General features: G+C 41.4%; 20 protein-coding genes, 2 long non-coding RNA genes and 2 other non-coding genes across 38 annotated transcripts; 12 read left to right on the top strand and 12 right to left on the bottom strand.

The window, feature by feature from the left end:
* The first annotated feature begins 180 nt into the window (after positions 1-180).
* LOC146663106 (uncharacterized) lies at positions 181-2,743 on the top strand. Its single transcript, XM_085415210.1, has 4 exons — positions 181-303; positions 1,558-1,923; positions 2,029-2,153; positions 2,246-2,743. The coding sequence occupies exons 1-4, from the start codon at positions 207-209 to the stop codon at positions 2,390-2,392; spliced, it is 735 nt and encodes a 244-aa protein (XP_085271336.1). The 5' UTR covers positions 181-206; the 3' UTR covers positions 2,393-2,743.
* A 2,054-nt stretch (positions 2,744-4,797) lies between these two features.
* fdxr (ferredoxin reductase) lies at positions 4,798-18,104 on the top strand. The gene is made up of 12 exons (XM_085415721.1): positions 4,798-5,216; positions 5,601-5,698; positions 8,391-8,486; positions 11,555-11,677; positions 11,770-11,883; positions 12,030-12,131; positions 13,838-13,945; positions 14,800-14,884; positions 16,357-16,556; positions 16,637-16,808; positions 16,894-17,067; positions 17,571-18,104. The coding sequence occupies exons 1-12, from the start codon at positions 5,135-5,137 to the stop codon at positions 17,699-17,701; spliced, it is 1,485 nt and encodes a 494-aa protein (XP_085271847.1). The 5' UTR covers positions 4,798-5,134; the 3' UTR covers positions 17,702-18,104.
* A 5,221-nt stretch (positions 18,105-23,325) lies between these two features.
* LOC146663104 (uncharacterized) lies at positions 23,326-26,171 on the bottom strand. Its single transcript, XM_085415209.1, has 5 exons — positions 25,984-26,171; positions 25,720-25,770; positions 25,140-25,217; positions 23,630-24,845; positions 23,326-23,419 (listed from the first exon to the last, which is right to left on the bottom strand). The coding sequence occupies exons 1-5, from the start codon at positions 26,117-26,119 to the stop codon at positions 23,326-23,328; spliced, it is 1,575 nt and encodes a 524-aa protein (XP_085271335.1). The 5' UTR covers positions 26,120-26,171.
* A 7,072-nt stretch (positions 26,172-33,243) lies between these two features.
* LOC146663103 (uncharacterized) lies at positions 33,244-35,856 on the bottom strand. The gene is made up of 4 exons (XM_085415208.1): positions 35,669-35,856; positions 35,405-35,455; positions 34,824-34,901; positions 33,244-34,529 (listed from the first exon to the last, which is right to left on the bottom strand). The coding sequence occupies exons 1-4, from the start codon at positions 35,802-35,804 to the stop codon at positions 33,286-33,288; spliced, it is 1,509 nt and encodes a 502-aa protein (XP_085271334.1). The 5' UTR covers positions 35,805-35,856; the 3' UTR covers positions 33,244-33,285.
* Positions 35,857-42,970: 7,114 nt separating this feature from the next.
* Positions 42,971-45,043, bottom strand: LOC146663102 (uncharacterized). The gene is made up of 4 exons (XM_085415207.1): positions 44,789-45,043; positions 44,525-44,575; positions 43,948-44,025; positions 42,971-43,653 (listed from the first exon to the last, which is right to left on the bottom strand). Exons 1-4 carry the CDS (start codon positions 44,922-44,924, stop codon positions 42,971-42,973), a joined length of 948 nt encoding a protein of 315 aa, XP_085271333.1. The 5' UTR covers positions 44,925-45,043.
* Positions 45,044-50,008: 4,965 nt separating this feature from the next.
* Positions 50,009-52,531, top strand: LOC146663101 (uncharacterized). Its single transcript, XR_014912903.1, has 4 exons — positions 50,009-50,272; positions 50,647-50,799; positions 51,170-51,257; positions 51,848-52,531. It is a non-coding gene; the product is annotated as an uncharacterized LOC146663101 (long non-coding RNA).
* Positions 52,532-54,137: 1,606 nt separating this feature from the next.
* Positions 54,138-59,120, bottom strand: mrpl38 (mitochondrial ribosomal protein L38). Of its 2 annotated transcripts, none has more exons than XM_085415718.1 (9): positions 59,011-59,120; positions 57,726-57,914; positions 57,489-57,620; positions 57,203-57,405; positions 57,041-57,113; positions 56,852-56,897; positions 55,463-55,621; positions 54,524-54,660; positions 54,138-54,376 (listed from the first exon to the last, which is right to left on the bottom strand). In XM_085415718.1, exons 1-9 carry the CDS (start codon positions 59,093-59,095, stop codon positions 54,240-54,242), a joined length of 1,161 nt encoding a protein of 386 aa, XP_085271844.1. In that variant the 5' UTR covers positions 59,096-59,120; the 3' UTR covers positions 54,138-54,239. The 2 variants fall into 2 exon arrangements, with proteins under 2 accessions (XP_085271844.1, XP_085271845.1); XM_085415719.1 differs by having other exon boundaries at positions 57,203-57,424; positions 57,547-57,620.
* A 310-nt stretch (positions 59,121-59,430) lies between these two features.
* On the top strand, positions 59,431-65,022 carry trim65 (tripartite motif containing 65). 2 transcript variants are annotated; one of them, XM_085415716.1, is made up of 8 exons: positions 59,431-59,557; positions 59,938-60,389; positions 60,517-60,612; positions 60,740-60,970; positions 61,899-62,067; positions 62,159-62,248; positions 62,349-62,566; positions 62,947-65,022. In XM_085415716.1, the coding sequence occupies exons 2-8, from the start codon at positions 59,940-59,942 to the stop codon at positions 63,253-63,255; spliced, it is 1,563 nt and encodes a 520-aa protein (XP_085271842.1). In that variant the 5' UTR covers positions 59,431-59,557; positions 59,938-59,939; the 3' UTR covers positions 63,256-65,022. The 2 variants fall into 2 exon arrangements, with proteins under 2 accessions (XP_085271842.1, XP_085271841.1); XM_085415715.1 differs by having other exon boundaries at positions 59,480-59,591.
* Positions 65,023-65,107: 85 nt separating this feature from the next.
* On the bottom strand, positions 65,108-73,094 carry wbp2 (WW domain binding protein 2). The gene is made up of 8 exons (XM_085415717.1): positions 72,877-73,094; positions 71,706-71,814; positions 71,158-71,293; positions 70,747-70,839; positions 70,513-70,659; positions 70,306-70,428; positions 69,164-69,240; positions 65,108-66,321 (listed from the first exon to the last, which is right to left on the bottom strand). Exons 1-8 carry the CDS (start codon positions 72,933-72,935, stop codon positions 66,274-66,276), a joined length of 792 nt encoding a protein of 263 aa, XP_085271843.1. The 5' UTR covers positions 72,936-73,094; the 3' UTR covers positions 65,108-66,273.
* Positions 73,095-76,039: 2,945 nt separating this feature from the next.
* On the top strand, positions 76,040-91,255 carry unc13d (unc-13 homolog D (C. elegans)). The gene is made up of 34 exons (XM_085415711.1): positions 76,040-76,142; positions 76,991-77,017; positions 79,154-79,207; positions 79,321-79,377; positions 79,466-79,573; positions 79,667-79,726; positions 79,940-80,006; positions 81,275-81,455; positions 81,536-81,580; positions 82,074-82,145; positions 82,226-82,295; positions 82,384-82,488; positions 82,755-82,847; positions 84,130-84,230; positions 84,649-84,766; positions 85,047-85,168; positions 85,257-85,347; positions 85,437-85,493; positions 85,582-85,679; positions 85,776-85,827; positions 85,925-86,055; positions 86,477-86,594; positions 86,684-86,836; positions 86,925-87,020; positions 87,102-87,308; positions 87,391-87,465; positions 87,748-87,827; positions 87,945-88,059; positions 88,774-88,845; positions 88,934-89,017; positions 89,098-89,218; positions 89,307-89,430; positions 89,522-89,742; positions 91,028-91,255. The coding sequence occupies exons 1-34, from the start codon at positions 76,083-76,085 to the stop codon at positions 91,138-91,140; spliced, it is 3,348 nt and encodes a 1,115-aa protein (XP_085271837.1). The 5' UTR covers positions 76,040-76,082; the 3' UTR covers positions 91,141-91,255.
* A 144-nt stretch (positions 91,256-91,399) lies between these two features.
* unk (unk zinc finger) lies at positions 91,400-101,697 on the bottom strand. The gene is made up of 15 exons (XM_085415712.1): positions 101,346-101,697; positions 100,620-100,829; positions 98,982-99,158; positions 98,755-98,885; positions 97,392-97,527; positions 97,162-97,279; positions 96,979-97,063; positions 96,591-96,886; positions 96,387-96,452; positions 96,104-96,287; positions 95,916-96,017; positions 95,620-95,805; positions 95,359-95,540; positions 94,963-95,223; positions 91,400-92,644 (listed from the first exon to the last, which is right to left on the bottom strand). Exons 1-15 carry the CDS (start codon positions 101,492-101,494, stop codon positions 92,489-92,491), a joined length of 2,439 nt encoding a protein of 812 aa, XP_085271838.1. The 5' UTR covers positions 101,495-101,697; the 3' UTR covers positions 91,400-92,488.
* A 158-nt stretch (positions 101,698-101,855) lies between these two features.
* LOC146663095 (histone H3.3A) lies at positions 101,856-104,296 on the top strand. 2 transcript variants are annotated; one of them, XM_085415713.1, is made up of 4 exons: positions 101,856-101,995; positions 102,730-102,867; positions 102,951-103,104; positions 103,193-104,296. In XM_085415713.1, the coding sequence occupies exons 2-4, from the start codon at positions 102,740-102,742 to the stop codon at positions 103,319-103,321; spliced, it is 411 nt and encodes a 136-aa protein (XP_085271839.1). In that variant the 5' UTR covers positions 101,856-101,995; positions 102,730-102,739; the 3' UTR covers positions 103,322-104,296. The 2 variants fall into 2 exon arrangements, with proteins under 2 accessions (XP_085271839.1, XP_085271840.1); XM_085415714.1 differs by having other exon boundaries at positions 101,909-102,000.
* A 55-nt stretch (positions 104,297-104,351) lies between these two features.
* Positions 104,352-108,162, bottom strand: LOC146663094 (uncharacterized). Its single transcript, XM_085415206.1, has 16 exons — positions 107,852-108,162; positions 107,442-107,549; positions 107,280-107,355; positions 107,010-107,166; positions 106,842-106,887; positions 106,700-106,758; positions 106,588-106,623; positions 106,409-106,461; positions 106,193-106,325; positions 105,437-105,651; positions 105,296-105,341; positions 105,149-105,214; positions 105,017-105,076; positions 104,856-104,941; positions 104,526-104,620; positions 104,352-104,438 (listed from the first exon to the last, which is right to left on the bottom strand). Exons 1-16 carry the CDS (start codon positions 107,886-107,888, stop codon positions 104,404-104,406), a joined length of 1,308 nt encoding a protein of 435 aa, XP_085271332.1. The 5' UTR covers positions 107,889-108,162; the 3' UTR covers positions 104,352-104,403.
* Positions 108,163-108,808: 646 nt separating this feature from the next.
* Positions 108,809-116,502, top strand: LOC146663093 (butyrophilin subfamily 1 member A1). Of its 2 annotated transcripts, XM_085415205.1 has the most exons (10): positions 108,809-108,929; positions 110,414-110,505; positions 110,602-110,700; positions 110,782-110,889; positions 110,967-111,125; positions 111,300-111,440; positions 111,721-111,772; positions 113,889-113,915; positions 115,234-115,260; positions 115,340-116,502. In XM_085415205.1, the coding sequence occupies exons 2-10, from the start codon at positions 110,443-110,445 to the stop codon at positions 115,897-115,899; spliced, it is 1,236 nt and encodes a 411-aa protein (XP_085271331.1). In that variant the 5' UTR covers positions 108,809-108,929; positions 110,414-110,442; the 3' UTR covers positions 115,900-116,502. The 2 variants fall into 2 exon arrangements, with proteins under 2 accessions (XP_085271331.1, XP_085271330.1); XM_085415204.1 differs by lacking the exon at positions 108,809-108,929 and having other exon boundaries at positions 110,371-110,505.
* Positions 116,503-116,949: 447 nt separating this feature from the next.
* itgb4 (integrin, beta 4) lies at positions 116,950-145,179 on the bottom strand. 5 transcript variants are annotated; one of them, XM_085415707.1, is made up of 45 exons: positions 144,991-145,179; positions 141,888-141,975; positions 141,714-141,807; positions 141,064-141,186; positions 139,147-139,229; positions 138,605-138,687; positions 137,975-138,076; positions 137,654-137,858; positions 137,483-137,579; positions 137,214-137,385; positions 135,719-135,982; positions 135,523-135,612; positions 135,314-135,436; positions 134,294-134,461; positions 134,132-134,208; positions 133,804-134,012; positions 133,231-133,334; positions 133,043-133,138; positions 132,813-132,945; positions 132,592-132,717; positions 130,204-130,322; positions 130,080-130,113; positions 129,794-129,988; positions 129,587-129,690; positions 129,452-129,510; positions 129,314-129,337; positions 129,059-129,207; positions 128,772-128,951; positions 128,525-128,673; positions 127,616-127,823; positions 127,195-127,512; positions 126,870-127,042; positions 126,337-126,517; positions 125,979-126,116; positions 125,711-125,893; positions 125,499-125,627; positions 122,826-122,990; positions 122,582-122,728; positions 122,068-122,202; positions 120,860-121,009; positions 120,543-120,731; positions 120,277-120,432; positions 120,019-120,183; positions 118,281-118,400; positions 116,950-118,191 (listed from the first exon to the last, which is right to left on the bottom strand). In XM_085415707.1, the coding sequence occupies exons 5-45, from the start codon at positions 139,220-139,222 to the stop codon at positions 118,061-118,063; spliced, it is 5,826 nt and encodes a 1,941-aa protein (XP_085271833.1). In that variant the 5' UTR covers positions 139,223-139,229; positions 141,064-141,186; positions 141,714-141,807; positions 141,888-141,975; positions 144,991-145,179; the 3' UTR covers positions 116,950-118,060. The 5 variants fall into 5 exon arrangements, with proteins under 5 accessions (XP_085271833.1, XP_085271834.1, XP_085271836.1 ...); XM_085415708.1 differs by lacking the exons at positions 141,714-141,807; positions 141,888-141,975; XM_085415710.1 differs by lacking the exons at positions 141,714-141,807; positions 141,888-141,975; positions 144,991-145,179 and adding an exon at positions 124,680-124,835 and having other exon boundaries at positions 141,064-141,631.
* A 3,646-nt stretch (positions 145,180-148,825) lies between these two features.
* On the bottom strand, positions 148,826-169,105 carry sap30bp (SAP30 binding protein). Of its 3 annotated transcripts, none has more exons than XM_085415703.1 (10): positions 168,949-169,105; positions 167,298-167,407; positions 162,857-162,901; positions 159,026-159,065; positions 153,683-153,771; positions 151,092-151,183; positions 150,864-150,976; positions 150,679-150,788; positions 149,956-150,043; positions 148,826-149,562 (listed from the first exon to the last, which is right to left on the bottom strand). In XM_085415703.1, exons 1-10 carry the CDS (start codon positions 169,088-169,090, stop codon positions 149,384-149,386), a joined length of 1,008 nt encoding a protein of 335 aa, XP_085271829.1. In that variant the 5' UTR covers positions 169,091-169,105; the 3' UTR covers positions 148,826-149,383. The 3 variants fall into 3 exon arrangements, with proteins under 3 accessions (XP_085271829.1, XP_085271830.1, XP_085271831.1); XM_085415704.1 differs by having other exon boundaries at positions 150,730-150,788; XM_085415705.1 differs by lacking the exon at positions 167,298-167,407 and having other exon boundaries at positions 168,949-169,070.
* Positions 169,106-172,076: 2,971 nt separating this feature from the next.
* Positions 172,077-176,887, bottom strand: LOC146663090 (uncharacterized). Its single transcript, XR_014913001.1, has 3 exons — positions 176,386-176,887; positions 173,807-173,926; positions 172,077-172,093 (listed from the first exon to the last, which is right to left on the bottom strand). It is a non-coding gene; the product is annotated as an uncharacterized LOC146663090 (long non-coding RNA).
* A 2,262-nt stretch (positions 176,888-179,149) lies between these two features.
* Positions 179,150-197,203, top strand: LOC146663089 (cerebellar degeneration-related protein 2-like). Of its 2 annotated transcripts, none has more exons than XM_085415701.1 (6): positions 179,150-179,294; positions 189,906-190,018; positions 191,537-191,685; positions 191,772-191,936; positions 192,058-192,265; positions 193,139-197,203. In XM_085415701.1, the coding sequence occupies exons 2-6, from the start codon at positions 189,980-189,982 to the stop codon at positions 193,904-193,906; spliced, it is 1,329 nt and encodes a 442-aa protein (XP_085271827.1). In that variant the 5' UTR covers positions 179,150-179,294; positions 189,906-189,979; the 3' UTR covers positions 193,907-197,203. The 2 variants fall into 2 exon arrangements, with proteins under 2 accessions (XP_085271827.1, XP_085271826.1); XM_085415700.1 differs by lacking the exon at positions 179,150-179,294 and adding an exon at positions 182,463-183,055.
* A 1,029-nt stretch (positions 197,204-198,232) lies between these two features.
* trnar-ucg (transfer RNA arginine (anticodon UCG)) lies at positions 198,233-198,305 on the top strand. Its single transcript has one exon. It is a non-coding gene; the product is annotated as a tRNA-Arg (tRNA).
* Positions 198,306-198,891: 586 nt separating this feature from the next.
* Positions 198,892-200,344, bottom strand: mrpl58 (mitochondrial ribosomal protein L58). Its single transcript, XM_085415203.1, has 6 exons — positions 200,153-200,344; positions 199,932-199,956; positions 199,775-199,834; positions 199,588-199,670; positions 199,250-199,419; positions 198,892-199,171 (listed from the first exon to the last, which is right to left on the bottom strand). Exons 1-6 carry the CDS (start codon positions 200,312-200,314, stop codon positions 199,087-199,089), a joined length of 585 nt encoding a protein of 194 aa, XP_085271329.1. The 5' UTR covers positions 200,315-200,344; the 3' UTR covers positions 198,892-199,086.
* A 183-nt stretch (positions 200,345-200,527) lies between these two features.
* On the bottom strand, positions 200,528-200,599 carry trnaq-cug (transfer RNA glutamine (anticodon CUG)). Its single transcript has one exon. It is a non-coding gene; the product is annotated as a tRNA-Gln (tRNA).
* Positions 200,600-200,748: 149 nt separating this feature from the next.
* Positions 200,749-203,318, top strand: LOC146663085 (uncharacterized). Its single transcript, XM_085415702.1, has 3 exons — positions 200,749-201,027; positions 202,090-202,178; positions 202,277-203,318. Exons 1-3 carry the CDS (start codon positions 201,019-201,021, stop codon positions 203,007-203,009), a joined length of 831 nt encoding a protein of 276 aa, XP_085271828.1. The 5' UTR covers positions 200,749-201,018; the 3' UTR covers positions 203,010-203,318.
* Positions 203,319-204,433: 1,115 nt separating this feature from the next.
* daglb (diacylglycerol lipase, beta) lies at positions 204,434-215,658 on the top strand. The gene is made up of 15 exons (XM_085415699.1): positions 204,434-205,101; positions 205,203-205,354; positions 206,515-206,689; positions 206,795-207,062; positions 207,194-207,316; positions 207,403-207,530; positions 207,612-207,738; positions 207,837-207,920; positions 208,820-208,897; positions 208,983-209,063; positions 210,664-210,791; positions 211,030-211,098; positions 213,114-213,186; positions 213,281-213,534; positions 214,255-215,658. Exons 1-15 carry the CDS (start codon positions 205,007-205,009, stop codon positions 214,448-214,450), a joined length of 2,031 nt encoding a protein of 676 aa, XP_085271825.1. The 5' UTR covers positions 204,434-205,006; the 3' UTR covers positions 214,451-215,658.
* Positions 215,659-216,901: 1,243 nt separating this feature from the next.
* On the top strand, positions 216,902-257,621 carry spag9b (sperm associated antigen 9b). 4 transcript variants are annotated; one of them, XM_085415696.1, is made up of 29 exons: positions 216,902-217,937; positions 231,835-231,955; positions 234,153-234,223; positions 235,150-235,247; positions 240,595-240,742; positions 243,959-244,397; positions 244,506-244,599; positions 244,885-245,009; positions 245,543-245,600; positions 246,801-246,953; positions 247,061-247,118; positions 247,250-247,380; positions 247,498-247,555; positions 248,988-249,169; positions 250,329-250,458; positions 250,552-250,641; positions 250,768-250,929; positions 251,136-251,307; positions 251,458-251,658; positions 251,751-251,907; positions 252,722-252,850; positions 252,959-253,039; positions 253,130-253,197; positions 253,281-253,429; positions 253,517-253,688; positions 253,768-253,881; positions 254,060-254,236; positions 255,313-255,444; positions 255,532-257,621. In XM_085415696.1, the coding sequence occupies exons 1-29, from the start codon at positions 217,638-217,640 to the stop codon at positions 255,633-255,635; spliced, it is 4,074 nt and encodes a 1,357-aa protein (XP_085271822.1). In that variant the 5' UTR covers positions 216,902-217,637; the 3' UTR covers positions 255,636-257,621. The 4 variants fall into 4 exon arrangements, with proteins under 4 accessions (XP_085271822.1, XP_085271823.1, XP_085271824.1 ...); XM_085415697.1 differs by having other exon boundaries at positions 216,904-217,937; positions 247,498-247,551; positions 248,990-249,169; positions 254,057-254,236; XM_085415698.1 differs by having other exon boundaries at positions 216,905-217,937; positions 247,498-247,554; positions 248,996-249,169; positions 254,057-254,236.
* Positions 257,622-279,682: the final 22,061 nt, after the last annotated feature.

The raw sequence follows: 279,682 nt of genomic DNA, 5'->3' as shown, positions 1-279,682 counted from the left end.
TTTTCGTACAATGGAACATCTTTTCAAATAAATTTATGTCAGTAACAAACTCTTCCACATCTTTGATGTTATGTAGCACATATGCACACACCCACGTACAGCTGATAAAATACCAAGAGTCAGTGTCTCATTTCCTCTTTACGCCTCATTTCTCTTTGTCACACTCGTTCATGTTGTAGTCAATCTGTCTGTCAGTCAGAGAGCATATGTGCGAGCCTGACTACATGATGAAAGCCTACTGGTGGAGCTGTGTGCTGGGACTGCTCTGCATGCCTGCGGAGGTAATATTAGACATCAGGAAAGGTGAGTGTGTTTTGGAATTTTTGAATCCACAAAAATTATAAATTTATGTGGGAAAAAATGTTTTTCACAGGTCTCTCTGCAGTCCTGTGAAAAACTAAGTGCACCCTATGATTTAGGAGCTTGCAGAAGCACTTAGGCAGCACTAGCTCGCAGTTATGCTTTGTCTGTGTGATTTTATCAGTCTCTTATGTTCTTTTGGAGAAATTTTGGGCCACTCTTCTTTACAGCACTGCTTCAGTTCACTGAGGTTTGCAGTCATTTGGTCATACACAGCTGTCTTAAGATCTGGCTGCAACATGATTAAGCTGAGTTATTGAACGCCTGGATTCTTTTGCTTCTCGGCCATTCTGTTGTAGATTTGCTGCTGTGCTTCGGATCGTGACACAATTTCAGCCATGCTTTGCTCTTAGACAGGTTGCCTCACATTTGAGTCTTGTTTTAGTACACAAAACAAGATCATTATGTGCTCATTAACTGCAGAGTGCCCAGGTCCTGTGGCTGCAAAACAAGACCAAATCACTACCCCTCCTCCACTATGCTTCACTGTTTACTGTGAGGTGTTCGCGCTGATATGCTGTGTTTGGTTTTCTCAGTGTCGTGCATCATGACCAAGGGTCCCCACATTGCTTTAACTCTGTCCAAAGTTCATAGTTCCAGAAGTCTAAACCTAAGCTCTTACGTTTTTTGCCTATTTCTCTGAGCCCTGCATGGTCTGACCCCAGGGTGAATTTATTGGGTTTTCTGCTCCTGGGAAGAAAACCCTGTTTTTTACATAACTGTAGATGTCATTGAAGAGGAGTCTGAGTCATCTTTTCCTGTTTGTTTGCAGCTTCATCCTGTTTTGGGCCTCTTAGCAGTGTCTCAAAAAACCCATCATTTAAAAAGGTCTTTTTAAATCACTCTTTACAGTAAATGTAGTGATGCACCAAAAATATGTACGTAGAAGTTAGTTGTCTACAAAAAAAGCCCACTGCAAGTGACATGACTGGAATATGTTGCTGCAGCTAAATCTAGGTTAGGCCACTTTATATACAGTTACTGGGTGTAGTTTGGTTTTGTGGTTACCTTCTGCAGCCCCAACAACTGTACTGAACTGAGCAAATGACGAATTGGATCAAATTGTGCCTTTTCTGCTTTATTGCAATTAAAGTTTATTTGCCAGTGCCCTGTGGTGGAGCTGATGTATAAGGTGTTAAAACAAAACAAAAATTCTGCATAAGTGATTCTTTTAAACGATCCATCTCTCCCTGACAGCTTTCCAAAATCCTTCAGCCATCACTTTCATGAGAGTCAATTCATCTGCTGAAATCGTGTGCACCACATCCTTGGAAAATCCAATGGGGCTGTACATGCATAGGCGTTTCCACAAGGAACAAGATGTTGTGTACCTGGACTTGAATGGATTTTCAGTCACCAAGAATACCACATCTAACAAATTCAAAGGCCGAATAATCATAAGTCCAGCCAAGAAGATCACACAGGAACTTCGTGGGTTCACTTTCCAGTTGTCTTTGCTGGAGCTCGAGGACACAAACTTGTATTACTGCGAGTGGATTTACACGGACGAGAAATTCAACAAGCTGCTCATGACCAGCAACGGCACAGTCATTATCGTCAGAGGTGAAGAGAATTGTGCATTTCAGTATATGCAATCCACTTCCATTAAAAGTGGTGTAACTTTCAATTTAATTGTCTATAACATGCTTTTTTCTCTCTCACACACAGAGGGTGGCCCAGAGGAACAATGCACAAACTCCATACTGGATCTGACCTTGATTTGCTCTGTCGTCATAGGATTTACTGTCATACTGTCCCTCATCATTGGAGTGCTGATTATGAGGTGCAAACGAGTAAGTGTGAAGTAGATAGACTTGTTGTTAAAAGTCAAGCAAAGAGGATGTGACTGTGTTCGAGTGAAAACGTTTCCTTTGTCTTCCTCCAGTATAAAAAGAAATTCAGACCTGCCGTGCCTGAATTACCACCAAGATCCCAGAGGCCTCGGCAGACCTGCTCTTGCCACCATCACAATGCTTACTTAGTTACATCTCTAAGCACGGATGTCAACACAGACTTCAGGGGTCTCCTGTAATGCTCAGAGACGGTGCAGTGCTAATAATTCAACACGCGGTGATGCACAGTTAATTGCACAGACGGCTTCAGATGGCTGAACTCGTAATCTTTAACCTTTTGCTGTAGTGCATCTCTCTTCCTTTTACAGAAATTTGTGTTTTATCTGCAGTAAAGTGATTGAGCTACCACATCCTGGTTTATGCTTAGTGTTCAGGTGCAATGTGTGAAGAGTGTGGGTGAAAAAAAACTGCAGACCAAGCACTTTTTCCTTTGATTTAGCACACGCTGGCTTTACCTGTTGAGTTTTCAACAGCTTTGTGTTGTTTTGTTCTTTTTTCTTTGTGAATGCTCTAAATGTTTTGAACCATAGTTTTCTACCTGATTTGATGTGTACAATAAATCAAAGATATTTTTAACATTTTGCCATTCCTTTGAAAAATCTTTGTTTTGTTGTATTTGTTTTTTAAATGATAAGAACAACTCAATGGGGCTCAATTCAAAGTACTAGTAAAAGTACAAAAGTATCAAAGCATCAAAATATTCTAGAAGTGAAATAGTGAATAGTATTAGTCAAATAGTGGAAGTACTGATATAACGCAGAAGGATCAGTTTCACAGTCCCATACCATGCATGCATATTGATTTACTGTTGAAAATGATTCTAACTAATTAGCCTAGTAGATGTACCACTGGGTCATTTAGCTCTATTAACACAAATGACTTACTAGTAGAGAAAAAAGAGATGCTTTCAGCTGCTCCCTTGTCATATGGATTGCCACAGCAGCAGGTGCTTCTGCATATTTGATTTGGCAGAGTTTTACACTGGAAGCCACTGACTTTCAACTGTGACTAGGAAACAGCTATGCCTGCAACAAATATGTGAATACATGTGAATTAGTCATGAGATAATCCCAATCCAAACAGTCCACTATGTTCAGGGAAACTGCAGAGGTGGCACTGCTGCCACCTAAAATATGATTAGAAAATGTTTCTTGTCTTTAAAGTGAATAAAGTAAAATACATGGCAGAGTAATCAGGAAACAGAGTAATCAGCAAACAGAGTAATCAGGAAAGTAATCAGGAAAGGGAAACACAGCTGGGACTAATTGGGCAGGATGAGACAAGGGAAGCAAAACAGAATACACTGACATAAGACAAGGACCTTCAACATAAAACAGGAAACACACCAACTGAACTTACAGACTCAGAGATATGAGCTTCACATTATGATAATACTGACGGTACAGAGGGAACACATGGGCAGGGATGACTAGACAGGACACGTGGGACCAGAGCAGGCACAGAGACACAGACTAGACACTGAACAGAAGGAGTATGGAAACCAAAACCTAAGAACTAAACTCTTAACAAGAATTAAACTGAAGCATAGGATAAACGAATCAAAACAGCTCAACTAGTAAATCAGAACATAGACCATAATACAGAATAACACCAGGACACCAGAAACTCAAAATGCTGGGTCAAAATGACCCTGACTCGTGACAATAAGAGTACATTTAAACACCTAAACTTAACTTAATCATTATGCAGAATGGCTATTTTCAGTTAATTAAATAATGTCGGCTAGTTTGACCTATAGTATTGCTATTTATCCGCAAAATAAAAACTAAATGGTAGAAAGGAGATGGGGTGCAAAGCACAGTAGTTACCAAAACAGTGGAGTAGAAGCCGAAAGTAGGATGACACACATACCTACATAAAAAACACATATTTTAGCAAAGTATTTGAGTGAATGTTCTAAGTTACATTGCACTGGTACCTACTAGCATAAAAAAGCTTCAATAAAGCGATTCCGTTTCTCCATTGAAGAAAACAGTTTAAAGCCTTGAACAACCAGCTGCCAGCTATAAGGTAAATCATGACTAAAAATACTTTATTTGGATTTAAAAAAATAAATTTTAAATAAATACATACATACAAAAGTAAAAAGGAAACGTACAAGATTGTGCTTATAATTACTTTTAACGCTGAAGGAACTAATCATCCCATAACCCACTCCAAATCCAAGATTCCACAGCAAATAACTCCCAAATTTATTGAATTTAGTCCTTTTCATTCGCGTAGTAAGGTATTATTATAGTTTTTTTATATTTTTTGTTGTTTGTGTTGTGTATGTGTAATGCTTTGTTCGCCTGGTTTCTTTAACTTCGCGGTCACTAAGTATCCTGTTTCACCAATCACTGTTTCAATATAGTTTTATGGGTAAAATAGTTCCTTTCCGATCCTTTACAAATAACTCATAATTTTTGTTAAGACAAGGTTGAGATAAATACCATCATTTCACAATATCATAGCTTGAAGTAAGTCTGACAGTCACGTGTAAAAGTCAATGGAAGGCGCTAATAAATGTATACTTAACCATGTACGCCGTCATTGTGGAACTTTAATTGTCAATGCCGGTTTCCCACGGACTGTTATGGCCGTAACGCAAGGTACAGCCTTGAAAACAGTTTGTTATGGTAATGATGTTTTACGTGATAAAGTGCATATGTGTAAAATAATTAATCGATATTAGCATTAGCTAGCCATTTGAGGACACGAAGCTTTAAAAATAAATAAATATAAGGAAGAGTAAAGATAAGCGTTTTCCACCTTGGCTTCTGAACTCAGCGCTGCTCAGTGTCCAAAGCTCAGAGGAGAGGCAGCTATGCAGAGCTGGTCACCACGGTCAAGGAAAGCAACGGAGAGGGTTTAAGCGTTTCATGCTTTAAAACGAGGCAGCTCGTCTAAGTCAGGAAGCTATGGGCGCTCATAAACTGCTGTTTTCCGAGCTGAAGCTGTGGACCTCAGGAAGAGGTGGATGGATAGCGCGACTTCACAAAGGTGCGGTAATCAGGAAATGTTTACTCGTAATACACTTGATATTCAGTGTGGACGCGTGCCAGACCCAGAACAAAATTTAGCCAACTTAACGTTCTTATCGGCTGATCTACACACCTGCTTGAAGAAACTTTAACAGGCTGATTTAACTCAGCAGTACTTAATATATCAAGCAACTCTGAGCATCAGTAAAACAAAATACTGTATAACTGCATGCCTTACTCTGCTAGCCTTTCATTAAAACACTGTAGGCTGTAGCTGTACACTACACTGCCTTAGCTTACTGAGACCCTTTAGCTCACTAAGAGGATTTAATTCAAACTAAGGCCTTGCTGTTTTGCTGCAACTCCAATGAGTTAGACGTGAACTTGTCACGTGTTTTTGCAGGCGGCTGTGGAAAGGCTTCATTGTCCTCATGCAGCCCAAAGGTGTGTATTGTCGGAAGCGGTCCAGCAGGTTTCTACACAGCACAGCATCTAATCAAGGTATGGACTGCTTGTTATGACAGACACAGGAGTAATAGTAGGCAATACTGATAAATATCTGAATATGTAGTACTGTGCCAAAGTCTTGAGCCACCCTTGATTTCTTTTTAATGTTCTTCCAATGAGCTGGCCCTTCTTGTCATTTTTAAAGCGGTGTCTTAGTTCAGCAGGCTTTTTAAAGAGTTTTCTTTAAACTCTCATTTTTGGCCCACTTATTATACCTGAACATTTTCAAAAAGTGCTTTTGTTTAAGAAACCACTTAAAAAGGCAGCTAACCCAAGGGATGGGGCAGCAGGGATGTCAGTGTGTGCAGGATGTCCTTAAAAAAAAACTGGGCAAAGTGGGGGAAAAAGGAAAAACATATTTACTGGGGGGGGGGGGGAACACATTTACAAAAAAGGAAAGGAAAGCTATGTTCTTAAGAAGCAGTTGTTCTTAACCTACAGTTACCAGGTAACTGTAGGTGAACTCTTAATTTAGTATGCCACAGTGTTTAAATTACACAGCTTGCTGAAGACTGACAGCAGCCTTCCTACTTTCTGTCACAGTGATACCTACAGCAAGCAGGGGTGAGTCTAAAGGGGGGGGGGGGGGGGGGGGGTTGGTAAGGTGTATTAGACCATATTTCTTTCAAGGCTTAAAAAGTTTAGATTAAATTAAATAAATTCTGTTAATTTAATGGTAATTGGTGCTGTTAGACTGGACAGTGACTTATTAAAACATGCACCATCATAGCATTTGTTTTCTGCTCCAGGAAACATTGCATCAGTTCTGAGAATATTGATATCATCTCTTTTCTTCAGTGCAGACACCGCATACTCTTTAAAAAGATTACAGACATGCATATTTACTCACTCACTAGCACACTCAAAGACACACACACACACACACACATTCATACACTTGTTAAAAAACACATGCACATGAACAAACACCAAATCTACCTCATCCGTGTGATGCAATAGAGTCAGAAATCTTTTTTTTTTCTCCTATCGATGCAAGAAAGCATTTTGAACATTTTGAATTAACTTGGAATATCAACAATAAGACAGAAGAATTTCTTATACAATTTTACAGCTGATGGAATAATAAGTAGAATTCTCAATTACTAAAATAATCAATAGCTGCAGTCCAATTCTAAATGAATTTGCTAATGACTACTAATTTATTGCCCAATAGTTGTGTGTTAATTACATGTTAATTTTTCAATTTGTGTGTGTGTCATTAGTTTCTCCAAATCCGGCCAGCATCCTTTAATGTGAAGTCAAACAAATGAGCGTGCCCCTCCCTGCTTAGTACACAAAACCACTACGCTATCACACACTAACCAAAATATAGCCTTTGAGCTGCCTACTGAGTACATGCTCATACATACGACTGGAAATAACTTGCAGGGTATGCTGTGTCTTTGAGCCCAAGGTTATGTCATTGCAAGCTATGCCCCCCACACACAGCAGCACGATGTGCATTGGCCATGCAGCACTGTGGCTCTTTGATGTTTTTCATGTTGTGTTTGTATGATTTTAAGTTCATATATTAATTGTTGTCTGATTCAGCACAACATACTTTAACTAATATAATATAAAATTATATAATAACCAGTTTCTGATGATTAAAAAAAAATGTAATCAAATTTTAATTTCATACATTTTGTCATTTTTATTTACTTTGTGTTTGTACTTCAGAAAGTTTGTAAAACTGTTGGCACGAGGAAGCTGCATTCGATACATGACAGTAATTAATATTAATATAATGGTGGATGTTCATATTTGTCAAGCTTCAAATAAGAGTTTAGTGTGTGTGCAAATAAATGGCTCAGTGGCTGTCTAGAACCAACCACAAGAGCAATAATGTAAAGTAATAATTCTCTGTATGACTTTATGTGGTTTACATCATTGTGGAGGAACCGAAGCAGTGAAACAGTTCGTCAGTTCATTAAGGTTTATACATATTTGTTGTAAGGTCCCAACATACTTTTCAGTCAGTGTTACTGATTAGTCCAGTGTTACAATGGACTAATCAGTCCATTGTAACACTTTGATTCTTTTCCTTTTCAACCGTTCAATTGAAGGTTTTCTGGTGCGCGTGTGATCATTGTCCCGTTGTGTGACCTAATTTTGGTCAAGCTTTAGCTGATGGACAGACAGCTTCACATTTGACTAAAGAACACTTTGTCATACAGAGGAGTTCATAAGTGACTCATTTATGGCAAGGTGGCTGCAAATCAAACCTAAATCATCACCCCTCCACCACCAACTTAACAGTTGGTTTGAAGTCTTTGTGCTGAGACCCTGTGGTTGTTTGGCTTTCACCAAACATCACACCATGCATTAATGCCAAGCATCTACACTTTGACCTCATCTTTCCAAAGGATCTTATTCCAGACGTCCTGTGGTTGATTTTCTAAGCCCTGCTGCTGTGTTCTTTTTAGAGAGATGACACGAACAAGCAATCCTTTTTGGTTTGTTTAAAAAAATTATTTAGATTATTTAATTTTTAGTGGTTTTATTGGTTTTGAGGATTTTTATTTTTGGGCTGTGTTGAAAATATTTCAAGACTAAAACTAAAGATATTCCAGTTAGTTTTGTAACCACACAATATTTGTTTCTGTTTTTTCTAAAGCCTTTATTAACGGTTCACTTTAAGCTTTACGCATTATATTTTGGATTTTGTTTCTGTTTTTTCTCTCAGGCTCGCCAAGATGTTGAGGTGGACATTTATGAGCGTCTGCCTGTCCCCTTTGGCCTGGTCAGGTTCGGAGTGGCCCCAGATCATCCTGAAGTCAAGGTGTCTGCCTCTAATAGATTTTAAAGAACAGATAATTGCCTCAAACCATTTTCTGTATATTACCTGTTTTTAAGCAAAAAGGACAAAAAAGATTCATTTAATTAGTCCAGTTTCTCCTCAGTAGTTCTAACACCAGATGCAGTGAAAATCTTTTAACACAGGGATTAGTTTTGTTTTGGAAAAAGAAACTCTTCAGACAAACCCGTTTCTTAAAGTCTGTTTAGTTTCGCCAGACTGTGTAACGACCTGTGGTACCGTTAATGGAAAATTAAAAACCAGTCAGTGGTTAATGCAGACCAGTCAAACAGAAAGAGACACGTTAGATAAGTCTGTCAGTGAAGTGAAATTCCATTAGAAGTGTGAATAACATCACAGTGAACGGGTGTTATCACGTTTATGTCTGAGGTTGAATGCAGTGTTTGAAGCTCGCTATATTTCCATGTCATCACACCCAACTCATTAAAATGTAACTGAACAACAAAAGCAATATTATGCAACCCTCAACAGGACACATATCCCAACATGCTGGCAAATATAATGACAGATAAATACTGGTAATAATGAGACCTATCTGCTTTGTTTCCCACAACCAATAATGTCACCTTTGCATGTCTGATATAATCGTGGTTAGAGATGTGGTTAGCCTAGCTCAGCAGAAATACTACTTTGAAAGTAATACACCAAGACTTTTAAATCACTAGTGTGTCTTCTTTGTTCAGTCAATACTGAGGCAAAACATGCGAAAACAACAACAAGGTTCTTTTCGGTGACGTGCAACCATTTCTTGTGAAGCAGCAGTTGATTTCATCTTTAAAGCACATGAGTGAGTGCATGAATCGATCTAGTCTGGTCTGATATTTCTGCTGAGCTGTTCCCTGCTTTTAATTCCACTAATCATAAAGGTAAGAGAGCGGTGGGCCAATAGTGTAGTGGTGTACACATTTGGAAAAGATCCCCAGTTTGATCCCAGTAGACACAAATCTATTGGGGGTTGGGTCAGGAAGGGGTACCCAGCATAAAAATCTACCAAATCATGTGGAGCGAACCCATGTGAACAAGATAGCAGCCAAAAGTATTTGTTTGAATGTAATAAGATAAGATAAACCTTTTTTAATCCCACACGTGGGAAATTTTCTGCTCACGGCAAAAAGTACAATTAAAGAAAAGTAAGATTTAAGAAAAACACGACAGAATAGGAGAAGATAAAATAGAATAACATACTGTACAAAACAGAATAAAATGCTCTGTCATAGTAGGAAAAATTGCACTTGGTACTATTGCACATCAGGGAAACGGGGCGAAAGTTACAGCTGTGTATCGATGCATGTGTGTGTGTCTGTCTCCACGTATGTGGTTATCTGTAGAGGCGATGTTGTAGAGACAATTTCAAGCTCAGTCTTGCTCTTTCTGGTAGTTTTGTTTGTTTTTGTTCCTGATCCCAAATCTTAACATCAGATTTTTCTCAGAAGCAACATTGGCTCCATAAGCATTATTGAGAGTTCAAAAAAATGTTATTGTAGTTGTTAAAGCAGTCACACGGACAACTCAAGAATGTAATAATAATTAAAACTGGGTTCCACATTCATCTATGAAGCAAATTCAAGTCCTGGAGAAGGCACAAATATATTGAAGGTTGCCTTTAATGCATTAAAATTTTGCTTATCAAAAGATGAATTTGTGTTTTTGCTTAAAGCTGTTTCTTAAAGTCTTTATTAAATATATGCAGCATCATACAGCAGCAGGATCCATATGAGCAGCTCCATTAAGGCGCCTATATTCAGACAGGATTATCATTACTGTCTAAGTAGCCTCTGAACAACCACAAATGTCTAAAGTTAAATGAATTATTGGTATTTGTGAATTTTCAATATCACTTCTCACAGATTGTTTGGTCCTTCCATCATTATTATTTTTAATATTATACAAACATTTCATCGCCAACATCAGCCTTTTGTCTCCTGAAATCTTCCGATGACTGTTCACCCAAATGAAAGTATATTATTGTGTATTTATTATGAAATATAACTGGCATTTAAAAATTACAGTGAGGATAATTAACATAGTCCCATCTACCATGTTTTCTCTTCCATATCTCAGTGCAGCTGGGAGGTGAAAGGTGGCAACCTCTGCACTCATTGAGCTGTGCTCTTATTACAGTCTGAGTCTAAAGTTCAATTCAGTTTTATTTATATAGTCATCAGTCAGTTTCCTGCACTTTGTCAGCAAACAGTGAAGTGAAGGAAATCCATTTTTCCTCCAGCCCTTCTATCATGAAGACGTTAGAACTTCTTTATGAACTCTTTGTTCTTACAACATGCAAATAATGGGCTCTGTGATCTGTTCTGTACTTGTTTGTAAATGCAGGTGAACACTTTGAACTGAAACTAACATGACGTAATTTTGCTGGCTTTTGTATCTGGCATAGTTATTAAGGCATCGTCTCCAGAAATAGATAATAACACTGTAAATAAATGCACTGCAGCATTAAAAACTAGACCTGCATGTGTGAACACAGATGTCTGCTCGCGCCGGGTCTCTAATTACACAGATGTGTAAAAAGCAGGTGCTGGCGTGTCGAATTCACGGAGAGAGTGTGGACGTCATGCGTCTTATCTCCTGCCAAACTCTTTTGAGGCTGCGCCCTCACTTCAGCCAGAGTGTTCAGAGAACTGAGAGCGAATCTGAAGCAGGCTATCTCATCCTGTGTGCTACATAAGAAAGGCCAATACTGCACTCAAATCTGAGTTCTTGTGTGAATGTGGACACAGTAATGTATACTTCATTTATTAAAGGGAATTAGTTTTCCCAAATAAGTCTAATAAGGGTTTGAGCACCACTACAGGAGCTATAAAACTATAAGACAAGAACAAGAAACCTTCACAAAGTGGAATATAGTGAAGTTTTATGTAAATATTCTTAAATCAGAGTTTACCCCAACAAACTTTAGTCATCTGCTGTCCTGAGGTCATTAACCACTGGATAGAGAATTACTCCCATAATAGGTGGAGTTGAAATACAGATGGAGAGTCCAGCTTGCTAACTTAAATTTTACCGATTCTTGTCCTCAGAACGTCATCAACACATTCACGCAAACGGCCAAGCATTCACGCTGCAGTTTCTATGGCAATGTGAACGTAGGCAAGAATGTGAGCATCACCGAGCTGCAGCAAGCCTACCACGCTGTCGTACTGGTAAGGATGTGAAAGCCCACTGCGGCTCCTTCACCTTAAACGTGTGAAAAATAATCATCTGTTTCTGTTGAACTCTGTAAATTGTGCGACAGAGTTATGGTGCAGAGGGAAACCGGAGCATGGGAGTACCGGGCGAAGACTTGGCTGGTGTGTACTCTGCCAAAGACTTTGTGGGCTGGTACAACGGACTCCCCAGCTGTCGAGAGGTAAGACTTCCAAGTAAGTGTTTCACATAGACACACAAGATGTTTCCATCCATCAAAAAGAGCCTCAACAAAGTTAGATCATTTCACAAGAAAAACTGTCAGGTGAAACTGCTTCTCTGTCTCATCTGTTCGATTTCTTTCTTCAGCTGAGTCCAGACCTGAGCTGTGAAACAGCAGTCATATTGGGACAAGGCAACGTGGCCTTGGATGTAGCAAGAATTCTGCTATCTCCCATCGACATTTTAAAGGCGAGTTGGTTATCAGTAAATTTATAACAAAAGAAACAAAAACAGTAAGAGCAGACATGTTTCAGTCAGCAAGTCTTGAGTGCTCTGAGATGTATGAAAGAACCGCTTAAGCTGAGGAATTTTATCTGCTTAAATAATCACAAATGTTTTGTTTGTCTGTTAGGCATGAAAAGCAAAAACACCGTTGCTGAAACCTCAAAAATATTTTTGTTTTTCATTGCATCAGCGTGAAGCCAAATGGAGAAATGTTGTGTCTTTATCTGTTGTTGTTTCAGAATGCAAAACAAAACTAAACTGAACAGAAAATCATCAATAGATGAAGATAAGATAAGAAATAGTGCTACAGAGTAGTTTCACTAGTTTTGACAAGTAAAGTTTGACCTTTCTAGTTTCCTGATCACAGTCCTCCACCTGACACTAAGAATTAATGGGCAAACGTGACTGAAGAAGAACATGAGGGGAAAGTAAGAGCCCCTAAAAAGGCTGGTAGGTTATGTAAAATGTATTATTGTAGGGTCGTGCACCTTGAGAAGTCAGAATGTTTTCAAATAGTGAAGATATTTTCTTTACCATGAGACAAATACATGACTTTGTTAATAATTACAGTTGGTTTCCTTTTAAACCTTGGGACCTGTACTAATAGCAGCTTCTGACCCGCTCGGGCTCAGTTTAAGTACACATGGTTTGGCTTTTTAAGCTAGCATCTCTGAGCCTGCATGACATCATAGGATGTACAGGAGGTAACCACAGGAAGCTTTTAGGGCTGAGAAACACAGCTAACGTCTTTTAAAATGTCTAACTGAACTAACAGTCTCTGAGAAAAGTCAACTTTAGTGGAGTCATTTTCATCAGCTTCAAGTTTCTCTGATGTGTCATTTAATACAAAAGCACCACTGATAACCACAAAATTAAAGGTCAAAGATGACAGTGACCTTTTGTACTTGACTGGTAGATGTAGGACACCATGGTGTCAGTTATAATAGTGAAGTTTGATTTGTTTTGTTTGGAATAAATAAGTGATGAGCTGCTTTGTCAGACTAAAGTGGGGAAATTGGGCATACAAATATCAAAAGGTGATACAAGAGCTCACATACATTTGTTGGACTAAGACACAGTTCCTGTAGTTTTGCCTCTGTGTACCAATAAAGTGGATTTTAAATGAAATGATGTATATGAAGCATACCATAATATTTGTTATATACTCTACCGAGGGAGCATTATTGAATGGGAATGTATGGCTGCCAGTGGAACAGGATCGCTAAGGTTTATCGATGACTTGACTGCTCAGTCAGTCAAATTCTGCAAATTGGTCGGCACTTCACAAGTGAAGCCCAAAGCATAATCCAAAAGAAAAACAAAAAGAAAAAAGGCCCTGGCAGTGCATCTCAAGAGAGGAAGCGCAGCATTTGGTGATGTCTGTTGGTTCTAAACTGCAGGCAGTCATCAAATGTAAAGAAGTTACATGCTGAATTAAAATCAATCACATATTGACTGATTGTTTTTAAAATGTGTCTGTACGCCTGTGATGGTGCAAAATTACAAAAGTTGGGTATTTGTCCAAGAAATTGTGAGTCAAACTTCCTGTGTTAACCAGCAATATGAGCTAACAATAAATAGAAATCAAATCACTTGGGGAAAAAAAATCTCTCTAAGCTGTTCAGTTTTCCAGCTGAAAATGTAATTTACTTGTCAAACTTTTTCTGCAGAAAACTGACATCACACAACCAACACTGGAGGCTCTGGCAGAGAGCCAGGTCCGCAGGGTGCTGATAGTTGGCAGGAGAGGACCCATTCAGATCGCTTGCACAATCAAGGTGTGTGTCGGACAGAAAAGACAACAAGAGGAAAGAATAATATGTTCTCTAGTGCCTCTTCCTCAGGTCACCATTCATCTCCACGCCGCATCTTCCAAAACCTGTTTCTTAACACCACAGACACGCAGAATATTATTAGAAGGCTTTATTTTAATCCATTGGAGTGGTACAAACTGCACTTTTTAGCCACTGTGCAAGTGTTAACCAACTGTTTTATCTGCATCTTTGCCTAATGCTTAATTGATAATTTTAGCCGTTTTTAGCATTTTCTTAAATGACCTGTTTACGTGTTAGCTTTGGCTTGCTTTTTTTAATTCCACTTCATTTTGGGGTAAAAAAATTCAACAATTTAACTATTAAAAGTTACAACAGCTGGGTCCAAGAGTAAAGAATAAAAATATGGAAAATATAATAGTCGCTTTAAGAGTTCCCACATATGAGAGAAAGCCAGAGCACTTTCATGCACACTTGGTCAGTGACCTTGTAATGTTACTGCTGAGGTTGGTAGAAAATGTGTCCTCTGCAGGGAGTAGCTTTATCTTGTAGTTTAAAGTGAAAAAAACAAGACCAACATCACATTATTTTCTTTTCTGCTTATATTATTTGAACTATTCTTCAGTCTTTCAGTGTCACCCTGAAAAATCTGAGGTTCGTCCTGTAAAATGAACAGTTTGGTTGTTGTTGCCAGACTGTTTCAAACTTGTCTGATCATCACCCCTCTTATATGTTCGCTGTCATTGTTGGTACTGCAGTAAATATAATTTCACTAGAATTTTACCAAAAGAGATTCTCCATGTTTTTAATGATGCTTTAATTTGGCCCAGTGAACCATAACATATGCTCCTTTTCTACAGGAGCTCAGAGAAATGGTGAACCTGCCGGACACCAGGCCGGACATGGTGGCGGCTGATTTTGATGGAGTCAAAGAGGCTCTTAAAGGTGAGACCACATGCAGCTTTATCTTCATGCTTTCCCCTCTAACTGACCTGCTGTGTTTTTAAAGCCAATAAATGTTTACATAGTTTCGTCTGCCTTTAAGATCTGTAAATTTCAGTGTTTTTAGTTTTTCTGGTGCAGCTGGAAAAGATGCCTGGTGTTTTTAAGTGAGCAGTGAAAACATGTTAGATATCTACATGTGCATGTAACACATGTTCAGACTGCTGAAAGCGCCATCAGGAAGGAAGAAAGGTAAGCTGTGGTTAACAACAGCATACCCAGCTGAGACGTATAGCTTATACATACTGTGAGGTGAATGGAAACTGCCAGACTGCTGCTGCTGCTGCTGCTGCTGGCTTTAGTTTGAAAGATTTTCTGTTGTTGTGTGGGAACCTGCAGGTTAGGGTGCAAAACAGAATTGTGCAACAACCCCCCCCCCCCTAAGCTGGCCTCGTCCTTGCCAGAGAAATGCTGCTGGCCTCTTTGATGATGGCAGGCACTCTCAGATTTATAACGATAACCTTGACTCTGGTCACAGATTGCTAAAATAACCCTGAGCGTATGTTTCGTTTTAGTGATAAATAGCAGTGAAGGATGGTAAAAGAAGCTGGCTATGTTTATCTGTGTTGTAATCGTGCCTGCTGAGCTTGCATTACTGGAGTGACAAGTCTGTGGTCGCAGCAGCACATCAGAACTTTGCAGTTACAGGAAATTTATAAAGACCAGTTCCTTAAAGCCATTTCTAATGTGTTCATATGTGCACATACAAGGTGCATGCACAGCAACACTCACATATCACTTACTGAAAGACCACATGCACACTTGTATGTAAAAAAAAAAACAAAAAAAAAAAACACATGCATTCACAGCCATATACTAGTCATGAGACCACAGCATGTGTCCATAAAGTTCCCAAGTATAAGAGTAGCTGCTAGTGACAAAATTCTAAGAAGATTGTTAAAATTATGGAGTTTTGTTGGAATTTCCTTTAAAAATCAAAAGACTAAGTAAGGAGAAAGATAAAAGTTATTCACAAAGCATCTTATACCTTAAGATGAAAACAAGTATAGGAGTGGAGATGGGGACTAGTGTTTCCTAAGGAGAGGGAAGAAATGGTACAAAGTACAGAGCATTGATTGGTCACGTCTCTCAGGTGCCGTGTCAGGTTTCTTAAGGATATGATTTTCGGATTCAGTTCATCTGCTGTAGATTGATAAGTTGAACGGCAGCCAATGTTCAAAGAAAAACTTTGAAAGACCTTCAGAAAGGCTCTTTAGAATGTACAAGAAGGTCCTGGCTCCATGGAAGCAAAATATAAAGACATAAGGGATGATCAAGACTTTTGCACAGCACTGTATATGTTGTTTTCACAACCTATTCTATCCAAAAAAAATAATTGGAAGATTAAAAATTTGGACGTTATAAATGCAAGCAAAGCAGGGCGATTTTAAGCTGAAGTATCTCTGCTGTGTCAGACTTGCCGAGGCCCAGAAAGCGTCTGACAGAGCTGATGCTGAAGACGGCCCTGGAGGTACCCGGAGAAAAGGAGCAGGAGAGACGGAGCAAGGCCTCCCGCACCTGGGGCTTTCGATTCTTCCGGAGCCCCGTGGAAGTTTTGGCCGAACCCGGCCACAGCAGAATAGCTGGCATCCGACTGGCGATCAACAAGCTGGAGGTTAGCAGGATTTGGTTTTCCAAAAGTGCCTGTCACTGTGCTGCTGCTCCTTTTAAAGCAGATATCCTCTCTGTGAGCAGGGTTCAGGTGACGGAGCCCAGGCTGTGCTCACAGGAGAAGTGGAGGACGTGCCCTGCGGCCTGGTCGTCAGCAGTATCGGCTACAAGAGCCTGCCCATTGATCCATCAGTGCCTTTTGACTCCCGCAAAGCCATCGTTCCAAACACCATGGGCCGCGTTAAACAGGCTGCAGGTACCCTGTAAACACTCTAAAGAACAAGCATTATATTATATTTTATTACTTCAATAATATTTAATGATTCGATTTTTCTTTGTAGGTCTGTACTGTAGCGGCTGGCTTAAAACAGGCCCCACAGGTGTCATAGCTACCACTATGAACAATAGCTTTGACACTGCACGATCCATTTTGGAGGACATGGACTCGGGAACGTTGGATATGTCTGCCGCTAAGCCTGGATCACAAAGCATTAGTGCTCTGCTGGAAAAGAGAGGTATAAAAATGTTAGTTTGTCATTCACAATACATCCTATAACTGTGCTCTCGACGTGTGCTGCTATTCTATGAGCCAGTATAGAGTCATGAAAGTAAATGTGCGTGGACCAAAAACAGTTGGACTAAAAACAAGGGAAAATGAACTCAATGCTGGAACAGTCACCAAAAAGTCGGGCTGTAGAGATTCTGTTTGAAGTGACTGTTTGTGTTTATTGTGAAGTTCATTAAATGATTACATAAGAAGTAAAATGACGAAGAGCAAAAAAAAAACAAAAAAAAAACAAAGATGCAAAGAGATTTGAAAGAGAAAATTACAAAACAAAACTAGCAATAAATCCTGCATGCCACCAAAACATTTGCTACGGAGAGCCATAAATCAGTAGCAACAGCAGCAGTGAGGTATGTCGTCATCATCTCAGTGCACACAGTGACCCGTCTGTATAATCCTGTTCTCTGAAGTTGCCACTAAGCCACAGCCAAATGTGATTTTTCTCTTCTGTAGGAGTGAAACCAGTGACTTTTTCAGACTGGGAGAAGATTGACAATGTGGAAATGAAAAGAGGTGAATCCCGTGGGAAACCCAGAGAAAAGCTACTGACTGTGGAGGAAATGCTGCACGTGGCTTGGACATGAAAGAATGAAACCGTTTTCATGTGAACAGGCAATGCTACCTAAAAAATGACTGCACTTGTCTTTAGGGATCTCACTGATTGATCACACAATAAAAATGACTATTTGAACTCCTTAACATGGATTTAATTCATATTGTATACATGGCACTACTAGGAACTGTTATTTGCTACAGTGTAATTTAGTTACCTTGTTACCAATACAACACACTGACTGAAAACAACAAGGACTGAAAACCTGCTGCGCTCAAGACCAAACTATAATGGGTACGATTTTTATGGAAGTTGTACACTGTAATGTACCGTTAACTAAAAACTATGTGGCAACATTTTTTTGCACTTTTATATAATGTCATTGAACATCTTAAATCTGTATTTGAGGAAATAAAATGACGTCTATCCTTTGATTCCTGTCCTCAGAGCTTCAATTGTTACTGCTGGGATCCATCGTTAGGTCCACAAGTGTTTGAAAATGTTTTGGCACTACTTTCATATATTTGGCTCTTCATAATTTGAATTGAAATTCTTATTATATGCGATTAAAGTGCAGATTTTTATATTTTATGGAAAGGTCAGCAGGACTAGAACATCTATAGGTGGCAAAAAAGGATGGGTTTTTGTTTTTGTTTTTTGAAAAGGAAAACTATGTGAATTGCAAAATCAAAGGTTTGGACAAGGAGGGTGTTCATACTGAGCTTATCATAAAAAGGCCTGGACATCAATGAAGACTGGTGGATGATCACAGCATCCTTTCCATAGTAAATATAAACCTCTATAAAATATAACAAAATGATTCTCCAGAAGGTTTGTGTCCCTTATTGTTGGTCTACTATAATGAGAAGACTGCAGGAGCACACCGACTGTTACCATAAGGTGCAAAGTGAAGAAAAAAAGAAAAGCCAGATTAGACTTTGCCAAAACATCTAAAACCTCAGCATTGGAAGACCATTCTTTATTCCTTAAGGCCTAATACCAACCTATACCGCAGTGTGAGGTATTTGGACATTTGAAACATGCAGATTGCAGTTGGGATGATTTGGGCCACAAACTGACAGGAAAATGTGACAGTTCACTCAGTCTCAACACTGTCACCACTTTGTGTGAACTGACAAATTCACAGGTTTTCAGTGGTACAGCAGATGTTGGCGGTGTTATTGATGAAACCTGAATCGTTTTCACCCTGATAACAGTTTAAAGTAGAAGCAGAGGTGGGAAGCAACAAAGTACAAACACTGATACTGTACTCGGCTCAGCAGCTCAGAACCAAAAGCTATATCAAAAACATTGACAGGTAAACTTATGTAACATGTTAACATAGGACCCTTTCTTTCATATAAGCTTTCCAATTCTTGCATCCATTAAATGTGGAGAGATAAGGCAAGACATCACAATTGCCTCCAACAGCTGCTGTTTTCATGTGAATTGCCTCTCACCCTCAGACCTTTCTCAACAGGGTTGAGGTCAGGGGAGTATGGGGCCACACCATGGGTTTCTCTCCTTTTATTCTCATAGTAGCCAATGCGACAGATGTTCTTTGCACCATGAGATGGTGCATTGTCATGCATGAAGATAATTTTGCTACGGAAGGCACAGTTCTTTTGGTACCATGGAAGAAAGTGGTCAGTCAGAAACTAAAGGTAACCAAATTACAGTCGCAAATAACATTACATAATACATTTATGTAAATTGCCAAGGTCATTATCACAGACTTTAAAGGTGCACATCCACATAGTAGTAAACCTCAAGAGTTCTGCATTTCTGCTCAAGTTAAAAATAATTTACATTTCTGTATTTTCACCATTCTTTAGTGCACACACAGTAAATTGACATAGCTACTGGCCACTATGAAGTTTGGTGTTTTGTAGGTTAAAATTCAGCTTATTTAAGGATATTATTTCATTATTAGGAACTATATCTTTGAGGTCCGTATCATTTTCATGTCATACCTATAAGCAATGAACTCACCACCCTTCCCTATTCAATTCAATACAATTCAATTTTATTTACATAGCGCCAAATCACAACAAAAGTCGCCTCAAGGCGCTTCATAGATACAGAGAAAAACCCAACAATCATATGACCCCCTATGAGCAAGCACTTTGGCGACAGTGGGAAGGAAAAACTCCCTTTTAACAGGAAGAAACCTCCAGCAGAACCAGGCTCAGGGAGGGGCGGCCATCTGCTGCGACCGGTTGGGGTAAGAGAAGGAAAACAGGATAAAGACATGCTGTGGAAGAGAGACAGAGATTAATAACAGATATGATTCGATGCAGAGAGGTCTATTAACACATAGTGAGTGAGTAAAGGTGACTGGAAAGGAAAAACTCAATGCATCATGGGAATCCCCGGCAGCCTACGTCTATTTTTTTTTTCTGCCTGTCCCATTTGGTTCTTTAGCCATCAGAATTGTTGTCTGAAGACCAACAAGGATACCCAATGGATTTACTTTGCCAAGTGGATCATCGTGGCATTGCCGTATTGGTCCATTTGGTCGATCTTTGTTTTTATTATTTATTATATTTTATTTTCAGATGTTACAGACGGGACAGACATGAGTGAGGGATAGGAAAGGGAGAAAGAAAGAGGAAGGAAAGGAAAAACAGAAGGGGAGAGGGACAGTGAGAAAGGGGGGGAGAAAAAAAAAATCTCCTGGATCACCTGTTGAGAGAAGAATAGAAAACAAGCAAAAAAGACAAAAAAAAAACCAAAGCAACATACTAAACACAACACCATCGAATTAATCTAGCTAAGTGTAAACAGCAGTAAATACTAAATATTCAATGTTGTTGTGCAGCACGCAGGACAGATGTGCTTCGGAGTAGCAGCTAGGAAAGGTGTAATTTGGGTCTACGAGCAGTTAACACCCGTGTGCATACCTGTGTGGATCAGCGCGCTTGTATTCCAAAGGTTTCTCCATGTAACGATCTGCTAGGGAGTGTGGGGGGGCCACAGCCCCGTCCTCCAGGGTGTGAAGCAGGTATGGAGGAGATCAAAACTCCAGACATCCAGAGGCCCCCAGAACACAAGAGACCAAGGAAGACCAACAGAGGGGCAGCCGCGCCACTGTTCCAGTAAGAGCTGAGGAGAGTCCCAGATGAGGGTTCACTCAGCAGCCGCGGAGCAGAAGCCAGGGGGAGTTGCAGTGACGCGCCCATGAGCTCCGCCGGCCGCCAGCTGTGCCTGAGTGACCGAGCCCCAGGCCGAGAGGCCGGGGGCACCCCACCTCGGAAGGGGCCCGAGCGAGCCCCAGGCTCCAGGCCCCGATAAGCGGCCGCCAAGGAGTGAGCCGGTGTGTACCTGGACGCCCACCCCCAGACACAAAGAACCACCAACGCACCGACACCTGGGGGAGTCCGCCACTGGCAGGGGAAGTGGTGGTGGGTGGAGATAGGCCTCCAAACCTTGGAGGGCCTGAGGTGTCCCCAGAGAGGTGGCGTCTGATACCCAACCTGACATATAGACACAGACATACAGGCACACACAGACACAAACATCCATTCCCACCCTCATGCTCTCATATGCACTTACTCCACACTCAACCAACGTGGAGACAGACATAAAGAGACGCTGTACACACGATCACACTCCCCAAGCGTACTCTACGAACCGGGTCTAGGTACCCTTGCCCCTGGAGGGGGCCTACGTCTATTGCAGCATAACTAAGGGAGGACTCAGGGTCACCTGGTCCAGCCCTAACTATATGCTTTAGCAAAAAGGAAAGTTTTAAGCCTAATCTTAAAAGTAGAGTTAGTGTCTGTCTCCAAACTGGAAGCTGGTTCCACAGAAGAGGGGCCTGAAAACTGAAGGCCCTCCCTCCCATTCTACTTTTAAATACTCTAGGAACAACAAGTAGGCCTGCAGAGCGAGAGCGAAGTGCTCTAATAGGGTGATCTGGTACTACAAGGTCATTAAGATAAGATGGGGCCTGATTATTTAAGACCTTGTATGTGAGGAGCAGGATTTTGAATTCAATTCTGTATTTAACAGGAAGCCAATGAAGGGAAGCCAAAACAGGAGAAATCTGCTCTCTCTTTCTAGTCCCTGTCAGGACTCTTGCTGCAGCATTTTGGATCAGCTGAAGGCTTTTCAGCGAGTTTTTAGGACTTCCTGAAAATAATGAATTACAGTAGTCCAGCCTGGAAGTAATAAATGCATGAACTAGTTTTTCAGCGTCACTCTGAGACAGGATATTTCTAACTTTAGAGATGTTGCGCAAATGGAAGAACGCAATCTTACATATTTGTTTAATATGTGCGTTAAAGGACATGTCCTGGTCAAAAATGACTCCAAGGTTCCTCACAGTGTTACTGGAGGCCAAGGTAATGCCATCCAGAGTACGAATCTGGTTAGATACCATATTTCTAAGATTTTCAGGGCCGAGTACAATAACCTCAGTTTTATCTGAATTAAGAAGCAGAAAGTTGGCAGCCATCCAGGTCTTTATGTCTTTAAGACATTCCTGCAGTTTAACTAATTGGTGTGTGTTATCTGGCTTCATGCACAGGTAGAGCTGGGTGTCATCTGCATAGCAGTGAAAATGTATGCTGTGTCTTCTAATGATGCTGCCTAAGGGTAGCATGTATAATGTAAACAGAATTGGTCCTAGCACTGAACCCTGTGGAACTCCACAATTAACCTCAGTGTGTGAAGAGGACTCTCCATTTACATGCACAAATTGGAGTCTATTAGATATGATACAAACCACTGCAGTGCAGTACCTGTAATACCTACAGCATGTTCTAATAGGATATTATGGTCAACAGTATCAAATGCTGCACTGAGGTCTAGCAGGACAAGCACAGAGATGAGTCCACTGTCAGAGGCCATAAGAAGATCATTTGTAACCTTCACTAAAGCGGTTTCTGTGCTGAACTCTGAAACCTGACTGAAACTCTTCCAATAAGCCATTCCTCTGCAGATGATCAGTTAGCTGTTTGACAACTACGCTTTCAATGATGTTTGATATGAAAGGTTGGAGATTCGCCTATAATTAGCTAAGACTGCTGGGTCTAGAGATGGCTTTTTGAGTAAAGGTTTAACTACAGCCAGCTTGAAGGCCTGTGGTACATAGCCGATTATTAGAGATAGGTTCATATTTAAGATCAAACAATTAATGGCAGGACTTCTTTGAGCAGTTTTGTAGGAATGGGGTCTAAAAGACACGTTGATGGTTTGGGGGAGGCAATTATTGAAGTTAACTCCGAAAGATCTATTGGTGAAAAAGAGTCTAACATCAATGGTACTAAAGTAGCTGTAGATATTACATCTGTGGGATGATTATTGGTAATTTTTTCTTTAATGATAAAAATGTTATTTGTGAAGTTCATGAAGTCATTACTGGTTAACGTTAAATGGATGGTTTGCTCAAAAGAGCTCTGACTTTCCCTCTGATTGTTCTTGGCATTTTGGTAAACTAGCTTTTTGTTGGGCTTTTTGTTTTTAAATTAAAAAAAATATAAAACCACCCAGAGCTTACCACCTACGCAAATTATACCAATAATTTAGTTGTCTAGGATTACTATGGAAATGACTAAAATGTTAGAAATAGGTAAAGTACCTTAATCAGTGGACAAATAAACACATAACTTGAAGTTAAGAGTTTTATTCAAGAGCAAAGCAGTTTTCTTGCTATTGTGTCAGGACTGTGGAATTAGTGTAAGATTCCAAAGCCAAAGTCAAGTCTTCCAGCACCAACTTCAGCTGCTTCACATTTAGTGAACTGAAGTCTTCCAGCACCAACTTCAGCTGCTTCACATTTAGTGAACTGGAGTCACTCAGCAGGCCGCCCGCCGTGGCGTTGGAGTCACTCAGCAGGCCGCCCGCCGTGGCGTTGGAGTCACTCAGCAGGCCGCCCGCCGTGGCGTTGGAGTCACTCAGCAGGCCGCCCGCCGTGGCGTTGGAGTCACTCAGCAGGCCGCCCGCCGTGGCGTTGGAGTCACTCAGCAGGCCGCCCGCCGTGGCGTTGGAGTCACTCAGCAGGCCGCCCGCCGTGGCGTTGGAGTCACTCAGCAGGCCGCCCGCCGTGGCGTTGGAGTCACTCAGCAGGCCGCCCGCCGTGGCGTTGGAGTCACTCAGCAGGCCGCCCGCCGTGGCGTTGGAGTCACTCAGCAGGCCGCCCGCCGTGGCGTTGGAGTCACTCAGCAGGCCGCCCGCCGTGGCGTTGGAGTCACTCAGCAGGCCGCCCGCCGTGGCGTTGGAGTCACTCAGCAGGCCGCCCGCCGTGGCGTTGGAGTCACTCAGCAGGCCGCCCGCCGTGGCGTTGGAGTCACTCAGCAGGCCGCCCGCCGTGGCGTTGGAGTCACTCAGCAGGCCGCCCGCCGTGGCGTTGGAGTCACTCAGCAGGCCGCCCGCCGTGGCGTTGGAGTCACTCAGCAGGCCGCCCGCCGTGGCGTTGGAGTCACTCAGCAGGCCGCCCGCCGTGGCGTTGGAGTCACTCAGCAGGCCGCCCGCCGTGGCGTTGGAGTCACTCAGCAGGCCGCCCGCCGTGGCGTTGGAGTCACTCAGCAGGCCGCCCGCCGTGGCGTTGGAGTCACTCAGCAGGCCGCCCGCCGTGGCGTTGGAGTCACTCAGCAGGCCGCCCGCCGTGGCGTTGGAGTCACTCAGCAGGCCGCCCGCCGTGGCGTTGGAGTCACTCAGCAGGCCGCCCGCCGTGGCGTTGGAGTCACTCAGCAGGCCGCCCGCCGTGGCGTTGGAGTCACTCAGCAGGCCGCCCGCCGTGGCGTTGGAGTCACTCAGCAGGCCGCCCGCCGTGGCGTTGGAGTCACTCAGCAGGCCGCCCGCCGTGGCGTTGGAGTCACTCAGCAGGCCGCCCGCCGTGGCGTTGGAGTCACTCAGCAGGCCGCCCGCCGTGGCGTTGGAGTCACTCAGCAGGCCGCCCGCCGTGGCGTTGGAGTCACTCAGCAGGCCGCCCGCCGTGGCGTTGGAGTCACTCAGCAGGCCGCCCGCCGTGGCGTTGGAGTCACTCAGCAGGCCGCCCGCCGTGGCGTTGGAGTCAGTCGGTTTGGAGAAACCTCCCTGGAAACCAACATTCTGACTGACTGCAGTTTTTCCCTTCACGGTTTTAACGTTGTTTGGCTTTTTCAAAGGCAATCCAGATTTCAAGTTTCCAACTGATGCTTCAGTATCCACTTCATTAGTTTCCTGTTGTACTGGAACAAAAATAAAAACAAAATTTAAACAAAACCACAGACACGATTAAGATTTAGTCAAATCCACACCGAGCAACTGGTCCCAGACTTTGTGCCCTACATGACTTTTTGGTCATATGCAAGGATACTGTTGCATAAATATCTACATTACGTCAATGAACAATGTAGATAAGGATTTTTAAGTCAATTACAACACCACTGACCAAAGCCCTCATGCATGTGCCCCACACAAGTGTGCTGTCACATGCTTGTCAACTACTGGCAACAAACTACATAAAACTGGATCTTGCTTACCTTCATCAACATTTTGAGTCAATATTGACTGGAGCAGGGCAAGCGCTCTCTGTATTGAACCATCATTGGCTCCAAGACCTGTAAACACAACATTCTTATTATACAAAAGGTTTTCACATTGAGGGAAAGTTTATACTACAACCTTCAGCTGGTTTCCAAAGTTAACAAATATCTTCCTCCGAGTCCACACATACAGACAGTAACAGGTACTTACATAAGTGTCTATTTGAATTATGACCCTGTGTTTTATACTTTTAATTTGAAAGCATTACACATAATATAACCATTAAACTCAACTGCTGGCAACAACCCAGTTCTTGACAATTTAAGCATCCCCCCCCTTCATTTTTCTTATTTAATAACTTCAAATCACATTGAGTAGTCTTGTCACAGGATACAAGACAAAAAAAAAAAATGAATACACTTAGTACAACATGCCCTGATAAGCTTTTGAAAATTTTGTGTTCTATACATTTTTCACTCTTTCAGATGAATGACAGGCATTTTAATCACCAACCATCTTGAAATGAATGTTGTAACCGTGTGCCCTCAAGCATAAATTAGAAGCCAGGGACCTTACCTGTCTTTTCCCTCTGCAGCACTTTATTCTGTCTGTGATTCAATCCACTGACTGCAAAACAGGAGGAACATGATTTACAATTAGCGCATTTCTGTTCATTCTTTATGCCGTTTGATGCCAAAAGAGATAACTTGCAATAGCTAAGTGATATTTCCGAATCTTTACACCAGAACCTTCTAGCAGTTCCAAGATCTTATCTTACAAAAATCTACTCCTAAGTTAATTAACATAAATGTCAAACGAAGCAGAAAGAAGCTACAAAACCTCCAGCAAGCCAAACAGTCAGCAGACAAACGAGAATGGTCCGAACAGCTCCCATTGTTCCAGCAACCAAGCACAGATGGAAGTCACCTGTGAGGTTTAAAAAGGCCACTGTGCAGGCGTCACACCTGCAGCTCATCAGCTCCAATTATCTTACTTTGGAAGAAAAAGAGGAGCAAAGACGCACTCCACACCAGTTGCTGGCAGTAATGCACCATTTTGCTGTTTGCAACTGCCAAGAAATATTTTAAAAGAAGAAGAGCCGATAAGAAAAGGCAAGAAACTTTGCAGTCTTTCAGCTCATGATAGATCGTACAGGTAGTGATGGCCAAATGAAGCTTTCCGAAGCACTGAAGCTTGTATTGAAAAACGGTTCATTACTCGAAGCTTTTCAACACAGTCCTCTCCGGTGACATCTGGTGGTGAAAATTTTGAAGAGCAGCTTGAATCTGCAAAATAAAACGGACTGCTCAATTATCACTGCTCACGCAAGAGTGGAGTTCTCTCTGATATTGGGCCACCGTTCCGTTGCTTTGAACATGTAATTGGTTTTGTTTTCTCGATTGGGGGGCTGAAAAAAATGTAATGCGTATTTGCGTAATACATTTTGATCAATAAACTTTCCCTATTTAAACATGCACTATGGTGGCCTTTCTTTGCTCATAACTCCTTGATGTTGGTAAATACAATAAGTGAGCAATATATATAATATACATATGAGAATGCACAGCACATTATGGAGTATGCCCCTGCTGTGAAGTCCTGCCTCCATCTACTTGTCGTTTAATCACTGGACAGCTGGACAGGTTCATACAAAATATTAGATGAGGCCAATTGTCCTATACATATTTTTGACCTAGGGGTGGGATTGATTGTGAACTGGAAAGGGAAAATGCTTAGGAAGCTGAGTACGGCTGCATCGTCACTGATTTGTAGAATCCTTTTGATTCGATACAGGATCCGATTCAATTTGATTGGAATCTGGAAAGTTTTGCCTCAGTCAGAAATATTACAAGTCTGATCATTTAACAGTATATATCCATAATTTCGTATCTATTAAAAGAAAGCTGACACATGTGAGACTTAATTAGAGATGTAAACAGAGAGTTATGAAACCTGCAGCTGCAGAAGCCAGCGGGGGAAAAAAAGAGGCAAACACAGCGCGGACCCGACGACGCACCAAAATCTGACTCTGACGCGTCGGGTCCGCGCTCTGTGTTCACGTTTGTATGCAGAATCCGTAAACCTGCTCCCAGTTACTGTTTTAGCTGTATGGTGTTTGACGACATGTTGTGAGGTTTAACCTGAGATGCTGGCGTTTCAGGCATAATAACGTTAATTTACAAATCGACACGGGATTGTAATGAATCAATATCACTTTATTCAATTTAGCATGGATTGTAATCAGAAAGGCGATAATCAAAACCCATCCCTAATCAAGAACTTGCAAAGTAAAAACATGCTCTATGTCAGGTAGCCCTTTTGTTATTTACAGTTAACAAGAGGATTAGTGTTACTGTGCGCTGGCTGAGTCTGTTTCTTTTCTTAGAAATAGTTTCTCCTGCCCTGAAGAAAATCCACTTGCATGGAACAGAAGAGGCTGTGGAGTGCAGGAACTACACTGCAAGTTGGTAGATATGCAGGTATCCCTGGGTCCTGCAGACTATCACCTAAAAACAATAAACAAAATGATTTTCTAAACTGTGTAGCAATGTCATGTACGTATACTGTCAAATACATTTTTGTAGTCTTCATCAGCTTTAATTCACATGGAAGTGTTCCTAAAGTCATATGCTGTAATGATATTTCCATTATGAAAACATGATTTTGGACATTTCCAGTTTTTCACTTCGGCAGATAAAATGAATTGAGCAAAATCAACTCAAAATATTCCCACACGCCAGAACGTCCTCTCTTCCTCGCTGGCTCCATATCTGTCAGTGGAATGATCACCTCGTCGCTATCTGTCACCATCAACACACTCCACGAATCCCGTGGATGATTCACTTCCTTATATCTGTTTGAATCAGGTACCGAAGCAGTTACGTGCGTAATGAAGCTTCGGACGTCACTGGTCACGTGACTTTTGCCAAACGAAGCAAGCCTCGACACAGTGCTTCTGAACCAGTGTGTTGTTTTTTTCGACACACGCTCCGGAGCGTCAGCTTCAAGCGGGCCATCACTACGTACAGGGTTCAGTTTAACTATAAAGATTAATACAGAGCAATGTGGAAATGCCAAGATAAGGAAACATCGGAACATCAATTATTGAAATTTATCTGAAGGGGATTAAAAATATGAAAACCACAAACTTTTGCAAATTTTCAAACATATGAGGGCATGTTGTACTTAAATATTTGTATTTTTTGTTCTGTTCTGATCAGACAGGCACGCAGAAGTTTTTAAACTGTAAGTGCAATCCATCTAAACTGGCAGTAAAGAGACATTTCACATAAGCAAACATGGGCAGCTATAATTGATAAGCATATGCAGGCAAATATGAGTCATAGCTATAATCAGATTCTACAAGCTTTTGTGCCCCACGCTCCCTCCCTTTTTTCCAATTCATTAAATATTCATTAGTACGTGAGGATCTGCCTAGCCCAGGAGCCATCGTCAATCTCCCATTGTTTGCTAGAAATGCTTAAAATGAAGATGTGGAGCTATGTGACATATTATATATGGTCTTTAACAAAGCAAACTATAAAGCAACACCAGTGCTGCTGAAATTTGCTTTATTTTTACAATCATGACATAAATATGACAAACATTGTCCACATAGTTGTTGACGTTTTCTCAAATATGCATGTGTTGCATAACCAGTACATTCCATAGTTGTGCTCTTTTCCATCTCTGTATCTTTCCAGCTAGCGTAGGGGCTGCCGGTATTTGACACGTTTCCTCATGTCTGCAGGGAGAAGATGCAGGAAAGCAAACCGTTAAACTCACATTTCCAGCTGTCACAAAAATCCTGGCCCAACTTAGATGAACGCGTTAGAGAGACGTGCAGGTTCCAGCATGTATTGTGTTGTTATGTGATGTGTCTTGTGTTGTGCACGGTATCTGTCACATACTGATCACACTGGCATTGGAAGAAGGCCAGACCCACAGGAGTCATGTTGTCCTGGTACTTTCTGTAGAGATCCACCGTTTTAAACGTGTGCTGCACCAGTGAATGGCTGTGTGGAGAGACGATACAGCAGCAGATGTTGGCGGTGTTATTGATGAAACCTGAATCGTTTTCACCCTGATAACAGTTTAAAGTAGAAGCAGAGGTGGGAAGCAACAAAGTACAAACACTGATACTGTACTCGGCTCAGCAGCTTAGAACCAAAAGCTATATCAAAAACATTGACAGGTAAACTTATGTAACATGTTAACATAGGACCCTTTCTTTCATATAAGCTTTCCAATTCTTGCATCCATTAAATGTGGAGAGATAAGGCAAGACATCACAATTGCCTCCAACAGCTGCTGTTTTCATGTGAATTGCCTCTCACCCTCAGACCTTTCTCAACAGGGTTGAGGTCAGGGGAGTATGGGGCCACACCATGGGTTTCTCTCCTTTTATTCCCATAGTAGCCAATGCAACAGATGTTCTTTGCACCATGAGATGGTGCATTGTCATGCATGAAGATAACTTTGCTACGGAAGGCACAGTTCTTTTGGTACCATGGAAGAAAGTGGTCAGTCAGAAACTAAAGGTAACCAAATTACACTGTCGCAAATAACATTACATAATACATTTATTTAAATTGCCAAGGTCATTGTCACAGACCTTAAAGGTGCACATCCACATAGTAGTAAACCTCAAGAGTTATGCATTTCTGCTCAAGTTAAAAATAATTTAAATTTCTGTATTTTCACCATTCTTTAGTGCACACACAGTAAATTGACATAGCTACTGGCCACTATGAAGGTTGGTGTTTTGTAGGTTAAAATTCAGCTTATTTAAGGATATTATTTCATTACTAGGAACTATATCTTTGAGGTCCGTATCATTTTCATGTCATACCTATAAGCAATGAACTCACCACCCTTCCCTATACAATTCAATACAATTCAATTTTATTTATATAGCGCCAAATCACAACAAAAGTCGCCTCAAGGCGCTTCATAGATACAGAGAAAAACCCAACAATCATATGACCCCCTATGAGCAAGCACTTTGGCGACAGTGGGAAGGAAAAACTCCCTTTTAACAGGAAGAAACCTCCAGCAGAACCAGGCTCAGGGAGGGGCGGCCATCTGCTGCGACCGGTTGAGGTTAGAGAAGGAAGACAGGATAAAAGACATGCTGTGGAAGAGAGACAGAGGTTAATAACAGATATGATTCGATGCAGAGAGGTCTGTTAACACATAGTGAGTGAGTAAAGGTGACTGGAAAGGAAAAACTCAATGCATCATGGGAATCCCCGGCAGCCTACGTCTATTGCAGCATAACTAAGGTAGGATTCAGGGTCACCTGGTCCAGCCCTAACTATATGCTTTAGCAAAAAGGAAAGTTTTAAGCCTAATCTTGAAAGTAGAGATAGTGTCTGTCTCCCGAATCCAAACTGGAAGCTGGTTCCACAGAAGAGGGGCCTGAAAACTGAAGGCCCTCCCTCCCATTCTACTTTTAAATACTCTAGGAACAACAAGTAGGCCTGCAGAGCGAGAGCGAAGTGCTCTAATAGGGTGATCTGGTACTACAAGGTCATTAAGATAAGATGGGGCCTGATTATTTAAGACCTTGTATGTGAGGAGCAGGATTTTGAATTCAATTCTGGATTTAACAGGAAGCCAATGAAGAGAAGCCAAAACAGGAGAAATCTGCTCTCTCTTTCTAGTCCCTGTCAGGACTCTTGCTGCAGCATTTTGGATCAGCTGAAGGCTTTTCAGCGAGTTTTTAGGAAATCCTGATAATAATGAATTACAGTAGTCCAGCCTGCAAGTAATAAATGCATGAACTAGTTTTTCAACGTCATTCTGAGACAGGATATTTCTAACTTTAGAGATGTTGCGCAAATGGAAGAACGCAGTCTTACATATTTGTTTAATATGTGCGTTGAAGGACATGTCCTGGTCAAAAATGACTCCAAGGTTCCTCACAGTGTTACTGGAGGCCAAGGTAATGCCATCCAGAGTACGAATCTGGTTAGATACTGTAAATGGCGTCGCTAGAAGGCTGACTATATCCACACAGCTAAACATGAACCCAGGAACTCCAGACAATAGATGAGATTAGGGCTGCCACAAACGATTATTTTGATAGTCGACTAGTCACCGATTATTTATGCGATTAGTCGACTAATCAGATCATCATCCACTGGACGTAAAACTACAGCTTATTGCACCAGCAGCATCTGCTCTTATATAACTATCATTAGCTTACAGCTTTAAGTGTTTAAGGTCTGTGCTAACTAAAAATAAAGACAAGATGATAGTTTATTCAATTTTAATGAAATTTGCAGATTGTTTCGGTGAAGTTTAATAAACTCCTTGCTATCTAAAATATAACAGGACAACGGAGTATATTCTCCAGCATCTCACACTTCTGATAATCAGCTGTCTGCTTGAGGTTTATTCAGCTGTGTAAAAACTATAACTTTAATCTCAGACAAACCGATTTACTCAGGAACAAATAAAATACTAAAAAAAATAAAATAAAAAGCCAAACAACAACATTTTTAACTTATCTAAGTGACTCATATATATTTAACCTGAGTAGCGAAAGACGGCGGTGGGTTTGAAAACAATTTGCCGGGAGTCCGGTGTTCTCACCGCGCTAGTGACCTAGCCCCCGGCTAGCTATCGAGCTAGTGGGTAACAGACGTCTCCAAAAACGTCGGAGCGCTTTTGAAAATATGTGGTGTCCTGACAAACTGAGCCGATATTTGAGGTTTACACAGCTACATTCTCGGCTGAAAATATGTTAAACGTTTATTTTGTGACCCAGAAAGAATAATAAGAGTAATATTAAAACTAACTAGCTGCCGCCATTGTTGGAAACTGAGCTGGGCCGCGCTATGAATTCTGGGACACAGCTGCTTCTTCTTCGGGGTTTAACGGCAGCTGGCATCCTTGTACATGCAGTGCTGCCATCTTCTGTTTCAGTCCGTTATTACACTCTTAAATCCTGCTACTTATTCCTGCGTCTTTTGGGATCTTACAAAGCTTCAAACGACGCGTCGACTATTAAATCAGTCGTCGACGATTTTGATAGTCGACGTAATCGTGACTAGTCGACAAATCGTGGCAGCCCTAGATGAGATCTTATGAAGTTTACTGGTTCTTTCATTTTGTGAAACTGTAACAATCAAGCATATGTGGAAATGTATATTATTCATCTGTACTGTTAACAACAACATGTGCCAATGACCTAACAATGCATTTGAGAAGCTAGCATGACGATTAGCACCGTTAATTAGCATATGAACTGGCGATCTCATTTACATATGAATAGCACATAGAAAACTTGTTAACTGTAGTCCATCACACATAAAGACAACACTTGGAGTGTCTCATTGCCTTTTACCATTAAATACTTAGACAATGCTTTAACAAACACCCAAAGAAGGACATGAATGTGGAGCAGCCATCTTGAACAGCATAGCAAGAAAACATGAACTTCATGTCTAACTCTTCTTCTACTGTCCCAAAATATCGACTTAAAGGGGCCACAGGGTGGCGCATTTACTAACATTTAAAACGTGAAATTAACTAAGCAGTAACATAACACTCCCCGCCTGGGATTATAACAATCCCACATTAAACTGTCAGTCACTAAACTTTTCGGGGGACAGCAGCAAAACCACTTCTGTTACAGGACGAGAGAAAGTCTTCTTATTGCCTGAGTGCGAAGTATTGGGGGAGGCAATTATTGAAGTTAACTCCGAAAGATCTATTGGTGAAAAAGAGTCTAACATCAATGGTACTAAAGTAGCTGTAGATAATATTACATCTGTGGGATGATTATTGGTAATTTTTTCTTTAATGATAAAAATGTTATTTGTGAAGTTCATGAAGTCATTACTGGTTAACGTTAAATGGATGGTTTGCTCAAAAGAGCTCTGACTTTCCCTCTGATTGTTCTTGGCATTTTGGTAAACTGCTTTTTGTTGGGCTTTTTTTTTTTAAATTAAAAAAATATATAAAACCACCCAGAGCTTACCACCTACGCAAATTATACCAATAATTTAGTTGTCTAGGATTACTATGGAAATGACTAAAATGTTAGAAATAGGTAAAGTACCTTGATCAGTGGACAAATAAACACATAACTTGAAGTTAAGAGTTTTATTCAAGAGCAAAGCAGTTTTCTTGCTATTGTGTCAGGACTGTGGAATTAGTGTAAGATTCCAAAGCCAAAGTCAAGTCTTCCAGCACCAACTTCAGCTGCTTCACATTTAGTGAACTGGAGTCAGTCGGCAGGCCGCCCGCCGTGGCGTTGGAGTCAGTCGGCAGGCCGCCCGCCGTGGCGTTGGAGTCAGTCGGCAGGCCGCCCGCCGTGGCGTTGGAGTCAGTCGGCAGGCCGCCCGCCGTGGCGTTGGAGTCACTCGGCAGGCCGCCCGCCGTGGCGTTGGAGTCACTCGGCAGGCCGCCCGCCGTGGCGTTGGAGTCACTCGGCAGGCCGCCCGCCGTGGCGTTGGAGTCACTCGGCAGGCCGCCCGCCGTGGCGTTGGAGTCACTCGGCAGGCCGCCCGCCGTGGCGTTGGAGTCACTCGGCAGGCCGCCCGCCGTGGCGTTGGAGTCACTCGGCAGGCCGCCCGCCGTGGCGTTGGAGTCACTCGGCAGGCCGCCCGCCGTGGCGTTGGAGTCAGTCGGCAGGCCGCCCGCCGTGGCGTTGGAGTCAGTCGGCAGGCCGCCCGCCGTGGCGTTGGAGTCAGTCGGCAGGCCGCCCGCCGTGGCGTTGGAGTCAGTCGGCAGGCCGCCCGCCGTGGCGTTGGAGTCAGTCGGCAGGCCGCCCGCCGTGGCGTTGGAGTCAGTCGGCAGGCCGCCCGCCGTGGCGTTGGAGTCAGTCGGCAGGCCGCCCGCCGTGGCGTTGGAGTCAGTCGGCAGGCCGCCCGCCGTGGCGTTGGAGTCAGTCGGCAGGCCGCCCGCCGTGGCGTTGGAGTCAGTCGGCAGGCCGCCCGCCGTGGCGTTGGAGTCAGTCGGCAGGCCGCCCGCCGTGGCGTTGGAGTCAGTCGGCAGGCCGCCCGCCGTGGCGTTGGAGTCAGTCGGCAGGCCGCCCGCCGTGGCGTTGGAGTCAGTCGGCAGGCCGCCCGCCGTGGCGTTGGAGTCAGTCGGCAGGCCGCCCGCCGTGGCGTTGGAGTCAGTCGGCAGGCCGCCCGCCGTGGCGTTGGAGTCAGTCGGCAGGCCGCCCGCCGTGGCGTTGGAGTCAGTCGGCAGGCCGCCCGCCGTGGCGTTGGAGTCAGTCGGTTTGGAGAAACCTCCCTGGAAACCAACATTCTGACTGACTGCAGTTTTTCCCTTCACGGTTTTAACATTGTTTGGCTTTTTCAAAGGCAATCCAGATTTCAAGTTTCCAACTGATGCTTCAGTATCCACTTCATTAGTTTCCTGTTGTACTGGAACAAAAATAAAAACAAAATTTAAACAAAACCACAGACACGATTAAGATTTAGTCAAATCCACACCGAGCAACTGGTCCCAGACTTTGTGCCCTACATGACTTTTTGGTCATATGCAAGGATACTGTTGCATAAATATCTACATTACGTCAATGAACAATGTAGATAAGGATTTTTAAGTCAATTACAACACCACTGACCAAAGCCCTCATGCATGTGCCCCACACAAGTGTGCTGTCACATGCTTGTCAACTACTGGCAACAAACTACATAAAACTGGATCTTGCTTACCTTCATCAACATTTTGAGTCAATATTGACTGGAGCAGGGCAAGCGCTCTCTGTATTGAACCATCATTGGCTCCAAGACCTGTAAACACAACATTCTTATTATACAAAAGGTTTTCACATTGAGGGAAAGTTTATACTACAACCTTCAGCTGGTTTCCAAAGTTAACAAATATCTTCCTCCGAGTCCACACATACAGACAGTAACAGGTACTTACATAAGTGTCTATTTGAATTATGACCCTGTGTTTTATACTTTTAATTTGAAAACATTACACATAATATAACCATTAAACTCAACTGCTGGCAACAACCCAGTTCTTGACAATTTAAGCATCCCCCCCCTTCATTTTTCTTATTTAATAACTTCAAATCACATTGAGTAGTCTTGTCACAGGATACAAGACAAAAAAAAAAAAATGAATACACTTAGTACAACATGCCCTGATAAGCTTTTGAAAATTTTGTGTTCTATACATTTTTCACTCTTTCAGATGAATGACAGGCATTTTAATCACCAACCATCTTGAAATGAATGTTGTAACCGTGTGCCCTCAAGCATAAATTAGAAGCCAGGGACCTTACCTGTCTTTTCCCTCTGCAGCACTTTATTCTGTCTGTGATTCAATCCACTGACTGCAAAACAGGAGGAACATGATTTACAATTAGCGCATTTCTGTTCATTCTTTATGCCGTTTGATGCCAAAAGAGATAACTTGCAATAGCTAAGTGATATTTCCGAATCTTTACACCAGAACCTTCTAGCAGTTCCAAGATCTTATCTTACAAAAATCTACTCCTAAGTTAATTAACATAAATGTCAAACGAAGCAGAAAGAAGCTACAAAACCTCCAGCAAGCCAAACAGTCAGCAGACAAACGAGAATGGTCCGAACAGCTCCCATTGTTCCAGCAACCAAGCACAGATGGAAGTCACCTGTGAGGTTTAAAAAGGCCACTGTGCAGGCGTCACACCTGCAGCTCATCAGCTCCAATTATCTTACTTTGGAAGAAAAAGAGGAGCAAAGACGCACTCCACACCAGTTGCTGGCAGTAATGCACCATTTTGCTGTTTGCAACTGCCAAGAAATATTTTAAAAGAAGAAGAGCCGATAAGAAAAGGCAAGAAACTTTGCAGTCTTTCAGCTCATGATAGATCGTACAGGTAGTGATGGCCAAATGAAGCTTTCCGAAGCACTGAAGCTTGTATTGAAAAACGGTTCATTACTCGAAGCTTTTCAACACAGTCCTCTCCGGTGACATCTGGTGGTGAAAATTTTGAAGAGCAGCTTGAATCTGCAAAATAAAACGGACTGCTCAATTATCACTGCTCACGCAAGAGTGGAGTTCTCTCTGATATTGGGCCACCGTTCCGTTGCTTTGAACATGTAATTGGTTTTGTTTTCTCGATTGGGGGGCTGAAAAAAATGTAATGCGTATTTGCGTAATACATTTTGATCAATAAACTTTCCCTATTTAAACATGCACTATGGTGGCCTTTCTTTGCTCATAACTCCTTGATGTTGGTAAATACAATAAGTGAGCAATATATATAATATACATATGAGAATGCACAGCACATTATGGAGTATGCCCCTGCTGTGAAGTCCTGCCTCCATCTACTTGTCGTTTAATCACTGGACAGCTGGACAGGTTCATACAAAATATTAGATGAGGCCAATTGTCCTATACATATTTTTGACCTAGGGGTGGGATTGATTGTGAACTGGAAAGGGAAAATGCTTAGGAAGCTGAGTACGGCTGCATCGTCACTGATTTGTAGAATCCTTTTGATTCGATACAGGATCCGATTCAATTTGATTGGAATCTGGAAAGTTTTGCCTCAGTCAGAAATATTACAAGTCTGATCATTTAACAGTATATATCCATAATTTCGTATCTATTAAAAGAAAGCTGACACATGTGAGACTTAATTAGAGATGTAAACAGAGAGTTATGAAACCTGCAGCTGCAGAAGCCAGCGGGGGAAAAAAAGAGGCAAACACAGCGCGGACCCGACGACGCACCAAAATCTGACTCTGACGCGTCGGGTCCGCGCTCTGTGTTCACGTTTGTATGCAGAATCCGTAAACCTGCTCCCAGTTACTGTTTTAGCTGTATGGTGTTTGACGACATGTTGTGAGGTTTAACCTGAGATGCTGGCGTTTCAGGCATAATAACGTTAATTTACAAATCGACACGGGATTGTAATGAATCAATATCACTTTATTCAATTTAGCATGGATTGTAATCAGAAAGGCGATAATCAAAACCCATCCCTAATCAAGAACTTGCAAAGTAAAAACATGCTCTATGTCAGGTAGCCCTTTTGTTATTTACAGTTAACAAGAGGATTAGTGTTACTGTGCGCTGGCTGAGTCTGTTTCTTTTCTTAGAAATAGTTTCTCCTGCCCTGAAGAAAATCCACTTGCATGGAACAGAAGAGGCTGTGGAGTGCAGGAACTACACTGCAAGTTGGTAGATATGCAGGTATCCCTGGGTCCTGCAGACTATCACCTAAAAACAATAAACAAAATGATTTTCTAAACTGTGTAGCAATGTCATGTACGTATACTGTCAAATACATTTTTGTAGTCTTCATCAGCTTTAATTCACATGGAAGTGTTCCTAAAGTCATATGCTGTAATGATATTTCCATTATGAAAACATGATTTTGGACATTTCCAGTTTTTCACTTCGGCAGATAAAATGAATTGAGCAAAATCAACTCAAAATATTCCCACACGCCAGAACGTCCTCTCTTCCTCGCTGGCTCCATATCTGTCAGTGGAATGATCACCTCGTCGCTATCTGTCACCATCAACACACTCCACGAATCCCGTGGATGATTCACTTCCTTATATCTGTTTGAATCAGGTACCGAAGCAGTTACGTGCGTAATGAAGCTTCGGACGTCACTGGTCACGTGACTTTTGCCAAACGAAGCAAGCCTCGACACAGTGCTTCTGAACCAGTGTGTTGTTTTTTTCGACACACGCTCCGGAGCGTCAGCTTCAAGCGGGCCATCACTACGTACAGGGTTCAGTTTAACTATAAAGATTAATACAGAGCAATGTGGAAATGCCAAGATAAGGAAACATCGGAACATCAATTATTGAAATTTATCTGAAGGGGATTAAAAATATGAAAACCACAAACTTTTGCAAATTTTCAAACATATGAGGGCATGTTGTACTTAAATATTTGTATTTTTTGTTCTGTTCTGATCAGACAGGCACGCAGAAGTTTTTAAACTGTAAGTGCAATCCATCTAAACTGGCAGTAAAGAGACATTTCACATAAGCAAACATGGGCAGCTATAATTGATAAGCATATGCAGGCAAATATGAGTCATAGCTATAATCAGATTCTACAAGCTTTTGTGCCCCACGCTCCCTCCCTTTTTTCCAATTCATTAAATATTCATTAGTACGTGAGGATCTGCCTAGCCCAGGAGCCATCGTCAATCTCCCATTGTTTGCTAGAAATGCTTAAAATGAAGATGTGGAGCTATGTGACATATTATATATGGTCTTTAACAAAGCAAACTATAAAGCAACACCAGTGCTGCTGAAATTTGCTTTATTTTTACAATCATGACATAAATATGACAAACATTGTCCACATAGTTGTTGACGTTTTCTCAAATATGCATGTGTTGCATAACCAGTACATTCCATAGTTGTGCTCTTTTCCATCTCTGTATCTTTCCAGCTAGCGTAGGGGCTGCCGGTATTTGACACGTTTCCTCATGTCTGCAGGGAGAAGATGCAGGAAAGCAAACCGTTAAACTCACATTTCCAGCTGTCACAAAAATCCTGGCCCAACTTAGATGAACGCGTTAGAGAGACGTGCAGGTTCCAGCATGTATTGTGTTGTTATGTGATGTGTCTTGTGTTGTGCACGGTATCTGTCACATACTGATCACACTGGCATTGGAAGAAGGCCAGACCCACAGGAGTCATGTTGTCCTGGTACTTTCTGTAGAGATCCACCGTTTTAAACGTGTGCTGCACCAGTGAATGGCTGTGTGGAGAGACGATACAGCAGCAGATGTTGGCGGTGTTATTGATGAAACCTGAATCGTTTTCACCCTGATAACAGTTTAAAGTAGAAGCAGAGGTGGGAAGCAACAAAGTACAAACACTGATACTGTACTCGGCTCAGCAGCTTAGAACCAAAAGCTATATCAAAAACATTGACAGGTAAACTTATGTAACATGTTAACATAGGACCCTTTCTTTCATATAAGCTTTCCAATTCTTGCATCCATTAAATGTGGAGAGATAAGGCAAGACATCACAATTGCCTCCAACAGCTGCTGTTTTCATGTGAATTGCCTCTCACCCTCAGACCTTTCTCAACAGGGTTGAGGTCAGGGGAGTATGGGGCCACACCATGGGTTTCTCTCCTTTTATTCCCATAGTAGCCAATGCAACAGATGTTCTTTGCACCATGAGATGGTGCATTGTCATGCATGAAGATAACTTTGCTACGGAAGGCACAGTTCTTTTGGTACCATGGAAGAAAGTGGTCAGTCAGAAACTAAAGGTAACCAAATTACACTGTCGCAAATAACATTACATAATACATTTATTTAAATTGCCAAGGTCATTGTCACAGACCTTAAAGGTGCACATCCACATAGTAGTAAACCTCAAGAGTTATGCATTTCTGCTCAAGTTAAAAATAATTTAAATTTCTGTATTTTCACCATTCTTTAGTGCACACACAGTAAATTGACATAGCTACTGGCCACTATGAAGGTTGGTGTTTTGTAGGTTAAAATTCAGCTTATTTAAGGATATTATTTCATTACTAGGAACTATATCTTTGAGGTCCGTATCATTTTCATGTCATACCTATAAGCAATGAACTCACCACCCTTCCCTATACAATTCAATACAATTCAATTTTATTTATATAGCGCCAAATCACAACAAAAGTCGCCTCAAGGCGCTTCATAGATACAGAGAAAAACCCAACAATCATATGACCCCCTATGAGCAAGCACTTTGGCGACAGTGGGAAGGAAAAACTCCCTTTTAACAGGAAGAAACCTCCAGCAGAACCAGGCTCAGGGAGGGGCGGCCATCTGCTGCGACCGGTTGAGGTTAGAGAAGGAAGACAGGATAAAAGACATGCTGTGGAAGAGAGACAGAGGTTAATAACAGATATGATTCGATGCAGAGAGGTCTGTTAACACATAGTGAGTGAGTAAAGGTGACTGGAAAGGAAAAACTCAATGCATCATGGGAATCCCCGGCAGCCTACGTCTATTGCAGCATAACTAAGGTAGGATTCAGGGTCACCTGGTCCAGCCCTAACTATATGCTTTAGCAAAAAGGAAAGTTTTAAGCCTAATCTTGAAAGTAGAGATAGTGTCTGTCTCCCGAATCCAAACTGGAAGCTGGTTCCACAGAAGAGGGGCCTGAAAACTGAAGGCCCTCCCTCCCATTCTACTTTTAAATACTCTAGGAACAACAAGTAGGCCTGCAGAGCGAGAGCGAAGTGCTCTAATAGGGTGATCTGGTACTACAAGGTCATTAAGATAAGATGGGGCCTGATTATTTAAGACCTTGTATGTGAGGAGCAGGATTTTGAATTCAATTCTGGATTTAACAGGAAGCCAATGAAGAGAAGCCAAAACAGGAGAAATCTGCTCTCTCTTTCTAGTCCCTGTCAGGACTCTTGCTGCAGCATTTTGGATCAGCTGAAGGCTTTTCAGCGAGTTTTTAGGAAATCCTGATAATAATGAATTACAGTAGTCCAGCCTGCAAGTAATAAATGCATGAACTAGTTTTTCAACGTCATTCTGAGACAGGATATTTCTAACTTTAGAGATGTTGCGCAAATGGAAGAACGCAGTCTTACATATTTGTTTAATATGTGCGTTGAAGGACATGTCCTGGTCAAAAATGACTCCAAGGTTCCTCACAGTGTTACTGGAGGCCAAGGTAATGCCATCCAGAGTACGAATCTGGTTAGATACTGTAAATGGCGTCGCTAGAAGGCTGACTATATCCACACAGCTAAACATGAACCCAGGAACTCCAGACAATAGATGAGATTAGGGCTGCCACAAACGATTATTTTGATAGTCGACTAGTCACCGATTATTTATGCGATTAGTCGACTAATCAGATCATCATCCACTGGACGTAAAACTACAGCTTATTGCACCAGCAGCATCTGCTCTTATATAACTATCATTAGCTTACAGCTTTAAGTGTTTAAGGTCTGTGCTAACTAAAAATAAAGACAAGATGATAGTTTATTCAATTTTAATGAAATTTGCAGATTGTTTCGGTGAAGTTTAATAAACTCCTTGCTATCTAAAATATAACAGGACAACGGAGTATATTCTCCAGCATCTCACACTTCTGATAATCAGCTGTCTGCTTGAGGTTTATTCAGCTGTGTAAAAACTATAACTTTAATCTCAGACAAACCGATTTACTCAGGAACAAATAAAATACTAAAAAAAATAAAATAAAAAGCCAAACAACAACATTTTTAACTTATCTAAGTGACTCATATATATTTAACCTGAGTAGCGAAAGACGGCGGTGGGTTTGAAAACAATTTGCCGGGAGTCCGGTGTTCTCACCGCGCTAGTGACCTAGCCCCCGGCTAGCTATCGAGCTAGTGGGTAACAGACGTCTCCAAAAACGTCGGAGCGCTTTTGAAAATATGTGGTGTCCTGACAAACTGAGCCGATATTTGAGGTTTACACAGCTACATTCTCGGCTGAAAATATGTTAAACGTTTATTTTGTGACCCAGAAAGAATAATAAGAGTAATATTAAAACTAACTAGCTGCCGCCATTGTTGGAAACTGAGCTGGGCCGCGCTATGAATTCTGGGACACAGCTGCTTCTTCTTCGGGGTTTAACGGCAGCTGGCATCCTTGTACATGCAGTGCTGCCATCTTCTGTTTCAGTCCGTTATTACACTCTTAAATCCTGCTACTTATTCCTGCGTCTTTTGGGATCTTACAAAGCTTCAAACGACGCGTCGACTATTAAATCAGTCGTCGACGATTTTGATAGTCGACGTAATCGTGACTAGTCGACAAATCGTGGCAGCCCTAGATGAGATCTTATGAAGTTTACTGGTTCTTTCATTTTGTGAAACTGTAACAATCAAGCATATGTGGAAATGTATATTATTCATCTGTACTGTTAACAACAACATGTGCCAATGACCTAACAATGCATTTGAGAAGCTAGCATGACGATTAGCACCGTTAATTAGCATATGAACTGGCGATCTCATTTACATATGAATAGCACATAGAAAACTTGTTAACTGTAGTCCATCACACATAAAGACAACACTTGGAGTGTCTCATTGCCTTTTACCATTAAATACTTAGACAATGCTTTAACAAACACCCAAAGAAGGACATGAATGTGGAGCAGCCATCTTGAACAGCATAGCAAGAAAACATGAACTTCATGTCTAACTCTTCTTCTACTGTCCCAAAATATCGACTTAAAGGGGCCACAGGGTGGCGCATTTACTAACATTTAAAACGTGAAATTAACTAAGCAGTAACATAACACTCCCCGCCTGGGATTATAACAATCCCACATTAAACTGTCAGTCACTAAACTTTTCGGGGGACAGCAGCAAAACCACTTCTGTTACAGGACGAGAGAAAGTCTTCTTATTGCCTGAGTGCGAAGTATTGGGGGAGGCAATTATTGAAGTTAACTCCGAAAGATCTATTGGTGAAAAAGAGTCTAACATCAATGGTACTAAAGTAGCTGTAGATAATATTACATCTGTGGGATGATTATTGGTAATTTTTTCTTTAATGATAAAAATGTTATTTGTGAAGTTCATGAAGTCATTACTGGTTAACGTTAAATGGATGGTTTGCTCAAAAGAGCTCTGACTTTCCCTCTGATTGTTCTTGGCATTTTGGTAAACTGCTTTTTGTTGGGCTTTTTTTTTTTAAATTAAAAAAATATATAAAACCACCCAGAGCTTACCACCTACGCAAATTATACCAATAATTTAGTTGTCTAGGATTACTATGGAAATGACTAAAATGTTAGAAATAGGTAAAGTACCTTGATCAGTGGACAAATAAACACATAACTTGAAGTTAAGAGTTTTATTCAAGAGCAAAGCAGTTTTCTTGCTATTGTGTCAGGACTGTGGAATTAGTGTAAGATTCCAAAGCCAAAGTCAAGTCTTCCAGCACCAACTTCAGCTGCTTCACATTTAGTGAACTGGAGTCAGTCGGCAGGCCGCCCGCCGTGGCGTTGGAGTCAGTCGGCAGGCCGCCCGCCGTGGCGTTGGAGTCAGTCGGCAGGCCGCCCGCCGTGGCGTTGGAGTCAGTCGGCAGGCCGCCCGCCGTGGCGTTGGAGTCAGTCGGCAGGCCGCCCGCCGTGGCGTTGGAGTCAGTCGGCAGGCCGCCCGCCGTGGCGTTGGAGTCAGTCGGCAGGCCGCCCGCCGTGGCGTTGGAGTCAGTCGGCAGGCCGCCCGCCGTGGCGTTGGAGTCAGTCGGCAGGCCGCCCGCCGTGGCGTTGGAGTCAGTCGGCAGGCCGCCCGCCGTGGCGTTGGAGTCAGTCGGCAGGCCGCCCGCCGTGGCGTTGGAGTCAGTCGGCAGGCCGCCCGCCGTGGCGTTGGAGTCAGTCGGCAGGCCGCCCGCCGTGGCGTTGGAGTCAGTCGGTTTGGAGAAACCTCCCTGGAAACCAACATTCTGACTGACTGCAGTTTTTCCCTTCACGGTTTTAACATTGTTTGGCTTTTTCAAAGGCAATCCAGATTTCAAGTTTCCAACTGATGCTTCAGTATCCACTTCATTAGTTTCCTGTTGTACTGGAACAAAAATAAAAACAAAATTTAAACAAAACCACAGACACGATTAAGATTTAGTCAAATCCACACCGAGCAACTGGTCCCAGACTTTGTGCCCTACATGACTTTTTGGTCATATGCAAGGATACTGTTGCATAAATATCTACATTACGTCAATGAACAATGTAGATAAGGATTTTTAAGTCAATTACAACACCACTGACCAAAGCCCTCATGCATGTGCCCCACACAAGTGTGCTGTCACATGCTTGTCAACTACTGGCAACAAACTACATAAAACTGGATCTTGCTTACCTTCATCAACATTTTGAGTCAATATTGACTGGAGCAGGGCAAGCGCTCTCTGTATTGAACCATCATTGGCTCCAAGACCTGTAAACACAACATTCTTATTATACAAAAGGTTTTCACATTGAGGGAAAGTTTATACTACAACCTTCAGCTGGTTTCCAAAGTTAACAAATATCTTCCTCCGAGTCCACACATACAGACAGTAACAGGTACTTACATAAGTGTCTATTTGAATTATGACCCTGTGTTTTATACTTTTAATTTGAAAACATTACACATAATATAACCATTAAACTCAACTGCTGGCAACAACCCAGTTCTTGACAATTTAAGCATTCCCCCTTCATTTTTCTTATTTAATAACTTCAAATCACATTGAGTAGTCTTGTCACAGGATACAAGACAAAAAAAAAAGTGAATACACTTAGTACAACATGCCCTGATAAGCTTTTGAAAATTTTGTGTTCTATACATTTTTCACTCTTTCAGATGAATGACAGGCATTTTAATCACCAACCATCTTGAAATGAATGTTGTAACCGTGTGCCCTCAAGCATAAATTAGAAGCCAGGGACCTTACCTGTCTTTTCCCTCTGCAGCACTTTATTCTGTCTGTGATTCAATCCACTGACTGCAAAACAGGAGGAACATGATTTACAATTAGCGCATTTCTGTTCATTCTTTATGCCGTTTGATGCCAAAAGCGATAACTTGCAATAGCTAAGTGATATTTCCGAATCTTTACACCAGAACCTTCTAGCAGTTCCAAGATCTTATCTTACAAAAAACTACTCCTAAGTTAATTAACATAAATGTCAAACGAAGCAGAAAGAAGCTACAAAACCTCCAGCAAGCCAAACAGTCAGCAGACAAACGAGAATGGTCCGAAAAGCTCCCATTATTCCAGCAACCAAGCACAGATGGAAGTCACCTGTGAGGTTTAAAAAGGCCACTGTGCAGGCGTCACACCTGCAGCTCATCAGCTCCAATTATCTTGCTTTGGAAGAAAAAGAGGAGCAAAGACGCACTCCACACCAGTTGCTGGCAGTAATGCACCATTTTGCTGTTTGCAACTGCCAAGAAATATTTTTAAAGAAGAAGAGCCGATAAGAAAAGGCAAGAAACTTTGCAGTCTTTCAGCTAATGATAGATCGTACAGGGTTCAGTTTAACTATAAAGATTAATACAGACCAATGTGGAAATGCCAAGATAAGGAAACATCGGAACATCAATTATTGAAATTTATCTGAAGGGGATTAAAAATATGAAAACCACAAACTTTTGCAAATTTTCAAACATATGAGGGCATGTTGTACTTAAATATTTGTATTTTTTGTTCTGTTCTGATCAGACAGGCACGCAGAAGTTTTTAAACTGTAAGTGCAATCCATCTAAACTGGCAGTAAAGAGACATTTCACATAAGCAAACATGGGCAGCTATAATTGATAAGCATATGCAGGCAAATATGAGTCATAGCTATAATCAGATTCTACAAGCTTTTGTGCCCCACGCTCCCTCCCTTTTTTCCAATTCATTAAATATTCATTAGTACGTGAGGATCTGCCTAGCCCAGGAGCCATCGTCAATCTCCCATTGTTTGCTAGAAATGCTTAAAATGAAGATGTGGAGCTATGTGACATATTATATATGGTCTTTAACAAAGCAAACTATAAAGCAACACCAGTGCTGCTGAAATTTGCTTTATTTTTACAATCATGACATAAATATGACAAACATTGTCCACATAGTTGTTGACGTTTTCTCAAATATGCATGTGTTGCATAACCAGTACATTCCATAGTTGTGCTCTTTTCCATCTCTGTATCTTTCCAGCTAGCGTAGGGGCTGCCGGTATTTGACACGTTTCCTCATGTCTGCAGGGAGAAGATGCAGGAAAGCAAACCGTTAAACTCACATTTCCAGCTGTCACAAAAATCCTGGCCCAACTTAGATGAACGCGTTAGAGAGACGTGCAGGTTCCAGCATGTATTGTGTTGTTATGTGATGTGTCTTGTGTTGTGCACGGTATCTGTCACATACTGATCACACTGGCATTGGAAGAAGGCCAGACCCACAGGAGTCATGTTGTCCTGGTACTTTCCGTAGAAATCCACCGTCTTAAACGTGCGCTGCACCAGTGAATGGCTGTGTGGAGAGACGATACATGCTCAGTGCGTTTTTAGTTATCACACAGATTAACAGTTATGTGCCCACTCAATGCACGCTTTAATCCGGGAGGTGTTTAGAGTATTTGTGGTAAATCGACTTAAAGTCAACATGTCAAGACAATTGATTTTATTTGTTTAGTAATATTCACAGAAGAGAGAGGTTATATTTAGAGGTAAGGACTACTCTGCAAGATTTAATAAACTGAAAATGGAAAGCCGATCTGTAAAGTCCTTATTCGTAAATCAGATATTGGATCTGTATGATTCAAGGTTCACTTTGACAGCAAATTTTCATTTAATTATATTGATAGTCTACTATGACATTTAGTCATAATTTAGGTATCTCGATTCTTTTAGTTTAGTGTAGTTTTAGTGGACCAATTCACACTGATGTGAAGGTTTTTTTCATATTGTGAAATGTCCTGAAAAACAGGTTTCATGAATCTACTTGGCAATTTAATATAGGATAAACAGGTTAGCTTGCCCTGAAGTTACAGTAATGTATTTTGCTGGACAGGTACGTTATACACATTTTAGAAGCCATCTGAAGTCTTGCATGGGTCCTCAAAATTGTTCCCAACTTTTCCTGTTGCTGTGTCAGGGCTGTGGATACAGTGGAGTTTCAAGTGCAAGTTGGCGCATTAAGCAACGTGTCAGTTTAATAATCTGAGGTTGATGCTCACCCGAGGCATGTTTCATTTAGTTTATAGATGCTTCCCTTAGGTTGTATCATTATATGATGACCCACATTAATGAGTTAAACTGGAGAAATCTCTTAAAGACATAAATGATCAGGTGATCTCTAATTTCCTGCTTCTTACTGAATGTATTACTCGGCCCTAAAAATATAACCTGATACTTAAACTGGATTGCATCACCTTGGCCTTCAGCAGCACTATGAAGCCACGGAAAGTCTTGTTTTTTTTACCAGCATTTCCTAAAAATACAGGGAGTGCAGAATTATTAGACAAGTTGTATTTTTGAGGAATAATTTTATTATTGAACAACAACCATGTTCTCAATGAACCCAAAAAACTCATTAATATCAAAGCTGAATGTTTTTGGAAGTAGTTTTTAGTTTGTTTTTAGTTTTAGCTATTTTAGGGGGATATCTGTGTGTGCAGGTGACTATTACTGTGCATAATTATTAGGCAACTTAACAAAAAACAAATATATACCCATTTCAATTATTTATTTTTACCAGTGAAACCAATATAACATCTCCACATTCACAAATATACATTTCTGACATTCAAAAACAAAACAAAAACAAATCAGCGACCAATATAGCCACCTTTCTTTGCAAGGACACTCAAAAGCCTGCCATCCATGGATTCTGTCAGTGTTTTGATCTGTTCACCATCAACATTGCGTGCAGCAGCAACCACAGCCTCCCAGACACTGTTCAGAGAGGTGTACTGTTTTCCCTCCTTGTAAATCTCACATTTGATGATGGACCACAGGTTCTCAATGGGGTTCAGATCAGGTGAACAAGGTGGCCATGTCATTAGTTTTTCTTCTTTTATACCCTTTCTTGCAGCCACGCTGTGGAGTACTTGGACGCGTGTGATGGAGCATTGTCCTGCATGAAAATCATGTTTTTCTTGAAGGATGCAGACTTCTTCCTGTACCACTGCTTGAAGAAGGTGTCTTCCAGAAACTGGCAGTAGGACTGGGAGTTGAGCTTGACTCCATCCTCAACCCGAAAAGGCCCCACAAGCTCATCTTTGATGATACCAGCCCAAACCAGTACTCCACCTCCACCTTGCTGGCGTCTGAGTCGGACTGGAGCTCTCTGCCCTTTACCAATCCAGCCACGGGCCCATCCATCTGGCCCATCAAGACTCACTCTCATTTCATCAGTCCATAAAACCTTAGAAAAACCAGTCTTGAGATATTTCTTGGCCCAGTCTTGACGTTTCAGCTTGTGTGTCTTGTTCAGTGGTGGTCGTCTTTCAGCCTTTCTTACCTTGGCCATGTCTCTGAGTATTGCACACCTTGTGCTTTTGGGCACTCCAGTGATGTTGCAGCTCTGAAATATGGCCAAACTGGTGGCAAGTGGCATCTTGGCAGCTGCACGCTTGACTTTTCTCAGTTCATGGGCAGTTATTTTGCTCCTTGGTTTTTCCACACGCTTCTTGCGACCCTGTTGACTATTTTGAATGAAACGCTTGATTGTTCGATGATCACGCTTCAGAAGCTTTGCAATTTTGAGACTGCTGCATCCCTCTGCAAGATATCTCACTATTTTTGACTTTTCTGAGCCCGTCAAGTCCTTCTTTTGACCCATTTTGCCAAAGGAAAGGACGTTGCCTAATAATTATGCACACCTGATATAGGGTGTTGATGTCATTAGACCACACCCCTTCTCATTACAGAGATGCGCATCACCTAATATGCTTAATTGGTAGTAGGCTTTCGAGCCTATACAGCTTGGAGTAAGACAACATGCATGAAGAGGATGATGTGGACAAAATACTCATTTGCCTAATAATTCTGCACTCCCTGTATGTAGGACTGCTTTATACCTCATAGTACTGTATGAGGTAATAGAGCACTTTGCTCTCTGACTGCAGGTTTACTGATGTTTCCTGGGATAGTTAAAAATAGAATGGGAGGCAGAGCCCTCAGATTTCCCACCCCTCTTCTGTGGAATTATTTCCCAGTTTGGATTTGGGAGACAGACATTTTCTTTTATGATTAGGCTGAAGACTTTCCCTTTTGAAAAAGGTTACATTTAGGACTGACCAGGTGACCCTGAATCCTCCCCTAGTTACACTGCAGTAGGTGCTCAGAGTGTTTATTCTTAACTCAGCTCTTTTAACTTGCGTGTGTTTACTCCACTCTGCATTTGATGATTAGTTATTAATCTCTGTCTCTCTTCCACAGCATGTCTGTTGTCCTGTCTTCCTTCTCTCTCCCCAACCGGTCACAGCAGATGGCCCCGCCCCTCCCTGAGCCTGGTTCTGCTGGAGGTTTCTTCCTGTTAAAAGGGAGTTTTTCCTTCCCACTGTCACCAAAGTGCTTGCTCATAGGGGGTCATATGATTGTTGGGTTTTTCTCTGTATGTATTATTGTAGGGTCTACCTTACAATATAAAGCACCTTGAGGTGACTGTTGTTGTGATTTGACGCTGTATAAATAAAATTGAATTGAACTGAACTGAGTTAAACCCCATCCGGTCACAGCACTGCCACCACCAGCTCCTCTTTTTGTTTTCTCTTGCCTACCTTGACTTAGACATTATCATATTATACCACATATAATGTAATATCTGAAATAGCACAAAAAGAAATGAATAAATAAACAAATAAAAGATTCACATGAATAAGAGGAGCCTATAGAGATTCTATATAGCTGTTTGTGCAAAAGCAAAATGTCTTCAGCACCACACTGAAAAAAAGGGACTGGCCATCTCTTGGATTTATGTAAGCATCTTGCATGTATTTAACACAATTACCTCATGTTTTAAAGATAAATGTAACTATATAGTGTAAAAACTACATGATATGCAGAAAGGGTGTATTAAATTGTTCATATCATGTTCAGGTGAAGTAAGTCAATAAGATAGCAACGTTAAATCTCGTGAAACCACGCGTGATTTCATCTCGCGGGCTTTGGATCGTGGTTCAAAAAAGGCATCCATCTCAGTCAAGTCGAGTAGCCAACTCTACGTTTTTGGTATGTCTTGATTTTTTTAATTAATATTTACCATATTTCAGCCAAATGTAGTTAAACGTCTAGAGTGTCGCCATGTAACATGCTAAAAAAGAGCCGTTAGCTTATTTGCTGTTTTATCTGTTGTCAAAGAATTGGCGCTTTTTCATTTGAATTTGTCTTTGGCACAAGAGCCGTAATATCACATTAAACCTAATTATGAGGCGCTCATAACATAATTTGGTTTTCTGTGTGAATAGATTTGCCAACTGACTCTTCAGTTACATTGTGTATTTACTGCACCGTGGTGTTAGTGAGATTTTGGACATTGAACAGCTTTAGCTAATATCATTAGCGGCATTATGCTAGCTTACATCCCTACCCCTCCTGCCCTCACCTGCTGTCCTTTTCTTTTTGTTTTTTTTGCTGCACATTGAGAGACCACATCTATTCTGCATTTCACCAGGAGTCAGCTGATGGATTGTGGGTTCAAGGTGTTATGGTAAGAAAGTATATTCTATTTTCGCTTAAGGTTTCTGTAACTTAATTATAATAGGTTTTGTATAATTATTAGGTGCATGCATACTCAAATAGACCACCCTATTAATACAACTGAGAAATCCAAAATCTGCCATAGGTTTAACTTATACCTGTATGTATTGTCAGAAAGGTGATTACTGGACTCACATTAATGCACACTTGAACTAAAATGAGGTTGTAACTTGTGGGTTCTTGGGTTGCAAATCAGAAACAAACATCTTTGGATTTTTTTTAATCCCATAAGATCTGGAAACACAGTTTTTATTCAACAAAACATTACTGATTAACCAAGCACAGTGCCTGCTGTTATTTCAAAATTTCAAAATGTTATTTCAGATAAAATGCAGCATTCCAGTGCATCCCAACCATGCCTTTACAGTCAAGGTTTCTGACGGAGCTGAGTTTCTCTCTGACAGTCTGCTGAAAGTGTTTGCAAAGTGATCGGGGGAACAGTGCACAAAGCTAAAGGATGTAGCTGCCATGATGACAGTAAGAACTTTAAAATTCTTTAACTACAAAGTGTATATGTATTGCATTAGGTCAGTAAAAGATTTTTATGCTGCATCCATTGAAACAGTCAACTATTACCTGTGAGTACTGATTCCACTGAAAGGATGCCATTCTTTTTTGTCATGCATTTACTGGCCCACTGAGAAAAAATTATCTTTTTTAAAAAATAAATGTTCTGGAAACTATATATCCATAAAGTTGATGTCAAACAGGAATTTTTGATATTGCTTTGTAGATGCTGGTGTTGCATGTTGACTGGTTTAAAAAGTCAAGTTTTTGTCTGGGATCATTTTCTTCTGTGCTACTGAAAAGTTCACAAATCTCTGTTTTCTTTGTTATAATACTTTAGGATGACATTAATGCTCAAAGGGAGTCTCATCAAAGTGCTCCGCATCTGTGTGAAAGACAATTGCAATATCTTGGTGCAGGAGTTCATGGTGAGTATTTTATGAGTAGATTGTGGCTTTGCAACATTTTAAAATGCATTTAGTTATCCACTTGATCCTCATTGGACTGGTTAGGACCAGTAGTCCTCTTTAATAATTTGAAGTTCACATGAGGCCTAGTAGTGAACTCGGCCGCCGGCCCTTGAGGCCCCACCCCTACCCCTGTATTAGGGGTCACATCAGTGTGAAAAAACTTTAAATTTGTCATTCTAGTGAACAAAGGAAAATCCCACCAGTATTTACATTAGCTTTTGTTTGAAAAAAAAAAAAAAAGACCAACTGACCAACAGCTAACCAAATTGTGGGGCTGAAAGTCTAAATTCTAACATCTTCTGAGTGACATAACCTGGATTTCTGATGGGCCGGTGTCTTTCTAACAAAAACTAATGTAAAGCATTTGAAATTATTATGTTTTTCACTCTCTCTTAGAAACTCTGTTAGACCATGAATGGCAGCATGGCAGGCCACTCTTTGGCTATAGCTATTTACTATGGTTTAAATTACTCTAACATTAGAACTGGTAGATTCAAAAGAGATGAGTTTAAAAGGGAATCTTAAAAAAATGTTTTGTGTTTAACCAGGACTTGACTGAGGCCACTGCACAGATTGAGAAAACCACAATGAACATCTGTCTCCAGAGATGCGCCAGGCAATGACTTTTCTGATGTTGGCATCATCATCGAGGGTATAGTAGTTCTTCAAGATCTGGATAACGTGACCTTTGCAGTAGCCATGCTGTTTGGACCTTTTTTATTCCTTCAATATGAGTTACCCATCACAGCTCTGCTACACTTTTGAGGTGATTCATTGGGTGGTAATGGAGTTGGATGCAACTCAGCTCTCAAGAAAAGCTCACAACTAAGACAAAACTGCTCCTGTAACGAAGCTCACTGTTATGCATGTGAGGTGACCAGCTCTAGGTGAGAGGACATTTAAATCTCACACTTGTTCTGCTGCATTTTTGAAGCTCAATTCCAGGAGCAGATCGCAGGGTTCATTTTTATATACTCTGCAACTGCCATGAGGACAAGCCGTTTTTGTTGTTGTTGTTTGTTTTTCCTTTTGCTCTGTACAAGTTCTCTGTTTGTCTGTTTGGCAGCATTTTTCAATTTCTGTTTGTATTTTTTCTTTCTTTTACTAGTGAAGAGATGTAGCGTGAACAGTTATACAGTCTAAATATCCCATATGGGTCGTGTGAAATGGTATTTTCAGTTTCATTCAGTTGAAGTAAGGAACGTTGAATATTTCTAAGTGTGCTGTTTTGAACCAAGATGTCACAGTATGATCAGTGCTGTAATTTTTGACAGTCACTGTATCAATGTTATTTTTGCATCTCTTGAATAAAGGTTTTGACCTGCAAGTGCTAATTTCTTTAGTTGTTGGGGTAAAATGGGTAATGTTAATAGGAAGGTGTTTGCCAATTCAGTAACCTAATTTAATGTTAATGGAAACTAACATTTCCTCAAATTGTTTAGTTATAATTGTTGTTTAACTGAATCTTGACGTCAGAGGCCTTAAATAGAATGTTTTGTATTGTCCTGTAACATTTTTCAAAAGAAACAGTCCAATTTCTTTGCTGTGATTGATTCCAGAGAACACGGAAGAACTGACATTATTTAACTGTTGATTTATGTAGATTCAGTGGAGGAGTAATGTCAGTTTAATTCTTTACCTACTGTCAATGCAGTGAAATTAGACATTTTGTTTTTAAAGGTTACTGGTGGATGCCAGCAACCATCTTGGAAGAGAACAATACAATCTGTTATAAGGCCTCCATTTGAAAATTGTGTATTTGATACTAGAATATAATAGCAAAATGTAATTTGAAGATAACATGTAGTATTTAAGTGACCAAGTAGTATTGGGTAAAAGTTATTGAATGGTGTTGGGATAAAGTGAAAAAATTGTGAAGGATTAAAATATTCCAAGAGCTCAAATTACTTCATCAAAACATGTTTAAGTCACATTTTATCAACACAAATTGCACAGGTTTATTGAACATGAATAAATTGTGTTAATTTAACTCAATTGTTTAAGTTGCTGCCAAAGCAAAACATCTGTGTGCAACAAATGTCCACCATTGAATTAAGTAAATCCAACAACATATTTTTTTCAGTGCACCATGCATTCAGATCACAATTCTGATTGCAAAAGCTGCCAGAAAGGACCACATTTAAAAAAAAGAAAGAAAAATAGATGTCTGGTTCTGCCCTCTGTCTATTATTGTAGAGTTTTTAAAGCATCTTGAGGCATCTGTTGTTGTCATCTGTTGCTATGTAAATAAAAATGGAATGAAATTAATGTGCAATCAATCAAAACTGGCATAAAACAGACACATGAGCAAAGATCCGCAGCTATTATTGCTAAGAATTTACAATCAAATATGAGTCATAGTTAAAATAAGGTTCCTGAAAAGTTCTGACTCATCAGTGTGGTCTCTGGGGATTTTAACTCAGCAGTGCCATCTGCTGACATTTCTTTGAATGCTTCAGTATACACAAAATTAGGGATAATTACTCAACATTAGAGCAACTGCAGCAATAAAAGTTTATAGTATCAAGTATGAATAAATGTATCTTTTTCTAGACGGGCTTTTAGACAAATTTTTGGTCTTTGACATGAACGTCTCGTGGGCTTAAAACTATAAAAATAAATAAATAAATAGTTGAGGCATAAAAATGTTACTTCTATCACATTTTGACTCCACATGTACCTGCTTCTTATTGAGCTGTTAAATGTTGCTGACTTATATTTGGTGTTGCTGGCTGGAAAAATCCCTGCCAGATTATCATTAATAAAATGCTGATAATTGATGTTTAGTGAGTATAAAATGTTTGTTTTTTGGCAAAGGTAAATAAAATGCAGCCCCAGTGCAGCTGAAAATTGCTTTATTTTTACAATCATGACATAAATATGGCAAACATAATTCCACATTGTTGTTGCTGTTTCCTCAAATGTGCATGTGTCTGATAATCAGTATATCCCATAGGTGTGCTCTTTCCCGTCTCTGTATCTGTCCAGGTAGCGTAGGGGCTGCCGGTGAGGGTATTTGACCTGTGGGGGGTGGTACACTGGAGGCCTGATGAACTCAAACACGGGCTCCCTCATGTCTGCAGGAGAAGATGCAGGAAAGCAGACTGTTAAACTCACATTACCAGCTGCCACACAAATCCTGGCCCAATTTAGATGAACACGTTAGAGGTGGGAAACAAGTTCCAGCATGTATTGTGTTGTCTTTTTCCCACACCGTGACTCACTTAGGGTGTTGTGAAAGGTATCTGTCACAGATTGATCCCACTGGCATTGGAAGAAGGCCAGACCCACAGGAGTCATGTTGTCCTGGTACTTTCTGTAGAAATCCACCGTTTTAAACGTGCGCTGCACCAGTGATTGGCTGTGTGGAGAGACGATACATGCTCAGTGCGTTTTTAGGTATCACACAGGATTAACAGTTATGTCCCCACTCAATACATTTTTTAATCCAGGAGGTGTTTAGAGTATTTGTGCTAAATCGAGCTAAAGTCAACATGTCAAGACAATTGATTTTATTTATTAAGGTTTGTGGTATACTAGGAGCATCAGCCACTTGTCTGAAGCATATTTAATATGGCAGAGTTTTTTTTTCCAGCATTTGTGGTCTGCAATAACACGTCATAATTCAGGTCCTATATAGTGATTGTGCGATGCTAGTATTTTACAGAGAGATCTGTATCTCTATCTATCCATTCATCCACATGGTGGTTGCCCCACAGAAACACAAGTTTTGCTTTTAAATTTCCGTCCTCTGCTATGTGTCTGAGATCACCATGTTATCTATATGGTATCTCAACACTTAATGACATTTTAGAGTCAAGAGTAGAAAAACTCAATGTAGCAGAGTGTTTATAGCAACCAGCCTGAGAGTTTGGCTTACATGGGTTACTCGCGCATAAAATGACCTCTAAATTTGAATTGTGTTTAGTATATGTTGTAGTATATCCATCACTACAACCGCACATATATGCCAGGTTTGGGTGGTTCGGGAGGCAGTTGCTAATGCTACACTGAGATTAGTGTTATTCCTACCTACTGAGCACAACACATTTCCTAGTCACAGGTATCTTGCTGTAACTTGCTGTTGGGATGGACTTTGTTATTGTTGTAACTCCATCCAAAAAGAATACATCATCCACCACTCTGATTAGTGTACTACTCACCATGGCGAGGGCCTGATGTTTTCCTGGAAGTTGATGGGCCCATCCTGCTTGAAGAGCACGTAAATATAGCGATGGAAGCCTGTTCCTCTGGCAGGGAAGGGTGGCAGGTAGTGACACAGCTCCTCACCAGCCTGGACTGCTGCGCCCGGTATGTTCCCCCTGCAGAGACATGGATCATTCGAGGAATCCATGAATAACTCGAAACGAGGTTTATTTAGCTTAGATTTAAACTTGAAGTGAGAAATCAATGACAGTAAGCCAACCAGCATAAAGTGAATGGACTGTAAGTTTTTTAGTGCTCATCCAGATGATCTGACCAATCAAAACATCTTACACTTCAAGTTAAGAGCAGAGAACAAAGCTCTGTTTTATTCCATTTCCTTTTTAGGGTTCGCCTTGCTGGGGAGCAAACAAATGCCCTATTTATTAGTTTGTCACCAGCTCCACCTTATGAGCCTCAGTCTGAGCACCACCTGTGTGTGACCTTTGGCACAGATTTTTTTTTTTTTTAAATCTCTGAAAGTCTACCGCAGCGATGGAACACAATTCTTTCAAAAGTCACTCCATCATTTGGTGTTTGGTTTCTGTTGGTAGAAAGCAGTTTCAAAATCTCTCACAGGTGTCACACCTTATTATTGAGTGTTCCTCAGTCCTGACAGAGACCACTCAAGTAAACACAGAAAGGTTTATTTGCAGGATAAAACTGATTACGCAGAACAAACACGTACCAATTTGACTGTGTCCTCAAGCAGACCAATACATGTGGAAAATACTAGTGTAAGAGGATGAAAACCCTGCTCCCACAGCAGAACACAGCCACCAGATTCTCTTGCTGAAGGGGTTGTGCAGGAGTTGTATCCTCAGTTGGCCACAAGATGTCTCTTTTTACACAGAAACTGTACTTACTACACTGATCAGAATCAGAATCATTTAATAATCAATATGGAAATTATGTACTTTGATTATAAACTAGTTTTGACATCTAAATCTTACTCCTGTGAGACAAAGCTCTGTAAATGCAGCAGTCTGCACCATGAAGCTCACACAGTTAAACAGTGCGCCCCAGGGTGGCTGTGGCTACAATGTAGCTGCCATCACCAGTGTGTGAATGTGTGTGTGAATGGGTGGATGACTGGATATGTAAAGCTCTTTGGGGTACATGGGGACTAGTAAAGCGCTATATAAATACAGGCCATTTACCATTTACCATATGTTTTGTGAAACTGGATGCTCAGATTTAGTGGGAAACCTTATACTTTGGAAAATTAGATCAGTAAATTGATCTTGTTGACTTAGGAATTATCTGATTGCACTTTTGAACCTCAGCATAAACACAACATGGTCAGCATATAGTTTTAAAGCTTATTTGACTGGTATGAGACTACTCACACAAGCCAGTGGATGTATTCTGCCTCGTTATCTTGAAGATGCTCATCTGAGGGGGGGAAAAAATTGTACTTAATTTGGACAGTCTGCAAAAGTAAAGAATCCTTCAGTTACTTGTGTGGATTCACTTTTAAACGTATTAAAAGACAGCCAGTCATTCTTAGGACTGTCCACTGATCATTTTGTGTGTACCTGGACAGGTAAGCAGGAGGGTCCACAGGGAGCCCTCCTCTGCATTGAAGCTGATCTGTGGTGCCGTCGCTGCCTGGAGGACCACAAAGAACAGAAAGAACATGATGCAAGAAGATTTATAAAAGGTGTGGGGGGACATAGAATCAAAATCTCTTAACGTACCTCAGTGGGTGTCAGTTGATTCCCATAGTGCACATGAGTGCCGTTATCCTGGCTGTAGCAGACCTTGAGTGTAACCTGAGGTAGAAAATAAGCCATGGGGAAGAGATCTCTGAAGACCCCATAGTGGTCCGCAAGTCTTTTAACATGAAACGGCCCGGTTGTCTTCTCCCAAGTTTCCTGCACTTGATCCAGAGGGATCTTAACTGGTGGACAACAAGGAACCTGTTACCACAGGGTACCAAAACAGAGCGACAGGAGAATTCGTTAGAAACTGATGTAAGCTTACACGTGCGCAGACGAGACGCCCGCTCCAGCTCGACGTTCTTCTTGTTCTCCTTCATCACCTGCCTCTTCTTCTTTACTTCTTTGGTCCTGCAGGGTTGATAGTAGGGCAGTCCGATGTCCACTCGCTCTGCGCCTTCAAACACAACAGAATTCTTTCGTGCTATCTGGAGTTTTTACCATTAAAAAAATGACATTTACAAGACATCACATTGCCCCGATGTTCACTCCATCATCTCACCGTGCTCAGGGTCAGCGTTTTCCACGTAGCTCCTGTAAGTCTTCCACCATACGTCCTTGTTCCTCGCCTCCGCCGCTTGCCTGAAGTAACGATTGTAGCTGCGATACTTCTCTACCGACGCCAGGTTTTTAACATCAATCTCTTCATTTGGCATCGGGCCCAAAGGAGGAACCCGTTTGCAGAGGAATGCTGGAAACATCCCAAACAGTTAGACACATCGCTTTTGAAAATGCTACATCTTTAAATGGTAAAGTGATAGTGTACAATAGTGATCATAGATGGTGATTCACATTTACTTTTCCAGATGCTGCGCTGTTCTATTTCACCTAATTTGTATTCATTCTGCACCAAAGTATGTTTCTGTGCCTTTTGATTGTCAAAGCTACTGATTTCCCAAATCTGAGTGGGGAGGTGGAAGAATCCATTACATTTTGATACCACGCGGATGACTTTGCCTACATCTGTGAAGTACACAGATGTAGGCATTGCATCCTCAGCGCCTTTCTACTTTGTAAGCAAGGCTACGTAAAAATTATGGGCCAAATGTGAGGAAATGTGGTGGAGAGAAAGAACAAGAGCATGCATTCAAATCCCCTTCTTTAAAATTGAAAACAATGCCTTTAGGGTCTTGGCAGAGGATCAGACAAATGTCATGAAAAGTGAGGATCAAGTTAATTAACTGGGCAGTGTAGTGCCTGTGGGCGAGTCAGACTTTGGAGGAAGAGCACCCCTCATTTCTCTTTGTGTTATTTATCAGCTTGTTGCTGGTTTTACAGCATGACTGAAAACTGCAAAACAAATGGAAATGTGCAGAGGACATTTTGCACTCCGAGTCAACTGTCAGCGAGTGATGAGTTCACTGTCTCGTACTTTACCTGTTTATTCTAAGGCAGATATCTTTGCACCTTTATAACTATGGCTGTGAGTATTTACTGATAACTATATTAGTCACTGGATAATGGCACAGCATACACTTTGCAGTTCAAAATTAAGAAGAAGAAAAAAACAGTAGCAGCTAATTTCCAGAAAATAATGTAACTGATGTATGAGCCGTTTAGCATTAAATGTGTTGACACTCTTACAACACCTCAGTTGTTTTCCTGATCAATGTTTAGCTTGACCAAATTTATTCGTCACATTTGTTTATGAGATTTCTACCATGTCTGTAAGGGGACAGCGTGCATCAGGGCTCTGCTGCAACTAATATAACCTACCGAAATATTTTCTATATTCAAGACGTTCAGGAAGTATTTTAAAAATTGCCAAATACAGATGGACTCCATACCTGTCGTGACAAATGCCCTCGCATTATTGACCCCTAAATCTGTCCCGGTCCGTAAAGCAGCAGCACATACTGTGCGCAGCGCCATCTTGGAATGACTTTCCCCGCCCCTACTTTTTTTTCTTTTTTTTAAACAGAATACGGTGGCCGAGAGGGAAAAAAGAAAAGAAGACACTTAAAACTGAATTATGCAGTCATATACATTATAACATTAAAATTTAATACATAAAAAAATTATGTATATTATGTAAAAAATTATGTAAGGATTTTTGAGGCGAATGTTTCAGTAAATATCTATTCTACATTAATTAAAGCTAAATAAAGCAAACGATTGACATAAATTAAGTAGTATTGCCCTCGCAACTTCACAGCGGAACAGTGTTACAGTTTGTCTCATAGCATACAAAATACAAAATATATGGGTCTTTTTTTAATTTCATTGGTTTCTCGAAAGCACGTGAAGGCGTCCCTTTTTGCGTCATACGTCATCCGGAACGCTTCATCTAGCGATATTCATACAGTGTTCTGCATGAATCTATCTGTTTACGTGGTAAGAATTATTTTTTTGGTACAGCATCTTACTGGTGAGTGTGTAATGGTGCTCTGTTTTAAGATATCTTTTGACCATTTTAATATGTTGACGAGTATTTGTTTGTAACAGTCCGCGCTAACGTTGAATGACTTGAAAGCATGCTAACGCTGGCTAACATTAGCTTTTCCGTTCACTTGTGTGGTAGCTGACATTAGAATCTGGGACTGCTGCCTTCCTGCTCGCCTGTTATTTTTCCCTATAAATGTTAAGCCAGTTCATAAAGAATATTTTCCTGCCCAAAAATAAAATTGTTTTCTTTAAAAAAACGAAATGAAGTTGTTTGTCTCGAAAGGTGTCATATTATGGTTAACCTCAGCCTTTTTTGTTTCCCTCTACAGAGATGTCTGCCATGTCTTCAGAGATGGAGTCTCAGAATGCAAACCTAAACTGTTCCATTTGCCTGGAGTTCTTCCGGTATCCTGTAACCATCCCCTGCGGTCACACCTTCTGTAAAAGCTGCATCAGCAAGCACTGGGACATTAAGAGCCAGTCTGACATTGGCCCTCAGTGCCCCATCTGCAATGAGGAGTTCAAAATTAGACCTGTCTTGAGGCGTAATGTGTCCTTGTCGGTCCTGGCAGAGACTGCAAACAGCGCTGGCCCCTCATGTAGGGATGCTCTGGTGAGAGGAGGTGAAGGGGCCAGAGCCATGCTGCTGTGCGAGCGCCATAAAAAGCCTTTGGTTTATTACTGCAGGCAGGACAAAAGGTCTGTGTGCAACGAATGTGAAAAGTCAGAGTGCATGAACCACGAAAGGGTCATATTGGAGGAAGAAAGGGAAACTCAAGAGGTATACAAACACAAAGCCTCTGCAGATTTAAAACTGGGAGTGGATTATAGATGATGATTATCACATATTTGTATGACTGTGAAAGAATAAATGATTTTTTTCTTGACTTGATATGTTTTCATTACAGCTGCTGCTGGAAAGGAAGAATACAGACGTGGGGAAACTGCTTGAAGAGACGCAGAAAAGTATAAATGACTTGACTGAGAATATCAATCAAGCTAAGGTAAACTCTCACTTTAAGCCTTTGTAAATGCTTCGCAAAAGGAGGCTTTTAAGTATAAAAGAAATCGAAAGCGTGTGCCCAAATGAACCCAAGCAACTATTTTACACAGCATATTTTAAATTAACAGGTAACTCTTGAGCAGACGTCAGCCTGGGTGAACGCCAAGTTTTCTAACCTGATGAAAATCCTGTCCGAGAAGCAGGAGGCAACAGTGCTTTTTATTGAGGTGGAAAAGCAGGCAGCCCTCGCGGAGGCAGAGGCGCGGCTAACCGAACTCAGCGAGCAATCCCGCCTGCTCAGAGAGCGCCAAGACCAAATTGCGGCACTACATGACCTCCCTGATACTGACCTCATCAGGGTTTGTATCCCTTGCCTTTACACATTTGGGAAGGGGAGGATCTGGTTTTTTATTTTGGTTCATTTTATAGTCCCAGTAGTTTACAAAGGTAAGTATGTGCAGGTTGCTGTTTCATGTAACATGCACAAGTGGATGCGTAGAGCTTTCAGCAAGCTTCCTACTGCTGGATGGCTGCACAAGCATTTTTTTTAAATAACGAAATGTGGGCTTAATTAAACAACACGAGGCTGGTATCTGCTCAATCACAGAAAACCTCAGTGTTTCGCTTCTTTCGACTACAAAGTTTATCAGAGTTGCGGCCCAGGCCTTGTCACGCCTTTCCTATGAGCCACGTAAAAAGAACATTGAGTGTCACAAGAGACATCTTGGAAAATTAATGTTTACTTTATTTGTTATCTCATTAAGAACTTTCCACATAAGTTTATTTTGTCAGATTTTAGTTCCAGGCCAGTGAATGCAGCATGATACTTATTTTGTAAGTTATAGTCTCCCCTTTGCGCTCGATCTGTCTGGTTTGAAAGGCACTGAGAAAATATTCCAACTCTCAGCTTCACAGCAACGCTTTCCTGACCAGTGGGAAACATCACAATGGCGTCTTTTACATATCGACAGTGTGTGGGCCAGACAAGTAGAGGCATTATTTGAGCCAGCTAGGGCAATAATTACACCGTTTAACAGAAACGATGCCTGAAACCTATTAACCACAAATTCTAGGAGCACACTGTAGAGGATCCAGACACATGTCATAATGTAATGAATGGCAGGTGATTTTGAATTGTCATTATAATTGAGTTTTTATTTCATTTAACAATTGCAGAAGCAGCTTAAACTCACTGTTTCAGCTGTAAGGTCAAACCAAAGTAATTAATCAGACATTGAAACTTTTGCCTATTCGTTAAAGCACTGCCTGAAACCCGCTTCTTCACAGGAATCATCGCACGTAGAAGTCCCGCGCTTCAAGGATATTTCCACAGATGTGACTTCGACCCTGCAGGATCGATTAAACGGCGTCACCGACATCCTCTCCCGAGTGTCTAAGCTGGTGTCTGAGGACCTGGAGAAAGCTGTGACCACCGCTGTGGGTCATGACAGAGAAGGTGACCTGTCACTAGGAAAGATGAAGCATCTTAGCTCGATCCGCCTTCAGACGGTCCTCATGTGTTCTCATGCATTGTCTTTGGTTTCCAGGTTCTCCTCAGGACAAGAGGCCAGTACTCGCTGTGGTTCCCAGCCCCGCTGCTCCGTGCCACCCTGTTGGGAAGGAGGGCCTCAGTGCTTGTGAGTTCTAAGAGACATTTTATAACTAAGGACCTCTAAAACTTTTCTAGATCACTGTTCCAGCTTTAATCTGCCTGATTCATTTTCTTCCTTCTTACAGACCGATGCTCTCTGACTTTTGACCCACGGACAGCCAATGGGCATCTAGTTCTTTCCCAGGAGAACCGCAGGGCTGAGCACTTGACATCAGGGCCACGCGCTGTCCCCGCTCATGAAGCCCGCTTTGATCACACCTGGCAGGTGCTGTGCTTTCAGGGATTCAAACACGGACAGCACTACTGGGAACTGGAGGTGTCCAAGCCTTGGGCCTACCTCGGGGTAAGGATATCATAATGCTGTGTAGGCTGTGGCTTTGTGACACATTGCTTTGTAGAGGGTCGCTAACGGGAACATTCTAGGTCCTGCCGAATAAATCGTTGATATGTATGTAGAGGTCATCAGAACTAATGATTCCATGCAGATTGTAGCTGCACGTATTCAGTCCACAACAGGTGGAAATCGGCATGTAACAAGCTCAGGAACCTAACTTGTGACCCACACATGTTACATGAACCTGCTCAATAGTAGATCCACTCTGTCTGATCAGTCGAGAATGTTTCAACAGATTTTCCTTATGTGTTATACAGGGATTCATTGTTCCCAGAGAAATGACCACAGGATGCTAATGTTTCACTTGTTCTGCGCATCTTCCTCCCTAGGTAACCTACGAGAGCATCCCCAGGAAGGAAAAGGGCAAGAGATGCATGGTGGGAATGAATGAACTGTCCTGGAGCCTGCAACTGGACGAGCACCAGCTCAGCGCCTGGCACAACGGCCGGCGGGAGACCATCCCCGGCAACTCCCATCACAGCCGCATCGGCATGCTGCTGGACTACGAGGCGGGTACGCTTACCTACTACGGAGCCGGCCAGACAAGGCTGCACGCCTTCCACTGTGCCTTCACCCAGGAGCTGTTTCCCGCCTGCTGGATAGGAGAGGGGGTCAGCATCACCCTCTGCTCTTCATGAGCGGACTTGTAGAAGAGGGGAACAAGTGGAATTCTAGGAATACTATGAATCATGGCCACAATCTGACTTGACATAAAGAACCCCCTCCCCCCGCCTCCAAACAATCTAGGAGCTTCTTTTAAATTCACTTTTCTCTTCTGGGACGACTGCCTTCCTGCATTGTTTTTAGTAGAAGAACTGACTTACTGGGATTTTCTTTCCTCTAACATGTTTGCCATTTGGTTTTGCATTGTCACTTACCACAATGTTGCTAAGGAAACCGTTTATATGCATACGTAAGGGGCTTTTAAAACGATTTGCAGTTTTAGTTCACACTAATTCATTTTTTTTAACATGTGATAAATAATGTTCATGTGTCCTATTTCAGGTAGGAAAAAAACAGTTACATTTCAGTGGGTCACACTTTTGAGCTTTCATTACCTAAAGCTTAGAAACAAGTGTCTCCTCATGAGACACTGAACTCTGCATACATGCTGGATTATGTCTTTAATTAGGGCACACACCCTTGTTGAAACAAATGTTCTTTTTTCCAAAATAGCATTACAATATATGCTGTGTGATTAGTGAAAAGATACCTACTGAGGTGGAGGTGAATGCATCAGTAATACTGTGTTGTTTCTGTGCCAGCACAGGAGGACAACTTGAACACACGGTCTTACACATGTCAGATTTGAGTATTTTTGATTCTGCCCTAAAGAAATGCACTTCAGGCTACATGAGAAGTTTCCTATAGGTTGGCGAGGACCTGTTACACTCATTCCATTTGAAAAACATGAATTGACTCTAAGGGAAATTTATGATTCTTTTTAGCAAAGGTGAAATTCGATACTGTCCTGACTTTATTTTTAAAGTTCAATTAAAGCATCATATTAGTAGATTCACCTATTGTATCAATTTGAATATCTTCAGTGACTTCACTCGGAAGTTATCTCATTCATATTTTCAGGAAACTTGAGGTCGGGGTTACCAAGACACAAACCGACAGAAAAGCATAATGGGCCCACTTTTGTAGCTTTATGTTCATCACACAGAGTGAATTGTATCAGATGGAAACTGATGAATATCCGCCTGTGCCAGAGCATATGTCCACATACAAATGAAAACAGCAAATGTAAAGGGATGCTTGGGAAAAAAATTTCAAGGCTCAGATGTTTAGGGTAAATATTGTACTCATACATGTCCAAACCTCATTGTGTTTTCTGATAATATTCACATGTATGCTGAGCTCATTCTACGGAAGTATGTGAGCTACTGTAGGTGAAAGAAAAATGTTGCAGGCTGTAGCGCTACTACTGAGAACACAACTGAAAATCGAAGGCTGCGTTATCACGTTGCGATCTGATCTTGACTGCACAAACAAATGGTGCCGACGGTTGACGGTGCTGAGCTGGAATCTGATGTATTGTGCTGGTGTGTGCATATTTTGGGGCAGATGATTTTTAGATTATGAGGGTTTACAAATCTTAGCTTAGCTGAGAACTTTTAGCACATTTAAAGTGGGTTACTGCTGTGGATTTGCACAAGTTTCCTGAAGATAAGGAACAGCTGAGGAAAAGCACATTTGGCTGTTTTGGCCTAATGATTGGGGGAAAACTTTCTGTCACTCTTCCTGCTGACTGTTGCGTATGTTTGTCAGAACTGCTAATGCACTATACTGTGGACTATTAAAACTTATGATAGCAATACTCTGCTGAAATAAAGACAGACACTCTGAATTCTTTATTAAAATCCAGTCCAATGCATACATGCATCAGTTGAGCTCATGCCTTGTTTTCTTACTCGAGTTGTTAATTATTCAATAAATTAGTTTGAATTAAATACAGAGCTTTATTTTTATTTTACACACAGCCATGACGGAGCATACAGGAACCCGATGCATAGCATTCTAAAAGTGCAAAGAATCAGCCGCAGATGTGCCACAGATACAGTATATAGATTGGAGACCGCAGAGGAAGGAAGAATAGAAGATGAGATACTCAGATTGGACCTCAAACTGAAGAGTAATAATCACGACCACAGAAACAAGAGTTCACTGATGGTTCTGTTTGTGTATACAATGTTAAAAATGCAGTGAAGATGAAAGCAGGCTGATGGTGAGTCTGACCGTGCGTCTTCTCTAACGTCTGGAAGCGTAATAAAATAGGGAGTGACATCATTGGGTGACTGCTTTGCTCTTGCAACATTATAAAGATAATCCCTCCTGGCAGTCGGTCCCTCCAAAAGCCCAGCCGTCCTCTCCCCTGCTCTAATCCAGGATCAGGGATTGGCTGCTGTGGCTCAACGCCGCTCTAATCTTTGTGGTCCGCTCGTCGGCCAAAACGCGTCAAAGCAGGTAGGGCCACCCTGCGACCCGCTCGTTAAAAAAGCTAGTTCTTCTTTAGGTTAGTGTTCTTGATAAAATAATGTTATTTTTAAGTCTACATATTAAAAGCCTGTACACACAAATAATAGAAAAATAAAATACTGCGTTCATTTCGCCTCTGGACAGGTTAGCAAAGTATTTACTATCATTTATCTGAGTCTAGTTTTATAGACAGTCACAGGACATCATGAGCACAGCTGAAGTTAAGGTTGCTGCACGATTCTGGGGAGGCTTCCAAGGCAAGAAATACTAAAATAGCTCATCAGGTTACAAGGTTTTAATCAAAAAGCCCTCAAAACCACTCCAAACACTTTGGCCTGAACAATCTGTTCTTCCTCAGAAATTGCTACCAACACTTCTTCTTTGCTACTTTACATCACGTAAAGGTGCATTTGAAGAGAATGAAGCTGATTACAATATATGAGTCGTTACAAGGAATGCAGGCTGAGGCGGGAAAGCAATTGGATGACTTTAAGGTTAGATCAAAATGGAGATGAGCTGGAAGGAGATTAGGATGAAAAAAATTGATTATCTTGGGGGGGGGGGGGAAAGAACATACTGGCCCTCCTACTGTCCGGTTAATGTAAGAGAAATAATGAGATCCAGCAGGATGGAAGATAGAGGACAAAGAGGAATGAGGGAGACATTAAGCAGGTCTATTGGTTCTTCTTGTCTTCTGGAGGAGAGTAGGGAGGAGGCTTGTCCTGGAAAGAGAGGAGAGTTTTGTTTTGAGCATGTGAAAGATGGTGCCATGTAAACAGAAGAGTAGGAACACACAGTGGTCTTGGATTACTGCCATTCACAGACTGAAGCTGTGGCAAACAACTGGCTTTTAACCCCATAAAACGTGGTTTTATCAGTGACTTCCACTTGCTGTAACACCTTAACCAGGTCATCCACTGATGTGGTTTCTGCATAGCTGCTAGCATCAGTGACTGTCTCACAGCAAAGTAGAGACAAAATAAATACAGGGAGTGCAGAATTATTAGGCAAGTTGTATTTTTGAGGAATAATTTTATTATTGAACAACAACCATGTTCTCAATGAACCCAAAAAACTCATTAATATCAAAGCTGAATGTTTTTGGAAGTAGTTTTTAGTTTTAGCTATTTTAGGGGGATATCTGTGTGTGCAGGTGACTATTACTGTGCATAATTATTAGGCAACTTAACAAAAAACAAATATATACCCATTTCAATTATTTATTTTTACCAGTGAAACCAATATAACATCTCCACATTCACAAATATACATTTCTGACATTCAAAAACAAAACAAAAACAAATCAGCGACCAATATAGCCACCTTTCTTTGCAAGGACACTCAAAAGCCTGCCATCCATGGATTCTGTCAGTGTTTTGATCTGTTCACCATCAACATTACGTGCAGCAGCAACCACAGCCTCCCAGACACTGTTCAGAGAGGTGTACTGTTTTCCCTCCTTGTAAATCTCACATTTGATGATGGACCACAGGTTCTCAATGGGGTTCAGATCAGGTGAACAAGGAGGCCATGTCATTAGTTTTTCTTCTTTTATACCCTTTCTTGCCAGCCACGCTGTGGAGGACTTGGACGCGTGTGATGGAGCATTGTCCTGCATGAAAATCATGTTTTCTTGAAGGATGCAGACTTCTTCCTGTACCACTGCTTGAAGAAGGTGTCTTCCAGAAACTGGCAGTAGGACTGGGAGTTGAGCTTGACTCCATCCTCAACCCGAAAAGGCCCCACAAGCTCATCTTTGATGATACCAGCCCAAACCAGTACTCCACCTCCACCTTGCTGGCGTCTGAGTCGGACTGGAGCTCTCTGCCCTTTACCAATCCAGCCACGGGCCCATCCATCTGGCCCATCAAGACTCACTCTCATTTCATCAGTCCATAAAACCTTAGAAAAACCAGTCTTGAGATATTTCTTGGCCCAGTCTTGACGTTTCAGCTTGTGTGTCTTGTTCAGTGGTGGTCGTCTTTCAGCCTTTCTTACCTTGGCCATGTCTCTGAGTATTGCACACCTTGTGCTTTTGGGCACTCCAGTGATGTTGCAGCTCTGAAATATGGCCAAACTGGTGGCAAGTGGCATCTTGGCAGCTGCACTCTTGACTTTTCTCAGTTCATGGGCAGTTATTTTGCGCCTTGGTTTTTCCACACGCTTCTTGCGACCCTGTTGACTATTTTGAATGAAACGCTTGATTGTTCGATGATCACGCTTCAGAAGCTTTGCAATTTTGAGACTGCTGCATCCCTCTGCAAGATATCTCACTATTTTTGACTTTTCTGAGCCCGTCAAGTCCTTCTTTTGACCCATTTTGCCAAAGGAAAGGACGTTGCCTAATAATTATGCACACCTGATATAGGGTGTTGATGTCATTAGACCACACCCCTTCTCATTACAGAGATGCACATCACCTAATATGCTTAATTGGTAGTAGGCTTTCGAGCCTATACAGCTTGGAGTAAGACAACATGCATGAAGAGGATGATGTGGACAAAATACTCATTTGCCTAATAATTCTGCACTCCCTGTAAAGACTGGCTGACCTTCTGCAGAATGATGCAGGTAGGGATGTTTCTGATGTTAATGGCTGATGGCCAATGCCTGTGCTGATTATTTTGCTTTTATTATGGTTTTTGTGTCAGGGGATAACACGAAATGTTACCCATGGAAAATATCTGACCTGATTTCTTTCCCACTGAAAAAAAATTTGATGTGATAATATATTGGTTATTCATCGTTAAATGGCATTTTAAGGCTGATATCTGTCAACTACATTGCTACATTTCAGTGTTGTACATTAACCGTAGCGCTGAAACAAATTACACATTTCTCCAAAGTGGTGAAGACGGCTGCATGAAGGGCATCTCCTCTCTGGAGCTGTTGTCCAGACAGTAGATTGCCCTTCTTGTTGCACGTTGAAGCTCTACTTGGAACCTTGTTAAGATCCAACCATGCAAAATATGATTTTCCAAGTGGTCTTAAACTTTGATCAGGACTGTAGCATCACACAGTTGGTGGAGATCTGCTGTCTGCGCATTAATGATATGAATCTCACATTCCACCACATCCCAAAACAAGGAATTTTCACCCACAGAACTGCTCACTGGATATTTTCTCTTTTTTGCTTCTTTCTCTGTAAACCTTAGAAATGGTTGTAAAGGAAAATCACAAATTCCCAACACCAAAATAAAATGACTTTTTTTTCTACACTGGTAAATTAATCTGACTTGATGCCCCAGCTTAAATTTAGCAATACGTTTAAAAATCATGCAAATACACTGCGCTAAAATACACTCCTCTGTATACAAAAAGGCCAGCACTTTTCAAATTATACACCAAATGAGTTTATTTTGGATCTGCAGTCACTGTTAGTATAGCAATACTAGCAATGACTACAAACAAACAGATGACAAATGGAAAGGAAATACAGCTCAATTCAAAGAGACATGGAAATTCAAACACTGTCTCACAGCCACTGAAAGAAAATCTTCGACAAGATTTACATTCTCATTTTAAAAAAAAACTTGTAAAGCAGAAACATGAAGGGCAGCTCACCTGCGGCAGGTACACATGTGTAGGGGGCAGTGTGGCACAGCTGGCACTCGCTGCTGCTTCAGCGGCTTTGGCCTCCGCTGGGAAAGCGAGTGAGACAAAGGAGGGGTTCATTAATTAAACATGGGTCTTACTAATAACCCCCGGGACATATGAGATGAGAGGTGCTAAACGCGCTGCAGGTACGACGGCCTTTGCATTGAGAGAGAAAAAAAAACGGCAGTTTAAAATCTCCATGACTTGCAGATAGCATTTTTCCAGCGCAAAGTGTTTTAAATATTTTGGAGATCTGACATTAGCTTATCTTTAACCTTAAATTCCTTAGTACAACATCTCTGTGATGCTGAATTAAGCTCATGTGATATCAGTGCAGTGCATTCATTGTTAGAAAGCAGGCAACATGTTGCCCTTCCTACTGCTTTATGTATCCAGGCCCAAACAACACAAAGTACTTCCAATAATGTACTGTATGCATCGCTTCAAATATCTTGAGAAAAAAAAAAAAAAACTATCCACACTTTCCAAACAAATTACTTTTCTTAGTTTTCAATTTAAAATTTACCTGTAATCATTCAATAAAGGAGAATATTTTTTAAAACAATCAAGGTCCACAATCTATATACCACTAAATATATACTAAAGACAAATGATTTTTTTACAGCAGATATTTCACTTGGTGTGGCAGGAAAAAGCAAAAATATAATGAAAGACATTTCATTAACATTATACTGGGTCTTGGTAAAGCTCTCCTTTTGTATATGTTCTGTATTCACATCTTGTTGCATGCTCAATCATCCAGGTAAGTAAATCTCCAAAAGTTGATTCTGTTCATCTGGACGTTGCGTTTTTCAGTAGGAGAAACATTTCTCCCACTGAAAAACGCAACGTCCAGATGAACAGAAACAATTTTTGAAGATTCTGTACTCACATATAATGTTTGTACATTTATGAAATGACAAAGGCATTCTATTCTTTTCTAACAAGACCTGTGTGAGCAGATCTGTTCCAACATGATATGTAAATGTTAAAGTATAAAATAGAGTGATGAACGCGTGCAGAAACTCAACATCCCTTTTTTCCTAATAGCATGATGTTTTTATTTAGGCTGTAGCTGAAGTCAGAGCTTCTCTACCGGAGATTTTCACCTGCTGCCGAGGAGGGGAGGTCTGGATCATGTGGTGGCTGCTGACCCAGAGGAGCAGAATAAGGAGGTGGAGGTATGTATGCTGCAGAGGCATCAAATGCTGGAGGAGTGGCGTAGAATCCATCTGGAGTCCGAGAACAGAGAGTTGCAGTTTAGTTTTCACTTTCACAAGATGTGGATCTAAGCTGACGACAATTCTGAAAAGCACCTGGAGGAGGAGGGTTAGGGTAGGAGTAGCCGGGTGGAGGTCCTGCTGGGTACATTCCATTAGCAGGTGGAGGTGGGTAAGCGTAGGCCCCATTAGCCATGTAGGGGCATCCACCAAAGCCAGCAGTTACAGGCTGACCTCTGGATGCTGAAAATGTGAGGCAGTAAATCGATTAATAAGTCCATGAAATATCAGGAACTGTACTATTTCATGTGTTCTGCTTTGTTAACATACCCTGAGCTGCAACCTGCAACATGTACTGGCCAAACTCTATGGCTCCTCCAACAGCAAAGATGAGCTTGAAAGTAGCACTGCCCTCCCAACCGCCTCCAAGAGAGATTCAAGAGAGGGCTTAGAGCAGGGGTGCCCAATCCCGGTCCTCGAGAGCTACCGTCCTGCAGCTTTTAGATGCATCCCTACTCCAACACAGCTGAATCAAATGGTTTGATTACCTCTTCAGCATGCCATCGTGTTTGGCAAAGGCCTGATAACAAGCCATTCATTTGATTCAGCTGTGTTGGAGTAGGGATGCATCTAAAAGCTGCAGGATAGTAGCTCTCGAGGACTGGGATTGGGCAGCCCTGGCTTAGAGACACAAGATGCTGCGTGTTCCATTACAGCATAACGGGGAAAAAGTACACCTACCTCCAGGCTCTGCATTGACTGTGCCCTTGATGTAATTGGCTCCCAGGACAGGCTGTTTGATCTCACAGCCCTTCATCAGGTAGAAAGGCATCATAAAAGACTGCAGCGCATCCCGCCCTTTAGCCACGAAGATCACCTGGGATTAAAAGAAGAAACAGCATCATATTAGCTCAGGGGTGGGCAATCTCAGTCCACGAGGGCCGGTGTCCCTGCAGGTTTTAGATCTCACCTTGGGTCAACACACCTGAATCACATGATTAGTTCGTTACCAGGCCTCTGGAGAACTTCAGGACATGTTGAGGAGCTAATTTAGCCATTTAAATCTGCTGTGTTGGTTCGAGGACACATCTAAAACCTGCAGGGACACCGGCCCTCGTGGGCTGAGATTGCCCACCCCTGTATTAGCTACTCCCAAACTAACCTTAAATGATAGTAATTAGAATGATGGAGTTCTGCTCTGCTAGTACGTGATGTGAATTGTGGCACCATTATGCCAGCACAAGGCTTCGGCTAAACAAAGAGGAAGACTTGGTGGTGTTGTCACTCACCCTGTATGGAGTCAGGTAGATGCTGCCCTTCTTGCTCTTTCTGAAGGCTTCGGGCAGCCTTTCCGTGTCACAAAAAACAAGCTCCACATTGTCATGGTTCATCAGCACACTAGATCCAAAAAGAGAAAGGAGACGCTGGAACCAGCTGATTGTAGGAACCAGAATTCTTTCCAACATTTTTTGTGTGCATCAAAAAGAAAATCTGTAATGTTTGTATAAGCATTTGACCTACTTTCATCTTAAAAGCTTAAAATGAGATCATTGGGTTATTGTGCAACCGTCCATTGCCTTTAGTACAAAGTACTATAGGCAGAGGATTAACATGCCATCTAGTGACAGAGCTTACTACAGGTTCCGGGTTAGCTCTAATGGGTTTATCATTACACTGCAGCATGTTCTAGAAGAAGCTGGCCATTATTTTTGACTCATGCTAATAAACAAAACAAATACTTTAGCACAGAGGCCAGGCCAGAGCGCAGACTGAAGGCTATGCAGCTATTGCATTGCAATATATGCTCAGCTATTCCTGCAATGAGGCGAAATAACGTTTTATCCTCGATACATTAGACTTATTACAACATTTAAAAACCACTAAACATTTATGTAATCCTAGTCTGCGGTGATGATATAACAGACTGAAGGGCCATATTTCGGCTAAGAGTCCGGGACCCGGTTCTGTAAGATGCGACGCGAATATTAGATTAGAAAAAATGACGTTGAAATAATTAACATAGCCATGCTAGTCGTGAAGCATTCAGAGGTTTATTTTGCATCGATTAGGAGCAACTCTTCAATTCGCACTATATCATATAAAAGGCTCTTTGTAAAAAGAAAAAAAATGATACTGTAGTTAAAAATGAAAGCAAAATTATTATTTCACGGTGTTCGACAAAAGCTTTTACACATATGTTTGTTTAAAAAAAATAAGCTACCAAATGCTAAAAGTTAGAAATTCAGTGCAGCGTTTACTGTGTGGCAGGTGTGTCTGTGTATTAACCGAATAATAATGTTGCATTTGCAGTGCTACTGATATGTAAACTATCTCCATGACATGTCAGAGCCACATTATTTTTGAATGAGTCTGGTGTGACGCTCGTCCCAAAGAGCGGGTATAACTTATCCGTGGCTGGTTAACTGTAACGGCTAGCTAACAGCTGCTAACTGACGTTACCTTTCACTGTTGTTGATGATGACACCACCGGACTCCGAGTGATTCTGATTCAGAGTCATGTCGACGGCCCTCCAGATTGTCTGGAAAAGATTAGATACTGTTTTATTCAGTCAGAAAAACGTATCCAAAGGCCTCTCTGGATCCTCGGTGACTTCCCTCCGCGCGGATAACGGTTGTTGTGATACAGAGCCAGCTGAGGTTGCCGCACCTGCCCTTCCGCCATACGTGTGAAACGCCCACCGCGTGACGTCACGCCCCTTTAAAAAGTCGGTTTGCCCTAAGCCTTTCAAAACATTCAGTCTGATTTTAAATATTTCTTTAATAAATTTACGATCAAATGTCTATGACTGAATGACGTTTAAATGACCGACACGAGCTCTACAAGGTTCTACCAATTGCAATATAGCTTCTAATAATAGTAATAATGCTAGAAAATCATCATATACGTAAGACTTTTAATGTGGCTAACTACGCCTCTATAGTTAGTAGTACAGTTAGATGTAAATAATAATAATAATAATATCAATTAATTAAAAAAGAATGAAAGACTTCTTTACATCATGAGTCTGGCTGATGTACCAGTTAGCCTAAATAGAAATGTATTCTTACTTAATTAGTATTATTACCGTCAAGGCAGGGTCAGCCTTACCTGTTTAAGGGACAGACAATTTATTTCAAGTGAGTCACAGGCATTGACAAACAGAAGTAAGTCAAAAATTCTATTTGTAGTACAAATATGGCACGATGATTTATATATCAAGTATTGAAATGCCTCTTACATTATGTAACAGAATGAGTCAGGAGAAGGTGAGTGGTCAGGTTAGTCAGAAGCACCCACATCCTTGTAAAAGATGCAACAAGTGGTGTGTGTTGGCTAACAATAGTTGACATCTATGTCTGACCCTCTAAATTCCATGCACAAAGCTATTATATGAGCCAGAAAAACAAGGAACAGATAATAGATTATACAAAGTTGTTAAATGAAACAGATGGGTCAAATGTCACTTTTCACTCCAATGTGCTAATACACGGGAGGTGATGTAACTACCCTTACTGTCAAAGTTTACTGCTATCACATGAAGCTCTAGGATGCCATCATGGAACATGTCATACCTGGATTGCAGCTCATATCACTTCAGTGCTACCATAGAGGTAAACTCTCAATGCCTACACAAGCAGCTGTGTGGAAACACCTGGCTGATGATTGAAATTTACTCTAAAATGATTGTATAAGAATTCTGAATAATTATAAGAACTCCATCACCTCAACATCAACATAAATTATTTGTTTAATTCAAATAATTTTCAACTAAAATTCCCAAATATTCATTAGCTGTGTTTTTTAATATGCTGCACACATGCTAATAGATTTGTATATTGCTTCTATATTATTAGTCTAATAAAAGCAAAAGTCCTTAAGAATTTTATTTGATTGAACATTTTATAAACCAAAGATTTTGAGATTTCATTGAAAAAAGTCATCAGATGCACTGTAAAACTTGATATACTGTCACCTTAACCGGTGTGTAGAATGCAAAATTTAGCTAGTTAGCTATAAGCTAAACTTGCTTTTTTAATCTAGCTAATTTAAAAACGATGTAGCCAGTTGAAAATAGAGAATATATAATATAGTGAAAGCAATTACTGAAACAGTTTAAGAAAGGGTACCTTAAAGTAAAGACTGAGATATGGTTTTGTATAGAATGTGATGTCTTTGTGATTGATAGTGTTAGAAATAAGGTTTCTTTTTAACATTAGTTGCAATTGTACGCTCATAATAGAGTTGATACACTCTTCATTAGAATTATACAAGCTTTACTAATCTCAAGCTGTGAAGGGTTAACAAAGAGGCATGGAAGGAGTTGAGTGTTGAAAGTAAATTGCTTCACCTTTACACAACACAGTTTCAGATAGGACAGGCTGCTTGGCTTTGGGTGTCTGACAACAGGTGGTTCTAGTGGACAAGACATGGAGACTTTATTGTGACAGGACAAGATCCCTGAGTGGAGGACAATGACCGCTGCCATCCAGAAGGACTTCGAGAAGAACAAATCAGGGTATGTTGAGTCTAAACCGTGGCATCTCTCCATCAATAGCCAATCACAAATATTTCTTGTTTCCATGTGTCTAAGTATATACTTTGAATTAGGAATTGTGCTTCACTTCTCCGTGTGCAGACTGCCCGAATAGAGGTCCACAGCTATGCAAGCCAAATCTTTAACTGCCTGATAATAAAATACTGCAAATAGTGTCTCCTGAACTTCTCTCAATTAAAAAAAAAACACCAACTCATTAGCCAGTCTAGCATTGCGTGCTATATAGACGTGTCTGGACAGGCACCACTCTGTATTTCTTAGGCAAATGCCATTTGAGCTGTAAATGCTAGTCTGTGAACACAGATCCCACTAAATGATCTCAGGACCTTGCCCCTTACTCAAGGAGTCTGATCAGAAATATGTAGATCAGACAGTGTCCAGCTCTCGCTATTTAATTTTCTGGTACCTCCTCAACATTCTTCAGATTGCATTAAATGTGCCCTCCTGGAGAAACTAGATTACCTGTGCAACCAAAATAGCCTGCAGATACTGTCTTATGCTACAAGTAGTGACAAGGACACTAGCAAGAAGCAAAACAAGAGAATAATATCACAGGTTTAGTCGGCTGTACCGTTTTTTGGAGCAGCGTATATGAACTCATAGTGGAGTAGTATAATGGAGTAAGTCAACATTCTAAATAAACACAGGTAAAACTAACCACACTCCACAGACAGGCTGCACTGTCTCATGTTACACGCAGTTTCATTATTTAATTCATCATCTGTCAAGTTATGGAAAATTTGCTCCCAGGACATAAATTTTATTTCATAACGCGAACAGTGAATGTAACCTTTAAAGCTTGATTTACAACAAATCTCATGTCCTGAGATGTAAAACACTGTGTGTGTGTGTGTGTTGATGTTTGTATATGCAAAGGTAACAGGGAGCCAGACCAGTATTTTGTATTCAAACAAAATGTAGGGCACTAGATGAAGAAAAAGTCATAAGTCACAGTCATTGACATTACCACCTTCTACAGGAAGTGATGACTTCCGGCTGCTGTGTGACAGTTCATCGAAACACACCAAAGCACTCAGCTTCCCTATATCGCGCACACTAGACTCAGCAGCTCACGAGGCAGGAGTCTGATGATCTTAGATTCGCATCAATATGTCAAGTCAAAGTGAGCCCACGAACAAAGGAGACAATCTACTGCAAACACCTGAACAGGTAAGGACTACAGTGCATTTCAATATGTTGGCATGATTGTAGGCTACACAATATTTATTTAAATTTGATTCTCCTTAAGTTATTAACTACTTATGTTACACGGTGATCGGGCCACAAGCAAACTGATGATCCCTTCAAATATTTCTGCTCTGGGTTTGAAAGATTTTCCTGGTTTGGTTTTCAGTGGCTTGTTATACTAGCAAAGCTTTTTTGCATTTTAGGGTAATTATATAAAAATTAAAAGAAAAAAAAAAAACATAAAATGGCAGCTACAACAGTGTTGTTGCATCCGAAGTTGAGTCACTGTCTCCAAATGGCTATTTTGAGATGCTGTGACTATGATTCATTATTATTTTAGGGGGGAAAAACATCAGATCATGAAGAATTAAACATATTTTTCACAAAAGTGTTTTGCAATCATTTACTTTTGAAGGGTTTGCTACATTGGTACATAATGAAAATGCTGTACTCGTGTGCATGTGCGTTTGTTGAGGTTGGGTACGTGTGTATCTGCATAATTATTTTCAGACTATGTTTATAACGATTCCCTTTCAAGTGAATTTCCTGGATTGTTGGTTTGCTTTTGCTTCCAAGTCAGTTTCATTATCAGTGACAGAGGAAGTCTCTTGCATAGGCAGGCCTTATCAGAAACTTTAAAGAAGCACTCGCATTTCTTCAGACCAGCATTGATGTACTTTTTGCACAGGAAGAACTTGTAGCGAAGGCTGTAGTGACTTGAGATCACATTTAAATTCCTGTTAGTTTCAGTTTGATTCAACTGAAGTAGTTGCTTTTTTTTACATCCATTTAAATGTGCAACATAAGCACCTTTCCCTTGTTTTTTCCAGGAGCATGGCTTACCAAGACTCAAACAGGTAAAACAACACAAACAATTGGCTTGGCTGTGATGAACTAAACCAGTGTGTGTTTTTGTGTGTGTTCGGGGGGGGAATTTAACTAAACCAAACTAGCCAAACTGAAAGACCAGAGCCTAAAGACTCTGTATCACTGTTCTCAGCATGTTGACACTGTCATATTTATAGATAGTTAGATGTGTAATGGTTAGCAGGTTTATTGCTAATTACCACTCAAGGCTAAATAATGGAATGGATTTATATAGTTCCTTTCTAGTCTGACCACTGAAAGTGCTTAGACTACATTAAGTATACACTGCAACTACACAATTTACCTTTCTGTTATACATGATCACCATTTTTAGAAGTCATGTGATGCAAGATCTATTGATCAGTAAAAAGAACAATAACTTGTTGAGTTACTATTGAGATGTCTCTCTCGCTTTCTCAAAGCTTAGCTGCTGCTTTTGTTCCAAGAGGAAAAATAATCCCATCGCAAGTCATTATGCTACACTTGGTACAAAATGTACCCAAGTTTTTTACTAGTGGAGATTTCATCCTCTTGTGACAAAAACTGTTGTACTAAATTTTAAGTTAATCCCTCCGATAGCGGTCAAGAAATTTTATTGCAGATCAGCTTGGTTGCACTGGCTGAGAAAAAGTCAGATATCCCCCCCAGAATCATTACGATAAATCCTTTAAGAATAGCCATTTCGTTCTGCTTATCCAATGCGGGAAGGGTTGGAGCATATCCCAACTCCAAGAAGGAAAAGTCAAGGAACACATGGGACAGGTTGCCAGTTTATTGCAAACTTACAAACCAGAATTGCCAAAGAGAAATTAACCCACATATGTTTGGACTGGTGGAGGAAGCTCGAGTAGAGGCAACGTGAAGAATATGCACTTTTCACTTAACATCTGCAGACCTTGTGCAAGTCTGTCCTGTAGATATTGGGAGAAATTGCTAAATTACATTATGGTGATACTAGAGAATAAATCTGTAAAATTCATCTTTTGAGGACCATGAACATCTGTGCACAATTTCATTTCAATCCTTCCAGTCTTTGTCAGGACAGCACCTTCAAAAGTCCTCAAAGTCATTAGCAAATGTCCTCTGTGGACAATGTCAAAATGTACAAAATCTCAGGAATTTTTATAGGGAATTTGCTCAAAGAGCTGCCAATGTGACAAGTAGATATTGGACTATTTTACTGAATATGTTAAAGCCAGGAGGTCTCGTTATTAGAAGACTTTGAATGTGTGGATAATCCTTCCCATAGTTATTGTACTGGCTTTGGTACAGGAAAGTCCCCTCATGAACAGGGGAACAGTTACTAGGACATATCCTCTTCGAACAATGAATGTCACAAATGGTAAATGGCCTGTATTTGTATAGCGCTTTTCTAGTCCCTAAGGACCCCAAAGCGCTTCACACTACATTCAGTCATTCACCCATTCACCCTGGCGATGGCAAGCTACATTGTAGCCACAGCTGCCCTGGGGCGCACTGACAGAGGCGAGGCTGCCGGACACTGGACATCTTGTATAAGTCTGTGAATAGATGTTGGATTATTTTACTAAATAGGTTAACGCTTTGACACTGTGGTGGCACAATCGGTGTTACCCTCTGTACACAATGAATGTCTGTATAAAATTTAATCTAAATCTTTCCAACAGTTGTTGAGAACTGTGTTTCAGAATTCAACCTGGAGGTATTGCTAAAGAAAAAATCAAGTTGCAGACAAACCAGAACACGTCCTATAAGAAAAGTGAATGTCAAAATATGCAGAATCTTTGTGGTAATTAGTTATGTAGATACAAATGTATCTACATAGGATACTAAGAACTAAGGTATCTACATGAGGCAAAAAACAAAATAGAAATTTGGAAGCTTTGATATGTTGATTCTAAAGTAATATAGAGAAAGTTGCATTGTATGAGGATAATGAATGGATTTTATATGTGTGCATAATTTCATGTCAAGTCCTTCAAGTTGAATCTATATTTTTCACTGTACAGAAATGATGACGTTTTAGATCGTAGATACGATACCTTCACTAACTTGAAACTCACTGTGATCCATTGTAATCCATTGTATAGTTTTAAAATGTTCCTTTCATGTCTGCTTTTTGACGTTTTCTGTGTTTCCCTTTCCAGTTTTCACCTGTGCATACACGTAAACTGGGGTTGACAAGGAAATTGAGAGGGAGGGTAAGTCACCCTGCATGTGTTTTAAATGCTTAAATTTCAGGTTAAAATTATGCATGATTCCCATATTTATCAAACAGAATCATGGAAACATAGTTTTCCCGTGTCTCCTTTAGGATTTTAAAGAAGATGAAAATCCAGAAGAGAAAGCAAGGAGACACAAGGAGATGGAGGTATAATCACTTCCAGTGTATGACTATGTTCAGCACATAAAATGGCATTTTCAAACAACGTTCTCAATCTGATTATGTCTGTTAAAAGCTCAAGCCTCTGTATAAGGAGCTACTGTACACCATCGCACACAAAATGGGGAAACCGTCTTCAAATGAGATTTTCACAGATGACCAGCTTCGACGGTACATCCGAGAGGTAAAAACGTACACGCGTGTATAACGGCACTCATAACTTTCCAACTGCGTTGGTGTGCAACTAGATGATTGTTCAATCCATCCTATCTACCAGGCTTTCACTATGACAGAATCAGAGCACGACAGTCTGCTGGAGAAAGTACAGAGCACAGAGGTGAGAAAAGGAAGTCTGCATACTTGTTCCAAATAAATGCGATGCTGAAGACCACCAACATCTATTAATAGTAGTCATAAGAATTCTATTTTCCACTGTCTTTACTGTGGCAGAAATGATGTCATCAGTATGTTTAATGCTGCAAACAATATTACATTAAACAGTTAATGCTGTTTAATGTTGTTTTATTATCTAACCCTCTTATCCATCCAGCCCCCAGTATATTGTCTGATGGCCACTGTCAAGGAAGCCAAGGGAATTCTGGGAAAAGACATCAGTGGTGAGTTCTTGCCTTTCCCGTACAGAGAGGGGGTTATCACTTTTCAGTGATGTGATGATTGAGACTCCTTTTAATGTGTTTCTTTTTTAGCCAGAGATTCTATATCGATGTTGATTTCAGCTAGGCTAGACTTGACCAGACTGCACATCATCTTACTATTTTTTGTTTGGGGGTTTTCTTTCTTTCTTTTCTTTCTTTATTTTTTTTAAAACAAAGAAATAGAAATTATACTATGAAAGTTATTAATCAATCAAATTTACTGTGTGTGATCACCTAAAAAAGTCAAACACCGAAAGTGCCTAAAAAACACGATCATATACATTTAATGCAAAAGCAGACATAGCTTCCAAATGGTAATGGATGGATTGACATTAAAAAGTGCAACTTTGGGTATTTCAGATTTTCCCTTTTGAGCTGGAATGTTTTAGAAAAGCTGAACATTGTGCCTCTTTGCTGCCATCTTTCCAGTACTGTGGATTATAACTAAAAGCCCCAAAACTCATGATATAAAATGATGATTGATGTCTAAAAATGTGATTAAATACTAGCAACTTAATGCTGAAGAATTGTCGTGTTTCCATTGTCATTGTTACCTTTTTAGCATGTTAAATTAGCATTTAGCTTGTAAGCTACAATTGAAGTTTCTTACATGATGGTGGGGGGGATTGTTGTCTGCCATGTTCTTGATACAACCATGCTAGAGAAAAATGTGTATGACCTGATTGGTTAGCGGTAGTTCCTGGAGAATTCTGGTTAATTTCGTAAATAGACTGCTATTTATATAGTATCTTTTTCCTCAGTTAAGTCTCATCCAATGGGGTTCTGCATCTTACCCAAGGAAAACTTTGGGATGTGGACTGGAAGAATCAGGGATCGATTTGATTTGATTTATTTTGTAGACAACCCTAAACTGCCAGATGGTTATGCAGCAGTCTCCAGCCCTGTGTGACTGGGGTCTGATTCATTGTCGCCATGATTGTCACAAATCCGAAATGCCAGACTAGTTAATGTCGTATGGTTAGTGTTCCTCTGTTTGCAAATCCTGATAAGGTTAATAGTCTATAGTTTATAATGTGCATATTTTCTCAAAATGATTATCCTCAGAAAAAAAGAAGTGAAGATCTTGTGCCTTCCTTCTAAGAATCTTTAGTCATTCTCCTCTACCAAACGTGATTCATATTTGAATTTACTGAGTTTACATTTTTATGATTGGTTAATCTCTTTTTGGAGGTGACTTGAGTTAATCAAAAACTGTTTGTTTTGAACAGGTTTCAGTGATCCATACTGTTTGCTCACTATAATGGAGGATGAGGAGGAGAGTCGGACTCGCCAGTCCAGAGCCAAACCCCTTAAATCTGTCGTAAAGGATGCAGTATCACATGATAAAATCTACCAAACAGACATTAAAAAGCAAACTCTTAACCCCATCTGGAACCAAACGTTCATACTGTGAGTCACAATTCTTGATCATTTCTGCTGAAGTAGATTGAAACGCCCACATTACCTTCTACTGTTTCTCTTCCTTTCAGAGAATTTGGACATTTTGCAGGTGCCAGCTTCCACCTTGAGATGTGGTGAGAAAAACAGAAACCTTCACTTTGTTTGTTTTAAAGTTAATTAATTATGCTTTTCCTTATCTTCTGTCAAATATATGGAGTTACAATAATTAAATTAAATGTGGTCAAAGTCTCAAATGATGGGTGAACAAGAGATTGTGCTACAAGTGAGCCCAAAGCTCAGGCTTGAGACTACTGTCCTCTCATGCATACAGAGCTCTAGCTGTGAGAACAGATGCCCCACCCACCTGCTGTTCCTAACATTTGTTTGTGAGAGGCAGCCAATCAGAACAAAGTGTGCTTGAAGGGGGCAAGAATGAGCTAAAACTGTTTATTTCACAAAGACGGCTAGCTGAAAGGATTAATAAGGATTAGCTTGAACTGCCCATCATGCAAAGCTGCTCTAGTAGGGTGCAAAAACAATAATATGGCATTTGAGATGAGCATATTAGATTCCCTATAAAATGGTCTTTTCACTGCATTCCTTTGTGCTGTGCCTTTTCTGCTACAGGGACAAAGATGAAGAGGTGTCACTCACACAGAAACTAGAGGAGTTCACAACCAACCTAAATAATTTAAGAAGGTATTCTACTTTCTCTGTGACTTACACATAAAAAGTTGATTATGCAAAACAGCTAAGTGTTTCTACTCGTACCTGTTTAGGATGATCAAGGAGGCCAAAAAAGAAAAAGGAACAGACGACTTTTTGGGAAAAGTCGTTATAAAACTGAAGGTATTAAATGATCTTATTTTTGTATCGTCTGTTTTTGCTCAGCGCTCTCTTTCCAGTCTAGTAACCATTTTCTATCCTCACACTACAGGAGCTCCACTGTACTGAAGACAACTGGTACACTCTGGAGCCCAGAACAGAGACTTACCCTAATCGTGGCCAGTGCCACCTTAACCTCAAGTTCATCCACAAAGGGGTAAAAAGATGCCCTCTTTGCAGTGTCCGTGTAGTTTTACAGAGCGTAGTTTTACAGAGCGTCTCTGTTAGAATAAATGAAGAAATGTGCACTCATGAAACCTCTTTGATGTCTAAACTTACTCAAGAAAGAGGAAGTGGATTCAATAACAGTGAAGTTAATGACACAATACTCTAATAGGAGAGACTTGCGCTTCTTGCACAACAGAGAACATAGCATTTATATGTCTAACAGAAAATACTTTCTATGTGTTGTGTGACTGACAGAGAGATGGGACCCTGAGCGCCGGCCGAAGCGCTTACGTCAACTACTGTGGCATTCTGCAGCAGTTTGTCCAGGCTTACATCTCAAAGCAACAGGTTAGGCAAACATCCTCTCAGCTCTTCTCAAAATCCTTCATCAGTCTCTCATTTCTCTCTCTTCGTGCTGTCTTTTTCTTCTTTAAAGGGACAGTTCACCAGAAAATAAACGTAAAGATGTGTACTTTTGCTTAATTACGTAGTTAACCCTAACCACTTCCCCTCTAATGCTCAAAGCACGAAAAGTTAATTTGAAAAACTCAATAAGTTTCTTTTTCTGTCCATGAAGCATAATAGATAATAGAAACAAAGTTCACTCGAAAAGTTCACAAACCTTCTTATGACCGTTTCATGTAGGAACTTTTTCCTTTACACCCAACTGCATCGAGTGTGGAGCTAGCTAACATTACCCATCAGCCAAGGGGGGCACCATCAGTGCTCGCATCTTGTCACAAGAGCAAGCCTCAAATTCTTTTGTAAAGTATTACGGTTGGTGGTTGTTGGGAAGAAAATACTGCTTGCATGAAACTTCTCACTATTTGTTTCTGGATTTCTGGAAAGACAGTGATGGTGACCTTTTTATTTATTTTGTTTTATTGGATTGGATTTAGCCATTCTGTTCAGAAGAAGACAACTAATTTTACAGCTGGGATCTCCAAAAGTCAGCAACTCACAACAAAGAATATTTAGAGGAATAAAGCTTACTGTAGTACCGGAAATGTCTGTCTGTCTGTCTGCAAACTACACATTCAAGAGTTGCTCAACCAAACTTGGCACCCTTCATCTAAGTCCACTTAGAGATATCAGATATGTTGATGCCATCATGATGTTATCCTTTCTGATGATGTCAATGAGCCTTTATCCACCAGCAACACCTTATAAAAGCGTTTTATCATTTTAAGAACATGACAAAAACGTCTGATTTACATCTGAAAAAAGCTGAATTACACATGTCATATCATGATGCTATCCCATTACTCGGAAACCACTTATCAGCAGGCTAAAATGACCTGTTTTGAGTATTTATGCACCTATCACGCCTTAATAAAAGCGTCATATCATTTTAATTTGACAGGATCTCATTTATATCTACAAAAGTTGAATTATGCAGGATATGTCAGGATGCCATCACATTGCCTTTACAACCACCTTTTTAGCCCTTATGCACCTGCAACACCTTATAAAAGAATCATGACATTCATCTTTATATTTAAACAATTGCACGGATGGACAATCGAAACAATACTGCAGCACAGGCCTGTAGTAGTACTAAAAAATGTCTGGATTTGATTTTAGGGTGAACTCTCCCTTTAACCTTCTGATCTTGTTTTGTGTCTCTCAGAGTTCTGCCCCGTGGAAAGGGGAGTTGTGCGGCGAGGCCCAGACTCTGCTCGAACTGTACGCTACGCAGAACGACCTCTCACCTTTTCTTCAGGACCTGGCGTAAGCACCATATTTAACATGTTGTAAATTTCATATGAGAAGAAGATAAAACAAGCCCTGCGTTAGCTGAAGAGAATCATAAACTCTAGATCTATCAATCTATTGCTATATTTTTATCATTTATCAGCTTCCAGTGATATTGCATCAAAGGTATGATGGACATATTGTAAGTCAGTGTGATCCAAGTCAAAGAATCCCCACAAAATGTAACTGAAACCTAATTACATTCGTCATTTTGGGATTTTACCAATACACATCAGTTAAAGACAAAATTAGAAGACTGTGTGTCAAAAACAAATTCACTTTAAAAATGGTCTTTCGAGTACATTAGTGCGGCTGTTAACCGTAGTTACTGTTACTGCTGTGCCAGCTTTCAGTTGTGCTTCTGAATAAATGTGGATGTGTGTGCCCCTGACAGGAAATGGGTGGCGTACAGTAAGTTGTACCAGAGCTTAGAAGTGGACTCGTCTGTGCTGTTACAGCAGCTCACGAGTATAGAATACCACTGGCACCAGCAGGAGCTGCCCTACCAACAGGTATAAGTGCTCAACTCACTGTCACACAGCTGCATAATTCAGAAGCAAATGTGCTTTACTGTGAGAATTTCTGAAAAGAGGTGAAGAGCTTTAACAGCGCAGGGACCTGCATACTTTCACTGCTAATGCAACCTAACTATGTCACCTACTTTTACTCGTCATCTCGCTTTAATGATGATTTTTCTGTCCTGTGATAGTCATTAATAAAAAAGTTAAAAGAAGCCAGGAGCTGACTTTCAATGCCAGAAGTGTTGAGGAAGGTGTTGCACTCTGTTATCAGAAACAGGAACTTGGGGACTCTCTTCACGGCTTCCTACAGTACGGCCTGTGTCTGGTGGCCAAATACAGAGACATCTTCCCTCCAACACCCAGCGCTACTCCGAAACTACACAGACTGCTCAGGTACACGTGGTTATAAGTGTTTACAGACTCGGCGGCAGAGCTGTTGTAGCTGAGGATTTTGATTATGAAGTACTTGTGCTTTTTTTAGGATATTAGTCCAGATCTGTAAGACACAGGCTTTTCAGAAATTAAATCCAGCTCAGTTTGACCTGCATGATGAGGTCACCGATGCTATGCAGGTCAGTCATCATACTTGGGAGATTATTGCCATCTTAATGTTTAGTACATCATATAACTGTAAGTACTCATCACATTACTTTTATATCAGAAAGGTACAGAGGACTGGTTCGTGATCAAAAAGGGTTTGCATCAGCCGATGACTAAGGTAAAGTCAAGCACATCATGAAAATCTTACCTGGCATCTCCATTTTATTGCACTACACTTACTATTTTTGCACTATGCTGTCACACAGGACCTCTCAGAGATTGGGAGCGCCCTCTCTAGGTTGATTGGGGAGGTGCAGGAAGACATAAAACACAACAAAGACGTTTGGAACAGAGTATTTGTGAGGTAAGAAGGCAATTAAATGTTATTTTTTACTTGGCTTACAGTAGCTTGAAATGAATGAAAACCTTCCCTGTTCTCATGATGTTTTTATCACAACAGTGCTGTGCAAGTTGATGTGTTCACTGTCACCTATAAGAGGTTTGACTCCCTGGTAAGTAGAAATGGAACAGTCCCTTCAAGCCCCGTCAACCTTCTTCTTAATGAATCTGGTCATTTCTCGCCACATTGTTCTCTCCTTTCCTCCACAGATTGCAAAAGAAATGAGGGAAACCTTGTCGTTAATGGAGGATCAGATGGAGCAGAAACTAGCCAACAGCCTGTTCCCAGTTTATCTGAGCTTGCAGGCCATCTACAAAGACAAAGCTTTCTTACAGAAAAGGTCAGAAATCATCACACTCAGTGATCTATCTTATATGGCAGCCCTTCACTTGTCCCATCGCTCCAAATGTACCACCCTGTTTCTAAAACAGCTGCTGGAAAACCTCACAATTAGTCATATAAACTGTTTCCTTATCAAAAACCCTAAAGATTTTGTCAATTACATTGTGTTGGATACAAATTATTCCAATCACTGCCTTTTAATTGTATTAACATTACACGTGTGGGCCCAAATTTGCACAGAAACCGGGTTGTATTCATGTTTTTTAAAGTGGTGCTGACACTTCAGTTAAGTGTTCGATCCATTTTTTAATCTATTTATTTTTTGTTTGTTCAGCTGAAGTTTAAATTCCTTCTGTCAGTACTTTGGAGTTTAATGCAAGTAATGTAATAGGAGCTCAAGAGCTTGTTTGCCTTTTCAGGGGAGTGCTAGAGCTGTCAAACTTTCATGAGGGTTTCCGAGAGGCTCTGCCTTACTGGCTGAACCAGGCATTCAGCACCACTCAGGACAGGGTGGAGAGGGCTGTCCAGGTGGACCAGGTAAATGACAGAAGACTCTTATTGTAATGTAAATTTCTTCCACAAAGAAAAATGTCAATATATATTTTTAAACCCTTTCTTCTTCTCAGCTCCAACCACTGCAAACTGGTGTTGTACCAATAAAACACAGCTCCTCAGCAGTGGACCTGGTGGCGTGCATCCAGCCCATCTGCCAGCTGTGGGAACAGCTGTCCTGGCCTGACCCCGAGGAGGCTTTCATGCTCATGGTCAAAATCACCGAGGTGCATATATCAGATTATAAAGTGGTTACATTACGTGATTGTTGGAAAGATTGTTGGTTGTATATCCCGGCTTTCTGTGTGTTTTCAGGATGTTTGTAAGATTGTGGTGAACTATTGTAAAATCCTAAAGGAGAGAGTCAGGGTGCTGTCTAAGAACTCTGACCACGGCTCTGCTATTAACATGGTAAGAAGAAGAAAACAACAAAAATAATCTATAGGAACAAATTAATGCTACAACCAGATTGTCCTCCTCCTCTCTGTGCAGTTGTGCGTGGTTGTGAATGACCTGGAGCACTTGCGGACTGTGTTGACCCGACTTCCCACGCAGCTGAACTGGGCAGGGCTTCGAGACAGGACTCACGATGTGATAGGAGAAAGCCAGTTCAAAAACACGCTGCCCTCACAGCTCCAGCAGGCCCAGAGCATCTTGGGCCGAGAGATCCGATCAGCTTTAGACACTCTTGGGAAGAAGGTATCGAAGACTAGAATGGAAAACTGGACAGTTTTTTAAAAAACGCTATATTTCACACATTTAAAATGAAATATCTCTTCAGTTAAACACAGACATTGAAACACACGTCAGAAACATGTCGACCAGACGGAGGATTCCTTCCAAATCCACAGAGGATGTGAGTCATGCCTGCTCTCTTCAAGTCTTTTGTCCAGTTTTCTCACCTCATCCCCAGTTGGTCACAGCAGACGGCTGCTCCTCCTCTGCCTAAGGTTTCTTCCTGTTAAAAGGGAGTTTTTCCTTCCCACAGTCACCAAGTGCTTGCTGATAGTGGGTCTGATTGTTTGGCTTTTCTCTTTAACTCACAACATAAATCACCTTGAGGGGACTAAATTGAATCAAGTCTATGTGAACTGAATTTCTGTGTTTGCCTAACATTTAGCCTCTTTTCTGTTCTTAGGCTGCAGCCCCTCTTATGCGCTACATAGAGCAGGAGCTGCAGTACATGAATGAAAACTTAGTTCAAGAGAACTTCAACAGGTACTGAGCCTAATGTCTGATAGCTCTGCTTGTGTTGTGTATTTTCCAGTAGTTTGTTTTCAGTGTCTCAAGAAAGTTTTCTAAAGAGTGTCAACTTATTTTATCTTCTATATCCAGTCTCCTGACTCCTCTGTGGAATAACTCAGTGAAAATCATCCACCAGGTGGCTAATCAGCATCAACTGCAAGAGGGGCTAATGGTGTTCTCCCAGAGGTTGCTATATACACTGCAGGTTGGTCCACAGCCACAGAAAACTGTCTGGCTGTTTTGTTATTTCTTTAAGCACTCTTCAGGAAAAGTTCTCCAATCTTCTTAACATTCCAAGCTCCTCTTTGAATGTTGGCTCCGTTCTTCTGTGATGTTGAGACTGTTATATCTCTCATGACCTCCTCTGTATATACTGATGAGAATTTATACCAAAAATATCGAATATCGATCCATCACTCAATAAGGCCTGTTGTCACTGATTTTCAGGAAGGTTCTTATGTAGTTTGGCATACCTCAGCATTTTTTCCTACCTTGAATATGGCATCTTAACAGCTACCCTTCCACTAAGAACATTTCTCATGAGGTTTTGGTGACGTGTATATTAACCAAGGCCTTCTAAAATGATCTCTCAGCTCCTGTAAGATCTTTGCTGGATTTTGTCCTCTTTCTTAAGGACGTGGCTTTGAGTACTGTTCATCTGCTATTCTTTATCATCCTTTTTGACTTAAATGGGGACCACTATTTACCAAATGAACATCATGTTGTTTCAGTTAGACTTTAAATTAGTAATTGAAACTCATCAGTAAGGTTACTGCAGTGTACCCAGGTTACAGATCAATGAAGCAGACGAGCTGTGACTGCTGGTCATTAGAACGACCATTTTGAGCGGACGTCATCAAAATAAAAAAAACCCGTAAAAAGCGTAATAATTTATTTTTGCATTTCTTGAAAATGTCAGTGCCTTGAGCAGTGCTTCCACGCGGAGGGAAACGGACTTCCTCTGAATAAACTTCACTCTGATGAGTACAAGGTGAGTCTCTGCAGAAGAAGAAACTATTCATTTCACCGAAGAGTTTAAAACTATTTGACTTTATTATTTCACTCTTGTGTCTGTCGAGGCCCTCAAAAGCCACCTCACTCACCACTCCCTGAATAGCCAGCAGCTTGTGGAAAAGTACCTTGAAGGGAAAGTGTTTGAGCAGGTGAGTTTTGCAATAAACACTTATCACACAAATTTCTTTTGCAGCTCTTTTAGACTGTCACTGTCTCTGCTGATTTACAGAAAGCATACAGTGGGGAGAAATACGGCGCTGTCACCCTCCTAGCATCCTACAGAACATCAGACCAAAGACTCAGAATTGACGTGCTGAATGCAGTCAACCTCCTACCAATGGATTCTAATGGTGAGAACAGTTACAAACACATCCTGTTGATACAAACAGGCGCTCTAGATCCATGATAAGTATACAGTGACGTGTGCATTGACGGCAGGTCTCAGTGATCCATTCGTGCATCTGTGTCTGGAGCCTTACCACATCTTTCCCGAGGTAGAACCTCGCTGCACTCAGATCAAAAACTGCGATCTCAATCCCCTTTTTGACGAGGCATTTGAATTGTAAGTAGTTCACTCTCATACGTGAGCCTGTGTGGCTGTCTTCTTTCTACGTGTTTCATCTCATGTATCTGCCTCCCCTCCTCTGTCGTAGTCTGGTTTCACTGGAACAGTGTCAGGCCCACAGCGCTTGCCTGGTGATCACAGTCCTGGACCACGACACCTTGAGGTCAGACGACTTTGAAGGCGAGGCCTTTCTGTCCCTCAGATCAATACCGGGAGTCGCTAAAGAATCCAAAGGAGATGAACTCAGCTTACAGCCAAATAACGTTCCTGCTCAAATCCGCCTGCCTCTGATGCATCCTAAGCCTAACAGTACGTCAGTATGTTAAACTTACATCACAACAACAGATGCCTCAAGGCGCTTCATATTGTAAGTACTTGCCTATGCCAGAAGGTTTGGCATAGGCAGTCTCAAAAGCATGAACATGCCGTAGAACAGCCGTCCCAGCCTGTTTTGCACCACAGACCGACCTTTAAGGTGTCGCAGGTAAATACAACAAAATAAAACCAGTACTGGTACCAAAAAAAGAAGATTTGTTTCCTAACACGTGGGAAAAGACCAAGGGAAACCTAACAATAAAAACGATTAAAAAATAAAGCTAAAAAACGATTAAAAACCCTGAAAACCGTAAATTTGACACTCTCGCGGCCCGGTACCAAACGACTCACGGACCTGGGCACCGCTGCCATAGAAGGTCTTTAACCTATCAGCAGGGACAGTATCTGCTCCTTCATGGAAGGAGGAACAGGATGAGCACTGCCAGAGCTACAAAATGATCTCCAGCAGGCCACTGGTGTGAATGTTGATGACAAACAGACTTATTGAGGTTGGCATGAAGTCACCACTGGCTTTTCATAGATGAGAGCAGGTTAACCCTGAGCACATGTGACGTCCGGAGATGTCGTGGAGAATGTCTAACATTGTTAAAGGTGACCAGTTTGGTGGTGAGTCAGTGATGGTTTGGGAAGGCATATCCGTGGGTAGATACATAGACAAAGCAACAGCAACCCGCCTGCCATTAGGTATCAGGATGAAATCCTTGGCTCCATTATTAGACCCTACGCTGGTGCAGTAGGTCCTACGTTCCTCTTTGTGCACGGCTTCACAAGATAAGAGCATGCAGGCAGTTCCTCAAGGATGATGAAATTAATTGCACTGATTGGCCCGCACACTTGCCTGATCTAAGTCCAACACAGCACCCCTGGGACGTTATGCCGCCAGGTTGCGCCTCAAACTGTCGAGGAGCTCATTGATGCTCTGGTCCAGATCTGGGAGGAGATACCTCAGGACACCATCTGTCAGCTCATTAGGAGCATGCCCTAACTTCCGAGTATCATTTTAACTTGCTGCAATGAAATTTATACTAGCCTGCTATATCACTGTTTCACTTTGAAATCAGCCCTCTGTAGGTTTATAAGTTTCATTTCAATCTCACAATGTGGCATCCCTTTCCTCCCTAACCCATTAACCATATCACTATAGACATCACCATCACTTTTTTTTCCATTGAGATCTGATGTGTTTTTAAAGTGTTCCTTAAATTGTAAATCATCAGTGGCACTCAAGCCTAACCCATGTTTGTGTGCATTTCTGTAGACAACAACATCCTGCGGTTACTGGAGTCCAGGAAAGGAGACCGGGAGGCGCAGGCTTTTGCAAAGAAGCGAAGACAGAGAGAGAAACAGTCACAGGAGGCCATTCAGTCATAATGAACACACAGAAACAAGCTGTTCCTCCAAAAATATACAATTTGTTTTAATGATCTGTACCAAAAACAATGAAAAAAATCCACTCAGAAGGAAACACTGGTGTTGCATGAGTTGTGTGTGGACCTTATGCTGAGCATGAGTTTACTGAAGACCATCACAGTGATCATGAACACTTTGAGCCTCACACAGCTTTACATACCTGTATGCTTCCTGATGCTTTGTCTAATCAGTGCAAGAGATAAGTATGACATCACTTAACTGTGTGTGTGTGTGTGTGTGTGTGTGTGTGTGTGTGTGTGTGTGTGTGTGTGTGTGTGTATATTATATTATATAAGACTACATTTGACGCTGAAATGTCAAAGATTACTACAAATGCTAAAATATTGGCAGATAAACCTGTTGCGCGTTGATTTAAACACAGCAATGGGGCCGGTTTTAATAAAAATACTTATGTCTGAGTTAACATGAAAAAGTAAAAATTAAAAATATGTCTTTTCAAAGAGTACACAAGTTGACTATGTTTGCCTCGATTGTGTTAACATGCTTATTCTTCCAGTTTATGTAGAAGAATATTAGACCTGAGTGCTTTAAACAGAGGCCATCTGTTGTAAATTCAAACAAATATTCCTACTATTGTTTTTATATTTCTGTTAACAATGACCAGCAAATAATTTTAGCTAAAGACAGGGAGAAAAAAATGCAGTAAAATCTATAAATGTGATATCAGTAGACTGGGATATCTTCTTTTTGACTGTAACAATATAGACTCATTGCTAGATGAAACTAACCATGCCCTTTAAGTGTTTTCATTCAGACCTCTTGATTTTTGTTAGGATGGCTCAAAAATATTAAACAATAAATAAAAAAATAAAGTCAAATAAACTGCTGATCTGTTGCACATGGATGGAAAACACTCTGTTTAGAGTAAAAAAAAAAAAAACATAATTGAGAACTATTTGTGTAAATGTTTCATAGCTAGGGTTACACAAGAAATGACAGCAGGTCTTAAAGTGATTTTCACAACTCAGGGGCAGGTGGAAAGAACAGTGTTGCTGGTCAAAAGCATCATCTAGTTTAAAAAAAAAGAAAGAAAAGAAATTGTTCCACTGGAAACATCATTCAAAGTTCCACATTAAGAGCTTTTACTTAGTGACTACAGCTCACCAAGCTGGCAATTTGTGAGTAAATCTCATCTTAGAAGTACACAACTAGGTCAGTGCTTGATTTGTTACCAAATAACAAAATGACCTCTGGGTAATTCTGAACTGTTGACACAATTCGAGGCTGGTGTCTGTGGAATCAGGACTGACTGGTCTGGAATCTGTGGTGGTCCCACTGAATTGTGAGGTCAAGAGAGCTGCTGTTCCAGGCTCTGTTCAGGGCACAGTGGGCAATCTGTAGAGGTGGAGCAGCCCTCACACTGTAGTCCATGGCCACAGGGCAGCGACACCGAGCCCTGCTCTCCACACGTCACGCAGCACTGTCTCTGTTTCCTGTACACCACCTTAATAAACACAAGAGGGACATGTTAACATCTCTTAAACTGGACAAAGACATTAATACATGGTTATGTTCATATACAGTGTTAGTGAATCATCAGGTTACTGGGTGTTTGTCAGTATTAGTCATACATACATGTAAGTTACTGTCACACGTGTCAGCCACTGCAGTACCTTACAGATATGTCGTTTTACAAGTCTTGTTGTAGTAAAATGCCTTTTATCTATAGTAATTTGTATCAGTATGAATAAAGTTAAAGACAATCTATCGTTCTTTCCTTTATTTTCTGCCATATATGGATGGCTACAATAGTGGAAACTCAGGTTAAATACAGGTAAAGGTTCAAATAATGAAGCCAGCACATATAAAACAAGTTCTATAAACAAAAGCTCATGTTTAAAACCTAAATCTCTGTATCAGACACTTATTTTTTGCTCTTGGCTCTGTAGGATGTCACACAGAGACAAGATCTCTCTAATATGGTCATGTCCAGAATTGTTTCTGAGGAGCAGCCAATCAGAAAAAAGTGGGCTTAAAGGGAAGCAAATCGAGGTTGAGCCTTACTTTCAACTATGATCATACAGTTTACTCTCACAGAGCCTAAAAACACAGAGCTGAAAGTTAGTATAATAGACCAAAAACATTTTTTTTGTCTAATTTTGAAGTTGTGGGATTTGGTTTCTCCATTGCCATACAGGACACCGGCCTGTGATGGGAACATCAGGGCATGCTCCAATCTGTTTTAGAGTGCTCTGACTTTCCAGAGGGCTTTATTTCTCCCCCCCTTATAAGTGAGATCAACATAATTACTTTGATGGGCTGCCTAATCTTGAAGAATCTGTCTCAACTTATTGAATTGGCCATAACTAGGAATGAGTCAATTCAGATCTTAGGTTATTTACGTCACCACAGCCACACCCTATTGCTGAAAGTATTCACTCACTCATTCAAATAACTGAATTCAGGTGTTAAAATCCCTTTCATGGCCACAGGTGTATAAAATCAAGCACCTGGGCATGCAGACGGCTTCTATAAACATTTGTGAATGAATCAATTCAGAAGCGGCTCAGCCACAAAGTAGCAGTCCACATAAAATCACAGAGTGGGGTCAGCTGAGGTGCATAGTGCACATTGGTGTAAAGCACCTCAGCATCCACCACTGGACTCTAGAGCAGTGAGGGCGTGCTCTCTGGAGTGATTAATCGTGCTTCTCTATCTGGTAATCTAATGGGTGAGTATCCAAGGAGAACAGTACTTGTCTGACTGCACTGTGCCAAGTGTAAAGTTTGGTGGAGGGGGGATTATGGGTAATGTTTCAGGAGTTGGACTCAGTGAAAGGAACTCTTAAAGCTTAGTATACCAAGACTTTCATGGTCCTAACTTTGTGGGAACAGTTTGGGGATGGCCCCTTCCTGTTCCAACATGACTGCTCCAGTTCATAAAACAAAGCCCCCAAAGACATGGATGAGAGAGTTTGGTGTGGAAGAACTAGACTAGTCCTGACCTCAACCTTTGACCTTTGGGATTAATTATACTGGAGACTGGAGCTGTTATAGCTGCAAAGAGTGGGACAATATAACATATGGTGAAGAATGTTTGAGTTCCAGAACGTTTTCAGTTTTGATGCTACCTTCAAAAAAAATGAACATTTCCCTCTTGTTTGTGTGACTTTTTTTTCTAAAACCCGGTTGCTCGTTTTCTGGTTGTGGGTGGCACTGTCCCGTTTTCATGTTTCATGCTAAAAAAAACAATTTCAACACAATTTCAGAATTATATTAACGCTGCTTTCCTCGTGTAGCCAAGATTTCTAATTAAAGTCTAAGTGTGTGATGGAAGTTTTGATAGAAAATTAGGTTAATAAAAAACATGAGATCACTAATTAAACTACTGCACTTCTGTTGCTAAGAAGACAAACTGGAGGAATGTGGTGTGACTGTAACCCTCACTGTGCTTCGTACCATTTCAGATACTAAACAATGACCCTTCATCTACCATCTTTGAGATAGGCTGGCCAGCTTTGTGTGTTAGCCTTCTTACATGTGCTATCAGATATGAAATATCACATAACTGGGACATTTTATTTTTTTCTTTTAAGCCAGTATCAGTATCAAAACATTGATACTACTTTTTTTGACTGGTAAGATAATTTCTGAGAATTTCTGAGTAAGCTACTGCCTACTTACTTAATTAACTAAACATCTAAACTCCTTAATGTTCTATGTGGCCAAAAAGTGTTGGTTAGCTAGAACACTAGAGTGGATGCTATTCGACTTCGAAACAAGCAGTGTGAGGCTAACAGGTCGTGGAGGTTGTGGGTATTACCTGTTCCACAGTATGTAAGCAGGTACAAAGCTGAGCCTGTAAACTGAGGACCGACTCCAACGGCAGCCGGTGTAGTAGCTGGAGTTGGTGCAGTGACAGATGAGGATTATCTCCGCTCCTTAAGCTCTCCAGCGCCTCCTGCAGGAGAGTAGCTTGTCTCTGCGCCTCCTCCTCAGCCTGCCTGGCTCTTTCTGCTTCCATGGCTAACCGCGTTGCATGGGCACGTGACTCCTCTGCATCCGCTTTCAGTGCTGCAAACGACTGCGAGAGAAAGCAGGCGGAACAAATGACGTGCGGTCCAGATTGGGATTTGTTTCTTCTATTTCTGCAGGTCACGGCACACAAACTGCTGCTTCAGGGACACGCTCGCATTTGCATGCCCCACTACCTACCTACCTGAGCTGTGTGTCTCCAGCTGTGACCCCACTGCTTCAGTGTCCTGTGAGCTTCCTCCAGCTCCTGTTTGAGCCTGGAGGTCTCTGCACAAGGAGCAGAGGGCAGTAGGGTAGGAGGTGTACCAGGAGACCCCTGGCCTGATGGGAAGTGCTCCCAGATATTAGTACTCATACCATTCAGACCTACAAAGAAACAATTAAATATAAGCAAAATCATGTTCTGTATGAGACTATTTGATCATTTAAACAAAAATCTACAGACCTAAAGAGCTATGAGATGGTCCCAGGAAGCTGCTCTCTGATTGGCCAGGTTGGGACAGATGAGTAGAGAAGAATGGTGAAGCATGCGGCCTGACTGGGGGAGATGGTGAAGGTGAGCTAAAAGCAGCGGAGCTGCTAAAAGAGCCTGGGATGTTCACTGGGGCAGAACTCTGAAGCTGGCTACCTCCTGTAGGCCAAGAGAAAAAGAAATGATTTTTACATACATGTACATAATGTTTGATGTCAGACAGATATTCGCATGTCGATAATTCTGTGTGTGTTCATGCTTTCAAATACCGAGCATGACTCCCACACTGGGCAGAGCAGAGCTGCTCTCCAAGCTTCTCTCCAACGCCGACACACCAAAGTCATTCAGGTCGAGATCATCCAGGGCTGATTCTGTAACACATAAAACACCACAACTTACATATCTACTGTCACAACTGCGAGATATGTGGATTTTCTTTTTTTTCACTTTTACTTACCAACAACTGATTCCACCGTTTCACTAGTCGGGTAAAAGGGCAAGGCATTAGCATTCATTCCAGAGGATATGCTGGATCCTGGGGGTCCAAGCGGAGCAGGGCTAGGTGGTGTGGCTGCCAGACTAGAGGGGATACTGGAGGACAGACTCAAAGGGCTGCCAACTGGCAAAAACACCTGAAGGTCCTTGTGAAGAAAGAAAAAGAAAAGGTTTTGTTACTTTAACAAATAAATAAGCAAGAAATACATTTCAAAATGTTTGATCGTATTAGAAAACAAGAAAACCTGTTTGTTCTGAGTTGATGCTAGTTCTCTGTGCCGCTGCTCTAGAGCAAAACCCCTTTGTTTGGCCTGAAAAATAGTGACCTTAAATAAGCAGGACAAATATTTTGCAGTAATGTAGTCATTCTAGAGATTATATTTCTTCAGTATATCTTAATAGGAACTCATACGACCACGTTCCCTTTTTCTTATGCGCGTCCTTCTTACCTGATCTTCCCTCTCAAAGCCAGGTGCCCTGCCGTACCCTCCCTCTCCCGCCCACGGAGACTGAGGTTCTGCAGATCCACTCATGTCCTCACACAGAGACAAAACGCTACCAAGAAAGCCCCGCTCTGCTACACATGAGCCTGCAGAAGGAGAGAAGGGGTCCGACATAGAGCAAGACCCCATGCTGTGACAACCGGGACTGGCAGAAACCTCCTGGACAGGAATAGGGTCTGGAGGCCTAGGGGGTGGAGGGGAGCTGGGGTTGGGGAATGATGGTTCCTCTGGAACAAAGGGCTCTGGAGGAGGAAGAAAAACAAAAATTACAAGTTGACTCATCAGGCGCCTTGGGTTTCTGAGACATGATCACAGGTGTTTTGTGGGGATTTACTTTCAACATGAGCAAAGGCACAGAAGGGCCCTCTGGGACAGCTGCCACACTGCTGCATGTCATTGCACTTGGTGGATTTATAGATCTGTAACCAAAAAAAGAAAAAAAAAAAAAAAGACACTGCTTCACATCTTGGGTGATTTCCAGTCAAGTTCTATAAAATTTCCTCTAAAGGAGACAAACCTCTGGGTGGAACTGTTGTTCTGTTCTCGTGTGGCAGTACTGACATGACTCAGCTCCCTCACATTTACTGGGATCTCCCCACTCTTCACTTTGCTTCACCGCAGGACATGGCAACGCTCTGCGGTGGTAAGAAACAAACAATTTGCTTTAACAACTGAGCCCCAATTGAGCAACAACAATAGCCTCATGTTTTAAATGCCTTCTTTCTTTAGCACAATGAAACACAGCACCTGTATTTGTGCTTGTGTGGGCTGCGTCTCCTGTCTTTGCTGTTGTGATAATACGGACAGGCATAACCTTGACGACACAGGCGAGGTGGTTTCTTACAGAGCTCCGTCTTGTAATGGGACAGCACGTAGTCATTATCTGAGGAGACACAGAGGAGAGAGGAAAGACACAGTGAGGCAGGCAGACTGTAAGGGCAGATCAAGGGAAATTAGGTAAAAATATTTGACCTTACAGCAACTGGAAATCTATATAAACAGACAATCTCAAAATACAGCCCAATATGGATGGTGATTGGACCTGAAAAGATTCAAGACTTGTTCAAACTTGTACGTTATCACAACCTTTGAAAAACTGATATATACATTTAATTAAAGCAAAAAACATGTTTTTAAATAACATTTAAGAGGTTTTGTAAAAACACAACCTAATTTACTTCACACCTGTAAGCACTGTTTAACAAACGGCATCATATCAGATTTCTAAAAGGATACAACAGAGTTTTGGAAACTGAAATCTCTGCAGAGGATTAGAAATCAGTTTGTGCTGTAACTCAGACTAACACATTAGAATAGGTTCATGCAAACATGCATAACTCCAACCAAGTTGAATTGTTGCAAAAACGCTATAGCAAACATATGTTAATAAATGTACGCAAGCTAAGGTAATCCTGTATTACTGTGTTTGTCAGTGTAGGAAGACTAACAATTTTTCATGTTCTTATTAGAAAAGAAATGTAGAGATCCAGCTCCTAGTAGTCCAGTTATTTGTAACTGTTAGTCTGTCTGCTTATCAATCTTGCTTATCGGTTCCACTTGCACTGATGCTACAATCAGCTGATTTCAGTTCATGTGTTGGAGGAAAATAGTGGCAGTCTACAGCATGGATATTTGCATTATGCTGCTAACACAACTTCAGCTCTTTGCAACCATCTGCACAGACAGCATGCTAACGCTAAGCTAGCTAAGAACCCACAGTGACGTTAAAGCAGAGTGAGTGCTGACCCCAGCCCACCAGCCAGACCCTAAGCTTCAACAAGTAAACTGATGAGCAGTCAGGCTACAGCCTCTGTTTCTACGTCTTCATGTTTCTAGAATCACTGTGGTGATCGCTTTAAGACTCCATGTCCTGGTTTTCATCTTTGCTTTGTGTTCTATTAAGAGAGTTTTTGTGTACTACTAAGAAACGATCTACAGCTACTAGCTACATCCCCACACACCAACGCAATCCATATCCTAATGACTACACACATATGATCTTTCTCTTAGTACTTAGGTAGGAACACAAAGCCGATAGTACATAGCAAAGATTGAGCAGTGAGCTGTTTTTCTGCCTGAATTCCTCCTGAAGTGGTGTTCCAGATGTTACCTTGCCAGCGTGGCTCCTCACTCAAGATCTTCTCTATGAGGGCTGTACTCGCTGCCTGTCCCGACTGCCCATCTCCTCCACCTCCGTCTGTGGTCCCAGAGCCTCCTTGAGACTCCATCACCTGCATTTCCCTGTGTAGCACGTAATGAGAAAAAAAACTTTGTCAACACACAGCCACACACATAGAAACTACTTCAAAGATCGCTTCCATGTTTTATTTGGTGTACCTGATGTCATAAACGGGGCTGCGTAGGTCATGTGATCCGTGAGCAAATGCACAGTGGGAGCCGTTCTTGCTGCAGTGGCCTTTTGCATCAGTTTCATGGATACACGATCCAGTTTTATAGTAGCGGAGATGGTACCTGCGCTCTGTGTCACCTGCTGTTCGATGCAGAAATGGGCACCTGGAATGTAGAAAAATAAAATTCAAAAATGTTAAATTATTTATTTAAAGGCATGCAAATCATGCATACATTTCAATGTTTTTTTTTTAATTATGAACTGTTTTGTATGGATAGTATTTTTAAAAAAAAGGTAAAGAAAAACACACTTCATAATTCTTTGTTTGTGGCAACTGCTGATGTAAATAGGACTGTGAGATGTTTTAAGCACACAACATTTAAAGGACACTTTTGTATTCTGATTTGAAGCTCAAATCACAAAATATATACCCTTTGCACCTTTATCCATAGGTGGCAACCAGGACTGTACTGGTAATCAGACATGACATGTAAATATAATTTTTTATGTTTTTTGTGTCCATATGCACACAGCATACAGGTCGGCTTGATGGGCCGCTGTGCACTCTAACACTACCCTACAAGCACTGACAGCAGCCCATTGGTTCATTTGTATTAGAATTTGGATTGCCCCATCACTGGCTCGCCCCTACCTTCCCTGTGCAGTCATGCACCTTGTAGAATAGAGTTTAGTGTGGAAGAAGTGGTTGATAAAGATGGCTAAACAAAAGGTAAAGCATGGAACTGAAAAGCTGAGAGAGAAAAAGAAAGAGAAACAAGAAATAAATGCAACAAAATGTGCCAAAGTAAGCAATATGTTAGCAGCTGCACCGTCAGTAGTACCAGCAAAAACTAGTAAGAAGTCGCAGTCACAAACAGTTGCTGCTGCAAGCTTTGGAGAAGTGCAGGAGGAGGGACATCAGTCCCAAAAAGAGACTTATGAAGAGACAGAAGAAGGGGTCCGTGGTAGGAAAATAGATGGAGGGACATAATTAATTAAATAAATGGGCTACTTTGACCATAACTAACCACAACTAAGATGCCATTATATGGTGGGCTGCCTGAACCAAAAATGTCACAGAACAGGAATCACGTTGCATCCTTTAGATCTCCATTTTCTTTGTTAATATTAAAATAGGTCATTGTGAGGATTGTACAGCACATTTCACTGGAGGGAGACCCTCAGAGTGACAGTACAGGTGCTAAAGCATCTACTAGACATACATCCATACAGTTTTGGCCCATTTGTGTTCCGAATTACCACTTTGATGCTTTTAATGGAGATAATAAAGGTCTATTGACATTCAGAGACCTACACAATTGCACAATACGCTTCATAAAGAACTTGAATTTGACATTCTCCTGCCAGATTAAACTTGAAAGGGCTGCTAAAACAACAACAAACCTGAAAATGTGGACATTTAGTTAAATACTATGTCTTTCTGTTTAAATTAACCTTACAGAGACTATACATACCACTAATATAGACCTTCCCAGACATGGTGTGGCCAGTTATGCCATTCAAAAACAAAACTTCCCCCTTACACAAATCCCTATTTTTGTTTCTGTTGTAAGTATAATCAAGGCAAGTATCTTGTGCTAAACTGAAGCCTTTGTTACACTCACTCATCTCCGTCGGGGCAGGTGCCTGTTCCCTCATCATATTTGGTACAGTAAACATCTGGGCTGTAGTTGAAGGTTCCGTCCCGTCTGCGTATTGGCCTGCGGCGTCGCTGGTTCAGGAAGTGCCAGTGGAAACAGGAAAAAGGACGGTGCTGTGTACATTTATGTTGCACGAACAGGGGACACTGCTCCGTTCTAAACTCCTTCAGATATCTGGGAAAGAGGTGAGCAGCCAAAGAGACTGAAATATGTTGTTGTACGGTGTCACCATATTTTGAAGTGGCCTACACAAATAGGAATATATTGATATCATTGAGTTTTTCACGAAGATAATCTCATAAAAATAATTACTGTTTTAGCGCAACACAGTCTCGGCAGCAGTGAGCAAAATTCCTCACGGAGATTTTTTTTTTTTAATATATATATATATATACTTTCACAACACAAAGACTTAATGAATGCTGCCGTGACACACACACAACAAAGCACTTAAACGATGCTCCACCGCACAGCCTGTAAGAAATGGCTACTGTTAATGTCCAACGTTAGGCCTCTTTATGGAGACCTACAGCGCTAAATAAGCACATTATTTGCTTTGTCCATTTTACGCAGGTTTACTATTCATGGAGTTTCCTTAAATACATTTTAACAGTTGTTTTCTGTGTTTAAGTGCACGTGAGGTTGTGTACACTTGTGTACACAAGCTAATCCCGCTAACTAGCTACGTACGTGTAATGTTGAGGTTTCTCGGGCTGCACGTTCAACACGGTTGCAGGAGATGTTGACCCCCCTGCAGGCGAAGACGAAGAGGACGAAGAGTGTCCTCCGGCACTCGTCGCTACCGAAGATGACGGGGGCTGTGGATACGTTTTAGACATTGTACCCTTCTAAACCCTAACAACAAGAAGCTTGTTTTTAGCTTACTGGCTAGCTATTCTCATTAGCTTCGAAATCCGCATTCTGTGGCGATGTGAGCCTGCGCAGGGCAAGAGGAAGTAATAGCAAAGGGACAACTAATAACACGGAACTATGGGATTTGAAGTTCAGTTATAACGTGACTAAAGCTGTGATTCAAAACTAAAGTGAAAGTCATAAAACACTCAAGATATTAACTGTCACATTGTCACAGAGTTATGGCATTTGCACAAATGTGAAACTGAAGAAAATAAGGAATCGAGGTCACGTTTATTTTTTTATTTGCTTGCTTCCATTGGCTGTACCTTATATCCATTGACCCAATCAGTGTGTAGCGTTTTACAAGTATGACGTCACGACAAAGTATTAATAGTCGGCCTCGTTGCCCTCTATCATAGAAAACGCTTTCGGAGGTTCCGGTGTTGTCTTCGTGATTAGTTTCACGCTCAACTAAAGTCGAAAAGGTAACGTGAGTATTTCTTCTTGCTAATAATACGTCTAATGATTGTATTGTCTTTGCTGTGACATGTGTTGTGATTTTTGTTTTAGGGTTTAAGTGTCGGCTTGCTAACGATAGCCTTAGCTAAAAACAGAACAATGGAGTGTCTTGCGGTTCGTCGTTTAATGTCACCATTGACTCGATAAAGTGAAGTTACAACTCACAAACGATGCTAAAATTGTTTAAATGTTACGTGAAATTTGAGCGTGATATCTTTACGAAATGGCTAACAGCTTATATAACCGTTTGTGCTAACATTTGTAGAGTTGAGTTAAAGCAATGTTGTTTGAGGTACAACGAGAAACTGAAAATGGCGAAGTCGAAAACCAGAAACTGGCTGGGCTGTTTTGGGCTCCCACTGTTTTGACGCCATTGTTTGCGGCTACCTTGGGCCGTTAAAAGATTTTTAATCGTTCATGTCAGTATGTTAATAAACGCGTTAAGCGAAACGTGTTAAAGGACATAATCACTAGTTCGCTTTAGTGGAAACTGTTACATAAGCTGCGGTGGCGTATAAAAGTAGCGCTGCTTATGTTGGTGTTGGCCGCCTTGGGGGGGAGGGGGAACCGACGGTGCTAGCCATGTAGGCTAGGCTAACACGCTAGCTTGACTAATTGGTGTCGTACCCGTTTCTGCCGAGCTGCTTTATTGATGTAGCAGTTTCTGACCTGGACTTTTGTTTTTCGTTTATCCTAAAAGCTAGTACAACATGGCCCGTACCAAGCAGACTGCTCGTAAATCTACTGGAGGAAAAGCGCCAAGGAAGCAGCTTGCGACCAAGGCCGCCAGGAAGAGTGCGCCATCCACGGGAGGCGTGAAGAAACCCCATCGTTACAGGTGTGTGGCACTCTGGTTGCCCCTAACAGAAATAAAGATTTCCTGGCCTACAGTGTTGAATATCTGCTCGATTCATCTGCTAGGCCCGGAACTGTGGCTCTGAGGGAGATCCGTCGCTACCAGAAGTCCACTGAGTTGTTGATCCGCAAACTTCCCTTTCAGCGCCTGGTGAGGGAAATTGCTCAGGATTTCAAGACTGACCTGCGCTTCCAGAGTGCTGCTATTGGCGCTCTTCAGGTAAGTGAAACGTTTACATTTGACCTGCAGAGTAATGGCACTGTAACGAGAAGCTTATTTAAATTTCTTTTTCTCTCTCCTTAAACAGGAGGCCAGTGAGGCCTACCTTGTGGGTCTGTTTGAGGACACAAACCTGTGCGCAATCCATGCCAAGCGTGTCACCATCATGCCCAAAGACATCCAGCTGGCACGCAGGATAAGGGGAGAGAGGGCTTAAGTGGCTAATGACTCCATTGTCATGACAAATGATCCTATTTATCATACTTAACCATTTTGTGGACTTTTATTTTCTTGGCTTTTTTTTTTTTAAACAGTTTTTTTTTTTTTTACTTGACACAAATCAATCATTCCGCAAGTGCGAGCCCCTTGCAGACATACAATTGTCTATCATTAGATATGGGCTAGGTTTGCTCTAATGTCTAAGCTTCATTAATGCAAGCAATGGTTGAGAGTAAGCTATCATGCATATAATTGTCCTCTGAGCAAAAGGGTTGTTGCCACAAATGCAGTATGAACTATCAGCATTGACAAAAGTGTAGCTACTGTTTGAAACAATAAGTTCTCCATTGTCACAAAGGGGCGAAGCCCAACTATATCCTCCTATAGCCAATTGCTCTGCATCCTACTTCTATTCAGTTGGAGCGCATCACTAGGAATTCTCATTGTACCTTGCTGTGGTGAGATTGGGTCGCGGCATTCTTCTCGGCAGCTGAGCAAATCACAAAGATGCACAAGCAGTTGTACTCTTGTGCGCCCATCTGATCACAAAGTTCACTTTGAGAATGAGACTTACATGTCACTACACAAACTTGTGCTCACTCAAAGTACCATCAATGGAGACAGAGTTTGTCTGAAGGGGGCTTCAGATTATCCATTGTGGGTCATATCATAAGATGTAACATCACTTGACTTTAAACTTGTGGGTGCTGGGGTCCATCTTCCATGGGGGGCAGGCTTTTTAATCCATTTACCACAAAATGCCAGCATGTCATGCTCAGTAAGGCCTAGTGTCGGGGTGTTGGCTACCTCAGTTGATTCTCTATACTTGGTAACAAAGAGCATGGCAAACCCCTGCATATATCGATGGCTTTTTAACATGTTTTTTCCAACATAAAATCTTGGCAGCTACATTTAATACTATTTATGAAATGTTGTCACATGTCTTTCTATTAAAGGTCTTTATGAGTAGTAAGAGGTGTGTCCTTTTGTTTTGTTTTTTTACTATACAGACAGTGAAGAGGTCTATATGGTCAATACACATCTTTTATTTACAACACAAAGTTGGTCACAGCTGGTTTGTCATACAAACCATTCCGTATGCTTGAACCCAGTGGCTGTAGGTGGGGGAAAATACAAGTGTTTAGTGTTTGAGTGACACGCCTGTAAGCACATGACTGCGTCTGAGAGCCGTGATGCCTCACCAATCCTGCAGACGATGTCTTCGCACTCCTTGATGCTGCTGGCTTGTAGCACCACACAGCAAAAGCCTGTGGACTGAGGGGTTTCTGGGGAGTCTCTGTGAACACAGCCAATCATGTGCTTAGATGACATGGGGGCCCAGCCAATGACTAGGCTTGTATATTGCATCATGACATCCTGTCGTAGGAGGAGTGCGATCTAAACTACAAGCAGCCTAGTTTAACAGGGATGTGTGGAAAAGCCTTTAATAATAAAATAGCTTAGATTATGGTATTTTGCCAGGATGTACTGCAATATCAGTGAAGGGCTTTCATATAAAATGTGATACTTACGCCACACAGAAGGCAAATGCTGTGTAGTCTGGCTGTGCATATCTCCCTACACATGAAATCTCGGGATAATGGTGCTCAAACAACTCCTGATGAGAGAAATGAAGACAAAACTTTAGGAGAATTAAAGTACAGGCAAATCTTTGTGAGAGAGATCTACTTACCAATTTACTGTTTCTGTCTGTGCACGTCAAATGTGTTTCCTTCAAATCTAAAAGCACTTCCTGCAGGGAAAATTAAATGGGTTATGCATATATAAGTGCTTTGCAGAAAATTGGGGAAACAGCTTTCATTACCTTGCTAGGTAGGTTTTTCTGCAACACCTGTGGGATTGCATGCTGGAGCACCTCCTTTCCTCCAAACTGAGAGAGGCAGACAAATGACAGTTACAGGAGGTGTGTGCAGAATGTTTGAAAATGCTGTAAAAACAAATTGTCATTTACCATTCCAATGTTTGCCTTTCCCAAGAATTGCACTATGTAAACAATCCTGTGGAACAGAGGTTGTTCAGAATGTATTTCTCAAATGTCACATCATGACGGCAGCTTGAATACAGATCGCAGCGATGGCGTGTTAACACTTGCCTTCCCTCTTTGAGACACTGTGATGGAGGAGGCTTCTGGTCTCTGCTTGCTGTCTCCTGGGAGGGAGCAGGACCCAGCTGCAGGGTGGGGTTCTCTGTCCTCAGGGCCCGCAGGAATTTGATAAGGGGTCTATACACTGTTCCGTCGTGGGCCCTCCATCTTATAACACGGATGGACAAAGGGCAGCCTTTAAACCGAGACAGAACTGCACCGGCCTGGGAGTGCAAGTAAAAAAGGTCTGGTAAAGAAGTGTATATATATGCAGCACCTTTGCATCCCGCCTGGCAGCTCAAGCTTAAATATCTACATCTATCTATATTTATCTATCAATACTCTCTTGCTGCTATCCTGTCAAAAATCCCTCCCCGACATTCATCTCTACCCACTCCACCCTGCCTGCACTGTCTTCTTCACCTCCCTTGTGCACTATTTTTCCATCTGTCTCCCTCTCATCACATGTATGTATTCCATTTTGCTCCCACCAACTTTCATTCCTTTATAGTGCGTACCTCCATCTTTCCAGACTCTCACTATAGGTCACAATGTCATCATCTGCAAAACATAATTCACGGAGACTGCCCCACCTGGATCTAAGGCATTTATCAAAATATAGATGATCCACAAACACGAAATATCCACGGATATTGCATGATATATTTAACATGAATTCGTTTTGCTGGATAATTGTGTCATGAAAATGCAATATCACAACAGCCCTAATGCAGTACGGCACTGTATATCTGAGGGATTTCTCACATGTCCACTTTTAGAATTCCTCAGCGAGGTCCCATTGATCTCATCGAGGATGTCACCAGCACCGATGAACTTGTCGACGTCAGCCTGACTGCCGGGAATCAGGTCAAGAACAAAGACGCGCCCGCTGAGATACCTAAGAAGCAGATCCATAGATGTTTTTTTACTAGCCCACGTGCTCAGTGTAATGGAAATATTTGTAGACTGGAACATACTAACCTCAGAACCAACCCTACCTCCCGGCAGGGCACAACTTCGTATATCTCACACACCTAAAAACAAACAGCCAGCAGTCAGTCTTTCACCTCCTTAAGATTGTAGTTTTTTTTTCCTTCTATGGATTTATATAATATCCAAAGACAAATAACATAATAACAGTGTTACTGTGATGCTCTTACCGGCAGGAGCCAGCTCTCATCCAGAAAACTGCAATTCTGTATACAAGAAAAGAAAATTCTTATTAGATTGGAGTTCAAAGTGATTGGAAAAAATCACAGTAGCAGCTCTGACCTCCATGTCCAGTTTGAAGTCCATGTGTGAGAGCACCAGCAGCAGCGACATGAAAGGTTCTGGAAGAGGAAGAACAGCAGCTCTTAAGATTTTGTTGTTGACAAGAACTTCCTCAGTTTTGTTCAAGCTGCTGTAACCTCACCCACAAATTCCTCATTCCTGAGAATTGATAAATCTGGGCTGTACCACTGAAGGAAAGAGAAACAATGTTAATCACAACTATGCAAGTCTGTTAGAGAAACACACTTTCTAAAATCCCATTTTTGTGTGCTCAACACTGGGGAACAATGCATCTGTCCATGTATCAGACCTCCAGGAGTCTGGCAGTGTGCAGCAGGTGTGTGAAGAACTGCGGCAGGACCTTGCGGCTGAGGGCCAGCCTGAGCAGGTAGCGCCCTCGGCCCTGAGCTGAGAGCAGCTTCCTGCAAACTCTGGTCTGCTCAACTGCCAAGGACAGAGCAGACAGACTGCACAGGAGAAGACAGACAGAGAGGTGACGGGCATTAATGAGTGAAGCTGTCACTAAAAAAAACAACAAAAAAACCTTCCCCATCTGCTAAACTAAGCAGGATGTAGTTACCTGCCACAGGCATCTTGATGGGGTAGCTGTTCGAAGCAGTGCCAGTAATCTCTGTGCACCAGACTAAGAACGGGCTCTGGAGAGAAATGAAACACACCCTGAGTGAATACTGCAGAAGTCTCCTTCAAAATGAATTCAGCTACACAAAATAATGATACTGACGCTGGAGTCCCTTCCTGAGGACCAGCTCCAGCAGCTCACAGCAGGAGGCGAGGTGAGGGTTGGAATCTGTCACCGTCTCTCCATCTGACTGCAGGTTCAGGACACACACTGAGTGGGAAGGGGAAAAAACACGCAACACACATTGAATCTGTTGTCATCAGCATGACATAACTGCATTTTTGCAAGCCATGTGATCATCGCCATTTCACTCATCAACACTAAAACAGAGACTGTGTTGATGATAAAAAACGTAGCGGAAGCTTTTTTGGCGTAAAAATAGCGCGCTGCAGGGTCAGAAATTAAACCCAATTCTAGTTGTACGTTTTATTATGAGTACGTCACGATCAGCTGCTTACTGAAATTGTGATCCAATGGCATCGTACCATCACTCATCTATTAATGATGCTTACCTTTGAGGGAGCCAAGGAGAGGGTCTTTGGGTGCCATGTTGATCGTCCAGCTGTGATCAGAGCCTGTCCTTGATAAGAGACGCGCCGCTTCTATCCTCCTGTCATTTAAGCACGCTCTGGGGACGCGCGCTGTGTACACACTTCCGTGAAGCTAACATATCGAGAAACACCTTCCAGTTCCACTGTACCTGCCCGAGACCGTGAGCGAGGACGGGCGATGTGTTGCTGTCATTAAGTTATTATTTTAAATAAATAGCGAAGGAATATTGAACCTGCAAACACAAGCGCCTGAAATAATAACCACGTACACCTGCGCACTGACTGACAGTAAACCTGTCGTGCTGCCTTCAGAGACCCCGCCTTGTTGACCAAACAAACTGTAGGTTCGTGTTTACAACCATTCACTTCAGTAGCTAATATTTATATTTTCAAACGTGACAGAAGCTATACAGGCTACGGGAATATAAAGGAAGAAAAGAAAACAGACAAACGGAATCTTAGTCGTTAATTTAAGATTTTTATGGACACGATAATAAAGACCCAGCGAGTTTATATAGTCAAGGTCCTTCTAGAAGCGAAGCTCACCATTTGGCAGACAAGTATTAGTTATTTGGTCGGTGATCTTGCAGCCTTAGTACTTTGCGTCTCTCGCCTATAATATCTCCGTTGGTAAACAAAGGCGTGTGTTCGAGTCCACCTCAGGCTGTTTGCTGTCGCAGTGCTCTTTCTAGACTATTTAACGCTGACTTACTTAAATTGGAATAAATAAATAAAATGTATTTTCGGGCTAAAAAAAAAAAGTAAATTAATCTTTAAATAGAAAAACTCTGCGACGCTTCCGTTTCTGTAAAGCTAGTTGGCGGCCTCTAGCGGCCCGCCTTTGGAACTGCCGCTCAGTGGAGGCGGTGGTTGATAAGAGCACGCGCGCTGTCTCTCGTGCCGCAGTTGTGGATGGGTGAAGGAAGCGGTGAGGCTGTGGAGGATGGCGGAGCACTAAAAAATTAAACCGAGTTTCGCGAAAGCATCACAGAAAAGCCGCGTAGAGTTTTCTTCCTGAAGGGAATTTATCCGTTACAAGGTGAGGTGTTATTTATTTCCCTCTAGAGCGAGGTGATAAAAAAAACAACTGGTAAACTGGTTGCATTTTGCCAGTGCACAGGGCCTAATTACATGGAATAATGTGTGCGCTTGCTTTGATTATGTCCTTTTTTGTAAACATCGCTTCATGTGCAAGAGGCCTCATTTTTTAACCTTACAACACTGGCATTTCGAAATTCTGTTCTATTTATTATTAAGAATAATATTTTACAAATTGGGAACAAATAATTAAATTCGGTGTGTATGGATACACTGTTGTACGGTAACGTGAGCCTGTTATTGTGCAGTGTGTTTGTTCTGATGCCAACTTGCATGCAGTGATTTGTCACTCACTCCCAATATAGAAAGTCACTACCTGCGTTTGTACAGCACCGATAATCCCGGATTTCCTCTAATCCTGCAGCTCCTCTGTCACCTACACGCTCAGCCTCCGCTGCCAGAAATAAACCCACCATCCAAACATGAGTCAGTTACAGACAAGCAACGCTTTGACATCTGCTGCCCTCATATATAGTGAAAGAGAGATTAATAAATACTACAAATCAAGATGCATTAGTGTGGTTGGTGTTGGTATCAGACATGCGCAAACTCATGATGGTGTAAATAAATGTTTAAAAATTATAGAAGGGAGTTGATTGGAAGTTATAGTTGAATAACACTGTATAACTGATTCCAACCCCCTTTCCATAAAACAGTTTCTAACAGTTCAGGGATGCGGGTGGAAGAAATTCATATGCATACTCAATAGGCAGAAAGCAGGCATACCTATGAATGTCAGAATTTACTCTCTAAAAGGTCAACTCAGTCCTGAGTTTGTGCTCCTCAGTGTTTGTTGCCTCCTTTTTTCTTTTCTTTTTCTTTTTTTTTGTAGCTCTCCTGCTGCCTCTACATCACAGCAAGAACAGCAAATCCCCTCTGCTTGTCAGACTGACTGCTGATTCAACAGCAAACTGGTCCAAGGACCCCCCATCCCCCCACCCCTCCTCCTCCTCCACCCCCACCATGGCTCCACAGTGTTTTTATTAAAAGCGCTCTGCTGTGCTCACGTCTCCATGGGAATAAATTCCCACTTTCAGGATGCATCGATCCACACGCATGCAGGAAATCCTGTTACTGTGCAATATTTTTTTTAATGTTGCTACATCTCTGTTTGCCACCCACTGTGTGGTCTCATGGATATATATATATCTATGCGGAGTGAGTGGGCTGAGCGAGTGGGCTCAACACCTAATGATAGCTCGGTGGGGATCTTAATGAGCTCTCTGTGGACTCTGAGTGCAGAGCTGTGATAAAAGTTCTGCAGTGAGTGCTCCTCTCTCCGCCACCTCACCTTTTTGCCACCTTCTCGCGCGTTAGCCATTTCTGCACCCTCATCGATTTGTGTGGGCGACGGAGTGCAGTCAGCTCCAGCTCTTGACAGAATGAGTGCCAGCGTGCTAAAGCTTTTTTATTATCATACCACAGGGCATCGGCCCCGCACTCCAGCTGCCAGCATGATGAAAGAGTGCCTGCAGTTCCTCATCGAGCCAGCCAAAAAGCTCAAGATCCGACTCAAGGTATACAAATCCTCCCACAGTAATTGCTGCGGGGGCTAAATGTTCTGGAAGTCATGATGTTCTTTTCCCTTTTAATTTTCTGTTTCTTTGCTCCAGGAGTCTCGCAAAAAAGTGAAGCTTGAGAAGAAGGAGCCTCTGGTGGAAAGTCAGTTGTTTATTATGGAGCTGGCCCGGGAACTCAACAGAATCTGCCAGGTAAGCTCTTCTCCTCTCTCCCTTTTTGCTCTTTATTACTTAGAGTCTTCTGCATTTATTCGCATTGCCTTTGTACCTCAGAGATCAAATATCCTGTGTCACATCTGGACCGGAGAGGACATCTGGACAGCCAGCGTGTGCCGGGAGTTCATCGTGGAATGGGCTGCTGTGCTGGAGAAAAGAGTGCAGGTACGAGATAGCAGCCATTTACAGAAATAAATTGTGTTTTTTATGGATGTTCTTAAAAGTCTCTATTCTTTATTCAGCCAAGGACAATCACATCAGACTACCAGTATGAGAAGTCTGAGAAGAAGGACTGGAAGGGACACCTTCTTTGCATGCTTGAGGGAGGCGGCGAGTACGACATGGGCCCCCATAAACGGGTCATCATGGATTGGACCCGGAATATTAAAGGCAGACCTCAGGTGACTTTCTTACGGGACATGGATGGTTATTAAAGTCTGACCCAGTTCCGTCGTTGCATCTGATAAAGATGATTAGGCTTAATCGTGCCCTTGACAATGATCTCATGATAATCGGACTGTGCTTGAGCTCTGGCCATAAATTCGAAGCAACTGTTTCTAAACCTCTTTTTTCAGCCCACTGTGTGGCCAGGTGAGCCTGTGCTCATGATGCTGGATGACCTGGAGTTCCAGTGGAAGAGGGGCCGTCTGCCCAACCTGTTCCCGGCCATGGAGCTCGTCATGCTGGCCGTGCTGAACGCCGACAGCCCCATAAAGGTCTTGATATCTGTCGCTAAGTGATCGTCATTAAATGTTTTTGTACTCTGTGGTGTAATTTATGGGATAAGAAGCATGCTAACTTAGGTGATTCGAAACATGAACGACACTTGCATGACATTCTCACATTCGATATCTGGGCTAAGTGTGTCAAGCATGCTGCATATAGGCTGCACGACAATCATGCTAATCTGTTTATCTCTTTGTTCAGCTCACCTTGTCCTGAATGTGTCCACTGTCTACCTTGACATACTCTGTATGTGTGTGCGTGTCTTTGTAGGTGGATGTGACAAAGCAGTGGCTGGTGAAGAAGCAGAAAAGTCAGAACATTGGTGAGTGGATCTCATCCAGTTTAACAATATGAAACAAAACATCCTGATCTTGCAAAGTGGTCATGAGTCAGAAACCAACATTTGTACAATACCTGTTGCTGCTTCGACCAAAAACTTGTTCTGCACATGTGAAAAAAGGGATTCTCCCCATCCTTGCCAATGAAAATAAAGTAGGGAATAAAATGACAATACATTTGGTTTAATTAATTAAATTATGAAGAATGGGGTCTTTATCTTTTTTATATGTTATTCTGGTGGTATTGTAAAAGTATACCACTACTGAGTCAAGCAGAAAGTGAACAAGTAGATAAATATGCTTGACAAATGTTAGATAAATCTGTTTTTGTTTTGTTCGTCTGAAAGAAAAAAAATATTGGGATATTTTTAGCCTCGTGCACTAGCTCAGGCTCAACCCTCTCATCCCAGTGGATGAGAGGGTTACTTCCTCCTGTCCTTGGGCCAGTAAACAGGTCCTGGTTGCCTTTTGCCCTTATTTACTCAGTGACATTTCAGAGTACCTAGTCTTCTTAGTGTGTCTGAGTGCCCCACCTGGAATCTCCGTTGTGCTACTAATGTTCACATGGGCATGGACAGTGAGACTTGGAGGAGCATGACTGGGAGGAACCGCCTGTTCTCTGTTATGTTCTCTGGACAAATCACAGTTTGTCCATAACAAACACCGTGTTCACAAGTGCAGGTGACACTCAAACAAACCTGGTCGCAGGTCAGTGATTGATGCTTGGTTCTCCTGCGGGACTCCAGAGGCAGCTGTCATGTAGTGGCACGCCAAGCAGAGTGTGGCTCTGGCAGCAGTTCGAGCAAACTCTCAGGTGTGGGAGGAGTCCGGCGAGGCCATGGAACAAGATTTTTGGTTGGCCTTGAAGCGATTCCGCTCTGCTCACACCGCTGCAGTTGAGGAATACTTTGAGGGTCTCCTCAGTCACACTGACATGCCTTCTGTAGAAGAAGCAGAGTCTGGGTAGGACTCAGCGTTATAGCCTCAAAGCTATATCACAAAGTTTCCAGAACATTTGTGATACCGACATTTCTGACAATACAGAAAAAATACTGAATGTTTCTTTGATGCTTGCAGCTTTGCGGCATTTATAAATATTAATAACTGAAGAACAGTTTCCAATGAGCTACTGTCACTAATGACACACTACCTAATTAGAAGTGTGAGTCTGCTGAAACACGGTGCAGCAGCAGCAGCATTGTATCCAGTTTCCTCAGTTTATCCAGTTTTTGCCTGAAGCGGTGAAAGAAGTCATCGGAGGCTGACACGACACAGATATTATCAGTGTCTATATTATATATCACAGCCCAAGACCTCAGTAATTATTTTCCTAATAAATTTATGGGCTTAGTCACTTACTTCACATTTTAAAACAAGAAGTTCATCAAATAAATAAAGAATATTCTAGCTTTGCAGTAATTCTACCATTAGTCTAATGGTCAGTTTAAAGCTTAGACCAGTGTGAAGGTGTTCAGACCTGTTTATCACTAGTACACATTTATTATCATGGTGAGACATAAATCCTTGAGAGGTTCCAACAGGAAAGGGCCACCTGCCGTGTGACCCCATGTGAATAAAGGAGCAGCTGAAAGTGGCTTTTGTTAAATTACATATTAGCTCATAGGATTAGCATTTTTCCATGATGAGGCAGTCTTACTTTTCATAGGCTCAGTTGCCCGGGTTACAACCAGCTAAAACTGATGACCTTTTTATCTTTCTCTATGTAATTAAAATAATGCGAAAATAACATTTGATGATCATAGTTTGACTAACCCTGACTTCAGAGCTAAGGCCAAAATAAAACGTAGCCGACTAGGCTGAAGTGAGGCGCAGCTATAAAGCCTCACAGACGACTGAGTGGGTGACATACAAAATGTTGGTGTCAGCACAAAAACCACTTGGCAAAAGCAGGATGTGAAACGAGTCACTCGGTGATGTGGCTGTTGAGTGTGGTAACAGAATACACTCCACTGAATATTTAATTAGAATTAATCTATAAAAATGTGATTGGAAGCATGTTAGGAAACAAGCTGGTAGGAGGGTTTGAGTTGTGAGTGGAACACTTGTCTGTCTTTAATCAGTCTTTGTTTGTTCTTTCAGACGCTGTGCGCTACATTCCCCACGGCGGTAAGTCCAGAAGCTCACTGTAATGAATAAATGAATGACCCCTTTAATGTCTCTGTATAGCTGTATACAGACATGTGGGGCTGGATTATATGATCTGAAATCTATAGTATGTAACGATAAACTTTAAACTCGATTATTAGCAAATGCAGTCTTTTTTTAATGGTTCGCCACTGGATTATGCACTTTTACTATATGTCAGTACAGTCTGACTGTTGGCTGGTGACTGTGGAGGCCTTTGAGTACAGTGAAGCTATGCTCAAGACACAGATTTGAGATGATTTGAGCGTTTTGACATGGAGGCAGTCGTCTGAAGATGGGTATAGGGTAGTCATAGAGGAAGCCACCCATCCTCAGGTTGACAGGCTGCTTAGTTGGCACAAAGTGGCCCAAAGCGTGACAAGAAAACATTACACCACCAGTAACAACCTGAACTGTTGATACAAGGCAGGATTGATCCATCCTTTATGTTGCTTAACTCAAATTTGGAGACTTATCAGACCAGGCAACATTTTCCCTTTCTTCTATTTTACAATTTTGAGCAGTCTGTGTGAACTGTAGCCTCAGCTCTTTCTGAAATCCTCAGACACATAAGATTAACTGAAAAAATGTTTATGCCAAATGTCATAAACTAGATCCAAAACTCTAGCTTATGTTCAGCAGGATTTTTTTCCTACAACCACCTTGGAGCACCTGTATCATAGAATATATATTAGTTTAAAAACTGCACCATTTTAATGTAAATATGGCACAGAATAACAGAAACAAATAATGAGAATAATAATGGTAAACCTAACAAAGTGCTGTGACAAGAAAGAGTTTTCCTTTTACCTCCATGTTGATATTGGGCTCATTTTGTAGCTGTTATTCTTCTTTTTGTCAAAAGAAATTGCACATATAGTCATATTTGAACACTCATGCATACATTGGACTTTTCATGCTCTGTATAATAGTTGGGACCGATCACACTGAACAACTTTAAGCCGTGGACTAGTTTTCAAAATGTTTCCAGTGGGCACACAGAAGGCTGTGGATCACAGCGGCTGTGAGGGGAGTGGGCGTAAAATTCATTTGGTTGCATTTTTTTTGTACAAAGCATTAATGTGTTTTTCAGCTCTTGAAATTACATGTAGTTATATTTATACTTATAAAGTAATACTTCACAAGTACTTCAGCCCCCTTTGTACTTCAGGGCTTTGAGTACAGTGGGGTGGATGTAAGTTGCTTGTGTGTTATCGTGTGAAGGTAAATTTTGCATGCCTTCTTTAAACTACTGTACAAAACAATGAGCTAACGGAGTTTCTCTTCTTTTTCTTTGCAGTGTGGAACTGGATTTGTGATGCAGCAGGTATGAAAATCTCTTTTCTGTTTTTCACCTTACTGTGACATCATTTTGCAGTTTGTAATCCCGCCCTTTTATTCCACAGAGGACGTCACCCTGGACTCCGAATCGGCCCACTCAGGCCTGCTCATCTCAGATGATGAAAAACGAATGCGGTGCGGCCTGGAGCGCCGCGACATCCCACGATGCCCCCGACGCTTCGATGGCTGGTGGTGTGCTGTGGGCCAGGAGGGCTACGCCTCTGGACGCCACTACTGGGAGGTGGAGGTGGGCGAGCGGGACTGGCGGCTGGGAGTGGCCAAAGCCTCGGCCGTGAGGCAGGGCTTCCGCTCGCTGAACACAGATACGGGATACCTGACCCTCCGTCTGGAGAGAGGCACAGATTTGAAAGCCCTGACGGTGCCCGCTACGCCTTTACCTCAAAGCCTGGTGCCCAGGAAAGTCGGCATTTATCTGGACTATGAGCAGGGCCAGCTGTCCTTCTACGACGTGGAGAAGCGCTCCCACCTGTACACCTATACCGAGAAGTTCACAGAGGAACTGTACCCTGTTTTTGGGACTGTGGAGGTGGTCAAAGACCTGGTGATCAGGCCTGCTGATGCGAAACAGCGGTGCCTGTGCCCGGGGCCCTGCCTCTGGAACTGAAACGGATCAGTCCTAATCCTCGGCAGCTCACAGAGCTCACGCTTTTATTCTACTGATTTAGAATCGCGTGGCTGTTTCTGGACTAAAAGTCTTTCTGTGAGGTGCCTCGTCAAATCCCAAACAGGAACTGCTCTTCTTTCGACATGTCCATCTGCTAAACACTTTCCTGTTACTCTGCCTTCATAGAAACATACAGTATCTGATTCTTTATATTTTAAAAATGAGCATTTAAAGAATGAACAACGTTTTTCCCCATGGGTTTAAACTCCTCTCAAACTTCATTGGATAAAGTTGGGGATCAGTTTAAACCTGTAATGTTACATCCATTCATTTTCTTTTTTACTTTTTTTTTAATTGTTGATGACAAATAAACATTAAAAAGTTACAGCATGAGCGCACTGTGAATGATGATACTTTTAGCTTCAGTGCAGTGAAACAGTGCCGCTGACGAGGCAGATATTTGTAGAGCGGGCTGACGCATGCCTCTAGTTGAATTATAGATTATTTGATTCTTTGTCTCAAGCTTCCTGCAAACATTTTTCAGGCATGAGCTTGTTTTTGCAGCTGTGTTTTTGTTTATTTGTGCTATATAAGACATGGCAATGCTTTCCTCTCTCTAGCTCAATAAATCTTACTATTAATTCCAGAAATCTCTGAAAGTCTGTTGTCTCTTCTTTGCTCGTGCGAACAGCAGTGGATCTGATCTGCTTCAGACTTGGTGGGTGTGCTGCTATGAATGCAAGCAAGTCTAGTGCTGATTTTGACCTAATTTGGATGAAGGGTTCTCAAATTTTGACTATAAGTTCTTCCCTGTTACCCACTGTTTCCTCTAGAGCAGGGATGGGGGTACTCAAGGCGTTCAAGGGCCAGTGTCCTGCAGATTTTAGACACGTCACCTCGTCTTGAAGTTCTCCAGAGGCCTGGTAATGAATTAAGCATTTGATTCAGGTTGACCCAGGGTGAGATCTAAACCTGCAGGAGTTGCATTTGTATTATTTTTGGTTCACTTATTTTTGCACAAGTTTGCACAAACCATCAGCCAGCACAAAATCCTTTCAAATCTTTATTATGTGCAATAAAATAGTTGAAAAATAAAATAATAAAAGTTCAACTGTTAAAAAGTAAGAGATACATAATTGATCGAAAGAACAGGAAAACTACTGAAAATGTTTTTTGGTGAGACGTTTATCCACTTATCCATTTTCCTACCAAGGAGCTTCCCTCAAAAATGTTTCACAAAAGCATTTTCAAAGAAAATATAAAGCCAAACATAGTAGCACTTGCAGTAGAAGCAAATACAATCTTTCTGTCTTTACACACATTTGTACGGGGGCCTGAAGATGCAAAATACAAAATAAAGCAAAAAACAACAGGCAACAGGCAGTATGGATAGTTAAAAATCCTTATCACTCTTAAATGCAACAAATACTATTTTACTGTTTATAGGGAGCACCTTGCTTTCTTACAAATGCAGATTTCCTCATGCCTCTATGCTCAGGCCTAATTCTTGATTTCAGGGTTTGAATGGTAAATATCCTTTGTGAAAATATTCCCTAATAACTGCAATATCTTCCGCTGTTTCAAGGGCTAGGACTCCTTCCATTTAAAAAATGGTGTCCCAAAATTTTTAGGCAAAGTGAAATGGTTTTATTTTCTTGTTATTTTTTTGTGTGTGCATCTGTTTTGTAACTCAGGACGACCGTACACATATCTTACTGTCAAAAACTTCTTAAAATGCTAAACACACGGGGAGAAGAAAAACTTTAAGCATGAAAAATACCAACTTAATTCAAATGTATGAGATACAAAAACATGTTACATCCTGTATATTTTTGATCATGTGCCTGCAGTAGAGAATCAGGCTTTTTCCTCGTTAGCAGGAAATGTGCAACACAAAGTGAGTTCATAGACCTAGCTTGATATTTGATACGTATGGATATGTTAAAACAAACTGAACTTATAGAAGAAAATGACGGCAGATTGTAACAGACACGAGTTCTTATGTGGAATGTAATTTTGGTTGCAAAGTGAAAGCTACACCCCCTCGCACATATACAAAAACACTCTCAGCACTGTGAAGTCGACTCTTTTTAAAAGAGATTCTCAAATATGATTTCTCATTATGTCGAACACTTGGATGCCAGTTTGTCAAACGCGCCCTTTAAGATTCATAAAACATCTTCTTTGTGACAGTAGTTGCTCCCATGACGCCCCTCTGAACCACCTCCTTGGTGATCTGACGAGTCACCATGCCGCTAGTCTCTGTGTGCTGCGTAGTCATCATCATCCCATCTGTTGGACAGACAGTGGTACATAACAGTCAGTGAACACATCCTATTTTAAAAAGAAGAGAAATGAAGCTTAGTTTATTATTTTTGTACCTGAGAAGAAGGGGTCGTCGAGCACGGTGTGGGAGATGTTAGTTCGTGTGCTGACTTCCGTTGGCATGTGGAAAACCTCCCGCCGTGTCATCGACTGGCTGCTGTGCTGGGACAAAGCACCTACAGGCAAGGAAGGACAAAAACAGATGGATGAGAAGTCTGTTATCTCCAAGAAGGAGTGACAGAAATGCGTTGAGCAATACATTATCATATAAGCTTAAGCTAATTTGCAATGCTTCATCCTACATGAGCTTTTAAAGGTATTTTAACCAAACCTTCACCACCAGGGGGCAGCATTCTACAAGTGGTGTTGAAATGTAGCTGAAATGTGCGCTGTTGTTTAATTTCTGAAATATTAGGAGGTGTTATGCTTTGGCTGGCTGCCTTTATGAACAAAAATGTTATCTTAATGGCTTGCCTGGTTAAATAAAGGTTATAATAATTAACAGCACCATCTTGTGGTATAAAGTGATATTACACAAAAGCAAAGCCCAACTCTAGGATCAACCTAGCTGATATCTCCTCAACATAAGACATATAACTTTTTTTGAAATACAGGTATTTACACTGTGTAAAAATTCATAAAACCCAGGAGCACACGCAAACCTCAAACCCCAGAAAATGTAGACAAAAAAATGTAAATGGCGCCCAAACAGTAGTACAAAGAAGAGCATGTCTCACGCCTCTTTAAAAACTGTTTCAGCTTATATTTTAAAATAACCCAAATCAGGATCTACTTTTAGTTCCTCAAATAAGGACATCCACATGTTGATCGCCAAACAGGAAATGCTGATCAAATCTGACAGTTACCGCTGCTCTGCTCTGAAGAGACCGTCAGTGACTTTGAACAGCTACCAAAATAACGCTGCAACTTCAAGGTGAGCGACTAAAGCCAAAAAGAATGAACACCTCAGAAAGTTATCTAGGCAATCTGACTCTACAATGTCCTCTAGCTAACCATCGAGCACAACAAGATGTGCAACTAGCCAACTGCTTCCTGTGTGGACGCCCTGTAACTCATTCCCCCATAAAGACGACATTTGGTGACCTCAACGGTACCTTTAATGATGGGAGTTTTTTTTGTAAAGCCTTCCAGTGGGCTGGATCGCGTTCCTCTTTTGGGTGTCATGTAAGGTTCCCTATCTGTAAGCGGAACCCTGAGGTCAACAAGCACCTGTCAATCTTCAGATTTAACTCAATAACTTCTATTGTGCAAAGCAGCACAACAAAAGCTTGCTTTCTTAATGTTGAATCTAAGTTTTTAACATTTAAAAATGCATATTAACTCATGGAAATGATCATTTCTGTCAATTTATGCTAAAAGTAAGAATCGCTGGACAAATTTCTATTAATTCTTGATGGATTACAGAGACCTCTGCACCTTTGCTGCGCCACAGTCATGCCAATATTTCTCCTTGACTGAGAGGATCATAAATTACCCCAGAGGTTCCCAGAAGATGGATCTTTTTTGGTACCAGCTTTAAAATTCATCGAGCATATTCCTGTTACATAACTCCAAAATGTTTGCTCTTGCATAGCCTCAGTCTAAAATGTCAACTCTGGACAGAAGCTGCCCTGCACTCCAATACAGACAAAGAGACTGACATTTACGCTCATCCCTCCGAGGGGATCAGCTTTTTGTCTATTTCAGCTTCTAGCAACAACCGCTGGGAGTTTTTTTGTTGTATTTTTAAAATTAATATCAGACGCCAATCTGTCAGTACGGGCTTTATCTTACTTCCATCCTGAGATTCAATGGTGATGATGCCCTCCCTCTCCGGACCGAAGCCCTGTGTGGTTCGAGCCTGGACCTTAAACTTGTAGGGCATGTTCTCAGTCAGGTTGGGAACGGTCAGACTGGTTTCAGCGCCATCGCTGTTCACCTGGAAGGAACGCATATCACCTGCAGGAAACAGGAAACAGAGGTCAAACCAAATTCGCACAATTTAAAATGTAACAGCTTTACTGCAAGTGACCTTTGTGCAGAAAGCCTCACCTCCGCCATGCAGCTGTTCGCAGGTGACTACATATCCCAGGATCTCTCCGTTGGGCTTGCGTGGTTTCTCCCAGCTGAGCTGCAGCGAATCAGGACTCAGAGCTGTGAACACCAGAGGTCCTGGAGCGCTGGGAGTGCTAAGAGTGAAAGGCGAACCTGGAGGAAGAAGTGACAAGCGACAGCATGAGGAAGGAGAAATATTAGATCGAGTGCCTTTGTTAAGATAAGCAGACGTTGTTTTTGTGGACTGATAAGTGAATGAGCACCTGGCACAGGGCTGAGGGGGCTCTTGGGGTCGACAGCAGACTCGATGGTGATGACGCCCTCTCTTTCCGGACCCCAGCCCTCCTGGCTCTGAGCCTTCACCTTAAACAGGTAGGAGTGATTTGGCAGCAGGTCCTGGATGATCACCGAGTTCTCTGCCGGGTTTGTCACGTTGATACGCTTCATCTCACCTACAGGGAGCAGAGCGTGGTCAGCATCACCATCGGAGAAGATGTCAACTGCCTCCATAAACAGGAAGTGAATACACGCACATCCTGTTCTCGCTCTTCCACATTAACGTTGTGCTCCTTGCACTTACCTCCGTTGAGGAGCTGGTAGAGGACGCAGTATGCGAGGATGTCTTTCTCACAGTGGGGCTCCTGCCAGCTGACTTTGAGGGCCGTTGGTCCCAGTGCAGAAAACACCAGTCTGCTCGGGGTGTCTGGAATGCCGGGGGCGAGTCGTGCATCTGAGAGATAACACACAAAAACATGAGCATCCTAACAGATATGTGGTGCGTCTTCAGATCAGAGAGGGGACAGATTAGATTTAAATGACTTTTCTAATTTCACAAAGCCGTTTATCTCCATTACTCTGAGTGCTTTGCAGCGATGGAACTGATTTTAAGACTGTCACAGATTATATATTGCATTATACATTACAGCTCTTGCGTAGTCCTAATAGCACTGCGATTAAAGGCAGCAGGATAAACTGTATTTAACATCAAATTCCCTCACAGACCTTTTATGACATACGAGTTTTGGTGGTTTTGGCTACAAGAAAAATATAATAAACCCAATATTCATCTCCACCAACTCCTGAAACTAATTCAAGCACCAAATCACAACAACAGTCGCCTCAATGTGCTTTATATTGTAAGGTAGACCCTATAATAATACATACAGAGAAAAACCCAACAGTCATATGACCCCTTATGAGCAAGCACTTTGGCAAAAGTGGGAAGGAAAAACTCCCTTTTAACAGGAAGAAACATCCAGCAGAACCAGGCTCAGGGAGGGGCGGGGCCATCTGCTGTGACAGGTTGGGGTGGGAGAAAGTCTAGCTGTTAAGCAAATGAATAAATTCAATAAAAAGCAAAACTGTAATGTGTTTGACTATTAGCATCCCTGCTAGGTCTGAAAAAAGTGATGCCAAGGCACAATTCTTTCTAACGGCCAGCAGGAGGCGACTACTCTGATTGCAACAAGGAGTCAGTTTGTATGAAAATCTAAGGTCTCGATTCCCTTTGTCGGTGAGGCTGGTGATTGAATTTATGATATCAATTGCTAGCATCAAGTCTGTTTTATGAGTGTGTTCCCCTTGAAATAATGATGTGATGTGTATACATGAATGAAATATTGTGTTAATCTAAAACAAAAGGGATTTCTAGTTGTTAGAACATCGGATCTCAGAGCGAGGCAAAGTTCCACACGTTTAAAGAAGCAGCGAAGACTGCAGAGGGGTGCTTTATGCATCACACCCAGCAAACCCTTCCAGTGCTTCCATGCTTGTATGCTGCAGACTTACCATGGAGAACCCTGTCCAGACTATACAAGGCTTCATTGACGTCTGAAGACTGATTCCTGGCCCTCGAGCCCTGAGACAGGCTGTAGCTGAAGTGACTCTGAGAGCTGCTCTGCATCCCAGTGTAGCCGAACCCACCTGATGGCGCATTGAGCAGGGGAAAGGAGGGAGGGGTAGAGGGGAGCAGGACACCAGGAGGTAAAGAAAATGATGGAAGCAAAACAGAAGGGGGAGGGAAGCGCATAAGGAGGGAAGAAAAAAGAAGTAGAATAGAAACGAGGGGAGGGAGGGAGAAACAGCGATAGTCAGCTTAGCTCCTGCAAAGCCCCAACAGCCCCAACCCTGCTAACAGATGTCCAAACCAATGGGCTCATTCATGCTCTTGCATAGTTTACCTGCCACGGCATCTTTACTGTTGCACTCCAAAAAAATAGAAAAGCGTCTCTCGTGGCCAGAAGAACAGAAATAATTCATTCTCAATTTCTCTAAATTAATTCAAACCTCTGTGAAAACTTACCAAGATCTGGGAATTTGCTTGACAGGTCCCCCATGACGATAGAATCACGGATATTTTCTTCCATGTAGCCTCGGTTCTCCGAACGCTTCCTCAGGATAACGTCAGAGGTGTGGACACCTCCGATCAAATCCTGTCTGCGAGAGCCTCCTGCATGGAAGGAGAGACAGATGAAGGATAAAGACATGCGGCGTTATGAAGTTTTACTTTACTTTTTCTCAGCGCTGCTCCCACCCTCCCATCATACCTGGCCCAGACAAGTAGGTGGTGGTTGTTTCCGTGGTATAGGAGCCGCCCGCCCCTCTGTAGTTTGAGCTCAGAGTGGACATGGGGGAGGACGATGCTGACAGGTTACGTGTTCCTGACCCTCCGGGGAAAAGGAAATTCTGTTCCCACTTCCCGTTCATATAATCTGTGATGCACGACAGCGAGAGCCGGGGTTGTTAATAACACAGTACACAATCTGCAACATTTAAAGCGTTCATTCACTCTCAGTGCCACTGATGGGAAGCAGCCTCAGCCAGAACGCGGAGAGTAAAGCAGCAACAGTTTCAGTCCCGCTTATGTGCAATAGGGCAGTGAACACTACAACCGCACTTTTTCATTCAATCAAGCTGAAATCACTTCTTTTTTATTGCTAGAAGACTGTATTTTTCTCCAAGCAAATCACATGTTATGCTTACTTGTATTGCAGCAGGTCATAGAGTCATATTTTAAAGGACGCTCACCTTAAACATGGCCAAAGTAACAAATAATGTCACAGTATGTACAAATAATCGATGTGAGCCAAACTCGGAGACGGCGCAGATTTCCTTATATGGTCATTGTATTGCAACACCAGCGAGTATCCAGGTGTACAACAACTTGGGGAAGCCAGGTAAGGAAGAGCCAGTCAGAAAAATTTTTTTACAGCATAGAAATTTTACTGATTTTGTTTAAGCTGGTTAGTAAAAATAAAAACATAAAAATCACAGAAATAAAACAGCAAAATAGAACTCGGGTTAAAGGCTAGGAAGCTAACACACACTACCAAACACAGTTATTATATAATCTCGGCATGTTGGTACACATAACTTCTTAGTGTTACAACACTCCCCTTAGGCTTGGGGCGATCGTGGCTCAAGAGTTGGGAGTTCGCCTTGTAATCGGAAGGTTGCCGGTTCGAGCCCCGGCTCCGACAGTCTCGGTCGTTGTGTCCTTGGGCAAGACACTTCACCCGTTGCCTACTGGTGGTGGTCAGAGGGCCCGGTGGCGCCAGTGTCCGGCAGCCTCGCCTCTGTCAGTGCGCCCCAGGGTGGCTGTGGCTACAATGTAGCTTGCCATCACCAGTGTGTGAATGTGTGTGTGAATGGGTGGATGACTGGATATGTAAAGCGCTTTGGGGTCCTTAGGGACTAGTAAAGCGCTATATAAATACAGGCCATTTAGCATTTAGGCTGATAAGAAATATTATTAGTCTTAAAGTTTAGCCATTCCAAATTAATGTAGTTAATATTGAGATATTTCATTGTGGATAAAGTATCCCATGATGAAACTAAAGTACTTTCTCTATAAGCAAGTAGAGAAGTGAGCATGTCTTCATCTACAGAAGCAAAACTGTAAATGCTGTTGCTTAATGTGCAGAAAACATATCAAATACTGGCAGCCTCCTCAATGTGAATAACCGAGCCGCGTATGTAAAAGCACATTCGAAAATAAAAGGAAAAAGAGCTGCGAGAAAAGTGCTCTGCAGAGATGAAACTGTATTTTAATTAATAAACCCCCCAAAAAGCCTGTTTATTCTGTGCTTCTGCACACTAACTAAGCTTGTAATACAGCTTTATACCACAGGCAAGCTGCCTCCAGATCACAACCTCCCCAGTGGGACACAAAGAGAATAGACCCGATCATCAACTGGAGGTGCAGCAGTTGATGCCAGTGCTCGTCTCTGGGCAGGATAGATGGGGCAGGTGCCGACTAAGGACAAGTGGTAACATTTGAGTATGAGTTAAACCACGAAAGCAGAGAGAAACGTTGTTGCCTTGCTGGGAGCATGACTGGCCGTGCGTAACAGCTGGCATGCCGGCTGCCTATCTGCGGGGTCGGATGGAGTGTTCTTCACCTGGCAGGGGTGTTTTGGTGTAGCTGGGGTTGGGGGTCTCATCTGAGCTCGTCTCTGTGTCTGTGCTGAGCCGACTGGGGATGACATCCACTCGCCTTTTCCACGACACCTTACGGAGATCCAGGTTGGACCCCACCAACTTGACATATTTCCAGCCTTGATTTGGTGGTTACAGTGGAGAAGCAAGCAGGCCAAGGGTGGGTTTGTTTGTTTTGCTATAGAGTACTTTACAAGACAAACTGCATGCATGTACTGTAGATGTGATTATATATCGCTTAAGTGCAAACTGTCTTGGAAGTGAGTAGCAACTTTAGCACTACTGGAGAAAAATGAGAGCAACACAATGGCTGCAAAAAGCAGGAGAGTGACAGCAGACTGAAGACATTTTGGTTTGTGATCACAGAGACATCTACTGCATATTTCTGCGGATGCAGTGGAAGCAGACTTTTGCTGCTGCTTGACTGGGGCGCTGCCTGTAGGAAAAGGCCGCCAGATGGAAGTGGTATCAAAAAAGCATGACAGAGCCTTGAGAATAACACAGAGTCTCAGAGCTCTGGTGGGTCTTTTTTATGTTTTCAGACGTTTTATACTAAAAACCTGAAAAAATTAGAAAGAACCCAAAAAAGGAAAAGTATGTATGTTCCTTCTCTTTCAGAAGGGCCAGCATATTTTGCATAAAGAACACGTTGCCTAACACACGATGCCTCGGAGCATCAAGAGTATGAATTGAAATCACTGGATCCACGTTACAGTCACAGCTCGTTCTCTGACACTATCAGCTCTCAAGAGGAGGTTGTGCTTTTGGCTCTGGATACCCACCGTCACCAGACACACTGGGTGTCTTGGAGCCTACAGGTGACTTCAGCACCTCGTTGCTGTACATCAGGTAGCCGTCATACTCATCTCCTGCCTCGGCATCCACAATGGGGACATCTGGAATGATGGGAACTGGGGGCAGAAAGAAAAAGAAAGGGGTAAATGATTTTTCATGGAGGCTGAGCGCTCTGGGGAGGTCTTTGTCACCGACTTACTGGACAGCGGTCTGGCTGGCTGCGATGCCAAGTTGATGGTTGCATCTCTGAAGGGACCCCAGCCCACGCTGTTCTTGGCACGGACCTTGTACTGATAGGTTTGTGCGTTCTGGAGGTTCTCGATCAACAGCATTCGCTTTTTAGGATTGTCGATCTTCACTTTCTTAGCTGGTCCTACTGGCTCTGCGAGAAGCAACAGGATAGAATCAAACTTTGGCGCTCCCAGCGCATGTGGAGAACTTTTGTGTTTTACGAGCGGGTCTCTTACTCATATCGTCATCGATGGGCGTGTAGATGACCTCGTAAGCCGTAATGTTGCCGTTGGTCTCTGCAGGCTCTGCCCAGCTGAGCTGAGTGACAGTTGGACTGATGACATTGAAGGCCAAACGACCAGGTTCTCCGGGCACTACGGGAAAATGCCACAGCAGCCATTTGTGAGTTTAAATTTAGCCTTGAGACAGGTTGTTCCAAACAAACTAGCTCTAACGTGGGGGGTAAATTGTATCGTAACATGATTGCATTGAACCACGGCATCCTTATTAGCTATAAGCTGGAGGAATCTGGGCTTTAATGTTAAAAAAAAGAAGTTGCATTTAACAGAAATTGACTGGGTTTACAGTAATTACCATCCTCCAGTGTTTGACAGGTGACGACGTCAGTATCGTAGCCATCTCCCACTGAATTGTAGGCACACACTCGCATCTCATAGTCACAGTAGGGATACAGGTTGGTCAAGTCAGCATGTGGAGTCTTCACATCTAAGACCTGGGCATCTTTCTCTGGATCACCATAGATCCAATACTTGACCTAAAAGAAAACACTGACTTGATAAATATTCCAAAAATCTTCTTGATGGGATTCAGCTCTTAAACTAAAGCCCTCTACACACCAAGCGCGTTGCGAAAAAATGAAATAAAATCCTGAATTTTTTTGAACTTGACTGAAAGTCGTGCGTGATTTGCAGAAAATCTGTCCTAAAAAAAAGCTGCCAAATGCAGTGATGTGGTTGGTGAGACCTGTTTTTTTTCGTGCATAACAATCAGAAAAATCAAGCGTGATTTAAAGAAATTTGTTCGCTTCTGCAGTGTGAATGGCCGATTAGGAGTCAGTGAGTTTGATAAATATTGTTTCAAGGCCTTATCAGCGATATTTCGCGTACCTTGTACCCCATGGGGTTACCAGGTGGAGGTTCCCAGTTGAGGCGGATGCTTCTGGGTCCAGTTGCTACAGCCTTAGGGTTTTCTGGGGAGAGGAGGTGACCACCAGGTGAGGCAGCTTTCCTGTTTATGAAGCCCTTCTGTGCCATCTGTGCTATTTCAGGAGATCTTGGAACTGTGGGGATTGGAAGGAATTACCAGATAAACAAACTTGCAGTAATTCTGTTTCACAATGATTGAAACTTCTCAAATGCCATTTCAGTAAATCTTTGGATGAATGTGTTTGTGGAACTAACAGTTCACTCAACATCACCTCAACACACTTACCTCCATCTGTGACATTGACAACGGTGGTCTTCTTGTCTCCAATAGAAGCGTTGGTACTTGGGTCAAATAGCTCAAGCTGGAAGGTCTCAGGCTGGATGGGTCCGGGGTAGGCTTTTGGATCAATCACAATGTTCTTTTCTGTCTCTCCGGGAGAAAACTTCAGAGGGCCAGATAACTCAAAGCGCTGGGCCTTCTTGGTGCGCCATTTCACTGTGGCAGGGGTCTCGGGGCTGCGAGTGCGGACCACTGGAATGGTGTAGGTTGGATCTGTTGTGGTGAAGTTCTGGGTGGCCTTCTTGAACGCCATCACACTGGGTTCTGTGTGATAAAGAGCGATAATGTGGGAAAGAGGAGCAACTTTAGCGATCAATTCTTCTCTTAGAATCAAGGCTGTGATCAGAACACTTGTGCATCCATTTACCTGGCAGGTCTGCGATGGTAACAGTGGTTCTCGGGTAGCGTCCCAGCTTGGCACCCTGCCTTGGATTACTGAGGTCCATGACAAACTGTTTGACCTGTTTGTCTTCTAGTAGACCATCTTTCTCACTCAGCTCCAGGAGACGAACAGGAACTATCTTCTGAGTCTCACCTGGACCATAGGTCAGGTCTCCTTCTACAGTCAAGTAGTCCTGAAATACATTATGGAGGAACCGTTTGGTAATGTGGAAAACCCACTGACCTATACCACACACGCTGACTGTGATTAGAAGTTGGCACAAGCCTGTAAAGGCTCTAAAGTAGGGGTCTCCAACTCTAGTCCTCGAGAGCTGCTGTCCTGCAGCTTTTAGTGTCAGCTACTCCAGCAAGCTGAATCAAATGCGCGAATTACCTCAAGTGTGGCAAAGCCGTTCATTTGATTCAGGTGTGTTGGAACAAGGATGCATCTAAAAGCTGCAGGACAGTAGCTCTCAAGGGCTGGAGTTGGAGACCCCTGCTTTCTAAATCTGGCTGAAAATAATACATTTAGTGTTTTGGTCACGTCCTTGGATTTTTAGAGGTAATCGTGACCATATTTGGATGATGGTTAACAAGGTGCATCCACCTTTGGTATATAAATAAAAATAAAATAAAATCTTTTTGAATTTAAAGTCCCAACAGCATCCAAATGGATGAGTTATAAAACACTCACCCAGTGTACAATTGTTATTAACAAGTTGTAGAGATGATACAGTTTTCGGACTGTAAACGTGTTAATGTCTTAACATGGACGTCTGTGAGTGCTTACTCACTTTTCGGAGACACCTTAATGTGGCCATGTTGGCTTCATTTTTCAGTCCCATCCATATCATACATAAAAAGCCGCACATGCTACCAGTACGCAGCAGCTCACCTTCTTATCCTTGGCAGTGAGGTCTCGTGAGCGGTATGCGACTTGTGTGCGTCCGTCCTCAATGATCTCTCTGCTGACTGGGATGTTGGCCACTCCATCCTTCCTGCTGTAGGTGTAAGACGGCTGGAGGAATGAAAAGACACTGGTGGCTGGTGGAGGAACAGAGGAAAGAATCAGTTTATACGATCAAACATCATACACTGTTCAAACCACAGGGCCTCTCGAACTTTAACTCAACATTCCTCACCGTGCTCTTTGATGATGGTGATGTTAACCAAACGTTTTCCAATCTCTGCAATCCCCAAAGGCACATCTACAGCCTCCACCAGCAGTTGTTTCTTGTCATCGTCTTCATCTTTGACAAAGAGCGGCACATGGACGTCTACTGATTCCACACCTTCTTGGAACTCTATGGCTCCAGCAGCCTCTGCAGAAGAAGAGCAGATTTATGGCAGGCAGTAATAAGAGTATAGCTTGGCTTTGCTGCAAACAAAAGATCCATTTTAACCATTTGGGCACGCAAATAACACACACCTCTATCTGTAGCTACTGTGTAGTAGCCCGGCACCACTTTCAGGTCGTGGAAGTTTCCAGACTGGACGTTCTTTTCAGTAAGTTTGACGATATCTGGGTAGCTGCTGCGAGGAGCAGACAAGACGGTGTCCATGATGGTGTAGTCCTGCCTAAAGAGCACAGCAGGGCCAGAGAAGTTAGACATGAATCACCTTAGGTTCCCTAAGAAGACAAAACCTGTACCGTTTTCTTGCATTATTACAATATTAATGATACCTTTTCCCAGCATTTCTCTGTGTTCTGCAAGGGCAAAGAAAAAGCAACAATTACTGAGAAAATCAACCATTTGTTTCTAGCTTTGATGACAAAAAAGCACACATATTTTGGTGTTACTGGACATTTAGTCCATCTTACCTGAAGGAGGTCTTCTGCACCTTCTGCGCCCCAGGAATTTGCTTGTACAACTCATTTAGCTAAATGGAAAAACAAACAGCTAAGTGAAACTGTTCCTACACTGATACATGCCCACAAACAATCCAAAAGACTCACATTATCTGCAACTTCCTTGCGGAGCTGGTCACCCTCTCTGGAATCGGGGTGTGTCAGGCTCTCAGAGAAGAGCCTGTTCAGTCGAAGTGAGATCGGGAATGGGACTACAAAAGTTGAAAAGAAAGAAAAAATGTGTGTAAAAGTTTTTTTTACTCCAAAACTCCATTTGACTTTTTCTTCAATTTTTCTGCTTTTGAAAGAACTCACTGGTCTCTTTAGGGTTTGGCTTTATTAGAGCCTGGGGGTGATTGGGTCCACGGTGGACATTGTCTGTAACCTTCCAGCGAACCACATCAGTACCTTTGGGTGGACCGGTCCTCACCATCGGTGTGTCAAGATGATCTGAGGTAAGCAGAGACTGACGGAGCAAATATTCATCTTCTTTGAATCCAACTATGCGGCCTGAAAATAGAATTCAACATGAGGTCGCTCACCTTCAACACAAACCCCTGCTGGAAATGATGAATAATATACAACATGATAAACATCTTACCTCTCCTACAGCAAGGCAGCAGAGCCAGACAGCTCTGTGTTGAGAAAAGACAGAAACCATTACCTCCCCTGTGACTTATATAAAAAATTAATTATTTACAGTTCCAAATGTGAGTGTTTATTACCTGAAAGCAGGCCTTGCAGCAGGCGCAATACTTCCAGCAGCAAAGCAGCAGAAGAGCCAACAGCAACAAGAGGAACAGGATGAGGGGAAGCAACCACAAGAGGCTCCTAGGGGGGCAGTCTGAAGAGTCGTCAGGAGAAATTGATAAAGTTAGAAACAAAATCATAGAAAGCACAGCTGCTAGAGCTGCAGCTTTGTTGTTCTAAAGTCTGTGTGATATCATTAAATCTTTTGTTGAAAACAGTTATGGATATCGGTTTATGAGCAGTCACAGAATACTGCTGAAAATCTTTATTTCTTAACATCAAGACTGGATTACAAAGTGTGGAGTGAAGCCATCTACTCCAGGGCTCAGAGCTCATTCGCCGTAACATACTGGAGGAAGTTCTATCCAACTGCTAACTGTGATTAACCCTCTTTTTTTTAAGAAAGGACCTTATCTGGCTCGCTGCATTGGTGGGGCCATAGTGACTGCAATCCAGGAGAGGTAAAACAGGAGTTGCTTCCTCTGAAGGTTGTACATGGTTTTCACTTTGAGACAGGGTTAAGAGCTTGGGCAATTGGGACACGCTCAGTGCCAAAGCCACTACTTCGCTACATCAAAAGGTGCTAGTTGTCATTCAGGTAACTCACTAGCTTGCCTACTGGGGGTTTCAGGAAGGAGGCCTTTGGGGCAGATCCGGGACACGTCCCGGAGCCTCGGTGTTTTACCAGAAGAGCTGGCGGTGTGTATGAGGTTCATTTTTTCAAGCCTGATAAGATTCACTGCACTTCTTAGTGTCGTTAAATACGTTTGCCTAAATAAAGAGCGCATAAAGTTAAAGAACAATTAATCCTAAGGTTATTATTAGGTTGAAGTTATTAGGCGACCGTGGCTCAGGGGGTTGGGAATCGCATCTGTAACCGGAAGGTCGCCGGTTCGATCCCTGGGCTCTCTGTCCTGGTCGTTGTGTCCCTGGGCAAGACACTTTACCCTACTTGCCTACTGGTGTTGGCCAGAGGGGCCGATGGCACGATATGGCAGCCTCGCTTCTGTCAGTCTGCCCCAGGGCAGCTGTGGCTACAACTGTAGCTGCCTCCACCAGTGTGTGTGAATGTGACAGTGAATGAATAGTGGTATTGTAAAGCGCTTTGGGTGCCTTGAAAAGTGCTATATAAATCCAATCCATTATTATTTACTATTAATAAGATTACAACACACAACCAGTGTTGGTCAAGTTACTTGAAAAAAGTAATCAGTAACTAATTACTGATTACTTTCCCAAAAAAGTAATCCCATTACTTTACTGATTACTTATTTTCAAAAGTAATTAATTACTTAGTTACTTAGTTACTTTTTAAAAACACAATTTACAACCTGAAGAGGTTATAAAGCGATAGATCTTTCAGCCCAATTCTACTTTTTCTGCATAATCCATCATACAAAATGTAATCAAATGGAAAAGTCTCTTTTTAAAATTTGTTTTATCAGTTTTAATCTTTTAATTTTATGCATCAAGTAAAAATTTAATTATATGCAACATTCTCTGACTTGAATAAATTAGTTTAACATTTAAACCTATTTTCTGCACATTCCAGCTCATAAAATAAAATATTTTTTGTGTTTACACTCACTCTTTCAAATAGATGAAAGTAAAACACAGCAGAAAATAAATAAAGTCAAAGACTAGCGGTCCTGTTGCTCTATTTTCACCTGTAAAGCAGGAGTAGGGTAGGCGGAGGTTTACCCTGGTGCAGGTGTGCCGCGGTCAGTTGAAGAATCTGCGACTTTCTCTGTGAGGTTCCCATTACGTCGTAGCTACTCGGTGCTTGCTCGGAAGTTTAGGGGTTTTTTTCGCTGTAAAAAGAAGTTTTCTTCCCACGCACAGCGGACACTAATGTTTTTGTCACTTTTTATGGAATCAAACTCAAAGTAAGGTCAGTACTTCCACGCTTTAAACGCTGCACGCTCATACTCTCTCCCACAATCGATATATGATCCATTGTTGATCTGCACACAGCTGTTGTCGCTAACGGCGCACTCGCTTACGTCACTGTCGTGAGACATTCTCGCAAAAAAATCACGGTTTTAGTAACGCAGTAACGCAGCGTTCCTACGGGAAAGTAAAGGTAATCTAATTACCGTTTTTGCAATAGTAATCCCTTACTTTACTCGTTACTTGAAAAAAGTAATCCGATTACAGTACAGTACACACCATCTCTGCACACGACACACTACACCTGCAGTTAATTTTCTCCAAGCTACTCTTATCACACTCATGACAAGAACTTTGAAATTAAAGAAATTTGTGTGATCATGTAGGATTCCTCCACATTCAGCAATCACATATTATAACACATAAGCTGTTGTCACAAGAGCACAGAGCAGATGTAAAATACAAACACTCACCCTTCTTCTTGAGCACCTGAACCTCCAAATCTGTCTTTTCTGAATCTTTCGCGTTGTCAACGGTGTAGTGGTACGTGCAGTCATCGTCCTCATCACGGAAACTGCATGACTCATACACTTCCTCCTCTGAAAACGCAAATCATGATCATTAAGCGTGTGTTATTACTGCTAAAAGTGTCCTAGCTGATAATCATTGTTTAAGTTAATTTGTAGGTTTTTACTTTTTTTCAGTTCGTCCACCATGATGACTTTGAACGGACACTTGTCACACTTCTCTGTTTCCTTCATCTCTCCCGTCTTCCAGGCCTGACACTGGACACAACTCCTCGTGCCCTCACACACACCTAGCTGAGCCTAGAAAAGTTACGAACACACGAAGAGAAACTCAAGCAAGACCACTCAGATGTTAACTGAGGCTAAAAAGTATTTACATATCTACTTATCCACCCACCTGGAAATTTGGCTCACAGGTTGAAGTCAACTCCATCCCAGAGTCTGAACATTCACACCGGCCGCATACACATTTACCTCGACCCCCGCAGATAACCTGGCACACACAAGGACACAGTCATGCGCTTCTTATATTTAAAGATACATGATAATTCAATTTAATTAACAAATATAAATGGCTCTGCTCACCCCTTTGCTGTCCAGACAGGTCTGGCTGCTCGTGGGACACTCGCAAGCATTTCCTGTCCAGCCCTCAGTGCACGCACACTGACCCTTAACGCAAGAGCCACGGTCTGATGAGAGAGGAAAGAATGAGATGTAACATTTTTGTACATTTAGAGAGTTTTGGAAGTAACACTGCTGGAAAATAAGATCGCTATTATCAATATTATCAAGGTGACAAAGCTAACAAACCCAGCAAACAAACACAATTACAATTTACTTGAGTCTTTATCTGCTAAATGTCCCTTTGACTTCTGACTGAAAAAATAAGCTAACATGAAAGTGTCAAAAATCTGCAGTTCCCCTAGTGGCCACTTGAGGCTGTCTAAAAATGTTCAAGAAGTCTGTGTTTCAGCATTAATGAGTGAATTTCCAGTATTTTATTAGCCTGCTGCCTAGCACTAATTAGTAGCGCCAAGCCGATAATTTCTAGGGTAAAATACACAAAATGACAAAGTCATATGGTGACATCACCGTGACTACATCCATTATTCTTAGTTTGCAGTGGCAAGAGTCACAAAACATCACAGTCTGGCGTACCATTGCAGAGGAAACCTGCATGCCTTTGGCACTGGGTCTTGTCATACTCGCAGTAGGGTCCTTCAAACTGATTTGGGTTGTAGCATATGCAGGTTCCACACTCCTGACATTCTCCGCGTCCGGAACAAGGTTCATCTGTTTCCTTTGCTTTGCACTGGTTGATGTCTGCAGCTGAACCACTCCCTGAACAATTACAGAAAGGACCCACCCTGGAGAGGAGACGTGACAGCAAACTATATTAAACCAAAAAGTCTGAAATCATTTTCATATGTGCCATCCTGGTAAGTTTTTTTAAATTATTTCTATAGAATGAATAATTAAGTCTCACCAGCCACCATGGCATCGACATTTCCCACACACCAGGTCTCCTTTTCCATTGCATCGAGGTGCATTACGAATGGGTGACTGGAGGAGAGTTAAAGATAGTCTTTTAAAGATGATCTGCCATAAAGAAATGTGACTTTAACTAGGCTTTTTGTGTGCTTCTAACCTTCTCACAGTCACAGGTTGGACACAAAATTGTGGCATCAACCATGACCCCGGTGCTAAAGGTGGTCGGTTTGACTCTCATTACTCCCTTGTTTTCATTCGGGTCCATTTTGCAGACGTGGTTTTCATCAATCATCCGTTGAGCTTTGAGCTGCATCACGAATTTGCCCTAGAAATCACACAAACACACACACACAAAATCATGTCACCAAATCCATTTAGGTAGTTCCTCCTGTTCCTGCTTCCTGTGGTTGGCTAAAAAAGTAAATCAATCCCCACAGACTGTCATGTGAAAATATCAGACTTTACAGTATTAAAATGCATTTTTTACAAGCTGATTCAAAACTGTTTTGGCCTGGTTTCCTTTTATAACTCTGATTTGGATCTGGTTACATCAGTTTCATCATTCATTACTTATTAGGTTAACTGGTGACTGGCCGTGGCATGAACATGAGCATGTTTGGTTGTCTCTCTCTTGCTTTCCTGTTAAAGACTGGTGATGTATAGCTAAGTTGGATAAGCAGGAAAATAGATCTATGGATGTTTAACAGGGCAAAAATGTGTACAAAACAGTAGTTTTCTGCCAGGGCAAGCAAAACCTAACGATTTGTAAATGATTTGTACAGTGTATCCTTTTCCACTGTAACACAAATTTTCTCTTAGTAACCATTTTGGCCAAAATGTCTGGGGCTCATTGTCTCTGCTTGCCTTTCTGTAAAAGTCACCACATGCCACTAGTGAAAAATAATTATTTACCATTTGGCAACAGAGTAAAATGGTTATTACGTTTGATAGAATAGCCTCACGTTGATTTTATGACTCTTTTGTTGTTTGCTTTATCATGCAGTTAACTGTAGTGAGTCTTAATTATGTAGATCAGTTTTTTTTACAGTAAAATAGGGAGTGCGGTGTTACATCATTTAAATTCTGAAAATCCCAGTTGTTGCCAACAAAAATAATAATCTATTACACAAATACATTTATTAGTAAAATAATTGTTTATATCTTTTTTGGCACATACAATTTTTCCTGGCTGGAAATTAAATTCCCCGTATTTTGCAATCTGTCCACTTTCTTTCAAGAACTTCGCCTCGAAAGCCTTGGGCCTGTCCTCTGCACGGATGCTCATCTTAGCTCGGATATTCTGAAAAGACACACAGTATAAAAACCTATCAGCATGCAGAGATTGACTGAACAGAGTACAAAGTGCTAGCAACCGTGAGCTGTTACCGTAAAGGCAGTCTCCATGACTTCAAGGATATTGGATGAGTCTTCTTGCAGCAGACCAACCTCAGCAATGGGAAAATACTCTTCGAGTTTCTGCACACAATACAAAAAAATGTCATGGCATAAAAAAGGAGTTATCTATTTATCACAGACTTTCGGTATGACTTAAGTGAAATATGAAGATCTAAAGCCCACCAACCTGGTAGTGCGTGTAGGAGTGGTCAGTGACAGCAAAGATTGGGATAATGTTGTTTTTTCCCAGGAGACGGACCAGCGTTGGTATTGATGGGTAATCCTGTTTTGTAGCCTCTGTGTAAGAACCCTGCTCATTGAGATGGCATTGCTCATCATTGCGTGGCAAGACGCCTGCTAGCACATTAGCGCCATCAGCTTCATAGTGGAAGGCTGACTCCGTGGAAAAGACCAGGAGATGTGTGCTGCCTTGTCGCCAGCCAATTTTATCCTAGAATAACAAAATACAATGTAGTGCAAAAGATATGTGGTAAATAAATTACAAGGGCATTTAGGGAAAACGTGCATGTTCAACCTTTGCTGGTCAGAAGCCTTTCTTTCCAAATATTCCTCAAACAGTAACTCCTCATTTTCTGCCCACTTGGAAACAGAAGAAACTAAACTGTAATGGAAATAGCATCTATTTGACAGGAAAGAGATATTGTGTTTATAAGCTACTTGGTAAAATTACCACCAGGGTTTTCAAAATATGGCCTGAAGGACCTAAATAACCTTTTGTACATGAAAAACTAGTGTTCGTTTCATTACGTCACACTTCGGTTCATGTTATGATAGAGGAATGGAGCATTGTAGACATTGTTTTTCTTTTTTTAACTGCTGGGAAAAATATGTTTACAAAAAATTATAAACTGGCACAAAAGTATAGTTATATGTGAGAATACTGAGAGTTAGTGTGAATGACACAGTGATGTGGTTCTCTTAGTTTCATCAGGTGGTGATCTCCAGCACTGGAACAGTTGAGAGCTGAGCTGGAATGAGAATGAACACCTTCATGTCTGAGGCTATAGTTCTGAGCAGGAAGAGGGTGAAGTGCCCGCTCCAGGTTGCTGCTCCAAGCGGAGGAGTTTCAGTATCTCAGGGTCTTGCTCACAAACGAGGAGAGAGGGAAAAGAGAGGGATTGACAGACCAACTTGTATCACATCTGCAGTGATGTGATGTACAGGTCCGTCGTAGTGAAGAGAGCAGAGAGTCAAAGTGAAGCTGTCAGTCTATGAACCTACCCTCAGCTGTGATTACAAGCCCTGGGAAGTAACTAGAAGAATACAATTGTGGATACAAACAGTAGAAATTAGCTTTCTCTGACAGGTGGCTTTGCCTCTTCCTGAGGAAGAAAGGAGCTAGTTGGGCATCTGACAAAGATGCCTCCTGTTTGAGGTGTTCTGGGCATTTCCTACCAGGAGAGGTAGAACAGGAGTAGGTCCTGGGGTAGATCCAGCACACAGTGGAGAGATTACATCTCTCTGCTGTCCTGGGAATGCCTGTGTTTCGGTTGATGAGCTGGAGGAGGTGATTGTTCAACGGACTGGGCTTTTCTACTTAAGCTGCTGCCCCTGCCACCTGGCCCAGACAAGCGGCAGAAAACGGACCCGGTGACAGTCTTAGACCTGTGAATTTAACACAAATGTAGGCGTAGCAACACTGGTTTAGTATTTTTATTTACCCCGCACACTGCAGCCTGCAATATGGCATCGAAGCCTCCCTCTGGGGCATCCAGGTTGCCAGAAATTCTCTCCTTCTGAAGTTTCTCGGTGAATTCACTTACGTTGCTTGTCAATTTAATGACATTTTTGAAAGCAAACGGAGGGTCGCTGTTGGGCCATGGCTGTTTAAGTCTGACAAAGAGGATGGAAAAAAGACAAAGAGGAAATTATGTTTTGACTATGTTAATGCACGTACAGACTGTGCTCAACTTTCTTCATTTTTTCTTACTTGATGGGCCTCATGTCAGTCTGGGGCTCTATCACTTTGTCCACAAACTCTCCAAATCCAATAGTGTAGTCACTCGACAGCTTCCCCACCAGCAAAGCTACAGGAAATACATTCCCAGTCAGTATAACATCGACACTCATCAGGACACATCGCCTTTGCAAGGATGCTCACCCAACTGCTTCCCCATTTTTTTCAAGTTGTCCAAATCGTCCTCCATGGAATTTGAAAAGTCCATAAGAATATAAAGATCCAGAGGGCCTTTCTCTGGGGCAAACACCTGCACCGTCATGTTTTTCTCCTCCCCTGGCAGGAAGGTCATCATGGTACTCTGTGGTGACACCTGAGACTTCTCAAGATTGACGTTGATTGATTCGTTCTGCGCAGAAGGAGAGATAGAAGAAGAAGAACATGTGAAAGTTGAAATCTAGAAATTCTTTTGACTGAAAACAATTAATCTGAGGCCAAACTGGTGGAAGAGTGATCAGCACTTACCTTTAGTATCTCCTGGCTGCTTTTAACTGTAATGATGCTTGCAGCCTGGCAGCCATGGACAATTATGTTCTTATGCAGGTCACAGCGAGGGCCATTATAGGTCTGAGTGAGAAGGAAGATTGATTTGTGAAGACTGCTTTCCTGCAGAATCTTCATTTGACCACTTAGGTAAGATGATTGGAAAGGGAATACATTCAGTCTATAGACCAGGGACGTGACACTCATTATACAGAACATACACAACAGACTTAAGTGGGTCGGACCAGTGAAACTACATGATAAATGTGTAAAATCACAGAAAAGGTTTTTGCAGTTCATTGCCCAAACTGTCCTGTAATTATAAAACATAAAGTTTTCATTAATTCACAGAAAATATCCTTTGTTCTGTGAATTTACTTCAAGAAAAAAAAAAACCAGACACTTCTTTAGTGTATAGTTGAAAAACAGGAATTTTTCTGTCATTAAAATGTCATTGTTTATGTATTAGTTGTTGACTACAACCTAATAGATAAACTTCACTACTTCACATAAGGCAACAGTGTCACCTGAAATTCAAAATGCTAAGAATGAGAACATTGAGAATGAATCGTCTTTCTGCTCTTTCGTATTTCTGCAGTTTTTTACTCTCACCTCTTCAGAGCAGTAAGCGCAGCCGACCCCGGCTTGCAGACATTCTGAGCAGGAGCTGGCCCTGGAGGCAAAGCAGTAGTTCTCTGTTGGAGCAGAAAGAAAATGAAACGCTCTCAGAAGGAATCACAGAGAGGAAACGCAGTGAGAACCGAACCTGTGAACAGCAGCTCAACTGACACCAAGCACATCTTCAAATCTCTCATTTTGGTCCTGTATTCCATAAAAGTTGGCTAAACCAGCAGGTTTAATAGAGCTTTTATAAAATTAAGGTCAAATCCAACTTCTTCATTCGTAAAAAAAAAAAAAATACGCCAGTTATAGCTTTCAGTAATCAATTTGTAATTTAGTCGACATAATGAAATGAGTACAAATCTGGTGAAAAATCTGCAAATGAGCACAAGACAGTTTGCAGATAGCACAGGTTCTGTCAATCTACACCTCAGTAGCTTCAAACAAACAGCACTGAGAAATATTTCACAATAAATGTTCTCAATAAATAAATGTGTGTCTAGTTGAGGTAACATGTATCTGGTCTTTCTCACCTTCAGCATAGGAGCAGGTCAACAGGACCGCTACAAGCGCGATCCCTACCGAGAGATGTAACGTCCATCTCCCCATCTCCTTCCTGCAAGAGAAACAGAACAAATTTGAAAAAAATCAAATGTAGAAGAATTCTCAAATCCACTTTTAGGGAAAGAAAAGAAAAAAAGAAGGTCAGAGAATCTACTTCCCTCTGGTGTAATTTGAACCACCTGCACTCTCGGGGCCAGACAGAGAGACCAGGCCCAGACGCTCCCCTTACCTTCACTTCAGTTTGGGAAAACAGCAGCTTCCAAAGACAAACACTAGACCCTATTAAAATACATTCACTGATTTCTACTCTTTAAAACACTGGACACTTTTTAGGAGTGTTAGCAAAGAGAGAATATGTTAGTACAGCCATTTACAATAAATAAATCGTCATCTCTAATTCAAACTGTTAACTGACTTCTCTAGAAGAAACTTCAGCAGAAGAAAAAGCTGCTTCTGAGGTCGATCGTGGCCAATACTGGGGACCGTACATCTTGCACTACACACATTCAATACAGCTCCACTGTAACGGTGTAGGTGGAAATCTCAGATACAGATCAATAAAGAAAAAAAGGTTCCCAGCAAACTTTATCTTTGCAGCAGAGTGATGGATCGAATCCTGACATGAAAGGGCGGATGCAGGGTGGGACCTGGAAATATTCGCAGCAGCACGCTGTGCAGACTCTTCACAACAAAACCACTTTATAATTTCATTCTGGAATCTTGGATGGAAGCTGCAAAAAACACTCCACCGAACATGGCACTGAACAAAGGGCGCTGTGTGGCATGAAAGGTCTCTGTAATTGCTGCAGTGGGCATATGCGATTTGAGCGCACACGCAGAAAAAAAAGGAGGAAAAGAAGGTGATTCGCGCCACGAAGATTTACAACCCTGAAAAGGAATTTCTCCTTCGGGCGAGAGAATGACCTGTGCGAGTTAAAAACACAGCCTGAAAAACACATGGGAAAGCCAACCTGGCAACTCGGTGTGAACTTGAGCTGGCTGCAGGTGTGTGCGTGAGCAATAAAGAGCTGGGCCTGAAACACAGAACAAACCAGCTCTTATCCCCAAACTTAATCATGAGTCATCGAATATGAGCTAAAAAAAAAAGTGCAACTTTGCATTTTGCTCCCGCTCAGGCGAAATCAAAGGCACGCAGGCATTTATGACACTGACACTGACACAAATTACAGCTTTGAGGGGACAGAAAACAGAGCAGAGTCATTCGTGCTGTTTTTTGTTTTTTTCTTTGCTCAGAAGGAGTCTGCGGGGCATTAAGCTGGGCTTGTTTCTGCACAGACAACAACATGCCCGCCAGGTGAACATACCACCGCTGGGTGCGGGTCCGACCTCGTCTTGACATCATCAGTGAAAGGGCAGGAGGGTCTTTTGTAACGTGTTTGAAGGGTGACACCTGAAACCCGCCCTGCTATCTGCAAATTCCTCCCATAAAACCACAAACAGCACAACACAAGCAGCAACACAACAGGCAGCAAAAGAAGAAGGATTACTCTCCCCATAGCTGATCCACTTCACCTGTGCTACACTGCAGTCTGGGTTTTGATGTGAGCAATCATGCAGAACGAGAAGCCAAATTCACAAACACACACAAAGAAAAAAGAAAATAACAAGTAAACTTAAAGCAACTTTGTTTAAACCTCAGTCATCGGTCTTGCATGCAATTCTAAAACCATGTGGCCTGATATAAAGTTATATAACACACGTTTCACAGCCAGACACTTCGCTCAAAAGTCATGCAAACACCAACAGGTAGAGTAGCCAGTCGATTTCTCGAAGCTCTGCGATTATCGTTTAAAGAGGACGCTGAAAACAATGGAGCCATCAGGCAATTTACAACTGCACACAAAGAGATTACTGATCAAACAAACCTGTTACTGTGTTCTCGCCCAGTCCAGGTCCAAAGGTGCAGCAATAAATAAGAAAACTATTTCCCCGTTTTTTTTCTCTGCTTTGTTTGACCCAGGAGTTTGGTGAAGAGTTTTTGTATCCACCTGTTAGCAGAAAAAGGAAAAAAAAAACCAAAAACTTCAAATCCTTGTGACCAAGTTGACAGTTCCCCTTACAAACAGAAACGGACGCACTTCCAGCTTCTACTCTCTTCTGTTTCTTTGTTCCTGTACAGTCCGCTCTGGTCAAATATTGACTTATTTGCCCTCAAACTGCGCTCACTCAAGTAAGAGTGAGTGTGTGTGTTTCTCAGAGTGTATGTGGGAGAGATATGAGACTCAGTGAGAGCAGCTGACTGAATATACTGCGAGGGCTGTGACTTGATCCCTCCTTTTGCTCCTGCATGCTCACACACACACACACACACACACACACACACACACACACACACACACACACACACACACACACACACACACACTCTTTCCTATCCAGGTGAGTAGTTCTAACAGATAGAGTTAACTCCCTTCCGCCGCCTCCATCTTCCCCACCCTGTTAAGTTAAAAGGTCCACACCTCTGTGCGTCAGCCCCCCCTCCCGCCCGTTGCATTCCACCCCAGCGGGAGTTCACCTGTGTGGGCTTGACACTCTGCAGTCAGTCCCCTCCTTCAGCAGCCTCCTCCCATGCTCTTGGGAGTGGCACACAGAGCAGCTCTGCCTGCAGGCTACGGGAAACAGTTCTGTGATTTGTGTTTACACAACCGTGTACTCATACTTGCAGGGCACATTTTCTTCTTGTACTTACATCTTCCAGTATTTCATATTAATGTACTGATTGCCACACTTCACAGTCCTCACTGTGTTTCCTTTTTTTGGTGTAGGTACATTTTAAACTGAAGGTAAAGAAAATTTCACAGTTTCAATGTTTAAATATATTCAAGTGTCATTCTCACAATTTGTTGGAACATCTTTCCAACCGAACAGCAAGAAGAAGTATATTAATGCCTGATGGGGCAGCTCGTAAGAGCTCCGTGTTCCAACTCTGCACGACATCGCATTTTGTTCAAACTCATGTATGGAGGTTCTAAAGTGCGAAACAAAACATTTTTTTAAAAAAGGGAACATTTTCAGTTTGATCTGTTTTCTTTTTTTCTTTTCTCTTTTAGGGGGTCACGCTTTTGAATTTTATTTATTTTTTTCATGTTTGGATTTTGCAGCTCAGGACTCCTGCAGTGACATTTGCCCAGCACGACAATGGTCAGTAAAAGAAGCATATATTTATTAGGGGTGCAACAATACTCGTATCGATATTGAACCGTTCGATACAGTGCTTTCGGTTCGGTACGCATATGTATCGAACAAAACAAAAAAATTTATTTATTTTATCAACTTTTCTTCTGACGATGCTGTCTGTGTTGAGCGCTCAGTGGATCTGCGTTCGACTACTCCGCCTAGGCTGCACTGTCGAGTGCAGATCCACTGAGCGCAGCACAAGCTAGCAAGACAGAAGCTAAGCTCGTTGCAACATGGCAACTGCCTCAACGCTACCCGAAATTGAACCTCCCCCACCCTCATTCAGATCTGGCCTTTGGAACTATCTTGTTTTTCATGTGAAGCATGACCCTGATGGTAAGCGCGTCATGGACAAAAGTAAAACAGTGTGATGGATGTGCCACGCAATGCTCAATTGATGGGAACTAGTGCGTTAGCGCAGTTAGCTTGTTAAGGTGTTGGCGCCGTCCAGCCCCACGCACGGGGCGATCCGCGGTAACTTGTTAACGGAGATTTGCCGCGTTATGATGTTAACGTCATTTTAACAAGATTAACGTTGACAGCACTAGTGGGAACACAATGAATATGACTGCACATTTACTCCGACATCATCCTAGTGCAAAGACAAGTGGAAGCAGACAAAAACAACAAGCACGCATGCTACAAACTTTACCCGAGTCATTTAGACAGCCGTTAGCACATGATTCTCCTTATGGGGACCTGATATGTTTAATATGCTGCTGAGAATATAGCCCAGAAGAAGCGGATAGTATAGCTTTTATTTTGGAAAGAGCCATTTCTCTGTAATAAACTCTCTTTTCCAAAGATGAGTGATTCCTCGATCAGATAGATTTATTTTTATTATTTTGTTGTTTCAACAACATTAAATTTAAAAACTGTACTTTTGAGTTAAAATATATATTTATAATTTTAATAAATGACAAATTAAAAAGGCATGAACATTTTTTTGTATCGAAAAAATATCGAATCGTGACACCAAAGTATCGAACCGAACCGAACCGTGAATTTTGTGTATCGTTGCACCCCTAATATTTATTATTGGTTGGGTTAGCAACATCAGGACCAGTTGGCCAAAGTCCCAAATTGAAATTGTGTTTCTTTTGACTTGATGGCTGTGAAGGCCATCCAAGCACACAACTCATTCTCATGTTGAAGAAACCAGTTTGAGATGAGTTCAAAATTCAATTTTATTTATACAGCGCCAAATCACAATAACAGCCGCCTCAATGCACTTTATATTGTAAGGTAGAGCCTACAATAATACACACAGAGAAAAACCCAGCAATCATATGACCCCCTATGAGCAAGCACTTTGGCGACAGTGGGAAGGAAAAACTCCCTTTTAACAGGAAGAAACATCTGGCAGAACCAGGCTCAGGGAGGGGCGGGGCCATCTGGCTGGTTCCTTTGGTTACTCTCACTTTCATATCAACTTCAAGATGTCTCCACTGACCTCCGGCATCAACAAGGCATTTTTTGACCTAACAGCTATGCCACGTTCAAAGTCACTCGGGTTCTATAGCGTAGGGGGCGGCCCAAAAGCAATTCGCCTGCCACCAGGCCTTGTGATGTTTATCCAGCCCTGCCTATGAGTGAGAATCATTTCCATTTTAACACTATATTGCTGCAGTGTTGAGTGATCTTCACAGGAAAGCACTTGTGCTGCTGTGTGCTCGCTTGTGTTCCGGTTGAGTTCTATGAGAACCCACATATTAGATGTCTGTTTTGGACTTTAAAACACTTCAACTATTATCTTTTACTTGCCTACATTCCTTCAAAACCCATGCCCCTCAGGCTTTTTTGTTTAGATGTCAGGATTCTCATTAATCATTGGACTGTTTTGTTGTTAAACGTTCTCAGTAAACCCCCGCTCTGCCCTTTTACTGTAACTAACCCTTTAATCTTTGCTTCAGTCTAAGTTTTTGCTCTTTAATAAATTTCTTGCATTGCATGAAGTTTGCAAAAGGAAGTAGCAGAAATTCCAGTAAGGGGCAGAGTCCAATTGAGCAATTTTATGTGTATTTATCTGGAAAGCCTTTTCCTCTGCTCTCCAGCAGACCACACATCAGGTGTTAAAGGTTATTCACAATCACTTACTGTCTCCGCATCACATCTTATCCAACGCGTGGACCAGATCTGGGATTTAAGGACTCAAACTTAAATGTGAAAACATCTCTTTTCCCTTTCACAACATGAGCAGCCTGAATGGGGACATACACTCCTAGCAACCAGATCTGGTTTGAGACAATGGCTGACTCTCCAGGGGAACAAAACTTGTTAGAAACAACTCTTCTTATTCAACACTTTTTGTATTTTGGCTAATGCTGAAGGAGAGATGCCAATCTAAACAGCCCTTTCAGATGTTGAACGAGTTAAGGGGAAGGTGTGGCACACCTGCTGTATCGTTTGTACAATCAAGCAAGGGATCATGTGAAAGAAGCTTTGTGCTAATTATACATGTACATACATGGTTATACATATACCAGTCAGTTACCATGATTCACCCTCAGTGGGAACTAAAGGTAAAATTGATAATAAACCGTTCAAGGACCACAAATACACTGCTGGTTCCTGCATATGCAGACATGCTGATTATGAGTTTAGACATTACTTACTGTTTACACGATGCTCCTGTCGTGAATTGGACTCATCTGCAGAATTGATGGAGCTGGTTTTCTCCCTACCGCAGGCAGCTGGAAAGAAAGGGGTAAAGTTTTGGATTCAGACAAGAAGCCCAACAAGAATGTCCCCATTTCCCAGCTCCCCTCTCCACGTTTCAGTCTGAGTCACTGGCCCACTCTTTGCCAATTTACATGACAAAAACTGCGCTTGTTGGATCACTGAGTTCATTCACCACTTATAATGGCGTCTCCCCGTTCTTCTTCTTCCCACTAATAAATCTGCTACTACGCACACATTTCACACACAGCTTTGCAACCATGTATGCTACAAAACAATCATGCTACCAATTAATAACTTTGGTAAAACTGTGCGTTGAAGTGTAGCAACAAAAATTTCCTCATGTCAAATATCTCTATAAAAGCACAAATAACTACCCTTTACATTGTAATAGAAAGCTGTGTTAATGAGGTTGACATGTAGTAACGCAGACTATGTGAATAATTACCTCAATAAAAACACAGCTACTCTGTCATTTTAGGGGTAAAATGCTATATGCTAACAGAAAAAGTAACACTTGTTTTAATTAGGTTTAGCTAGTATTAGGGAGTATTAGGACCACATTAAGAAAATAAACTGTAATGTTCACATTTTGACTTTTTTTTTTCTCAAAATAATATTAATACTTTTTTACTTTATTGCCAAAATGGTAGATATTTTTTTCTTAATGTAGCCGTGTACTCCTTTGTAGCTAGCTGTTAATTAGGGTTAGGGGGGAAAAATGGAGTTTTATTAAATAGTGGCTCAGGGTTTTTTTTTTAAATCAGGTTTAGCTACATTAACACAAGTTTTAAAATGTATTAACATAAGGGTTTTTGTGTACACATTTTTGAGTCATATCGTGATGACAGTGGATAAATGGGGTAAAGTTGTAACCTGCTCAGCACAAGCTGTACATTGGGTGTGTCTGGCGGGCTCACCTCCAAAGTGTGCCCTCTCTTGTTCCTTTTGAATTATAACCCAAGGGGAAAAGGTTTAAAAAGAAAAAACAAAATAGAAATGAATAATCAACCTTACTAAGGTTTTAATTGTGTATGAAGGTTTATAAAAACACTTAAACATAAAAACAAATATACTGCTACAGTGGGGCAAAAAAGTATTTAGTCAGCCACTGATTGTGCAAGTTCCTCCACTTAAAATGATGACAGAGGTCAGTAATGTGCACCAGAGGTACACTTCAACTGTGAGAGACAGAATGTGAAAAAAAAAATCCATGAATCCACATGGTAGGATTTGTAAATTAGTAAAATTAGTAAAATAAAAATAAGTATTTGGTCAATAACAAAAATACAACTCAATACTTTGGCTCAAAATCTCACGATACATGGCCCCATTCATTCTGTCCTTAACACGGATCAGTCGTCCTGTCCCCTTGGCAGAAAAACAGCCCCATAGCATGATGTTTCCACCCCCATGCTTCACAGTAGGTATGGTGTTCTTGGGATGCAACTCAGTATTCTTCTTCCTCCAAACACGACGAGTTGAGTTTATACCAAAAAGTTCTACTTTGGTTTCATCTGACCACATGACATTCTCCCAATCCTCTGCTGTATCATCCATGTGCTCTCTGGCAAACTTCAGACGGGCCTGGACATGCACTGGCTTCAGCAGCGGAACACGTCTGGCACTGCGGGATTTGATTCCCTGCCGTTGTAGTGTGTTACTGATGGTGACCTTTGTTACTTTGGTCCCAGCTCTCTGCAGGTCATTCACCAGGTCCCCCCGTGTGGTTCTGGGATCTTTGCTCACCGTTCTCATGATCATTTTGACCCCACGGGATGAGACCTTGCGTGGAGCCCCAGATCGAGGGAGATTATCAGTGGTCTTGTATGTCTTCCATTTTCAGATGATTGCTCCCACAGTTGATTTTTTCACACCAAGCTGCTTGCCTATTGTAGATTCACTCTTCCCAGTCTGGTGCAGGTCTGCAATACTTTTCCTGGTGTCCTTCGAAAGCTCTTTGGTCTTGGCCATGGCGGAGTTTGGAGTCTGACTGTTTGAGGCTGTGGACAGGTGTCTTTTATACAGATGATGAGTTCAAACAGGTGCCATTCATACAGGTAACAAGTGGGGGACAGAAAAGCGTCTTACAGAAGACGTTACAGGTCTGTGAGAGCCAGAGATTTTCCTTGTTTGAGGTGACCAAATACTTATTTTCCACCCTAATTTACGAATAAATTCTTTACAAATCCTACCATGTGGATTCATGGATTTCTTTTTCACATTCTGTCTCTCACAGTTGAAGTGTACCTCTGGTGCAAATTACTGACCTCTGTCATCATTTTAGGTGGGGGAACTAAATACTTTTTTGCCCCACTGTATATACATGCCCATTTTCATATGTATATTTTAACTTCTAGATGGCTGAATTAATGTGACAGTTTTCAGGAAAAAGGGGCCTTTAACTTTTCACTGTCCAAATTCTACCAGTGTTATCAGGGTTTTAGCAGTTGGATGACTGTTTGAATATTAAATGTATCAAGTCTGGTGGTGTAAACTGTAAAAGCTGAAGTAAAGCCCATGAAGCAAATAGCATAACGCTGAGTCAATGGAGAGATCTAAGACTGCAACTTCCAGCTATTAAATGCTCAGGGAGGACTTGCCAGGTGCTCCCAGGAACCTGCAAGGCATGACTATGGGACAAACAGAGCACTACAGGGCAGGCCCCGCCAAAGCACAGGGCTCAAGTTATAAGCTTTCAAGTCAGATAACATCAGCCAAACGTGATAAAACAACTATCCAATCAGCTCCAGTCTGGCTCTAATTGTATTTCCTCTATCCTAAATCACTGAAGCTTGGAGAAATCACAGTTGTGCCACCAGCAGTCTTCAGCCATTCATTTGCATTCCAGGCTCTGCAAAAACATGTTGAGATGCAATAAGAACACGAACATGCAACTCTACCAAATGCATGACTTCTATAGAGGCTTGTGGCCAAATGTGGGTATGATTCAACTGAATGTCATAAATGAGTCAGTGCTAAACCATAATCTGCACTTTAAACCTCCCTCAGGAGTCGCACCGACAGCTCAGATTCAGAACGCAGAGTCTTCTCCAGCCTCTAATACCAAAGGTTTAATGAGTGAGAGCCAATTTAGGAAGTCAGCTTGTGATTGAGGACAAAGTATAAAGTTAATCGCAAAGCTGTGCACGGTATATTTACATCAGTCTAATTGCAGGCCATCATGGATGATTATACGACAACATCATGACTGGGATCGCAGGGTGAGGTTCTGATAAACAACCGGAAAACAAGGAAGACATTTACTTTTGCATATTTCAGATATTTAGTTAGGCAAGTTAAAGGACTGCACCCACCTTCCAAGTATGAAAGGTTATGAAAAACTATGTGCAGCTTTTAAAAATAACTCAATGGGACGTGCTGCTGCTTTAAAATTCAGAGCCTGCTGATTCTTGCCAGCTTTAACCCACTACAGTACCTCATAATCACATAAATGTCTTGACACTCCCCTTTCTAGAGAAGTCAGATGAGGAGTGTGAGGTTAGAGTGAGCATAACCTCACCTGGAACGCAGATGCTTCGCCCTGAAAGATAGAAACTGTTTGAATGTGTTGGCGGCATCTGCACGAAAGCCAGAGAGAGTCTTCAGTCCAGATTCAGGCCAATGTGTGCAGTCAATAAGAGCTTGTTCCTGGATAACCACGGAGCGTCCTTTCAAAGCACAAAGACGTAACGCTCTCCTAGAAGCAGCCATATGTGAAATGACAGAGGACTGAGTGATCACAGTTTGCGCAAATGACGAGAAACCAAGTGAAAAGGCAACATCTCATCCATTTATTCACCTTCTTATCAATACATACGTACAAGAGTAAAAAAAAAACAAAAAAACAAACATCTCAGCTCAGAGTCATTCACTGTGCTACAGAAGAACGATTACAATCGAGTGCTACAGCAGGCATGAAAATACTGTACCACAACTATGTATAGAAAAATAAACTTCAGACATTTTAACTACATCTGTTCTGTGAGGGACCCTTTTACAGTTTCAACAATTTCCTGTCTTAAATAAACAAATGTTGCCATCAGATAAAGAAAAAGAAAAAAGCACAATGACATAGTCGCTTGTTTAGAAAGATCTGCATGCATCAGATTTACAGAGGAGTATTGTCCCCGCGGTCAGTTTGGCTTTGTGATGCCATAATTGCAGATACAATCCCAGAGATAGAAGGCAGTTTTTAGTCTTTGTGAGTCCACGAGGAGCAGAAAGAATTTGTGGGCTGGTTCTGAAAATGTGTCCATCACTTTTCACACATATAACGGCTGCAGCACAATACAGGCCGTCGGTCACGCTGCAGCCCGTTCATCATCCTCACTGCTTTGCTTTCTTTAAGATGGTACCCACTGCGGAGATGACGGTGGTCTTGGTACCGCTTGCTGTTGTTGTCACAGAGACGACGGCGGGCAGCGTGGCTGTGGTTGTGATGAGGGTGGGCTGGGCCAGGGTCACAGGGAGTGCAGAGTCCCACTTACTTTTCCTCTTCTGGGCATCTGTGACATAGTAAACACAGGGGAGGAGTCAGTAAGAGCAGGTCTGTGTTTTCTGGATTAACCGATTGGCAGGATGCATCATTCATCTCATTTTTGTGACCGCCTGCTAGCAACAAAGCGTTTAAAAATGATATTAATTTTAAAATTGTTTATTTGCTACTGTGTCTGTTATCTGTAACAATGGCTTACCAAACAAAAAAAGCCTGAAAAAGCACAAAGAAAAAGAAGAGCCAGCTTCTTGGAAGCAAAATAGAAACAAATAAGAAGTGGCTTAAGATTTTTGGACTGTACCTCACTAACCCAATAGCCTCATTTGTTCGTGTACACCTGAGGTCCAATCTGATCACACGACTACTGGAGCAGCTGAAGCTAGCAGATGTTGCAGTGCTTTACCTGTGGATGTAGTTGTGGTGTTGCTGGTGGTGGAGGCTGCTGTGCTGGAGGGGTTGGTGCCCTTCTTAGTCCCCGTGACAAACTCAATCTGGAAAAAAACAACAACACACACACACACACACACACACACATATATTAAAACACTGGTTTAAATTGTTTGATTTATTATTGTTTAAAAAAACAACTTGACCGCAGTCACTGAAAAGCTCAACTTAAGAATCTACAGCAGAGGTTACAATAATATGTAAGCGAAGCATTTTGCACAACTACAAATACTGTGAACAGCTCTGATGTCTCTTAGCTTGAATACTGTAGCTACATAACAGTGAGTTCATTTCACATCAGGCAGAATAGCTGCTGTGCTCTACATGTTCATTCAAGTCCAGCTCAGTGCAACAGCAGGAATGATGCTGCTGATGGCAGCAGGTATCACTATATTTTTAAACAACATTGTCCTTGGAAACTCCCATCACCCCCAGCATTTAGCTGTCTGAAATGATGCCCAGCATAAAGTCAAAAGAATCCATAGCAAAGAAAGACATACTGGGGGGGTGGGGGGAGCAGTTGGTTTTTATGTAGCAACCCAGAATGGGTGAAGCCGACAAGTACATCTGCCCTGGGCTGGGCCCGAGCTGCTGTTACGAGAGCTCAACTTGGCAACATTGATTTCTGTGTGTCAGATGGAGGTAAAGTAGAAATGAAGTACAGCTGGTGGAGACTTGCCCCTGATGCAGACTGACAGAGTAATCCACTCTTCTTTGTCGTTAGGCTCACCTTGGTCCGTTCCTTCTTGGCTTTCTCCAGTTTGTCCATCTCCACCTTCTGAGCTTTGGCTGGAGGATTAAAAGCAATTATGAGCGCTGATATGAAATCACAAAGAACAAGTAAGCGAAAATAAAAAGACTTACCGAGAGCTTCATAGTAAGAGTCTTCCGACCAGGCATGAGGATCGAACATATCTTTTGGGTAGTTGGTTCCCAGTTCATCTATGGCGCAGAACTGAATGAGCTTCTCGTAAATACTGAAAACAAAGAGGAGCTTCATAAGAGTCAAACAGTACATCTGCTGTCACGTGTAGCTGACAGCCCATGTGTGCGTTTGACGGTGTGGGTGCATTCTCCAGCTGAGCTGCATACCTTGGGTTTCTAAATTCCTTCTTTTGCTGGATATGGGCGTTTGTGTCAAAATCTCCATGGAGCTTCCTCTCATACAGCTTGTGAATCTTCTCCTGTTACAAAACAAACAAACTGGTGAAGGAAGAGAACACACACACACACACGCCGCTGTTACAATTCACTTCACTTGTGTCACAATGCAGTGTCACTTAGGAAATAAACAACATGTTTATACCAGGAATGGAGTTACTGTAGATGAGTTTCCTGAATTTGCGGAGAAATATTTCACATCCACGTTCAACTAAACCACATAGAGCTGGCACATGTACCCAGATCCACAGTGATGCATGAGGTCTTAATATAGAAAAAGAAGAAATAAGAGGATAGTGCTCTTGTTCATCCATAGAGGTATCTCTATCATCACTACATGTCTAGGTCCACTGTTACTGTGTTAACAGCAACAAAACGAATTCCTGTGCTTCTAATATTAGTGTTTTCTAATAAGCCATCCCTATTGGCTGGATAATTTGATGTAAACAACTACAAAAAATTATTTTTGAAGACGCACTTTCTGACCTTCCTCAAGTAAACTCTTTAAATGTGCACAATAAATCCCCGACTTAATTAAAATATCTTGTGTGGATTCTTGAGATTAACAAGCACACTAATATTAAACATATCTGGACTATAATGAATTATATTTACTTTCAAGGTTCAATAAGCATCCCTCTGCCACATGTAAAACCACAAATAGGATGTCAATAAACAGTGAAATAAACAAGGTTAATGGCTGAAGGCCAGCAGCGAGCATGTCGCGAATAGATCAGCACCAAAATATGCAGTTTGTTCCAGGATGAGTCCATCCCTATAAACTCCCACAGAAAATGCAAAAACAAACATGCTCACAGCATTGTCACTATGAACACTCTGCACCCTTAAAGTAACTGTATGCCCCACTTAAATTGTAATTACAAGTTATGCATTTGTTAGAGAGCAACCCTTAGGTGTTGTACCACTTTGGTTGGACAAATGACATTAGAAGCTTCATTTATACTTCTGCACTGATGCATGTAGATCCTATGAGATAACCTATACAAGTATAGCTGACGACTGTCAGCATTTAAGCACTCACTGGCAGTGATGTTATTTCTCTTTTTATTAAAGAAGTAGCCAAAAATGCACAAGAGGAAACTGTGAGTGACACTTGCTGCAGACTGTCTACACCATGTTGTCACATTTTAACTTTTAAACTACAAAAGAAAACACATCTTTACAAGTCTTCCAATTTGACACACTCTCTATAACAGGTACAATAGTCAAATATCTACTTTACACTGATGTAAAGCCCCAACAAACCTACTGGTGACTGATAAAACTATTGGAGCTGTTGCAAGTGTTTTTTTTTGTTGTTGTTTTTTTATTAGGCTAACACATGATAGTGATTCTGCTGCTCTGCTTTGGACCAGTCTGGACACTTCCTGCCTCTCCCTCAGAAGGTTTCACTTGAATTTCCAGCAGCAAAATTTTGTCAAATGCAGACTTATAAAAAATAAAAACAGATATTGTGGTCAGCTTTTCCTAAAACACAAATCTTTTCCAGAGATATCCGAGTTTCAGACTGAGCTCAGTGAGTTGGCAGCCAGTGGATCGCTCTAATCTGCTCTAATCTCAAGGTCGCGGTATGATTGCAAAAGGCATTTGGAAACAGTTCACAAAGTGGCTACATTCCAGCGCTGGTGAATTGACAGGAAAAACAGAATATTTGCGAAATCCAATTAAGCCATACTGTGAGAGTACATGTGCTGCAGCTCCTCTGAGCCCAGAGGGCAGGGATATCCAGGCTGTTATGGTGAAGGTGAATCATTAGTTGTTCGTCTGATAGGTGGGGGAGTGTCAGCCCAGAGGGGATACTGCTGAGCTGTTCACTTACTAAGTCAGCTGTATGTCCTGACCTGCCTTTGCTCCTCAGAAGACAAACCTAACTGACTGAAGCTGGAAGCGCCGAAAATGCAAAGCAACGAAAAGAAATCAGCGGCGGTGATGCTGAGCAGACTGAGGATGACACTGTGTGCCGGTTTAATTACAGGGGTGCGCCTCAGGATTTATGTCGCCACCAGAATGTATTTCTAACCCGAGAGGGAACAAGTGAAAGCTAAATGAGTCGCTTGGTGTCAACAGGAGGTTATTTTCAGTGCATAAATATCCCATATGTTTCGTGTGTGGATGAGGCAGCTTCGAACCTTTAGCGTTTCAAGTCTTGGTTTCTAAATCTGATCTTATGCCAAGGCTGTGAGCGCAGACTGTTTTCTCCCCCCATGGAACCAATTTCTTCTTTTTTAAGCTAATGACAAGTTCTTTTAGGAGGATGAATTTACTACCTGGAAAGTAGTTATCCAGCACATAAACAAGTCTACAAAACCCCAGATTATTCAATCAAGCCCTTATAAAACCCCAAACCCCAGCTTTAACCACCCCCCCCAATCTGATTAGCAGGCATAACTGTGGCCTAAGTGGTGTTACTCAAGCTGCTTGCATGATACAACAGCATTAAAGCGTGTGCTGCAAGTGAAATGTATGTGGTTAAGAGAACGTTTAGCAGTGGTGTTGGGTACCTGTAGATGGCTGGAGCAGCGTCCGGGGGGTTCGGAGGGGATCTTGATCTCGTCAGGTGACATGTTTCTCACCTTTTCTGAAAACAGAGCTGGAAGGAAAGAAAAATAAACATAAGCCTAATGTGCTTTCACCTCTGTGGCTTTTCCCTGCGTGTCTTTACATGCAGGATTAGCTACGTTAGACGGCTAAAATGTAGAAGTACATCCACCAAATGAGAAATTGGAGAGGTGGTGGTGGAATACGGACATAAATTGGAGAAGAAACTCGATTAATGTGCGTCAAAGTATTACTGGAGAATTCCTGAGCACCCTTGTGTTCATCTTACTCCTAAGTGTGTGCCAGTAAGTTTTACAGGGCAGTGTGGTATGAAGAGAGCATGTCCCAGGCAGGGAGTGGCTGCTGTTGGGGCTTGTATAGAGAAGGCAGACTCCTTTCGTCTCCTTTGTTTTGCTCGACTTGTCTCCCTCTGCTCTCTCTGACTGCAGGCCAGGCATTCTTCTGTGTCACTAACTCTTAATCACACAGACACAGTCATTTAGAGCTGTCAGTACTTCGGTGAGTAGATGCTGCAAGTGTGCATGTATGTGCAGATGGAGGAACTCGTGTCTGCTGAAGCTCTATGAAGAACACTGACAAGTAAGAACCTGACTGGACATGAAAAGACCAAAAAGAACGTGCTTACTGTGTCTTGTTTCACACTTTAGCTTACAGAGCAGAGCAAAATCCCATCATCACATACGCACAACCCAATTACTTTTATTCTTATATTTAATGTTTTTATTCAATTCAAAAGAAAACATCCCACCCAGCTTTCAATCAGGGAACATAAGGGAAAAAATCCCGTTAGACCCAAAGTCATTTATCAGAGTATATATTCAAATTCCTGACACAAGACCAAAAACCAAACCTGAGCTCCCCTTCAGGTGTTACAGGATTAAAAATAGACAATTCTCTTAGCAAGCCATCATTTAAAATGGACTTAGGCAAAGTGGAAAACCTGTGTTTGGAAATAATGGAGACTGCATCATCTTGGCTCTATGTGAGCAGAAACATTACTGCAACACAGTTAAGCAACATGTGCCAGAGCTGAACTCTGCTCGTGTGCAGACACGATGCTAATCATTTTCTATCTTCATCAGCCTGCTGATCATGATCATATGGGTCCACAGAGGCGCACATGTCTATACTGTTTTGGTGCACCGATTGCCCGCATGTCAGAAGACTAAGAGGCGGAGCACCTCTCTTTCCCTTTTGTTGGATAACTGATATGGTTATAGTTAACCTCCCCCGTTGGAGTAAAGGAGGGGCAGGGCGTTCCCTCTGTTGGCTAGACACAAAAGTAAAGCTGAGCATGCATGTGCATAGGTTCATACGCATGCCTAAGATGTGAACTAGTTTAGAGATATATAGAGATATACAGAGATATTCAGTTACGTGAATATGAACTGGTCTTGTGTAAATAGTCTGTGGCACTAAACCTCAGTTATTAGAGACAGAAAACTTCTGTAGCACCAAACAATAAAAACCTGACAAGGCAAGTCCGATGACTCAGAGGCATTAGGTGGTAGCTTGGTATTTTACAAAACTCTCTCTACACAAAGACTTGCAAACACTGTCTAACAGTGCTGCTGCAACAAGGTTTAACAGTGTGGAAGCCTGCTAATCCACTTAAAACAACCTGAGATTTACTTCACAATTTTGTGCCCTTGTACAAACTCTAAACACTAAAGTGCGTCGGATGGTAGTAGCAGTGTGAGTGTGAATAAATCACAGCCTGTGTAATAAATACAAAAATAAATAAATCCCTGCTAATTATTCAGCTCAGCATGGGAAGGAATATTCTCAAACAACAGGAAGAATCTGAGAGTAATAAACAGACAGAGAAAAGATTATATTCTGTTTCTAAATCACCATCTGTCTTCCTAAAAACAGACAGAAAGTCAAAGTCTGTGCCCTGGGGGTTTTTTTCTGGGAAAGGCAGACAATGTCCGTCCCTTCAGTAAACAGACAAAGAGCCATCTTCAGCTTGCTGACAGAAGGCTTTTAGCCAGATGCTCTGTGACATTTACTGACAGACAAGACGGAGGAGCCGAGCTCCACTGCAGGAATGCCAAGGGTCCGGGCTCAGGCTATGAGTCACACTGACACTACAGTACACTCGTGGCAATAGCAACTGCTTTGAAAGCTTTAAAATCGCGCTAGTGCATCTCCTTTTCCTCTGGGACTTGTTTTTATGCCTGAGCCAGGCTAGAAGTTTGGAAGAGGTGACGGTAGCGGGAAATTATTTGTGAGCAGAGGCCATTCCTCTCGTGGAGAGTGATGGCAGATATTACACAGTGAGATGTGCTGACACCTTTTAAAATGAGTTTCATCCATTTTATAAACATATGTTACACAACTCTTCTCACACTCGTTTTCTGCGAGACATTCTTTCAAAATAAAACATTTAATCCATGAGAAATCACATAATTTTAATTGTAATTATGAGTTGTCTACCCTCGTGGCAATGCATTACCACATGTCGAATGGGTGTCGCACTGCCTAATCTGTGCCATCATCCGCATCCAGCTGGGGGCTGCATTAACCAACAGCAGAGAGAGACGGTCAGTGCCAGAGGTTTACAGTCTAAGAGGTTGGTGTATAAAACGCCACTCCCTGTATCACTCATATCCTGCCTGATTTGATGTTTCCTTACACACCTGTACAGATCAGTCATTACTCACTAACCACTGCCAGGTCCTTGTTAGTCCTTCATTTATTAGTCAGTGGACAAAGAGGCTTGAATAAGTCAACTAGGTCTAGGTAGTGATTCATACACCTACTGTGCCAACACCCAGCTGGCATTGCTAAAAAATCTGATTCTTTCACATATTTTTGAAAGAAATTCAACAAATGTATTATTATCCTTTTAAGCAAATAATTACAGCCATGTCTGAGGCACTCAGCTTTGAGTGCTATTAGGTTCTACAAAGGATAAGTCAGAATATATACTGTACTTTTTCCAGAAGGTGTAATTTTCTACAACAATTGTTTTTTTTTTTTTTTTAAAGATATTTTTTACACCTGACTAAAAAAGGCAAACTGTGGATTTCCCGGGGATTACATTCAGCTAAAGAATCACAGGTTTTCTGCAAAGATATCAAGCTCTAACGTAAATCGAATGCAATTTAGTACCTCCTGGATGATCGTAGCAGCCATCTATATATCATCACATCTTTTTAAATTCATTTCAGGTGGGCTTCATTAAGGATAAAACTAAACTATTAAAGATTACAACTTTAACCAGGCAATAACCATCTCAGCTCTATGTGGCTAACCAGCAAAGCAACAAGGCTGTTGTTGGAAAACCATCTTTATAATCACTCAGTCACTGGATATTGGACAGTTTTAACATAAACTGTATTTCAAATACAGTTTATGTTAAAACTGTATTTCTCTACAAAGTTTGGCTAATGTACTGGAGTATAATTATAGCCATCCACATTTCACTGCAATGAATGCCTCCTGGTCTTGTCTGCATCTTTACATTCATTCATTCATCTTTACAGTCAGTTACATAGTTACGAGTTCAAAGGTGGCCGCTGATGTCGCTGCAAAGTCTCAGAGCCATCTTGGATACAACTTTTGTTTTTTTCAATAGGAAGAGGGCCATGTGACACATCAAACTTATTGGTACTGTCACAAGAAAAGGAATGGTGTGCTTGGTTTCAATGTAACTTTATTCTTTCATGAGTTATTTACAAGTTTCTCTTTGTTCACAGCCATTAACATGTCGAACCCATCACTTTTGTTGTTCCAACAGTCTTGGAGGGATCCATCCAATGTGGGTTAGTGTCAGACCAATAGCAGTGGTTTTGTTTGTTAACTTCACCATTCACATAAAAGTTTGCCTCATCACTGAACAAAATCTTCTGTGTGAACTGAGGGTCCTGTTCCAATTTTTGTTTTGCCCATTCTGCAAATTCTGTGCGCCGATCTGGGTCATCCTCGTTGAGATGCTGCAGTAGCTGGAGTTTCTAAGGGTGCCATTTGTGAGTAGCTAATATCCGCCGAAGGGATGTTCGACTAATGCCAGTCTCCAGTGACATGCGGCGAGTGCTACGCTGTGGGCTCTTGCTGAATGAAGCTAGGACAGCCACTGATGTTTCTTCATTAGTGACAGTTTTCTTGCGTCCACATTTTGGCAAATCCAACACTGAACCAGTTTCACGAAACTTAGCGAGCAGTTTGCTAACTGTAGCATGGGAGATGGGTGGTCTCGTAGGGTGTCTTGCATTGAAATCTGCTGCAATGACCCGGTTACTGCGTTCACCAGATATCAACACAATTTCGATCCGCTCCTCACATGTTAACCTCTTCGACATGTTAATGGCTGTGAACAAAGAGAAACTTGTAAATAACTCATGAAAGAATAAAGTTACGTTGAAACCAAGCACACCATTGTTTTTTCTTGTGACAGTACCAATAAGTTTGATGTGTCACATGGCCCTCTTCCTATTGAAAAAACAAAAGTTGTATCCAAGATGGCCAACTTCTAAATGGCCACCATGGTCACCACCCATCTTGAGGAGTTTTCCCCCTCACATATACTAATGTGCCACAAACAGGACTTAAATATCACCAACCATTCCCATGTTATTACGGTGTATCCATATAAATGGCCCACCCTGTATATACAGTGGAACCCTGACTTACGAATACCCCGTTTCACGAAAAATTCAAGTTACGAAGGCACTGAACGGCAATATTTCTGCCCGTGTTACGGCAAAATGCCCGAGTAACGAAACCGCTGGCTCTGATTGGCTCAGCCAAGCCTACAATGCCCACAATGCCTTCCGAATCATGTGACAACCCCTTGGCTTCCGCACTTGCGCTTCGCTGTTCCACTTGAACGACGCATTGTGGTTCTAGTTAGCAATTAGCCTATCAATCAGCATCGCCTCACTCAAAACGTGCAATGGGTGCTTCGACTTACGAAAATTTGCGACTTACGAAAGACCCTTGGGAAGAAATTAATTTTTAAGTCGGGTTCCACTAAAATTAAAAAAAATTAAAAATTTAAAAAAAATAAATAAATAAATATATATATATATATATATATATATATATATATATATATATATATATATTTTTTTTTTTTTTTTTTTTTTTAAATATTAAATCAAGTCCATTTTAAGAGCTTGTGGACAACAGTGGGGAATATATCACAGGCTTGGGCTAATACTTCTGTGTAGGGTCAGTTTATTGTTCAAAGTTAAAGACTGAGCACAAGGATTACTTTAATCCTTTAATTGCTGCTCTATATTCTGCGTGAGCACGTGCGAGTTCATGCGTATACTCACCAACTAGCTCCTTGGGGTCCTTTTTTTCTGCTTCTGAGATCTAGAAATCACAAGAAAAGGGGTGAGAGTGGGAGGACAGAAAAATGAAAAAACAGGGGACATTTAGGCCTCTTTTTATCATTAGTGCTCGATGGTGGGAAATAAACGCAGCATCAGTCATAGATATTATGAGACCATGATTCCTGCTAGGGTTTAGTTGGTGAGATGAATGATCTAATCAAAGGTGTTAGATAATTAGATAACTCTTTATTGTCATTGCACAGTCATACATAGTACAATGGTACAATGAAATTGGAAAACTGTACAGGTGAAAAAGAGAGAGCTAAAGACAAAAGCTCATTCTCTGTATACCTGAAACCTAAAAATCACAGAACCCAGAAGCAGACTTCACACACTACAGAGCAGTTTCTTAGCAGTAACAGAAGCCTGAACTGTAAATCTTAGAGAAGATTCCAGAGAACGACTTGGCTCAGCAGGAGGAGGAGTCTTGTACAGCCCTTAAAATATGCCGCCTATTGTGCCAGCATTGTGGGCATAACACAGGTTCAGCACAAAAGAACAGCGCTGTTATTCACAGGAATCATGCCGTCACCTAGCAACTGCACGGGCACATCAAAGAACTGTCCTGAAGTGGGCCAAATCACAAGGTGGTGGTGGAGGAGGGAGGACGGCAGAAAGACATGTAAATACAGCAAAGAACCCCAGCAAAAAAAAATTAGACTATTTGATACAGAGCTTAAAATTAAACGAATTAATTTAAAAAACAAACAAACAAACAAAAAACAAAAAAAACACTCATCACTTCACTGATCCTCCAGTTGGCACGGCTTCCCCTTTTAGCTCGCCCTCACAGTAAGGTCACAGTAAGCAGCTTTTGAGGACTTTTGTACAGAGAATATAAATTTAGCCGTCTCACAAGGCCACACCAAAAATATTACCACCCTTTCAGATCAACAACAGGCCCTTCTAATTTCAGCTAACTGTGCACATCGTCAAGCCATCTGTCTAGCATGAGTAAACACGGACTTGTAACCACACATATACCAAAAGATTATTCACTGGAGGGACGCTGATCACGTATCTACTCATTTAAGTTTTAATTACTGGAAACAGTGTAATAAAGGCCAATGCTACATTATTATAATAACAGAATATGGTGTTGAATACACCATAAGGGGGTTACTTCTAATTCTACATTTTCTTCTTTCTTGATGGGATTTCTGTGAGACAGCTGTATGAAATATCAGCTGTTAGCGTTTTGTATACATCCAGCAAACTGGGAAAAAACGATTTAAGACTGACCGGATTGCTTTAATTGTATCAGCTGTATAAACAAAGCGATATGCTTCCTCGTTAAAAGGAGCACTCCACTGAACATGAGGTTCAGTCTGTTTCTCACCAGGAACAGTTCTGTGTGTGGAAGATCCACAGAAAATGGTATCCAAGTGGATTTGAACTCAGGCCTCTGCAGCAGCAGCATTTTAGCATGTGGGCTGCCCTCTTATAACAGACTCATTCAGCACTGCTACAATATCAGGAATATTATTACTATTATTACTACTATTTTGTTTCCCTCTCCTTTGGGCTGCTCCCTTGAGAAGATGAAACAGTGGATCATCTGCCTCCATCTCATCCTATTACCAGCATCCTTTTTGTGTCACATAACTTTCTTTCACTACATTCATGAATGATCTCTGTGGTTCTTTTTTCAGCGTCACTGTGTCCAAACCACACAGCTCACCATCTCAAACCTTCCCCATTACTCTTGCTGTTATTCTTCTGTCCAAAATATTCCTCTTCTCTTGAGAGTGTACCTCCAGCTCTCTTAAACCTGCTCATCTGTCATCTTTCTTGCTCATACATGTCGTGCACCACCCTCACTTCCCTTCCACTTTTACATGCAGTATCACAGTTTCTCTCTTCAAACACCACCATTTAGACCTACAAAGACAGTGAGGCTCCTTCTGATCTGTACTCTTAACACTCTCAGAAGGAAACATTGCATCTGCAGTGCAAAAAAGCCATAATGCTGCTGACTGATTGTCACGTCTCTCCTTAATCTAGCTTCAACAACTCCTGGTATGGTTCATTATCTTCAGAGCGTTTTTCTGGGCCAACCTCTTTTCGACCCTTCGTATCTGGCCTCACCTCCTCCTTGCTAATCCTCTGCACACCTTGATTCACTAACTGTCCTCCATCTGCTCTCTCATTTTTTTCATTCATGAGATCCTCAAAGTACTCTTTTCACCTTCTCAATACACTCTCTTCTTTTGTTTATGACATTTCCATCGGTATCCTTGATCACCCTAACCTGCTGCACATCCTTTCTAGCCAAGTGCTTTTCTCCTTCCTTAGTGTTCAAGCTCCAGGATCATTAGCCTCGAAGGAACACTTAACACCTTAGTGCTACTTGTTAGCATGTTAAACTGGGAAAAACGAAACACTGGAGAGAATTGCCTGGATTTATAAAACCACATAGATTTTGGGTAACAGAATGAGAATTATAGTCGAGATAGTGGTTAAAAAATGTGTAAATGAAATAAATTGGTCACACCACATAAAAACAAAACTGACTTTTTCACCAGATGGTACTAGAAGGTGAGGATCCCAAAACATCTGCTTATGCAAACTACACTGCTGCTAGATTTCACCGCAGAATTTCTAGCAAAACCAAAATGAGTAGTATCCTATTGCTTTATAACAATATCTTAGTGATGGTAACAAAAGCAAGAAAACACATCGAGGCTTTAAACTCTCTCTCCCAACGTAGCCAAAATTACACGACAACCTCTGTTTTTAATGCAACTGCTCACAAAAGGTATTTGCAGCAGGTTTAAATAACACTACTAAACACATGGGCACGTTTCCAAAGTAGTTGGGATGCTTTGTAAAATAAAAACTGTCCTTTGCACACAGACATTCTCCAGATTATATGAATATACTTTAAATGATCAGATATTCATTGTAATCTCTCTGAAGGTTTATTCCATTTAAATCAAACTGGTTTTCTTCTGCCTTACCTCAGTTCACTTGTGCAGATGTGAACATGGTAATCACGCTAGTAAAACAAATCGACTGCACTGAGACCCTTTGGAGGAGGTGGTCTCAGTCTTCATTTATGGTGTGAATAGGATTCTTATGTTCTATAGTGAATAAAATACGGGTTAACGAGAGCTGCAAATTGTTTTTTTAATTTTCATTTTGCACCACATCCCAACAGAAGAAAGTGAAGTATTTCCCTACAAAGTACACAGAATATGTTTCATTAACTTTCCTGGAAATGTTTCTCTTCCATGGCAATAAAGCTCTACATGTTGATACACGCAGCACTGAGAAACCACATCATGAACCACAGTTATCATTACCATACTGCAATGTCCTTTCATTGCCATCACTTCATGATGTGGCATAACCAACAGGCAAAACTCACAAAATCCCCTCAGACAGCCATCACAGAAATGTTGTAAATCAAAGCCTCAGTCAAGCTATACATCCTGCCAAACAGTGCAGCAGGAAGCTGGCACACCGTCTGGCTCATACAGTTTGAAAACACATACAAAGGGTGTGGTTAGTATGGTGTGAAGGTCCAAGTAGTGTGCTTTACAGAATCAACACGGCTGGTTCGCCTCTTCACTTTAAGCCACACATGAAGATGCATCAGTGACTCATAGCGTACTTCAAATCCATGAACCCACAGCACCATCTAGTGAATATGCTCTATCGCTGCATGTTGTGGCCGCCATCGCTGTGCTTCAGGTTAGTCACAAAACAGAATGACAAACTAATCAGGCTTAATCACTAAATCTAATCAATCCCACAGTGTTCAAATACCTCAAAGTCATCTGCGTCCCTCCCCTCGTCAGATTCGTCCACTTCCTATAAAAACAAAAATGCAGAAGGTTAACACTGTAAGGGGCAAAAAGGAAAAGAGACCATAATGGGGAGCCGAGCAGCAGGACCAACAGCCAGCACTGGGCTGAAAACCTATTAGTCAACTATTTCATCTACAAGTGGGCCTTAAATAAAGCATTTCTGGGAGGTTGTAAGGCTGACTGTGATTTCTAGCAACTTAAGCAAGGCTCGCAAAATTTCAAAATCTCTGGTAGCCCTTTGAGCCGGCACTCTTCAGTTTTTGGTAGCCCAAAATAAATTTAGGTAGCCCGAATAAAAAAAAGAGAGCAATTTTTTTATGTTTTGTTTCCGTTACAATATTATACATTAAAGTATAATATTGTAACAGAAACAAAAATTAATCAAAAAATTGTTAAAATACAAATCACAACATTGTATAAAAATTACAATCATCAACTCAAATACTTGGTTCTCATTGAACAGAAATTTCTATGAACTTGTAAGAACTGTGTAGGACATGAATCAGTCTGTGTCAGATCCTGAATATGACATTTCCACTGGAGTCACGGGTCAGAGGTAAGTGGAACCAAGATCGAGGCCATTTGCTTTTTGAAGTTTGCAAAGACTGCTAAATTTTGCCAGTGGTAGTTCACTCTTTGCAACATAGCACGCTGTTCTAAACAGATTTTTCAGGACTTCTTCTTGTGCTTGGTTTATTTTTAGTATGTTTTTGCAATTGGTGTTTGTTCCGGGAAAGATACTGCAGACTGAGCAATAATGCATTTCTTGCATTTCTCATGGGTTCTGATGGGGTCTTTCTTAAAATTACTGGTCCCAGTAACAAAGGCGCTTGTCGACTCAGAAATCGAATGAAACTCACAACACACCTGGCAGAACATCATGTTATTTAGCTCGTCATATTCCAACAGAAATTCTTTTGTCCATGAAACCAAAAAAGCTGCGCTTTTTTTGTCTCATTGTCTGATTTGTCATAACTTTTCCGTTTTGTGGTCGGCTTTTCTTTGGCTGTCCCTTCTAGAGCAGGGCGATATGGCCAAAAATATTTATCACGATATATATTTGAAAATTTGCGATAACGATATAACCGACGATATAATTGATGCGAGACAAAATACAACTCCACAACATTACTAGTGCAAAAAGACAACCTTCCATTTATTTTCACTTAAACAAGAAGCTGGTTTTTATGTACATTAAAGCTTTATAAAAATGTAACAGTGCAAATGCAAATTCCTTGCTGAAAGTTTAACCAAAGGCATTTCCAGTAGAAATGGGCTGACATATCCTGAGCATAACCATGTATAATATCCACTGAAGTTAAAAAGAGGTGCTTTGCAACATTAAACTGCAGTGTGCAGTACACATTTTTCGGACCATAAGGTGCACAGGATTATAAGGCACATTAAGCGAAACAAAGCAGTCAGATAAATCAAACTTTATTAAACTCATTCTTCTTGCTTCCTCCACTTCTGTACCATTGATTCATTAATGTTGAATTCTCTGCAGCTGCTCTATTCCCATGTTGTTGCAGTATATTAATAACTAACCTCGTATTGTGGATGGATTATCTCAGTTGTTCTCCTGACTGAAGTTTGGTCCGTTTACAGCATCCTGCCATGCGATTGCATTTGTCTCTAACCATGAAGAACCTTCACATTAACTTTTATAAGTGGAAAAGTGTTAGTGTTCGTCCTCCAGCTTCACTGCTTATGTTATGCTAACATAGCTGTGTCGCTAGCGATCACGTAGCACATCATTATATACCAGCTAGCCCAACTTCAGTAACCCTACAAACGTCACTGCTGTTTAGTTTCCTGTCTTCATTTATGTTGGAAGTGATAGCAGAGCTGTACGTTTGATTTTTTTTCAGAAATCTCTCAGTCAGAACATGCTATATCATGCTTAGGTAACTAGCGAAACTAGCGAGCTAACTTCCGCTAGCTTCCTGCTAACTTCTAACTCCGTTAAATGTAATAACTTTTGTTTTCATGGATGCCTGGAAGTTAAACTTTATAGTTACACCTGGTAAAGCAGCAATGCTGATCGTTTTATTAAAGATGAAAGAATTTAGACAGTTTTTAACTCTAAGTGATGCTGCAGTGTTGTTTGACCTGAAGCATACGGAGCTTAGGACCCAGATTACTCCCAGATTTAAGAGCATCTTAGTCCGACAAATATGACAATAACAACGGCCGCTTGCATGTTCTGCAAAAAAATGTGCTTTGTTGTGTATCTGACGGACAAACACCAAACCAGTTCCACATCACTGAAGTTGCACCATTTTTACAAACCAATTCTGGTTCATCTGTTTCACTCAACGACCGGCCATGTGCGTATGAAAACAAAGGCACTGCGCATGCGCGTTTTACTCCCATTCTATCGCGATATTTCATTTTCCTATCGTTGCCTAACATTATACCGGTATTATCGTGAACGGTATAATATGGCCCAGCCCTAGTCCCTTCTTCACCCTGACCTGTCTTATTTGGCTGAGCAGAACTAAAACACCGGCGTAAATCCTGCTGCTTTTACACACGTACTTACATAACGGTCAGCGATTCTCTGCGCAATCAACCTCTCACATGTTTAAGCTTGCTGCGAGAGATTTCACTTGTCATGTCTGAATAGTAAGCTAATCACCGATAAGACGACGTCAGAGGAATTGGTGCGCAATTAATCGTCACTCACCAATCAGTGCTGAAGCTCTCTATACACCATTCACGCGGTCGCAAAGTGAAAGCAAAAAACAAGCGCAAATTCAAACGCGATTTCAATGTGTCACATATTGACAGTGGCTCACCGATGCCAATGACATAATTGCTCAGCTACATTTTCGAAAGAATGCAAAAGCATCGACATATATTTTTCCTTCCTATGATAGCCCGACAGGCAGGGCAGAGATAGATTTTGGTAGCCTGACTGGAAAAATTTTGCAAGCCCTGTTAAGAGTGTGATACATGTGTGCCCAAAGAACACTTCAAAAATTTACAGTTTCATTTAAAGTTTGATGCAAATTAAAACATTTGCAAAGGTGGCTACAGCAATAGTATGGAGGGGGAAAAAAGTAAAGCACTAATACCCGCTCTCATAATAATGCTTGTATATGTTCTTGGCTCTGTATGGCTGCTCTGCACCCGCTCTCAGCCTAACAACATTGTCTATATTGTGACTTTGGTGAGCTAATGTAATCTGCACAAAGATGCCAGAGAAAACAAACAGCATTGTAATGGAGCACTTTAAGAATAAGCTCTAAAACTAACAAGTAACTAAAGCATAATTTATTGTCCCAAAAATGTGCCAGTCTGCGTTCTGGTTTGCTTTTGGACAGAGCACAGACGGAAGTTTTCACCCATCACAAACTTGCCACCGCAAAATCCCAAATACACGTCACTGGATGTGAATGTTGATTGGTTGACAAGTGAATAGGGAGGGGTGTGACAGCAGAGATTACCGGGAATAGGAGAAGCGTGGAAAAATCTAAGATTGTAAAAACAGTAAAAGTACAGACAGCGCCTGCAGTGGACACTTCATTGATTTTAAACACTGTTAATCTTCAGCTCTTTGTACATTAAAAGTTCGGTCTTTTCTGAAGCTTGCTGACAGACCAACAACAGGACAAGATAGCTCAAAGATCAGTTGTATTACAAGTTTCTTTTTTTAACCCTGGCTCCATCTGACCACAAACATTCTCTGCAGGCAGACAGGCTGTCAGTGACCACCCACAGATTGGATTCGTGCAATCCCAGGTCAAGCATAAAGCAAGCATGGATAAGACTACATATGTGGCATTCAACATCAAACAAAGGAGGAACCATGGTTTGTCTTAGCCAACCGTTAGCCTTTTGATGTTGAAGATTTTGTCATTGATTAGTGGTCTTTGATCAATGGTCATGAGAATTTGCATCTTAATGATCAATGAACTGATCTCCCAGTCCACTGCTCCTTCGGGCGTGCTAGTTTCAGTCATTATGCAAATGTACTGAAACCTGCAGTCAGCCAAGACTGAAGAAGTCACTTGGATAAGTGACGAAACGTTTCTCCCACTGAAAACGCTACATCCAAATAAACAGAATCAACTTTTGGGGGATGTTGAAGATTGCACTTATGCTTATAAGAAATCAAATAATGTGAACGTAAAACTAAAGAAAAGAGGGAAAAAAAGTACTTTGGTGATGCTGATTTTGTAGTGGGGAGATCCTGATTATGATGCAGATCCAACCAAGCAATCAGCCTTCCAAACCCCTCTGTACTCAGTGAAGATTCAATGTCTCAAAACACACCACATACTCCGAGAGCACACAACACGTGAACTATTTTTCTGTCAGCTAGAGACATCAGTGGAATGGAACTGATTGATGAGTAAAAATAAAATCTAGAAAGCTCAGAATTCAAAACTGACCGAGTTGTTTTCTCTGCTGTCTTCATCTGCAGACTCTTTTTCTTCTGGGCCCACAGTTTGGTTCAGGTCATCCTCATCATAGCGATATACAAGGCTTCCTACACGCCCCCCTATTGATGCGAGATGGGGGGGGGGGGGGGTGTCAAAAAGACACAGAAGTAAAAGAAATCAATTAGGCAGCAAAATCATTCTTTTATTTCACACATAACTAATTTTGAGTGATATCATTCTAACTATTGAAACCTCAAAGTAAGCCAGCCTATGAGACAACAGGAAATAGCCAAAGAAAGAGTTCGTCCTCAGTTTTAAATTGTCTGTTCTAGCCCTCATTGCCTAGACTAAAGCTTAGCAACACTGGGACCTCACTAATGGTCACTATACTCTGAAAACTTTACCGACTCCCTAAATTGGCACTTACTCATGAATCCCTGCTCTGAAAGCTTCTGTGCCAACTAACAACCACATGTCATATTTCTCTCGCTCTCAAGAAATTTACTTTAAGCTTTAAAATTAGAAGAGCTCAGTGGACAAAAAGGTCCCCTTATACTGATGTATATTTTATCAATGGGTTATTAATGTAAAGCGGTTTTACTACTGGTGTAGTTGCTTCCAGTGGAGTACATTACGCACATCCATCTGTAGCTAATGACTACTTAATTTGAGATTAATCTGATAATTATTCTGTCCATTAACAAATTGAAATATGGGTTAGTAAAATTAGGATTACAATGATCTTATGTCACAAGTCATAATCCAGCAATCCAGAAACAAATCAGTATATTTGGTCCCTGTGTGCCAACAGACAGGCTTTGGCTCTTTAAGAAAGGACGATATGAGAAATAAACATAATAAGGCCAACATGAAAACTGCCAGTGGATCACAACTATGGGAAAATATACTGGGATATAGAGTTGTACATTTCCGGTAGCTTTATTTTGGAGTCGATTGCTACTGCGAAGGTGTACTCAAAAATCATATCCAAAATACGAAAACGGAAAGATTGCGTTAAATTACAAAGAGCAGAGGATGTGTCATAAAAAAAAATCAAATGATCAATTTTGATGTTTGAAGAGCGTAGATCGATTGTTTGTTTACATCATTCAACACAAGCAGAACTGTATTACTGCATGCAGAAGACACATCGTCCACATTCAGAAGCACATCTCTGTGTAGTGACAGTTCTTATGATTTAAACAGGCAAAGGGACGGCAGTAAAAACTCCGGACCTGTGACAGCATCAAGTACGCTGGTGTTCCAATTGTACAAATCGCGAATCCGTGTTCGTGCTCTCGGCAAGTCCGGACTCGCGTACTTGAGAATTGAGTAAGGGCCTATCTCACCAGTGAACAAGGTTATCTCGGAGTCAAGAACACAACCCGGTATCCTGACACAAAACGCACCCTCCTCCGTTAACTAAAGACGCATGTTAATTTCCGTTTGGCAACAGTTTCTCTCAATAAAAAAACACCATCCAGCGAAATATGCGCATATTATGTTTTACGAACAAAACAACATGAACATGAAGATCGTCTAACTAGCTACATGCTAACGTTAGCTCCTACATGAAGTTCCGCAGTAAGGCTGGCGGACCTACAGCAAAGTATTTCATAGTCGTTAAACGTATGAAAGGAAGTTAAATACTTTTATATACCTGATTCTTCTTGTTCAGGGTCAGAGTCGGGCTCCGAATCATCTCCATAGACCGCTAAAGACGACAGCAGCGTACTCTTTTTACCGCTCGCCATTTCTGTGTAGTATCGCATAAACGGTGGGTCGCAGAATATTGACGTCATCAAAACGGTAACACACCGAAGGAACTGGTCTGCCACTGGGAAATGTAGTCATTTTGTTGGCCAGCGTTCATTCTTCTTCTTCTTCTTCTTCTTCAGTCAAGTTTAACGGCAGCTTGCATCCAAAACTGTTGCATTACTGCCATCTCCTGGCTGTTAACCGTCCGTCACTCCTGAATCCTCAGATCCTCTTGATGAGACCAGTACTTCTCAAAAAACCACCACTTTCCCTTCACCATGACTTAACTTATTAACCACTTGTTCAAATGTAAGTTCCCTTCCACCACTCATTTCACCCCACATCACCCTCCTGTGACTTACATACTTCCTACAACTAAGGAGTACATGCTCAACCGTCTCCATATCAGTGCACCCATCACACAACCCAGTCGGATGTTTCCCTATCCGAAAAAGAGTACCATTTAAAAAGCAGTGGCCCGTTCGTATTCGACTGATAACAACCTCCTCACGTCTCTGCAATCCGCTACTCCTCTTAGCTTCTATTGTGTTTTGCACCCTATATAAATGTCTCCCTTTTGTTTCATTATCCCATGCCATTTGCCATAAGTTCCGACTTTCTGCCCAAACTACACTTTTCCCTTCAGATTTTCACAATGGTAACTGTACATCTATGTCCAGCGTTCATTCTATTGTTGTACCAGGTATTTCTAGGTATTGTTTCACTTACAGGTATTGATTCTTTAAGTTCACTTTGCATTTTATTTTGAAGGTTAGTTTCTCACAGGGCTGTGTTTTTACTTCCCTCCACTGTTCTTTTACCTTCCTTCCTTAATACCTGGATTGAATTCATGTGTGTCTTATTATCCGTCAACCTGGTTCATGTGTAATCACACTGAAATCACATCGAAACAGTCAGTTTTTACTGTGTGAGCCTAAAAAGTTCACTAGATAAACATATGAATTTACACAAACATTTGTGTATCTTGACAGAATGGTTGTGGATCATTTCAAATCACAAATGCTAGTCAAACTTGGAATAAATTAGAAGAAAAAGTTTAATAGTTATTAGTGTAATAGGGTTATGATATTAGTGGCTATTTTTCTTACAACTGCAATATTTAAATATTTTCTTCTTGTAGTGAAAAGTACTTTGAGCGCTCAGAGTAGAAAATGCAGTCCATTCACCATTTTACAATTCTTACAATCAGCTGCTTGGCAATGACGCGTTACAAAGTGGAACAATGGTTTGGCGTCTGTGATGTGGTCAGGCCATTTTTGCAGATACTGAAAAAATATATGGGCATTTTAATTTCATTCAAATTTTGGTTGAAGAAACCTTTAAAAAAAGAGTCCTATACTATGTAGCAAAGAAATTCAAAAGTGGAAAAGTGTACATTTTCTCTTTTATCTGAACACACTTAAATGACTCTGTCCTTTGAATTCTTCTGCCTTCTCTTTGTCTTCTCGTCTCCTGAGCTGCAGCAGCATCCATACAGCAGAGCAAAGATGACCAGAGAGAGAATTACCAGGACAAACACTCCAATGACGGCAATACCACCCAGTGCCCACGGCTCCTGATGCATACGATGAAGGAACCACTCCACCCAGTCCTCAGGTGACCCTGTGGGTTTCTGCTGGTCTAGTACACTGTATAGAGAATGATCAACCAGATGAAAACCAGGTAAACCTGCCCTGATATTTACCAACTCACACAATCTTATTAATACCATTATTTGGCACTAAGAGCTGAAAGAAGCACATTATCTGCCAACTAAAAAAGCTATTTCACACTCCAAATATCTAAGCAACAGATATGTTATATTTTTATTGGCACGGCCCATTAATCTGCAGGTGTTAAGGCCTTTCGTCACCGAGCATATTCATTTTCAGAAACTCACCTCTCCACCGCCATGTCCTGCCAAGTGAACGGCTCACTGAGTCTTAACAAAACGTGAAAACACAGCAGAGTATGACAACAGAAAACTTCGACTCTTTAGCTGCTTTTCTGATCCACAAGCCGAACTAGAAAGGATTTTTTAAATAGTCCAAAATAACAGTTTACTTTCACTTCGAGCGCAGGAGTGGTGTTCTGAATATGCAAACATAGCACAGTTCCTGTTTGCATTTCCAGGTGACTGCCATTTCAAAGTAAAAGCAACAGCTCATGGTTAATGTTTAAACTCACAATGGCAAAGAGGAATTCTGCTGATAAGGAATGTGCACGATGGAGCAACGAGTCACTGATGACATTTTGATCCTCGCTCTTATAGACTGTGGTGACTACATTAGGTATAAGAACAAAGAAATGTTTATTTAATTAAAGTATTTAACATCTGATACATTTACAAAAGCAAGAAGAAGCAAAAACACATAAAAGTGGCGTCTCAGAAACACTTTCCTGTATGTCACACTACTATTTTACAATATAACGGGAATACATTTAAAACTGTGGCATCAAACAATGAATAGTTCACATTTTCCATTGGCACGATTTGCTTCACTGAGCCAGCAGGGGGCGCTTTGTTTTTGAACAAAGCTATGTTTCTGCTGAACTTCGTGCCCAGAGCACACATACATGTTGGAATGTACACTGTCCGTGTTGTTTCCCACATTCCTCCTGAATGTGAACATCATCGCAAACCACATTTGTAATAACTGAGTCACTGTGACATTTCAGGACATATCAGCTTTGTTGTTGTGTCTCTTTGCCAATGAAACTCTGCCACACAGTGTTACATTGTTCTGGTTTATAATGAATCTTGATGAGTTGTGCCTTTCAGCTGCATTGCAGTGGTGTGGCTCTCTGGATGATAATCGAGTACTGGAAATATCATGGCACCAACTTCCCATCCTTGCCTGTTTTTGATACCCACTTAATTCTTCCAGAGAAGCGCGAAGAAGGATGGAGATGATGTTTCTAGGTGTGTTCTGTCCTGTCTCTTCCTCAGATGTTGTGCAAGGGTTGAACTCTTGAGGGCTGGTGCTTTGGCTTCGTAAAACAACAGCAGTGGATGCACGAGAGTAATATCATGAAGAGAACCGTGGCTGTGAGGAGAAAAACAAGACAGGAGGGAGAAAAACAAAACAAAACAGAGTCACGGGGTGGGGTCAGCACAAGCTGGGAGACAATTTTGAGTCTAGAAATTTTCTACACAATTACTGGGTCCTATACTGTGAAGCAAGAACAGCATACTCAGGCAAGCTCAGTGTACCTGGGCACATGAAGGAGGTTATCAACTCCACAAGTCAACCCACAGTTTATCAATCTAGCTACAAGCATGTTCTTTTAAAGTGGATAAGTCTACTGGCAGCAGAGTGACTGATTTTTACAGAAGAACATAAAACTATATTATTAAATGCAAGCACAAAACACAGCTGCTGCAGGCAAACCAGCGTGGATGTGTGTGTTATTAAAAAAGCACTGTTGTGTGCTTTAAGTGGTCAGTAAGACTTGAAAAGACCTACTGTATGGAATAACTGACTGCTGATTTTACACCTAATGGTTTCTTATCTCCAACCGTGCATATGGCCCACCTTTTATGTAAACTGCCTTCATATTACTGAATAACCCACGATTAACCCTAAAATTATCTGGATAAATCCAAAACCTAGTGATATAGATGTCAGGGTCGTTTTGAGTTTTCTCTAGCTTTGTACTCTTATTTATCTTTATGACTCTGTATTCTTTAGTGTTGACATTTAGCTTCCTATTATTCGTTCCTTTGATTCCTGAGTGCCTTTAGTTCAGTGCTCCTGCTCTGAAGGTTCATTCTGTGTTTGTGCTTTTGTGATGGAACTGTGTGTGAGCTCCATAGCCCTCTGCTTATGGTGTTATCTTTACTCTCCGTGTGCTTACAAGTTTCCTGTTCTTCTTTGCCATTAGTCCCCTGTCTGCTTTAGTTGATGATAGGTTTGTTAATCCCCTTCTGTAATCCCATTTTGCTCCTTCTATCTTGTCCATGTGTTTATCATCTGTCTCTGTGTCAAATTGGTAATCTCCATAATCACGAGGTGTGTTTTTATCGTCTCCTTCTGTTATTTGTTGCGTTCTCCCCTTGTGGCAGTGTGTTCCCTGCGTGTGTGTTTCCTCCAAGTCAATTCCCTGTTCACCTTACGTGTTGTTTTTTTCCCTGTATGGACACGGTTCAGCATTAAAAGCTGTTTCTGAGTTCAAGTCTCGTCTCCTGAGTCCTGCATTGAGGTCGACTTCAACAGTGCCAAACTGTGACAACAGGCCTCTGGTTTAGATGGCCATGTATGATAAAGTTACATGTAAACTCCCCACCTGCCACATAGAACATTTAAGTACCTTTTATTTTACTGGCTTATTTGTGAGGCCTGCAGCTAGACTGCTTTGGTTTACTTTTACTAGTAATGGCGAAATGTCTAAGCATAGCTACATCGCTGCCAACCCACTGCTGAAATGCTCCTGATGTCATCCATGTTAGCAACAATGAGCTTTCAGCCATGGACCCCTATGATTGGATCGACTTGTCTTGCATTACACCGGCCACTGACTTCACTTCTTTACTTTATATCCACTCCACACTCCAATATCAAGAGGGAGGTGGAAATGAAATAACTACTCAGCATTTATCATACACAGGTGAAGTTCAAACCAGAGGATTTACATAATGAATAAATAAATGATTTTTTGTAATTCCACTTACATATTCAATTCAATTCAATACTTTATTGTCCCACTAATTTCGCCTTGTGTGGCATATTTTGAATGATGGATCAGTGCTTAAAACTCACCAATAAAGAGGAGGAGGACGGCAAAGGCTCCCACTTCCACTGGAGTTGCTTCTGGGAGAGCCTGTAGTTTGGTCCACACCCTGCGAAAAATATCTTGCAGCTGCTGGTCCATGCTGACTTCTGGGTGCAGGAGTTGAAAGAATGATTTTCCAAAAGAAAAAGGCCTCAGTAGAGCTCTAAATGTAGAAATGAAAAAAAAAAAAAGAAGTAGTTCAGCTCCACCCTGGACTGCTCCGATTTTACTCTTCCACCCTGCAATTACACCTCAAGCCTGATTTTTTTTTTTTAATTCTTTCAATCTCTAAATCCTCTATGCTTTCCAAATACTCACTCATTATATATCAGCACCACTAATTAGTCTACTGTATGTGTAGTGAGATTTGGCAGACCACATGTCTAGGCTATACGTGTTTGTGAACAGACTGTGTGCGAGGCTTGTGTCAGGCCTGGTGTGTTTGTATCCACAGACAGGAGAAACCTTCCTGCGTGTGCAGTTTAATTATAAACAAGGCTAACTATTTCAGGCCTGGCATTTCAAAACTGAGGCCTGTCATCAGCACTGGAGCAGCTGTGTGTGGGAGAAGCTGCAGAGGCGATAAGGGCACAGGAACACGACAGGACACTGAAGACAAATTCTGAATGGACTAAAAAAACCTGCCGACTAACCTGTGTGGAACCAAGTCTGTACTGATTGAGTCCAGTCTCTTTAACACAGTGCCAAAACACGTCACATAGTAATTTCAAAGCCCTGGATTTTCATATAATGTTAAAATAGTTGTTAAATAAATAAATTGTGATAAATCTAGAAACAAAAGGCGTTCTTCCGGCTTTATCCATTTTTGTTGTAAAGCTAGCATTTTTTAATGTAAAAAAGCAAAACAGTTAAAAAAAAAAGATTTACATTTACTTTTTGATTGGCCAAACTCTCTAATTTAGTTGTTTTGATTAAGTTTACGAAATTATTTTTTACTTTTTTTTGTCTTTGTCTTAACCCTCACCCATATTTAAGAGACTTGCATTGAGTATAGGTAAGTTTAGCTAATGCTAGTTTTTTCGCCTACCAAGCTAATGTAATGCTATATATATATAATGCTAACTAGCAGTTAACTGATCTTGCTGAAGCGCAGCAGGACTGGTGTATAAAACTGACACTGGTTACACTGGGACACTCTCCAAGTAAAAACATTTAAAACACTGTTTTTGATTTAGTTGAACAGTTAATATCCAGCTATTAAATATAACATTAAAAGTACGATACCCAAGACGCCCTGCTGTTTGTTGCTAGGCAACATAGTCACAAAAATGTTTAAAAAAAAGTTTGTCATGGATTACTGGATTTATCAATTTATCTATTTTACCATTTGACTATTTTATGTATGGATGCAATGTTTTGTATATCCGTGTTGTTTCTTTTAGTTTCAACTGTTTGCTCTGATGCTTTTCTGTCTTTGTGTTGTGTATTACACCATATATCTTGGTGTATGTTCATTTCCAAGGATGACTAATTAACTACTGATTTAGAATGGTCTTTCAGTAACTGTACAACCACATAGTGGTGTACACAGTGATTTTAGATATATTTAATATACTAATATCCCCTTTTTTCATTGGCATAAACAAATTCAGTACCTATGCAGATTTAACATGTCATTTTCAACCATTTCATATATTAGACACTGCACTTATATCATTAATATACTAAATAATGAATTTTTGATCCAATGCAGAACCCTGTGGAACACCACATCTACCGTCAAAACTGATGACGGTGATCTGCAAACTGTACATATTAAAGCTTAAAGCATATTAAAGCCTTACTTGTTGTTTATTAGTGATGCATACACACATATGCTGTACTGTACTAATCTATTAAATCTGTTTAGTTTAATGTGTGCGTAACTCTAAGTAAAACTATGTGATTATTCAGAATTTCTACCGACTCTTATTCTTTATCAGATCAGGAAGTACTATAGTTTTTTCTTCTTTTTTTTTTTTGTGGTTGTCATACTTGACATGTTCTGTTGCTTTAGTCATGAAACATCAGTCTGCAGTTCATAACGGATTTCCTGTTATATTTGTTTTTGACAGTCAGTTCCACATGACAGAGTGTGCTTTTAACACTTAATACCCCCAAACACTGCATTATTTCATCATAAGTGCCTAAATACAGATACTTTTACCCTGGGCGAATATATGTGTATATTCTTTTTGTTTATAGCAGCTCGTCCAGCTGATTCCAAGCACCTGCTGGAGTGAGGCTGAAGAATGTGAGGCCTCTGCTGCTGACCCTCTTCACACTGCAACCTCTTGTCTTTGTCCTTCCGCTGCGCTCACATTATGTTTGGCAAGGCGCAAACGAGAGTAAAACATGTAACAGAAATCAAAGAAATCACCTTCTTTGGGCTTCATGTAGACAAGTTTGCTTATTTAGTACCTGTTTTCTTTACTTTACAGCACTTAAGCATTTCCATTTGAGAATGACAAGTACAGTAAGTGTGGCCTTCAAATGTTAGTCTGTATAAACTTGGCATAAAGCACAGTAAAAGCTGACATGTGCAAAGACAAGAAAAAGCTCTTACCTCTTTAGCAAATGTGTGCCACTACTTCCACTTGGTAACTCTTCTCTGACAGCAGAGCCAAAGGCAGAAGTAAACAGTCCCCAGAACGTTTCACTGACTTTTACTCCTGCTTGTTTTCTCCCTCCCCCTCTTCTTTCTCTCTTCTCATAAGTTAGTTTGTGGTGCCTGCAGGTCTTCTGCTCTTCATCTAATTAGCCTGCTTCAGTTCAGACTGAGAGAGAGAGAGAGCAGCACTGGATGTTTGGACGTAATATGACTCTTTGAGCAGATCAGCAGCCGTTTCTTTTTTATGACCACAACTGTTCCTCCTGTGAGAGTGTTCACTTTCTCCTGCTTTTCTCAGAGAGTTTGCGTACCTCCTCACTCTTTCCCCTCCCTTCTCCCTCCTCCAACTAGTTTCCAAATCAACTCTTTCCCTGCTTTCGCTGTGTCTCTCTCCCCCTCACCCTCTATCCTGTCTGTACATCTGAACACTCATTCACTGTTTTTTCCTCCTCCTCCTCCTCCTCCTCCCTCTCTGTCTCTCTGTCGCTACAGACCAGCTGTGCCAAGGCCTCTTTTTTGTCTTCAGTCACCCTGGAGACGAGGCTGCTTCTAAAAGAAGCAGGGGGTGGTGTGTGTGTTTGTGTGTGTGGTGTGTGTGTCCATCCTTCTTGTGTCCTGCCATCTTAGCTATTACCAGCGTGTTTTTCTTTGTTTTTTGTTTTGCGTTTGCTGTTGATTCACTTAAGTGAAAAAAAGAGAAAACTCATGACTTGAGGTGCGGCTGATATCCGCCCTGGGAGTTTCTCCCGGATCAGAGGTGGGGTGTTCTTCACTGGAAGGTCTCTCTGAAAGAAGGAACAATCAGGCCATTTCTTCTGTTTTTCTGTTTATTTTCTGACCAGTCCGCCTGGCTAGGATGTGTTCTCTAGTTTGTTTAGAGAAACAAACTGGTTGTGGAGCTTTGGTGAATGTCGTTACAGGGAATTGCATTAGAGGATATGTGGACATTCCAAGTTACGCTTATTCATCCATAAATGACCGTTAGTCATTTCCTAAAAGTTTACCAGAACACAGCGCAGAGTTCCTGAAACTGAAGACTGTTAATTTGCCTCGAACGTCAAGCCTCAGATAATGCATCTTGATCAGATCGCTGCTTTTGTTTCACAAAGCACAGAGGGATATACTGCATATGAAAAACAGTGCATGAACCACAGATTGCATCTAATGCGTTTTGTATTTTTCATAGAACTTACACTTAGTTAAAGTCAGCCTTGGGGCATTTGCTAATAGGATTTGTTGCAGATTAAAGCCTTTCCATCAAAGTCTTATGGCAGTGCAATTAGAAGGATTATTGTTGTGGTCTTTAGGAATAGTGTGATTGAAGATTTCTCTTAGGACATCAACTATATCCATTAAAATACTTAAATTACCTGGTTTATTTGATATTTTTTAATGATCATTTTGTTTGAATGCCTCGAGTTCATCATTGTAAAGTACTTTAAGGAACAATTTTGACTTCATATTTGAGGTACTTTTTGAAGTATACGCAGTATTGATACCATTTTAATTCCTCCCTTGCCATGAGGGTGCCACATGTTTCATTTGGAGTTTTACACCGGATAAGCTTCTTGATGCAACCCCAAAGGAGATTTGTATCTGCAGCTGGAATTGGACCTACAGCACTGGAGTTTAAATTACTTAAAAATCGGCTTGATGTGATTTTCGCATCAAGCACAGGTGAAGCTGTGTTTCTGGTTTTTCCTTTGGAACAGGAGACTAATGTTGCCTTTCAGCTGTCTTTTGGTAAGGGGTCAGCTACACATTCCACTATGCTCTGAAGCTGCTAACTTTGCATGCTGAAATGCTTAAATTCCAACTGTTTGTTTATCTCTTTCACTGTTACTGTAAATAAGTTACAACAGCTTTAAATGCTGTATGATAAATGTGACACATCTAAATATTTATTTTTTTATTTTTTTATTCAGTATCTCCCTCCTGGCTGTGAGTAACTCATTCAGTTAAAGGACTCTTTAATATAATCATCTCCTTTACAGATACTGTGGAAGATTGATTGTGGGGATGTCATTAATACTGATTTAAAAGGTTAGTGGCTTCGGGTCAGATAGCTCAGTGTGTAACAATAGGGTGATTTTCATTGACCCCTGTGTAGGATGTGGGGAGGTTTGTGAATAAAGGCCTCTGGCTGAATCAGTCTCCTTTCAGGCTTTGTTTTGGTCAAGCACAGCAAGTAATGTGATCGTATTTTAACCTTGTGACCCCGACGCTGTCAGACTCATAGTGTACTCAACACTCTTGCTTCATGAACTTTGGTGTCCTGTATAAGGAAAGAATAGCAGCTCAAATTCTTTTGATTGGATTATAAGATTAGTTAATTGATGAAGGATTAATAGTTGTGAACGTGAGTGCCTTGCCACAGGCTAGCAACCTGTCCAGGGTGCATCCTGCCTCTCACCCTTTGGTCTCACCCCCCACCCTCTAAATTCCTGCTACCTTGATAAAGATAAGCAGAAGAGAATGAATGGATTAAGAATTAATTCTGGATTTCTGCACCACTTCACACTAAACAGTGTTGGAACAGCCTGTCTTAATGTAATCAGTGATTAAAGGCTAAACATTAACATTTGCATTTAGTTTTTAGGCTTGAGTGGTTCTGAGACCTGGCTGGGTCAGCGTTTGTGTCATTTAAACCGAGCCTTTTCTGCATCACTCCTAAACATTGTGCTGACATCATATGTTTAGTACACCAGGGATTCGCTCGTTTCCATTAAATCAAACATTCACTGACACAAGGTAGCTTGTTATCCTGTTCCTGGAATCTTTGGGTTTATTAGTTCAAAACTGGACATCACTGTCAGTACTGAACGTCATGCGGTGAAAGGAAACGCATGGATTGGACCGTACAGGTGAGGAAGGCTGGTAAAAATCACCGACTGTGGTCATACTTTTTTAGAATAACAATTTAAAGCACGCATGGAAAAATGCATTCATGCACAGATTTATTTATACGAACATCACTCTTGCCAGTCTAATTCAGAGAACTGCAGGGCGATGTTAAGAAGCACATAAAACCTCAAACTTGTCCTCAATTTCCAACAATTCACTGTTTGAATATAAAACTATCTTTGGTCATCTTGTTTTTTGTTTGCTGCAGTTATTAAACCTACATTTGGTAATGATTAGGCACTAGGTGTTTCTCTTTTTTTGTGCTGTGCTTTGTTCTGCAGGAGATAATTGGAGTGTAATTAGCTGAACGTGCTACCTGGGCTCATTAAAGCTCTCTTCCTCTTCTCGCTCCGTGTCTCCCAGACTCAGACTAGCTCAACAACAGCATGTGTTTTTGGTTTTATCCTGCATTCCTCATACTCTGCCACTCCTCAGTGCATGCTTTACACTGCTGACTGATACACACATATTCCTTTAGTTTATGTTTCGTGTAAATAAATGGTCTTTTTCTAAATTACCACCTCGTCTTGTCTTCGCCTTCTAGTTGGGCTGTGACATCAGGAACAGCATGTATTGAATGTTTCAAAAGAAAGGCAAACTAAAAACTTCCCTGTACTACTGCATATTTCCTCAGCTTTGTTTAGTCTGGGTTTTTTAGTATATAACTACTTGTATTAGTTTTTAGCATGCATAAGACCACACCAGTCATCAGTAGTGCTTCAGAGATTAATGCAATGCAGCTACTTGGGGACAAAAATAGGAAACCAATTGGTAAAAAGCTTTGAAGCCACTTCTATTTCAAATTCATTCAGTTAATTCTGACTGATCTAGTATTGTGGAACCAAGGTATGCATGTGTATGTTGTCAGTTTTAGTCTAAAACCAGCTTTTTCAGTTTAATAGTTTCTGTTTTTTTTTTTTTTTTATCTCTTGGATTGCATTAACTCCAACTCCTTCCCCTTTTTCTGCTCAAACTTTTGTTATGACTTGCCTAAAGTTTTTTTGCAGTGTGTGTTAGTCGATCGATCATAACACACTAAACATTTTTAAAGAGACTCGTGTAGAAGGCACAATAGGGCTGTGCTGCAGTTTTTAGTTGTGTGGTTTTGTGCCACACAATAGATTTTTGTGCATGTCTGGTAAAGGAAGAGAAGGCTTGTGGGTGAGAAGAAGTGTGAGATGAGTGAACATGTGAAAATGTTGTGCGACTGAATGGAAAAATAAATCATTTGGTGTGAGCAGCAGAGTTGTGATAGTCTTAATCACTTTATAAATCATGCAAAACCGGCCATGATGCCTTTTTTTGTTGTTCACCAACTGCTCAAAAAGCTTGTCCATTAACTCCATAGTCGGGCTGATAATACATATGTATGTATGGGGGTAAATAACACACTGCTTTCAGCACACAAAACATCTATTTGAATTGCAAAACTGGTTATTTTCCCTCTGTTTTCATCCAACACAAAGCTGCTCAGAATTCAGAGCAGAGGTCTGTTTTAAATCAAAACTGTTGTGTGTAGCCAGAGTTTGGCAGCTCTTCATAAATGTGTGCAATAAAGAGATTCAACTGTGGAGGATGATGACTCCTCTGTGAAGCCTTATGTTACACATTGTCATAGTGCAACAGTCACCAAAGGGGCTAGAGGTCAAATCTAACCCTCGTGTACCCAGAAAATGTCCCATTTTAGTCACCTCAACAACAGCTCGTATAGATAGCCCAAGTATTCGTGTATGCATGAGAACTGCTTGCCCAGCTGAGTTACTTAGTCACATTCCTCAGAGGACCCTCCAGCTCACAGCAGGCTGTCACAGTGTCAGAAAGCGTGAAAATGGCTCCTCTGACTGGGAGACCAGACCCAGTCTGGCGTCCATCTGTAGCTCCAGTGTCACGTCAGGGCTGTAGATGTCACTGTTATACAAATACACACGTGGGTGAGTTATGTCAGTGGATTTGAAGCGCTTGAGTGAATTGACGTCAATGAAAGCGCATGCTATACATTTGACATATCATCATTAAAAATGACCAACATGTAAATCCCAATCCTGTTTCATTAGTGTTACAGCTTTAATCAGTGAAAATGGACAAGCTCAAAGGTGCAGAGGAGTCCATATAGGTCTCTCTTACAAATGAAGGAATCTCTGTATGTCAGACCATGCATTCTTCATTTGTCTTTACAACCATTACACCTGGCCGGCAGGAGAGTCACTGTGGATACAAGAGAGTGAAGTCTCTTGGTGTGTTTGGGGCAATGTTGGTCTAGTTTTGGGGCTCCTCTTCCTGTTTCTCAGTCTCTAATGGCTAAGAAATAAATAATGTGCCATCCATTTTACCGGACATGATCATCAGGCTCTTATCACACCAAATGCAAAGTTGTCCCTCCCTTGAATGGTCCTCAGTAGGTCTTAGTTGGGTAGATTCAACCTCTAATAAACAACAGTGCATGACATGCTATTCCATTATTTATTTAACCAAAGCTGTGTGTGAAAAGGTGAGCACACCTCATGATTCAATAGCTTGAAAATCCATCTTTAGCAGTAATATAAAGGAATCGTTTTCTATATGACTTTTTCAGTCTCTGTCCTGATATACAAAACATTACAAAGTAAACGGTCTTGTGTTGCTGTTTTTTCCCCCCCCACAGGACTGTAAGAAAGATCCAGGATGTTGTTATGACAAGCATGAAACACCAGCTCGCCCTCTAGTGGTGCAGATAGCATGCAACATATATAGTGCAACACAGTGAGATGACTTTTAATGATATTGCCTGTGAGATGAGATGAGACACAAAATTCCTCACTTAAGTCAAAATTTCACAGTTTTACATTCTAGATGATACCCAGGCCTAACAAATAAAGAATTGAGTCCATTAGAATATCAAGACATAAGCAACAGACTTTTTTCTGTAAGTGTACACATTTATTTTTTACAATTTATTTTTATTCCATTTCATTTTACGGCCACAGCAATGCAGAAAAACCAAGACGTACTGCTGAAATAGCACTTTTTTTCATATATTAAGACATCTCAGGGATTAAATGTGTAGTTAAACTTCTTTACACAGAAATTGGGCTGTATGTGGCCCACAATGTAAAATTCCCTTCTCTAAAACGAACAAGTAGACCCAAATCACGTCAACAAATGACTAGGTGTAGGGTAAACATTTTTCCTTTAATTTGTCACCCCGCAGTAGTTGCGCTTGCAGTTAATGAGCTTAAATTATGGACGGCATGTCTTGACCTGTCTTTTGACATCAATGTAGAGGGCGCACTTGAACAAAAGCTGGACGAGTGGAGATAATCGGGTGTTACGAGCGGTACGTGAAGGCGTCGTGAGCATGCTGGCGCTAACAGCGGCAAAGGAAGTGCCGTTATTCTCTGCCACGTCTGTAGACTCCTGAAGCGGCGCAGCCTGCAGAGGCGGCAGGTCAGAGCACCGGGATGAGCCGGTGCGTGGTGGTGGGGGGGATGAGAGGGGGGCAGTGGGAGTGACCGAGGAAACGCGGAGGAGAGGAAGGAAAGAGGAAACACGTCGAGGCACAACACAGCGCTGAAAAGAGCTCCGGCTTCTAGGAGCCACCGCTGTCTTCTGGAGGATCCTTTCCTGCAGGACGTCTATTGTCCGGACAGAGCCGCGGGGAAACCCATGCTAAGCTCAGGGAGAATGGAGGAATTCATAACCGAAGAGGAAGAGCCATGGTACGACCAGCAGGACCTGGAGCAGGGTAAGACAAGTCACCATCCTATCCTGCCTGCCCGCAGCATCCCTTGTTTCTGTCAGCTTCTGGCACCGGCCGCTCAGCCGGCCTCTTCGAACAAAGACTCTGTTGTCGTGAGATACGACAGAGAAGTCATTTGGAGCCGTTTGCTTGCTCTGCTTCAGCGCGATCAATAAAAACAGCGAAGGAGTTCCCAAGGAGCGCGCTTCTTTGACAACAATGCTTTGAAAGCATGCCAAGCAGGGCCTTTGCATGGCTGGAAGTAGTCAGCATCAATGTGATGCACCCGTGTCAGGGTCCACCATGAAAGTCCTAATCGAACTAAAGCGCATATTTTTAGGCACCGATGTTGCAATTCTGGGTCGATGTGTTTAAAATATTTTTCCACCTGTTTTGTATTGATTTATTAAATGCTTTGTGTGAGGGATCCCCATTATAAAATATAGCTGAGCCATTCAATTTTTTAACCTCTGCATCACAATTATTTTTATTATATTTTGACATCAGGAATGTCCTCTATGTTGCGGTTATCAGTAGAGTTTGAGAGGAAATATCGATACAGTATAGTTAAAAACAAGGAAAACCAAATATCAATATTTTATTACAGAAATTCAAATACTTTGGGACATGCACCACCACCCTGAGGTAACCCAACACTAGAAACACTTAGCTTGAGAAAATTAGCTCCTAATTTGGAGCAAGTTAATAGATGGCGACTAAATGGCTGCAGAGAGCAGGACCCGTTTGATTGCAAGGTATTTGAAACCTTTCTGCAAACAGTTGCAGTCTGACTCGGACTGACTGCAATCGTTCTCAGTGAGGTTGTCAAAGGCTGATTTCTGTCTAATTAAAAATGCAGACAGATTGCCAACATGTTGCCATCAGTCTGCATGAGTCTTAGTCAATGAGTACAACTCAGCAGGCTGCCAGCTGGTTGTATTCTGTTATATTCCTCAAGAACAGGAAGGTTACTGAGCAGAAATGTAATAGTTAGATTGCTGTTCATGTAGATGGAAACAGCTATGTGATTTTTCAATGATTTACCACTGTTAATGGCTGTATTATCAGCTAGCATGCAATTGCTAACCATTAAACTACAAACTGATGCCAGACTGATAGCAGACTAACTGCATGTTATGGTGACATTTATGGCAGGTTTTTGTGACAGTGTTGAGATGGTTATCTGATGTGAGATAGCTTTATCTTACTGGATAAAAAAATGTATTGACAAAGTTTAATTTTAAGGACAAAAAAATCGAAATATTTTCATATGGCGAATAAGGGGCTATGATAATATCATATCGTGGGATGTCTAGTGATGGCCAGCTCTAGTTACCAGTGACTAGTGATGATAAAATAAGATTAAAAAAAAGAGATAAAAAAAACATTTTTCTGTAAAATAAATAAATGAAAAAAAAAAAAGAAAGAATTGCAGTTTGCCAACATTATTCTGATTGAACTAGCTTTTGTGAAGGAAAAATCTCAATAACCTTCCAGTTCAAAGCTTGCTAATTAACTCGTGTCTTTCCATTAACACCATAACCTCCGCCCAGTAACAACACAAGGGACTCGACTGTCAGTGTTGCTATATTTAAAGAACACCTAATGTCCTCATTTCCAGCTCTAAATTTTTATTTTATTCCTTGGTGAAGTCCCTGAAATTATTGTTGCTGTTTAGTTTGGCCAACTCTCTCCTGATTGGCTGCCCATTGTAAACATAAAGTCTGAACTGCTGGTGGGTGGAGCTGTGTGCCTCGGATGACCATAATAGGAATATCCTCTGTTACTGACATCATACAGTGCCAAGAGGAGAAAACACTGGTGCATTTAGCATCCAATCTGAAGCTTGTACATACACTGACTTTATTATTTGAAAAATTTGCCATGTTTAATATGAGGATTTCCTATTATAACACTGTATATATGACAAAAAATTAGTAAAGCCCGACGAGCTGAAGATACAATAAACATTTACTAAGCCTTTCAAATCGATTTCAGTGTTCATACAAATTGCAGCTGATGTTGTAGCAGATGTATCAGCTGGTCTACATCTGAATGACGGCAGCTTTTTATATTCCATTTCCAGGGAGCTTTTAAATGTCGGTGACTCAGGAAATTACATTTTGAATGAAGTCACACAGTCTATTTATTGATGAATGGAACATCTGCAGATATTCATGAGCCAGTTTGAAACCAGTCTGAACCTGATCATTCAGGGACTTGTATAATTATGTTTTTAGGACTTATCCACAGCTGTGAGTCTTCACATTCTCTGTACCACTTAGCTCATTTCCTGTCGTGTATAATCTCTCAATCACCTGCTCCCTGCTCATCTAATTATAATGCTAAGCTACATTTCCCCTGCCTAAGGCTAAATGGTGCTGATGCTGTGATTTTACCTGACTAGAAACACCAATGGACGCACAAACAAACACACTTACCATCATGATGTCATCGATTGATAAGCTAACTTGTTTCCTGTGCACCAAGTGTCACACATTAAGGAAACCGAGGGTTAAAACGGGTCTTTAATTGGCTTTATTTTGGGAGATGGTGAGGAAGAAGAGAGTGAAATTAGAAGAAAGACGAGGCAAATCAGAGCGACAGTGTGAGAGCGGAAAGTCAAAATGGCTGGAGCCAGAGAAACGAGCTGTGTCTCAGAGAGATCTGAGTTTGATGGAACAGAGAGGATGTCAGTCCTCTCTGAACAGTGCTGGGCTACAAAGTGCTGACTGCCCCAGTTCATCTTCAGTCGTGTGGCATTTCTAGGTGCATCGAGTCCTTTGGATAGGCACACCACTCTCATCGTATTACCTTGTTGTCATGCAGGAATCACTGTAAGTTGATGTTCTTTGGGATGATTTTCCCCACAGAAGTGTTGGCTAAAATGTGGATAAATGAGGATTTCTTTCTGCACCAGAGACCTGCCCAGAGTGTACCCCGCTCCTTACCTGGTAGCTGGGTGGGAGAGTGGGTGGATGAAATTAGGATATTTTTCTTTTTAGTAGTTTTTAATAAGAATTGCTAAAAGAGTTTAAAACTGTGTAATAGTAGTCTTTGCCTGTTTTTGCCATTACCGTCTTTGACCAAGGATCACTGTCAGTTCATATGGTAACCTTCTCAGCCACAATGTAGGCCTGCCTTCAAGCCAACCCTGCTTTATCACATTTGTTTACTTTTTTAGCTGAGCTGCAAAAAAGCTTCCTCATCCTTTTAGGGTTTCTCACATGAGCTCACACGCAGATTGCTCAAGAGCTATACTGACCATGATACAGTCATATCATGGAAAAAAATTTATATTTTCAGACTGTTTGGCAGTCGTTCCTGGAGGTTGCTGGCTTGTGTGTGCATGTTTAGACGTCTTTTTCAGGACAGAACATTGCTGTGCTACTATACTTGTGAGGACCAACAGTCCCAAAATGCCTGTTCCCATGATTTTGAAGTCATTTTTGAGCCTAAAAATGTTGTTTTAGTGTCAGGTTTCTTATTAGGTTATGGTTAGGTTTAGGCTGAGGGTTAGGGATTCATTTTTGATGGTTAGGGTAAGTGGCTAAGGAAAGCATTATCTCAGCTAGATGTCCTCACTAAGATATGAAAATGAGTGTGTATGTGTCTATATTGGCGGTGAAGCTAAGAGAAGTGGCTGAACCTGTTTTCATCTTATAATCCGATGTTTATGAGAGGTGCATATTTTAAAATATGATAGTTGCATCATGGGGCTGTATTTGAGCGAGTGGTGTTGGGGATGAAAATCAATGGCATTGTGAAAAAGTACAGTCAGCTTTTGAACCACTATAAAATGGCATCATTTCTCAGCATGACAAAAACTCTAGTAAAAGCATACTTGGATGGAAAAAACACACCTGAGTCTTGCCTGGACCTCAGCATTACTGAAGCGTTGTGGGATTATCTTGACAGAGATTTAATTTCCCCAACTCTTTATCCAACTGGAGAAATAAACATGATTCATATTTAAGTGACTTTCATAATGAGCAGTATATACTGGTTGAATAGATTAAATAGAGAAAAGAACAAAAAGTGCTATATGAGTGAAAAGAACAAAAAAAATGAAGGGTAACATTAAGTGAAAACAAACTGAAAGTCTGAGTGTGTGTTTGGATGTGGCAGGTGTTAAACTAGGCCTGTAACTGTACAAACTACTCATGATGTCACGTCTCAGCTTTCGACTCTTAAAGGAGGAGAAAGCAGGAAGGATGCAGACGTGTAATTGGGATGCTTCTTTGTTGCTTCTTTGTTTGGGTTTATTGTGTGTTAGCCTGAGCCTCTCCTGGCCGATGACCAAGAAACTAATAAGTGGCTCTACCAGCTGAGACTGGGGGGCTGTTTGATTGCATACATTTGATGAGAGAGCTCTCTAAGCACTCCTGTTACATCATAACTGTTTACATCACTCAGGAGTAGAGAGCAATATCCCAGGATGTTTTTATAAATTGCTACTTTGCCATGTAGTATGCATCATTGCAGTCAGTATTACAGCCCGGATAAGCACTATGGTGTAGTTCTTCTGTCTGGTGAATGTTTCTAGTGCATTTTCTGTTACAAATTTAGTCTGAAACACTAGAAAAGAGGAACCAGAAGTCTTATTTTCCACATTCCAGTGAGTCTCGTGGGTGATACACACCTAACCAAAAATCAGCCTGTGGAAGACATCACTACGTGCTGTACTGAATGCATGGATTCGACTGCAGATGCATTCACACACTCTTAAAAATAAACTTTTATTTTTCTCTGAAGTACTGACACTCTGGCAGCTGGCTGCATGGGTTGTCTGGATAGCTTCTTCATGCATGATGTAATTGTGTCGGTGTTCCGGTCTCAGTGATGTCACCTGTGGGTCAATGTCAGGTCTGTCTGGAGCAAACAGTTGTCTATGACAGCTATTAACTTGCAAAGTTGTTGTCTTGTGCAGTGAGTTTCATCGATTGGCCCTCTTCCCCACTTCTACTCTTCCTTTGTTTTCCTCCTCATCTTTTTCTCTCCTCCCCCTCTTCCTCTGTTGTTGTGTTGATACTGAGGCTTTAGGCTGTGTAGCGCTAACTCTCCCTCCATCAGCCAAATCCCCTTCGACATCTTGTAGACACAAAGACTTTTGGGTTGTCTGGTTTTATTTGGGCTGTATTTCACATCATCAAGACAACTTCTGAAAAATGCAGGTTCGTTTTCTTTATATTTATAAGAGAAGCGCTAATTAGGGTAACATTGTGCTAATTTTTATAGCAGTTTCATGGTGATGGAGAGAGACAGAATATAAACCACAAATCAGGAAATAACACTTTGCATGAAAAGTATAAATTGATTTGCATGTCATTGAAATAAGTTTGGTTCCCTATAAACCAGCAGAAATCTGGCTCCCACAGACTGGCTTTGTGCCCACGTGGCACACAGATTACAGTCAGTCACCTTCAGCCCAACCAAAACCAAAATCAAACTCTTTGGCATCAACTCAACACACAGTGTTTGCACGGAGGTGGAAACATTATGCTTTGCGGCTGTTTTCCTGTTAAGGGTACAGGACAACTTCGCTACATTGACGACGGTAGAGGCCATGTATTATAGATACTGGTTGAGAAACTGCTTCCCTCAACTAGAACAATGCAGAACGGTCTTGGGTGGATCTTTATACCCCCACAGCAACACAGGAGTAGCTAAAGAGCCTAGCCAGTTTCCAGACTTTCATTCTATCAAAAATAAAATCTTTAGGTTTCTTTACCAGTTAGTAAGTCGTGTTTTGCTTTCATTTCAATGACATGCAAATCAATTTATGACTTTTATGTCATGTGTTTTGTTTTTTTCTGGATTTGTGGTTCATATTCTCTCTCCCTTAAAATGAAACCACAAACTACTAAACTTTAAATACAATTTAGACTGGTTGTCGACAGTATCCAGATGGAAAGATGTAATAATGTAATGTAGAATTACTGAAAATAAAAAAGCTCAAACTCAAATCAATACATTTAGAAAGTGTGTAAGAAGTAGATGATCATAAAGTATTTTGCACCAGTCATACAAATATGATGAGTATATATCAGATCTAATGGGGGAACAGCTCTGTGTACTCCTGCTTATGTGCTTGCAACTATAGGAAAATGTTGCAGTGATGCAGGTTATCAGTTGCCTGGATGTATTATGGCCTGGCATTGATCCATTTGCTAACTATTCATTACTTAAGCCAGAGGCTGGACTGCATGACAGATGACTTTGTTGGCTGTTTAGTCCTTCACTTTCTGAGAGGCTGCAAGCCACATTTTGCTGACTCAGAGCCAGTAATGTAGGCCATCAGTACTGCTGAGTCAGCGCACGGTTTAAGTGGATGCTGCTCATCTTAATTTGGAGTATTTTAGCAGCCGGGACGTATAAATAAAACACTAAAATGTGCTAAAATCAGAGTAAATGGTCTCTCTAAGAAAAAGACAGCATCCCAGCGAGTGAAATCTCTATTCTCCTCTTAATCTCAGATGTGTCACTCCAAATAATCTGGGTTCCAATCTGTGACCTTCGTATTCAGTCAGTGGAGAGTAGGAGGCTTGGAGGGAGACGTGCTGCAGGGAGGAGCGCTGCCTCGCTGTCTTCCCTCTATAATTGAATTGGTCCAGGGCAGACTAAGGCGATGTGATGGATCATTGTAGTTATAACCTTGCTTAAAATAGAGCTGTGTGCGGCGTTAAATGTGGCAGAAGTCATCTAAATTGTGCAGCTGCATTATGTCTTCTTCTGTGAGATACCCCCCACCCCACTGTCACTGTTCATTTCACACCTCTCCCTTCCTGTTCTCTGCTTTCACTCATTCAATCTGCCTCCTTCTCTTTAAAAATGTTTCATCTGCTTCTTTTTCTAGATCTCCACTTGGCAGCAGAGCTGGGAAAGACTCTGTTGGAGAGGAACAAAGAGCTGGAGGACTCTCTGCAGCAAATGTACATCACCAATGAGGAGCAAGTGCAAGAGATCGAGGTGTGGACCACAGAGCAATGCAAATATTACATTAATTAATATCACAGGACTGCCAGCTCAAGGGCACTTAGTAACAGCAGTGAACAGAATTGTTACAGGAAGTGCAATTGCAAGTGAATTCTTCTGCAATACAAAAAATGTGTTATGGAGTCCCACAGGGCTCTGTACTCAGCAATAGTATTAGGTGACAATGCAGATGACACCCAGCTTTTTTCCTTATGCCACATGAGTCTGCTTAAAGACATTAACGTGCAGATAGCCTGTTGGTTTCTACTCGTGTCCGAAGGGGACACGGTGTCTTGCCAGATACCTTACTCTGGATGGCATTACCTCGGCGTCCAGTACTACTGGGTTGAACTATTTTTGTCCTTTAATTGTACATAAAAAGTTTTTTTTTTTTTTAAGACAACTGTTTATATGAAAAACGACTATCTACATTAGGAACTTCCTGTCTCAGAGTGATGCTAAAAAACAACTTTGTGCATTTGGTACACATTGGCTAGACTATTGTAATTTCTCATTATCAGAATGTCCTAATGGATCCATTAAAAGGCTTCATTTCCAAACACAAGAGAGATCATGTTTCTCCTTCTGCATTTTCCGCAGCCTTCCGCTGTTACATTCCTCTGTGTCGAACCACCAGACAGTATGTTTGGCAGGAGGCCTTCTCTCTGTTTTGAAGGTTAATCTTAAACAGGGCTTATTTTCTTCATTTCTGTGCACATATTCCTGTTCCTAGACTCTAGTAAAGTAGCTCTGCATGGCTAATAACAGAATCTAATCTAATTAAATTACCTTATACTGGACCTTGATGCAAATCCTTGGTTCGGAGTTTGTAACAAACTTTCGTTTTGGTTTTCTTCGAGCCAGCTTGTTATTTATTTGCTGCTCCTTGTACAGAGAGTATTTGAACAGCAGGTGGGTGGAGCCTTTGTGCTCACACTTCTCAGTGACAAAGAGCCAAAAGTATTTAAAACCCAGCCTTAAATGGAGCATTTTAGAACAGAATGACGTTTGAGCTTATGGTGAACAGGGCACCCATAATTTCTGTGTGCATGTACAATGAAAATAACGGGCTATTCTATTATTCTATTATTCTATCAATGGAGCTGGATGAGGTGACCTGTGAACTGTCCCTTTGTTACACTGCTGTAGACTATTTTCTTCTGTGTAACACAATGCTTTAGCACAATTCTTGAATTAAATTAAATTGGGTGGAAACACCCAACGTGCTTATTTATGCGCTTATCTTTAGTAAGGAATTTTCTGCTAACTGGTGAAGTCCATCTGCTGAATGATATCATGCAGTATGGTGTGAAGCTGTACAGCAGGTGTTTAGTGGCTCAGGAGTTAGGTTGCAGTGATAAATCCTACATATGTGCTGTAAAAAGTAAATGAAAGCCAAATTTAAGTGACCGTTAAAAGCTTCTAGCTTCAGAGATCTAAGAGATTGTTGGAACTTTACCTGAAGTTGCGCATTTTTATTTGCGCTAAATATGTGTATGCGTTTGTTTCCAGTACTTGTCAAAGCAGCTGGAGGTTCTTCGGGACATGAACGAGCAGCATGCCAAAGTGTACGAGCAGCTGGACGGGACCGCCAGAGAGCTGGAACGCACCAACCACACGCTGGTGATGGACAGCAAGTCCTCGCAGCAAAAGATCGAGAGGTGAACGGGACTGGGAGCTTTCCTTTTTCCATGTTTTTGGCCTTCTTTCATTCATTTATAAATCTTTGCCCTCTCTTATGCACCAGGTTAACGGGGACTATTGAGACTTTGCAGAACCAGGTGGAGTCTCTGTCAGGGCAGGTGGAGCAACTTCGCTCCATGGAGCAACTGCGGGTCAGGAGGGAGAAGAGAGAGCGACGCAAGACCATCCACTCATTCCCTTGCCTGAGGGAGCTTTGCACAGCACCCAGGTACCTGTTTTGTCTTCCATAGAATGAGAAAGAAGAGGAAAGTAGTTATAGAAAGTCACGCTTAAACACTGCATGCCAGCATCAAACTGCTAAATATTTGTCTCATCTGTTATTTTGTCAGGTATGAGGATGAGTTTGTAGTGGGCAGGGCTGAAAGTTTTACTATGGAAGCCAAGCGTCAGCCATTTGAAGAAGAGAACCAGCACCTGAGGGAAGCGGTGTCTGCTCTGAGAGCTGCTGTCCGGGCCGAGAGGAGTCGCAGGGAAGGGGTGGAGAGGGAGTGCAACCTCCTGATATCGGAGTTCTCCCGGCTGCAGACACGGGTGCAGGTGGGGTGCAAAAATAATGCACTAAGCATGTTTGGCTGTTAAGATACAGGAAAACATACAAGCAGAAAAGATATCGGCAAGTTGTTTTTTGTTTTTGTTTTTTTTCCACCAAAGTGAAACTAACTGCTAGCAGGGACAGTGCTAATTTGTCAGAGTCCATTTGATTTCATTGGTTATGACATTTAATTATGTCTTCAATGCTGATCACCCCTAATGAAAACTACTGACTAATGGAGTGTCGTTTTGAATTATGGCCTTAATCATAATCATATTGTTCTATTCAAATGTGGTCAAAAGTGTGACCATGTGAACAGCGAGGCTTGGTGAGCTAGCTGTATATGTTGTTGAGGTACGTCACAGATGCTGATACCACATAATTGGTGCTCATAAATAGAGTATTAATAAGATGCCACTCAGCTTTTTTTTTTTTTTTTTTTTAAATAACCAAGTGGTGAGCATGTTTATTTTTCCTGCAAGAAAGGTTTTTTTTTGTTTTTTTTTTTAAAGTAGAAGTCCATGTGTACATGCTCGCTTGAGCGGCCTCAAGTGGCCATTAGCAAAACTGCAGGTTTCTGCACTTCAGCACACTGGCTTCTTTTTTTCCAGCCACTTCAGCCTAAAGTTTCTGCATCTGTCAGACTAAATAGTCATTGATTATGGAAAGGGGTAAAATGTTCTTTAAATCTGATCTGTGTGCAGTTTAATAAACTACCTTGTAACTTGATCAACTGATCCAAAAATGATGATTTGTTGATTATAAATTAAAGACAATTAAGTGGAGGAGAATTTTCCTATGATGTGCTATTTATGTCTTTATATCGAGTGTGGGTAATGAATTTTATTTGAAATAAAACTAACTGGTTGTGCTCACAGGATGCTGAGAGATGCCAGGCGAGAGTGCGGGAGCTGGAGGTGGAGCTGCAGGAGCTGCAGCAGCTGCGCCGAGCTCGAACTTTCCTCCTGAGCAGTGAGGATGATGGTGTGGCTCTTACCCAGACTGTCCTCAGTATCACCCCGGAGACCGACACCTTTTTGGAAGTGGAGGTCGGGGAGACGGGAGGAGGCGTCAGGGAGGAGACAGCAGGTGGAGGAGGTGTTGGAGGTGAGGCGTTACCTGATTCCAGTCCTGTGAGGAAAAGCTGCAGCGACACGGCGCTCAATGCCATCGTGGCCCGGGATGCGTCCGGCAGAAGGAGAGGCAGCTACGCTCTGCACGCCAATAGCGTGAGGAAAAGAGGGATGTCCATCCTAAGAGAGGTGGATGAGCAGTACCACGCCCTGCTGGAGAAGTACGAGGAGCTGTTGGGGAAGTGTCGACGACACGAAGAGAGCCTGTGTCACGCCGGCGTCCAGACTTCCCGGCCCGTCTCCAGGGACCCGTCTATGAAAGACTGTGCCATGGGCCCCATCGTGGCACCTCCCCCTACTCCCACCCAATCGCCGTCCACCCCTGAAGCCATCGAGAGCATCAGCAAACAGGTGGAGGCGGTGGATAAGCGGCTGGGGCAGAACACTCCAGAGTACAAAGCCCTTTTTAAGGAGATCTTCTCTCGTATCCAGAAGACTAAGATGGACATCAAAGCTACCAAAGCTGCGAAAACTAGCAAACCTGGTAAATCTGGTAAATCTAGTAAACACTAAATTTACACCGACTGGCTCTAGAGACGGTGGCATCATTGCTTGTTCAGTGTTAGGTTGCGAAGGTGCCCGGTGCGAACATTCTTATAGAGGGTGCTACTTTTAAAACCACTAAATTGAATTATGGTTCAGGTTGACTGAGGTCACGTCAGACTCTTGTGATCGAGAGCTGAAACCTTCTGATTTGCATGCGATCAATCTGTAAAAGTTGGAGAACTTAAGCATAAAAACATAAACAATTTAATTTCAGCCTGGTCCAAAGTCTGTTCTGGCTTCACTGCCTTACTAACTATACTTAAAACACTATTACACAGCTTGTGGGCCTGACCAGTACACCAAAAGCTAAAGTTTCACAAAAACTAATAAAACTGCATATCTGAGAGAAACACGAGTACAAATCAATGTCTGTCATGTGTTGCTTTTAACATAGAGAACTAAACTAGCATTTCTGTGATTATAATAAGACAAAGATTGATTCCTCACCTCACAAGCCGAGGATGTCAAGGGTGACCTGGAGGTGCTACTTTGACTAATATCACTAGTCGCGTTAACTCTAGTGAAGCATTTTTGTCTGGACGAGATTCCTCCTTCCTGTGTGTGACCTTACTTTGGCTTAGTGAAAGTTTACGGGGCTTCGCCTTCAATAGTTTGAGATTTTGGGAAAGTGATGAAAAGATCCATACCAGTGCTGTGTTTGTATGTTATTAAGCCACCGCTCATTTAACATAAACACTAACCCGACTCTTGTCATAACAAGTTGTGGGTTTTGGGGAGCAAAAGTGTTGTGAATGAATATAATACAGAGATTACTGACTGATACTGGATTATTGTTGCTAATACTAGGTAGTAAAATGATTATCTTTATACCTGGTTATATTCTTTATCTTTCAGTCTTCTACATTACTGAGTGCACTCAAAACCTATAGCTGGCCAGTTGCCTTGCTAGCAGGTCAAAAGCGGAGATGAGCACTAGTGAAATGACAGTTACGTTGAAAGTGTTTGAAACGTTGGGGTCACTTTTTGTTTTTTTTAAATTAATTATCAAGCAATACATTTCACACTGGCTTTTGTCCAGCTGACACTAACATAGCTGGTAGCTGCCAAAATCCATTTATATAAGATAAGATTAAGTAACCATTTGGACAACATTGCATATATCCACAGTTTGTATGGCATAGATCAGCATATATATAACTAGTACTTGTTTAAGATTTTATTTGAACGTAACACGGTGCAGGTACTGCAGACAGGGTTTCTAGTATGTGATAAAACATTAAAACAAAAAGGGCCAGAAGGGTCCAAAATTGAGGCTGCAAAAGCAAGTCAGTCCCCCTAAACTCTGATGGAAAAATGCCCACCTCTGGAGGAAATGCACGTTTACAATTTGGTACTAAAACCCATTTTGGTCTGCTCTTCGGCCACAGTGGATCATCTGCCTCGATCTCTCACCCTGTCCCTAGCACCCTCTTCTGTCACACTAACCATCTGCATGTCCTCCGTCACTGCGTCCATGAATATTCTCTGTGCTCTTCCTCCTTTCCAACCTGGCAGCTCCATCTTCAGCATCCTTTGTCCACTATTACGCCTTTCTGTCTGTACAAACCTTATCAGCCTTACCTCACTTAAAACCTGAGCTTTTCCTCTAATTCACTCCCTTCTGATCCTGTCCCCTCCTGGTCACCCAAATAAAAGCTCAGTATCTTCAACTCTGCTACCTCCAGCTCCACTGCCTGTCTTTTTGTTATCAGCTTTCACTGTTACTGTTATCTTCCTGTCACAAATCTACTCACTCCACCTTCCCTGCACTCTCTTCTTCTCCTCTCTTGTGCACTCTGTTGCTTTGGATGATTTAAACTCCTCTACGTTCAAAACTCCTTGCATCTTCACCGATTCACCTGTCTCCCTTTCATAAAAAATAGCATGACTTGCTGTTGATTAATTCTACTAACCGCTTGTGCACCTCCTTTGTTGATTGAAGTGCTAGTATTATTAATACTATATATCTAACAAGACAGCAACAGCCAAAATGCTAAAGTCGAGGTTCATAAGGAATATCTGTTCCCAACCAGCTGTTTGCAACAGTGCTTAAAAAGTACGTGCAGGAAAATGAAAGACCTGGCAACCCTGGCTGCAGGCAGTACTGAGAGCTTCTTCAGAGCCCATCGCTACCATTTCCAAATTACCCCAGTAATATTTTTCTACCCATGTTCTGTTTAAAGTTTGCATATTGGCACAAATCTGACAACAAAAATGCTAATACCGACTGATCTGTGATAGGCCCAGTAAATACTACAAAGCTTCTGACTTAGAGATGAGTTGCAAAAGGAGAATCTCTGCAGATAGCTGTTTTCACTGTTTCCTGGGCATTATGAGCTTTCATACAGAATACAGTAAATATAAAGCATGAGGATTTCTGGTTGCTGGGGTGATAACTGAATGAAGACGGCATGAAGGTTTGTGAGGAAGTAGATTTTATATAGTTAGTCATTCACACTTAATAGCTGATGTGTAACCGGTATAAGGCTTCAAACCAGGGCTTTTTCTAACACCTAGCAGTCTTACCAAACTATAAAGCTAACCTGCAACATATTGCACCTTTTTCACAATATACAATAACTATGCCTTTTTTCTTGGTAACCTCCTATATGTAAACCTTTGTTATAATGAATGTTATTACGGTTATATATTTTATACACAGCTCTTCAGCGTCGTGGAGGACAAATGGACACAGCTAACACCGGAGGGATCGTAAACTAGTGTTTGAGGCTCATGTGTGTTTTTAGGAAGAGAAAAAACCCCACTGTGGATAATGGATTTTGTGTGCAACCCAGAAAACAGTTAGTGAACAAACTGGTGCGTTTGAGGTCGGCGCTCGTGTCATTTCGAATGATCCAAGCGCAATGAGAGAACACGTGTTAGCAATGCCAAACCAGAGCCTGTTATTATTCTACCAGGTTCATGGGGTTTCTGTACTGTAATGACTTACCTATTGCACTTAAAATGTCTGACGCCTCATCTTTTCATATTTAGGATGGGTAACATTCAAACTGTACCTGTATTTTGGTTTTTTTTTGTGTGAATTTTTAATTTTTTCTTTTTTCTTTCTTTTTTTTAATTTTTAGTGCCGATATGTGAATGTTGATAACATGCTGTCAGAATAAATTTATTTAATTTGCTTTACTTTTATTATCCAGTTGAAACTTGTGCATTATTACTTCATAAGACATTTGCATTAATGTTTAGTCTAATCTGGTATTAGTTCCTATTATTACTGAACTAAGACTTACTTTACCCTGTTAATAAAGCATTTATATAATGCATTCAGTCTCTTTGTATTTGTTGTATAATTAAACTGAGTAAGTAACACTTCCTGACTCTAGAAATAGTTTATGCATGTGCGGATCAGACCCTAAGGTCTCCTCTCACACAAACCTCTCTCCCTGACCCGGTGAGATAATGTCATGTCAGTCACACAAATTAGTTGATCTCCATTCCTTTTTTGGTGGCTGCAAGCTGTTGGTTATGACGGAAATAATAAGACTATGGAAGTGGCCACAAGATAGGAAGAGTTTGGTCATCCAGGAAGCGTTCAGAAGCATAGAAATAAAGTATCGATCCTGTCGCGCTTGTATTGATCCACACCATTGATATTTGGATTTATAGGCCCAACTCTATTGTCTACTGATCGTTCCACCAAGTGAGGTGTTTCAGTCATACAAAACTGGAAGGAGACCCTGGGGAAGCTGGAGAAATTCTATCACAATACTGAGTTGGGAACACTCCAGCACACCATAGGATGAGTTGGAGGTGATGGCTGGTAAGAGGAAGGCTAGGTTATCCCCTGTCCAGAGAATTGACTGCATAAACCAGATATGGGCAGGGATGTTAAACTCATTTTGCATTGTGGGCCATATACAAGTCAGATATATAAAGTGTAGGTATTTGTTTAAAAATATAGGGAGCTAAAGTAAAAGGTTGTCAGAAAAATAACTACTTAAGTAAAGTACAGGTATCTGAAAAGTTAACGAAGAAAGTAAACAGTAACAAAGTATTTGTACTTTGTTGCTTCCCACCTCTGTGCCACTTTTTAAAGTGACTTTAGCTGATGTATTATTGGAGTAGTAAAAAACCACAAGACTTCAGCACATTTTGTGAGTACAGGGAAAGTTTTCTCATCAACAGCTACTGATAAAACGCTGCTGTTCTATAAGGTATAACATAATTTGTGTTGTAATAGAGGTTGAAATAGTGGTAGAAAATAAAGTACCGACGTCGTATAGTTATATATTTAGGTATTTGGATATACTTGGGTTCCTCGTCTATCAATCTGACCGCGTGGCCTAATGGATAAGGCGTCTGACTTCGGATCAGAAGATTGAGGGTTCGAGTCCCTTCGTGGTCGACTTTTGCTTACGCCGCAGCCGCCAAATTCGCTTTCGATTCAGTTGCTCTTAGGCAGCTAACCTTCCACCAAACGACAGCAGTTTTTTGGAATGTTTGTGTCCTTGAGTCAATGTTAAAATTAAAAGCCAAACGAAATGAAGATGTTGTGTATGTGAAACGGAACTCCTACTGAAGCTAATAATGATTGATGGTATCCGTCCAAGCGAACGCTAACGTTATGGTTAACTTACTAGCGAAAACGATTATTCCTTAAGATTAAGACACTAATGTTACAAAAGCTAGCAATCTTACCAGTCAGTTCTGGCAACAACAAACACGTACAACAGTGAGTTAAATACAGAAATAATCACTCGCTTCACCATCGGCAGCAGAGTGGCGCAGCGGAAGCGTGCTGGGCCCATAACCCAGAGGTCGATGGATCGAAACCATCCTCTGCTAAGCCTTCTTTTTTTTTCATGAAAGAATAACCCTTGGCTCTTCTCTCGTCAACAAAGTGCTGTTTATTATTACTATAAGCGTAATTTTATAAGTGTCGTTAAACCTAGTGTGTTAAAGTAGCATTCTTAGTTAAAAGTAGTCTTCACTTAAAACATTGTTGGTGTTTATTATGAAACGCTTTCAGTGTTTATTTTACAAACAACAACAAAAACAACAACAAAAACAACAACAAAAACCCAATATGTACATCAACCACTTAATAAATAGTATAAGTATAAAATCACAGGATTGATTATTATAGCCACTAAATCGCAGGAGGGAGAAGTATAACAGTCATCCACTTAGTCAAAATCCACACGTCTGTTCTGCTTGGTAGCTGAATGAATCTTCTTCTTTCTGAGGCGCTCCTTGTTCCTCTTTTCCAACCTGCACAACACATTTAAGGTCAAATTTAGCCATTTTTAAAGTAGATCAACAACCAAATAACGCCACTCTAAGCAGTACCTTGCTGCCCTGAGAGCGATGTCTTCAGCTGTTGGCTCATGGGGCTTCTCACTGGCTTCTGCTATGATAGCAGAGATCTTCTGTATGCAGTCAGAAAGGTTTCTCTGCTGACTCCTACTCAGCTCTGAGGTCACCAGCAGTTCCCCCGCCTTAGTGATTCGGGTTTTGTTCTGCACAGCAACATCAAAGTGAGGGGTGAAAATTAAAAAGTTAAAAAAAAATAATCTGCAAAGAGAATAACTGTATTTTCTGTTAACTGTGATGCAAGAGTAGAAATGAATGAAATTGACATCAACAAGTCAGACATATTTCTTAACTCACAGTATGTGAAAACAAACCTTTTCAAGGATTTTTTTCCGAACATCTTCTGGGATCCATTCTGCTGTTTGCACATGGAATCGGACTTCTGCTTTTGTGCTGACTGTGGATTAAAAATGGTAGACCATCTTATTAACATGCACTATGTTATGCACTAATTATGCACCAGAAAGTATTTATTTTCATTTAAAATTAAACTGTGGTAACCTTTGTTGACATGCTGACCCCCAGGACCGCTGCTTCTGCTGTAAGATACCGTCAAACGTTCTAATACATAACACAAGACCATATGGATTAATACACCGTATAAATGACATGACATTTATATGTGATTCCTCTTGAAAATATGTTTGTTTGTCCTTACCTACTGGAATGTGAACTTGGGTTTCCTGAAAAAAGTCAAAATAAAACCTGTTTCTCGATGGCAACAACTTAAACTACTCAAACTAAACACACCCTACGTTCAATACGTCCAATAAGTTTTATTCGGAAACAGTTGGTAAACTAGTCCTTTTTTAAGGGACTTTTCAGAGGCATTCTTCCTACAACAGAAAGACAGAAACTGTTCGCGTTTATTTTACTGACCTGTGTGCCGGCTGCCTCTCGGGTCCCGTAACTAACACTCGACTGAAAAGTGTTGTTAGTGTGCCTCAGTACAACATTCCGTAATGTTACATGCTGCCTAATCACGTTTATTCCTACACAACGACAAAACACATAGGAACGTCGCGCAATGGAGGCCGCCATGTTGGAGTGACGTCTTCACGACGGTCAAAAGAACGTCGTGTAGCTGTTGCTGCGTCTCGTGACGGTAGCACATGTATGTGTGCTGGTGTATTCCACACCAAACGTCGGGGTTTGTTAGTAGTATTAAAGCTGTGTGTGTGCTAGTGAGATACATGTTAATTTACATTTGGGTTTGGTCCACATGTTTGCAAGCAGAAACATTAAGAAAAAGTTAGGTTCCACCGAGATTTGAACTCGGATCGCTGGATTCAGAGTCCAGAGTGCTAACCATTACACCATGGAACCACACGTGCGAGTGTCAATTTTTTATGTATTCAACCACGAGAAAGAAATGTCACGCTACTACCATTGGCACATAAATTATTAATACAATGTTAACTCACATGATGCAGAGGCCTGAGTTTGTTTAATGGCTCCACTAGCTGGCATTTTACCATGTCACCTGTTGCTACGAACAAATCCTGTTTTTCCCGCTTTAGTCTGAACTAGGTTCTGACATTAGGGTTCCGAGGTATCTGGAAGGCGACCCTGACCTTTTAAATGACGCAAAAAACGGATCTCACTTTCTCACTGACCTTCGTTGTGGAAAGTACTCGGAGGAGACGGCTAGCTGGAAAAAGTGCAGATTGTGCAAAACTGACAGAAGGAGAAATTTACCTTTTGGACAAAGTGCTGAATTGCTCAGATTAAACAGCGGCTCTAAAATGAACAAGGTAGAAGATACACACTTTGATTTATCGCACACATTTGAATCAAAACATAGGGCCACTCATATTTGTCTTTCGATAAAATCCTTTATAAGTGATTATGAGATAAGGAGGGAACTTTTTGGGATATTTAGTATGTTTCCTCTGCTACCTGTAAACTTAAACTTAAATTAATTGTATCTCTAGGTTATTTGTTTAAACTGAATATGAACAACCCATGGTAATGTCAGGGTTGCTAGCTAGCAAACAACTACAGGCATCTTGTTTGTATTAATGGCATTACCATCAAACGGTGACTACATTTAAATTTAAAATGATACCTAAAAATGAAGAAGAACATATGAAGGATTTTGTTTCTCTTCATTTTAACTAATTATTCAAATGTGGTCTTTACACGATCTTTTTGCGTATTTCTGTTATGATCTGTTGTTAAATCTGGTAATATTGCAACTTCTGTTAACATCTGTTGTCTGTATCAATGTAAGACTCATCAAATCATCAATCTGTTTGAGTAAAATGTACTTTTAACTCATTTCAAACAATAGAAACAGTAGAATATTTGCAAAAAAACAAACAAATGCCCCTATAGCAACGAAAGCTTTATTTAAAAGTTTTGGTTCATTATATATATATGTATATATATATATTGTCTATGTGATCTTATTGCATGATTCTGTTAACATGATTTTAGTGTAGTAATATATTTTTATATCTGTTATCTATATTTAGACAAAAAGTGTTCTTGACTTTTTGATGTATGTTCTTGATGTATCATTAATCCATCTCAAAAACATTTGCCCCCATCAAAGAGGCCATAGTAACACTCACTTCTTACATGAAAAAAATGAAAATACAAAATGTAGTCTTTATTTATTTCTGCTATATAATCTTAGCACACGGTGTCACTGGGGTTTATATGTGGTGTTTCAATGCAGCCTGCTCCCAGATTTGGTTCGTGAGCGGCCGCATGAAGCAGCGGCTGATTTTAAAGTGATGATTTAAAAGTGTAAAACTGAGAGCTTTTCGAGATCTCTTGCTTGCTGAAATGTGGTTGTCTTTCTTTTCTAGATTCCCTCTGATGGAGCTGGAGGACTGGGGCCTGCTCAGTTGGACTGTGAAACAATCGCCACCCCATGCCTGCGAGATGTGTCACATGTGTAAGAAACAAGTCTAAACTCATCAGTACACCCAGAAATTGAAATTATGAGCATATACTTATTTGGTTTTCTTAATCATTTTTAATTGTTTATTCTAGGCTGCAGATGTATTTACCTGGATGTGTCGAGCCAGAATTGGAAGACATCATTTGCCCTCCGTTACAGAGCTCAAACGTCTCAGATCGTCCAAATACACTTCCACAACCTTTTAATTGTGGCACGGCTTCTTCAGAGGAGCTGATAGAGGAGGAGAGGTTTTTCCTCAAGTTGTTTATCGAGCAGTTGGTGGCTCACATTGAGATAAAGACCCACACACCAAAAAGCAATGTGGACTTGAGTAAATTAGAGGCACGTGTGAGAGAGAGAACCCCTCTTGACTTACGGTTTACTGACCCTAAAGCCTTTGACAAAATGCTCATCCCCATCTACAAAGACCTTTGCACACAGTTTGGCTCCAAATACCTTCTGCTTGCTGCCCTGGACTCTGGGGATGTTGCCTTTGAAGCAGCTGTTGCAGAAGGACTGAAAACACGGCTAACAGCGTGTGCACGGAAACCTGACAACCTGTTGAAGAGGCTTTTCTCCAAGAGGTCATCCAAGGTTGATCTGTTCAGAGATGTGAAATCACGTCACACTGATGAAAACAGCCAGGACGATGGAAAACCGATTCCATCTTTGATGAAAAGAAAGGGTGATGGTGTCCGGAAGAGGCTGTCCTCCATGGCTTCTGCTGTAAAAAAGAGATTTGGTGACAACTTTGTCACCAGCGAATGCCAAAAACGTGATTTCTTTAATGGCAAGCCTCAATTTATGATTGCCCCCCTTCTCTAATATTTATCCTGAGAGATCTGAAGATGAGCTATTAAATTTGTCTTTTTTTAAAGTAATGTTTATCTTGAAGGATTTAAGGAGGATTTGTTATATTTGGACTATTGTAATAAAACATTGAACATGGATCAGAGTAAGCTGTCAAGTTTTTTTGGATCCTCGATGGTTTCATCATATCCTGAAACTAAATGTACATCCAAAGACGTGCGTGCAAATAATATTGTAAACAAACAACAACTGCAGTGAGAGTCATATATGTATGTAAGTATGGTATCTCTTGAGTGACATAAAAATATAGCAACAAAACCATATACTGTGTAATAAAGATGGAAACCGCATTATGCGTTTGAAGCCTCAACTTGTGTATTTTGATTATCACCAGCTCTTTTTTCCCCCACATTTATTTATTTATCTATTTTAGCTCATTTTAATTGGTGGCTCTGATTTAGGAATGAAGGACACTGCATGCTCATATGTAAGAGTCACAAAACCACAATGCTCTAAAACATGCCCAGTCTTTTTCATAATCAGTTTAACTCTTCATGAGGAACCAAATAAGAACTGTAACTAATGACTAAGACCATAAACTTCACAGGAGAGTGTTTATTGATTGATTTATTGACCCTGTTATTGTAGGGTCTACCTTACAATATAAAGCACCTTGAGACGACTGTTGTTGTGATTTGGCGCTATGTAAATAAAATTGAATTGAATTAAAGCCATACATTACACACACATAATCTTTGTCACCCCCTGTGGTAACGTGGCAAAATAATAATTTACTCATCTAAAATCTGTCAGGCAGTCAGTAATCCAAGAGATGGTGGGATAATGTTTCTGGCATTTCCCGTAGCTTCTCTCTCAGGAGCGGCTATACTGTATACAATGCTCTTGAGAAATCAAAGAAGGAAGCCCATTTGTACCATGCAGCCATTACTAGAAGTGGTATCCAAATATTGGTAGAATCAATACCAACACTGGCATATGTATTGGATCGATACTGTGCGATAGGATCTATACTTAGATACATACAATCATCAGAAAGGAGACATGTCTGTGTAAATACTGGTCCTTTCAATAAGTCACACTTAACAAGTTTTATTTTTGTGATAGCTGTTGCTTTAGAAGACTGATTACCTATTAACTATTCAGGCATTCAAATAATAATGAACAGTCATTAAAAACGTGTTTTGACAGGTTGATGATAATTTAGTTCATAAGTCATGTCATGCTGCTCTTAAGCTGCCTTTAAGTTAAAAGTATCTGTATCGGTATAGGTATCGACAATACTCTCTCCAGTATCTCGTGTTATGAAATCGTGCTTCAGCTGGAAACTCTCAACAGAAGAGAGCTATATTTCTGTCTGTATGGTGACCAAGAAAGCGGAACTCTAGTTTGTCCCTGTTTCACCGGAAAACATATGCGGACGGACACTGCTAATTTTCCTGACAAAACAAACCCAAACCTACTCAAATGTATCAGTTTTTTGTTTCCCTAACATTTATCAGGCGACATGGCGTACTCAGTAATATGCTGACACATTACTAGCTAAGTAGCTAGTCCTTGTCATTGGTATTTGTGTTTAGTTTCTCGGAAGAGCTCGATAGTATTTTTAGCTAAGGTTAGATGCTAATCGCGTAACATCCTGCAGGCTGTTCCATTAACAGCATTAGTTGCACGGTCTAATGCTAGCCAAACCAAGTGCCAGCAGGTCGCATACGTCTTAGAACAACAGAGTCACAGGTCGGTCTTGTCGGGTGTAGCTGACACAAGCGCCAGGGTGGAGTTAACGGTGTGGGGTCTAGATCGTATTGGATAATTATGCAACGTTGGAATTTTGATGAGACACCAGTGGGTGAAGATCGTTGCCAGCTGGGTTGGCTGTTGCTTTGTCAGTGAAGTCATGCATGACGTGAACTTTGTGTTGCTCAAGAGAAGCCTTTCCACCGTGTAGCGCCGAAGCCATCCTCAGTGAGAGATCTCCGCTGTTTACCTGCAAAATGCCTGGAATGGTGGTGTTTGGTCGGCGCTGGGGGATAGCCAGCGACGACCTGGTCTTCCCGGGCTCCTTTGAACTGTTCATCCGTATACTTTGGTATGTTGATTACTCTCGTGAATACTGAAACACCTTTGCTAACCTAAGCCTGCCTAACTCGGCGCATTAATATAACTGACTTTGTTGTTGCTTTTCTCCAGGTGGATTGGCACCATGGTGTTATTCATTTATCACAAGGGTCACTTCGAATGTAACGGGAGAGCAGTTCTTCATAGCTACCTGGTTGGACTGCTGGTTGTGCTGGCACTCATCATCCTCTCACTGTGTGCTATTGTCTACATCAGTGCTCAAGGTAAATTAATTGGGGTTCATTAGAGGTCTGCCTCCTTAGTGCACACACAAGGGCCACAACCTTAACCTGAAAATGACTGAACTGTAACAGAGCAACCTAGGAACCGCAAGTAAGCCTGCAGTCTAAGAGCGAAGAGCTCTAATTGGGTGATGCTGTACCCAGTACTATAAGGTCATTAAGATAATTTGGGGCCTGATTATTCAAGACCTGAAATGTGAGGAGCAGGATTTTAAATTCAGTTCTGGATTTAACAGGAAGCCAATGAAGAGAAGCCAGTATCGGAGAAATATGCTGTCTTGTTCTAGTCCCTGTCAGTACTCTTGCAGCAGCATTTTAGATCAACTGAAGTGAACCCTAAACTGAACAATGCCATTGAGTCATTTCCCGTTTGCTTCTTTAGCAACATATATTGAGCATCTCCTTTTTATTGTGTAAGAGTTTTCTGATGGGGAAAATTGGCAAATCCTAACCCATGCATTAGACCGTGCTCGAGAAGAAGGAGTGTGTCTTTTCCACACCTGCACTTTTCTAAAAAATGCCCAACAGAGGAGTGTATCACTACAGTCATTCAGATATGAGTAGTCTTTTACGGGCTAGCTCCCTAGTACAGAGTACACATGATGTGGGAATAGAGCAGCTAGCGAGTGGGCATCCTGTAAGCTCCCTGCATGCTCTGTTCTGGCAGCTTCTTGACTTAAATCTAATGGAGAATTTGGGGTAGTGTGGATACTTCTGAAGCGCACATTTTTCATGCTAGGTGCTACATGTGAGAAAGGACAGCTGTGAAGAATATTTTGATTTAATTCTTCTGCCTTTTCCTTCTTCATGTTGGGCAGAGAGCTGACTGAATGCTGGACTAACTTGTTGTCGCATCAAGTTGCGTTTTCTAAAAGATGTTGGCTAAGGGATAGCTGGTTAGAATACTAACTTTAGATGAAAACAGTTAAAACTGTCGCAGACCATAGCATGCATCAGTCCAACACGTGATTGGCTCAAATGTTTTCTGGTTTGGCTGGTGATTGGCTCTTTGCAGAAACAATTTTACTGATTTGAAAGTTTTCAAACTAACACTCTTATATGTTGCACATTTAAAGATCTGCCTGTCTGTTATGGAAGTTTCTTTCTGTATCTTTAGTGTAAATTAATTTTTACTCTGTCAGGTACCATTACAAACCCCGGCCCGCGGCGCTCTATGCCTGCGCTGGTGTACCTGCGGGCGATACTGTATGTCCCTGAGCTGGTGTGGGCCTGTCTGGGAGCTGTCTGGGTGTCGGATGATGGCCGTGGCTGTGATCCTGCCACGGTAGGAGCCGTTATCTCGGCAGTTGTCGCCAGGTAGGTTGTTCAGGTGTGAGGATTTTGGTTTATTCAACTAGTTAATTAGTTAACGTTGCTTTGATCAACCTTTTTCCCCCTCGCTTGTTTCTGTTGTGGCAACAGCTGGATCATCCTGCTGTTCACGGCCGTGGGGGTAGTGTTTGTTTTTGACCCACTGGGAAACCCTCGTCCTCAGCCTCCTGCCATGGAGCCACTGGGAGTGCGAGACATGCAGAGCAGCGAGGGCACCCAGTTTCTATCCACGGCTCGCTCACTCGCTGTTAAAGTGTGGGAGAGCAGGCTGCGGCTCCTATGCTGCTGCCTGCCGCAGGACGAGAGCTCCCGGGCAGCGTTTTCCAGCATCTCTCAGCTCTTCAGCAGCTTCTTCTCTGTAAGAGATTTTTGAAACGAAGCAGAATACAGGCTGAAAAAAATAATGTATTTAACATTAAAATAAGCTGCGTCGAATATAATTTCCACTGATGCAAAACCCACTGTGAGATCCTCTCTGTCATGCTGCAGGACACAGATCTGGTTCCAAGTGACATAGCAGCCGGTTTGGCTCTGCTGCACCAGGAGCAGGATAAGATGGAGCGAAGCAGAGATCCTGATGTCGTAGTCCCTCACAGCCCTTCCTCTCCTGTAGTAAGTCATGATTCATGTAGATGAAGTCGAGCTCATGTTGTGAAACCAGCAAAGCAGAATCCTACTTATTTATTTACCATTTCAAGGGAGAGGATCTGGAGGACGAGCTGGAGAAAGCCACCCACTGGATGCAGTTTGCTGCGGCGGCTTACGGCTGGCCTCTGTACATTTACTCCAACCTCTTTACCGGGCCCTGCAAGCTCAGTGGAGACTGGTAAGATGCTGTGCGCGTTGGAATCAGCGGAACCTTTGGTGAGACGAGTAACCCAAATCCTAATGCGTGCACGTGTTTCAGCTGCATGAGTCGCGTAGCCGAGGACGAAATCGTTGGAGGAGATCACCTCGGCTGCCACTTCTCATCCATCCTACAAACCACTGGTTTGCAGTACAGAGACTTTATCCACGTCAGCTTCCACAACCAGGTGGGGGTTTCACTCGCCATTTACGTTACATAAGGTTCAAGTTGAAGGCCACCTCCAGCCTCACGACAGCACATCTAAGCACACGTGGTATGTTGCAGATCTATGAGATCCCCTTCTTCGTGGCTCTGGATCATAAGAGGGAGGCGATTCTGGTGGCTGTCAGAGGAACTCTTTCACTGAAAGTGAGTTGGGACCTATTTTTTCCCCCCTTTTCCCTTGCCAAAAATAGTATGGGGTATCAGCTGTCTAAGTATGGATTGTTTGTTGTATGTTTGGGTTTTTTTTCTTCCCTTCCCCACAGACAGCCCTCTCATTCTTATTTTGAAAGTTGATGCTAACCAGCTAGACATGAGGTTTCCTGTCTTGTGTTTACTTGCTGGCAGGCTTTGATGTCACTCCACCAATCTGCCTTTGTGTCCTTGCTTTATATCACAGGACACCTTCAGAAGTCTTTTTCTGGCAGCATGAGATATGAAACAATACAATTGGTGGTGATTTTAGAATCATGACTGATCTATGCGTGGTGCTTTCCTCATACACAGACTTTAAGTGGCTAACCCATGTGTATTTTCAACTCATTTTCTTTTTCATCCCTCTGAGAGAACAGAGCTATCCACCATCACATTAATAGTGGACATTCCCTTTGTTCATATTTTGAAAAAAGCAGTTTTTGTACCGGCCTTTTCTGTGTGACAGATACAAAATCCAAAGAATACACTCAGAGCCACATTTGTAATGCTTACTGTCTATTCTTGTCTCTTAATTTTCAGTATCACTTCCCTCTTTTTGTGTTCAACGAAGTGAAAAGTCAGTGAAAGGATAGACTGATAAATATAGGTCTCATGTCCCCATCTGATGCCATGTGACCCTTCAGCACTCACTCAATAGCACTTATACAAAAACAAAGTTGAAGTGAAAGAAGGTGTGTTTGCATCACTGAGTGTCGACACATGTGAGTGATGTAGGTGAAATGGTGATTAGATTTGGAATAATTTAACATTTCTTCTTATGAGTCTGGAGCTTCAGGAAGGAGCTGAATGATTTTTACCCACAAGAGAGTTAAACTTCATGTCTCCTGCAGGATGTCCTCACAGACCTGTCTGCTGAATGTGAGAACCTGCCTGTAGAAGGAGTGTTGGGAGCCTGCTACGCCCACAAGGTGAACATTCATTTAAATACAGCTCTCCAAGGTTGTCATTGTTGAGGTTCCTGCCAGATTCAGCAGATGTCTGTGTCTCCTGCAGGGCATCAGCCAGGCAGCGGGTTACGTCTACAAGAGGCTGGTGAACGATGGCATCCTGAACCAGGCTTTCTCCATTGCACCGGTAAGAAATGTAACTGGGCCAGAGGCTACCTTTCAGTTGCACTTTAGGTTATTTTAGTTTTATCACAACTAGATCATTTCATCAAAGATCAGGTAGTACTTCCCACTAAACCACCTGAGAATCAGTAGTTTTCTTTTGGGGGTTTTGTTTGTGTTTTTTCCTGTTAAAAGGGTTTTTTTTTCCTTCCCACAGTCGCTAAGTGCTTGCTAATAGAGGGTCATTTGATTTTTCTTTTTTTATTCTAATATTTTAGGGTCTTTCCAATATAAAACACCCTGAGGCGACTGTTCTTGTGAACTGACACTTCAGAAAATTCAATTCAGTATTATTTATAAAGTCAGTCTGAGTTACTGGTGCTTGAAGTACACAAGGGTGTGTCCAAATGTGCTTTTTATTTTGCATAATTTTTCCACCATTTGTGATCCTTGATGCTTGGCCACAAGAGAGAGCAACATAACCTTTTCCAGGCTAAAAACCAGGTTTTTTTCCTCATAACCACCTGAACATCAGTGTCACGGGACTTGTATAAAAACTGCACCGATTTAATGTCAAGAAGAACAGAAAACAAACGTTGCTATCCTGGATGTTTGAGCTGTTTTCTGATAATTCATTGAAAAGAAAAAAAAACCCCATTTTGGTTAAACTCTCAGGGGCCAAATCCCAAAGGGGGATTGGTGTTTGGTCAGAACAAGTTATGTGATCTCAAAGGTGTCCTTTTTACCTACATTGTGAAACGAGACTCATCTTCAACACATGATTCCTTAAGAGTCAATGGTATCTTTGAATGTAGTCATATAATAAAGAATTGTTAAATTATCCAATGTGCTCAATCCACTTATACTTAAAGCTTTATAACAGTTCTGCTTTTTAATCTGGTAAAACGTGTGATGCAAGAGCCAAGAGAACAATCACAGGGTTGTGGCTCCAAACCAAGCCCAACATGAAGGAAAAACAACTTTTTTCAACATCAGAAAGTTGTTAGTAGGTTGTTGCACATATTCTTGGTGGAAAAAACATTTTTACTACTCTAAGTATATTCTCCTTTGGATTCATTCTGCGGCACCAGCTAAGCTTCACATGCTCATGATAACCAGTTGGTAAAACCATATATGATACTGCGATTATCAAGAATTTGCACGTGTCTCACAGTGTCACCATAAGTTGTCAGTTAAACTTGCAAACCGCACCTAATTTGCTCTAACTCAGCCTTCTCAGTTTTGCAACCTTGAGTGCAGAGAATTTCAAATGTAACGTTCATTTTTATCCCACGTGGTGATGTCAACACCCTTGAAAATTTACCCAAAAAACACTTTCTGAAGTTTTCACTTGTGAATTCTCAGAAAATGAGCTTAAAGTTTGAAGGGGCTGCAAAGTTGGTTTGATTGCTTAAATGTGTGTTTCAGCTGGAAACTCTATTAAAAAACTCACAAGATTTTATTTGTGAGATAATCGGAAAATATAAAACTGGCCTGCTTTTTTCCCTCCTATATGGAAAAATAACAGCTCTGCTTTCTGTGTGTGTGTGTGCACGCGGGCAGTTGTCTCCCTTCTTCTGTTTGAAGCCACACAGATGACGTGTTTGTGTTCCTGTTTTTCGTAGGAGTATAAATTGGTGATCACCGGTCACAGTTTGGGTGCTGGTGCAGCCTCAGTGCTGGCTATCCTCTTGCGCAATTCCTTCCCCACCCTGCAGTGCTATGCCTTCTCTCCACCAGGGGGCCTCCTAAGGTAAGGCTGACAAAGTCTGAGGTCAGGACCGATTTTAATTGGCAGCTACAGGCAGCTGTCTGTGGACAGATCTGGTGGAAGAGCTGGGTGGCTGAGCAGTAATTAGAAAAACTGCTTTGCCACCCAGCTAATGTGATGTATGTAATGTCATATTTAAATAGTTGATTACGCTTGTAAACTGTCAGGTATGGGACAGTTTTCTTAATGTGTTTTTGTTCTACTTCCTCTCTGTGTGCAGTAAAGCTTTAGCTGATTACTCCAAGGACTTTGTGGTCTCAGTGGTCCTGGGAAAGGATCTGGTTCCCAGGTAACACGGAAAGCTCGTTACTTTATTTACTTCTTAGTAATCAGAATGTATTGAGTAACTAAATTCAGAGCTCATAGTCAGTATGTGATGCTGAATAGATGCTTGTGACACTGATCTTCACTGTTCACAGTGGATCATTAAAGGTCGTGTATATTTGTGTGTTAGCACACAGCAGTGCTGTCTTCAAAAAGCCTGCATGAATGTTCTGTGGTGAAACTATTATAGACTACTGCATGATGGAGATTCTATATTTGGCTCTACCCTGTTATTACTCACATAGGAGAATACAAGTGTAACTGACACACTCCTTTACTTTCTAAGCCTTCGTCAAAATTTTAACTCAAATTTCTATATCTAAGGATGTAAACTTGTGTGAACAGATGGTGACATGTTTTAAAAAACTGAACATTTTCAGACTCTGTAGTATTTCCTCTAAGTTGATTTCTAATAATATATTATCATGTGTTTGTATACATGATGCCATTAAAGTGATCTAAATATTAAGGAATCAAAAATGTGATCAAGTAATATAACAGCCGTGAGTGTTTTTATTTTACGTACTTGAAATATTTAGAATCTAAGAAGTCTGTTCTCTCTGTCCACTTAGTCTCAAGCCAACTTCAAATCAGGACAAAAAAGAAAAAGTGATGTTTGTTTTTGTCCTATAAGTAAGACAACGAGGAAGAGTTAGTTCAGTCACTAGCAATATGTCATTGTTAACTAATGCTAGCTCACCTGCTAACATAGACTAGCTGCTAACAGTGTGAAGTAGCAAATTCCTATCTTAAGTAACATCAGCTAATTTGGCTAATTAATGCAGCTGTTTATTTTCAAGTTATTCTATGAGCTAATTTTGTGAAATAACGATGTCACAGCAGCATTACAGCTGCTGGCTAACCATCGCTCTCTGTTCATATTGCTAGCAGTATATCTGCTGTAACAGATAAGTGGGTACATTACTACATTTATTTCACAAACAGCGCGCACGTCAGTCTGTGATTCATCAGTATTTTCTTCCCTGTACTCTACCAACATTTTTTTTTTTTTTTGTATTATGGTAAGAGTACCTTAGAAAATGATGATGCTGATGATAATAATAATCATTTCTTTAGGAATTAAGTTTCATGTGAAGAATATAACCGGAAGGTTTTTTTAGGCTGCAACTTCCTTTTTTCTTAAAACGTATTCTAATCACAAACTTTTTCCACTTCTGGGTTACCAGTACAAAGATCAAACAAACAGTAAAATAAATTCCAGACTTTTCATAAATAATATTGATGGTAGAGTTTTTTTTTATGTGTTTGTTTGTTTGTTAAAAAAAATCCAATCCACACTCATTTGATCTAGGAAAAAAATGTGAGGGGGGGGAAAAATATTCCCTATTTGTAAAATATATTAACTCAAAAAAAAAAAAAAATCCTTATAAAAATCTAATAAAATAGTGGACCAGTATAGCAAAAGCCGTAATGGTCCACTTGGGGAAATAAATTTGTTTGGCCTTCAGACAACAATTCTGATCACTACACTGCCGGACAGCACAGGCAAAAACAAAAAAAACCCCAACAAGTCACTCTCAAAAGTGTGTCACTTTTAATTACACACCTATGATTATAAGCTACTCAAGGGAAATGTCAGCTTGTGAATTTAGACATTTTGCTACCACCCAACATGGATCTTTCACTGTTGTCCTCTTTCAAACCAGTTCATCGAGCAATAAAAAGGCTTTATGAGCCACCAGGGAAAGTTCGCTGGAGTTCGATGACATTTGCTGGGAAAATTATTGCTAAAGCCCCAATCACACAGGCCTACTGACTGGTCAGTGACCCCCAGGCAACCACCTGTCACTAGGGGGGAAAAAAGCATGGATGGACCAGAGTACGACACAAAATCTCCAGTTTCTCAAGTTGTTTTAGTGAATGTTTGCAGACAAACGTGATCTTTTGAGTTTTTATGAATGTTGCACAGACAACCTTATAATCAATCAACTGTCTCTGTTTGTTTTTTTTTCTGCTAAGACTGAGCATTCCAAACATGGAGGATCTGAAGAGAAAGCTACTGAAAATAGTTTCAAACTGCAATAAACCCAAAGTAAGAACCCTTCATATAGCCCTACGCCTCTAGACTATCTGGAAATGAAGTTGCACTTGTGAATTTTGGACCCTTTTTCATGTTTGCATTGCAGTACCGCATCCTGCTGCAGGGATGTTGGTATGAGTTGTTTGGCGGAGACCCGGATGACTGCCCCACTGAGATGGATAACAGGAGGGAGCAAGAGCTTAGCCAGCCCCTCCTGGGAGAGGAGTCTCTAATCGTTCGCCACTCATCCTCCTATCAGAGCCTGGGATCAGATGAATCACCCGCCCACACACCTGCACACTTGCCTCTCTTCCTGCCGGGACGCATTCTGCATATCACAGAAGATGGGCCGACACGGAGGTGGGTCTGCAAATGTTTCATGTTCCCAATGAGCAGATTCACAGCAGACTTTCCAAGTGTTGATGACTTTGTGTATCTTGTAATTCTTTTTCAAGAAAGGCAAAAGTTCTTGACACATTCTTGGTTGATCACTGACTGGTTTGCGGTTCAAAAGTACTTCATATCCCCTTCAACAGTAAAGCAATTAGGGAACCCAATGGCAATTTTGCTAGCTTAGCATATGAGGACCAGTTGTGTATTTTTGATCACTATGCTAGTGTTTCAAACTAGATGTGTGGGGGAAGGACCAAGGGTTACTGCATACTGATAGAGTACGACTGCATAGACAATTTGAATTCTTTGGGACACTAATGAGAGAAGTTATGTCCAAAGTCAACATCGTGTTGCATTTAGTAAGACTTGAAACTGGAAACTGAAGACATAAACTCATCAGAAAAATATTTACTGATGGCATGGATCAAACAGCTGAGAGCAGTTTTCCTATGCAGTTCATTTTACAACCAGAGGAGTCGCCCCCTGCTGGACGTTAGAAAAAATACCCCCATTCTTTTAAAGCAAGCTACTTCCATTATGTATCTATAGTCTGTAAACTGTGTTTAGGCTGTCATGTGTTCATGTTCATTATAACCCCTAAGCCTAACTAATAATTTTAGATGCGTATAGTGTTATGAGAGATAAGCACATAAATTATTTGGTCACTCTGTCCTCTACTTTCCTTAGATCCTGCTTTTCCCAGGTCCGGTACCGTGCAGACTGGTCAAATGAAATGGCATTCCGGAGTATTTTGATCAGCCCCAGGATGCTTACGGATCACATGCCCGACATTGTGCTCCGAGCACTCGGCACTCTGACCAAGGACAAGCCCTTTTCCCTGTGCCCTTCATCTTTAAGCGACAGCCAGCACAACGCTATCTGAAATGTACCATAGAGACTGTTTCCTTGTGTCTTCACTCCCAGCCTCCGCAATGTTTAAACCACCTGCCGATCATTTGTTTTCTGTGTGTCGATGCCTGATAAAGGACTGCTTCAGGTAGTTCGCGTGGCCTGTAATCACAACATTTCCTCATATTTTGGCTCCAAGCCTTATGAAATTTCAAAGATTTCAAATATACAAGTATTTGATCAGAGAATACGTGAAAGCGTAGCCTGTTATGATCGCCATGGAGGGAACCTTATTTGTAAAGAAAAACTCTCTGGAGCACAAGTTTCATTTGTTTAATTGCACTTTTAATGATTTATATCAAATAATTTTATGTATTTTGACTTTGAGTTACTCCTTGAGCATCTGAATGCCATGATCTTTGAATGTGCGTTGTGTACAATATTTGACAGTGCTGCAGTTTTTACCGTGATGCCGGTGTTGTTGATTTTTATGTCTGTGTGAGCGGTGTGTGGTTGGAAGAGGCTGCCCCCTCCTTTCTTATCTTCTTTCTCTTCAGAGAGTGAGAGCAGACTGAGTCAGAGTGATAAAGGGGTAGCTTTCGCCACAGAAACCTGTACCGGATTCACACCTTCATTGTGTAGTAGCTGTGGTTAGCTTGTCCTGTGTTTAATGTCTTGAGACATCAGGGTGAACAGTGCCTATGCATTACAGAAACCAAGCTGAGAGACACGGTGATGAGCACAGCTTGTTTACAGTGAGATTTTTTTTTTTCTTCAGTGCAGTTTGAATAGTGCATGGTGTTTGACATAAATGTGTTGGTGTAAGAAGTAGAAAGATTGTACTTACACAAAAGGTGGGAACCTGTTTACTTGCCATGGATATTGCTCATTTCAGGTGATATATATATATTATATTATAATATGCCTGCATAACAATCTCAAATCCTCAATAGAAAGCATTGGACTCCTGGATGCAATTAAACTCTTTTGTGAAGCACACCTTTTTTATTCTTTCATTTTTCCCCTCTTCTGAATAAACAATGGGTTTCTCAGTGAGAGGAGCCTGTTGATCTTAGAGCCAGCAAGTTTTATAAAGCTTAACAATGGGATTAATCCACGGACTGAAGCCACAGGAGTCAGTTGGGGGGATGTAATTATGAACAGGCCAGGAGGCATTAGTTCTTACCCTATTTTTAACTTTAAACACAAATTCAAGAAAAAGAAAAAAAAAAGTATGACTATTGTTATGTAATGTAGACAGCTCATTTGAAAGAGGCAGCGAGATCAATGTAAGCAATAATGAGTTTTAATATATATATATATATATATATATATATATATATATATATATATATATATATATATATATAAATAAATAAAATTAGTGCAGAGATTCTTTTTAGAACCTCTGCATTAATGCTATACTTGAGGCTATATATTACATGAAGACTGAAAGATACATAAAATGTGTTAAACTTTGATGTTTGGTATAAAAGGTTGCTTTCATGGAAGTGTTTACCATAAATAAAAAAGAAATTAACAACATATTATCCCTAAAAACACTTTTTTCTGTTCCAAATTGGATAAATTTGTCCTGTAAACACATTCAGTTCAGTTGATTTTTGCTTAACCTGTGCCATATAGCAACAACAGTCGCCTCATGGTGCTTTATAATGTGAAGCAAAGAACCCACAGGAATACAGAGGAAACGACAAAGATCAGAAGACCCCCTATAAGTAAGCACTCGGTGACAGTGGGAGGAAAAAAACTCCCTTTTAACAGGAAGAAACCTCCGGCAGAAACCTCATCTACCTTGACCGTTTGGGGAACAGACCCAACGTCAGATTAAAGAACATCTTCACAGGTAGAAACAGCTGTAAATAATCTTAAACCCCACCTCTAGGTAAAAGCATGACCAAATCCACTTAATAATTTAACAAGTATTACATCAAAAGGAGATCACAGTATGGAGAGCTGATAGAATGAGGGTGAAGTTTCTGCTCATTTTGTTGGATGCTTTGTTATTGTGAAAACTGCAGCAATGGTCACTATATGTGCTTGGATGAAAAGATGATGTGATGCAGTGGCAGGAGAGGCTGAAACGCTGACTGCACAACTGACCGCATTAGAAACAACTGCATATTCTCTTGATAGTACTTGAAATCTAAAGGGATGTAAATTTTGAACATGAAAGTAAAATACCGTGTGGATGAAGGAGTTGGTGAGACAGGCACATTCTTTTATCGAACCATCTTTTCATTTTTTTAAAAAGTGTCTTACTTTCAGTTTTTCACACTCTGTCCCCCGCAGAGATGTGACGTCAGCGTCACCAACATGACATCTTCAAGTGATCCCTGTGAGCTCATATTTCCAAACTGACTCGGGAAATGACAGAGCGGTTATTCAATGCGTTACTAACGCTGCCCAAACGACATCATCCCAGGTTTGACTTATGAAGGGAATCAAATGGTACGCCTACATAACTGCTTTGTTTGTGCTGCAGTGCTAGAATTAGAAGTTGGAAGCGTGTACTAACTCGGTCAATTAAATAATTTAAATAATTATCGATATCCTTTAACGGGAAAATTACGGGTAAATTCTGTATTTTATGCATATGCAAGAAGGCGAAGCTACAAGTGTTTTTCTTTAAACCAGTTTTTGATACGATTTTTTCTCCGCCCCTCAAACGTCACTTAAAAGTAACTATATATGAGCAATAGTTAAAATCCCATTATTATTATTTTTTAGCTCTGTAAGCACAAGCTATATTTGCTAGCATGGGCTATTGGGCTATACTGTCACCTTTTAGTGTTTTGTTTTTCCATAACTGCTAAATAATTTGTTCTGTTATGTTGCGCTTACTACTTTTTTGATTCGTTGAACTTCGCTTGTTCCCATCTTTCCAACAGCGCGTGAACGCAGCAGCAGAAGCCCATCTGTTGGATAGGGAAACTAATCAGGAGCCAAGTAAAGACTTTTCAGTACTGCTAGCTTCTAGGCTAGCAAGGTTTTAAAGTCTGCCGTCCACACGACTAAGGGATAGGACTTTGTTAATGAAGTACAGCGCCTTCGCTGCATGAGAAACAACATTCGAGCGATGTTTTAGGAGCACAGTTTTGTTGTTGCCGCGAAAGTAGAAGGTGGGTAGCCTCTGGTCAGCCGAAGCTTGCGGCTAGCTCATTAACGTTAGCTGGGAAAGAAGTGCAAGTGGAATCGGGAAAATGGAGCTGGACGACGTAGTCCTGTATCAGGACGACTCGGGCAACTCGACCATGATGTCTGAGCGGGTCTCAGGTCTGGCCAGTTCAATATACAGGGAGTTTGAACGGCTCATAGAAAAATACGACGAGGATGTGGTAAAGGAGCTGATGCCGCTGGTCGTCGCAGTGCTGGAGAACTTGGACTCGGTGTTCGCTGTCAACCAGGAGCACGAAGTGGAGCTGGAGCTGCTGAAGGAGGACAACGAGCAGCTCGTTACCCAGTATGAGCGAGAGAAGGCACTGAGAAAACACACAGAAGAGGTGGGTCTGATTAAAAAAACAAGCAGCAACAGCGCCAAACTAATTTACAAGCGGGATTAAAGATTAAAGGCGTGTATTATGCGCTCGATGAAAGGATTTGAGCCAAAGTCAGTTGGAAAATCTGGCCACTTTACTGTTGCAATGCTTTTCAAGTACACATAAGCGCATTACTTATCCTTTTGTACTTTTTATAAAGTATATAATTATTCGGTACACTTGCATTTCATTTTCTTATAAAGATCGTCCTGTACCCAAGCCATCCCTTATGGTCAACTCTGAGACACTACACTGCTCAAGTTTTGTTGCAACATTAGGGTCTCCTTGGACCAGTAGTTGCATTATATGATGGGTTTATGCACCACCGTGTAGTTTGTTGTACTTCGCATAACCTGGCAGTGTCAGATATATGCAAACCAGTCAGTGATCTATTTGCCAGCTGGCTGCTCTTGCCTCAACCAAAAACAAGTTTGAATCTCAGTGATCAGATTCAGCTTCATGACTCATGGCTGTCTCACTGACCCTGCATTTGATTCCGCCCAAATGACACCCTCGTTGCCATGCTCTTCATGACTACAGGGCGGTTTGTGTTGGAAACACTTGTTTAGGTGCCACAGTCTTGCACACTGGGTCTGAAACCCAGGCTTATGCAGATTTGTACTTATACATTTTTCTCGCATTTTGACTGCTAGAGTAGCTTTGCATGAGTTTCACACAATTTGGTTTTTAAGTAATTCATAGTTAGCTTTGCTGCAGCCCTTCAGTTCAACCACTCTTTGAGGTCTGCCCTGCCTTAAAGAGTTATGATTGGCTGCTCTTCAGAAACACAAAGTTTCAACAACAGGTGGACTGTGGACCAGTGCTGCATCCCTGAGATGGCCTTTTAAAGATGGCTCCTCTCTGATATTGTAAAGATCCAATAGTAGAAAAACTGTCTGACACATAGGATTTAAACTGTCTGAGGATTGAGCTTTTAGTTCACATGATAACCTGACCTCATTATTTGAAACTCTGGCTAGATTTGTTACAAGCATCACCACTGTGAAGCACTTAGTGTTAGTGGTTGCTTTTCTTATTTATTGCTGGGAACTTTGGGGCATGTTGCATGGGCGTGTACCTGAACGTCTACAATTACCTCAGATTGAAGTTTGGAGTAAAACTGAAGCAAGTGAAAAGATGATCAGTGTTGTATTGTCTTTTACTCAGTTTCCTCATCACGTGGTCTTATTTAAGAGAGTTGGTGTAAAACCTGCAGCTATGTAGTATGCTGTAACCGCTTCAGTGTGGCCCTGGTGCATTGTGGCTTGCACTCCTTATTCTTGCTTTTGTGAGCTGGGTAAATTTGGGGCTGTTTCTTAGCAGCTGCAGGCATGCTCATGAGTTTGATTGGCTGTCTACAGGCACTCTTATCTGTGCTTCTGTGTACATGTGTGCTCCCCTTTGTCTTTCGCTTTCAGTGTCTATTGTTAGCCATAAGTACACATTCTAAAAGTTCACTTTCCTTCAAAGAGCTGAATCAGGACTGTTAAAGTTGTTTTTAGTTTGTGGGCCATATACAATCCAATGTAATCTTAAGTTCAATTCAAATTTATTTATATAGCGCCAAATCACAACAAAAGTCGCCTCAAGGCGCTTTATATTGTACAGTAGATCGCACAATAATAGATACAGAGAAAAACCCAACAATCATATGAGCAAGCACTTTGTCGACAGTGGGAAGGAAAAACTCCCTTTTAACAGGAAGAAACCTCCGGAAGAACCAGGCTCAGGGAGGGGCGGCCATCTGCTGCGACCGGTTGGGGTGAGAGAAGGAAAACAGGATAAAGACATGCTGTGGAAGAGAGACAGAGACTAATAACAGATATGATTCGATGCAGAGAGGTCTATTAACACATATAGTGAGTGAGTAAAGGTGACTGGAAAGGAAAAACTCAATGCATCATGGGAATCCCTGGCAGCCTACGTCTATTGCAGCATAACTGAGGATTCAGGGTCACCTGGTCCAGCCCTAACTATATGCTTTAGCAAAAAGGAAAGTTTTAAGCCTAATCTTGAAAGTAGAGATAGTGTCTGTCTCCCGAATCCAAACTGGAAGCTGGTTCCACAGAAGAGGGGCCTGAAAACTGAAGGCTCTCCCTCCCATTCTACTTTTAAATACTCTAGGAACAACAAGTAGGCCTGCAGAGCGAGAGCGAAGTGCTCTAACAGGGTGATCTGGTACTACAAGGTCATTAAGATAAGATGGGGCCTGATTATTTAAGACCTTGTATGTGAGGAGCAGGATTTTGAATTCAATTCTGGATTTAACAGGAAGCCAATGAAGGGAAGCCAAAACAGGAGAAATATGCTCTCTCTTTCTAGTCCCTGTCAGGACTCTTGCTGCAGCATTTTGGATCAGCTGAAGACTTTTCAGCGAGTTTTTAGGACATCCTGAAAATAATGAATTACAGTAGTCCAGCCTGGAAGTAATAAATGCATGAACTAGTTTTTCAGCGTCACTCTGAGACAGGATATTTCTAATTTTAGAGATGTTGCGCAAATGGAGGAAAGCAGTCTTACATATTTGTTTAATATGTGCGTTGAAGGACATATCCTGGTCAAAAATGACTCCAAGGTTCCTCACAGCGTTACTGGAGGCCAAGGTAATGCCATCCAGAGTAAGAATCTGCTTAGATACCATATTTCTAAGCTTTTCAGGGCCGAGTACAATAACCTCAGTTTTATCTGAATTAAGAAGCAGAAAGTTAGCAGCCATCCAGGTCTTTATGTCTTTAAGACATTCCTGCAGTTTAACTCATTGGTGTGTATTATCTGGCTTCATGCACAGGTAGAGCTGGGTGTCATCTGCATAGCAGTGAAAATGTATGCTATGTCTTCTAATGATGCTGCCTAAGGGAAGCTTGTATAATGTAAACAGAATTGGTCCTAGCACTGAACCCTGTGGAACTCCATAATTAACCTCAGTGTGTGAAGAGGACTCTCCATTTACATGCACAAATTGGAGTCTATTAGATAGATATGATACAAACCACTGCAGTGCAGTACCTGTAATACCTACAGCATGTTCTAATTGCTCTAATAGGATATTATGGTCGACAGTATCGAATGCTGCACTGAGGTCTAGCAGGACAAGCACAGAGATGAGTCCACTGTCAGAGGCCATAAGAAGATCATTTGTAACCTTCACTAAAGCTGTTTCTGTGCTGTGATGAGCTCTGAAACCTGACTGAAACTCTTCAAATAAGCCATTCCTCTGCAGATGATCTGTTAGCTGTTTGACAACTACTCTTTCAAGGATGTTTGATATGAAAGGAAGGTTGGAGATTGGACTATAATTAGCTAAGACTGCTGGGTCTAGAGATGCTTTTTGAGTAAAGGTTTAACTACAACCAGCTTGAAGGCCTGTGGTACATAGCCGATTATTAGAGATAGGTTGATCATATTTAAGATCAAAGAATTAATTAATGGCAGGACTTCTTTGAGCAGTTTTGTAGGAATGGGGTCTAAAAGACACGTTGATGGTTTGGAGGAAGTAATTATTGAAGTTAACTCAGAAAGATCAATTGGAGAAAAAGAGTCTAACTTAACATCAATGGTACTAAAGTAGCTGTAGATCAGGGCTCTCAAAATTTCAAAATCCCTAGTAGCCCTTCGGGCAGGGACTCTTCAGTTTTTGGTAGCCCAAAATAAATGTAAGTAGCCCGAATAAAAAAAGAGAGCAATTTTTTGATTGATGTTTTGTTTCCTGTTTTGTTTCCTTTACAATATTATACATTAAAGCATAATATTGTAAAGGAAACAAAACATTAATCAAAAAATTGTTGAAAAACAAATTACAACATTGTATAAAAATTACAATCATCAACTCAAATACTTGGTTCTAATTGAACAGAAATATCTATGAACTTGTAAGAACTGTGTAGGACATGAATCAGTCTGTGTCAGATCCTGAATTTGAAATTTCCACTGAAGTCACAGGTAAGAGACAAGTGGAACCAAGATCTAGGCCATTTGCTTTTTGAAGTTTGCAAAGACTGTTAAATTTTGCCAGTGGTAGTTCACTCTTTGCAACATAGTACGCTGTTCTAAACAGATTTTTCAGGTTTATTTTTAGTATGTTATTTGCAATTGGTGTTTGTTCTGGGAAAGATATTGCAGACTGAGCGATAATGCATTTCTTGCATTTGGGGGCCTTTTTTAAAATGATTGGTCCCAGTAACAAAGGCGCTTGTCGACTCAGAAATCGAGAGAAAACCAACAACACACCCGGCAGAACATTATGTTATTTACACGGGTGCACATAAGTGGTCCGCATGTGCGCATTCGCTGTCAAAATAAAAGACGCACACCAGATAAGAAGTTGCAACGCGCGTTTGCGTTCATGTAAAAAGCACTGTTTTTGTCCGCTAGAGTGGGATTTTCACGGCACATTCCGCACCACATCTCTGTGCGTTCATCATTTGTTTGAAGCCAGCTCACCTCCTACAACCACTTTTCCGAGAATACGCGCTTCTTTTGTGGTTCGGACTCCTTCTGACATTTCTTTGGAGGTGGAGGAACACCAAAGTAATTGCTTAAAGGAGCTTCTTCGACATCTTTAAGAGTTTTAAATAAATGTCTGTCCTCCTCCAGAAAATCTTATGTATGCAAACACGCGTTGCAACTTCATATCTTGTGCGCGTTTTTTGGTTTTTTTTGACAGCGAATGCACACCTGCGGACCACTTATGTGCAGCCCCGGTTATATAGCTCGTCATATTGCAGCCACAGAAATTCTTTTGTCCATGAAACCATAAAGCTGCACTTTCTTTTTGCCTTATAGTCTGATTTGTCATAACTTCTCCGTTTTGTGGTAAGCTTTTCTTTGGCTGTCACTTCTTCACCCTGACCTGTCTTATTTGGCTCAGCAGAACTAAAATATATCCTGCTGCTTTTACACACACACACATAACGGTCAGCGATTCTCTGCGCGATCAACCTCTCATATGTTTAAGCTTGCTGCGGGAGATTTCACTTGTCATGTTTGCATAGTAAGCTAACGATTGATAAGACGATGTCAGAGGAATTGGTGCGCAAATTATCATCACTCACCAATCAGTGCTGTCGCTCTCTATACACAGTTCGCACGATTGCAAAGTGAAAGCAAAAAACAAGCGCAAATTCAAACGCGATTTTAATATGTCACATATTGACAGTGGATCACCGATGCCAATGACATAATTACCCAGCTACATTTCCGAAAGAATGCAAAAGCATTGACATATATTTTTCCTTCCTACAATAGCCCGACGGGCAGGGCAGAGATAGATTTTGATAGCCCGACTGGGAAAAATCGCTAGCCCCGGGACGTCGGGCTAGCGATTTTGCAAGCCTTGTAGATAATATTACATCTGTAAATAAAAACAAATAAAGTTAACTATAACTGAGGAGAATTTTAAAGATAATTTACACCTTCTCAACAGAAGTCATACATTATCCTTGCAAGTCTTACATTGTTTTTTTTTTTTGGTTTTTTTTGTGGTTATAGTTGCATCTTCATTTTTGACCGTTATTCACATGATCAGTCTCCATGAAATTCAAGAGTTGTGAACTGCTGCAGAGGTTTGCTCATCTGACTTTTTTGCCAGACAGTATGCTAACAATCCAAGCTGAATTACTCACAACCGATAACTGGAATAGACGTTGCAGTAATACTTCCCTGCAAAAATTTGTTACATTATTTTAGATTGCATTAGTAAACCATTGTTCCATGTGTGAATAGGTCCTGTTTTTTTTAATCCCAGTTGTTGACATTTGCCTTGACGGTTAAATGTTGAATGACAAGCGCAACAGGTCACAGAGAAGTGCATTAATAATTGATGTCATGTTGTAACATGTTCCCTCAGCTTTGAGACCTGCAGATGACATTTTCCATCAGTATGCTGAGGGTTTTTTTTTCATCCAGCTGTGTGAAATTTCTCACCTCTGCTATACAGTGCCCTCTGTAATGTTTGGACACAGACACACAGACAAACCAATATGTGTGTGAATGACAGATGTTTTTATTCAGTCGCCTAGTTTAACAGGTTCCAAATTAATGGGACAATTATCATGCAGTTTCAGGACCTGCTCTCTTGTTATTTCACAACAAATGGCACACCTTTACAAAATCGCTGTCAAAAATGTCAAATAGACTGTAACAAAGAAACTTGTGTTATTCTCATATTTTCATAAACATAAATACTGACATGCTCAGATGACGGAGAACCATCATAGCAAACATATTACCAGCTGATCCTTAAGCTATGCAGGATGACTGATCCTACTGCATCAGCTGTTTAAATAGCAAGTGATGTTTTTGTGATTGCTTTTGGAAGTCTCCCTTGTTCTTATTCACCACTTATCTCATGCTCTGTTATAGAAGGAGACAGATTTCACAAAGTTTGAGCGACCACGATCACAAGCAGCCCATGTCAGTCTGCACACAGCAACATGATCGTGACTTGAATGTGTGAAAATTGTTGATACTGCACATACAACAAAATAGGGCTGCTCAATTAATCGAATTTTAATCACGATTACGATCTGGGCTTTCAACGATCATTAAAAATGACTGAGCCGATTATTAGCCCCTCCCTCATTTATCCGCGACACCTTAAAGGCCGGTCCGTGAAAATATTGTCGGGCATAAACCGTCCGTGGCGCAAAAAAGGTTGGAGACCGCTGATTAAGAGGACCCGAGGGAAGCTCGGAAAGCTAAGCAGAAGTTATTTGGAGAGTGACTGCCGTTGGTTGAAAAGAGAGTTTAAAAAAAAAAAACTTCAGTGGTGTTGCACACTATTTTATATTATTTTTTAAAGTCATTGTTAACCCTTTAAAGCCGGTCAGAGCAGCACGCTCCGTTTTGCGTAACTATTTTTAAATCCCTGTAGAACCTGAACCGTGTAAGCTAGCGCAATAATTTGTTTTGCATATGAAACCGGAGGAGTTGTACTTACATCTGATGCCATCAGCTTGTCCTCGGTCACGGTTTCGTTCCACATATAGCTTTGCAAAAATTGCATAAAAAGCGCTTGCAGGAACAAAAACATAATATTCCAGAAACGCGCTTTGCCGTTCCTATCAGCTGTTCGTAACACTTCCCACAGTGAAATGATGCACATGCTGTTTTCTTTGCAAATTTGCATCATAGGATTTTTTGTTTTTCCTGCAGTATATAAAAATTGCTGTATCTCCAAAATAAAACTATGAAGACACTCAAAATAAATTTCCTGTGGTGGGAAACTATTTTTTGCAACTTTATTGTATTTAAAGTTTTGAGGGATAAACCTCTTAAATTTCTCCAAGTAGAAATATATGTAAACAAAACAAAAGCAATTTTCAATTTTTTTTGTAGTTTATTGCACTTTTTTGCAATTTATGTAATTACTATGGACTTAATGCATACATATTATTAAAATATGGGCTATAACAGTTGTATTGATGTATAGCAACTTGAAATGCTCCCACAAATGGCACTACAGCATGTAAAAAAAAAAAAAATATATATAAGCTCTGGTGGACTTGGTTCTATAGTAGGTCTTAAAGGGTTAAATAAATATCGTCAAATAATCGTGATCTCAATTTCAGTGAAAATAATCGTGATCATCATTTTTGCCATAATCGAGCAGCCCTACAACAAAATGTATTCTTCTGCTGAATGATAGGTGCCGTCACTCAGAAAAACACTCATCAATGCATTAATTTTTTGTAGGGATACACCTGCTCTCTCTGTAGATGGTTCCAGTGCAGATAGCTGTGATTTTCACATTTACACCCACGTGTAGATGCACACAGCCCACACCAAAGCAACTGCCTTCTCTAAGGCTGATGAGCAGTGTGGCACAGATTCATTTATGAAGCTGCTCATTTAAAAAAAGTCACTCTCGGAAAAAAGAATCAGATTAATCTCACCAAATCAACGCCGTATAGGCCAAGTCCTGCTTTTCTGTCCTTCAAGCTCAGAGGAATTCCTCTCATTGGCTTGCCTCAGCGAAAGGAGGAAAAGGCAAGGCAGGAAATTCTTTGGGAAAAACGGCACTTCCCTCAGTTCTTTTGTCCGTCCATGGTTATCTGCTGCTGATGTGGGAGAGGTCGCGCACTACTGACGAGTAATGCCAACTGATTGATCACCGTGAATCACTAACATGTACCAGGAGCAACCAATACTGGGTTCAGCATACTGTTGAATGGGTCCGTTTGACTGTGTCTTAAAGAAGAAAAGACTGAATTGTGACAGATGTGTCTGGCCATATTAGTTAAACTGCCGGAAAAGATAAACGTTTCTCAGTTTTCAGGCGAGTGACTGAAGCAACTGTCAATGAGAGTGAATACTGGTCATGGACATATGAGCTGATGCTAAGTACATTAGGAGGTTACATAGGCAAGAGGAACCTGGGCTTTAAAACAGGAGTTCACAAAACCAACTGGTGATGTTGCTGTAGCTATATCAGTCTGTAATACTCTCTGTTTGCGCGACAAGCAAATCAGCTTCCACTATGCATGAAAATGAGCAAAAGTGAGGCGAACAAAAGCATGTTGATTACTGCTGTAACATTAGAAATGTGACATGGTACCTATTTCAGCATTGAAAAATATCAAATATCCCAATACCCAAAGTGAAACCTGAATATCTGCCAAACAAATAGGCCTATAACCAAATCTTAGACATATGTCTGGGATAGAAATGTGTCAATCACTGTTGAACTGATTGTGCACAATTTTAAATTGTCTCAAGTAGATGAATCCTTTCAGACTTGAGTTATATTCCATGTTTTCCTCTAGCTCCATCATGATGGAAATCTGATTCTGGAAATCTGATCCTTTCCAGTGCTGCTAAAAAGTCCAAGTCTTCCCCCATCTAGAGAAATAACACAACATCTGCTGTGTAATTGCCACACAGTTTTGTGCCATTCACAGTCTATGATTATGTCAGGTGATCACCTGAAATTTGGTGCACGCATATTTATCGTTCCCTCAGAATGAGTCGTAAGCACTGCAAAAGTCTGTTATCAGGTCAGGGTGTGTTTGTTTGTGTGTTCATTCGTCATTAACCAAACTACCAAAAGAGCACAACAGCAGTCTGACAATAGGGATGGCATGCTAGTATTAGCTCAAAGCGCTGATTAGTCTGCAGTAAATACAGCCTCTCATACACTGCATGCTACCAGTGATTATTGTAATATTAGTAATAATTCACTGTGATGCATTTCTGGCATCTGAGAAGAAAGTTTTAGTGGTTTTGGTTGAAATTTTGTGTGAAGATTAATTATGAAAGTAGTTGGTGTTTTGTTTGACTAATAAATCGACTCATTGCAGTTCTAAGAAAGATGAGTAGGATCCCACAGTATGTTGTCAAAACAGTGTTATCTACAAGACAAATTATTTTACCATGACCTTTGGAAATCTATTAGACTACTGCAGGAGATCATCTAACCCTTTACTGCATCTGGTGTCCAGGACCTCAAACGCCCCCAGCTGTCCTAAACATCCCAGCAGGAATCTGTAGCCAAAAGCTCTAAAAAGGAGCTGATTTCAGTCTCTGTCAATTGAGTGCCAATACACTGAAGCCCTGTGTGGGGGTAGGCACACACTTGTTCTGGAAGCACATGTGTTTGTTAGCAGGAGAGTGTGTGTTGGCACCCAGGGACAAAGAGATCATTATCCATGTAGCGTAGGGGGAAGAGTGCATGGTCAAACGCTGGAACACTTATTCTCTGGAGCGCTGTCATATGTGCAAGCCTCCTTCCCAGGTCATATGAGGAGCAGTGTGGTGAGAAAGAGTTTGGGAGTTATGTAGATAAATGTGTTGCTGCAGTGTGTGTTGGGTGGGTGGGGGTCAACATATGTCAGCTGTAGAGTCAGTTAGTCCTTTATGGTGGTAAATGGTGTCTTTTAAAGTTAATTGTTGAAAGTCTTAGGGGGGAACTGGAGAAGGTTTTTAAAACACAGACCCCTGCTGCTTCACCTATTTACCTCGTGTCTTTGTTATGTACATGTGCAGACTGCGGCACCACAGATAGAGACATCTGACCGTGTTATTTTTTTAAAAATAACAAAGTTTCTTGATGAAACACCTTTTTTTTTTTTTTTATACTCCTCAGGTCTTAATGGGACATGTTTAAATAAGAGGCTGCTTGTAACAGGCTTCTCAGGTGACCCTCATCTCTCTGCAGATGATACTCACCACCAGCCCGGGGCTCTACTGCAGGGTGTCTAATTCGCATCTGCATCACAAGACTGCATGTTTACAGCATCAGACACCTGATTCAGCTGAAGTATCAGTACAAATGAGACAAAGAGGCCAGCAGTACCCTGTGTATTCCCTTTTACTAGAAGTTTGGCTGTAGCCTTTAACCTTTAGTTATCAAAACAGTTCTAACAGTGATGCTGTCTGTCATGTTTGATGCTGTCTAATGGGACCTACTGTATTTTATTGTTGCAGTTATTCTGACCTGTAGCTATAAGATTCCCCATTCCTTTTAAGTTTTTAAGTTCTCTTGTAACTGTAAATGCAATCTTAACAGTTCCCCACCTCCTTACTTTCCCAAAGATCTGAGTAATGCAGCATTTTATTATTTTAATTATTTGTTCAGTGATCTACTGAAACATTTGATCTCTGCTGTAGACATAGAAAATATTCATGTAAGAAACAATAACCTTTTTTTTAGCCGCATTAGCAGCAAAGCCTAAACACATGTTGATCCGATGCACTGGATAAGTGCCTATACTTAGTCGCCCGTTTGGCTAATACAAGATGTGCAACCCCTAATTTACCTTATAAATTAGTCTACTGTTGCCAGCTTGAAAAAAGAATACAGAACCAGACAGATTTTCTAACTTCAAACATTTTATATGTTCAGCTTGTACCGTTTCAGTTAAGTCCGTTAATAAAAGAGAGTCGACTAGTTCCTTATTTGTTGTGTATGAACAATGTTAACTCTGTTTTGTTGCTGGTATAAACAGTAAAGTAGGAAGTAAACTTTCTTGTCTCTCTCTTTGTCACCCACTGTGTGTGCAGAAATGCACTTAGGCCAAAACGCTTTGCTGTTCTGTCTGTGAAGGTTCTCAGTCATCCAGGTCATTGTAGTCTAAAGAGCTGGAAAGAAAAGCGTCTGGACTTTAAGTTTCCTTGAAGACGTTTCGCCTCTCATCTGAGAAGCTTCCTCAGTTCTAAGAGCAACTGGTGGAGAGTCTGCAAGAGGGTCATGGACCCCCTATTGATCCTCCACCTAATCACACAAGCCAAGGTGTGAAAATGGGTGTGGATCACAATCAGCCAAGGCTTTGAGTGAACTCATTGTGAAACCTAGCCCCACCCTATCATGTGAATACTGAGGTTTGCTGTTCTGTTCTTCATTATAACCGCTGTAGCAGACTGATAGTGCTACATGAATCAGCATTACTGATTTCTGTTTTATAATGTAATAAGAGTCTTGCTTTATTGTAACATACTGCTGCACAGTATGTTACACTACAAGAGCAAAATGAGTGCTAGACTGAAATAACTGAAGATTTTATGGTCACTCTAGTAATGTAGCTCTACTGGCTTGGTTACTCCACCACCTTGGTAAACAGTCAGTGTCAGCACCTATGGTGATTTCCTGACTTTCGTACTGGTGCCACAAGGTTCGTGCTTGTAGTTAAACAGTATAAGGCAGTTTTGTTTATGTCGTACTGGAGTTCACTCAAAGTTCATAAACCTGTTTTGAGAATTCTTGTGGTCTTTTGAGTCATATTTTGTCGTATTTGCTTCTTTAAAGAATTTCATTTACTTCTTTTTTTGTTATTGGATCCTTTAGAAACCCACTTTGCCAGATCTCTTTACAGTTTCATCTTATGTGTTAGATTTAATGTTGACTGATGGGTTTTTGGCTGGAGACAGTTTGAAGAAAGGGGTTGAAAATCAGGAGGTGAGTTTATCATAGTAATGATTTAACATGATTGCATGTCCAGTACTGTTTTAGAGGACTGAGGTTGCTGACAGCTGCTGCTGTGAAGGCTGCAAAACCAATCCTGATACGGATATCAAATAGTACACAGAAAAGCACTCAAGCACAAGCTGTGAGGAAGCTGTTGCTTTGCACCTGTTGTGCTGAGATGTTGGATAACTTTGATAATGAACAGAAGACAGACTCTGTGCTTTGTTTCCTATTTGTATTAATAGTATTAATATCGCCCAGATTAGGGCTGGGCCATATTATACCGTTCACGGTAATACCGGTATAATGTTAGGCAACGATAGGAAAATGAAATATCGCGATAGAATGGGAGTAAAACGCGCATGCGCAGTGCCTTTGTTTTCATACGCACATGGCCGATTGTTGAGTGAATCAGATGAACCAGAATTGGTTTGTAAAAATGGTGCAACTTCCGTGATGTGGAACTGGTTTGGTGTTTGTCCGTCAGATACACAACAAAGCACATTTTTTTGCAGAACATGCAAGCGGCCGTTGTTATTGTCGTATTTGTCGGACTAAGATGCTCTTAAATCTGGGAGTAATCTGGGTCCTAAGCTCCGTATGATTCAGGTCAAACAACACTGCAGCATCACTTAGAGTTAAAAACTGTCTAAATTCTTTCATCTTTAATAAAACGATCAGCATTGCTGCTTTACCAGGTGTAACTATAAAGTTTAACTTCCAGGCATCCATGAAAACAAAAGTTATTACATTTAACGGAGTTAGAAGTTAGCAGGAAGCTAGCGGAAGTTAGCTCGCTAGTTTCGCTAGTTACCTAAGCATGATATAGCATGTTCTGACTGAGAGATTTCTGAAAAAAAATCAAACGTACAGCTCTGCTATCACTTCCAACATAAACGAAGACAGGAAACTAAACAGCAGTGACGTTTGTAGGGTTACTGAAGTTGGGCTAGCTGGTATATAATGATGTGCTATGTGATCGCTAGCGACACAGCTATGTTAGCATAACATAAACAGTGAAGCTGGAGGACGAACACTAACACTTTTCCACTTATAAAAGTTAACGTGAAGGTTCTTCATGGTTAGAGACAAATGCAATCGCATGGCAGGATGCTGTAAACGGACCAAACTTCAGTCAGGAGAACAACTGAGATAATCCATCCACAATACGAAGTTAGTCATTAATATACTGCAACAACATGGGAATAGAGCAGCTGCCAGAGAATTCAACATTAATGAATCAATGGTACAGAAGTGGAGGAAGCAAGAAGAATGAGTTTAATAAAGTTTGATTTATCTGACTGCTTTGTTTCGCTTATTGTGCCTTATAATCCTGTGCACCTTATGGTCCGAAAAATGTGTACTGCACACTGCAGTTTAATGTTGCAAAGCACCTCTTTTTAACTTCAGTGGATATTATACATGGTTATGCTCAGGATATGTCAGCCCATTTCTACTGGAAATGCCTTTGGTTAAACTTTCAGCAAGGAATTTGCATTTGCACTGTTATATTTTTATAAAGCTTTAATGTACATAAAAACCAGCTTCTTGTTTAAGTGAAAATAAATGGAAGGTTGTCTTTTTGCGCTAGTAATGTTGTGGAGTTGTATTTTGTCTCGCATCAATTATATCGTCGGTTATATCGTTATCGCAAATTTTCAAATATATATCGTGATAAATATTTTTGGCCATATCGCCCTGCTCTAGCCCAGATTGTTATCAAGTGCACACAGATGCAACATTTAGTCCACACAGCTCTATTTCATTCTTCTCTTTCAGGCAATGATTGCTTGACTGGCTAAGGAAGCTGACCGCTCACATGCATGTGTGACATTTTTTCCTCCTGATGCTGTCATAAACAAATCATCAGTGGATGTTCTCGTGCTTACAGTAGCTTACAGTACTCTTGTTAATGTCAGTGCTGTGGTAATAAATATCTGTTTTCACTGTGTCAATCTGCAGAGGTACATCGCCTTGGAAGACTCCCAGGATGGCGAGAAGAAGGATCTCCAGTGTCGACTGGTGACGTTGGAATCTCACACACGGCATCTAGAGCTAAAAACTAGAAACTATGCAGATCAGAGTAAGTTGAATTTGCGTTTTATCTGTAACGACACACACACACACACACACACCCTGTGAACAGCATCCACAGTTTGAAGCTTTTGTGAATGTTTATTTTCCTGATGTGCCACAGGACAAATAGACCACCTGAATGAAGCCTATTAGTGACATACTGTGAAGTGCTTAACTTACTAAATGAGCTCCAATAGAGTACGTTTAAAGCCCAGGAAAGTTTTACTGGGCTTTAATCTAAAAAAATAATATATTTTAGATGTGATATAATAAGTTCATTTCTGAAGTAGTACTTAAGAACGATACCATCCCTCACAGTGTGGGAGCCTTTCAAAGGCATGAAAAAAAAAAAAAAACCCTTCATGATGTGGGCATTACTCCACTGGTGACATAGTGTGTCACTGTCTGTTTGGTCCACCACAGTATCGCAGCACATTCCTCTTCTTCCATGCTCAGGGGAAATTTGCGAATTCTCAGCAAATCTCTTTTTAATTCTTTCGATCTGACGCTTCCTCTTTTTTCTGGTTATGTCATTGTGCCAGTTTCATTTAGTCTGTAATTTATGTTCATGGTCAGAATTGGCAGCAGAGAGAACTGCATCACTGCATTGTGTTCCTGTCAGTGGAAACACGTCTGTGTAAAGCGCACCAAATTTAGCTCCAAGCTCTAATTGGATAATGTGTTTTGACAACAAGACATTTGTTATCAGGAGTTTTCATGTTTATATTATTTCCTGGCACATAACAGGCCTTAATAGGCATGACGACGTTTGACTAAATGACATCTGAATTGGAAAACTGATTTAAAAATCTGACTTTTTATGTAGAAAACTGTGAATTCACACCTGTAAATAACACCGCAGTTATTTCTGCTGCACTCTTTCACATCTACTTCCTCTATGAGCCCCCTCAAAAAAACCCAAACTAAATCACAGTTTTCCCCACAATATGCAGCTGCTCTGGTGCTCGTCATTGCTAACGTGCATGTTGATTCTCAAGAATTCTCGAATCAAGCTTTGCTAAACATCTGCGGATTTGAAACTTTGTGCATGTTCAAGGCAGAGGGTGCTGCTAGTACTCAGGCTTCTGCAAACCTTTAGGGCCACCTTTGACGGAGTGCACTTGCATGGCTGGAATCTGAATAACACAGTAATCTACTGCCCGACTGTTTGGCCCTGAATGAGCAGGGCCACCTGAGAGCCACAAACACTGGAATCAGTAAGTTGTCCTCAACTGGCTGGATAGAACTCAGAGCAATGTTTATGTGTTTATTTATTTTTTACTAATTATAAAGATGCATCATTTCCATTCTTATTCCTTGAAGTTCCTTTAGCTTTTGTCAGACATGGATACAGCTACTGCAGACCTCTTTCTGTTAAAATCTGTGTTTAATATGAAGGTGTAAACAGTCATGATGCTAACAGGTTCATCTCCATGACACTGACAGTAGTTGCACTATATTGTCTATGAATGAGGTTTTAGATCTAGCGACATCTGACGCACAACTCGGCCTTCTTAATAAAGGTAATCTATTTTTATAATTAAAGTCAAGTTCTACATTTACTTCGTTAGCACACTGACACACACTTAAGTAGATATATCAAATATTAAATTTAGGCTTATACGTAAAGTTTATTAATTTCTATGAGTTACATTGAAAACTTATTCCAGCTTCTAAACTGTGACTGTGCCTGAAAGCTCAACTCTAAGGATTACAGTGTCATTTGCTGTTAGATCAGCCCTGTAGTAAAAACTCAGAAGAAAGACTCCAAAAAAAAAAATGAAATAAAACTACAAACAGCTGGAATCAGCAGCATTTGTCTTTTATCCAACTGAGCTACTCAACATGCAGGAGATACACATTCAGAGTGATGATGATTTTTTTATTTTTATTAATTTCATTATTATTTTTAGTAGTGGAAAAGCAAAAAGGATGCCTTTTGGACTTGATGTTGGGTATTCAGAGCTGTGGGTACATCTGCCCCCAGTTCTTTGGTGGCACTCGGGAGGATTTTGTTGGTGCATGGCAGCCCTCTTCTGGCTCTGAGATATTACTGCAGCAGATAACTGTATCATGCTCAGTGACATAACATGTAAAAACATTGGATTTTCCACTCTCATAGAGTCTAGTCTTTCAGTATTTTCAGTAAAATTGGTTCTAGTCCTGTTCCTGTTTTCATTATATGAACTTTGTTTCTTATCCAGTTAGCAGATTGGAGGAGAGAGAAGCAGAGCTCAAAAAAGAGTACAATGCCCTTCATCAGAGACACACTGAGGTAAGAGTGTGAGGAGATGTTTGTATGGATGCTTTTACAGTAAGCTGTGGGGAAAAAATCTGTAATATTATTATTTTTATAACTTGCACAGCATATAAATAAAGAATAAGTGAAAACGTGCTGGGATAAGCAGCCAAGAAACTCCATATGGTTTCCATATCCTTAAGATTTGATTGGTTGATAGCTGTTTTCTGTATTTTAGTCATTTTTAAGATCAGATTATTTTGCAGTGTAATGATATTAAATATGTCTCATTATCCCAAAAAACATCAAAAGTAACAGGTTATAATCTCAGCATGACAGAATGTTTCACTGAACTAATGTGTATGTCTGTGTGTACATTTAACATATGCTGTTCTTTACCTGCATATTCAAGTTTATAAGGTTATTCATGTGCATTCATGTGTGGGGAGGACTTACCTGTGACCACACAGTGGAGTGTTTTCAAACACCGTGATAAGTAATGGATCATAAGTAACTGCACATCAAAAGTCGAGCCTTTTCTTTTTTTTCAGGAGACCATCAAGAATCAGTTTGAGTCTTAAATGGAAAAACAAATGTAACAACAAATTGTTGAGGAAAAGAAGAAAAAGAATGATTTTAAACATGAAGAATCTGACTGTAAATGAGGTTTTTGCTGAGCCTTCAGTCTGTCCCTGTCTGTTGTTCATTATTTATCACTAACTGTTGCCTCTATGTCCAAATAAACCTCTGAGGCCTGAGCAGCCAACTGCTAATCTGAATAATGTTGAACAGGGGAGATGAAAGCCTAATGAAGGCTGTCACCTACACACTGCATCAACATGGTTCTTTGTAAGGCTGACTGTCACAGCTGTGGACCCAAAGCACTTCATATTCATTAGTGCAGTTTGTATCAGTGAGATCACTTCATGTCCTAACGATCGTCTCGCTTGTATATCTTTTAGATGATCCACAGCTACATGGAGCATCTGGAGCGGACTAAACACCAACATGCAGCGATGACAGCAGAGCCCTCAGATACAGGAACATCAGTCAGGACACGGTTAGACAACCGCACTGTTTTTCTTTTTTTTTTTTCCTCCTCTTTTCTTTTGTTTCATATTATAGTTGGAGACAGTTGGGTACCTTCAATATCTGAACCAGCACAGGTACCTGAGAGTCCATATTTCACATTTGAGACTTTTTATTTATTGAAAACTTTTTACCTTCTTCATCACAGGGATGTAATAAAAAGGAAGTTCAAACAGTCAGGCTTAAAAAAAAACCCCAAAATCCCAGTAGGAGATAATTGGTGTCACGGTGATGATTACCAACTTTCTCTGTTAACCCGGGCTTTCTGCTTTGGGCTCTGCACGTGCTCACCCACAAATGGGCAATGAATGCCTCCTATTACTCTGCAAAATGATCATTAGGAGTGTTGCCTACTTGAGCCACACATGTTGTAACAAGGTGATGCTGATGAAATTGTAATTTTTTTTTTTTTTTTTTTAATTTTTTTTAACATTTTCTATAAAATCTATTTTAAAAAAATAACCGTATTACGACACAGCAGCACTGTTGCAAAACAGACAAGAAGTCATTGAGATTAGTTAATATTGGTGTTTAGCAGTGAACATGAGCAGTGAAATAGCAGCTTACTATTTTAACGCTGAGTGTGTTCTCGGCGCTGCTGTTTATTTCTCAGGTGAAAGGCGTACATGAGAGTTCTGACACTTTAAACTGGATTCATTAAAAACTGTGAAGGTTACAGTCACACAGCCCACTAAAGACGTGGAAATGTAAAATGTATTTTATGTATTGGACAAGTATTGTGTGTGTGTGTGTGCGCGCTGTTATTCCAGTGATGTAAAAGAGACTTGGAACCAAGTACAACAGCATTTATATTTTCTGCATCATCATCTCAAACAGTGGGAGTGCACAGTTTGTGCTGCTGTAACTTTACAGCTTCATGTTAGTAAGGTCCAGCTTAACAATTTGCACATTTAAGATGATTTTTTTTTTACCCAGCAGAGAGTCTTCCTTGCACTTACAACATGCTGTAAACATGGTGAGTCCATGCTGTTAACTGTTAAGTTAAAACATTTACAAGCAGTAAACAGTCCAATTCCTGTGATAACTTATCCCGCTACAGGATTGGAAGCTATCGCTGCCTCTCTAAAAGCTTCATCATCACCATCATCCTCAAATAAGTGCAAAATTTAGCCTTTAGTCCTTCTGTGAATTTGACATTCATGCTGTCAGATGTGGTACATTCAACTTTGACAAGTGTTTGGTTGTCCAGATATTTCCTCAGATTAGACGTGTTTCCATAACCAGCTTTGCATTTTGATCTACAAACATCTGCGTCAAAATTTGAAAAGTGTAGCCATAAAAGTTGAAACACTACTTTCGACCCACCATTGTGGGAGGTGGAGTGCTAAATTATCCGCTAAATTAGTTTTTTTCCCTCTTTTCTTGACTTTGTATGATGTTATTTATAACACAACAGATATTACTGTGCTCATCATTAAGAGTACAGGGGAAGTTGTCAAATGACAGCCTCACTTGTACCCTTAATGATGGTTTTGACACCTCAGTGTATATCAATAAAAACTTTGACGACCATTTGAATAGAATCAAGGGTAGCTGCATAGGCAGAGGCTGCTCATTTCAGAAAAGAGCCTCAAAGGTTACAGCTAGTAGCTTTTCAAGAGATAAAGGGTTAATCTGGGCAGCTCGTGCACACATCTCTGTCCAGAAGCCCCACCCACCTCCTGTTCAAACTTTCTCTTTACAAAGGGCAGCCAATCAGAGAGCAGTTGGCTTAAAGTGAAGGGGCATATATACAATAAGGATTATTATGAAGAGCTAATCACACAAAGCTGCTCTAGCGGAGTCCAGGACTTAAACTATTGAGCTGAAAATGAGCAGAATAAGATGCCTACAACATCAGCATGAAGCATGTTAGCCTTGTGACATTAGCGTTTAGCTCAACCTAACATGGCTGTGCTCAAATAACTGAACATGCAACACGTTCCAGGCACAGATGCATACAGATTGCTATACTGAGCTTACATATATAATCTAAATGTAGTAATCTAATTTTATTATAACTTGGACTTGAACTTTGGACTCAAACCTGGGCTGCTGCTTTGTGGCCACACAGCCTGTAGTCACCTGAACACCCACTGAGCTAAACTGAAGGCCCCCCCCCCCATATTTTTTTTTTCGTCCAGCATTTTTTACTGTTGACAAAATTTAACATTAGATACCTGATGCATTCAGTGAATGCAGTTTCTCACTCACACCCTCGCATGCAGATGCACGCACTCTCTCTCTCTCTCTCTCTCTCACACACACACACGCTCGTTTTGATCAGTCTCCTCATTATGCAGCCAGTAAGCTGCAGCCTGAGAAGAGGCATATGGAACGAGCTGCCTCAGCATCCAAAAGGGAGAGGGAGATGGAGAGAGAGACTGAGAGGGAGGGGTGGTAGTGGGTGCTATCGCACGGAGAGAGGGAAAGCGTCAGAGTGTTCTAGACTGCACAGTGGCTGCCGTGTGGCATCTCGGCAGAGGATAGGAAGAGGAAAGGAGCAAGAAAAACAATCCCCTTCCAGTGGAGTACAGTGAAACGAGAGCTGAAGCTACCAGTCTCTCTCTGCTCCGGATCATCTGCCGCGCTGCTCTAATCTCTGACTGGTGCTGAAGCCACCAGGATTACTGTTGTTGTGATTGTTGCTGACACATTGCTGCGCTTCTGACCTGCTCCCACTGTCTCTTGGTGCCTCAGCACTGAGCTGCAGAGCCCACAGCTCTGCACTCATTGGGGACTTTGACCTAGGAGGATACAACATCTTTGACTTCTGCCGTAGATGTACCCGCAGTAGTAAAACCGAAAACAGCAGAGTGCGGTTACCTGTCTCCGGCGAGGGGCCATGATTTGGGGGGGGCCATGAGCCCCGGGTGTATGCTGCTGTTTGTTTTTGGCTTTGTAGGGGGAGCGGTGGTCATCAATTCTGCTGTGCTAGTCTCTCTATCAGTGCTGCTGCTGGTTCACTACTCTGTTTCTACCGGAGGCTTACCTGCCCTGCCTTCCTTACCCTCCTTACCCAGACCCAGCAGGTACAAAATATGTTTGTTTGTGTTATGTGAGTTGCGTAGTTATGTGAAATCAGTAATTGCAGTTACAGAGTCTTTGAAACCTTGTAGTGTTGCTGCCATGTGGGTGCGTTTGTCTGACACTATCAGACTGCACTCTAAAAGTAGGTCAAAAGAGAGAGAGGGATGTGAGTGGCATGAGTCATATCTTGACTAAATCATCTTTCCCAATTTCACTTTTGAAATTGGTGGTTTTGGTGGGTGTACCGGTTGATAATAACCATCTTTTGAAAGTAAAACTGAAAACTGGCGCTGGTAAGCTTAACATGTAAAATATATTTTTCCCCCTGTTATGTTTCAAAAAACAAAAACGAGTGCCGCTCACCATCAGTGGGCCTGCGTGTGACTGCTGTGTCTATTGTTTTTTTTAGGGCTGCTTTTAATCGCTGCTTGCCGGCTGCTTTATTCCCCATGGCAGCCATTGTTCTCTTCACTCTACAACAGTTGTTTTTTTGTTTTTTTTGGTCACTGTAGTGTGAAAAGCTGCTTGTGTGTATTAGCTCGATGCAGTGGAGAACGCTGTGTTACAGTTGTTGTCAAAGTTTGTGTGCATCACTTCCAGGCAGCTGAGCTGCCAGAGTTTATTTATTGAAGCTGAAGATGATTTCTTCCTAAGCTGTACATTAATAACACAGATCACAAAATGCACCTTTTCTCTGATAGAGGCTGGTAAAGTTGGTTTTGTGTGACTTGCCTGAGCCTAGTAGTTGGGAGCTAATTGAGTTTATGAGGCAACAAGTTATTTTTCTCCTCCCACCACTTCAGTGCCAAGGGAGTCTTTGCTACAACACCTCTCTGTGAAATCCCCATTCAGTTTTGTCACACACTTTGTGTTGTTTTGTCTAACTGATTACATCATGATGATCTGCTTTCACTGCACTGGAAAATGTCCATTTAATTTAGCAAGATCAAATTAAATGGAAGATTTTTTGGGGGAGTATAACAGTAACTGTTTAACAAAACAGAACAAAAAGGATTAAATTCAGTAAGAACCCATGGTTTGTATAGTATCACATAAACTACACTCATTAATGTACACGTCCTGCATTTTTCTGTGGTTCCTTTTTAATTAAGACCTCTGCTGCAAAATAAATGTAATCTTTAGCTCTGCTAGCAGTGTGACTACAATATCTCAGCAACTAATGGATTAAACATTGTAAAATTTGGTATAGATATTCATGGAGCTTATCAAATTCAGTCATGATGAACTTACTAAGCCAATTCAAGGTGGATTTGCACAAAGCGTAAAATCCTCTATCTATCATACAGACCTTGTCAGTCACTTGCCAAGGGAATAATATTCTTGGGATAAGTTGTTAACTTTAGTGATACCTTCACCTTTTTCTTTATGAGCACTATAATCAGGTCAGAATTTTAGTTTTAATTAATTAATGCTGTAGTTTAAGACCAACTACTAAATAATTATTAGCTTACAACTTGTGATTGCCAAGACAAACGTGTGCATGGATAATTCTTTGCTATGGGAATGACCAATGGCCTTTCTGTAGAGCTTGGAAGTATATTTGTAACTGCAGGTGTTGCTGTTGTGGTCAGTAGAAAGAATGCAGGCTTAAAACACTTTACTTTTTAAACTCGGAAGATATTTTTTTTTATACAGTCTGTGGGAGTGACCCACAGTACCCATGTGGCAGCTAACGTCAGTGTATGTGGCTTTGTTTTTAAAGCCTCACATGCTGAGCAGCGAGACTAAAACGTAGACCCGGAGTTTTATTGTTCCGATAATGCGGCACTATTGTTTTTGTGCAAAGGTTATGCCTTTGAAAATTAAAATGATTAATGTGGACGTAGCTAAAGATTGACCTCAGAGACCAGCTCACATAAGTCTCTGAGGACATATGTAGGTAGGTATGCTGCAGCAGTTAATTTCCAGTAAGAAATAAAGAGCTTTCATTTTCTACTATGAAAGGCTTTGTTTAAATATTTAGTATTTGAACAAATAAAAACAAACTGCTGGTATTTGAAAAATATGTCTCATTCCTTTAATTTTTTTTTATTCTGAACATCTTTTCTACCTTTTATGTATTGAAGGAAATTATTCATTTACATCTTGTTTCAGTGTTTTAATGAAAGTGTTTGGATGATTTTCACATTTTCAGTTGGGATTTTTAACGTTGGCATGGCTAATTGTAAAACATTAACAGACCAGCCCCTTAGAAAATCGTTCACTCCTTCCTAAGTTGTTCTCATCACGTTTGAGTTATCCCTCTTTCTGCGTCTCTCCGTCTCCAGGAAGGAGCGTCCAGTCTCCATGGGCCTGTTCCAACTTCCTGCAGCTGAAGGCATGACCCCTGACCTCCACAGAGAACCCGTGGACACCCCATCTGAACCATGGAGATTCAACAACCTTAGCCATCCACGGTCTAACACCAGCCTCAAGGTATGACGTAGGCAGGTCACTGTTTGCACTGTTAATTCATTCCAAAGAAAGACTTCTCTTCATATCAACAATTCCAAAGTGTAAAGTTAGCAAGCTTCCCACGGATCAGATCCATGACATCATCTCGTGTTCGCTTAAGAGTTTGTGAAGCTAAATCGAAAGCATCCATCTAGAGAGAAAGGGTTGTTCAGTGTGCCCAGAATTTTTAACAGCGCGTGCGAGAGAGAGCGAGATGGGGTGGCGTGGAGCCCAGGAAACAGGGAAAGTGGTACCATTCGGGGGCCTGCCTTTAACCTCAGGGGAGGGTAGAAAGGACAGTGTGTCTTCACATTGTTGCTGTTGGTAACCATGCTTCCAGCAAAGCTCCATCATGAATATTTATGAGCATCTAATAAGTATTCATTTGTAGTTATTACACTAGTACTGGGTCAAGAGGACATTTTAAGAGTGTGAAAGTGAAATAACATTCAGTTATCAAAGTTTTGCAATGCTGGTATATCCCAGTGTATCCTTTTTCCAACTTAGCTTTTACACAATGACACGGTTTTACACTTCACTCTTAGTCCAGCTGCACAGCAGCGCCTTTGTGTTTGGTCCTCTTAGTTGACCTTTTCAGAAGATTTAGTTAATGATCCCATTCTCCCGCCGCGTTCAGCAGCTTGTATGTGTTTGTGTGCAGATGTTTTTTTGGAAGCTTAGGAAAGAGCCACAGGCAACAGTTGAGCACTGTTCTCCCCCAATTGGCTGTACAGTGTAACTATAGCAACAATGGAGTGACGCCATTGTGCAGACAAGTAACCTGAAAGGAAATACTCCCACCGGTGCAGAGGGAGGAGAATAGGTGGACTCGGAGAGGGAAGAGGGATTATGTTAGAGGAAACTGTAGCATGGATATAATTTAATTCTCTAATACTGTCTGCGAACGCCTCTTTATTCCTTTTGTGTTTGTCAAGATGACAGAGGGATCTGGATGATGGCGTTATTGTCCTGATTGATTCTTTTGCATCAGCACTGTCCTATTTATGGGATAGAGGTCTCCGGCATTAGAGGATCAAAACAATTGAGGCTTAGAAAATCGAAATGCCTCTGCTAAGTGCTCGTGAACTTTAGAGGACGAACGTAATACTTGAAAGTTTTGATTTGATTGACTTTTATAGAGAGATTTCGGCAAAGCGGTGACCTTTACTGCCAAAGGAAGCCTTGAACAGGACTCACTGCTATGTTTCATAAGTTCAGGCCTTTCCCACACTTTTCCTGTTGTTGGCTTTTGAGCTTTTCATCTTCCTTAGAGTGGTTTCACATTAGCGTGGCCACTATATAGCAGTAAAACTACATAGTGTGTTTAGTGAATAATTCATTTCCAATGTTTCTCAGCTTGAAGAACTGTTTTCTCCAGTCACAGTGGAAGGTGAAAGTTCACCACAGAATGTTCCCAATGTGGATGTTGATCAGGACCAGGTAGAAACTATAGCCTGTGCATCCACCAGGCTAATGTAGTTCTGTGCCTGCAAACCACCTGTCTTAGGTGGTTTGCAGGTTTTGCACTGTGTGTGTTTGTGTGTTTTAATATTTGCTCATGCTAAAAACTAAAAATACTTTGTCCCAGTGATAATGCACGATGCTTGCCTAGCAACAGAGTGTTTTAGCAGTATCAGAAGGGGAAGTGCCTCTTTGCCTCTTTTTTATTAAATGAACTAGAAACAATAATTCAGGTTTAATGACATTTTAAAAGATTTGTGAAGTTGAGCTGTTTGGGGCCTGCATCCCAGATTGAGGGAAACTTAAACCTGTTTAAATGTGGAATGATTCTTTGAGGCGGAATGGACTCTGCACCAGACCTGTAACAGTGCACCACTCCTGGCATTGAGGATCCTAGAAAACTGATCAAGAAGCTGGTAATCAAGTGATCCAGTTAATTAGCAGATAACTACATGCGGCATCCACTAAACTTGGATTGATGTCCTTTATAGACTTTTAGTAATTACAGCAGCAAAAAATGCCTTGTAGCGGAATATACAGTGTAAACTGAAGCCTGTCGGAGGTGAGGTCAGATAAGTAACTGAAAATCAGTCAAAAGTGACGTTTCTTATTTCTTATATCGGAATAATCCTGCCCATGTCGGGCACAGTTTCGACTGGAAAGCTCGAGCAGCTTGTGCCAAAATAAAAATGTGTTTTCTGTCATTGAGATACATTTTTGGTTTTTAGTAAAGATGACATCAAACAAGATGATGAAAACTGCAGGATGGAGTAGTTTCAACGACACTTGGAGCACAGTCATAATACAGAGGAAAAAAGTAGTTTGGCGTATTTGCAGTACAAGCCTAGTGAAGTACAGTGGGGGAAATAATTATTTGCTATCCTGCTGAATTTGTAAGTATGTTCACTTAAAGTAATGAACAGTCTGTTTTTCTGTTAATTTCATTTTAATGGAGCGTGAGAAAGAGAGAGAACATGAACCACAAATAAAAAACAAACAAACCCCAAAATCAAATTACACAAGTCATAAAAAGATTTGCATGTCATTAAGTGAAATAAGTATTTAATCCCAAAGCAAAACATGACAGTACTTGGTGGAGAAATCCTGTTTGGCGTGCACTTTGAACAGTAAGACATTTCTTGTAGTTGGTCACCAGGTTTTCGCACATCTCCGTAACGAGTTTGGCCCACTCGTCTTTACAGAAACTCTTTAAATCTGCTGCTTGGCGACTCGAAGCTTCAGCTCCGTCCACAGATTTTTATGGCAGGATTGAGGTCTGGAAACTGGCTCGGCCACTCCATAATCTTACTCTTCTTGTTTTTTAGACACTATTTGATGCCTTGTTCATCTATGGTTTTGTAATATTTTAGCTTTAATTGAATAAAGGGTTTGTTTAGCATGTTGCATTCTGGGTTGGGTTTTTGTGTGTATCCGTGTGTTTAGCTGCATGGTAAAATGTTCCCATTTTAACATGGTTAACACATAATGTTCTGTTTGAATGGAGGAAATGTAGATTCTCCTTACTGATGATGTCCTAGTGGAACTACAATTGAATGACAGTCATTTTTATGTGAACTTTGCTTGGCTTTGTTATGAATGCAGTGAGGTGCACATAACCTACTTTTTACAATTGATAAGGAGTGAATTTTAAAGTTTTAAAGACTTCCTGAGGCTCATAGTTTTTTTTTTTTTGCTACCTCGTATCTTCTGATTGCTGTTTTCCTCCTTCACCTTAAGGATGAACTGTCCCAACTGAACTGTGGGAGTTCCAGGTCCAACACGCAAACCAACCAGGGAAGCGTCTCTAAAAACGGAACACCTGTGTCTTTACAAGATGGAGGGTCCAAATCCACCACTCCCTCGCTGGGGGGTGCCTCTAAATCAAACACCCCCACATCTAACTACAGCAATAATTCTCAGTCCACCACACCACTGTCTCCTTTTGATGGTGGTTCCACTGGCATGAGTCCCATGTCTAGTCTTGGGAGAGGGTCTGCTTCTGATGTTGCCATGGAGTCTGTGGACACCCCCTTAAAGGACCAGGAAACTTCAGATGGCCACAACAAAAACCTGGACCGGAGCAGTGGAAAGCCAGAGAGCAATAAGAACATAGCAGCGGTGCAGGAAGGACAGCAGAAGGGTCCTGAGTCTGATACTACACCTCTTAAAGAGGATGGTCAGTGCTTCTCTTATCACAGCTTCTCTGTTGCGGTAACATGACTGCACTCCCTTGTAATTGTTCTCAGTTAAGACTGTGCCAGTATTAAATCTGTGCTGGTTATAGATGGAGCAGATAGCCTGGAGAAGTCTGAGGTGCAGGCTATCATAGAGTCCACCCCTGAGCTGGACATGGACCTCGCTGGCTGCAGAGGAACAAGGTACAGCAGTAACCTAAGAGCATAAGCAATAATTATGTTTATCAATGAATAATATGAAGTTATATGTATTCATCAGTTTATCTGTGAGCTTTTACATAACTATTAAAATATATATATACAATTACACTCATGTCCATCATATTCATTGTAACCTCGCTAATGAGCCTCACCTTATCAGTCCGCTTTATTGCTGATAAAAGTGCTAAAGTATTGCAAAATCACGCATTCTTCTTCATGATAATAATCCTTTTCTCCCTTTCCTCTGTGTCCCACCTGTCCTTTCAGCACACCAACTAAAGGTGGCGTAGAGAATCTAGCATTCGACCGCAACACCGACTCTCTGTTTGAGGAGCTGTCGTCTGCAGGAAATGACCTCATAGGAGATGTGGATGAAGGAGCTGACCTGCTGGGTAAGAAGTCTCACTCTGTCAGGAGTAACGATGTAGCCTCAGTCTTTAATTTTACTACCAATTTTACCCTCCTCTCGTATTCTCTGAATTGTCTTTTCTTTGGCTGTCGGGCATTATCATCTATACAGATGAGTTTTCTGGTGTGTGTCAGTGAATTTCTCTCTCTATTAACTAGCTCATCGATTTCCTCATTTGTGTGTATAATGTGTCCCCTCTGTGACGTTTCTTTCCTGGATAGGCTGAGTAAATTATAGTGCCTCTGCTGTGCTGTGAAGAGCCGTGATGTTATAAATTAGACGTGTTAAAACGAGAGCACTTAACCTACTTGCAGAGTCTCATAAAGCGCTTTCTTATTCCCCTTTGCATGACTCTCAGACTACAACTTTTTAGGTAAGACTGAGAGAGTTAGTGTGTAGGATAGACATACACATGTAAGAACTTAAAAATACTAAACAATATAGAATAAAAAAAATAGGTGTCAGTAAGATTTTGATTGATATTTTGATTTAATATCGGTCTCTGATCATTTTCAGGTATGGGGCGAGAAGTTGAACACCTTATCCATGAGAACACCCAGCTGCTAGAGACCAAGTGAGTAATCACTGAAAAGTTTTGGAGGCGAGCTGTTCAAGCTGTGCCAGTTTAGTACACAAGTATTTTATTTCAATGGTAACCAATGCAGACTATTAAGAGCAGCAGAAATAAGTGTATCCCAGAGTGCTGCAAACCTGCCAGCTGCCACAGGGCGAGAGGCGCCTGGACAGTTGAGCCGCTGTGGTTGTCTGCAGACAGACAATCACTCACACTCAAACCTGCGGTTAATTTAGAAGCACTAATGAGCCTACAACAGTGCAGTTATAATACAGTGTGAGGACTCAGTTACAGCCCACAGTTTGGACCTTTTGTACTCACAGCTTCTGACACCAGTGAGTACAGACATGTCATAAACTGACACTGTGCCTCGCTAGTTAAAGCCAGATAAGTATTTATTTATTTCTAAAGACATAAGAGGGTCTTATTTTGTCACAAGCTGTTAATAAATCTGTGGTCCAATATGTCACTGTGCGTGCACCAGGAGGCACAATGTGGCTGCAGATGAATTTATGGTCATGCAGAGAGTGTGTTCGCTGTCCGCCTGTCTGTCTGCAGTGAGTTATGGTTTGGTTACAGCTGGTCTGTGGGCTTTTCTTGCTCGTGTTATTGTTGGTCCGTGAGCCACCTGCAAAAAAGAGCGGAGTTGTAACATGCAAAGCACTGAAGTGAAACAGCAGCAGAGCAACAGCTGAAAGTGTTAAAAACAATGAAAATCGTCCTCTGCAGCCACTGTCTCTGCTTTTCATGCTTTATTTTTGGATCTTTGAGGTACGTGTTTCTCCCATTCCCGATGAACTGTGCTATTACTCCCTGCTCTACTTTGGCACCAGTTAGCATTTGACAGATGCATACATGATTCATCATCTGCCTTCCAGCGGCAGTCAGGATCTCTCTCCTGCACTCTCTCCAACCGAAAAGAGTATACGGATGGACACGTATGCGGGACCATAAATTCCACTTTACTTCATTTTAAAAATGGCTGATGGGTGGAGTCATGTTTCCACCTTTAAAATAACCAGCTGGGCATTTTTTGACTCTACTTGATAGACTTTTACCACAGAGTTAAAATTGGTCAGTTTATGGATAAATGAATATAGAAATAACCAATATTGAGGAACAGAGTAATGGTGCCCCCTTGTGTTTAAAATTGATATTACAGCAGATTGTGTGTTTTTCTGCATATGTATTACTTTTCAGAAATGCTTTGAATGTGGTGAAGAATGACCTGATATCTCGTGTGGATGAGCTGTCGTGTGAGAAGGAGGTACTGCAAGGAGAGCTGAATGCTGTCACACATGCTAAGACCAAACTGGAGGAAAAAAACAAAGAATTAGAGGAAGAACTTAAAAAGTGAGTCGGCTTCAAAACACAATGTATAAATGAATTGCCCACCAGTCGAGGGTCTGCACTTTTACAGTTCTGACAGACTGAGTGTGTACTTTGTTACTCTGTCGCAGAGTTCGAGCAGAGCTGGACGAAGCCAAACAGAAGGTCAAGAATGACAATGAGGATGATGTGAGTCCTTGGCGCTTGTTATTTCTGCTTGTTGCATTCGTATATAAGTCTGAGCAGCGTAGAATGTCGAGGTATTTGACTTGCTATAAGTATCGGTTATCTTTAAGTAAAGATTGGTCTCCTGCCTGCAGAGTGATGTGCCTACAGCACAGAGGAAGCGCTTCACCAGGGTGGAGATGGCCAGAGTGCTGATGGAGAGGAACCAGTACAAGGAGAGACTCATGGAGCTGCAGGAGGCCGTCAGATGGACGGAGATGATCCGGTAACATGATCATCTGAGTCCATATATAAATGTTCTTCTGCACACAGTAAAATATATGCTAAGACAGAAAGTTTGTTAGAAATTGTTAGAATTTTTTGTTTGTTTTTTTTCTTTCAGGGCTTCAAAGGAGAACCCAACTCTTCCAGAGAAAAAGAAGTCCAGCCTCTGGCAGTTGTAAGCTCAAGTGTTTTTATGTTTTTGTTTTTTTTTAACTTGAGGACTTAAATCACGACTACCATGATTGTTGATATTTATTGCTCTTCTTCTGTATTCCATGTTTGAATGGTTTCTCCAGGATGTAGGTAAATCTGACATGATAAACATAACTGACCATTGAAGCTCTCATCTTATAACAAACCCCTAACAGAGGAGAGGAATCCAGAGAGCAGTGCCTCTGCTTTCAGTTCTCAGACCAGTCGTAGATTCTTGATTACGTTTTAAAACTGGTTGTAAAAATCAACCTCAGAAGCTTCCGAGGCTGCTGTTCTTCTCCTTTGTTAGAGTCCATAAGGATTGAGTTTGGTTTGAGGCTGGGCACTATTTGAAGCAGTTCTTTGGGACTGGAATAACTGCACTTATAAAACCGTATCTGACAAATGTGCATCTCTGCCTTTTTCCTGTGTGTCCCTCTATTCTGCCTGATGTTGTGACGTCTGTGTGCAGGAGGTGTGTTGGGAGGGTTGGTGTAGAGTGGGGAGGGAACTCAGAAATATGGGTGGAGTGTTTTGGTTGAAACAGTTAAAGATATAATAGATTTAATAGAATCTAACACCACATTTAAAAAATAAAAAATTAAAGTAGCTTTGCATGATTTACAGTTTAAAGCGATTCTTATTTATCTGGTACTGTGCCACTGTGTGTAACGAGCACTTTTAGCTCCCTTCTCCATCCATTTAAGCCAGCTTTCTCCTGATTCGCTGTCCCTTACAGACAAAGGATATAAATAGCAGTTGGAGCTGGTGTGCTCACAGTGGGCAGTTTTCCAGAGATGACCATATTAGGGTTTTCCAGTCTCTCTGACAAAAGTCCAAAAGTAGAAAAGAAAACAGTCTGAAAGGAAGAATTTAGAGCAGTGGGAGGCCTCAGCTTCAGCCTCAGAGGATTTGCTTGCACATTCATTAATTATATATATCATATATACACTAAGGAAAAGCATAATTGGTCCACTTTAATTGACAGATATTTTCTTATGTTAATTAGAAAAATGGTAAAAATGTATTGCTGTATGTAGATAGCTAAAAAGCTTGTTTGCTTACTGTAGAGGAGTTGTGGGAATGTGAAGTTGTTTTTGGTCAGGCCTGTTCTGCTCTGTGTTGACTAACATCCTAGTCGGTGCTCAGTATTAACCCCGCACTCCCTGCTCTCCAGCATTCTGGATTTACAGGTGCTCTGATGCTTTTCTGTTTAGAAGACGAATTAATTCCCTGGTTTGAATGAAAGCTAGCATGGCGTGTTGGCACTGGGAGAGGAACCTTTTTTATTCTTAAACCCTACCTGTGTTGCTGGAGCTACTGCTTTTGTGTCCGCCCCTCTATATGTTTGTCTGTTTGCTTTGTTTCCCTCCTTCCCCCCTTTTTCCCTTTCCACTTCCCTGCCCTTACACCTCCAGTTTCAGCCGTTTGTTCAGCTCGTCGGGCGGAGGAGCCAAGAAGCCGGCAGCGGAGGCCCCAGTAAACGTCAAGTACAACGCACCCACCTCTCAGATTCAGCCGTCCGTCAAGAAGAAGAGCAGCACCCTGCAGCAGCTGCCCAGTGACAAGAGCAAAGCCTTTGACTTCCTCAATGAGGAGTAAGTCAGAAAACACACACACTGTTAGTCGTGTTTCCTGAGATTACTTTTGGAGCACTGACCAAAGATCACAAACATCCCACTCATATTCATTGTTAATTTTTCCAAATATTTTCTTCAGTGATAAATTCTTTGATCCAAGTGTCCAAAAGTATTCAGCTTGTTTTAGCTTTGCTATTGAACTTTTACACTAGGAAATAAAAATCCCACTTCAAATGTTCCATTCATCCATGGTCTTCCACTTCAGGGTTGCCTATCCCAGCTGTCGTAGGGCGAGAGGCGGGGTAGACCCTGGACAGGTCGCCAGTCTGTCGCAGGGCTAACACATAAAGACAGACGATCATTCACACTCACATTCACACTTATGGTTAATTTAGAATCACCAGTTAACCCAACCCCACTAACTGCATGTCTATGGACTGTGGGAGGAAACCAGAGTACCCGGAAAGAACCCACACGAACATGAGGAGAACATGCAAGAAAGGCTCTGGCCACGTGGTGCTGAACCCAGAACCTTCTTGCTGTGAAGCAGCACTGCTAACCACCGCGTCACCTCGCTGCCCTTCAACACACATTTGATAAATTAAACATTTAGGCTGTCAAGATTTGAGCTCTGGTCAGTGCAGCCACAGAAACACATGTGAGTTGAGGAGAAGTGAGACAAGTTGAGAATGTGCAGGAAGACACAATGGACAACAAATCAGTAATTAAATCAACGAGTAAGTCATCAGTGTTTCAGCAGTTTCCTGTACCTCGCTCAAAATCATAGCAGCCTACCTGCACCTCAGTCTGACTTAGTTTGCATGTTTGTTGTGAGAAGCGGATGCCCTGATCTGTAGTCACCTTTCTTTAGTCAACCATAAACTGTGTAGAGGAGCTGAGGCGGTAGTATAGTGGCTACTGACATGAAAGAAGGCAAATCTTCAGTTGAAGAGGAAAAAAGAAAAATAATCAATGAAAAATGTTCTTTTCTTTTATTTAGCCTTTAGTCATCTATGAGTTCAATAATTTCTCATAACTTTTCTTGTCCGCTGTCTCTGAACTTCATTCAGTGGCTGTGGCCGTATGAAGCAGGGGAAGAGGAGCAAAGTTTAGCGCAGAAGAGAGATGGGGAAATGCAACATGGAGTCGAGTTAATAGCGGCTCTTTTGTCCCGCAGAGCGCCAGCTGATAGTGTGGTATCCAGGCGAGAACAGAAGAGGGCTCAATACCAGCAGGTCAAAGCCCACGTCCAGAAGGAGGATGGCAGACTGCAGGCGTACGGCTGGAGCCTCCCTAAGAAGTACAAAGTAAGGAAAGGAGAATATTAATTGTACCAAAGGGAAGTTCACACTAGAACAAAGCGTTAAATGCAGTGACTGTTTGTGTGTTTGGCTTTTCAGGCTAACGGTGGTCAGGCAGAGAGCAAGATGAAGAGTCTACCTGTTCCTGTCTTCCTCAGACCGCTAGATGAGAAAGATGCTTCTATGAAGGTTTTAAAGATTTGGTTCACAACAGGAAATATGAACATTTTGAGACTTTTGTCTCAGTAGTGTGGTGTAAATTATTAGCTTATTATTCATATGTCTGACTGCTGTATCTGTGTGTCTGTGCTTCAGCTGTGGTGTGCTACCTGTGTGAATCTTTCTGGAGGTAAAACCAGAGATGGAGGTTCAATAGTCGGGGCCAGTGTGTTTTATAGTGACGTGTCAGGACCAGAGAGCCCGAAAAAGAAGGTTGGATCTCAGAGCAGTCTGGATAAGCTGGATCAAGAACTCAGGGTACATACGCACACACTTTGATGTGATCTTTGACCTAAAGTGCTGATTTCCAAATTTGTATTTTTTTTATTCTTTGATTCTATTAAAGTAACTTTGTTCAAATTAATCTTTATTTGAATTCCGATGGGTCTTGCTGTTGTCTTTTGGAAACTAAAGGTTTGTTAATAAGTAATTTATTTTCCGCTTCTCTGTTTTTGTGGATCCAGGACCAGCAGAAAGAGCAGCGGCACCAGGAGGAGTTGTCGTCACTCGTGTGGATTTGCACCACCACCAAGTCTACTACTAAAGCTGTCGTCATTGATGCCAACCAGCCTGGGAACATCCTGGAGGGCTTCTTTGTTTGTAACTCTCACATCCTCTGCATCGCAAGCGTGCCAGGTCAGTTAATCAGTGTATTTGTATCCCACAGTTGGATACGTTTTTTCTTTTGTCCTTTTTGTGGAGATAACTCACTTGGCATTCACTGGCCTGCAGAAAACGCACATCAGTTATAAAGAACAGCACGATTTCTCTATTAATTTTCTTCAGGTGCGAGAGAGACAGACTACCCAGCTGGAGAAGAAGTGCCTCCAAACTCTGAGGTGGGACCGGTGGGAGATGGCAACTCTTCAGCAACCAGTACCAGCTCAACAGGTGGCGACAGCGTGCTGGGAGGCATCACAGTGGTGGGCTGTGAAGCTGAGGGAGTAACAGCTGTTCCTCAGACAGCAGGAAAAGATGGAGAAGCCGGTAAGAGCTTTCGGGATCACTGCAAAGGAGTCTTCTTCTGATACATTTGCAAAAATAAAACTACTGTGCTTCTGCATGATTGGTTTCCCCAGAATCCAGACCAGCGGAAGAAGCCACAGAGGCGACAGAGAGCAGTGCAGAATCTGCTGACCAACGAGAAAGCCTGCGGGAAATCTACACTGAGCACGTCTTCACAGATCCACTGGGAGCACAGCACAAAGTAGAGACGCCAGCCAACTACTCTCAGAGGTAACATCAAGAGGCAAAGTGGTGTTGTGATCCAGTCTTGCTAATAAAAGCTTCACTTTGTTTCAGAGCCATAAACAAACCACAGAGCAGCAACAATAGCTTGCTGTAAACCATTTACTGTATCGTGAGCTGCATGTAAACATTAGTGAACGATTACTGCAGTGCACCAGAGCTTCAGGTCAGGCTCTGTTTCTGCATCACTCATCGACTGTGTGCCTTTTACCTTGAAACGTGATCTATACTGAATTATATACTGTCTGATCTGCATGTTTAATGGCTGCATATCCGGCACGCACTTTATTCCTTTGTTAATCAGCTAATGTGCAAAGAAGAACTTTGAAAGATCTTCAGCAAACTTGGAGAACTATTGCTCCGGACCCTTTGAAATCTGGCTGCTTTTTGAGAGCAAAAGGGAAAGAAATGTGGGACGATTTGAGACTTTTGCTCAGTCCTGTATCTTAATCCCCAGTGCATCGCAGTGAAGCATTTAATCCATTATTCCTTGAAAAGAAAGTTGGTAAAATCAGTCCAAGATTTTTATTTGTCTCCTTTTGATTGAAGCGGCGTGACTAATCCACTCACTTTTTAAGTTTAAGACTCACAGTGACAGACGACAAACAGGACTCATTTAGAAAACTTTGTCCTTTTGGTGATCAAGCATAACGACGATAACTGACTTTTTGCTCTTTTGAAGTACAACAAACACACACAATCAGCCCTTCTTGGACACTCGGGTCCAAACACATAAGATTAAAGTGTCCCAGTGCAGACGTCTGATGTAAACACTGTATTTACTGTGTTCTCTGACGAGCAGGGAGAGCGATCTGCTGAAGGATGGCGTGAGCTTGAACCCCAGCGCAGAGGAGCAGGACCTGATGAGAGAAGAGGCTCAGAAAATGAGCAGTGTTCTTCCCACTATGTGGCTGGGCGCACAGAATGGATAGTGAGATTTTTTTCATTTTTCTTTCACTCAGCACTTTTGTAAGTGACTGAATTTAAAAACAGGAAAAAAAACCCTCTGTCTAAATCGATGCACCTGCTGTGATTCCAGTGTGTACGTGCACTCCTCCGTGGCTCAGTGGAAGAAGTGTCTTCACTCTATAAAGCTGAAGGACTCTGTGCTCGGCATAGTGTAAGTGCATTCAGACAGGTGGCAGCTGGAGTTTATTTCCTTCCTATTTGCCTGTTTAAACATGTAATTCTCACACATTTCCTCCCACAGACACGTGAAAGGGCGTGTGCTAGTCGGCCTCTCTGATGGCACGTTAGCCATTTTCCACAGAGGTGTAGGTGAGAGAGTTGAGCTGTTGCCACTTCCTTCTTTAACGTGTGTACACATTATCCAGCTGTCTAACTTGAGTTTATTTTGTAAGATGGACAGTGGGACCTGACAAACTACCATCTGTTAGACTTGGGGAGGCCTCACCACTCCATCCGCTGCATGACAGTAGTGCATGATAAGGTGTGGTGTGGCTTCAGGAACAAGATCTATGTGGTGCAACCTAAAGCCATGAAGATAGAGGTACAGTAACCTCGTGGTAATGATTAGCACTTCAGAAATCTTCCCTTTGCTTCATGTCTAAACTGCTAATGTCTTTGTACACTGCAGAAATCATTTGATGCCCACCCTCGTAAGGACAGTCAGGTACGTCTGCTGGCCTGGGACGGCGACGGTATCTGGGTGTCCATCAGACTCGACTCCACCCTCAGGCTGTTCCACGCTCACACCTACCAGCACCTCCAGGATGTCGACATCGAGCCCTATGTCAGCAAAATGTTGGGTCAGTTCTACAATCGTCCGTCTTGACAACAGCAGCATGTTTTGAAAATGCAGAGATAAAAGTTTTGTCTGTGTTCCAGGCACGGGCAAACTGGGCTTCTCATTTGTCAGAATCACGGCTCTGATGGTGTCGTGTAACCGTCTGTGGATCGGAACTGGCAATGGCGTTATCATCTCCATTCCTCTGACAGAGGGTGAGTCTGAGCTGGATCTGTTTAGTTCTTTTCTAACCTCTTAGTTGAGACTTTGGTTATGCTTATTTGTTCTGTATGTGTTGCTGCCTTTATGTGTGATCTCTGAATGAGCTGTTGCAGTGTAGTAATGACATTATGTTGCTTAATAGTTGATTCACTCCTGCTCAATCATTAGCAGCCAGCAAGGTTACCAAGGCAGCAGGTAACCAACCAGGAAGTGCAGTCCGTGTTTATGGTGACGACAGTGGCGACAAAGTCACAGCAGGGACGTTTGTTCCATACTGCTCCATGGCTCACGCTCAGCTCTCTTTCCATGGTCACCGTGATGCTGTCAAGTTCTTCACAGCTGTTCCAGGTGAGCAAGCAGAAATGGACTAAACAAACTGCAGAAGCCCAAATCCTCTGCTCTAAACCACTCACAACCTGAGGGTTTAGTTTAGTTGAACAATGTGATTAATGGTGTCAAATCGTTGTTAAATAGACATGTGATATTACGGCAGTCTTTATTTACTGCAGAGTTACATTTTCTCCAAAGCTGTTCTTGGTTAGAGGAAAGAGCGGCAAGTCAACTAATCCCCCAAAACTGGAAAATTAATAAGTAAATCTCCACTTCACAGAGTAGGATACACCCAGAACTGACCAAGGAGATAATATATCTCATCTAGCCTGCTAACAACCAGGAGGGACCAGAAACCTGATGGAAAAAGATACAATAAAATAGTTACAGAATATAGAAAAAAGCAAAATATAGGGAGTTTAATCATTAAAATCTAACAAATGAAAGTATTGTGGTATGAGATTGTAAAGATTCAATGAGGAAAAGTGAAAGGACTCTAGATCCCTCCCAAACATAAGGCAGAAGGGCCCTTACCGCGTCGCGGCTGCCAGTGACGACACCTGCGGCTCTTTCTTTGAGGGGCCCCCCTTCAAGTTCAAGTTCACATTACGGACCGCAGCCAGTCTGTCAACAACGTGTTAGCGCGGTTAACTCATTAACGCGTTCGCTCCGTGAAGCCCCATGCACGGGGCGATCCGCGCTAACTTGCTAACGGAGATTTGCCGGGTTAATGCAGTTATGGCGTTAACGTCATTTTAACGAGATTAACGCTGACAGCACTAATTAAATGATGACAAAACAAGTGATGCAAACCTCGGCTTTCGGTCCTTGCTCGTGTTTGTTTCTTAACTCTGCATTAAAACTGAGTAGGCATAAAATCCAATGCTTTAGCACAACAACTCGGTCCTTTATTGACTAGTAATAAAGGGAAGGCAATGCTTCGTTATAGTTCCTGTCATTCTCAAACAGCTGACTAACTAGTGAGCTGAAATCTGACTGGGTGTAATTCTGGTAATTAACAAGGGCTAAATGTGAAAACTAGAAAAAAGTGGCTGAGCAGATGCGATCTGGAGTTTGTCCCTCTGTGCTTTCAGGTCACGCAGCTGCATCTGCATCGTGTGCAGGAGAAGCAGCTGGCGACAAGGCGGCAGATGCCACAACTCAGGAAGGAACTAAGTGTATGCTGGTGATGAGCGGAGGCGAAGGCTACATCGACTTCAGAATGGGTGAGTTTATTGCATGACGTGCTTACAGACCAGGCGGTAACGGCGCAGTGGTTGTAGAGGAGAACATGACGACTTGTGTGTCTGCAGGCGATGAGGACGGAGAGATGGAGGAGGCGGAGGACGCCCCCATCAAACTTCAGCCTAAAGCCGAGCGCAGCCACCTTATCGTTTGGCAGGTGACTCAGGACTGAGCTCTCGAGGCCTGATTTGCCTTTTCTCTCAAACCACGGAGTCGTCGAGGTGGGCGAGGCTTCTCTACGAGTTTAATCAGCACTTTCTTTTCTTCCTCAGTCCTGGACAGAAAGAGTAAAACAAGCAAAAACTGCTCTGAGCTCCTCCTCAACGTTAACCTTGATGCATGTTGTTTTATTATTGTTTTCTTTCTTTTTCTTTTCAATTTCATGGATTTGAAATGTAATCTGTTATAATGCCTCTTTTAAATATTATTTAATGTAAAGCGGTTGTTGAGGACAGAAGAATTACTTTTGATTTGTTGTATTTGACATTTCCAGGTTCCCTTCATTCAGTCCAGTTACTGTGTGCCCATGCTGGACTTGGCATATGTAAAATCGGTCAATGAAGACACAACAGAAAGTGGCCACATAATAGTGTAAAATGGAAAGCCTTCATTTGATAACTTTGCTTTTGAAAGTCTTTAGGTCAAATGCAATACACCACATATCAAGCTGGTTTGTGTCTGTTTTGTTTATCTATCCTAATAATCAATTTGCAGTAATGGTAGCCCAGTTTGTGCCTCGTGTGTTGCCGCTACATTCAGGCCACAGATCTGCACCACGCTGCAGAACCGAGCCCTGGAAAAAAAGAGCCCATGTGGAAGCACCAAAGATTGTAGTTCTTCTAATGGCCACTAGAGGTGCCACAGACTTCCATGTTATTATTCCCAACTTCACCCATGAGAATAACTTCGAAGCCTGTACAGCTAATTAGTCCGTTCAACACAAACACATACAATCAGTGTTTCTTTGTTTGTTGTTTTTTTTTAAATATGCAACTTATAATTCTGGACTCTGCTGAATGAGGAATGTGAGCAATCAGGCTGCTGAGTTTTACATTCTCAAATTTCGAGTCACTGAAATGAACTTCTGCATCATGTTTGTGCTGTTTGTCCTTCCAATTTTATCAGACAAATAATTTCATGCTGTGAGGTACAGGCTGTTTCTGCTTTGGTTTTGGTGAAATTCTAGCATTTGATTAGTCTTACTGTAGTGTCTGTAGTTACACCTGCACAATTTAGAGATGCAGCAGCAGTTTGCAGCATTTGCAGCAGCAAATGTTGCTCTATAACAACTATAAAATGTCTCGTTTTGCACAGGTATTCATGGTCCTCTTGAAAATGTTTCCTGGCACTTCATGTAGTGCTGCTTCGTCTGTATGAATCTTGGGACATAATTTGATTTTGAGATTTTTTTTCCCCCCTCCCAGGACGTGTCTTTAGACTCTGCATGGTTGGGGTTGTTGTGTTTCCTGAAAATCCGATGCTTAGCTCTGTGACTGAACCCAGTGTTAATGAATGAGAGGCACAAACTGCAGCTCTAACGGAGTTGCAGTAGCAGCTACCATTTTAACTCACTCACAGAACATTTGATGACATAACAAGCAGAAGCTGCTGTGTCTGTATAAACCTAAAGAAAGGACTTTCTTTATGTTTACACACCACAGACTTGTACTGAATCCAGGATGAGGTCGAGTCCTTTGGCTCTTTGATATGCGTGAGGACTGATTTAAAGGCTTTGAGTGTAACAGAGTATTAATTTTTTTCTCAAAACAATGCTCTGATTGTTACCAAAGGTTAAAGAATATAAAGTTTTCCACATGCTAAAACAATAGTTGTGTCTGGTTTAAGTGATGGCACCTTTCTGCAGCATGTGAGTCTGCCTCCATGTAGATACTGTGTGAGTTTTTCTAACAGAATTCCTAATGTATAGATGAGATCTATTTTTAGACTTTGATATGTGGGAATATTTTTAGGGTATGGGAAAAGAGAATGTGCTGCTGGACCTAAAACTGAGAGGATAAAAAAGCCACACTGAGGATTATCACCCCGTGTCCCCCCAACCACCCCCCAAAATTCTTCTTTTTAATAGGAGGTCAAAACTGGAACATATGTGTCAATTAGCAATATCGCAGCCTGGCAGCAAAGCCCCGTTTGCCATGTTCCATATGAACGTTTCTTTTTCATGTCTGTCCCCACTGAGTGCAGTGTGTCAGATGTCCACTGGAGACGGTCTCTGGCCTGCGTGTCAGCACGCTGCACTTTTGTTTTGTTCTTTGTATTGAACCACTATAGCGGAGGCCTGTTCTCGTTTTGCGAGGGTGTGTGTGTGTTTGTGCGTCTTCTCTCCAGGAGAGAAGAGTAATTATATTGCAATTTAGCCATTTCAGTATTTATTTACAATGATTGAGCCTTTGCAATTCAGATTGTATCTTTGTACATGGAATATGAATATATATGATTATATATATATATATATATATATATATATATATATATATATATATATATATATATATATATATATATATATATATATATATATATATATATATATATATATATATATATATATATATATATATATATATATGAATATATATATATATATATGAATATATGAATGAGAAACATGAATGTGGCTTGGGTTTTTTGTTTATTGTATGACTTTACTCAGCTATGCACCTCTGAAGCGGAGTGAGCGTGGGGTGTTTGAAAGCAGAAGCCCTGCTGCCTGTCAGCAGACGCATCAGTTTCCACCTCCAGCGTGGGAAATGAAGTCAAACTGAAGTCTGGGAGGCACTGATTGGGCGGCTCCATCCCATCACAGCACGACAGAGGAAACTTTGTTGTAGAGCCTTCAGCAGAGCTCCTCCACACAGCTGTGTCATCCCTCCCCTCTGCGACTGCTTTCATTAACTCAGCAGGGGCTCCTCCTCCATGTTTGCAGTACAAATATCTTGTACGTCTGCAGCATCTATAGCCTTACTTATTTTTAACAATCAATTAAAGCAACTTTTGTGGGCAAGTTTGGTCTGCTGGGTATATTATTATGATTATTATTATTGGTTATTATACACATGGTGGCTCTGCTTGTAAAGTGAAACGAACAGAGCCATCCATCCAGTAACACTTTAGAGTTACACCATCATTAAACTGTAAATCACTAATTGAACTTTTGTTACAAACAGTAAACTATTAATGAAATGTTGCGTGTTTTGTAATCTGTGTAATATTATTTGTATTGCTGCTAAACATTAGAACTAATGTTTGTAATATTTGGATTATTATTCAGTTTCGATGTTATTTGTAGCTCTTTTAGTCGAGTTGTGTCAAGTCGAATAGGTAGTGATGAAAAGGGACATAACAGTTTACAGCAATGACCATCTTAAGATGCTTTCATTTTGTATCCACTGTTGGCCCGATGGTAGCGAAAAATCACAAGACTGAACCTGCAGGCGGCCATTTGTCCCATTTCATTTAGGCACTAAAACAGTTTATATTTAGGGGAAGATTTCGGTTTAGATCCAAATCTGAGCCATTATGAAGGAGACCTCACAATGTCTGTGACAGGAGGCATGAGCTGAAGGATGCCAGTTGCTTTGTAACCTTAACCTAAACTAAATGGCGGTATTTGACATCCTGGGATGGGCTCACTGATCGGCAATGACTCCTTGCTGGTTTAAAACAAACAAAGAAATCTGGTAATTATTAACACTAATTTTATTAGACTTTTAATTTTATTTTGTCCGTCCGTATCTGGAAGTCCCACAGGATCTTAGCTCAGCCATTCTCGACCATTTCTCCCATTTTGATCTTGGGACTTCCAGTCCATACTCGGCACAGATATTCCTGTATACTATGCCGGCCACTTGGTTATGGCGTTCCATGTATGCCCTGTCTGCTAGCATCTTGCACCCTGTTATGTGCTGGATTGTCTCAGGGGCATCTTTACACAGCCTGCACCTGGGGTCTTGCCTGGTGTGATAGACCCCAGACTCTATGGATCTTGTGCTCAGAGCTTGTTCCTGTGCTGTCTAACAGTCCAGCCACTGGCAGGACTTCTAGATGTCAGCCACTTCCTCTATCTGCTGGTGGTACATACCGTGCAGGGGCCTGTCCTTCCATGATGGTTCCTCCTCTTTCTTGGGTTTCTGCTGCCTTTGGTATTCACTGAGCATGCGGTCGGTTCTGGCCATCTTCCTGATGTATTCATGGATGTTTGTTGCCTCAATCGAGACTGTGGTACTGACACTCACTACTCCCCGGCCTCCTACTTTCCACTTAGCATACAGCCTCAGGGTGCTGGACTTGGGGTGAAACCCTCCATGCATGGTCAGAAGCATTCTGATCTTGATATTTCTCTTCCTTTGGCCAGCTTATTATCCCAGCAGGGTACCTGATGACGCCCGGATCTTCTTCTTACCATTCAGCTGACTCCTCAGGACATACCTGAGACAGCACTTGGCGACAGTGGGGAGGAAGATACCTCTGACAAAATGCCTCTTTTATTCTCAGGATTTGAGCCATTTGCATCTAATAACGTTTGATCATTTAACATTCTCCAGTTTGAAGGAAGTAACAAACAGAATGGAATATCTTTAGTCAGTGTTGGTGCTTCTAGTGCAGTCAGGTTTAATTAAGGCTAATAACTTAAAGACATAGCAGAGATAAAGACAGCGCTGCCTCTCAGTCAGTTTGAAGCCCTTTAAACATTTTTACCATATGGAGGCTGTTATGTCACTTTCTACAATCCAGGGAGCAAATTTACTTGGCATCAAACGTAATTAATTGTTAATTTATCGAAATAAACAGTTAAATAAGCTGACTGATGTCCAGCTTAGACGTTTCCTCGGTATGTTCGATGTTGTGCCAAAATACTCTGCTGTTTATGGAGGTGCCTGATTTAGTGGCAGGTCCTGGAATAAGCCCTGTTTTTGTAAAACTTCCCTTAGCCCTTTTGGATTTCCTTTAATAATAATAATAATAATAATAATAATGGATTGGATTTATATAGCGCTTTTCAAGGCACCCAAAGCGCTTTACAATGCCACTATTCATTCACTCTCACACACTGGTGGAGGCAGCTACAGTTGTAGCCACAGCTGCCCTGGGGCAGACTGACAGAAGCGAGGCTGCCGTATCGCGCCATCGGCCCCTCTGGCCAACACCAGTAGGCGCTAGGGTAAAGTGTCTTGCCCAAGGACACAACGACCAGGACAGAGAGCCCAGGGATCGAACCGGCGACCTTCCGGTTACAGATGCGATTCCCAACCCCCTGAGCCACGGTCGCCCCGTAATCACCTTGTGTTTCTCTGAATGTGCTCATTGTGCGGGCACATTTGGAGTTTGCTTTTACCCATTTGTATCACCTCAGAGAGTCTGATTGTGTTTCTTCACAAACACTAGGTGGAGTGCTCGACCTACAGAGTGTGAATGTTTTCTCAGTGACTTTATTAGAAGGACAGGGGCACCCCTCCCCTGCCTGCGATTGGTCCGTGACTGTTCTATTCAAAGCCTTGGTTTCAGCCCTTTGAATGAGGGGGAACTGGTGCTTAGCAGCATGAGAGACAGACAGAGAGGCTTTAATCTCTTCTCAAGCTCTTTGGAGAATGCCTGGCTGTCATGGATCACAGTCATGATAGCGGAGTAGGAGGTTAAGTGATGCATATACAGCGGATTTCCTTTTTTCCCTCCCTCAACCTTGATTTTGTACTCCCTGTCATGACCTTCAGACAGAGAATATGACAGCTGTTGCACGGAAGATGTAACCTTAAGTTAGATGTTTGACATTTTGGGGGAAAATCAACCCAGCTAAATAGTTATCTGAGAGGACCGATAGCGCTCAAGGAAAAGAGTATATTCGCACTAAATTAAGGCTTCTACACAACAGCATTTAAATCGCATGTAAAGATTTTAGCATTGTTTTTTTTCAAGTAACCTGCCCATCAAAATATATAAATAGGATCCTAGAAACAATAAAAACACACCATATTGTAGAATTTTTAAAAATTCACTTAACCAAGGATTAAAAGTATGTTCCAAACAAGGTTCATATTTGTGGCCTTAACCTTAGTACAGCCTAAACAACAGTCTAGTAAAACCCAGAGATTTTAAAAGGATGTTTATTCTTGCTGAGAGTAGAAAGGTTTGCTGACTCTTTGCTTTTCACACCAGTTTTTTTTTTTTTTTTTTTTAATAATAAAACAGAGTAATACTTAACCTTTAGCAATACAGGACCACTATCGACAAGAAACAAACAAAGAAAAAACAGACTGCAAATAAAAGATGGTCCTAGTCACTGTGACATCATCACTGTTGAGGTTAAACTTTTGAGTCAACATCTTGTTTTTGTGCAACTTAACATGTTTGGATGGAGGGGTAAATAGAGGCATAAACAGACGGATGTAGTTACCCTGATATTTGAAGTCCTGTTCTGTGCATTTCTACTATTGCCATTTAGTAATTTTGAAACTGGATGTGATGAGAAAAGGGTGAGTCTGAGTGTGAAACTGCTTGCTCACTGGCTAACAACATGTCAACTACAACTCTAGCTATGGCTAATATAAAAGATAATCCTCCTTAGTAAAATGCAGTGTAACCAAAATTTACAAAATACATTTAATAATTTATGTAATATGACCCTAAATGAGGGACTGTGTTTTAAAATGTCAAGTTAAAAAGCCATTTTTTCATAAACGTCTATAGGACTTCTTCTATAGTCTTCTTTACAACACTACATACTGTCCCCTGGTGGTCATTAAAAATAATACAGGTTTAGGGCGCTTCTCTGCTGGCTTCACTTTTCAGACTCATAAGCCACATCCATTTTTTATACTGTGTATGGGTTCAGCATGGACGTTACCAGCTAATGCTAGCAATGTCTACTGTGTCTATAAGCATTCACTGCTAACATTTGATGCTAACGTTGGCTAGCAAACCTAAACATTGGATACCTTTAGGTCTTAATACAATATAAATGAGTAAGCTAAATAAAAAGATTACAACTTGTGCAGTTTTAGTGAGCATGGGATTTAGCTAAACAGACTCATTAGCTACATCTGTCCCATACTGTGTATGGGTTCAGCATGGGCGTTACCAGCTAATGCTAGTAATGTCTAATGTGTCTGTAAGGATTCACTGCTAACATTTTATGCTAACTTTGGCTAGCAAACCTAAACAATGTTTAGTTTCAGTGAGCGTGTAATTCAGCCAAAAAGACTAAAACCATTCTCTGTACTAGCATGTACATATTTCATATTTCCAGAGCCAACTACATAGTGGCCTGTGGAGCTCTGTAGGTTTTGAAACCTCTGTTCTAAAGCTTGCCCCTTCATGAAAACTTTATATTGTTCAGTGAACTGGATCAATAATGCCAGTTACACAGCAATAACACTTGCTTACAATAACTAATGAAAGCTGTAACCTGTGAGTGTACTGACATTAACAAATCTATTTTATAGTTAATCTTTCTGTTTCACTTAGGAAAAAATCTTCTTTTCTTCCTTTTTTTTTAAGCCATGTAAGTTGTATAATTTCACTGTACTCACCAGAATGCAACCTTTAAGACGTGTGGGACCAAGCTGCCCACATGATAAAATTAATAATTTTAATATTCCCTTCAATCATGCGTTTCCTGAAAAGGTCACAAACATTAATATCAGCCTGCAAACGGGAGAGAAATTCTCTTCTGACATTTTGCATAACCAAACTACCATTTTAGAGTCTATTCCACAGTTACGTAAAATAGCCAGATGGTGGGTTATCCAGGTCTCATCACTACCATGACCTCTGGATCCTCTGGTGGTAACTGCTGCCCTGGATGCTCCAGGTCCACTGACCTACTGATACCGCCGCACATGTCTGTTTACAGTAACACAAAATTGCTCTGAGGTGAAATCCAGCCAAGAAAATGCCGTAAAATGAGGTTTTAAACCGCGTCTTTGTGTGTGCTTGTGGTCTCACAGGCAATAGAGGTCAGAGGGGTGTAATGAGGTGGGCGCTGAGTTTGCTGAATGCCACTGTTTTGCCACAAGAAGGCAAATGTGCAAAGTAGAAATTGCTGCTTTCCAAAAATTCCCCTCTCCTCGAGACAGATTTGCTGTTGTGCATCTATTCAGCATGAATCGTGAGTGACTCACAAACACACACAAGCACCCACCTTGCTAGTGTGTGCTTTTAACGCAGTCTGTCGCCTGTGCTGCATGTCATGGCCCTCATGTGCTATGTCATCTCAGTTGGCTTGACACAGCCTTCCCGGGTGCAGGATAAACACACAGCTGGAGTGCCCCACCATCTATTTCCGTCCTCTCCACGTTTCTCATTGCTCTTTTCACGCTCCACTTTGTTAGTTCACGTCTTTCCTCGTGTTTTTCTTTATATGACGACAGGTCTCCCTTCCCATGATGATCGCATTCATCAGTGGGGCTTTTTCCCTTTGTGTGAGATGACAGTGTGGATGAAGATATCAGGAATAATTAAACCCAAGCCTCACATGTCTTTTGTTGCGCCTCCATTGGTTTTTAGAACTACATAAATAAATTTGAAAACACGCTTCGCAAGGTCTGCACACACATTCAGTTCATGCAAATCCACAGACACTCATGTACTCTCGTTTCTCTTTTACCATCCACGAGCCCGAGGCAAAGACAAAGAGAGAGAACCTCTCATGCACTTTGTGTTTCACTTATCAAATCTCTCCTCCAGATATGCTAACTTGCAGCATTTATTTTGCTCAGACTTTGAACTTTGGCTGTCATATACACTACATTGTCTGCCTTCACATGCATGTGAACTTGAGCGACATCCCATTCTTAATCCATAGGGCTTAATATGATGTAGACTCTTCTGGGAAGGCTTTCCACAATGTTTGGGAGTGTTTATGGGAATCTTTTATCATTCTTCCAGAAGCACATTTGTGAAGTCAGACACTGATGTTGGACAAGAAGTCCTGGCTTGCAGGCTCCACCGTGTTGGTATGCTGAAGCATTAAGAAATCCTTTCACTGAAACTAAGGGGCCGAGCCCAACTTCTAAAAGCCCCCCACACCGTAATCTCCCCTCCACCAAACTTTACACTTGGCACAACGTAGTCAGTCAGACAAGTACCGTACTCTTGACAACCACCAAACCCAGACTTGCCCATTAGAAAGGCAATAATAATCTGAAGGGTACACGAAGTTCGTAGTTATAATACCACCTACAGTTGACGGGAGAATATTTAGTAGCGAGGAAATTTCACATTTGGACTCGTTGCACAGGTGGCAACTCACTAGCTTTGCGTTGCACAAATAGAATGAAAGAAATCTTCTATTGAAAACTCCTGGCAAAAAAGTGTCAGTATATTCCTTCAACAGCCCAAAAATGGGATCTAAAATTGTGAAAAACAGGGTAGGATTGATAAAATGTGGAATTTAATTAAAATAAATGAATGAATAACCCATAAAGGCATATTTCTGTTGCATTCTTTGTATTGTATTCAGGCCTAACAGCTGTTGAGCATTGAGTCTTTGAGTCATAAATGCTAATAAGTTGTCAATTCGGTCCTTGTGCCGTGCAGTTCTTTTTCACAAAATAAATACTTGAAATGTCCAGCAGAAGAGTCTTCCTGGTGAATGAAAGAAGTCAAATTCATGACAAACTTTTATGAATCACATGCAACTGATTTATAAAACACTGAAACTATTTTAACAATTTTTGGAGGACTGAGCAGCAAATTATGCCACATAAGTAGTAGGCTAGCATAGGCTTTATTTAGAGTTCTTTGTTGTACATGTATGCTGTGTATTTAGTGAAAAGAAAGATTTTTAGTGAGAATGAATGCAAGAGAGATCTGAAAATGACTGTTTTGATTATAGACAAGAAGAAGAGCATTAAAAAGATCAACAGTGGATGCCTCGATCTCACCCTATACTGAGCGTCCTCCTCTGTCCTAGCTTAGCTTCACCAACTCTTTCCCATATCTTCATGCTATAGTTCATTAGCTTTATCTCTCTGTAGATACCACAGCTCTGCACATCAGCCTTGTTCTTGAAAATTCGATACCAGTACACTTCTTCTCAGGCAGGCATGACCAGATCATGTAAGATCATGTTAAAGAATTTTGTTAAAAGGTCCACAGCTCTCTGTCCTATACAGCTCCATACCTCCACAGGTATGTCATCAGGACCAACCACCGTTCCACTCTTCATAGCTTCACCTGTTCCTCGGCACGCTCCCTTCACTTGCTAGTACATTTTCATCTCGATCTATTTTCACCCTAACCTGCTGCACATCCTTTCAAGCTCAATCTCTCTGGTTTGCCAAATGATTTGTCCCTTTCTGCTTCCTTAGTGACCTGCTTCATATATAACTCACTGTAAGTAATTTCCTTTGGCTTCCCCACCTCTTTCTTAGTTATATGCCTGGGCTCTCGGTACTCGTGTCTACTTTCTTTCTGGCTATCCCACTTTTTCTTTGCTAACCTCTTTATTTGAGTCCTTTCCTGTACTTCCACAATCATTCTCATTCATTCAAGTGTCCTTGTCGTCTTTCATCCTTCCAGAGGATACACTAAACACCTTGGCAGTTTCTCTCAGCACTGCAGCTGTACTTTCCCAGTCATCTGGTAACACTTCCCTATTCCCCAGAGCCTGTCTCAACTCTTCCCTCTACGACTTCCACCATTTAATTCTTGGCTCTGCCTTCACTCACTTCCTCGTCTTGGTTTTCATCCTACATGCTACCATCTGATGCTGCCCAGATACATTCTCCCTTGCCTCCATCTTGCACTCTCGTATCTCTTTCAGATTGCACCATCTGTATAAGTTATTGTCCACGTACACCTTCCTTCATGGTCCTTATATGACAACATCTAACAGGTAGTGTTGAGATTTATCAATCTCAGCTATTAACAAGATAGGTAAATGATACATGGAAAGTTCACTTTTTCCCTAAATGCATGAGTATGACTATTGCAGATGTAAACATTTGATATGACTGATAAATGTAACAGTTAAGTAGCTTTTAAAAATAATAAGGCTTTAGATGCAAAGGTTGAAAAAAGTGCGGCACTGGTGAGTGCTCTGCTCTCATAACATGACAAGAAAGATGAGGAAAAGGAAAAAGGAGAAGTGAAATTTTGATTTGAAACAGGATATCAGTAATCCCATGAAAGGAAGACAATTAAATCAGGATTAATACCAGCTGTCATATTTTTTATTTTAAAAAAAAATGAGGCAAGTATCCCCCAAAGCCTTATAACATTAGTTTTTTAATGATAATTATGGAGATTTCTCAACACCTCACCTGTACAATTAATAGAACATATCAAGGCTCGATTCACCTAATTGCGTATTGAGTATATTCAAGGAGTTGTTGACCTCAAATAAACAACTCAGCTTCATTACTTCCCCTTGAAACGAATTAGTTAACGCATGAGTTGACTGACATTGATTAATTGCCAGTTTGATAAGCGATTGATCATTTGATTTCTTTTAACAGAGAAAAAAAAGTTGTATAGTTTGATTAGGAACCCCTCTACAAATCAAGGCTAAGTGATGATTGCTAATTTTTGACAAGGTACCATCAACCACGTGAAGTGAAGGAAACCTAGAGTTGGTTTGATCAAAGAACCCAAATCTGTGATGCTGGGCTCAGACTATAGACTGTGCAGTAGATATTTTCTGTACCTCGTGTCAGGCCGGCTTTGTCAGCCTTGTGTTTTTTTGTTCACGTGCTTGTGTAATATTCAGTCATATTTATTTTTCAAGATTCAAGATCTTTTATTTGTCACGTGAATAGTTATACGAGTATAACACACAGTGAAATGTGACCTAATACGCTCCTCGACTGTGCGAAAAAGAGAGAGAAAACATTATATACAGTAAGTAAGTAAATATATACAAAGAGGACATTATGTGCAATAAGTGAGTGAATTATATACATTAAGTAAGTTAAATAAAATAAAACAATCTGGAAATTTACACTTCGAAATTTGTGAATGCACATTGTGTAAGTGGGGTGTTAAAGTGACTTGTGCCGCAGTGAAGTCAGAAGGATCAGGCATGATATAAGAATATGTGAGTCCTGTCTCGGCTGAAAGTATTATTATTTGATATTAATGTATTAGTTATTATTTTTGTGTTCAGTTAAATTAAAAAGAACTACATCTCTGCCAATGCTAGCTAGCTAACAGCAGCAGCTGTAATGTAACACACGTTACTGTACAAGTCTTTATCCTGTCTTCCTTCTCTCACCTCAACCGGTCACGGTAGATGGCCCCGCCCCTCCCTGAGCCTGGTTCTGCCAGAGGTTTCTTCCTGTATGTATTATTGTAGGGTCTACCTTACAATATAAAACGCCTTGAGGCGGCTGTTGTTGTGGTTTGGCGCTGTAAAAATAAAAATTAATTGAATTGAATTTTATCTTACCTGTAGAAGGATTTCTATCATGTCTTAATGTTTGTTCAGAGGCAAGACAATTGGAAAAAGTTCACAAAATAGCAGTGGCTATTATAGTTAATGGCAAGACTAATGACAATGAGATGTACTTACTACACAAGTACATAGTGCTCATAGTGTACTACATGGAAACGTGCTAATGGAAAGTCTTCATAGAGAGACACTGACATTTTGCACTCAAACTGACTAAAAAAATCACAAGTAGCTCCTGAACACGTGGACAAGGTTGAGATGAAAATATGGCTTACATTGAATTCAGACGGAAAGTCATCAGAAAAACAAAATATAGGCAAATGACATGAAAAGGTTATGAAAATGCTCAGGCTGCTCGAATGCAAATTGTAAAACTATGTGGCTGTCGTATCAACCCTCTCCTCAGAACCCGGATAAGTCTCCCAGTGCGACCGCCTGTTCAGATGAGGTGAAGCCGGTCAGCGAGGACAGGCTGTCTGTGTGTCAGAGGTCTGGTCCATCCTCCTTCTGTCTTTTGGGACGCTCTGACTGGTGCCATGAACACTGTCAGGATGAATGAGCCTTTAGCAATTGCTCCATTCTCTGCCCTCGCCGTTGCTCGTCTGTCTGCCTGTCTGTCTCGCTTTTCGTCATCCCCACTCCCCCTCCCTCTTCTTACACTCAACATGATGTGGAAAGATGATTTTAAATCGCTCCCGAGTTCAGATCGCAGTGAAGTTTGCTGATGAGATATAAAAACGAACACTGGAGAAAAAAAAAGGTTAGAAGGGAAAAGCGGAATAAATGCATTTTGAGAGTCAGAGCCCAAGGGTGAGATATGAGTCACTCCACCCTCCGAAACCCTTTGGGCTCAGTGGAGTCAAACACAGCTCGTCTGCGCACACACACACCGTCCTTGCTGTGCTCTAACTTTCATCCACACGGTGGTTCACGCACTCAAACACTCGAGAGCTGCACTCGACCTGTCGGCTGCACAGCGTGCCATTGTGGTGCTCCCAGTGATTCGTCACTCACAGCGTGACCAAATGTAATCTAATGATACGCCACATCGACATGGAGCACACAATATTACATCTTCTCAAGTCCCTTTGATTAGCAAAAACGAGTCTCTCCCACTCTCGTAGATTTAATTTTCAGCCACATTAAACCGTGAATATCATTCTATTCAGTCTAATCCTCAGAGGAGAATTTTTGCGTATAAGTTACATAACACTCACACAGAGGGCAAATACAATCATCCGTCTGTCACCCCCCCTCCTCTTTTTTGTTTTTTTACATACAGTAGTGTCATATCACATGCAATGCTGTTTGTCCTCATAAGAAAGCTGCGGGTATAGATGTACCGAGCGCTGCTAGTCCTCAGGCTGACTCAGCAGACGCAGAGTCACTAATGTATCCGCTCTTTTGAACCCTGGAGGCGGTCGCCATGGTGAACTGTTCTCTGACCCATCCTATGGTGCTGTGTGCTGTGACAGATTCACTCAGCGGAGGCAGCGCAGGGTCCATAACGCTTGGCTTTGAAGTAGTTATGGTTACTTCCTACTTTGGTTGGTATTCGATGCCTTCAAGGCCTCTCTGAGGACGGTGCGTGGGTTTCATGGTCTCTGCCTTCACAGTGAGGTACGACTGAGGCCTGCAGGGAGCACTGCTGTTTTGGAAGTTGGGGTAAAAGAGAAGAAAACAGTCTGTCCTTACCTCTGGCCTGCAGAGCGTAAGGACACACGACTCCTAGTCACATACTCTGTGTGTGTGTACCCGGCCGTCTTTTCTGGGCTATTTATCCTCTGTCCTGCCTCCCACTGCATCATCTTCCTGTGCCCTTAGTTGGGTTGTTGGGTTGTTTTTTGGAAATTTGATCACATAGTTGTTGGATCTGTAAATTGTTTTGCATGCCTGACATATATTAATGGATCATTTTCCAGGGGAAGAAAGTCACCAATCTTCAAATGATCCATCTGTGCTATGTGAGATCAGGATTCCTGTAACACTAACACTTTCTCCTGTTGTCATTTTCAGTCCATTTGACCTTGCCTCAAGGTCAAATGCATAGCACTTTATTTAGAAAACAACATGCAACCTTGTTGGGAGAAAATGTCTGCAGAGAGAGCTATTCAAAAAGATTGTACTATATACAATAACCTTTCGTTTGTCCACTTTCTGGCCTTGTAAATGTCAAGTATACAGTGTCTTAACTTTTGTGAATGTTTGCTGTGCAACAAGGAAAATGGTATTACAGTGCAGAAGCTCCAATTTAAAGTCAACAAGTTTTAAACACTGTTTTAAGGATGGCCACGGGGAGCTGGGCATGAGCACATATCTAGATTGTTGGGTTAATCGATGTGAGCAACCTCTGATTTGACTGCAAACCTCTCTCTTAAAATACTGCAAATAACCATGGAGAGTGGAGTCTTGATGACACAAGATTATGCATGTGGAGTGCAATAATAGACCACAATTTCACACTGTTCAGTTATATGTTTGCCCGCTTAGTCACAGCAATGCATCAGTTAACTGATTGAGCAATATTATGGGCAATCACCTCATTTTAAGGAACATTTGGGCTCCTGTCTATAAGCTTACATATTGTGAAATACAATTTCCCCACAGCATTTGAAGAAGATATAGTTTATTATATGCTGTAGCATACTCAACATCACCCAGTGACATGATTGCTGATGTTTGTTTATGGGAATCAAACACATCCCAGCATGCACTGCTGGGATGTTCAGCCTTAGTTGTCAATCTTAACAACACTAAAACCTAAAACAGGGATGATTTGATCCTTCAGTCTTCTCTTCATGTCGAATAGCTAAAACTCCATTCTTGGCCACAAACCATGTAATTATTTATTTGTCTGTAATAAATCAAGGGCAAGCTGTGGGCCGGATAAAGGAAAAAAAAAAAAAGCAGTTTCTCTAATGGCCACTTGAGCCATGCTTCAGAAGTGAGTGTATTTCCATATACTCCAATGTAAAAATGCTCACCTTCAACTGTAAAAATAATTCATTTATAGCCTACTCAAAAAACACACACAAACCCCCCCCCCCCCAAAAAAAAACAACAACCCACCTTTGCACTCAATTTCAATTTATATTGTGCAGTAAAGACCTTTCAATGATAGAGAAAACCCCAACAATCAGATAACCAAATATGAGCAAGCACTTGGCGACAGTGGAAGGAAAAACTCCAGAGATAAATAATAACTAATGATTAAATGCAGAGTGGTGTATAAACATATAGGGTTGGGAAAAAAGGTGAGTGAAGATGAAATACTCGGTGGGTAATGGGAAGGCCTTAGCAACCTAGGCCTTTTGCAGAAGGTTCAGGGTCACCTGATCCAGCCCTACCATAAGCTTTATCAAAAAACAAGCAAAATTTTAAGCTAAATTTTTAAAACTAGAGAGCTCTCATAATTCCTGTTTAATAAGAACTGAACAAAGTGTTTTCCATGGCTCATTATTTGGATGCTATTCATGTAATGGAGTGTAGCTGCTAACACTAGCTAGTACTGTTAGCTGTACTGGTGTGCTAACACAGGCCAGTGTTGCCAATTCTTGTCTGCTGAGCTTCTCTTCTTCTCGTACAAGACACTAAACTGGACCTCTTGAAAGTGTTTTTCATATGAACTGTAACTTGTAGCTGGTTTTATTATATGTAAGTCTGTGTTTGCTTGCACTGAGTTTGCATATGCAGCTTGCTAGCATTAGCTGACAACTCCACTGGTCACCTGGTCATGCTACCTATGTGTGGTAAACACACTGTACACTACTCACTGAGGAACAAATGGGATACAGGTAAAGGCAGTCAGTAAATGTCGACATTAAATAGCTGATATTTCTCTCATAAGTTATAAATGAGACCAAAACAAATTAAAAAAGAGCAGATATCAGACATATTTTAGTTTTCTTGATGGAAAACATAGCTGCTCATAACTGCGAATGTTGCTGTGGGTCTGCTAGAAGGGTAAAAGATGGCTACACTCTTGCATATTTATCATAAAACCTTGCAATGTCTTATTACGTATTGATAATATATTAGCGTTTTATTGCGAAGGTCCTTAGGTGACCAAACTTTGCATTTGATCTATTCTGGTATCTTCACAAAGATCTATAGGCAGCTGAAAACCATTTGTGTATTCTTGTGCTCAAGAATCCTGAAAAGTGATCTTACACAGTGTCAGATTTCAAAGTAGTTTGATAACTGTACTGCACGTACTAGGTTTTAACAAAGAACCTCTAACACTTGCTTTTGGAAAAAATTAAGTACATTTCGGCTCTGTGAATCTATCACCATTAGAACACCTGCAGCCCAGACCAAAGGTTTGCACAACCGTGACCCAAATAAAACACACTGAGCTCACATCAGCAGAACGAGCCACTACGCAATCACTTGTCTAGAGTTGGAAAAGTTTGTTATTGACCCAAGAGTTGGTTCCAAAAATCATAATTTCTGTTAACTGCTCTAAGGAAGCAGCTCTGCTGACCAGCTCAGCTGATGGAGCCAGACTTTGACGTTTGGATCCCGTTCAAGGCCTTGAGGTCCCGACTCTGGAGGTAACATAACCAGAGCTTCAAGCCTCAGGTTTGCCATGACCCAGTTCTGTCTTCCTGTTGTCTGGACAGTTGGCTGAGTGGAGGTTTGTTGAGGAGACGAACACTAGACATGAGAGACTGGGTTAAGAGAAAAGAGATTTCATTGGACTAGAGAGCAGAGTTTTATTTAGGGTACTGCATAGCTATTTATACCCCCAACATACCGCTTTCAAGCAATGCAAAGATTTAAAATAACACTAATGAGTTATTGCCTGTTTCACTGGCAGTAGGGGGCCAAAACAGTCACTGTTATTTTTCCTTTCAGCTCCCCAGATTGGCAACTATATGTGTTTTGCTTTAGTAAATGAGAAAAGCAGTTTCCTCCCCTGAAAAATGTCAAGGAGCCAGTGTCAGTGTCCAAAACACTTTAAATACTTAATACAAAAGGTGAAAAAGTTCTTCCTGAAATTTTATTTCTTTAGGCTTTTCACATCCAAAACAGTTTAGCATAGGGATAACGATAGGACTGGTTCCTCTTTGATTTAGATATATATATAGATATATATATATATATATATGGATTGATTACAAGAAGGCCTATGACTCAATGCCCCACAGCTGGATACTGGAATGCCTAGAATTGTACAAGATCAATGGGACCCTAAGAGCCTTCATCAGGAACTCAATGGGGATGTGGCGTACAACACTAGAGGCCAACTCCAAGCCCATAGCACAAGTCACCATCAAGTGCGGGATCTACCAAGGAGATGCTCTGTCCCCACTGCTGTTCTGCATAGGCCTGAACCCCCTCAGTGAGATCATTAACAAGACTGGCTACGGATACCGACTACGGAACGGAGCAGTTGTCAGCCACCTCCTGTACATGGATGACATCAAGCTGTATGCCAAGAGTGAACGAGACATCGATTCACTGATCCACACTACCAGGCTATACAGCAATGACATTGGAATGTCGTTCGGACTGGAGAAGTGTAGTCGGATGGTAACAAAGAGAGGGAAGGTAGTCAGAACTGAGGGGATTGAACTACCAGAAGGCAACATTGCAGACATAGAGGACAGTTACAAGTACCTGGGGATCCCGCAGGCAAATGGGAACCATGAAGAGGCCGCTAGAAAGGCTGCAACCACCAAGTACCTGCAGAGGGTCAGGCAAGTCCTGAGGAGTCAGCTGAATGGTAAGAACAAGATCCGGGCCATCAACACATACGCCCTGCCCGTGATCAGGTACCCTGCTGGGGTAATAAGCTGGCCAAAGGAGGAGATAGAAGCCACTGACATAAAGACAAGAAAGCTCCTGACCATGCATGGAGGGTTTCACCCCAAGTCCAGCACCCTGAGGCTGTACGCTAAGCGGAAGGAAGGGGGCCGGGGACTGGTGAGTGTCAGCACCACAGTCCAGGATGAGACAAGGAACATCCAAGAATACATTGGGAAGATGGCCCCAACTGACCGAGTGCTCAGTGAATACCTCAGGCAGCAGAAACCCAAGAAAGAGGAGGGAGACGAGGAACCATCATGGAAGGACAGGCCCCTGCACGGTATGTACCACCGGCAGATAGAGGAGGTGGCTGATATCCAGAAATCCTACCAGTGGCTGGACAAAGCTGGACTGAAAGACAGCACAGAGGCACTAATCATGGCAGCACAAGAACAAGCTCTGAGTACAAGATCCATAGAGGCTGGGGTCTATCACACCAGGCAAGACCCCAGGTGCAGGCTGTGTAAAGATGCCCCAGAAACAATCCAGCACATAACAGCAGGGTGCAAGATGCTAGCAGGCAAGGCATACATGGAACGCCATAACCAAGTGGCCAGCATAGTGTACAGGAACATCTGTGCCGAGTATAACCTAGAAGTCCCGAGGTCAAAATGGGAGATGCCCCCAAGGGTGGTGGAGAATGACCGAGCTAAGATCCTGTGGGACTTCCAGATACAGACGGACAAAATGGTGGTGGCTAACCAACCGGACATAGTGGTGGTAGACAAACAGAAGAAGACGGCCGTAGTGATCGATGTAGCGGTTCCGAATGACAGCAATATCAGGAAGAAGGAACACGAGAAGCTGGAGAAATACCAAGGGCTCAGAGAAGAGCTCGAGAGGATGTGGAGGGTGAAGGTAACGGTGGTCCCCGTGGTAATCGGAGCACTAGGTGCGGTGACTCCCAAGCTAGGCGAGTGGCTCCAGCAGATCCCGGGAACAACATCGGAGATCTCTGTCCAGAAGAGCGCAGTCCTGGGAACAGCTAAGATACTGCGCAGGACCCTCAAGCTCCCAGGCCTCTGGTAGAGGACCCGAGCTTGAAGGATAAACCGCCCGCAGGGGCGTGCTGGGTGTTTTTTTATATATATATATATATATATATATATATATATATATATATATATATATAATTATTTCTGAATAGTGAAAGCAGCTGTAGGGGTGGATAACAACTACTTTTACAGCAGACAGAAACATTTCTAAATGTGAACAATAAGACTGTCTGTAGGGAGGAATTTTACAGTGTTTTGTCCTTGGCCTTCTTCTTGGCTGGTTCATGACTTGGAACAAGTTGTCAGATACTTGCAGATAAAACAATTATATATTCATCCATCACAGCAAGATCATTTGTTCCACATTTTGTCATGCTGAAGTTTTTGCTCATTACTTTGTTGAAGCACCTTCAGCAGCAATTACAGCATCAAGTCTTTAAAGATAATGCTATAAGCTTGGCACACCTATTTTTAGGCTTCTTCCATTGTTTTTTGCAGAACTTCTCAAGCTCTATCAGGTTGGATGGTCGGTGCACAGAGATGTTCAAATACAGTCTGTGTTCTGGCTGGGTCACTCAAAGACATTCACAGTGTGGTCCGAAAGCCATTTCTTTGTTGTCTTTGCTGTGTTTTGTTAAGAGTGCTCAGGAGCAGGTTATCGTCAAGGCTCTGTACATTGCTGCATTCATCAATTGTACATTGCTCGTCCCTGACTAGTCTCCCAGTTCCTGCTGCTGAGAAACATCCCACAGCATGATGCCGCCACCACCGTGCTTTACAGTACGAACAATATCAGCCAGATAATGAGCATTACCTGGTTTCCTCCAGACATGCCGCTTGGTATTCAAACCAAAGAGTTAAATTTTGGCCAGAAAACACTCGAAAGACTCTCAGATCATGAGAAACGAAATTCTCTACAGGTTGGCCACTGAGGAGGGGCTTCTGTCTGGCCACTCTAGCATAGAAGCCTGATTGGAGGAGTGCTGCAGAATTCTGATGTGAAAAATTAACTTGATCAACTTTAGAATAAGGCTGTAACATGACAAACTGTGGAACAAGTGAAGTGCTTGAATAATATCAGGGTGCACTGTACGTACCAAAAGCCAGCAAATGCACACTCTACGACTCAGAAATACTCGCTACTAAAAACTTTCAGTTTGCTTTGGTGTCAGAAAAGAATCGAGGTTAATCAGCAATGCTCTGAACAAGATTTGGAAGAAAAATAGAAAACAATTTAAAATGGTAAGTTTGCAGACTACTAGAAACAGTTTTCTGCTCATTAGATTTCAGTTAGGACAACTATAGTCAAGAGAAGATTATTTACACCTGCATTAATCTATATGCGGTAGTATGGCTGTGTTCTGGGACCTGCCGGCCCTGCCACACACAGACATGGAAAGCAAGAGGCACAGACCGGAGCGGCCAACAGTGACAGCAGATACGACACTGTCGGACACAGGATGAAAGGAACGGCTGGGGTTTATGTGGGTTGCAAAGTGGCTTTCAATTTGAATAGTGAGCTGGCTAAAGCAGCTTAATTATTCTTTTAAAAGTGTAAAATACATACAGCAAAGCCTGGTTGTATAGGTTGTTTCATTGTCTGACTACACATGTGTCAACATAAATATAAAACAGCTAGAAAACCAGCTGCTGCTCGTAACCAGAAGATGAAATATCTAAATGCTTCACTGGCAAATCTGATAGGGATTTAAAAGTAATAATAAGAGTGGATTATAATCCATTCTAAACAAATGAACACCACTGAAGGATGAATATAGGAGGAGAGAATATGTTGTAAACTGAACACCTGGCTTATTTCTATGGCCCAGACAGTACGCGAGCACAAGGCAACCGGTCAACTCTCGTATTTTCCCTGCAGGGCAGTAGGTCTGGATCTCCACTTCATTTGCATGATAAGGGAGAAATGCACGATATTGTTGCTGTGACAACGCAGAGGAGACATATGGCTCTTTCAGAGAATCCTCAGGGTGTCAGAAAAGGTGGAAGCTCTCGCTGAGTGTTTCGCGCAAGGTGGGGCGAATGAGAGAAATCTTTTGGTCCTTTTGTGCTATCGAGCCTCCTGATGCACAGTGCAAATGTTTTAGTGTGTGCCAACATCCCCACCCTTCCACCTGCCACCACTACCTCCTCAACTGATCTTTCCTGGCAAACAGGAATATATGACCGAGGATGCTGCACTCTGAAAATCAGAAAAAACAAGAGGATGGAGAAAGAAGGAGACAAATGAGTGATTTGTGTGGGAGGGAAAGTTGCCCACACTTCATTTGTATAAGATTTCACCAATGAATGAGCCTCATGCCATTACCCGCGTTTGGACACAAAACAATGACTTTCCTGTGTATTTAAAAAAGCGCTCTTGTGCGATTCCACGGTTATCATAAAAGTGCCTATTTTACACATGCATGCGGCCGTTGTTTTCCAGGAGCCACTGAGGCCACAAACAATACAGAGCCTGTGTTTGTGAGCGAGAGCACGTGCCGCCCTCAGACTAGAGAGCAGCTGGCAGCACCATCAAACATTCATGAGTGAGATGGAAACACTGAAGGACAGTGTGGAGCCGGGGATACAGGAGGAGAGGCAGCGAGTGCGAGCGTGCAAAGGATAATGCGACTTATCTGCATTACCTCTGGGCTGCTGTTGTTTGTGCGGGCCACTGTTTTCTGTGTGTGTGTGTGTGTGTGTGTGTGTGTGTGTGTGTGTGTGTGTGTGTGTGTGTGTGTGTGTGTGTGTGTGTGTGTGTAAGAGAGAGAGAGGTGAGCAGAAATCGAGTTCCTGTCACCGTCTGCAGCACCTGTTCAGTTCACTATACCCGAGAGATACTAGTCTTCTTACAGTGCAGGCAGCATGCTATTCTTTAACGGTCAGCATCTGTTGATGGAGAAGAAGAAAAAAAAGAAACCCCAAATAAAAACATTACCCCATCCGTGTAAATGAGTGTTTGGCGTTTCCACGGTGACTGGTGACCTTACCTGCGGTGAACGGGCTTCAGGAATCTCAGCAGACTGACAGATGACCTGACTCGACACCAGCCGAACAGCAAACGGCGAGAATTCCTTCAGAAGCCGTGATTGGCAGGGAAGGAGAAAATAAAAGCCTGCGCTCTCGCCTCTTCGAATTGCCAGTCTTATAAATTATTTTCATAGTTTGATCAAGGTTGCGCATAACAAGCAGAGATGAACCTGAGCTGGCAAGGCAGCAACACTGACTTTCTTTTCTTGTCAAGGAAAGACTTGGCAGGAGGAAGAAAAGATGTTTTTGAGGCTTTTAGTCTTTGAGTTTTGTCATCTGGATATTGCAGTTAGTCGTTCGATTTCCCTACCTTCCTGTAGTATCAGAACACATTTGAACTTCTCACAAAAGCACAGAAGAACATAGATTACTTTGAAAACTTATTCAGCCTCTTTCACCTCAAGATGACAAGGCAACTGCGGCATACACCAATGAGCTGCATGATTAAAACCATCTGTCTAATACTTTGCAGGTTCCCCTTGTGTTTATCTCCTCACACTGAAGCGTTGAGGGCTGAACATCTTTATCATCCCCTTCAATTTTAAGGAAGGTGTTAATTATCTCTAATTAATGTATCCCGAAGTGTTCCTGGTTTTACATTTATCCCCCTGCAGTGATCTGACAGATTTTTCTTTTTAGGGTTTGGATGAAATCCACAGTGTTAATATTCTGGATGGTGTGTGCTTTGAGATGAGATGAAAGCCTCCAGAAAGTCTTGCAGCCTGGGCAGTATTTCTCTCCACTGCAGAGTCTCCTCATATATAAATGTGTTTCTTCTGTCTCAGTCTTCGCAGTCACACAGGAGAAAAAGACTACTGCACACCCGCACTGTGGTGGCAGTGGTGTGCTGGCCAGCTCTTCATCAAGAGTGCACTGAAATAAAACCTGTGCCCTTGGATCCACCGGCCTAGAGAAAGGGGAGGATTGAGGTCGGCTTGCGTGCCAGTGTGCGCGCTCTTGTCCACGCCGACGAGAAGAACATCTTAGAAAGTTAGGGAGATTAGCCGCATCAGTGTCCGTGCTAATACTGCCCCATATCTGCCACTGATCCTCATCAGCACATATGTTCCTAGAAAAGGAAGCAGCAAAAGGAGTTCTGCACGCTGACCAGGTTAAAGCTGTGTGTATTTACAGTAATGCACTGCTATTTACAGTGTGGCTGCTACTGTATCTGGCTATCCACGTAAAGCACGGACCAGCAATAGCAGGGCTTGTTTTGCTAAGTATAGAGCAGTATATGTACTGTACTTTCTCTACCTGGTACTGCTGCCGCTGGCTCTCTGACAAGGGCGTCTCTAATGGAGGTGTTCAGAGGTGATGATGATGACAAATGTTCTTACAAATCAGCTGTGACTGGGAACAGGGTGTAGCATGGCCTGTGTTATTACAAAAATAAAGTGCGTGCCTGCTTGTGCGCATGAACTGTGTTTTGCATGCTAGTCCAGATGGTCAAGAAAGGCCTAGTTGAGCCTTCTCTCTTCTGGCTCGCTGTGAAGCAGAGACTTTCTCTCTCTTCCTCCATCTGCTCGTGCTCAGTGGAGTCCTCCGCCTGCTGCAGCAGTGGGGCAGTTATTAGCCGGCTGGTTCTCAGGGACAACAGTAATTAAGAGATGAGATGGACTTGTGCTGTCCTCCAGGACTCGACAGAGTGCTGCAGCGTCCCGGCCTCCCCCCGACACCATGCTGTTTGTATAGCAGGTTAGAGAGAACGGGGCAAAACAGTACCCAGGCTCTCCTTCAATGTCAACCTGAGTGCTTGTGTTTTTACTCACACCATTGACTCTATTGATCTGTAAACTCTCATGTTCAATGCCAGCAGTGCTTAACTGATAACTTCTAGCAATCAGCTCGAAATTGGAGGATTCTTTAAAAGTTTTCAAAGTAATTCTAGCACCTCTAATATTACTTGCTGTGATCCTGATTTTCATATATTGATGAAATTTAGATAATCTGCCACATCAGCAAAGATACATAGAC

This window comes from Rhamphochromis longiceps, linkage group LG8 (genome assembly GCF_057381845.1).
Source record: "Rhamphochromis longiceps isolate RC_006_pf linkage group LG8, R_longiceps_female_GT1.1, whole genome shotgun sequence".
Lineage (NCBI taxonomy): Eukaryota > Metazoa > Chordata > Actinopteri > Cichliformes > Cichlidae > Rhamphochromis > Rhamphochromis longiceps.
This window is presented reverse-complemented; position numbering and strand designations above follow the sequence as displayed.

What these genes read in the sequence shown, in the direction of transcription:
- LOC146663106 (XM_085415210.1), top strand. Translation starts at nt 207, where the DNA reads ATGTGCGAGCCTGACTACATGATGAAAGCCTACTGGTGGAGCTGTGTG. An exon ending in AATATTAGACATCAGGAAAG is followed by an intron (nt 304 to 1,557) that starts GTGAGTGTGTTT and finishes TCTCCCTGACAG; the next exon opens with CTTTCCAAAATCCTTCAGCC. An exon ending in TGATTATGAGGTGCAAACGA is followed by an intron (nt 2,154 to 2,245) that starts GTAAGTGTGAAG and finishes GTCTTCCTCCAG; the next exon opens with TATAAAAAGAAATTCAGACC.
- fdxr (XM_085415721.1), top strand. Translation starts at nt 5,135, where the DNA reads ATGGGCGCTCATAAACTGCTGTTTTCCGAGCTGAAGCTGTGGACCTCA. An exon ending in CCTACCACGCTGTCGTACTG is followed by an intron (nt 11,678 to 11,769) that starts GTAAGGATGTGA and finishes ATTGTGCGACAG; the next exon opens with AGTTATGGTGCAGAGGGAAA. An exon ending in TGGCGATCAACAAGCTGGAG is followed by an intron (nt 16,557 to 16,636) that starts GTTAGCAGGATT and finishes CTCTGTGAGCAG; the next exon opens with GGTTCAGGTGACGGAGCCCA.
- LOC146663104 (XM_085415209.1), bottom strand. Translation starts at nt 26,119, where the DNA reads ATGAGCTGCAGGTGTGACGCCTGCACAGTGGCCTTTTTAAACCTCACA. An exon ending in GACTGTTTGGCTTGCTGGAG is followed by an intron (nt 25,771 to 25,983) that starts GTTTTGTAGCTT and finishes CCTGTTTTGCAG; the next exon opens with TCAGTGGATTGAATCACAGA. An exon ending in GACTCAAAATGTTGATGAAG is followed by an intron (nt 24,846 to 25,139) that starts GTAAGCAAGATC and finishes TTTTTGTTCCAG; the next exon opens with TACAACAGGAAACTAATGAA.
- LOC146663103 (XM_085415208.1), bottom strand. Translation starts at nt 35,804, where the DNA reads ATGAGCTGCAGGTGTGACGCCTGCACAGTGGCCTTTTTAAACCTCACA. An exon ending in GCTGCAGAGGGAAAAGACAG is followed by an intron (nt 34,902 to 35,404) that starts GTAAGGTCCCTG and finishes TTGTGTTTACAG; the next exon opens with GTCTTGGAGCCAATGATGGT. An exon ending in GACTCAAAATGTTGATGAAG is followed by an intron (nt 34,530 to 34,823) that starts GTAAGCAAGATC and finishes TTTTTGTTCCAG; the next exon opens with TACAACAGGAAACTAATGAA.
- LOC146663102 (XM_085415207.1), bottom strand. Translation starts at nt 44,924, where the DNA reads ATGAGCTGCAGGTGTGACGCCTGCACAGTGGCCTTTTTAAACCTCACA. An exon ending in GCTGCAGAGGGAAAAGACAG is followed by an intron (nt 44,026 to 44,524) that starts GTAAGGTCCCTG and finishes TTGTGTTTACAG; the next exon opens with GTCTTGGAGCCAATGATGGT. An exon ending in GACTCAAAATGTTGATGAAG is followed by an intron (nt 43,654 to 43,947) that starts GTAAGCAAGATC and finishes TTTTTGTTCCAG; the next exon opens with TACAACAGGAAACTAATGAA.
- mrpl38 (XM_085415718.1), bottom strand. Translation starts at nt 59,095, where the DNA reads ATGGCGCTGCGCACAGTATGTGCTGCTGCTTTACGGACCGGGACAGAT. An exon ending in AACATCAGGCCCTCGCCATG is followed by an intron (nt 54,661 to 55,462) that starts GTGAGTAGTACA and finishes CTCTCCACACAG; the next exon opens with CCAATCACTGGTGCAGCGCA. An exon ending in TACCTTTCACAACACCCTAA is followed by an intron (nt 54,377 to 54,523) that starts GTGAGTCACGGT and finishes CTTCTCCTGCAG; the next exon opens with ACATGAGGGAGCCCGTGTTT.
- trim65 (XM_085415715.1), top strand. Translation starts at nt 59,537, where the DNA reads ATGAATCTATCTGTTTACGTGGTAAGAATTATTTTTTTGGTACAGCAT. An exon ending in AAGAAAGGGAAACTCAAGAG is followed by an intron (nt 60,390 to 60,516) that starts GTATACAAACAC and finishes TTTTCATTACAG; the next exon opens with CTGCTGCTGGAAAGGAAGAA. An exon ending in AGAATATCAATCAAGCTAAG is followed by an intron (nt 60,613 to 60,739) that starts GTAAACTCTCAC and finishes TTAAATTAACAG; the next exon opens with GTAACTCTTGAGCAGACGTC.
- wbp2 (XM_085415717.1), bottom strand. Translation starts at nt 72,935, where the DNA reads ATGACTCTGAATCAGAATCACTCGGAGTCCGGTGGTGTCATCATCAAC. An exon ending in ATCATCAACAACAGTGAAAG is followed by an intron (nt 71,815 to 72,876) that starts GTAACGTCAGTT and finishes TTTTGGATCTAG; the next exon opens with TGTGCTGATGAACCATGACA. An exon ending in CCTCCCCTCCTCGGCAGCAG is followed by an intron (nt 69,241 to 70,305) that starts GTGAAAATCTCC and finishes TCGCTTTCCCAG; the next exon opens with CGGAGGCCAAAGCCGCTGAA.
- unc13d (XM_085415711.1), top strand. Translation starts at nt 76,083, where the DNA reads ATGTCAAGTCAAAGTGAGCCCACGAACAAAGGAGACAATCTACTGCAA. An exon ending in TGGAACCAAACGTTCATACT is followed by an intron (nt 81,456 to 81,535) that starts GTGAGTCACAAT and finishes TCTTCCTTTCAG; the next exon opens with AGAATTTGGACATTTTGCAG. An exon ending in AAAGCTTTCTTACAGAAAAG is followed by an intron (nt 86,056 to 86,476) that starts GTCAGAAATCAT and finishes TTGCCTTTTCAG; the next exon opens with GGGAGTGCTAGAGCTGTCAA.
- unk (XM_085415712.1), bottom strand. Translation starts at nt 101,494, where the DNA reads ATGTCTAAAACGTATCCACAGCCCCCGTCATCTTCGGTAGCGACGAGT. An exon ending in CCACACAAGCACAAATACAG is followed by an intron (nt 97,280 to 97,391) that starts GTGCTGTGTTTC and finishes TTACCACCGCAG; the next exon opens with AGCGTTGCCATGTCCTGCGG. An exon ending in GCTTTGAGAGGGAAGATCAG is followed by an intron (nt 96,453 to 96,590) that starts GTAAGAAGGACG and finishes ACTATTTTTCAG; the next exon opens with GCCAAACAAAGGGGTTTTGC.
- LOC146663095 (XM_085415713.1), top strand. Translation starts at nt 102,740, where the DNA reads ATGGCCCGTACCAAGCAGACTGCTCGTAAATCTACTGGAGGAAAAGCG. An exon ending in AAGAAACCCCATCGTTACAG is followed by an intron (nt 102,868 to 102,950) that starts GTGTGTGGCACT and finishes TTCATCTGCTAG; the next exon opens with GCCCGGAACTGTGGCTCTGA. An exon ending in CTGCTATTGGCGCTCTTCAG is followed by an intron (nt 103,105 to 103,192) that starts GTAAGTGAAACG and finishes CTCCTTAAACAG; the next exon opens with GAGGCCAGTGAGGCCTACCT.
- LOC146663094 (XM_085415206.1), bottom strand. Translation starts at nt 107,888, where the DNA reads ATGGCACCCAAAGACCCTCTCCTTGGCTCCCTCAAAG. An exon ending in AGAAAAACCTACCTAGCAAG is followed by an intron (nt 105,077 to 105,148) that starts GTAATGAAAGCT and finishes TTTTCCCTGCAG; the next exon opens with GAAGTGCTTTTAGATTTGAA. An exon ending in AGACATCGTCTGCAGGATTG is followed by an intron (nt 104,439 to 104,525) that starts GTGAGGCATCAC and finishes CCCCACCTACAG; the next exon opens with CCACTGGGTTCAAGCATACG.
- LOC146663093 (XM_085415204.1), top strand. Translation starts at nt 110,371, where the DNA reads ATGAGTGCCAGCGTGCTAAAGCTTTTTTATTATCATACCACAGGGCAT. An exon ending in TGCTGGAGAAAAGAGTGCAG is followed by an intron (nt 110,890 to 110,966) that starts GTACGAGATAGC and finishes TTCTTTATTCAG; the next exon opens with CCAAGGACAATCACATCAGA. An exon ending in GCAGAAAAGTCAGAACATTG is followed by an intron (nt 111,773 to 113,888) that starts GTGAGTGGATCT and finishes TTGTTCTTTCAG; the next exon opens with ACGCTGTGCGCTACATTCCC.
- itgb4 (XM_085415710.1), bottom strand. Translation starts at nt 139,222, where the DNA reads ATGGGGAGATGGACGTTACATCTCTCGGTAGGGATCGCGCTTGTAGCG. An exon ending in TACCATCGCAGACCTGCCAG is followed by an intron (nt 127,513 to 127,615) that starts GTAAATGGATGC and finishes TTTATCACACAG; the next exon opens with AACCCAGTGTGATGGCGTTC. An exon ending in GCCAGCCAGACCGCTGTCCA is followed by an intron (nt 125,628 to 125,710) that starts GTAAGTCGGTGA and finishes TTCTGCCCCCAG; the next exon opens with TTCCCATCATTCCAGATGTC.
- sap30bp (XM_085415703.1), bottom strand. Translation starts at nt 169,090, where the DNA reads ATGACGTCAATATTCTGCGACCCACCGTTTATGCGATACTACACAGAA. An exon ending in AAGGAATTTAGAAACCCAAG is followed by an intron (nt 150,977 to 151,091) that starts GTATGCAGCTCA and finishes CTTTGTTTTCAG; the next exon opens with TATTTACGAGAAGCTCATTC. An exon ending in CTCTTACTATGAAGCTCTCG is followed by an intron (nt 150,789 to 150,863) that starts GTAAGTCTTTTT and finishes TTAATCCTCCAG; the next exon opens with CCAAAGCTCAGAAGGTGGAG.
- LOC146663089 (XM_085415700.1), top strand. Translation starts at nt 182,977, where the DNA reads ATGCTAAGCTCAGGGAGAATGGAGGAATTCATAACCGAAGAGGAAGAG. An exon ending in TCGCAGCAAAAGATCGAGAG is followed by an intron (nt 191,686 to 191,771) that starts GTGAACGGGACT and finishes CTTATGCACCAG; the next exon opens with GTTAACGGGGACTATTGAGA. An exon ending in GAGCTTTGCACAGCACCCAG is followed by an intron (nt 191,937 to 192,057) that starts GTACCTGTTTTG and finishes TTATTTTGTCAG; the next exon opens with GTATGAGGATGAGTTTGTAG.
- mrpl58 (XM_085415203.1), bottom strand. Translation starts at nt 200,314, where the DNA reads ATGGCGGCCTCCATTGCGCGACGTTCCTATGTGTTTTGTCGTTGTGTA. An exon ending in GGGTCAGCATGTCAACAAAG is followed by an intron (nt 199,671 to 199,774) that starts GTTACCACAGTT and finishes TTTAATCCACAG; the next exon opens with TCAGCACAAAAGCAGAAGTC. An exon ending in GGAAAAAAATCCTTGAAAAG is followed by an intron (nt 199,420 to 199,587) that starts GTTTGTTTTCAC and finishes GTTGCTGTGCAG; the next exon opens with AACAAAACCCGAATCACTAA.
- LOC146663085 (XM_085415702.1), top strand. An exon ending in CTGCGAGATGTGTCACATGT is followed by an intron (nt 202,179 to 202,276) that starts GTAAGAAACAAG and finishes TGTTTATTCTAG; the next exon opens with GCTGCAGATGTATTTACCTG.
- daglb (XM_085415699.1), top strand. Translation starts at nt 205,007, where the DNA reads ATGCCTGGAATGGTGGTGTTTGGTCGGCGCTGGGGGATAGCCAGCGAC. An exon ending in ACGTCAGCTTCCACAACCAG is followed by an intron (nt 207,739 to 207,836) that starts GTGGGGGTTTCA and finishes GGTATGTTGCAG; the next exon opens with ATCTATGAGATCCCCTTCTT. An exon ending in AGGCTTTCTCCATTGCACCG is followed by an intron (nt 209,064 to 210,663) that starts GTAAGAAATGTA and finishes TGTTTTTCGTAG; the next exon opens with GAGTATAAATTGGTGATCAC.
- spag9b (XM_085415696.1), top strand. Translation starts at nt 217,638, where the DNA reads ATGGAGCTGGACGACGTAGTCCTGTATCAGGACGACTCGGGCAACTCG. An exon ending in GGTCTAACACCAGCCTCAAG is followed by an intron (nt 240,743 to 243,958) that starts GTATGACGTAGG and finishes CTTCACCTTAAG; the next exon opens with GATGAACTGTCCCAACTGAA. An exon ending in AGAATGACAATGAGGATGAT is followed by an intron (nt 247,119 to 247,249) that starts GTGAGTCCTTGG and finishes TCCTGCCTGCAG; the next exon opens with AGTGATGTGCCTACAGCACA.